Source organism: Dipodomys spectabilis, unplaced genomic scaffold (genome assembly GCF_019054845.1).
Source record: "Dipodomys spectabilis isolate Male_0828 unplaced genomic scaffold, ASM1905484v1 ptg000187l, whole genome shotgun sequence".
NCBI classification, from domain to species: Eukaryota; Metazoa; Chordata; class Mammalia; order Rodentia; family Heteromyidae; genus Dipodomys; species Dipodomys spectabilis.
The window spans coordinates 3996074-4284431 of NW_024870864.1; the positions used below are offsets into that span (position 1 = coordinate 3996074).

At 40.5% G+C, this 288358-nt stretch overlaps 4 protein-coding genes, 1 long non-coding RNA gene, 1 other non-coding gene and 1 pseudogene across 8 annotated transcripts; 3 read left to right on the top strand and 4 right to left on the bottom strand.

The window, feature by feature from the left end:
• Positions 1-4352: 4352 nt before the first annotated feature.
• LOC122121369 (cytochrome c oxidase assembly factor 5) lies at positions 4353-11899 on the bottom strand. Its single transcript, XM_042695546.1, has 3 exons — positions 11665-11899; positions 8964-9047; positions 4353-5735 (listed from the first exon to the last, which is right to left on the bottom strand). The coding sequence occupies exons 1-3, from the start codon at positions 11761-11763 to the stop codon at positions 5694-5696; spliced, it is 225 nt and encodes a 74-aa protein (XP_042551480.1). The 5' UTR covers positions 11764-11899; the 3' UTR covers positions 4353-5693.
• A 97-nt stretch (positions 11900-11996) lies between these two features.
• Unc50 (unc-50 inner nuclear membrane RNA binding protein) lies at positions 11997-20846 on the top strand. Its single transcript, XM_042695465.1, has 6 exons — positions 11997-12106; positions 13174-13457; positions 14193-14313; positions 18531-18670; positions 18748-18849; positions 20541-20846. The coding sequence occupies exons 2-6, from the start codon at positions 13178-13180 to the stop codon at positions 20675-20677; spliced, it is 780 nt and encodes a 259-aa protein (XP_042551399.1). The 5' UTR covers positions 11997-12106; positions 13174-13177; the 3' UTR covers positions 20678-20846.
• Positions 20847-21367: 521 nt separating this feature from the next.
• On the bottom strand, positions 21368-24178 carry LOC122121307. Its single transcript, XR_006149920.1, has 2 exons — positions 22002-24178; positions 21368-21959 (listed from the first exon to the last, which is right to left on the bottom strand). It is a non-coding gene; the product is annotated as an uncharacterized LOC122121307 (long non-coding RNA).
• A 2204-nt stretch (positions 24179-26382) lies between these two features.
• Positions 26383-126815, bottom strand: Mgat4a (alpha-1,3-mannosyl-glycoprotein 4-beta-N-acetylglucosaminyltransferase A). Of its 3 annotated transcripts, none has more exons than XM_042695464.1 (16): positions 126733-126815; positions 121800-122105; positions 85402-85542; positions 83491-83631; positions 74324-74457; positions 54943-54989; positions 51748-51861; positions 49714-49789; positions 40562-40676; positions 38476-38606; positions 37814-37921; positions 37516-37709; positions 31005-31083; positions 30336-30402; positions 27657-27769; positions 26383-27548 (listed from the first exon to the last, which is right to left on the bottom strand). In XM_042695464.1, the coding sequence occupies exons 2-16, from the start codon at positions 121891-121893 to the stop codon at positions 27522-27524; spliced, it is 1581 nt and encodes a 526-aa protein (XP_042551398.1). In that variant the 5' UTR covers positions 121894-122105; positions 126733-126815; the 3' UTR covers positions 26383-27521. The 3 variants fall into 3 exon arrangements, with proteins under 3 accessions (XP_042551398.1, XP_042551396.1, XP_042551397.1); XM_042695462.1 differs by having other exon boundaries at positions 85375-85542; XM_042695463.1 differs by lacking the exon at positions 126733-126815 and adding an exon at positions 126634-126646 and having other exon boundaries at positions 85375-85542.
• LOC122121304 lies at positions 63554-63970 on the top strand (annotated as a pseudogene).
• Positions 98506-98612, top strand: LOC122121399. Its single transcript, XR_006149940.1, has one exon. It is a non-coding gene; the product is annotated as a U6 spliceosomal RNA (small nuclear RNA).
• A 72379-nt stretch (positions 126816-199194) lies between the features above and the next one.
• Cracdl (CRACD like) lies at positions 199195-270607 on the bottom strand. The gene is made up of 10 exons (XM_042695364.1): positions 270463-270607; positions 255910-255989; positions 246277-246445; positions 242602-242737; positions 241884-242045; positions 236149-236352; positions 230123-231788; positions 202202-202389; positions 200845-200989; positions 199195-199976 (listed from the first exon to the last, which is right to left on the bottom strand). The coding sequence occupies exons 1-10, from the start codon at positions 270534-270536 to the stop codon at positions 199837-199839; spliced, it is 2964 nt and encodes a 987-aa protein (XP_042551298.1). The 5' UTR covers positions 270537-270607; the 3' UTR covers positions 199195-199836.
• Between the last annotated feature and the right edge of the window lie 17751 nt (positions 270608-288358).

Sequence of the window (288358 nt, forward strand, 5' to 3'; positions counted from 1 at the left end):
ATAGGATCTGTGCTTCTGACAAACCTTGGAAGTAACATGTCTCTGGCACGATTGACCTGCTGCAGGATTAGGTTCCTCAGATAGAGGTGGAGAGGCCCACACTGTAGAGGAGTGGAAAGGTCACTTCCTTGGCAAAGTAAAGCCATCACAATTTGAGAGTTCAATGTCCCCAGTCTCATCAGGACCCTCCCCATAACATCCCAGCCACAGGATCCCATCTTTTTAAAAAGCAGTGCCCTCATTTGAACTGCAGACACCATTTAAACTTGCCTTGCAATCCAGCCAGTTGATGTGTTGTTTGTATTTGGATTTTGGCAACTCAGCCCTATGTCTACGGGAGAAGTTTTCCTTCAAGGCACACTTAGAGGCCTTTAGTTTGCTTGTGCACATCTGTAGCTGAGAAATTGGTATCTCAGAGCTAGTTCTTTTCCTTTTGTTAAACTGGTGGCAGAAGCAACCAGACACCATCACTATATTTCTTAATTTTACAATAATGTTCAAAAGTAACACAAAAGTATCATTTGTAGAGTCACCAAATTCCTTGACTCTCACAGGTGATTGATTAGATTTCTGTAAGCAGCCCAAGCCATAGGTTATCAGTGTTCCCTACATTACCCGAGAGTCTTTAGCATCTTTACATCTAGTCCAGTTATAGTGGTAACTCCAGGAACCACAAACCAATTACACAGGTCTGTTTCTCTAGAACCACTCTGGGGGAGACAGGCTAAGTTAGGAATACTGAAGCATGAGACAAAAAAATAAAAAGAACCAGGAGCTAAGAAGCACTATACCAATAAACCAGTGAAGTCTCCCATTCCTCACTACAATAACAGTACTTTCAACCATACATTAATGATTTGCTTTAGGTAAATACATTGTAATTATCTCAAGAAGAGTATCTGATACAAACTCATCCTTGGACTAAGAGGAGACCTTGTTAAAAGGAGAATAGTGCTGGGAGCTGGTGGCTCATGCCTGTAATCCTAGCTACTCAGGAGACTGAGGATCACAGTTCAAAGCCAGCCCGGGCAGGAAAGTCCGTGAGACTCTTACCACCAGAAAACTGGGAGTGGCACTGTAGCTCAAGTGATAGAGTGCTCCCCCTGAGTTGAAGAGCTCAGGGACAGTGCCCAGGCTCAGGGTTCAAGCCCTATGACTGACAATAAAAAAAAAACAAAAAAAACAGTTACTTCCTACAGATGGGATCTCCTGCCTTAAATCAGAATCATAAAAGGAAGAACATGGCATATTTTCAAACATAAAGATATAATTAGAAGAGTAAGATGGTAAAATTAAATACTATAAAGAGTAGACATTTCTTTCTAAACACTCCCAATTAAACAATGTGTAAGAGAATAGTTGCTCTGACCTTGCCCCAGTTACAAGAACAGGTGCCCATGACCCTTCAGTTAGCAGAATCACCTCGGACTCACTATTTCCTTGCTTGGGTTATAAAGCTAAAATTTTACAATAGCAAAATGATTTGAGTATAACCAGATGCTTATTTGGAGGAAAGTTTAAATTCTCCTGGATTACTTGAGCCTTATAAATATATCTTAACCAAGCATTTGGCACTCTTCATGTGCCCACATCTCCAGGGATGTGTTTTGTGTTCTGCTTTGTTTTCTTTCTTCTGTATGCTGCTAAATAAAACTTCTTACTAGACTCATCTTTTAAGTTCTTTTCTATGAAGTGTTATGAACTCAAGTCAGCACCATTTTCTGAACACAGCATCATGGGTCATAAACTGAATACCACTGGTGGAGGTCCTTGCTCTTTAGGAACCTCTCTGGGTTTGAACAAATGCTGCTTCCAGTGACACTGATACCAAGGTGTGCATTAGAATATATGCATCACTGTCAAATGGGACTTACGGGATCAAGTTACATGAGTAGAGGCTAGTCAGTCTCATGCTGACTGCATGCTGGAGAGGAGGAGACCCTGGTAGTCACTGTCCATGAAACTGGACACCTGAGAACAAGTGAGACCAATGATGTAGTCCCAGTCTGAAGGTTAGAGGAGTTCCCTAGAGAGTGACTGGAGGGAGTCCATACCAAAAGACTGAAGAAGCTGATGTCTGATATCCACTGGCAGGGGCAGCAGGAATAGATTCACACTCAGAAGAATGGAGCATACACATGCTGACCTTTTCTAACACTGGATCTTATCCTATCGAGGCCTTAGACTTACTAGGGGGTGCTACAGATTTATGACTGGTCTTTCACTCTCAGTTGCTCTCACGTCAATCCTTTCTGGAAATACCCTCAGAGACACAATGCCTTAATAATCCATTAGGCAGCTGTCAGTCCAGTCAAGTTGACAATCAAGATTTTAACCTTCACAAGGAACCATCAACCACTGTTTACCTCAGTATCTCTCCAGTCTACTCCATAGTTTGTGTCCACACACAACCCTGATCTATGTCCATGTCCCTTTAGTGTGGAGCATTCCTCAGCCTCCTTATTTCTCCTTTAAAGCCCCACCCTAGCAGGTCCTTACTTGGTGACTTCTCTCCCACACAGAATGAGTTGTCCCTTTAACTTTTTATCCTTTCATTCAGTTTTAAATATGACTATGATACTGTGTGTAGCCTCTCCCTCTGGCCATTTATCTTTGTATTCACAAGAGCAAGTGTAATACTATAAAGTTGCTAGTCAAAACATTTAATGAGATAACAAATGAATGATGTTTTGTGGTATATAATTAAAATCCTTCCAATTTCAGCACTAAACCATATTGCTTTTCAGATCTCAACATAATCAGTTATTCTAGATGAATCAGGAACCAGACTCATCAGATCAAAGAAAGGAATAGGCAAATGTCTATTTTAAGTTGCCTTACATTCCACTGGGTATATGCCTGAATGGTATAGCAGGATCATCTGATAGTTTTGAGGAACCTCCATACTGATTTCCATAGTGGCTGCACTAATTTATATTTCTAACAGCAGTCACTTTTTCCTATTTTACCATTGGTTATTCTCTTAAAAATCTCAATTTTGATTTGCATTAAAAGGAAAAGACTTTGAATTAAAAACTTCAATACTGCCAAAAAAGGTAATTATGATACAATATTACTCAACCTTAAGAACTATTACTAAGTGAAACCAGCCACTTAATAAGAGACATATTCCACTCATATGAAGCATTCAGTACTAAAAATTCAGAGAAAGTACAATTGTTGCTAAGGATTGGGAGGGATGCAATGGGGATGGCTGGGAGAGTTACTTAGTGAATAGTTTTGCAAGATGAGCGACTGCTTCTGGGTTGGGTTAAAAATGTCAAGACCCTTAACACTACCAAAATATACACTTGTTGAGCACGAACAAGGTTCTCTGTTTAATTCTCCATATCAAGAAACAGTTATGGCTACTAATAAAGGTATGTGAAATTAAAAAAAAATGAATCAGACCCAAATGGAAGATGTGAAGTTATAAAATGCATAAATGAATAATTTTCTGTAATCTACGATTAAGAATGATTTCTTAGATACACAAGGAAAAACTAATACACCAAAATTAAAATTCTGCTTCAAAAATCAACAAGGAAATAAATCAAATTGGAAAAAGTACATCTGCTTATTATCTTTAAAGCACTTGTATCTACAACGTATCAAGAACTCTTACAAGTCAACTATAAAAAGATGCTACTCTAATTGAAAACTGTGCTAAACAGCTAAATAGACATCTTTGTTTAAAGGTGACATACAAATGACCAGTCATAGATGGAACAGACCTTATGGAATGCAAGTTAGATACCACTTGATAGCCAGGCAAATGTAATCTGTTGGTGAGGATATTAAGATCCAAGAATCCTCACATATTGATGAGAGCATAAAACCTTGGTGTAGCCACTGAGAATGTTCATGACACTTCAGTGAAATTTGCAATGTCCAATTTGTTCAAGACTTACAGTATTAGTCATAATAGGCCTAAAGTGAAAACAACTCAAGAGTTTTGGATGAACGGTAGCATGTCTATAACTACAGAATGCTATCTCTCAACAGGGATGAAGTACAGGGAGATGCTATATATTGATAAATCTTGAAGGTAAGTGAAACCTTAAGGTAAGAGGAACCAGTCACAAGAGGCTATAATTTAATTTGATTTTTCTAATAGATCAAAAATAGACCTAGAGATAAAAGGGAGAATGAGGAATGAGTGTTAATAGACATTAGTTCTTGGAGTGGCACATATATTTTAGAATTGATGGTGATGACGACATTGTGGATACACTAAATATAATGAATCATGTTTTAATAGTGAATTTTGTGGCGTGAATTTTCAACTAAAGCTCCCAATAAATGTTACTAAACAAAAGCAATGGGATCTTGTAAAAATGCATTTTAGACAGTTTCTTGTCAAAATTACCTTTAATGAAATCTGTAGCACTTGGAATTGGGTACTGTAAATGGTAGCACACTTGCCTATCAAGCACAAGGCTCTGAGCTCCTTCCCAGCAACACGCACACACACATACACACGCACGCACGCACGCACGCACACACGTTGTAGCCCTTAAATAGGTATACAACAGTATTGAAAAAAATCAATTTTCTCATGGTGGAAAGGTAGAAAGCAGTATACACAGCAGACTCACTGATACTCAGGAATCCTAATTTTAGATGAACTTCTAGAACAGCAAGTGAGTTACATAATATCTTGACTGTTTTATCTCCAATAAACTGTGGAAGTAAAAAGCTATGTTCCTTTAGAATTGTTCTTCAATTCCAAACATCAAGTTAGAAGTTTGGATTTTTACCTGGCTATCTGCTAAGTGATCAGAATAACATTACTATAATTCTAAGCATTCTCAACCACTTCATGTCTTTACACTTGCTGCCATGTCATGGCAAATGTTTCAATATTCTCCTAATCCCTTTCCTCAAAGGATGAGTCCCATTACTCACCTAACGTGATTTCTGATGGGAGATCCTTAGCCTGGCTAAGATCACAAGAGTGAGATGCAAGGCCCAGTGATCCAGGGAAGACCAGTAGTAGTAACTTTGATTTGTGGACTCTGGGAAGGGAAGTTCCCTTTTTGGGTCATAGTTCTTAAGGATGTGGACTTACGCTTGATACTGGACCACTGAAGAGGGTAAGACTAAAAATGAAACTAGGAAGCAGCAGAAAGAGTCAAGAAGTAGAAGTGAAGAACCCTGGTTCTGCATCCTGCTGTGCCTTTAGAGAGTTGTACAGTTTGTTACTTCAATCAGTGCACCTGAAGCCCTTCTTCCCCAAGTAATCACAATTACTTTAGAACTAAATAGAGCCAACTGAATAAAAGAAAAACTTTTATCCTGAACTTTCCCCCAAAACACTATCTACATAAGCTCTGAGATATCAATGGTGTCAATCACATCAGGAGCCTTCTAGATCTTCAAGTTAGTATGAAGAATTAGGTTTGAAAATAACCATCTTTCCATTCTTTGTACTTTAGGACAACTCTCAAAAATACATTATTTCTAGTCCATAATTGTTCAATGAAAATTATCTTCTAAAAATAATTTCAACCATGAGAATCATTTACTCAAAACATAAAAACAAGTGTTCATCCATTTTTCCCAGTGTTCCGTGGAGGGAATGACTGGTCCCACCAAATCGCTGTAGCACACATCATGTTTCCCATTTCGGCTTCTTCTATGTTAATGACCAAAGAAAATATTCTCTTATTCTTGCTTTTAGCATGGTGGTATTAATATCCTTTTCTTCCTCTGAATCTTGCTCTGGCATCCAACTGAAAATAAAGTGTACAATTACAAAAGTAAATTTGATACAATAAGGTACACCTTTGGTAATGAGTTGTTAAGTCACTACATGAGAAAAGCACACTATTTTCCACAAAATTAAAAAGGTACCTGGGCATGGTGGTACCTGAAATCTAGCCCTGGGTAAAAGGTACAAGCATTGTGAGTTTGAGACCAGTATGGCATATGGTGAGATCTTGTCTCAAAACAGCAAAAACAACAACAAAGGCAATCTGTCAGAACTACTAAGGAAAAATACAATAATAAAGTTTCATTAAAAATGTTAAGATTGGGGCTGGGAAGGTGGCTCAGTGGTAGAGCGCTTGCCTTGCATGCCAGAGGCCCTGGGTTCGATTCCTCAGCACCACATAAGCAAAAAGAAAAAAGCCGGAAGTGGCGCTGTGGCTCAAGTGGTAGAGCGCTAGCCTTGAGCTGAAGAGCTGAGGGACAGCGCCCAGGCTCAGAGTTCAGGCCCCACGACCGGACCCTTCCTCCCCCCCCTAAAAAAATGTTAAGAATCACTTAATGGTTAGTAGAACATCCCAAGGAGAATTCAAATTACACTTATCTTTTCCCAGTTTGTTCAGGTTAGTATGCAAATGCATTTTACATCTTTAAATAAAAAACCGAGAAAAGAGGAAAGAACCCTGAAAAAATTGAGTTTACACAGTCATCTTGGGATCTAAAATCTTCACTGTGAGTTTCCTCCTGCGCTGACAGTGACTGACTTCAGCCTCACAATGCACCCATTTCTGAAGGGTGGTAGGCAGAGTGGAAGGTTCTAAAAGCAGTCTAAGACAGACTTGTCTAGACAGTACTGCTGCCCACAAATGCCATAGAAATTTTTTTAGCTCTATCAAAGAGTCAATGCAACCAGTGTGGAGCAGACATTAGTGGTCTGAGTACAAGAACCATATTTTCCATTTCCTAACAAATGGGGCAATGTCATTCTTTCTGATGGAGGCATAGAATTCCATTGTGTATATATACCACATTTTCTTGATCCATTCATCTACTGAGGGGCATCTGGGTTGGTTCCATATCTTAGCTATGGTAAATAATGCTGCAATAAACATAGTTGTGCTGGTAGCTTTAGTGTGGTCTTGTTTGTAAACATTTGGGTAAATGCCCAAAAGTGGGATTGCTGGGTCATAGGGGAGCTCTATGTGAAGTCTTTTGAGGAACCTCCATACTTCTTTCCAAAGTGGTTGAACAAGTTTACATTCCCACTAACAATGGAGTAAGGTTCCCTTCTGTCCACATCCCCTCCAGCATCTGTTAAGTGAAGTAAGCCAGGCACAAAGAAACACAGGTCCCATGGTTTCCCTTATTTGCAATATCTAGTATATGTATGAGTCAAGCAGAAAAAGTCAGATAATGTGATGTTAGGAAAATGAATCCTTAGATAGGTATTTTAATGTTTTTTTTTCTTTCATGCATGTGTTTCTAACGCATTTATAACTTTATTTCTTTGTTGCTTTGTATGTCCCTCCCGCACAGTATAACCCCCGCTTTCAATATATTTGATGTCAGTATAACTTTTGGAGGAGATGGGGAAAAACAAGTCATTTAAGGATTCAGGTGGACCTGTTGCAACAATGAGAAGTACAAATTGTCATGTCAAAAAGGAGCTTTACAATGTCGGTGGGGGGGAGGGGGGGTAGGGTTGGGGGGGGGGAGGGGGGAAGCTGGGAAGGGAGGTGAAGGGTAAACAAAGGAGGAGGCTGCAATGCTTGGTAAGAAATGTATGCATTATCCTGCCCATGTAATTGTAACCCCTCTGTACAGTATGTTCACAAATAAAATAAAATTTAAAAAAAAACCCATATTTTCAGAAAACAATGGAACATAAGAGTGACCATAAATAATCCTAGCTACTCAGGAGGCTGAGATCTGAAGATTGCAGTTCAAAGCCAGCCAGGCAGAAAAAAAATCCCCATGAGACTCTTATCCACAATTAATCACCAGAAAACCAGAAGTGGCACTGTGGCTCAAGTGATAGAGCACTCATCTTGAGCTGAAGAGCTCAGGGACAGTGCCCAGGCCTAGATTCGAGCCCCACGACAGACTAACAACATATTTGAATCCTCATGTACTCTGAACAGGATTTAATCTCTAAAACAGTAGGCAAAAGTACCTACAAGATTTAAATGTTTCAATTTTACCAAGCCTGTAAGTTGCCAGCATTAAGTGTGGCAACACTCCATTCATTTGGGGGGGAGGGAGGAAACAAGGAGTGAATCAGTCTAGTAGGAAGCATGTGAAAATCTGCGCACAGGCCACCCAGTTCCCCAGGTTGCTCTTCTGATGTCAGAGGGCAAAGTGATGTTTGCCAGAAGCACTGGCACAGGTTATTCAATTGTTAAAAATTTCTTAAAAGGTAAACTGAAGAAATAAGTTTAGGCTTGCATTTATGTGAGTAACAAAACTAGTGAAGGACGGCAAGAATATTCTTTTCTATACCTTAAATAACAGGAAAATACATTAGAGAACTGCCACTTGGCAAAAAACACAGCATGGCCAAAATTAAGTATATCTTTGCTAGATGATCAGCTGACATCCTCATGTTCTTTGTTTGGCCTCCAGGCTCATAAATACCTGTAATCTTTGTCCTCTGTGAACAAAAGGAAAGGCTTTACCATATGGTTTCTAAATGTAGACTTTGGGCCAAGTTTTTTTTTTTTCTTTAGAGGGTGCTCACACTTCTGACTTCATATTTTTCTTTCTTCAAGAAAAGCCTCTTATTTTCCATTCCAAAGATCATTGTACGTCTTTCAAATCAAAGAATGTAATAGAGCTCCAGATTAGTGATATCTTCCACAATCCATCAAATTTAAAATTAAAGCCAAGATACTGACATTTCTCTCTGGTCACATAAAGCAGAAGGAAGAGTATGTGACCTCACACCTTGACATTGTAAGTTTATGTATAACTGATACATGATCTGAATTGACAGTAACCACCTGCTTCTATACCTTTCTGTTTTCTTGTACTTTTAAGAAACCCTTGAAGGTTCGCAGCTGTGGTTAGCAAGGTGAGAGATTACAAGTTAGGAGCTTTTATGAATGCCGTTTCACATTTAATTCAGTGCAATAAGAAATAATATCCACATCATTTTTTCCCCCAAACACTATCATTACTTATGACTATTAAATTGCTCACATGTAATTCCACGTAGCTAATTTTTAACATGTTTGCAAAACCCTTTAATCACTTACCATTGATCTTTTACACTCAAAAAATGAATACTGCAAAGCTCTGCAGTATCCTTCCTTCAGACACTGCCGAGGGGATTTTCCTTCCTGCGACACACAGAACAACATAAACATAAGGGACAGCTCTGCACAGAGCACAAAACAACCGTCCTGAAAAGCTTTTTTTTAAATAAAATATTAAAAGAGGAAGACAATTATGTAAGAAATCTTAATTCATTTTGACTGCTGGTACTTAAAAAAGGATAGAATAAAAAACTTTTGACCTTAGGCACTTTAAGGAAGTCTGTGAACTTTGGAAAACACTAGTCTCCATGTGAAAATTTTTATTATGCTTATATTAAAATCTAGAAACTTGTTTCTTCTTATGGGTGAAAACTGAGCCAGAAACCCTAGAATCACAACATTTTTAATGCTGCTAATGATCATTTCCTAGGTTTTAATGAAGTAGGTTAGAAAATTATTTTCAGGAAAATGTAAGTCAAATTGTCAGGCTGAAATTCAGAGTCAGGATTGTCTCATCTAGCAATTTTTTTTTTTTTTTTGTCGGTTGTGGGGCTTGAGTGCTGTTCCTGAACTCTTCAGCTCAAGGCAAGAGCTCTACCACTTCAGCCATAGTGCCAATTAACAGTTTTCTGGTGGTTAATTGGAGATAAGAGTCTCACGCACTTTTCTGCCTGGGCTGGCTTTGAACCGCAATCCTCAGAGCTCAGCCTCCTGAGTAGCTAGGATTACAGGCATGAGCCACCGATGCCAGGCAAATCATCAAGCAAATTTTGACTCACCAGTCCTACCAGCCCAACTACTCCCTACACCCTTATTTTGCTAGAAATAGCCATTCTTTCAACTTGAAAAAAGCTACAGGGCACCATGTCTTTGATATTTCTGTTACTGGGAACATTGCCACTTCCTAGTCTGTATGCTTGGGACCTAGATTTCAAGTGTCAACTTGAAATAGTGATTCTCTCACTATCCTAGTAGCAAGCTTCCTTGCACTAAGTTCCAGCTCTGTAACTGCTGATGGGGGTTGTTGCCCACATGAACAATGTGAAGTCAGACAAAAAAAAAAAAAACTAACCTATGTAGAAGACTGTATGATTTGTAAGCTGATGCCTCCCCAAACACTATCTTAGCCACTACATTTTAACGTTTACTACCAGGTGAAAAGATCCATCTAGATAGTCAAGTCAAGAGAAAAAGATTGATGCTTACCTCCTACCCCCCAGTGATAGGTTGCTAGTTGTTCCTTAATATCCTTTTTATCAAGCATGTGGCTGGGCTGCCTTACAACAGGATATTGTCATGTGACTACGTTCTAGGTAATAATAATGTGTAGGTAAAAGATGCAAAACTTCTGGGTCAGTCCTTAAAGGAAAGAGGCTTGCCCTTTCCTTCCACTATACTCCATAAGGTTAGGGAGTCTGATATGGAGGCTTGGCACTTGGACCAATGAAACAATCCTTACAACCTACCTCACAACTTGCAGTCACAAAATCAACAGTCTGAATCCCTGGAAGACTGAAGGAAACTCCTGGGCCCTATTTATATGTGAAAGTGAGAATTTTTATTTGCTTATTTGGGGGTAGAATCTCACTATGTAGCCTGAACTCACAATTAACTGGCCTCGGCCTCCTGAGTGTTGGGATTATAGGCCTGTGCCACCATGCCTCGCTTAAAAGAAATAACTACTTTATCTGGGTGTCTGTATCATATACTTGAAGTTATAATTAGGATGCTAATTATAACAACTTTGCCTTCTGAGGTCAAAACCTGGTTATGTCTAAAAACTGACTTGAGAGACACGGTGGGAATAACAGTGGAATTTGCTTTAAAGCTCTCCTGTCTCCACTGCCAGATGATTTTTGAAGACAAGTCAGCAGGTCTGGAAGCTGTTAATGGAGACACAAATAGGAGTCCTGTGGTGAGCTTCCTGTGGCCGTTCCAATCTTTTGATCTCCCAGAAGTCATAAAACCCTGTATCAAGTCCCGAGAGGTCTCTTGAATCTGCTCTTCCCTAGACTCTCGTGATCACCCAGGGTTAACCGGATATTCTATGGAGCCTTATGAAGACATTGGGAATCAAGTGTGGCCGACTGCTAAAATTAGCGACTCAAATGTAAATCGGGACCAACAGAAACACTGACACAGACAGGGTGGATGTTCATTTTGGTGCTGCTGACAGTTCTTTGAAATGAGAGCAGCTTTCTGAAAGGGCAGTTGCAGATGCAAAAATCATCGCTGACCTCCCGATGGGTCTCAAATTAGAAAGGGCTTCAGTGCTTTACTTAGGTTGTAAATCAGAATCTGGGCCAACTAAATTTCATTCTAAGATGCTGAGGAGGCTGCAGTGAGCGAAGAATTAAGGGTGGGAGTGTGCTCTACATCCCGAAATGTAGAGCCCTTCACCTCAGAGACAAATTCGAACGAGCCAAAAACACATCGTGGTACCCCATCCAGGCACCACCAACAACCCTGCTTGCCCGTGGGACAGGTGTACGAGGTACCGCATATTCATTCATGCCACGGGATGTTCACTTCCTAGCCCCAGAGAACCCCACCCTCCTCCTCTAGGGTCCAGAAACGCCTCCCGAGGCGACGCGAGCCTTTGCCAAGCCCGACGGAGCGGGTGTGGAGGTTATCTCCCCCCTGGGCGGGTGGGCCGCGCGGGGCGGCAGGCAGGGTGGGCCGGGAGCGTCCGCCGCACTACCTGGAGCACACAGTCCGACCGCAGCAGACAGGCCCCCAGGTCCTCCTTCACGCCCGCGCACGCGCCGCCCTCCGGCTTGTCTTCGTAATACCGGGGCATCACCGCGCCCCCGGCCAGCTGCAGGCCTGACCCTCGACGTCCTCGGCGACTACAGCCCCCCCCCCCGGGACACACGCGACGCCCACAGAGGAGGGAACCCGGAGGGAACCAGGAGGGGTCACCGCCAGTTTCCGGTAGGTAAGCGGAGGTCAGGGCGGAAGAGTTGCGCGTCCCCAGGAGTCGGCGCATGCGCGGCGGAAGTGGGCGCCGGTGACGTAAAGGCGGGGCGCCGGAGCGCCGGGAGCGTCGCGGGGAGGGAAGTGGGCCCCGGCCCTGGGTGGGCTCGGCTTGTGGCGGAGTTGGCGGGCTTTCCGGACCCAGGTCGACGCGACCACAGGGTCAGGTAAGGCCCGAGGAGTGCTCTGTCCGGCAGCAGCCCGTGCTGTCTCCGGGGCTGTTTTTCCGGCTGCTGGTGGCCCGGGCGTCGGGGAGACCCGGCCGGGGCGCCCGGGGTCCGGGACCGCCGGTGCAGGGACAGGTTTGGTTTCAGCGTGTCCTTGCTGCTGGACGGCGCGCGCTCACACTCACACCCACCACCGATCCGTGCACACACACACGTCCGTCATACACACGCGCGCGTGCACAGGCCAGAGCCTGCTCGTGGCTTCTTCCCGCTTTGTGTTTTCAGCCGTCACCCGCGGCGGCGATTCCGCGGCCCCGGCCCGATGGCGAGCCGCTGGGCGGGGCGCTGCTGGCCGGCGGCGGTGACCGCGGCTGCCCCAGCCCAGGACTCGTGTGGACTGGCTTCCCACTGGGTCGCTCCTCCTTTAACTGTTCTTTGTGTTAAAAACCAGGGATTGATTGGAGTTTTGTTGTTACATTTTTTAAAAAAAAAAAATTATTCTTCGGCCTCAGATTCTGAATCCCCATCCCCAGCTGCATTACATTTTGAGGAACTGCTGGATCACGTCTGGTCAGCTTGCCGGCCATCGTGGACGGACTTGGGTGAATAAGCGATTTCACCATTTCATCAATCTTGCTTTCTAGTCAGCCTTAAGTTGTGCCTCAAAGGCTTGGTCGTTAACCACACGGAATTTTGGCCAGAGTTCCATTCTTCACCGTTGTCTTCACCTACCGGTGCCCCTTTCCTCACCTTCCACGGACTGCATCTATCTGGGAGGAGTGTGTGAAGATTGAGTGAGGTCAAGCTTGGAAACATGGGCCCTGGATTAAGTGTTATTAGATAGTTCTGAAGGGCGTGGTGCTGCCCTTATGGAATGCAATCCAGCAGTCCTCCAATCCCAAGACAAGCCTCAGAACCAGCTTCATTGCTTTGGCCCCTGGCTCTTCTGAGGGGTGAAGGAGAAAGTGTAAAATAAGTTTCCAGCTAAGCAACTCAGAAGAGGCATGCTAGTTGCCAAATGTTTCTTCAGATTGCATGAAAAAAAAATATCTTTTTCTTCCTTGTAGAAAGATGCTACCAAGTACTTCAGTGAATTCCTCAGTGCAGGGGAATGGAGTCTTGAATTCCAGAGATGCAGCAAGACACACAGCTGGAGCCAAACGCTACAAATACCTCAGAAGGCTTTTTCGTTTTCGGCAGATGGATTTTGAGTTTGCTGCCTGGCAAATGCTCTACCTGTTCACTTCTCCACAGAGGGTTTACAGGAACTTTCATTACCGGAAACAGACAAAGGACCAGTGGGCCAGAGATGACCCTGCTTTCTTGGTCTTATTAAGTGTCTGGCTATGTGGTAAGTGCCTGTTTATTTGCCATGGTGTTGAACAAATTGAGTGTTTCAGATTAGGCTTGTCATTTGGATTATCTTCCATTATATTATCTTGTGAGTTAGAATTTGGGGATATTTGAATCTGTGTGGGCTTTTTTTGTTTATTTTTTTTCTGAAGAATCTCACAGAAAAGTAAGTTGCCTTCTTGGTTCTACGCATCCCAAGAGAAGTAAGCCACTATTTAAAGCCTTAGCAAGGCAGAGAACAGAATTCAGTCTGTTTCTTGTTTTGTTAGTTTACTATTCTGGGATAGAACCCAAGGCTCTATTGTTGGAAACACACAGCCTTCTGGTGTCAGAAAATGAATAGACATACAGAGATTTAGGAGATTTAATCAAGGTATTTTACTGATGTACAGAGGTATGTCCTGCCTTTTCAGAAATGTGTCCTGCCATTATTCTCTTCATAGCTAGGCAATCATACTGGGGAGGGTGGTCTGCTCATTTTTTATTCTAACCTCAGAGGTGATATTTTTTCTTCTCCTTGTTGCTAAGGGGTAGGCTCTTTTTTTTTTTTTATACACCTGGTTACCATCATGATGAGGTAATACAAGGAAGTTAAAAAGCACCCTAACCATTAGTGAAAGGTCCCTACTGTACTATGGGCTTCTGGTGGTCAGGAAATGTGTCCTGTACCCCTACAACCTATTAGAGCCCCTCCAGTGACTCTTGTTATAAACCTTGTAAATTTTTCTTTCAGTGTCCACTATAGGATTTGGCTTCGTGTTGGACATGGGATTTTTTGAGACAATAAAGCTTCTTCTATGGGTGGTATTCATAGATTGTGTAGGCGTTGGCCTTCTGATATCAACTTTAATGTGGTAAGTACTGTAACGTGGATTTTCAGATATTGTAGTGCCTCCATTTTTTTTTTTTTTTTTTTTAAAGTACAGTAGTTGATTGAAACCAAAGTCAATTAACTGAAGCCATCATGGTTGGCTGCCAAGATTATTGTAACCATCATTATGTGTGTCAGTACCTGTATCTGAAAATAATATTTAAGGGATGCTCTATATTGCCACAGTAGGAAAAATCAATGAAATGATTATGGCATGTTAACAAAAATCCCTAATTTACAGAAAATCACACATTTATTAATTCTGATAAAGTTGTCTGTATGTGAGGAAGCATTTCTAGGTGTATGTGTGTTCCATACAGTTTAGATTTTTTACATCTAGAGGGTTATTTCAGGGAACTCTACTTTGAACCTTTTACATTCAGACAAGCACACTTTAAAAAAGGACTCATCATTACTTCAAATGTGGTGCCTTAGCCAGGCGCCGGTGGCTCACACCTGTAATCCTAGCTACTCTGGAGGCTGAGATCAGAGGATTGTGGTTCAAAGCCAGTCCAGGCAGGAAAATCCATGAGACTCATCTCCAATAAACCACTAGGAAACCAGAAGTGGTGCTGTGGCTCAAGTGGTAGAGCCCTCACTTTGAGCTGAAGAGCTGAGGGACAAGGTCTGGGCCTGGAGTTCAAGCCCCATGACAACCCCTCTTCTTCCCCTCCCCCCCCCCAAAAAAAAGTGCCTTCTAGTGTTTGGCTTTTCATCTCTCTCATAGACCAAATTCCTCGGTCATTGGCCTGCTGGATAGAGAGGCAGGTGATCTCAGTAGAGAGTCACCAGTGGCTGAGGGACGGAGGTGGTCATTGTATCTCAAAAGAAACTCAGTAGAACACTGCAGTCCCAGAGACCTGTGTTTGTATAGTCATTGCTTGACTCTTAATGTCTTCCATGAAATGGAGTTATTTTGTCAACTTTTGAGATCATTGTGATATGTAGAATAATAGCTCTTAACATTTTAACCAAAACCCCAAGACTTTAATCTCTGTTATATCAACCTTTTATTCCTTTGTAACATCTGACTAAAAAAGGCACAGGTTTAGTTTGTACTAGGTAGGTAACAAATACTATACACCCGTAATCTAAAATTGTAAAATTAGTACAGCTAACTAATGTAACTCCGCACATGCATTATCAAGCTACTCATGAAAAGAAATCAGTAAATAATGACTTTCAAGGGAATAAGTTATAGCAAGCCATAAATGTAGCGATGGAGCAAAAGAGACCAAACACAAGTCATTGTAGAGTTTAGCACAGTTAGTGTCAGTTTGAGTTCAACAGAAAAGAACTTTATACCATTTTTGGAAGTTTGTGTTGTAAACCATGTGAGAAATTAGAAATGGAAATGATAACATACCAGAAGTGCCACAGGAACTAGTATGAGGTGTCTTGGTGAAATGTAGAATTGCATGTGGCTGAAGGTAGAAGAGATAGATAGTTTGATGGTTTTGAAAGAAACATTCAATTCACACTTTAGGAAAGAATCTTCCCCATGACTGTGAAAGAGAAGTTAGAGAAGTGAGCAGGCCATATACCTTTGCCAGGGGCTCCTGGCAAAAGACCTCCAGAGCAATGCGGTGGTAATAGAGATGGAGTTAAGAACTTGCTATACCATGATGTAGTAAGGAATTGGGAAGAGGCAGCAGCTGCCGGAGGCCTCCTTGGGATGGTCTGAAAGCTTTGGGCATAGGTGACTAAGAGGCAGGTGTAAATGAAGCTTTTGTGGTGGCTGTGCTGAGTTCAGGGAGCTGAGTATTTTTTTTTTTTTTCTGCTGGTCGTGGGGCTTGAACTCTGGGCCTGGGCGCTGTCCCTCAGCTCTTCAGCTCAAGGTGAGCGCTCTACCACTTGAGCTACAGCGCCACTTCCGGTTTTCTGGTGGTTTATTGGAGATAGGAGTCTCACGGTCTCTCCTGCCGGGGCTGGCTTTGAACCACGATCCTCAGATCTCAGCCTCCTGAGTAGCTAGGATTACAGGCGTGAGCCACCAGCGTCCGGCTAGGAGCTGAGTATTTTTGGTAGAGGGTTTGAAGCCTGGATGCAGCAGTCTGGCCTAGGATCCTGAGCATGAGTGGTGTTACTTACATGGCGGTGGGAGAAGTAGGCAGCTGGCATTTCTCTGAAGGAATGTCTGTGTTCCACTTAAGGGATGAGCAGAGGGACAAAAGCAGCAGCTGGATTTCCTGGTAAGTTACATGTAATTCCATAAAATTATATTCTTACTCAAAGTTTGTATTAATTGTACGTATGTGTGGAGTTCTGGGTGATAACACAGTATAAGGATCAAATCAAGGTGATTAGCATTTCCATCTCAAAAGTAATGTTTTAGTGTTGGAAATATTGAACTTATGGTTCTTAATAAAATGTATAATGAATTGTTTTGAATTATAGTCAACCTCTACTGTACTGTGGGACACTAGAACTAACTTCTGTCTATTCTGATAACTGTGACCTAATTGCCCTTCATCACCCCCACCTCCCCAATCTCTAGTGGCAATGCATTATCCCACATTATTATGGGTGAACTTTATCTTACACGTGAATGGGAAACATGTGGTGTTTGTCTTTCTGTGTGTAGCTTATTTCATTTTGTAAACTTTTATGGCACATGTTCTTGGCTAAAACAATGTTTTGGGAAGTTCCAGTGAAGCAGTATTATTTTAACATTGCTAGATAACTAAGTCCAGGACTGTTTAGGATTCTATACCATGTTTTCCCTATTTCTTTATTGTCTATCTTTATTTCCATTGTAGGAAGAGCATTTTCTTAATTGTATCCTTGAATTGAAATGCAATGACATAAAAAGGTACATTGAGTTTCAACAGATATATTTATAGTAAAAATGATCTTTTGTGGGTTGTTTTTTGTTTTTTTGGTTTTTTTTTTAAGAGACAGGGTTTTGTTATATAGCCCAGGCTGGCCTTGAACTGGATGCTGATATTATAGACGTGCAATACCAAGTGATGTTCTTTTTCTTTGGCATGTTGTTGTTTTGTATGTTGGTGTGTTATACTTTCTTTCACTCTTCATTTAATAGGTAGAAAGTGACATAAGCTTGAATAACTTCTTATGGCTAGTATGTCATTAGTCCCTCTTTGCTTTCTGTTTCTGTTTTCTTCATCTTTAATAGGGAGTTAGCATAGATCTTAGGTCTTAGGTCTTGGATCTACTTACTGTCTTTTTATTCTTTTGGTGATGTCATTCCAGTCCATAGCTTTAAATATATACACATTGATGAGTTTATATCTGCCATTTGGGTCTCTCCTTTAAACTGCAGACTTTACACTTCTTTGTATGAATAAGCATGTTTAACATAATTGAACAAAAATCGACTTGTTCCCTCTTCCATTTGTTCCAAGGCAAAACTTTGTCACCTTTGACTGCTCTTGTTCATTCCTCACATCCAGTACTTAATCCTTCAGCTCTATAATGTGTCATACTTCACCTCGCTGCCAGCTGCCTATAGTTACAGGCTGCTGCTTGCTTTCTATGCAGTGTAGCTTTCTGTTTCCACTCCGACTCGTCCCTAGGATCTATTCTCAGATTGGCCACCAAGGAGCCCCTCAAAAATTTCAGATACTTTTTTGCAGCTCCAGAAATCAAAGGCACCATACAATGTGGCTCTTTGGCTCTTTTCTGACATCACTTCTTAGAGGCACACTGGGTCTTTTTACCCAGTCCTCACTGTCCTTAGCTATTTTACCTGAACATCACTGTTTAACCATCCTATTTAATGCATCTCAGCTTTGCTGTAGTTTTGTCTATGCTACTGTCTGACATATGTTTATTTTTTATTTTTATTTGTCCGCCGTGGGGCTTGAACTCTGGGCCTGAGCACTGTCCCTCAGCTCTTCAGCTCGAGGTGAGCGCTCTACCACTTGAGCTACAGCGCCACTTCCGGTTTTCTGGTGGTTTTATTGGAGATAAGAGTCTCATGGACTTTTTGCCTGGGCTGGCTTTGAACCACGATCCTCAGATCTCAGCCTCCTGAGTAGCTAGGATTACAGGCATGAGCCACCGGCACCTGGCTCATATGTTTATTTATATTAATGTTAGTCTTCTCCCACCAGATTGAAAGGGATTTTGGTTTGTAGCTCCAGAGTTCAGTATAATGTCTGGCATATAGGAGGTAGTAAGTATTAACAGAACTAATTTTATTGTATAATGCAAGAAATTGTAATATTGCTTTTCAGGTTCATCTCCAACAAGTATTTAGTGAAACGGCAGAGCAGAGATTATGATGTAGAGTGGGGCTATGCCTTTGACGTGCATCTGAATGCTTTTTATCCACTCCTAGTGATCTTGCATTTTATCCAGTTGTTTTTCATCAACCGTAAGTAGTAGTTTCTCAAATATTATCAAAGTCTTCATTATGTACATCAGACTCACGGTGTGCATTTCTCCTGGCAGATGTTATCCTAACAGATACATTTATTGGATATTTAGTTGGAAATACTTTATGGTTGATTGCAGTTGGCTATTATATCTACGTAACCTTCCTAGGATACAGTGGTAAGTAGTTTTAAAAGATGTTTTGGTTGATTGAGAACTTAACAGAGTGGAAAAGCTTTAGGCCCTGTTCAAGAATTTTACACGAATTATCTCATGTCTTCCTCCTTTGAAAAATAAGGAAACTTAAGCAGAGAGACTAACTTGCCTGTGACACATCGTGGTATTTCCAGGGTGTTGGCAGAAGGCCAGGACAATGTTTTTCTTTTCTCCAAGGTTCAGGTTCCAAGTTATTAACAATAAACTGGGGTGAGGGAAAAGTATAGGCCCACTTTATATGCACTGAAATACTTTTGCTTCATTTCATTTTGTGATCACTGAAGATCACAAAAGATCAGGTCCAACTTTTCCTAATCTCAGAACATATTTCCATTTACTTTTGTGGGGTAGAGGGCAGCACTGGTGATTGAATAGCCTGGCCTCATGCTTGCAAGGCAGGTTCTGACACTTGAACTGATTCCTCTAGCCCCTTTTTGCTTAAGGGGTTCAAGGTAGGGTCCTCCTCTTATGCCTGGATCAGCCTGGGTTGTGATCCTCCTACCTGTACTTCCCCTGTGGTTAGGATAACAGGATATGCGCAACCATTGGTTGATATGGCCTTTTGATCTTAGTCTCATGTTGGCCTTGAACCTTGATCCCCAATCTCAACCTCTCAAGTAGCTACTACTATAGGTATGAGCTGCCTTGCCCAGTTGTATTTACTCTTTTTGGCTCAGGGCTGGTGTTATTTCCCATGAACCACAACTGTCTTCCTGTATTTATTCTTCAGTCTTGTCAGTTTGTTTTTCTTAACATGAATGAGAAAGTCTTACGTTACTCACTTAAGAAATGCATGCCTGGGATCCCAGGTACTTGGGGAGTAGTCTCACTGTACCACCTTGTTTGGGGTCATTTCTCTAGTCCAGAGGGGAGGTCTGGGATCTTATATTCACATTTCTAATGACCTCACGTATTTTTGAGAAAGCATTTTGTTGTTTAAGGAAGCACTAGGTTCTCGAAGTGAACTTTTTTTTTTTTTTTTGCCAGTCGTGGGGCTTGAACTCTGGGCCTGGGCGCTGTCCCTCAGCCATTTAGCTAAAGGCTACCACTCTACCACTTGAACCACAGCGCCACTTCCAGCTTTTTCTGCTTATGTGGTGCTGAGGAATTGAACCCAGGGCCTCATGCATGCCAGGCAAGCACTCTACCACTGAGCCACCTTCCTAGCCCTCTAAGTGAACTTTTGATGCTTCTGCCTGTAGAACAGTGTGCTGTTTAGTCTGCAGTTAAGAGCAGCCCATATATTTTCAGTCAGAATGTGGGGCAGGGTCCCACTCACTAAGCAATGAATAGGCAACATGGTTGTTTATATTTTGAAGCTTTAGTTCTTTCCTAAAGCGTAGAATATTAGTCGAGTGTGGAGCTTTGATACTTGTCATACTGAGAAATTGCAAATGGCTCTTTTTCCTCACTTCTTCAAACAGAGCTGTCAAAGATAGGCAATCACTGCCAATTAAGAGTTGTGACCTTGGTCCCTCTCTGTCCTGATTTGCTTCACATTCAGCCTTGTGCATTGAAACAGTTTGTCCTCAGTCCTAAGTGAGAAGAAAACAGCAGAAAAGTAAATTTGTCAAAAGATGCCTTCATTTTGGATACCACTTCAGAATGTTCATGTTTCCTTGTTTAAAAAGTCAATTTGGATTTTTCTTTTTTAGCACTGCCATTTTTGAAAAACACAGTAATTCTTCTCTACCCGTTTGCACCTCTCATTCTACTATATGGGCTGTCGCTGGCCCTAGGATGGAACTTTACCCATGCTCTGTGTTCTTTCTACAAGTACAGAGTGAAGTGAAGAAGTGGCAATACTACTGTCTGCAGTATTGGGGAAGTGAGTTTTTGTAAAGCTTGTAAATATCTTTGTAGATATCTTTTAGCTGTAAAGGTGACAGGTTAACACTATTGTCAACATTCCTTAAGACTAATTAAATGTACATTTCTGTAATAAATATTTTTAAAGCATACTTTTTGATGTACTATTTGCACATATATGCTGTAGATAAAATAAGGGTATGGGGAAAAATACAAATTTTTAATATGAAATATTTTTGGACATAGTAATACCACACACATACCCAATCCTGTTGACAGGCACAGAGTCTGCCTCATTTTTGTGGGGTGGGGAAGGTAATGCTGAGGTTCATCTGGGAGTGGGAGGTGGCCTAGTAGACAACCATGTATCCTCTTCCCTCTGTTCCCCAAGTCACCAGGATTATTGGCAGTCATGCCTGTAGTCTATCCCCATGTACCTTAAACACGGGCCATGCAACCCTAGTCTCACCTTCAGTAATATGAAAGTAGAACTCACACAAGAACCACCATAGTACAGGCTCTGACAACACATAATAGAGCACAAGAGACTAAAGTAATAAAGCAAACATTGCTTAAAGCCTTCCAGACTTACTTTATCAGTGCTAAACAGAAGTTTAAAAACAACCACTTTATTGTTTTACCCATTTTATTAGAAGGAATCTTGCATTCAGTGTGGCTTTATAAACTTCTTTATTCAAATACACATGAACATTTGTGGCACAGAGAAACAGTGATGGAAGGCACAGTCAACAGGACCAGGTATTCCGTTTTCATTATAGCAGCAAACTTGAAAGTAATCTTCCTGTAAAAGTTGAACAAGTACCTAAAATATTACTACGGATGTTAACTGTTTAACCCATGAAGACATCCTAAGAAAAGTATGTACAGTACATTTAAGAAGGAAAAACAAATCTGGCAAACCCTAGCAGAGAGAGTCCTCAGGCAGCTTCTCCAGAGGGTGCTTCCAGAAATATCCTCAAATGCAAAGACAGCCTTTCCAAAGGAAGTGTTCTGAATGAAATACACTTTTTTTAGTTTTTTTATCCCATGAGTTAATCATTAAGCTTAGAAGACTTCTAAATCTTCCTTAGAAAACATTACTGTCTATACTGAAAAGTATCAAATCTGCTGGCAGTGCATCTTACAGTACTGTCGGTATCAGCCATTTTTAAGGCTCAATGTACATATCTTTAAAAGTTATTGTCACCAAATTTGAGCAAACAGCATTTCACATAATGGAATGCCAATCAAGCTAAGTACCAAACCTTAGATTCCAGGACAATTTGCTAACTACTAAAACACCAAACCTTTGATTCCAGGACAATTTGCTAATTACTAAAACAATGAAACAGCTAGGAACAAGTGATACAAAATAGCCTCCCTAATATCCAAAAGTATTAAAATATTCCCCACACCAAATAATCCTTATTTTAGAACAGTTTTAGCACCACTAGTCTGTACATTTTTACTGCAGTGTTAACAGTGAGGATGATACTTTGCACAATTGCTTCCCTTCAACATTCTGTTACTGTCTGGAACAGTCTTAATCTCACACAGACTGGAGAGCCAGCTCCTGCTGCCCTGCTGTTCCCTGACAATCATCAAGTTAGTATTCCAACTGGAGAAGGGAAGGTTTCAGGTGAGATGCTGTGATGGCGTGATGGCATGGGGCATGTGTAACAAAATCTTAAGTTGGATGCTTTTTTAAATTCTTCCTTTAATAATAATACTGTTGTAGTCTTTTAGTATTGTATATTCACATGCATTAAAGAACTAAAGCATACTAGTTATCATAGCATATATTTTAAGATCAATAATTTAAAATTTTACAACTATCGAAGTTTTAGTTTTACATAAACATTGTTACATAGCCTGGCAAAAGTCCTTCTCTACAAAAGATTGGATTGGGAATCTAAAATCTTTTATAACATAGATATAAGGTTATTACATAAATTGGTGATCTTTTGACAGTATTTAGCCTCATTATCTTTCCTTTAATTCTGGTTTGTCTTTCATTAAGAGTCTGGCAATATAGCAGAAGTAAGCACAGAGATTAATGGATAAGACAAAACAAAAATGAACTTCATTAGCATGACACAGAAGCAGGGGTACTTTGGAAAACATTCTCAAATATCAACAATTTGATTGACACAAGTAGGTTTGATCTGTACTAAAGGAAACTAAATCCTCATATAACCTACCTACCTAAAGGCATAAGTTACTTTTCCTCTTAATGTCTGATTTTAAATAGCACTGTTTATCATTCTTTACTATACTTCTAATGGGCCCCCCCAAAGCAGCCTGTCTAAATCCTCATGTTGGAAAATATCCTATACATCCCACAATCTTATTCTAGCAGTTCTTCCACAGAACACTACCCAAATGTTGGACCTTTATTTCTTTTTTGTGATATAGGGATCTGATCTCAGAGCCTTGGGCTTGCTAGGCACTCTACTACTATTTGAGCCATGTCCCCCAGCTCTACACTGCAACTTTTACTACCAGTAGAGACAGATCTCTTGCAGAGAATCCTAGCTGTAACCGAGAAATAATGATTTATCAGTAAGGACCTTGTGTTTAAGCAAGGCATACACCATGAACTAGGCATAAAATCACAACATATGATGTTACAAATTTGATTTCTAAGAAATCTGGGGAAGCTCAAGTGGGAGGATTGAGTTCAAGGCCAGCCTGAGCTCCAGAGCAAATCCTCTGTTTCAAAAAACCAAATGGGAGAGGGACAATGTAGGGAATCAAATAAGACTTCTTGGAATTCAACCTTTTAACAATATATTCATTTTCTCCTACATAATAAACCACTATATCTCTAGCAGCTTAAAACACTATCCATTATCTTACAGTTCTGTGGGTCAGAATCCAGGCAGGTTTGAGGTCTCCAACAGCTGTACTCAAGGTGCTGACCTGGGTAGACTTTCTGGAGACAAACTCATCTTCTGAGTGTGGAAATCAGTTCCTGTGTTTGTAGGGCAGCAGATCCCACTTCCATGGCTGTCAGCCAGAGCTGTCAGCTCATCATCACCTGTACTCCTTCCCTGTAGTCCCTTTTTAAACTAGCAAGGGTGCTTTGTCTGACTTTTGCCAGCCTGAGAAAATTGCTTTTAATGGAATCATGAGATTCAACTAGTTATCCCTAGATAACCTTCCTTTCACTATATAGCATGGATCATAATTCACAGTTCCACTTACAACCAAAGTGGAAGGTATTATACAAGGTCACAGGGGTGTTGTGAGAATTCTGCTTACTACAAATATACACTGCTATTAACTGGAACAAGCAACATGCTGTTCACATATAACCAAACTGCTATGGGTTTCTTATAACCAAAGCTTTTTTTAAGAGGCAACATTATTGGGAGACAACTTTGTTCTTTATAGTTATGAAAGATTTAAAGGAAAGCCCTTACAATTTTGCTAATGATTTTTTTTGGGGGGGGGGAGGTCAGTCATGGGCTTGAATCCAGGGCCTAAGAGCTGTCCCTAAGTTTTTCCACTCAAGGCTAATGCTCTACCACTTTTAAACACAGCACCACTTCTGGTTTTCTGGTGGTTGGAGATTAGAGTCTCATTGACTTTTCTGCCCTGGCTGGTTTTGGACAGCCATCCTCAGATCTCAGTTTCTTGAGTAGCATAAGCCACTGGCACCCAGCCTTTCTGATGATTTTTAAAAATGGCTATGCCTAATCATTTACTGGTGCAGCCACTAAATTCTTTGCCCATCTGCCCTCATTATCAGGATTAATTTCTAAAATGTTCACATTTGTATTCTTCACAGTATTAGCCAACAAAACTTTTTGCAATGATGGTTATGTTCTGTATCTCTAGTGTCTAATGTGCTGACCCACTGGCTACATGTGGCCACTGAGTGCTTGAATGAAGTTTATGTAATAATGAATACTTTAATGAATGTTTAAAAAACATTTAAGAGTACTAAAAGTATATTTAAAAGTATAAATAATACTCTAAAAATGAAATTTTTACATTAATAATTTAGAGTTACCATGTGCCTTGTGGCTGCCAGCACTGTTCAAGGATTTACATAGTTTACCTGAAATGCACACCAGATGCCAAGCCATGTGTGTGCGCGCGTGTCCGTGTGCATGCATGTGTGTGGAATTCTTACCATTTGATACTTTTCCCATTCATTATTTTGGGAAGAATGGTTCTGTATCTTTTCAAGGCCAAGTGTTTACCTTTTTATCTTCTTCCAGCCCCACCACTCTTCCCTTCCTCCAATCTTTGCTCCTGCACTGTCGGTGCTTGCAGAAAGCAGCCATGCGTCAGCCTATCTGCTGTAGTGGAGGACACAAGTAGAGCTGTCCCCTTGAGCTCTAAGTGTGTCAAGAGAGAACACACACCATACACAATCAAAGCTGGACACCTAAATGTGTGTGTTCATGTGTGGCAAGTATGGCTGGCAAAAGAAGCTAGGCAAAAGAAAGATGGCTGGGACAGCCCATTGGCCCACCAAGATTATCGAAAGGAGGGAAGAAATTCTTTGAATGAAAGATTTGGTGGAAAAGATTCCTAGGAACAAGAGGGATGCACAGAGCTTGAGTGGAAGCCAAGTGTGGCAGCAGGAAAAAGCAAGCTTAACAAGTTTGTTCAAGCAGGGTTGTTCAAGAAGCCATAACAAATGGCATCTGGAGCACAATCCTTTCTCCACCCTAGATTTTCAGAACTTTGCCTTTCTTGAAGGCAATGTTCAGTTGGCTACTGAAGACCTATAGACCAAGCAGACTCAAAGGCAAGAATTTTTACCTTCTGTTACTAAGTCGCTTAACAGTAATTTAGTAATAATCTAAGCTGGTGCCAGCATTTTATAATAAAAAAATTATTCCTCTTTTTGAAGAAATTTGTTTGTGAACACTAGGTTAATTATAGAAGAAAATAAAGTAAATTAAAGGAAATGAAGCCTAATAAGCCCAAATAAAGATTCTAGCCGGATATAAAGCCTGACACAAAATCATTTGACATAAAAATCATTATTAACAGTTAGATTAACTTTTTAATCAAGAAAAGAAAAAATGATTACAAGATAGAAGGAAAAGAACTGAAACTTGGGGCTGGGAAGTTGGCTCAATAGTAGAGTGTTTGCCTTGCATGCATGAGGCCTTGGGTTCAATTCCTCAGCACAACATAAGCATAAAAAAGCCGTAGGTGGTGCTGTGGCTCAAGTGGTAGTGCACTAGCCTTGAGCTGAAGAGCTGAGGGGCAGCGCCCAGGCCCAGAGTTTAGCCCCTACAACTGACAAAAAGAAGAACCTCAACGCTTATCATGTTTCCTGAACCTCCCTGTCTTAACACCAGACAGAAAATGAGGCTGTTTGGTGCTTTTGTTCTACATAGTTGGTAAAGAGTGAAGCCCCTGCAGGCTGTCAACCACCAGCTGGAACTTTCCACAGCCCTAGACCATCACCTGAGCTGCCCAGAAAGCTCAGGGCTCAACATTGGCAAGACACCTGCAACCTACTGGTTTTGTCAAAGCAGACTGGCTTGGAACCAATGTGAGAATTTATAATTATTTAAAATGAAATACTTTTGTAAAGATTACTGATTGTTGAAGCATCTTCATGTAACTAGTAGTATCTGATAACATTCTTTTTTTATACATCTGAAATTTGACTATTTGAAATTGACTGTTTAGGAGTAATAAGCACTCACTTGGACATAGGATTTGTCAGTTTATAATGCAATAGAATAAATTATCTTGGCAAAACATACAACTGCTACAATACCTTTCACCAAAAACCAATATTACAATTTTGTTTTTCTTTAAAATTATATCCATTATTGATTCATACAGTAGCATTGCCTAGAAAACAGTCAGAACTAGACTTGAAGATATAAAAGGATGAACAGGAAACAATGTATCTGACTCACAGATTAAAAACAAAGATTAAAAAGGAAAAAAGAGTCTCATCTGCCACACCAGAGGAAATGTAATGAGTGAAGTGTATGGTGATTCAGGCTGAGGGCATCATACTGAAAACACTGAAATTTATCAGACTGGTTTTCTGTGGTCACATGCCATATACAATACAGTAAAATAACCCTCAGGAAGAACATTGGTCTTTAAAATCTTGGCTTTAAGGAATGATAAATGCCTTTGAAAATATTTTTTTCAGAATCACAGCAATTATAAAAGTACTTCAAGTTAAGAAATCCACCTATAATCAACCTTAAGTGGCAGTGCAGTTGAAAAATGGAATTGATCTGTAATGTTTGCATTTCCAAAGAAAAATATAGAAAGAACTTAAAAAAGCAAGGTAACTTGTTTTCAAAAAAAGTATTGATTCAAAAATTTACTGCACAAAAATATGTACTTTTAAGTATTTCTAATAAATTAACTCCATAACATTTTATGTGTATTTATATATTTATATATATATATATATATCATCCCTGATAATCTATAAAAGAGGGTCTATAATAGTAAAATAAATGAACATCAAAAGTGCCCCCTTCATAAAATGTATTTAACATTAGTTTTTCTCAAATTTAAGGAATGTAACAATATGTACAACTCTTATGTATTAGTATAATACCAAAATAGTACAAGTCATATTAACAGGCTGTCATAATTGTAAAATGTTTGTGACAAGTTAAAACTGGAGGACAGCTGAGTTTCAAATGAATACAATTATCCATGGGAGGTTTACTTTCCAAGTGGAAATGACAATTGTCGTATCTACAGTAGATTTCACAAGAGGTAGTATTCAAGTTTGTTTGTTTTTTTAAAAAAAGGTACATGCTTAACTATCTTTAAATGACAGGTTCAAGGGGGAGGAAAATTGGTTCTTTAGAAGATCAATTGGTGATTTTCTTTATATGAATCTGAAACAGAAAATAATGATAAGGCAGTTAATTTTACAAAGTCCTTACATGCAAAATTAAGGCCTAATGAGCATATAGTAGCTAGCAGTTTCACTGATTTATTCTTACCTCATTAAGAATGGCCCACACAGCAGAATTGTGAATAACTGAAAGTCGAAAGGCTGAAATGGGATTTAATCTACGGTCCACCATTCCTTCTGCAACACCATTCTCAAATTTTCCTTCAAAGCAAAAATGAGTATTTGTTAGCTATGAGATGAACACATATTAAGTATCACTGGCTGAAAGCAAGAGGGAATTCACCAAAGTATTTCTAATAGGCATCCTTAGACAGTGAATAAATGATTTCCCCTTTTTCTTTTATTCAACTTTCAATTTTTCTATATACGCTAATATATACACTATTTCTATAGTCACTAATGTACTGTATGCCTAAAAACATTGAAACAACCAGCTTATTAGGCAGAGGTATACTTTTATTTATTGTAAATTTAAAAAAAAATTATTTTTTTCTGGCTTCAACAATTTTTAACCTACAGATTTTTAACAAATTGTGTACCAAAATCTAATTTGTAACATCACTCTGTCTGACTACTTTGAAGGATAAGGGAGTAGTGACCAACTTCAGTGTTTCAGTCAGTTAACCTTGAGCAGGGATACTTTTCAAGGGCACATCATGCAATTGTCACATAAAGTACTGTCAAAAACGAGAAGCTAAGAACACTCCCTTGTAGTAACAGGGACCAAGAACTTCTACTGTACTTAATTCTTCTTGATGGAGGAATAATATTGTTTTTTAAAAAAAAATGAAGGAAATGAAGCAACCTGTTTCTTTGGGTGTGGCTTACTTTACTTAATATAATGTTTTCCAAGTCTTTCCAGGTTCTTACACATGGTACAATATCATTCTTTCTGATGGAAGCACAGAATTACATCATGTAACACAACATTTTCTTGATCTCTTCATCTACTGAGGGGCATCTCCGTTGATTCCATATCTTAGCTTTGGTAAACAATGTCGCAATGAACATTGTGCTGGTCGCTTTAATGTGGCATTGTGTTCTACTGGATAAATGCCCAGGAGTGGAACTGGTGGTTAATAGGGAAGCTCCATGTTTAGTCTTTCAAGGAACTTCCATACTGCTTTCCAAAATGGTGGAACAAGTTTACATTCCCACTAACAGTGCAGTAGGGTTCCCTTCTGGCCATATCCCCACCAGCATGTTAGTTTTCTTAATAATGACCATTCTAGCAGGGGTGAGGTGTAATTTGATGTTATACCGGTCTCTACATATACCACAATGAGACCAAAGGTGGATATTCATAGGAGTGGATCACAATGGCTCAGTAACTATGTTCATATGATCATATAAAATAATATTTTGTGAAATGAACTTCAAGGAAAGGAAATGAGATATTTTGTTGTTGCTGTTTTTGTTCTTTTCCTTTTGTCTTTGGGAGGGTAAAAAAGGCATAAAAAAGGTGGAACAAAGACAACAGTGGTTCTCACTAAACTGTATGTGGAAAATGAACTGAACATCTTGTAGGGACAGGAGGGAAAAACCATGAATGAGGAAAGAGCTGATATGGTTAAAAAAGAAATGTACCCACTACCTGACTTACGTAACTGTACCCCTTCTGTACTTTACCTCTACAATAATAATAAAATATATATTTTTTAAAAAAAAACAAGAAAAAAAGTGCTCAGAAAAGTGACAAGAAAATGGTTTCCTTCTGGGGAAAATTTCTCCAGGCCAAGGGTTGGCAAACTTTCCTTAAAGGGCAGTCTGTATAAGCCAAAAGGAAACTGAAGATATTAGATTGGTATTTCCATACACAAAGAGAAAATGCAATTTCCCAAATTTTATTGATTTAATTCAATATATATTAACACAAGTATATTTTAAATATAAATAAACAAGTGTGTATATGTACTAAGAAGATTGCAATTCCTTTTCCTTAAGATAACATTTCACTAAAAGTGCAAAGTTATTGTTTCCCTGTCATCAAACGTTCACATTAATGCTGATCTACTTTTGAAATGCCCTATCACAGCTTAGAGACAGCAAGTACTGATGTCAATCCACAAACTTGGTCTACATGAAGCATATTCATCTCCTGGAAGTTATTTATAGAATTAATTAAACCTGACTCATATTCACCTTCTGGCATATTACTTCACTATACATAAATCACTTCCACTCGACAACTGGGGAAATAGTTGCCATTAAATGGATTTTGAAAAATGGAAATTTCTTTTTCATTTTCACTGAGGTCCAAAATCTCTACTGGGAATATAGTTCTGACTTAGAAGATGTCCTGACAATAAATCTATATGCTTCCTATTACGTTTGATATCATGAGAAGTGTACAAGGGTTCAGTTTACAATTAACAACGCTGATTGCCACCAAAGTGACTGGACACCATAGTTCTGTATGGAAACACTATTTTAGATGGACTTAATGAAGAAACAAGGTTTGCAGCAAAAACTAAGTTTCACGGTGATGATAATGTGTGAGGGCACTTATTTGGGAAAATTTGAATCTTGTCCTAAGCTCAAAAACTACAGCAAGCTTACCAGTCAGTAAGAACTATGAAATAGGGCAGGTCAGAATATTCATTTCCTGTGTCTAACAAAAACTTAATAGCTGAGTCCGTGTGAGCAAATAAATAGTATAACCACCTTCATTAAAATACTTTCAGCAAATTTACTAACATCTGTAAATAATTGAAAATTGCTTTAGGAACAAGTCCAGAAAACAGGAGTACATTTTCCTAGACATTACCTATTCTGAAGTAGCCATCTTCTAATCGTTTCTCTTTGGTTTCTTTGCTTATTTCCAAACCTTCACTCTAAAATAAAAGTATTCATTTTAAAAGTAGTTATTTCTATTTAAAACAAATATAATTCACTTATCTGTCTATAACCTTTGTTAAATAATAATCTCTAAACAGAGAAAGGGAACCTCTCTCTAAGCCTAAAAGTACGCCAGTAAAAGTGTTCTGTACATTAAAATACTAATGGTTGAAAAAAGACGTAATAAATCAGTACAACATTATGTCCTATTTAAAATATATAGAGGTAAAGAACTATGTGTTAACTTGGAAAAAAATCTGTGTATTCCTTTACTGACTAGTAAATTAACTTTGTTTATCTATCAATAGGCATTAAGATGCCTATACAAATAGGAAGAAAACACTGAGGTAAAATTATGATCCATTTACTAGCGTAAACATCCACAGTATTTTCCAATAGAAAACAATATGAAGGCTCTGTGAATGAAGCAGGTGGGTATATTATAACCAAGTGGTCCACATATCAAAAGAAATTTCTGTGCCATCCCTAGAGTCCTCTCCATCATGAGACATTTACTCATCTCATAAATAGACTACCCTCAAACTAAGCCTCCCTGGTTTGGTCCTCAGCAAAAAGTCAGAGGAATAAACAGTCATACCTTTAAAGGCAAAACATCCACAGTTGTGTTTAACAGAATGTCTCCTGGATGTTCTTGGTTGCCACTATGGAATAAATAGCTGAAAATACAGACAGAAAATGTTCAAAGTGAGTCAAAACAGATTTTTACAAAGATTCAAGAAAACACACACAGATTTTTTTTATGGAAAGTAGTTTTTATTGAAGTTTTGCAAGTAGAAGATTTCTAACACTTTTTTGGTAAATCTATAACTTTGATGGTGCAAATATGAAATCTTCTAGAAGCTATACTATTTATTTGCTCACACGGACTCTTTTTTTTTTTTTTTTTGGTCAGTCGTGGGGTTTGAACTGGCCTGGGTGCTGTCGCTGAGCTCTTCAGCTCAAGGCCAGTGCTCTACTACTTGAGCCACAGCACCAATTCCTACTTTTCTTTTAATTAAGTTTTTTATTGTGAAAATACTATACAGAGGGGTTACAATCACATGAGGAAGGTAATGAGTACATTTCTTATCCAGCATTGTTGCCTCTTCCTTTGTTTTTCCCCTACCATCCCTTCCCTCCCACCTCCTCAGCTACCCACCCCTGCCCCCCCCCCCCCGCTGTCTAAATTGTAAAGTTAGTTTTTTGACATAGCGTCTTGCACATCTCATTGTTGCAATGGGTCAACCTGCATCCCTATTTAAACCATTTGTTTTTTCCCTTCCCCAAATGGAATTCTGAACTTCACAGAACCAACAATAGTAGAACTTGAAAGCACAAGTTAAGAATTCTGAATTTCAGTTCACTGAAAAAGACAGGAACTTAAAAATTGGAGGGTAAAACCCATAGGGAAATGCATTAATTCTTTCTGCCAGATGCTGAAATATTTGTAATCTAACATAACAATGTACTTAAAAGACTTTAAAAAAAAACCCAGAATGACAATAATTTTATGTTTAGAATGCTTTTTTAAAAATATTTTTTACTTATTGTAAAGATGATGAACAGAGGGGTTACAGTTACAAAAGTAAGGTAACGAGTACATTTCTTCTTAAACACTGTTACCCCCCTCTCTCATTTTCTTCTGCTTACCACTCCTCACTCCACTTCCCTCCTCCCAGTTTAAAGTTCATTTCCAATATAGTTGTCTAGTGAGTATCTCTGTTGCATTAGTTCATCCTTTGTCCTGATGTTTCTGTGATTCCCTTTCCCTTCCACGGATCAGATAATCTTATATACAAGACAAAGGGTATAGAAAACAAAAGCAGAAAGAAAAAATAAAAATTAACTGCATACAGGACATTAAAAGAACCTCTTTTTCCGTATCTTGGAGTTTCTTTTGATACGCTTCATAATGTATGGTCCTATGCACTTAGCGATTGGGCTATTGTGATCCCCTGCTAGACATATTCTAGTTATTACAAATAAGGGAAACCATGCAACCTACAATTCTTTGAGCCTGGTTTTCTTTACTTAATATAATTTTTTCCAGGTCTTTCCATTTCTGTACTAATGGGACAATGTAATTCTTTCTGATGGAGGCACAGAACTCCATTGTGCATGTATACATCTTCTTGACCCATTCATTTATATAGGGGCATCTGGGTTAGTTCTATATCTTAGCTATGGTAAATAATGATGCAATGAGCATGGTTGTGCTGGTATCTTTAGTGTGGCTTTGTTTGTGGTCATTTAAGTAAATTTCCAGAAGTGGGATTGCTTGTTCAAAAGAAATTCCTGTCTCATCCATAGAGTCCTCTCCAACACAAGACATTCACTCATCTAGTTCTGTGTTTAGTAACTTTATGTTTAGTCTTTTGAAGAACCTCTATACTGTGGAGTGTAAACTTGTTTCATACTTCCACCAACAGTGCAGTAGTGTTCCTTTTTGGCCACATACCCTCTAGCCATCTATTGTTATTAGATTTCTTGATAATGGACATTCTAACTGGGGTGAGGTGCAATCTCAATGTTCTTTTGATTTGCATTTCTTTTATGGCCAGAGATGTTGATCATTTCTTCATATGTCTATTGGTCATTTTGTGTCCTCTTTAAATAAGTCTCTCTTTAAGTTTTTAGCCCACTTGTTAATGGGGTGTTTGTTTCTTAGAGGATTTGTTTTGGGGGATTTAATTTTTTGAGCTCTAAGTATATTTTAGATATGAGGCCCTTGTCTGTTGTATGGCTAGTAAAGATCGTCTTCCAACTTAACCAAAGAAGTGAAGGACCTCTATAATGAAAACTTTAAAAACCTGAAAAAGGAAATTAAAGCAGAGCTAAGAAAGTAGAAAAACCTCCCATGCTCCTGGATTGGGAGGATTTAACATCATGAAAATGGCAATACTGTCAAAGGCGATCTACAAATTCAATACAAATTCAAATGCAATACCTATCAATATCTCAACATGATTCTTTAATGAAATAGAAGTAATCCAAAACTTCATATGGAATAATAAAAGACCCTGAATAGCAAAAGGAATCCTTAGCAGGAAGAACAGTGCTGGAAGATTATCAATACTCTATTAAAAAGCTGTAGCAATAAAGACAGCTCGGTACTGGCACAAGAACAGGCCTGAGGACAAATGGAATAGAAGTAAAGACCCAGTAATAATCCACAGATCTATGGCCACCAATCCCAAAAAAGTATGGAAGAAAGACAGCCTCTTCAACAAATGGTACTGGTAGAATTGGCCATACATGAGTAGAAATCTTAGGTTAGATCCTTATATATCACGCACACCAGAATCAATTCCAAATGGATCAAAGACTTTGAAGTGAAAGCAGTAACCCTGAAAATATTACACAAAGAATAGGAGAAACTAGAGCTCCTTGGCACATACCAAAACTTTCTTAAAGCAAGTTTGGATAAATGGGACTATATTAAACTGCAGAGCTTCTGCATGGCAAAAGACATAGCTAGCAAGATTAATACAATGCTTTAAAAACACAAATTTCTTACCAAAGTATCTTAACCATAGCACCATAATGCCTTGTATCAGAGAAAGTTTTTACTAGGACACTCACAAGTCATGTGAATTCAAAGACTAGTTTTAGGTTTGGGATATGGGTCAGTGGTAAAACACTTGCCTGGGGCCCATAAAGTGCAAAGCCCTGAGTTTAATTCCCAGCAGCCACCTCCTCCACCACAAAGATTACCTTTATGTAATACAAAGAATTCTGGCATTTGAAAATTAACCTCTCTCAAACATCTGAAAAATTCAACTTGTCATTGTTAGAAAACACATAAAGAATAATTCTATATTGTCATAATCTAAAATACATTTTGGATCTGAGTATAATGTTATTACATTCTGACAATGAACACTAACTAGTGGGAAGAGTAGGAAATAGAGAGGACAAAGTATAAATCTAACTTTAGTTATATTAACTAGTTAAAAATTTAAGTTAAGAGTAAGAAACACCTTATTTTCTAGAATTTTGATCTTTAGAAAGTTGAGTTAGCTTTCAAGCCTAAATGTCATAGTCTTTCCTATCATGACTGTTCCAAGGATTTTATAAGACTAAAAAGTACCCTTCATATTAAAAAATAGCCAAGTAATAGTTATAAATGGTAGTTAGTGGAAGATATAGTAGGGTACACATGGACATAACCTAGAGATTAGAAGACTGATTAAACAGTGTTCACCAGAAATGGTGCTGGCAAAATTGGTTAAACATCTGTAGGAAACTAAAGCTAGATCTCACCCTGCACCAGAATCAACTCCAAATGGATCAAAGTAAAAGCATTACAGGAAGGAAAAGGAGAAACTAGGGCTCCTTGGTACAGGACAATTTTTTTTTAATAAAGACCCAGAAACACAAAAAAAAAATCAAAGAAAGGTTGGACAAATGAGATTACATGAAACTGCAGAGCTTCTGCATGGCAAAGGACATAGCTAGCAAGATCAATAGAAAGCCCATGGATTGGGAGAAGATCTTCACTAGTCATACGACAGACAAGGTCCTTATATCTAAAATACACTTCGAACTCAAAAAAATTAAATCCTCAAAGAAACCACCACCCAATTAATAAGTGGGCTAAAGACTTAAAGACTTCTCTGAAGAGGAAATAAGAATGGCCAATAGACCTATGAGTAAATGCTCAACTTCTCTAGCCATAAAAGAAATGCAAATCAAAACAACATTGAGATTCCACCTCACCTCAGTTAGAATGGCTATCATCAAGAAATCTAATAACAACAGATGCTGGAGGGGATGTGGCCAAAAGGGAAACCTACTGCATTGTTGGTGGGAGTGTAAACTTGTTCAACCACTTTGGAAAGCAGTATGGAGGTTCCTCAAAAGATTCCACATAGAGCTCCCCTCTATGACCCAGCAATCCCACTTCTGGACATTCACCCAAACGGTAACAAACAAAGCCATACTAAAGCTAAAGGACCAACCCAGATTTCCCTCATTAGATAAGTGGATCAAGAAAATGTGGTGTGTGTGTGTATATATGTATACGTGTGTATATACATATATATATGTATACATATATACATAGATGTGTATATACACATCTATGTGTATATACATATATACATATATATATATATATATATACATATATACACACATACACACACACACAATGGAATTCTATGCCTCCATCAGAAAGAATGACATTGCCCCATTGGTTAGGAAATGGAAAGACTTGGAAAAAATTATATTAAGTGAAGTAAGACAGACCCAAAAAAATATAGGTTCCATGGTTTCCCTTATTTGCAATAACTAGTATACATCTAGGATAATCTTACCAGACAAGCAGAAAAGGTCAAAAGTTATGTTCCTAAGACCATGTAAGATGATAAAGGAAATGAATCCCAAGATAGGGACATAAGAGGTTTTATCTTTGTCACTGTTGTTTTTAATGTACTATGTTTTGTTTCTTTTGTATGTTCTTCCCCCATGGTATAATCCCTGTTGTCCCTGTATTTGATCCCAGTGCCCTGCATCTTGTATATACATTTTTCTAATTTGGGGAGGGGACGGGAAATAACAAAATGCTGAAACAAGGATACAGGTTGACACATTGTAACAATGAGACTTATAAGACACTATGTTGAAAACAAACTTTACAACTTGCAGGGAGGAGAGGGAGGAGTTGGGGAGGTAGGGAGGGAAGGGATGGCAGGAGAAAAACAAAGGAGGATAGGAAATATACTTATGTAACTATAACCCCTCTGTGCAATATCTTTATAATAAAAAAAATTTATTCACCAGGCAATTATTCACAATGAAAAACTCAGTGCCACCTAGAAAGTGAAGTGATTAGGTGAAGTGATAGGAGAGTGCAAAGCCCAAGTTTAAATGCCAGTATCATCAAAACAACCTGACTCATCCAGCTAATTGTATGTTTAATACATTTCCCCTGCTATCAAGAAGAAAGGATGCCTTCTCTCACTACTATCAGTCAACCTAACACTGCAGATCCGGTCTCTGCAATAAGTGAAAGAAGTAAAAGGCATATAGATAGGAGAAGAAAAATATAAAACTATTCTTGTTTGAGGCTGATAGGAATCTATCAAAAATTCCCAATATAAACAAGTTCAGCAAATAAGAAAGCACGAACAGCATGAACATGCAAAAGCCAATGGGCATTTCCATATGTTATAGGATAGTAAACCACATTCTATTAAATATTCCACTGCATTCTGTTAAGTATACCCAGAAACAAAAAATAAAAGGCTAAAAGAATCATAAACCATGATTGCTATATTAAAAAAATGGGGAAAAAAGTCCTAAACTTTGTAAACTAAACACAAATATTAAAAACAGAATAAAAGTTATAAATGCCATCAAGTAGTCATAGTGTATCAGGAATAGTCATAGTATATCAAATTTGTCACTTCAACCAAATTGCTGAGATAATCAACTTGTTCTCAGGGTCTAAGTATTTGTCTGAGATAAGAACACTGGTATGGTTTGAATATGAAATGTTCCCCCAAGGCTTATGTGTTGAACAATTGGTTCTCTGCTAATGTTATTTTGAGAGGTTCTAGAAACTTCAGAAAATGTGGACTCGTAGAAATATGTCAGTGGGGACATGTCTCTAGTACTAACCTGGTCCACAGTCCCTTACTCACTCTCTGCTTCCTGACATGTTGCCATAACATTCTTTCTCACAATGGGATAAGTAACCACAGAATGAACCCTCTTAGCCACCAGCTAAAATACATTCTTCGTCCCTTAAGTGGTTTGTGTCAGACATTTAATCATGGTGACAATAAAACTGACTAATGTAGACATGAAAACTATTAGAGATTTTTGAGAGACTATGCTTTAATACTAAAAAAGTTCATTAAATGTAAGCCCAGAAATATCAAGAGAATCTACTAAAAGTGTTCAAAGCTGACATTATATCTGAAAACATGGCTTTAATACAACTAGCTAGTTGTATTAAATATAATTTATAACCCAACATTTTAAGAACTATTATCTCTTCACATCTGTAATGCACAAAAATCCTATCACAAATTACATTATAAATATGATTGTGAAATCTAGGTCTGAAATCTAAGACCAAATATACTTCAATAGTTACCAACCTTTCTACATTAACTGGCTTGTCAAATTTAAACAGGATGTAGTCTCCGGCTGTCGGGGTGATAGCCCAGAAGAAATCCTCTCCCATGTATGTTTTCTCCAGTGTATGTCCCTGGTAAACTTTCAAGGAAGTGGACACCTCTGCAGGTGGGTTTACATGGATTTTAAGAAGTAATGGTTTCATGTAATCTTTATCCTAGGGGAGAGAATATATTTGCACTAAATAGCATTTATATTTAAGAAGAAAAGTAACAGTTCCACACTAAATAACAAATTGTACATCCATCAGAAACAACCAACCGTGAGTTTCTGAATTTTCCCAGACAGTGATGAATGCAGACCAACGTGTTGGAAAAGGGAAGGTCTGAATCGAATTCGTAGATTTGCTTTCTGTCTATCACAATGTTTCTAAACATAAAAAAATATTGGGGAGGGGGGGAAAAGACATCATTATTATATAATTAGCTGAAATCTTTTTTCTGGATCTATTTATCCTTTTATTGCTGTTTCTGTCCTTTCACATATCTCTTTTTCTTTTTTTATAAAATTTTTTTTTGGGTCCGGTCGTGGGGCCTGAACTCTGGGCCTGGGCGCTGTCCCTCAGCTCTTCAGCTCCAGGCTAGCGCTCTACCACTTGAGCCACAGCGCCACTTCCAGCTTTTTTCTGCTTATGTGGTGCTGAGGAATCAAACCCAGGGCCTCATGCATGTGAGGCAAGCACTCTACCACTGAGCCACCTTCCCAGACCTCTTTTTTTTTTTTTTTATAATTTTTTAATCGTCAAAGTGATATACAGATGTGTTAGTTATATAAGATTATAAACGCATTTCTTTTCAAACCTGTTACTCCCCTTATTTTTCTCCTACTTGCCCCTCCCGCCCCTGCAACTTCCCTAAAAGTCCCTTCTGTAAGTTAAATATAGAAAAGTAGCTCCTTTCCACCTTCAGGAAGAATTCACTTACTGCATCTTTTTCAGGGTTGCAGACTTTCACCCAGAGAATATGGTCCAATAGCCAATCAATGGGTTTCTCCTTATAGAACATAAAGATGAATTCTACAATCAGAGTGAGATCTGGTGCTTGAAACATTTTACCTGAAAAGATATTCCCAGTCAATAGCTGTAATAAAGAAACTTTAGAGTTTTCAACTATCAGTCATCATGAACAGTTATCAAAAGCAAACAAACATGCTTTAGCTAAACATTCTCTTCAACTGACATCTGGTAGACAATGAATTTCTGAAACTATTACAAAAGTTACAACTACTGACTCATAGGATTGGAATGGAAATAGCAAGCAAATTTTTGCTTTCACATCTTACTGAGGTGCTTCCCATAAAAGAACTTGAGAGGTTTAGATTTATTTTAAAAAGATATAAAAATCAATAAATGAGGAGCAAAACAACAAAAACGTCTCTTCATTTTGTTTTCATTCAACATTTCAAAAGCAGAGGTATTTCCTAAATCTCAAGTAAGTTTTATTTTATTTTGGTGCTGGGGACAGAACTCAGGCCTTCACACATGCTAAGCAAGTGTTGTTACCACTGAACTACAGCCCAAGTACTAACATTAAACTCTCTGCAAAGTACTATAGGCAGTACTATTCAAGAATACTACTGTGTTATATTTTTAGGTTTTGTTTGTTGCAGCACTAGGGATCAAACCCAGATCCCTTGCACATGACAGGCAAGCATTCTACTAAAAGCCTTAGTTGTTTTTAGACAGACTATGTGCTACCATGACCAGGTCTTACTTTTTTTTCCTCCTCCAAAACTGGGTCTCATATTTACTAGGCAAGTATCCCACCATGTGAGCCATTCCCCCCGAGTCCTTTTTGTTTTAGTGTTTTTCAGACAGGTGTCTACCTTCAAGTAGCTGGGATCAGTTGAACATCACTTTATCCAGTTTGAGTGTGGTTTTTATTGTTGTTTTGTTTTGTGCTTGTATTGGGGTCTGAACTCAAGGCCTCACATTCTTTCTTGGCTTTTTTGCTCATGGTTGGGCACTTTACTATGTGAACCATGCCCCAAGTTTCAGCATTTTGCTGGCTAATTAGAGATAAGGTCTCTCAGATTTATCTGACCAGGCAGGCTCTCAATCTTGATCCATAGTTCTCAGCTTCCTGAGTAGCCAGGATTACAGAGGTAAGCCACTGCTAGCTGACTTCTGAGTAATTTTAAACATTTGTAAATTCTTTCATTTCTTCAGCTTTAAACATTCTTTTTCATAGCTGAATTTAGGAAAATTAGCCTCCAAAAGTTCTTAAAATGAGCATCCCAACTATTTAATGAAAGAAAAAAAAAGTAACCACTCAATGAGAACTTCACACAGTGAATAAAATATCAAGAATTCATACATTAATAAAAATCCCAGGGGCTAGGAATGTGGCTCAGTGGGAGAATGCTTGCCTATCATGCATGAAGCCACAGGTTCGATTCTTTAGTGCCACATTAAAAAAAAAAACCTGAAATGGCGCTGTGACTCAAGTGGTAGAGCACTAGCCTTGAGCCAAAGAATCTCAGAGACAGTCCAGGCCCCATGACAGGCAAAAAAAAAAAAAAAAAGAAAGAAAAGAAATCCCATGTGTTTCCAGGACTGTGATTGGCATAAGCAGCTCTCTAGAGAACTTGTAATTCTCTCCAGAGAACCTTAGAAACCTCCAAATTCTGTCTTGTTCATTTTCATCATTTTATACAAAGAGCTTTACCTAAGTTAAATTTTTCTCAGAAATCCATTTCCATAGAAAAAAGCTTTAACAGGTACTGTGGCTCATGCCTGTAATCCTAACTACTCAGGAGGCTGAGATCTGAGAATCACGGTTCAAAGCCAGCCTGGACAGGAAAGTCCATAGACTATTATCTCCAAGTAACCACCAGAAAACCAGAAATGATGTTGTAGCTCAAGTGATAGAGCACTCGCCTTGAGCTGAAGAACTTAGGGGCAGTGCACAGGCCCAGAATTTAAAAAAAAAAAAGAAAGAAAGAAAGAAAAAAGTTTTAGGACAGAAAAGACAATTAGCTTAAGGTAAATGAGTCAGAAAATTTTCTTACCAATAAAGCCTAGCTGGGAAAACTCTAGAATCATCCATTCCTCAGAAGAAAGTTGAAGTGCAAAATTTTTTATAGTATTAAAATAATTCTGTTTTACAATAATATCATCTTCAAGCTAGAGAAAATAGGACATCATTAATAAATCAAATTGGAGAAAAAGATACAGAAAGAAGAACATATTATGGGAAAAATCACATTTTCATCATGAAAATAAACAAACAATGGCCTAAAATGAAAATTAAAACTCAGAAGTTATTAAAAAGAAATGTGGAAAATAAGATGCTTTCTGTAGGTCAATTAAACCACTCCTTAACTGTGGAAAATAACAATGTAATCCTGTGAATTGCTCCTTTTTTTTTTTTTTACATTTTATAATGTTCAAGAAGATTCCACACTATCTTTCCATCTTTTGAAGAAAAATAATTTTTGTAAGCATTTACATTTTTGTCCTTTTTACATAAACCCATACCTACTCATAGAGAAGATCAAAGATAGGCCAGGTCCCTTCATTTTCCTACTTGTACCTCGATAGCTGAGTTCACCAACATAAAAGTTGGTTTGTGCCAGCTAGACAGACATCTTTTGTTATTGACACAGATGCATATATAAGGCTTCCATCGCCACCTATTTAACAAAGCTGGAAATAGAACTCACAGTCTCATGCGTGCTAGGCAAGCACTCTTCCACTGAACGCTCATCAAATTTTAAAACCATGCCCAGTGGCTCCTGCCTGTAATCCCACCTACTGAGGATCATGGTTCAAAGGCAGCCCAGGTAAGAAAGCCCATAAGACTCTTTACCACAAATTAACTACCTAAAAAGCTGGAAGTAGAATTGTGGCTCAAGTGGTTAAGTGCCTTGAGCAAAAAAAAGCTTAGGGACAGCGCCCAGGCCCTGATTTCAAGCCCCAGGACTAGCACCAAATTTTATATATATATACACACACATATATAATACATTGTATAGAATATTGTTATATATGTATATATACATATATATACACACATATATACATATATATACACACATATAGATTCACATGCAACTGTAGGAAAAAATACAGTGAAGTCCTGAATATCCATCATCCAGATCTTCCAGCATACTCACAGAAGAGATCCCTGCCAGCAGCACTCAGATACAATTCATTTATTCAAATGTCATCAGTTTTACTCTAATTAGTTCTGTGTATGTTCTATGCAATTTTACCATATATGTAAATTTGTGTGACCACCACTACAACAAGGACATAGAGAAGCCCTGTCCTGAAGATCCTTTGGGCTGCCTGTTTATATCCCCTCTGCCACTTTACTTACTTCCTCAACTTCCCAACACCTAGAGATTGGCAACTATTCTCCGTCACTACCCTTTTGCCAAATTAACAATCCTATATAGTGGGGCCTAGTTGCCCAGGTCTGTAATCTCAGCACTCAGGAAGTTCTCGAGCTAGAGGCCAATCTGAGTTACATGGAGACTTCAACTGAAAACAGAAACAGCAACACCACCAAAAAACATAAGTAGAACTATTTATGGAATTATATGGTTTATAACCTATTGAGACTGTTTATGGTAGGACTAATACCCTTGGGATCCAATTTGGTGCATCAATACTTTCTTTTGTTTAATAGCCTTCCTATGGATGAGTAATAGTTTAACAAGCCACCTTCTGAAGCACACTGGGGGGATTGATCTGCAGTTAGGAGCTATTGCAAATAGAGCTGCTATGCACACTTACATGCAAGGTATTAGTGAATCTAAGTGCTTCTCAGACATCATGGCAAATCACTGAAAAATTCTAACATATCTCTCCTTAGTGATTGGTAGTTTACAGAGGGAAGCTAAATATCAAAATGCAAAACACTTTCCAGGGCCTAGACGTATGGCTTCATTGTACAGTGCCTGTCTATCACATGTGAGGACTTGAGTTCATACCCTGATACTACCAAAATAAATAAATAATGTTTCTACAGAACATAGTACCAGAGAAAGGGCTTATTCTATATATGAATTTACTTCAAAATGTTTAAGTGCAAGGAGAAAATAAAAACTAATGGGGGTGAAAGGAAACAAGGTGCAGGGGGACAGGGATCAAAGTGAGATGAGTGGGAATATAACCTGCTTTATGCAAGCTTCATCTTTGGAATGCTATTGTTTTACATAGCTAAGAGGGAAGAAAACAACCCTAACAAGGGAATATAAACTAAAATAAGTGGAACTAGTTTTAACATCAAGTTGGTGGCATGGTCACACAGGATAAAGAATTACTCAGGTAATTCTCAGGTGAAATCATTTTCACATGTGGTGCTGTGCATCTATTTGTAACAGAAATATATTGTAAAGGGGAAAAGCAAAAAAGTTTAGTAATCTTCTCAATAGAGACACTGTATTTTAGAGACACCAGAAAAAAAAACAATTGTTTTATCAGGATGTTATTTTTTTAAAAAATAAAACAAGACTTTCAGTGTAAGGGAAAACCAAATAAATATTTAAAATTTAAAAGATTCTAATAACTTTATATATAACTTAAAATATCAATAAAAGCTTTTGAAAAAATACCCTTTTTATTGCTCAAACCGATAGAGGCAAGGACAAGGAAATAGCACCTCACAAGCCTACACCACAGCCTCCAAGAACAGTGGGGCTCCTTCAGGAAGTGACTGACTGCAGATCTGGGACAGGAAATGAACAAGCTATATCTGTCAACAAAGAAGTTATCAGAGATCAGAGGACTTAAATGGGAAGGACATAAAGTAGATGTGAAGCAGCTCCCACTTGATTATGATGTATCAATGTGAACATGACTAAGAATAATTGCAATGTGCTGTGCATTACTAAATGTGCCAGATCTCACAGAGGGTATGGTAAGTGACTTGGTCCAGTGAAACTAGAAGGGGCCTGGGGTGGGGAGATAGGTACCCTGGAGCCACGCACCATGGCAGGGGTGGTGTCATCTTAGACCATAGCTGGCTAGAGCCCAGCTCTGCCATCCTCCCTTCCTCAAATTCACTAGAAGCTTCACCCACTCCTTCCAGGACTGCTGTGCTAACTACAAAGCCTGGAAGCTGGTGAGTTGTACAGTTAGTGGTTGTGACCGAGATTCAACACAAAATCCAACTTGAAGAAACACGTTGAATACAAACAAAAACCCAGCAAAAACAGTATGTATGCAAGAAGGTTGTAAAGAAATATCAGCAGCTGGAAATACATCAGTGACAGTATACCAATGAGCCTCTGTTCAGATGTCCCCAGGATGTGGGAAGCCCCTTGCTTCACACCACTGGGTTAAAATGACACGCGAAGACAAAAACACAGACTGAACTTCTAAAATATGTGAGAGAAACCTATAAAGGTAATAACATGTGAAGGATGCCAGAGATGATAATACAAAGTAACACATGAAAACTCAAATCTCAGAAAGGGATGTGTGTCCAAGAGAAGGCTATGGTCGGACCTACACAACTGTGTTCAATCTCCAGAGTCATATTCTCTCTTTCCGTGAGGAAAATCACCCATTAGTGTGTGAACAAATGGCTATGGCAAAACGAAATCTAACCAGACATGCTGTGGTAGCTGATCCTGACAAGAAGAAAATGAAGCTCAAAGTAAAATGATCTGTGAAAAACAGAGCTTGGCATCTCTTCTTAGTAGATACATTCCTCCTAAGGTGAAACAGGAGAAAGACTCATTTTTGTCTCAGGGTGCAGGGTCATGAAGCCATGTTGAAAACACTATGCCCTTGGCAGTTGCAATACTTAGCCCTCTACTGGGAACTACTTGGCCTCGATGAAGGACACCAGTGAGATTCTTCTCACTCAGGAGCTTTCTCCCACCCCACCTTTTTAAATTAAAATCACTGATGAGGAACGCATGGAAAAAATATAAAATAAATGGCCACTACTGACTACTAGAGTACCAATTTAAAAAAAAAACTAATAGATAGAACTAAGCATTTATAACTCCTTTCCATCATAAGTAACCAAACAATTAAGGGAAAAAATTCTTTATAGAGGAACTCAGTTTTGGACAGCATTAGAAATTACAGAATTAGAATATTGCTACCTGTCACTCTCTATTAAAATAATAGGCCTCAGCAAAAATAACTAATGGATACTGAAACTGGAAGAGAACGGCTCCTGGTGGTAACTAAGACAAGAGCTGGCAACGTGGAATTTGCTGTCTCTCTCTCGGCATCACACAGCTGGGGCCACTGATAGAATGCCTCATTATGTGACATTGTAAGGAGTCCATGATTCAGGAGTGCCTGAATCATGTCTTTGGAAGAGTATTCTAATTCAAGTCATTTATAATAAAGCAGCACATGAAGCTGTCCCTAGAAACTTCATTCCAAGTCATCGGCATGGTGTTAGGACAGTTGGTATTTTTCTTTCCCTTTACATATATGTCCTTGGTAACAATTCTATATTGCCTTTTGACATGCACTGTTTTGAGGGGTTGGGAGAAGTGTGAGGAAATGTGTTAGGCAATGGCTCTCCCACTCAGCTACATCCTCAGCCCATTTAAAGAACCATTTATTATATTGTAACACTCCTTCCCCATCACCCATGCAACCATAAAGTCCCATCTCTAGGGACCAAGTTCTACAAAGACTGGGGTAATCTTAGCTTCCCCATCTCTTCGCCAAGTTTTCTACAGGTAACCACTTTGTAAATATTCAAAACTAACAGGATTTAAGGACTTCTTAGGTTAAATCATTTTCTAATTTTGCAGGCAGAGCTGAACAGACTCATGGAAGGGCTCCTACAGAATGTACAACCTACTATATAATTTGGGGGCAAACAGCACTAAAGAAAATTCATTTAATTTATCTTAGGTGCAGCTGAAAATGTAGAAGCAATCTAATCACCAACACCAATTACTACAATGTCTGAATAACACTTTTAAGAAATTATTAAAAATTGTATCAATCCCTTTTATGGTATCTAAAATATGTTAAATAATATAAAAACAGGTTATCAGTCAGTATGTATAGTCTCTTGTAGCTGTAAATGGATGATCTTAGACATCACCAAGATCATGGGACAAGAAAATCCAGCCTTCCTTCTTCCAGAGACATGGTTTTAAAATTTAGAGTGTTCCGTGCAAGCTCAATCTAAATATAAATGTATATGAAAACATATACACCATCTGTCTGGTGTAACCCCTTTGAACAATTAACAGTATAACAAAATGAATACTGAAGGTGAAATACATCTGAGGTAGGTGGGAGTTAAGGAAAGAAGGTGGATAAATGGGCAAAAGAATAGTGGGTCATTAATATATGAAAATGGAGCTAGGAAACATGAAGAGATGAGGTTGACAGAGATATGGGAAGAGAATGATGGAAGGATGACAGGGATCCAGATGTATTGTCCACACAAATTAGCATGTTGAGCTGAAACTTCTTTGTACAACTTTTTTTTTAACCAATCCTGGGGCTTGAACTCAAGTCCTGGGCACTGTCTCTGAGCTCCTTTTGCTCAAGGTTAGCACTCTACCACTCAAGCTACAGTGCCACTTCTGGCTTTTTCTGTTTATGTGGTACTGAGGAATCGATCCCAGGGCTTCATGCATGCTAGGCAAGCACTACCACTAAGCCACATTCCCAGCCCTGTACAACTATTTTAAATATATTTTAAATTATTAAATAAAATTAGAGCATTCAATAGCCAGAGCCCCTTTCCTTGAAAAGGGAATTAGCATGATTGGGAAGAAACACCAACTGCTGAGTTCTCTATAGGAGAGAAGATAGTAACACATTCAATGTCTTTGGCTTCTGGGGGTACACCCCAAGGGACTTCTCTTTTTCCTAAATCCAAACAGTAACAGAAATAGGGCACCAAGCAGTGACAGGAATAGGCCCGAACTAGAGATTAAGAACAAAAGCTATTACCACCAGAAGCCTCAGTAACAACAGACACTAGCTCCAGTACTCTGGTTTAGTAGACCATCAGAGGCCTCAGTACCATCAAGGAACAGGAGAGGGAGCACCACAACAGAAATCAGAGGACAGAGTGCCAGAAAAGGCTTTAAAGGGCTCAATAATCTTTTCATAAGATGACTAAAATAATGCCTTGCAGTAAAATCAGACTGCAAAGGCTAAAATAAGCAGTGAATTTGTAAATGCAAAAATCCCAAAAATAACAACAAAAAATACTGTCATAGGATACTTGGTGAATTGAAAAGGACAGCTAAATATCATGAAAAATGGTGTCTGACAGCATCAACAGACATAAACTATGGAGGAGAGGCATATAGAAACTAGATATATGAAGAAAATAAAACCTGAGAATTTCAATAAAGGTCTTTAACAACAGACCTACCCAGGTAGAAGAAAGAATCAGCAAACTTAGAGACAAAACTTACAAAACTAATGATTTAGAGGAACAGACGGAAAAAGAATTTAAAAAATGATGGTATAAGGGAACTATGGGCACCGTAAAACAATATAAAGAAAAAACATCCCATTTGAAGAAATAATGGCTGAAACCTTATCAAATACAAATAGAAAATGGACATATAAATTCTCTACTATGTTAAATCTAAAGACACCAACACTAATAAACACCATAATCAAGTTTCCAGAGTTACAAAAAAAAGAAAAGAAAAATAGGAAACAGGACAGAGAAAAGGACCCAACACACAAGGGGCCTCCCCTTATTGGGAGGAGGAAGCAGTACAGGGAACTGAACTCAGGGATCCTGCTTGTTAGGTAAGTACTCTTCCATTTAGGCCATACCTCCCAGTCTTTTTTTTTTTTTTCTGGTTGGTCGTGTGGCTTGGACACTGGGCTTGGGTGCTCTCCCTGAATTCTTCAGCTCAAGGCTAGTGCTCTACCATTTAAACCACAGCGCCACTTCAGGTTTTCTTGTGGTTATTTGGAGATAAGAGTCTCACGGACGTTCCTGCCCAGGCTGGCTTTGAACTGCAATTCTCAGATCTCAGCCTCCTGAGAAGCTAGGATTACAGGCATGAACCACCAGGGTCTGGCTCAGTCCTTTTGCTTTTAGCTTGATTTTCAGATAAAGTCTCATCTGATATTTATGCATTTTCATAAATGAATAAATTTCTGTGTACATGGATAGTAAGACTTACTATTAAAAAATCCACATTACTGAAAGTGACCTACATAGTTAATGTAATCCCTACTCAATGGAAGTTTCACAGAAATGGAAAAAAGTCCCTAAACTTTATATGAAATCTCTAGGGACTCCATAGCCAAATCTTAGAAAAGTATAAAGTTGGAGACCTCACACTAATTGATTTTAAATATACTATGATATAAGAGTATTCTAGTGTAGAATATAAAAAGAGATATACAGGTCAACGGGGTGAAATAAAGCCCAGAAAGAAACCATTACATATATATATGGACAAATGATTTTGCACAAGTATGCCAAAAATACACAATAGGAAAGCACAGTCTTTTTCAACAGTGCTGAAAAAAATTGGATAGTCCATATAGAAGAGTAAAACTGGTAGTATTTTCACAATAAAAAAACAGAGTAAAACTGGACCCATATTTTATAGCATATACAAAAATAACTCAAAATAGGTTAAAAACATAAACTGAAGAGCTAAAATTATAAACAATAGAACTTTTGAGAGGTGGGGGTCTGGCTAAAAGTCTTTAGGTCACTGAGTTCATGCCTAACAGGGGATTGTAGGTGCCTAGCTGCTCCTTCATTCTATTTTACTCTCTAGTCATGAAGTGGGTGGTTTCTGCACACACTCTTGCCTTGATGTGAAACCTTACCACAGGTCCAAAAGATGGTGGTGTGGTAACCAGTCATAGACTGAAACCTACAAACCTGTAAGTCAAAATAACTCCTTCTCTTTTTAAGTTTATCATCTTGGGAAGCTGATATACACTTAGCCTATGTCAAATGTCATAGAGATATTCTAAACTCAATTTATCTTCCTTTCCTGTGAAGTCAGGCCGTTTCCTGCTCTCTTCCTCTCCCTGAAGTTTCGCCATTTCCTTTTTGATTAAGGGCCCCAGAGTGTCTTCTAACTACTCTCATCAAAATCATCTCCTAAGAAAGTATCTAAGGATGTCTACAGTAAAAAAATAAGAACTGGAAGCCTTACTGCCATACTCAAGGGAATTTACATTTTGAACAAGGGATAAACTCTCATTGATTAAAGAAATAAAAATTCAAGTTGTGGGATTTAGGCTTAAGTCATTAAGAAAAATGATATTTGAAAAAAGTAACAACTTCCTAAGTGTGGTTGTGTGCGTGTGTTTGTGTGTGTAAGTGCACATGTGTACCAGTACCAGGGCTTGACTACTCATGGCTGGTGCCATACCATTTGAATCATATCACTACTCTAACATTTTGCATGTTGATTGGAGACAAAGTCTCTCCAACTTTTCTGCCCTCGATGGCCTCACACTATGATTCTTTTATCTTGATTTCCTGAGTAGTGGCTAGTGGCTACAAGTGTCCAAAATAGTCTTTAAAGTGTTGTCTAACTAGCTAACCCACAGTTCTTAGATCCTTTCCTAGGAGATTTTGATGAGAGTAGTCAGAAGACACTCTAGGTCCCTGAATCAAAAAAGAAATGGCTGGGGAGCTGCTGGGAGAGGAAAAGAGAAGAAAACAGCCTAACTTCACAGGGAAGGTAGATAAACTGAGGCCAAAGAAACACATTTATTGTGCTTGCATAGAATTAGGGCCATAATGTCAAAATTAGGATGCCAGAAGTGAATGCCAATTCTATTACCTTTATATAAATGAAACTACTGTAGCCTAACACCAATTATTCTACCATGAGACCACTAAAATTATTGTAAGAAAATTCTTTAAAACTTGTGAAACAATTAAATCTGAGTTCACTGTAACAGTGGAGAGAAGAAGAAGGAAAGAGCAGAAGCGGAGGGGAGCAAAAGAGAAGCCAAGACTCAGTGAGCTGTGCACATGTTCACTACACACCTAGGTGATGGCGTCTGTACTTGCTGAGCCAAGGACCTTGAAGGCCACATTCTCAATTACCATGGAGAGCCTCTGCTCTCTAAGATAGAATTAGCAACATATATTGCTTAGAAGGATTTACCATGGTTGTGAAACTTCCTGTTTTAATGAAAATATGCCCTTAGTAGTAATACTTTTTCTTTAGAGATGTGAAAAACATTAAAAAAAAAAAAACATACTTACCTGAATGTAATATACACCCTTTTCCTGAGCATACATCATTAGAAAACAATAATCCAAGTTTTGCTTTGTTCTCCATCTGAAATAGTTTCACAAGATAAATTAAGAATCAGCTTTAGGACTGGGAATGTGGCTCAGTGGTAGAATGCTTGCCTAACATGCATGAAGCCTTGGGTTCGATTCCTCAGTACCACATATACAGAAAAGGCTGGAAGTGGTGCTGTGGCTCAAGTGGTAGAGTGCTAGCCTTGAGCAAAAGGAGCTCAGGGACAGCACCTAGAATCAGAGTTCAAGCCCTAGGACTGGCAAAAAAAAAAAAAAGGATCAGCTTCAAATTTAGTAAAATAAGATTGAATGCATTGGCCTCAAGAGTCTATTGTAATAAACATACACAAGATAGACAAAGAAAATTCATTTTCCCTAATGAAGCCTTAATGAGGGTATATTCCTAAGAACACTAATTCTCAAGATGTGTGAATAAAACAGGAGTATCATATAAAGTCAGTATGGAAAACACTATATGTAACCCTCTTCTAGAACTGTTTTAGAACATTAGAGCCATTAGAAGATCCAGTAGGAAAGATGTAACATTTTGTTTTTTGTTTTTGTAGTGCTAACAATAGAACCTAGAGCTCCATACATGCTATGCAAGTGTTCAACCTCTGAACTATTCCCTATCAGTCCAAGAAAAAAAATCACTTATTTTCCAAACTTCCTTGATCATAGGTCTTTCTTTTAGTAGCCTCTTGATATTTCATTGATCTAGTGCCTTTACATTTTAAAGACTGTTACTCTGGTGTCCAGGGCTGCGTTTTGCAAACAGGTTTCACTTAATACACACTGAGCTGAGTACAATGGTATGTATTCAACTGGGCACAGTGGCTCACACAAGTAAGCTACACAGCAAGTAACAATCATGAGTATCATGATTCAAGGCCAGACTGTATAAAAAGCTAATGAGACCAATAAAAAGTTGGGCATGTTGACTGCACCTGTCATCAAAGCTATACAGGAAGACTAATAAATAGGAGGATCATACTCTAACTCTGGGCATAGATTTGAGACCCTAACTGAAGCAAAAAAAAGGGCTGGGTGTGTGGTTTAAGTGGTATAGCATCTCCCTGGCAAGCACAAAACCCTGAGTTCAAAATCCCAGTACTAGCTGGGCACTGGTGGCTCATACCTGCAATCCAGAAGATTACAAAAAGCTCTTCAGGAGGCTTAGACCTGGAGGATTTTGGTTCAAAGTCAGCTCAGGCAGAAAAAAACATCTCATAGATATTTCTTAACTTTGTTAGCCAGCAAAATGGATGAAGGCATGACTCAAGTAGTGAAGCATCTACTTGCACAAATGCTGAGCAAAAGTACAAGGCCCAGAGTTCCAGCCCACACCTCCCCCCAAAAAAATCAGTACTGCCTAAAATAGGTGTATGCAATGAACAAAGAATGAATATGAACTGAATGCTAAAAAATATATTAAACTTATAATACCAGTTTTCTGAGAATTTCTGATGGCCTATAGAAACACATTGACTAGTGTTGAGTAACAATGGTTCTAAGTCATTTCAAGAAAACACAGTAAGAAGCCAGGCACCAGTGGCTCATGCCTCTAATCCTAGCTACTCAGAGGATCTGGATTTGAAGCCAGCCTGAGCAAAGTCCTTGAGACTCTGAACTCCAATAAACTACTCAGAAAAAAACAGAAGGGTAGTAGCTGTGGCTCAAGTGGTAGAGCAAAAAGCAGCTCAAGAACAGTGCCCAGGTCTTGAGTTTAAGACCCAGGACTGGCACAAAAAAAAAAAAAGAAAGAAAAGGAAAAGGAAACACAGTAATATCAAGGCTCACACTATGCTCTCATTCAAATTAAGAAAATTCCTCCGGAATATGTTTCACAAGCAATCCTGAACTTAAAAGTAATGAGGCCACCTAGAGTATTTCCCAAACATAATCCCAAAATACTCTAAGCTTTGATGAACAACAACTATTGTAGACATCAAACTCACATGAACAGAGTATTTTAAATGACATACGGCTCACCTTACTCTTTCTTTAGAGTCTCCAAATGTCTCCTTCAGGTTTGTCAGGTCAGGGTAATAGCTTTCAGGAGGCGATATTATTTCCACCAAACCAGAGCTGATTTCTTTAGAAAATCTATCGTGAGAAAGGTCAACTAAGTTATTTAAATTCTATGAGATTTCATTTGTCTAATGCTCAATGTACTGGATCTAACATAACACATCTGTAGGCATGTGTAGCAGGTTATGTGATCACAAAGTGTTCGGTGAAGTAGTTCATCCCTGACTGATATCATTTACTAGAAAATGCAGGTTTCTGTAACAGCTTAAGTTTTTGCCTTTGTTTTTTTTCTAACAATGCTTTTAAAAACACTGTAGAGATGCCACTATCCTTAAAGTAGCATTAAAAAACCCTGGGCAAACTGTAGGCATTATATTCCTAAAACTAATCAGAATTTAAAGCAAACATATGAAGTTCTCACAGGAAATAAAGAATTGAAGAAAGACAACAAATGAATATTTGTGTGCATCCAAATACATTGTTCATGCAAAGTTCAAGGTTTTATTTTCAGGACACTTTAGTTGTAAGGTTATAGTATTCAGGGTATTCTAAATTAGTTCCTCTCAAGTGGGGACAATTTCATCCTTCCTGAGGACACTGTGGTTGTCCTAACTGATGAGCAATAACACCCTTAACACCCTTATGGATAGGCACTCAGAGTTTGTCCAACATTCCATATGCACAGATACCCCCTACAATAAAGAATTCTCTAGCCCTTTGGGTTAGAACGGGCTTTTGCTGAGAAAACCTTTTTAAAAGTTTTGAAACCATTTCTTTTTTTATATACTTTTTATTGTAAAAATACTGTACAGAGGGGTTACAGTTACATGAGTCAGGTAATGAGTACAGTTCCTATCAAGCATTGTTACCTCCTCCTTTGTTTTTCCCCTACCATCTCTTCCCTCCCACCTTCACAACCACACTTCCCCCTCACCCCACCTCCACCCCCAAACCCCTGCCTAAATTGCAAAGTTCGTTTTTCAACACAGTGTCTTGTGCATCTCATTGTTACAATGGGTCAACCTGTATCCCTATTTAAGCATTTTGTTTTTTCCCTTCTCCTCTCCAAACTAGAGAACTGTATATACAAGATGCAGGGCACCAACATCAAATACAGTGAAATCAGGGGTTATACCATGGGGGAGGAACATACAAAGAAACAAAAAAATCACATGGCACATTATAAATACCCATTTCTTTACAAATGGTACTATATCATTCTTCCTAATGGAAGAGAAAAGTTCCATATATGTATATATGCCACATTTTCTTGATCCATTCATCCACTGAGGGGTATCTGGGCCAATTTCATACCTTTGCTATGGTGAATAGTGATGCAATGAACATGTCTGTGCTGGTGGCTTTACTGTATGCTGATTTGGAATCTTTTGGATAAATGCTCAGGAATGGAATTGCTGGATCATTGGGTAGTTCTATGTTTAATTTTTTTGAGGAACTTCCATACTGCTTTCCAGAGTGGTTGAACAAATTTACATTCCCACCAACAGTGTATTAGGGTTCCCTTTTAGCTGCATCCTCACTAGCAAGTGTTAATTGTTTTCTTGGTGACAGCCACTCTAACTGGGAGAGGTGGAATCTCAAGTCAGCCAGCCAGGCCCAGAGAGATAAAGGGTGATGTTTTCCCTTCCATGTGGAAGCTCTATTCAGTGTATAAACTTGTAAGTAAATATGTTGGGTGTTACGCAAGTGCATACAAATGTGTTGACTGACATATGATAGGTTCAAGGGAGAACTCAAATAATTTAATTCCTTAGAAAGGCAGTCAGTTCAACAAAATAAACACTAGGATGCAGGTATTGAAAGGGATGGAATGGGGTCAAGGGATGCAGTCAAGAATCCAATGTATATCCTATAAAATTAAGAAAATGGAGGGAAGGGATGGAAAGGGGAGGGATAGGTGAGAATGTTGAAAGGAGTGACATTAATCAAGATGCACTGAACTCATAACCTGCTTTATTAAATGGCAACTCCTTTGCATAACTACTTAAAAGTTAATCAAAGTTTTGAATTCAACTCACTGACTCAAACATAAGTCTTTTTGTATTCTCATTTTTCAATTCTCCACAAAATGAGTATGTATCTGCCTTTGCACAATATTTCTTGGTGCTTAATTGTACTTTTATTCTCCTGGCCTTGCCTGCATATTTAGAAAGAGGCAAATCAACAAAATAACTACATATGTTCACAAACCTGGCCAAGTGGTCTCTAGGAAGGAAAATCAGGAACTATTATCCTAGTTCCTTATTTAAGTATTTATACTATTGTGTTCTATGAAGACTACCAAAAAAACTTAGCACTTAAAGAAAATCTAACAAATTACAATTTAATCCTAAACTATGGATTTTTAAAAAATTTTTATGTGATTAAGTGATTACATAAATTTCACAAATTTCATAGTCTTGTGAGATAGTTATAAAGTCACAAACACATTCCAATCTTCATGGGGCAAACTGCTTTTATCATGGTCTATAAAGTTCGTGAATTCTTTGAGCTTTGATAATACAGTTATTTCTTCCACCTCGGGTGATAAACTATGGATCCTTTTTAAGTCTCCAGTTTTAGCATTTTGATGAAGAGTCAAATTACTTTAAATCTAGAGTTGAATCAATTCTAATCTTTATATTGTTAAAACAACTAAGGCAACATTATAAAAAGTAGTAATGCTTGAAAGATACTAAGCTTTCTATAAGTTACCTAAGTTACCTACTATGATCCCTGCCCACAGGAAATTGGTAACCAATCTTTTCCAAACAGAGCAGATTTAGACATGGTTTACAGCACGTAAGTCTACAATGATTACATTAATAGCTGTCCTGACAGCTTAAAAAATTACTTGATAGAGGGTAAAAGATTTTAAACAATCTCATATTACTCTCCACATTCACTGCTTTCAAGCATAGACTTTAAATTAACAGTGTTATATACATATGATATTTAAATCTCCTCTACAAATGCAATATGCCTATTTTATCCCCTCAGATCACTGAATTTTTTAAATGACAATTTGAAAAATCATTGACAGTCCAAAGAGCAATGAACTCCACAGAGAAATGAATAAAAACATGCTGTTATAGCAAAAAATCGAAAGATAATAGCAACAAAAATGTTTCAATTTCCATTTTAGGAAGGACTTACTCTTTCTCCAGGTTGTTTACAACACCATGCACATAATCAGTATCTGTCTGGGAAAGAAAAAAAAATTATACCTACATTCATGCTTTTATAATGTTTAGTTTAACCTACCATAATTAAGTGAACAAGAGATAAAGGATAAAACACACTGAAATTATTATATTAGACTTCTAGTCAACTTATGGGATCTGCTTTTCTATATTGTTCTATTACACTGCACTTATGTCACTGACTACCTACTAATAGAGTAAAAGCAAACTTGTAAGTTATTATTATTTCTGAATGGCAATGTTCATTACAAAAACAACGCAGAAACAATGTCAGCTTCTCCTGAAACATCGAAACTTTAAGTAGCAAGTAACCATAGTGACAGAGACAGCAATCTTAGTTGGAATCAAGAAACACAGGTTCAAGATTTGCCTCTGTTAACTACTATACTGTATAAAGTTAGTTACTTCTCTGACCTGTAGCTTTTTATATTAAAAATGTAAGAGAAAAGGTGATTTCAGGAACTATGAAATTCAATAATGAAAGTCTAAAATAAGTTGCTATATACTCTGTTATTATACTGATACTTAGATCCCAAATCAAGAGCACTATATCCACATTCAGAAATAAATGGTTATCAGACCTATATAATGTTCAAAGGATTGGTGACTAAAAAAATCCAATATTCTGCATTATAAATTTTGTGACAAGTCGCACATGCTCATCTGTCAAAGCATATTCAAGATATATAAAATGACTTCATTTCAAGGCTCAAGCATTTACTACCTGAGGGGGAAAAAGATAGATAGATAGATAGATAGATAGACAGATAGATCCTGGAATATAAAGAATTAAATCATTTAGCCTGGGTGCTGATGGCTCTTTCCCATAATCTTAGCTATTCAGGAGGCTAAATTCTAAGGATCATAATTTGAAGTCAGCCCAGGCAGGAAAGGTCATGGTACTCTTGTCTCCAATTAACTACCAAAAAGCTGGAAATGGAGCTGTGGCTCAAGCGATAGAGCTCTAGCCTTAAACAACAACAACAAAAAATTTAGAGACAGTACCCAGACCCAGAGTTCAAGCTCCATGACCAGCACACAACCATGAGCTGGGGAAATTGCTCAATGGTAAAGAACCTGCCTAGAAAATATAAGACCCAAGTTAAAAGCCCAGAACTACTCTCCCAAAAGAAAGTAACTAAGATGTATTCTGTATAAGTATTTTAGCTATATTTTTATTTGTTGGAATTTCAATTTTTTATTAAGTTTAAAGACTTAAGAGAAAGAAATCTTAGTTCTGCATATTCAAATTTTGTAAAAGGAACTTTGAAAACACAAAACACATATAGATGAAAACCTATATAAGCACAGACATTTACAAAAATGTATATAGCCACTGAGTAGGCTATACTTTTGAATATGAAGTTAACCATGTTCATGTAAATAATAATATACCTAGCAACAATCTGAAATTCACTTAGTGAGTACTAAATTTTGCCTGTCTAAAGAAAAGGGAATACAAAACAAAGACTGGCTCCCTCTCCCTAGTAAGCTGACTAAAGAAAAGAATCAAGAATAAGGTTATATGAATACAGATCTGTTATGCTATGTGCAATCCCATTTATGAACCAAAGTGATCTATATAGAATAAAACTCATAATCCTTATGTTGCTTGCTAATTGACATACCTAGCAAAAGATTCATTTAAACAACTGCAATTCACATCACATTTATATAAGAGATTGATTCTTTCTGGTTTCTGCTAACAGGACTGTTCTGGACAACACTAAAGGAAGATAAACCTATAACCAATCTAGAAGCACAGGTTCGGAAGAAAGGCAATCATTTGCTGATCCTGTAGCTTGCTCAGATTAAGCTGAGAGCAGTTGCTACTAGTTCTTTTTAAAAGGCATGTCATACTTTAAAAGACAGTACTATTAGCCAAGTACGAGAATGTATCTGTGATTTTCAAACCAGGGTATATATATTTCAGGAATATAGGAATAGTATACATGGACAGGAAATAAAATAGAAATAAAAAAAGCAAAAGAAGAAATAACATTTATTCCTGGAGAATTAAGTGTTCTCACAATTAAGTACAATATTTTTATATTAAAACTAATAGATTATACATGTATGCTGAAACATAAACATTTAAATGAAACATTTAAACAAAAACTTGAACCTTCTGAGGCGCCCGCTCACGCCTGTAATCCTAGCTACTCAGGAGGCGGAGATCTGCGGATCCGGATTCAAAGCGAGCCCGGGCAGGAAAAGTCTATGAGACTCTTACCTCCAATAAACCACTAGAAAACTGGAAGTGGTACTGTGGCTCAAGTGGTAGAGCGTTTGCCTTGAGCTAAAGAGCTGAGGGACAGCGCCCAGGCCCAGGGTTCAAGCCCCACGACTGACCAAAAAAAAAAAGTTCTGAATAAGAAAAAAGTTGCAAAGGTCACAAAATGTGACTCTTTTTATAGGAAATATCCCAAAGGAAATGGAGGGACAAAGAATGAATAAATAAAGCAAGTGCACTAACTGGATACTATGCTGAAAATGAACTATACAACTTGTGGGTGGGGATGGAAAACATGAAAGAGAGCCAATGAACAGGTTATACTATCAAAAAAGAAATGGACTTTTTTTTATTGTGAAAATAGCATACAGAGGGGTTACAATTACATGGGCAAGGTAATGAATGCATTTCTTATCAAGCATTGTTGCCTCCTCCTTTGTTTCCCCTTCCCATCCAAGAAATATACTTTTTACCTGACTTATATAATGATAACCCCTCTGTGAATCACCTTTATAATAACAATAAAAATTTAAAACTAAACAAATAAAAATAAAAATAAAGAAAAACATCTATAAGGGTAGGAAGTAGATTGATGGATGTCTAGGATTAAAGGGAATGGAAGAGTTGATGGGTAAGGCTAGGAGTATTTTAGGGTGATGAAAATGTTCTAAAATGGTACTAGGTGATAGCAGCATAACCCTGACATTAAGTGGATAAATTTGAGTTATCTGAAGTACAAGCAAGAAATAAAAAAGAGAAGAATATAAAACTGAGAATGAAATTAAACATAAAGAAACAAACATTTCAGGCAACACATACGAAAATATGAAGGACGTAGTCATGGAGGGGGTCTATATGTAAAACTTGAATATACAAAGGCAGAAGGAATGATATCAGCTAAATAGTGGAATCAGAAGTCTCAGGCTCCACTCTCCACCACAGAAAGTTCAACTTTTAACTATCTACAGATCAGATTTCTGAAAAATCCAATTATTTAGAAAATTATTACCAAGGCCCTTTGGTCCTATTAACATGATAGAGAGGATTTCCCTAGATCCACGGTTTCTTTGAGGGGGAAGACAGTCATCCAGCATTTTTTTTTCTGATTGAACTCAAGGCCTTGTACTTGCTAAGAAAATCTTAAACTAAGCCAAATCACCAACCCCTCATCCAGCATCTTTAACATAGTGGGAGATACCCCAGTAAATCCACTCTGATTTCACCTCACAGGGAATATTAGAGACAGTGGCACAACCAAACCACCAAGGTCAGGTAAGAACAAAGAAAGGATACAAATTAAAGGGACTACTACTTGGACTGTAGTAGCTACTCTGTGTTCCTACTAACTATGGTTCCTAATCAGAGATAACAGTTAACTTCCTATCCTATCCACAAAGCTAAACTGATCATCTTTGTTCAACCTAGCTTGAGTCACTGAATGAGTCTCCATGCTCAGCCTCATAGCCAACACCAAGGACAACATCCATCTCTGCACACTTCACCATAACTTATACCTTCATAGGAATGAATAGACCTGCCTGAACACAAAAAAAGTGGCTCCTCTTAGCTAAAAAGCCCCCTTAGACTCTCTAAAGGCAGAAAGATTCCTATTCCCCAACATTTCAGAGAAGACAGGGCCAAATTGTTTGACCTCAACTCAATCAAATGCTCAGCCCATGGAACCAACCTGATAGCAAAGCAGTCCTCACCCATGCATTTATCAGGAATATAGCCTCCAATCCGCCAATACTGAATAGCAACTTTGCCAAAACTTGGAGCCAAGTCTAAAGTCCTACCCAAGTGCAGATCCCAAATAATGGAATTATGATTTGCCAAGAAACTATCATAGAATCAGCCAACATTGTATCCAACTACAGAATTCAAAATAACTATGCCTGTCTAGCACCATCACCAGCCTTTTCTTCAGAACCACAGTTGGATAAGCAATAGTAAAGGAATATCTATAAAGAATATCTATAAAGGCCAGAAGAGGAGCTGTCTCCTCAAATGCACAGAAAATTACTCAACATAAGAAACCAGGAAAACAAGTCGTTTAAGGATACAGGTGGACCCGTTGCAACTGTAAGTACAAGTTGTCATGTTGAAAACGAACTTTACAACTTTGGGGTGGGGCGGGGCGGGGGGGGGGGGCCAAAAGTTCACAAAACTCCATCTCTTTAGAAGGAAGCTTGATGTGGTGACAACTGTCAATTCCAGAAACTACAGGAAGCCTTAAGTAGATCACTCACAGTCCAGGTGTACACTGAGCAAGAAGCAACATCTTTTTTTATAAATAAATATTTGTTATGAAAGTCAATAAAACTTGGAAAACCATAAAAGTTAAACATTAAAGCCTTTGATGACATCACCAGTGTTAAAACCTCTCATTGTTCTGGACTACCTAGGCATGGGGATAAAGCAACAGTGAGTCTTTTTGTCTGTTGGCTTAACATTGTGCTTCTATGTAAGTCAATAAAGAAGCAACATCTTATCTTTAAAAATCATCAGCAAAAAACAGGCTGGAGGCCTGGGGCAACTGTAGAATGCCTGCCTAGCAAATGTAAGGCCCTGGGTTCAAACCTGAGAACTGCTTTTAAAATGAGAGAAAGCACAAAGAGGTAAGAAACACATCATATATAAAAGATTGCCAATACAATTATCAACTGATTTCTCAGCAGAAAACCCAAAGGAGTATAATTTTATATTCAAAAATATGTAGGAAAAAAGTAGTCTTTCAGAAATAGAACACTACAATTTCCCCAAATAAAAGCTACGGGAGTTTATAATTTTACAATAATTGCTGAAGGGAGATCTTTAAGCTGAAACAAAAGGCCTCTCAATCTCATGGAATATACAAAAGGACAAAATTCAACGACAGAAGTGAAACAGCCATATTCTGAACACTAGGACTGCAGTTTATGATGTATACAGAAATTTTCTCTCTAGTATGAATATTAATAACTACAGATAAAATAAACTGCCAAAGTATACAAATTACAGAATAATATAAATTCTCATGTCATAAACATAAGCAGTGAGAAGAGAATAAGTGTGTAGAGTTATTTTATGCCATCAAAGTTGTTATCAGATTGAAAAAGGTTGCTACAAGTACAAGTTGTTCTATGTAAGCCTCATGGTAGTTGCAAAGCAAAAATCTTTAACAGAAACAAACAAAAGAAAAAGGTACGGAAAACACATCACTACATTAAACTACAAACATCAAACTACAAAGGAAGACAGGAAGAAAAGGGGGAAAATATTTATAATCAAAAACAATTAGAAAAATCATAGTAGTAACTCTTTATCTATCAGTAAGTGCCTTGGACATTAATGGATTAAATTCTTCAATTAAAAGACTTAGTTGAATGAAAGGTTAAATAAATTTTTAAAATAACATGGCCCAGCTACACAACTATATGCTATCTATAAGATACTCAATTCGCTTATTTTTTTTCTTTTTTTTTTTTTTTTTAGTACTGGAGCTTGAACTCAGGGCCTCATGCTCTCACTAAGCTTGTTTGAGAAGCTAGAGAGGTAGGATCTCTACCACTTGAGCTACATCTCTAGTTTGGCTTTTTGATGGTTGCTTTGGGGATGAAGTTTCACAGACTTGATTCTCCAGGTCTCAGCCTTTTGAGTAGCTAGGATTAAAAGTATGAGCCACCAGCACTCAGATCAATTCACATCTAACTATATAGAGAGATTATGAAGAAATAAAAAAGATATTCTATGCAAGGGATTCCCATATCAAAAGCCAATAATAAGAGTTGTTACACTTACATCAGACAAAATAGACTTTAATAAGCTATCAGAAGAGACAACGGTCAATATATAACGATAAAGGTCTATTCATACAACAATTGTGAATATATATGCACCCACCAGAGAATTCCTAAACCAATATTGAAGTATCTGAAGCAAAGGATGGAGTACATACAGTAAGAGTGATCACTAAAGACTTGTCATGCATGGATGGCCCAATACAGTAAACACTTTCTGTGTAGTATTTTCCTTTCTAGAACTCTGTTCTGCAATTTTTAGCGGCTCTGTTTGGTTTTTCCCTTTCTAAACTGTGATATGGAATATGTTACCAGGTAGAAGGTTAGGCAATGATTGTGCTTACTCCTCTGTTGGGTAACCACATCCTGTACTGTCTGCTGAGCATGGCTGATTCACAGAGCTTGTTCAGCTTCCTAGTTGCTTTTATCAGGAAGACAAGTCCAGTTCTTGCTAACTCCACCATGGCTGGAAATACCATTTTACATACTAAGGAATCAATGAAAATTCCCAAAGATGATTTGAATATGTGACAAAATAACAGGACTAAAATGACAGTCATGTGCCAGTATGGGCCTGGCAGCTCATAATACATTTTATTTCCCTAAACTCCAAGGAAAAGCAATTATTCTTCACATAATACTTGATTTTATACTTTAAGTTCAATATATATATATACCAACAAAGGCAAACAATTACCCAAGTATTTTAGTTCACTTTACTAGTTTCTAAAATAGTATGTTAAAAAATATTTAGAGTAAGAAAGCTCAAACATTAGACAAAAGACAACATTTACGAATACATCTGTCATACCTTTTCCTTCTCCCAATATGTTGACACTACAGCAATGTTTTCAAATATTTGAACTCATTTAGTTCAAAGTTTTTTCATAAATTAACTACTTCTAACCACCTCCATGAATAACCTAGTCCAAGCCTTACTTGGATTCTAACAGTTTCTGCCCTTACCTAAGAAGCCGTTGTACACTTTGGAAAGCAGTATGGAGGTTCCTCAAAAGACTTCACATAGAGCTCCCCTATGACCCAGCAATCCCACTTTTGGGCATTTACCCTAATGTTTACAAACAAGACCACACTAAAGCTACCAGCACAACTATGTTTATTGCAGCATTATTTACCATAGCTAAGATATGGAACCAACCCAGATGCCCCTCAGTAGATGAATGGATCAAGAAAATGTGGTATATATACACAATGGAATTCTATGCCTCCATCAGAAAGAATGACATCGCCCCATTTGTTAGGAAATGGAAAAACTTGGAAAAAATTATATTAAGTGAAGTAAGCCAGGCCCAAAGAAACGTAGGTCCCATGGTTTCCCTTATTTGTAATATCTAGTATATGTATGAGTCAAGCGGAAAAGGTCAGATAATGTGATGTCAGGAAAATGAACCCTCAGATGTGTATTTTAATGTTTTTTTTCTTTCATGCATGTGTTTCTAACACATTTATAAGATTATCTCTTTGTTGCTTTGTATGTCCCTCCTCCACAGTATAACCCCTGCTTTCACTATATTTGATGTCAGTATAACTTGTGGAGGAGATGGGGAAAAACCAGTTGTTTAAGGATACAGGTAGACCTGTTGCAACAATGAGAAGTACAAGTTGTCATGTCCAAAACAAGCGGGGGGGGGGGGGGGGGGGGGAAGGAGAAGGATTGGGATTGGGGGGGAGGGGGGAGGCTGGGAAGGGATGTGAAGGATAAACAAAGGAGGAGGCTGCAATGCTTGGTAAGAAATGTACGCATTATCCTGCCCATGTAACTGTAACTCCTCTGTACAGTATGTTCACAAATAAAATTAAATTAAATTTAAAAAAAAAAAAAAAAGAAGCCGTTGTAATCCGCCCAAGAGATATGCCACATTATTTTCACCATAACAACAATGTAATCATGAGGGAAACAGAGATATCCAAACAGACATTTGGTAAAATAATTGACTAAAACTCATAAAAAATGTCAATGTTCAGGAAGTGGGGCTGTGGCTCAAAGTGGCAGAGTACTAGCCTTGAGCAAAAGGGTTCAGGAACAGCACCCAAGCCCTAATTCAAGCCCCATGACCACCAACAAAAACAATGAAAAGTGTTCATGTTCATAAAATACTAAATTGTTGCTATGGATAAAAGGAAACTGAAAATTATGAATAACTAAACATAATGTGAGATTCTGTAATGTATGTTAGAACAGAAAGATAGCTTTAATTGGAACATAGAAAATTCAAATAAAATTTATGCTTAAAGATGATTATTACTACCTGAAATTGCAGCTATTTAAGTTATTAACATTAGAGCAAGCTGAGCAAAGGGAAACTCTCCAGTTAACTTGTGCAACTTTTCCCTAAATCGAATTTTTCCCTATATCTAAAATTATCTCAAAACAAAAATTTTAATGTCTTAAAAAATAGTTAAGAGAGGGGGTGCCTCCTCCCAGCTCCTGGCCCTGCCATTCCTAACCTATCAGCAGTGGGAAATGCCTTTCCCCACAGGGAGTGGACATCAATGCAAACCTGAAGAAAACAGTTTTTTCCTCCTAAGTCATGGCATGTCAGTTATACAGAAATAAATACCACGCTGGGAAACAGTCTTCAAGAAAGCCTAGATGAGCTCATACAATCTCAACAGATCACCCCCCAACTTGAACTTCAAGTTCTACCTCAGTTTGATAAGGCTATAAACTCAGCACTGTCTCAGAGGGTCAGGAACAGAGTCAATATCAGGGGCTCTCTAAATATATACAGATTCTGTGATAATGTGTGGACTTTTGTATTGAATGATGTTGAATTCAGAGAACTGACAACTTATTAAAGGGGATAAAGTAAAAATTGTAGCCTGTGATGGTAAAAATACCAGTTCTAATACGACAGAATAAGTAGGAAGAAAAAGGCATTTTTATGCCATCTCCTGTTATTACCGCTTTTTGAAGAGAAGCATAGGAGAGAATTTTTAAATTTATTCTAGCATTGCAAAAATGACTATACTGTGCTATGCTATCGGAGAATACCAACAGAAAGAAGCTTATAACTCTGTATTCTTGTACATTACCTTTATTATACAGCATGAAGAAATGACTTTTTTTAATGATAAATCAAAAGTGGTTATCTTCCTAAGAGAATTCTTTAATAAATTCATTTTAAAAAATAGTTAAGTATTGGGGCTGGGAAGGTGGCTCAGTGGTAGAGTGCTTACCTTGCATGCATGAGGCCCTAGGTATGATTCCTCAACAGCACATAAGCAGAAAAAGCCAGTGCTGTGGCTCTAGTGGAAGAGTGCTAGCCTTGAACTGAAAAGCTGAGGGACGTGCTAGCACCCTGGCCCAGAGTTCAGGCCCCACAACCAAAAAAAGTTAAGAATTATCTTTTTTACCTGAAATTCTGAAATGGTTTCCTATTTTAATTAGAGCAAATTCTAAGCATACTCTACCTGATATCCTAAATTACTATTTTATTGGAATGGAATAATTTATTTTTATATTTATTTATTTGTCGGTTGTAGGGCTTGAACTCTGGGCCTGGACGCTGTCCCTCAGCTCTTCAGCTGAAGGCTAGTGCTCTACCACTTGAGTCACTGTGACACTTCTGGTTTTCTGAGTGGTTTATTGGAGATAAGAGCCTCACCGACTTTCCTGTCAGGCTGGCTTTGAACCTCAATCTTCAGATCTCAGCCTCCTAAGTAGCTAGGATTACAGGCATGAGCCACCAGCACCTGGCAGGAATAAATTTTTAAATGAATGAAATTCACTTATGTATTATTTATGCTGTTTTCAGGCTAAAATGGCAGTTAAATCGCTTCAAAAGAAACTCCAAGCCTCAACTATATACCACTAGTGTTTCCTTCAAAAAAGAAAAAAGATGTGTGTTGGCTCCATTAGAACAATAGTAAAGTTCTTACAATGACCTAGTGTCCCTTGTGATTTTGCCCACCCTATTCTTTTCTGACTGTCTTCTATGGTTGATCCCCTTTTTTGTCATTTCTACTCCCAGACATTCACAGGTCTCTTCTGCTATTTCAAAATTGTGCCCAACAAAGTTGTTACCTCAATGCCTTTGCATATAAAGTTGTTCTGCTTATATTCTTCCACTAACACGTCCTTCAGGTCTTTGCTCAAATGTCCTAAATACCCTAATAAAACCTTCACACAGTAATAACTACCTTCCTCGCCCTGACTTTTCCTCCACTTATCCTCACTACATCCAATGTACTACATATTTGGTATTCTCCATTACAATGTAAGTTTTAATGGGTAGAGTTTTTGATTTATTCATTTGTATGCCTAGCACCTATCATTCTTTCAGTAAATATGGGTTAAGCGCAGGCAAGGTCTATGGAATATTTTATATGTGTACTTTCTCAATAGCCGTTTGTATGATCTATGATAAATGCATACATTTTGTGTGTGCACACATGAATGTGCACACACATGCCAAAGTGGGGCTCAAACACAGGGTTTCTCAAGTGCTTGGCTTTGCTTGGCTTTTTTTTTTTTTTTTCGCTCAAGACTGGTGCTCTACCACTTGAGGCACACCTTTATTTCTAGATTTCTGCTGGTCAACTGCAGATAAGATTCTCACAAATTTGTCTGCCAGAGCTTCAAGTAGCTAGGAGTACAGATGTGAGCCACTTGGTGGCCTAGCCTGCATAAATGTCTTAAAATCTAGCTGCTGAATAAAGACCAAACTATTACTGATACCCAATAGAGTAATAACTTAAAATCAAGAACAGAAGTAACTTGCAAAAGGATAATCAACAAGTACACAAAAGACTTAAATGATACTATTAAAGGACAAACTCCATTTTGTCCTCTCCAGCTCTATTTTGCCTTTTTATCCTTTTCCACCAAAACCTCACTTTTCTGCAGTTATCTTGGACTCCAGGAACAAGACTGACCAATAAACATCTTTATGACAAGGAACTGAAACTACAACAACAAGCCTCAGAAGACAGATTATTCCATGATGAGATCACCCCCCAAATGAGAGCAATTATCAAGGATGGTGAAACTGTAGGTACCCCAGATGACAGGGTTAATAATGTATCTAGAATCCATTGTAGAACCAGAACAGAGATAGCCATCAGATCACTGACCTGGACCAGTTATGCACATCCCAACCCCCTTCCCTTTGTTTCCCAGCCTCATGAAGACGTAGGGGTCATTGAAACCCTTTAGTCTGTTCTGCCCAACATGGCATGTTGATTAAAGCTCTTTTCTATGCCCTTCATCACTTCTCATTGGTGTAGGAGATCAAGCCTAGTTTTCCCAGAGCTGGGGGGCTCTTGTCCTAAACTCTGGTAACACTATTCACCAATCTGACCAAATAAACATTTATATAGAGTACTCTCCTTGATGAAAAAGAGAATTCATTCTTCCTAATCACACATGGATATGCCAGGGTAGAATGTACACTGGGTCATTTTAAAAAAGCATTTATGTGCTGGGCACTTGTGGCTCACTACGATAATCCTAACAACTCAGGAAGGTGAGATCTGAGGATCAAGATTTGAAGTCAGCCTGGACAGGAAAGTCCATGAGACTCTAACCTTCAATTAGCCACCAAAAAGACAGAAGAGCTGTGGCTCAAGAGGTAGAATGCTCAGAAACAATATCCAGGTCTTGAATTCAAGTTCTTAAGTAGTACTTTAGGGAAAAATCTGTAGCCTTAAATAGCCTATGTTAGAAAATAGATTGCTAACCTATAATCCAACCATTCATCTTAGAGAAAGGCTACAAACAAGCAGCAAGAATAAGATATTTAGGAGAAAGGATCCAGGATGGTGACAAAACAGTAGGGAAACACCATAGCTCTCTCCAACTAAACAGAGAATTCAGGCTTCAATAAGCATTTCTCCCAAGAGATGGACAACAGCAAAAAGGCAAACAATCAGAAAAAATACAGGAACTGAAAAAAAAGGAAAGAAAAAGCCTCAGAACTTGCACAAAGATGGAAAAGCTCAAAGACTCCTCCACAACCCCTCAATCCACTCCACCAAGCTGCAAAGGCAGCCGCCTGGGACCTCAGAACCACAAGTGTAGACAAAGACAAGAGACCAGAGGCAAGGTGCCTTGGTACCCAGACCCAGAGCTCCCACCGCCGCGCTGCTCGGCCCACAAGCATCACAATGGAGCGTGTGATGACTGGCAACCAGTAAACTCCAGCACATAGATACAGAGATCTGCCACAGCACTTCTAGAAGGACCTTAACCAGTTCTAGGACCAGTGAGCATCCCACAAGGGAGTCCCCCACCTGCCCCGCCACGGGAACCACGCTTGGGCTCCAGCAGCCTGCGAAGCGAGTTCCGTTGTAACTGCGTAAGGGCCCAGCAGCCCCACGGGTGCCCCAGACTGCGATGGAGCGGCCTCAGCCACAGGACCCAGGATGAGTAGAGCTAGGAATCGCACATAGCTCTAGCTGCTGGAGGAGTGCCCCCAGCCCGCTGGGAACTGACAAGCAAGTACACCCCAATCAGGATCCTAAGCTGCCTAGGCCTGGACCCTGACGGGTATCAAGAAAGATGTGCGTGCTCCTGCCACTGGAGGAGCACCCACCGACACCGGGAGCTGCCAAGAGTACCTACAGTGGCCCTAAGGTCAGGCGACCCACCACAAACCAGCCCGGGGCAGGCACTGCTGTGCAACACCAACAGGCACAGCTTGTGAGGCCACAGAACTCACAAATCCTGAACCTAAATGCATAAATCACAACGAAAGATTACAAATTGCCCGAACAATCAAGACAAACCAAACCCCGAAGCCAGCAGCAACCTAGGGAAGAACTCCAGTGAGAGCCAAGAAGAAATGGAGGGCAAAGATGAAATAAAGAGATGATGGCAGAATTGGCCAAAGAAATAAAAAAAAAAAGAGATACAAGAGCAATTTCAAGAGTACAACGAAGAAATACCAAAGGAATTCCAAGGCCTAAAAAAAGAGATGCAGTCAAAAATAGACACAGTACATACCTTGTTAAAAGATGAAATTAACACTTTGAAAATCGATACAGAAACCATAAATATATCAATTTTTGCAATGCAAACCACAATGAAAGCCATAGGTAACAATATGAGAGATGGAAAATAAAATATCAGGAGTTGAAGATAAAACAGAGGAGCTAGAGAAGAAGGTCATAGATATGGCAAAAGCACTCAGAAATTACCAAAGGTAAGTCCAAGAACTGGCAGACAATGCCAATCTAATCTTTGTATAATTGTAATTGATGAATGAGAGGAATACCAGAATAGAAGGATGCAACACATATTCAATAAGGTTATTACAGAAAATTTTCCCAATCTCAAGAGAAAACCACATAACAGAAGCATACAGAACACCTAGAAGACAGGACCCTAGAAGAAATACTATTAGACACATTGTAGTAAAGACACTAGACCTGAATTGCAAAGAGCTGATTTTAAATGCTGTCAAATCAAAGAAGGAACTATACTACAATGGAAAGAAAATTAGAATCACTGCAGGCCTCTCCATACAAACCCTCAATGCAGTAAGAGCCTGGAAAAGTACCATCCAAGCCCTGAAAACCAACCACTGCCAAACCAGACAGATATATCCAGAGAAACTAGCATTCACATTCGGCAGAGAAACAAAAATAAAGAAAAATTAAAGGAATTCATGAACAAGAAGCCAGCACTACAAAAAATACTAAAAGAGAAATATAACCCGAAGAAAATAATCAAACCAGGGAACCACATCAGACAGAAACCTAATGAAAAGTTCACTTTATTAATATGAAATGTCTTTGTTTTTTCTAATTGTAATTTGAAATATGTTTTATCCGATATTAGTATTACTACAACAGCCAGTTTATGAGGGCCATTTGCTTGGAAGACTTTTCCAGCCTTTCACTTGAATAGTCAATATTTGAAAGCCTCAAGGCCACAGTTAATGAAAGACAAAGACAGAGGAATGGTTGCAGATTAGGTAAACTAAGTAGACAGGATAACTAAGCAGCTAGATTAGGTTTTGTGATGGAAACAGAGGATTAGTAAAAAATGCTGGTGAGTACTAATAAAGCAAAAGCAGTTTAGTTTAAAGCATTACATCTCTTGATAATTATACTAAGGTTCTGTGGGTTTTCAGCCTTAGGAGATGCTGATAAATGACAAGTAGCTCTTTGAACTATTTTTGTAATTATTCTATCAATCTAAAATGATCTCAAGATACAAAGTCAAAGAACTGTTTCCCCAAAGTCCCTTAAGTAGACTATAGGAAACTTCAGTGGTTTGAGAGAGCACAAACATGTCACAAATTTAAAATGTATTATATTGAAATTAGTTATAGGATCCTTACAGAAATCTTTTTACTCTCTTCCTGTACATTCTTCAAAGTACACCTATGCCTCAAACTTGGAACCAGTCAGTTAGTGGACCATGGCCTTTATTTAATATTTGGGGACAATTTATCACAGAAAGTACACCTTCAGGTTGTTGATATTTTGCTGCTTGTATTTACTGAACTTGCATTTTTGTTATTATCTTTGTGTTATAGCATACATTCTTTTCACAACCATGCATCAATAGCTTCAGAGATTTGAAGGGGTATAAAATTTGAGACAGAAATGTTAATGAATTAGCTCAGAATTGCTAACACAAATGTAAACTGAGAAGAGTAATCAATTAAAAAGGAAAAATTACAAGAAGTATGTGTTATTGAAAAGCTGAGTTTAAATAATATGTTGCATTAGAATGTTATCTGAGATGAAATTCTGTGAAGAGTAGCTGCAAGAACTATGATGTTTTCTTTAATGACATTTCTACAGAATGTTTCAGGACATATTTAATAAACTAAGGATATGGATAAAAAAAATTACTGCCACAGACTTTGTGTCCAGAAACCTAGACTAAATGCTAAAGAGTTGTGTAAACCTAGAAAATAAAATTCTAAAAGATTTAATTTGCTCACCAATAAAGTACTTAAATCACAGTAGTGAAGATTAAAATAAATAATACTTAGAACAAATACTAAAGTTTCAAAAAGCATCTAACAAAAAAAGATAATGTTTTTGCTTTATTGTTATTGCCACTGTATTATTGTGACATGTTGGAAAAATTACCCATAACAATGTGCATAAATTAAAAAAGAGATAAGATTAGAGTAGTAATCCATGAAGAAGGAAATAGAGAAATGATAAGTATCAATAATAAGTTTTTCTATTTGACCTGCTAGCCAACCACTTAGAGGACCTAAAGGGTCACAGATTGGAGAAAATAGTGAAAGGAAGTGGGTAGAATAGAAGCCTAATCTGACACAACAAATTTTGTAGATCTACTGAACTCTTCAGCAATAAGCATATGCAATTAATATTTTTTTCAATCCTCCCCCAACACAAAAATTTTATAAAAGGCTATGGCACAGAAACAAATATTCTTGAACTGGGTATAATGGTTCAAGCCTGTAATCTCAGAAGTTGGAAGGCTGAATGAAGCAGGAGGACTGTGGGTTCTTTGTCAGACTGAACTACATAGAAAAACACTGTTCTGTCTCAAAAAACAAACAAATGAAAATATTTTTGTGGAATGCTAGACTTTAATTTCTGGGCACCACCTATTTGTTAATGAATTTTTAAGATTTTTTTTTTTAAATCTCCAGCATCTTCCTCATTGCAGTGCTTCAATACATCCTTGGTCAATGAGTAAAAGAATACCAGGGGTGAAATTTGTACTTTGCCCTGTTAAAAACAAGTCAAACAAGTTAATTATGGGAGCTTGAGAAAAAACAGTGAGGTCCATGTTTCTGAGGCTGTTCTCAGGTGACTCAAGGTAAACAAAAATTCCCAAAACTATCAAGGTAACTATATCCTTGATGAAAGTGCACAGAAGTGTCTAAACAGAAAAGACTAAACTGCTTAGAATTTGGATAAGCTTAGAGATCTGACAGTATTTTTCATTTCCTTCCTTCATGTACAAGTATCAGTGAGAATCAGATGCATGAACTACAAATTTCATTTTGAAATATTAGCAACTGAAATTTTGAAGCTCAAAAGAATCCAATTTGGTTCCAATAGTCAAAGGTAACATATGCAACTGCATGGATTTAGCTCTGTGACAGAAGTTAGTCTTTGTTTCATTGTAGTGCTTTTTTGTTGTTTTAAGAAAAAATGAAAAAGCAATTAGACTAGAATACCTCCCTCACCCTACAGCAAGCCAGTAGCCTAAAAGCCAATTGCTTCAATGCTGACACAAAGAAAAAAGAATGAGAACAGGAACTACAAAATTTTTTAAAAGGAGAAGCTCAGAAAAACCTAGCAACAAAACATCTCTCCCCTTGTCATACACATGAAATGAAAGAACAGAAATGAAGAAAAACTGTTGCCAAATCTTTCAACATTCATTTAAAAGAAAAACAATTACAAAAGTTGCAGTTAAGAAGCGATATCAAATTATTACAAATGATTGCAATAATGCTAAAATATGTATGAAAATTCTAAGGACATACCTGAAGCAAACCTATAAAAAAACAAAACTGAAGGACTCACTCTACTTGACTTCAATATTTAACATAAAGCAATATGGCTGACACCAGCACACGAAGTATTCTTGTAATATTTGGAATTTCTCCACTATTTTTTGTAATTTTTTGTCAGTTAAAAATTATTTCAAACTAGTTTTAGAAAGTGAAATGTGACACTCTCTAAACAACAAAAAACCCAGCAAGCAGATTCTACCAATTAGATATTGTAAAAAATATATAGATCATTTCCTTCGCCAAAGACAAAATACCAATTTTAAAAACTGCAAGCTAATAACAGTACAGATACATTACAAATTAGCTAACAATGCTCAGAAGAATATTCATACAAATTCTTTTTTAACAAAATAATGAAAATGAATGTTTAGCATTTGGGCCACGATGCATGAAAATTAAAAAAGAAAAAACATGTTAAGTGGGTGTTAAAGAATTAGGAAAACAGACCCCAAAATGGGCTTGGGAAATACATATAAAAATAGATACACTAACCAAGAAGGGGGAAAAGGAACAAACACACATATGCATAATAATCACAAATAGAAGGAAATCTATTTTGCTCAGTTTTATATAAAGAAATTTCTTAAAACTTAGATGAAAATTTTCTAGGAAAGTATTTTATCAAAATTGGAAAAAAAAACTAAGTAGCTTTATACCCTAACAAAAACTTATCATGGAAATGAAAACATTACATGAATGTGTTTAACAACAATAATAATTGTTATCGTGCATAAGCAAACCCAATGGCTAAGAAACAGTGCAAAGGAGCTTTCACTGTATACAACACACCACACACACAACACACACACGCACGCACGCGCGCGCACACACACACACACACACACACACACACACACTTTGTAAAAATCATGTGACTTTATCTTTCAAAAAATTAAAAACATAGGAAATAATGGTTCCTAATATCAGTAAAATACACAACAAAAATAAAAATGACACAGATATTTAATTCTCTACTCAACTTCTATATTCATTTACAAATTTATCTCCTTTACAATGTTTTGCCCACAGTCTGGTTATTAGCTTTGTCAAACCAATTAGGTCAAAGGATTGAAAACAGGCATAAAAGCATTTGGGCATGGTAATGCACATATATACTCAGGAGGCAAAGGTAGGTGGTTTAAGACTAGCTCAGGCAGTTAGTTGGTGACCCTTCTGAAAACAAACTAAAAGCAAAAGGACTTAGGAGCATGCTAAAGGGATAGAGCCTTGTCTAATGAGCCCATTAAGGCCTTGAATTCAATCCCCAGCCTACAGGGAAGAGAGAAGGAAGAGGCATAGAGGCCTCAGGCACCCTTACTGCAAAGCACCAAGTAAAAAGACTGAAAAAATAAAACTGTTTTCACACTGCATACTAAAAGCCTCTGAAGCTAGAAATTCTCTAAACTCAGATTTTCAGAGACTAACTATAAGTGCTTTTCCAACATGGTCAACTGGTTATATCATTCAACTTGAGTTCTACTTTAAAAATAAATGAGGACTTTGGAATGCTTCTAGGCAAACTGCAGAAACAACGTGAACAAACAGGGTGATATGAAAGACATGCTAGTTAAGGTTCTCTTTACAAATTCTCAGCCATCATCATGATTGTTACCAACATAACCTGCTTGTTATGGTTCAAATTATATTCATCCTGATCTGTGTCTTTCTAAACCACTGGAATAGCACCTACACATCTACCCCTGCCATCCCTATTGAGTGGCTTTTTTGTTTAGTGGTAGTTACAAAAATATTTGGATTTTCTTTTAACTAGATACAACCTGTCTCAGTCACAATCTTAGGGACAACAGGCAGAAACAGCCTCTGGCAGAAGAGTCAGAAAAAATGACTTACTAAAGGTGACAGAGAAGAGTTCATCAGATCTCTGGTTGGGCTAAAGAACCCAGCTAGGAAGGTACATAAATAAGGTTGCCCTGCAGCCAAGAATCATAGAATGCTCCAGAGCCACAACTTAAGAGACTTCACTCTGTACCTGCACTGAGGTCTTGGGACAGACACTACTCTGCCATCACTATCACCAGAATAACTGTCCACAATCCTCATTACCTTTAATTTTCTTATTTTCTTTTGTTAATGACATAAAGAGTATGCATTGGTCATATATTTAACCATGTTGCTGGATTCCTCATATGCTAATAATTTGCCTTTCTGTTCTCCGGGATTTTCTATGTGATCTGAAAATAATGAAGCTGCACTCAGAGTTCAGAGTGAGAATATACAAGTGGCTGAGTCCAAGTCACATGCCTGAACTGTAAAACAAGTAGGCACTTTTAATTTCCATAGAAAGAAGTACTTCATCCCACCAGGATTAGTTGAGTGATTCCCCACATATAAGAATGGGGCGGGGCAAAAAGGTTTGTTAAAATCCTGAGTACACTGAAAAAAATATTCTGTCGTAAGTGATCTTGGGTAATAAAAATATAAGTAACAATATAGCATACATAAAATCCTCATTCACATGATTTTTGAGTTCTTTAAGAATTATAATCATGGTTGCAGCTTGACAGTGCAAAAAAGGGGTAGAGAGAATAAACATGATAAAACCCCAGAGTAAGCTAAACCTTTCCAAATTTAGGCCTCAGAGCTAAAAATGTGGATTTACTCTTTAAGATCTACATAGATGATAGTATCCTGCTAACAACAAAGATTACTATTCCTGTTTGTAACTGCAGAAAAGTTAAACATTATAAGTTACACTGACATTAAACTATTAGATGGCATGCATTACCCAAATTTACTTACCACTCTTCAAATGCTTATAAAAGCATATTCAGACTATAGTTGTAACTCATATATAGTTGAAAAATAACAAATACTTACCTCTCCTATGAAAACTACTATAACACAGTCCAACTTCTCTTCAGGATAGAGATTATCAATAAGAGAATGAAGAGTTTCTATGAGGTAAGATTTAACTTCTCTCTTCACTGTGGGGATTCCCATTACTATTGAAACTGAAACAAAAAAATATATAAAATATTTTACAAGAATATAAAAAACACCCCTCTGTACAAAGTATTATACCATCTCAAATTCATAAGAATAACTGAAGCAATCAATATCAATTTCAGAAAGAAAGAAAAAGGGCATGGCTGTGTTATTCTTTTCCTTTGGCTTAACCAGGGTGCAGAAGGAGAGGAAGGTTGAAAGGAGGAGAAAAGGAAGGAGAGTGGAAAGGGGCAAAGAGGAAAAGGGCAAGGAGGAAGGAAAAATATGTGGTAAGAGATTAAATCTCACAATAAAGAGTGACAATGAAGTATATTTGACAAATTTTTATTATACAGCTTAAACCTATAAACACATGCTAAAAATTTCTTACATATCAACCTCAAGTAACTAAGGGAGTCAATATCATGTCTACAGCTTCCTTGCCAAAAATGTATAATCCTCAATCTAACCATATAGAAACACCAGGTAAATTCTAATGAGAGAGTCCACAGAATAACCAGTCCCTACTCTTTTAAAGTGCCATGGTCCTGTAAGAAAAAGAACTGTCCCAGATTGGAAGGGACTAAGAAAACAATGAACTAGGAAATCCTATGTTGGACTCTGGAACAGAAGAAAACTTAAAAGGAAAAAATCTGAAATAGAGACAAGGTTAATGAACAGTATAGCATCAAAGTTAATTTTCTGGTTTGGATCACTGTAATAACGTGAATAGGGACTACTACTGGCATTTGTACAATACTTTCAAGGTCTAAAGTTATAGTCAACTACATTGTATTGCTTGGTTTGAATGCAAACTTCCTAATAGTGAATGATATTGGTGTAATAAGTTTCATGTTTTCTTTGTACATTTAATCCTGAGACATTATCTAGGTGGACAATGGAACTTATACCCAGCTAAAAAAGTTTAAAAAAAACTGAACTAACTATGTAGACAAGGCACATACTCAAACATATACCAGCTCCCTGTGCTCCCAATGTGCAATGAAGCACATCCATCCCGAGGTGAGACAACATTCGGTCACATTTCAGACAAACCACTTTGTATGACTTTACAGTAACTTAGCTAACGCCCTTCTGCCTCCATTTTAACAAACAAAATCTCAGGTCTTTCTAAAGGACCGTATTTATTGTACTTATGTATCACTTAATCCTTTAGCATGTGTAAAATTATTAGGTTCTAATTTTTAATGTTTAAAGTTTTTTGCCTGTTTGTTGTTGTTCAAGTCATGGTACTTGAACTCAGGATCTGGGTGCTATCCCTCAGCTCATTCACTCAAGAATAGCACTCTACTACTATGCCACATCATTTCCAGTCTTCTGGTGTTTAATAGGAGCTAAGAGTCTCACAGACTTTCCTGCTCAGTCTGACTCTGAACTGTGATCCCCATATCTCAGTCTAAGTAGCTAGGATTACAGAGGTGACCCTCCAGTTCCCAGCATCGTTTTTTTGCTTGTTTATTTACTTACTGTTTTTGTGGTATCAAGGCCCCCAGGGTGGGCCTCATGAATGCTAGAGTGGCAAGCACCCTACCACTAAGCCACATTCTCAGCCCTGATTATTAGGTTCTTATCTTTTCTATGTGTAATTGACAAATTTTTTGAGTGTTGTGATCCTAATTCCATTTTTCTCATTTTATTGAGCAATGTTTCATAGCAAAGGTTTTGGGGAACACATACTGTGTTAAAGAACTGTTTTTCAAAGTTTTATATTTTTAAAAAATTATATCTCAAAAGTTTTAGTATTATAAGTATTATTTGTTTTGTACATATTAAAAATAATTTTGCCAAGTGCTAGTTATTCATGCCTATCATCCTGACTACTCAGAATGCTGAGATCTAGAGGATCATGAAGCCAGCCTACCAAAAAAGCAAGGCTAGAATATGCATGGTAGAGTGTTACCTAACCAACAGTGAAACCCTGAGTTCAAAATAATAATGATAATAATAATAATAATAACAATAATAAATTTAATCTTAATATTGAAAAATTAGAGATGCTGCAAAATAATTAGAAGTCATGCAATTCTAAAGTTAGAAGGCTAAAGGTAATAGACCATCTAACCTACTAGGACTATTCTATAAATAAGATACTAAGGTAGCAAAGGTTCCATGTTGTATTCCTCCCTTTCATTTCAAGATGAAGAGCTATCAATGACTCAGAGATAGGCTCTGTATTGTATTTGTTCAGTAAATACCTATGGAAAGCAAGGCATTATTCTAGGTGTTAAGCATATAATGGTAAAAGACAAATGGCCTCTGTTCTCCTAAATCATCTTTCTATCTCTCCTACCGATCTAGTCCAAGTTCATCCTATCTCAAGTGGATCACTAAAGTAACATTATTTTTTGTTTCTTTGGTTGGCTGGGTTTTATTTTAGGATTTGTCATTTTTTGTTTTGTTTTTGATACTAGAATTCTGGGTATTATATTATCATTTGGTTTTTCTTTCTCACAGCTAATGTTCTGTCACTTGAGTTGCATTTCCATTCTAGCATTTTGCTGGTTAACTGAAATCTCAAAGACTTTACTGCCCAGCCTGGCTATGAACCACAATCCCCCAGCTCTCAGCCTCTTGAGTAGCTAGAATTATAAGTGTGAACCACCAGTGCCAAGCCTCCAGAGCCACCAGTGCCAAGCTGGTTGATTGTTTTTTTGTTATATGGTATCAATATGTTGACAGGCTGACAGAAAACTTGTAATTCTCCTCAGCATCCTGAGTGCTGGGATTACTGGCATGTATCACTAGGCTTCACTTAAAACAGCGTCTTAAACTGGGCATTGGTGGCTCATGCCTGTAATCCTAGCTACTGAGGAGGCTGAGAGCTGAGGATCTCGGTTCAAAGCCAGTCCAGGCAAGAAAGTCCATGAGACTCTTATCTCCAATTAACTACCAGAAAACTGGAAGTGGCACTGTGGCTGAAGTGATAGGGCACTCACCTTGAGCTGAAGAGCTGAGGGACAGCGCCAAGGCCCAGAGTTCAAGCCCCATGACAGACACCCCCCCCCCAAAAAAAAAAATATATATATATATAGCTTCTCAATCTGGTCTCTCCCTTCTGCTCCTCTTAGATCCTCAAACATTCTTTCTATGGGAGAATACGTGATATCTAAATTTTAAGTTAAAAAGTCATCCTTAATAAGTCCTAGAATCCCTTTAGTAGACTCCTACTACTGTTAGGATAAAAACCAAAATCCTACAACTATCTAGAACACCCTAACATTATTTAGCCTTAACTAACATCGGTAGCCTCATCTGGTTCCATGTTTCCTCACTCAACATATTGTAACTAAAGTGACCTGCTGTCATTTTCTAGACTAGTACATGCTTCTGTCCATCATAGGGCTGTTGTAGTGCTCTTATGATTTTTTTCCCTTTGTGGCAAAAATAAAAAAATAAATAATGACTTCCTAAAGAGGACCGTGTGCCAATTCTTGGAACCTGTGAAGAATACATGACTTTTACATAGCAAAAGGAACCTTTCAGTTTTGACTAAGTTAAGCACCTTGAGATGGAAGATTATTCTGAACTACCAGTATGTTCAATGTAACCACAAGGGGCTTTATAAGAGGTAGGCAGAAGGGTAGGTGTGACAGAAGATATAATGTAACAATAAAAGCAAGAGGTTTACAGGGAAAGATTTGAAAAAGCTAGCCTCTGAAGATAACCCCTTGCCTTTCCTAGCTTCTATAGGCTGCCTACATTGTTTTGTGGGCCTTTATTCATGTTCAAAGCATAGTACAAATCCCTCCCTGACTGTGATCCTTTTGTGAGGAAAGATTAACCCAATAGGTTCCAGAAGGAATATACCCTTTAGATACTTTAATTTTAGAACTTTTGCCCCCCAAAACTATTAGACAATAAACTTCTCTTTTTTTAGGACACTGAGCTTGTGCCATAGGAAACATACCTCTTCACCAGCAAACTACATTTTTTTTTAATTGTGAAAATACTGTGCATAGGGGTTACAATTACATGGGCAAGATAATGAGTACATTTCTTATCAAGCATTGTGGCCTCCTCCTTTGTTTCCTCTTCCTATCCTTTCCCATCCTCCCCCTACCCCCCCACCCAATCCTCCTCCCCTACCCCACCAAAGTTGTAAAGTTAGTTTTCGACATAGCAACTTGTACATCTCATTGTTGCAATAGGTCCACCTGTATCCCTATTTAAACGATTTGTTTTTTCCCTTCTCCACCACAAATTATACCAACATCAAAGACAGTGAAAGCAAGGGTTATACTGTGGGGTAGGGACACACAAAGCAACAAAGAAATAATCTTATAAATGTGTTAGAAACAATCCCATGAAAGAAAAAAAAACATTTGAATACATATCTTAGGGTTCATTTCCCTAACATCAACTTATCTGACCTTTTCTGCTTGACTCAGATATATACTAGTTATTGCAAATAAGGGAAACCATGGGACCTATGTTTCTTTGGGCCTGGCTTACCTCACTTATTATTTTTTCCAAGTCCTTCCATTTCCTAACAAATGGGGCAATGTCATTTTTTTCTGATAGAGGCATGGAATTCCATTGTGTATATATACCACATTTTCTTGATCCGTTCATCTACTGAGGGGCATCTGGGTTCCATACCATAGCTATGGTAAATAATGCTGCAATAAACATAGTCGTGCTGGTAGCTTTAGTGTGGTCTTGTTTGTGATCATTTGGGTAAATGCCCAAAAGTGGGATTGCTGGGTCACAGGGGAGCCCTATGTGGAGTCTTTTGAGGAACCTCCATACTGCTTTCCGAAGTGGTTGAACAAGTTTACACTCCCACCAACAATGCAGTAAGTTTCCCTTCTGCATCTGTTATTTAAATTAGAGTTCTTGATTATAGCCATTCTAACTGGGGTAAGGTAGTATCTCAATGTTGTTTTGATTTGCATTTCTTTTATGGCTAGGGAGGTTGAGCATTTCTTCATGTGTCTATTGGCCATCCTTCTTTCCTCTTCAGAAAAGTTTCTCTTTAAGTCTTTAGCCCACTTATTTAGCAAACTACATTTTTTACTGGTCTGAAATCAAATACATATAATTCCACATCTACTTAATTAGGTCAAAGCCCTTTTTATATATCCTCAAAGCATCCTTTACATCACTAAATATTGTGATTACATAATTACTTGTGTAATTGCTTATTTTGCAGTTATAACATTCACAAGAGTAGCATTCAACTTCACAAATTAAAGTGTCTGGCACAGGGGAGTAGCTAATGGACTTTGATTTCAGCAAATACTGTTGTCCACCACCAACCAGGAATTCCATTTTGGTTGTTCACCTACAAGAGTCTTTTGTCAGGCATCATGTTTGGCACTAAATGGATCAAGACCTGGGTATTTCTTCAACCCAAGAAATTGTTTTCTAGTATTTGATTTCCTTCCCTTTCTTTGTTTTCTCCTTCTGACGTACCATTTTTATTTCCTTCCATTCTTTAGGTACTTTATGATGTTTTCTGGAAGAACTCTATGACTTAACCTTTTTGACCACTAAAGTCATTTTCAGCTGGACCTATTCTTAATCAGGGTATGTATGTGGAAATTGTGAATATAATCACTGAAATGAAAAATAACTGGTCCTTTATAATATTGTTTTTGGTTTTTATCCTATCTAATGACTCATCATATATCATTTGCTCCAGAAAGTCTATTTTAATTTTCTTTAGTGTTGTCATCCATGGTATTGATCTTTGATTCCAGGAAACTTCTACTTGTAGAAGATACACTTTTGTTTGGCTGGGTAGTTTTAGTTTCTGTAGTCCTAGAGATTGGACCACAGGTCTTACTCATGCTAGACAAACATACTACTGCAGTGCTCCATTCCAGCTACAGAAGGCACCGTTTACTAGCTGTAGTTGCCATGTCTAATCAGAGCAGCTACCTCTGAAATTATGTAGGAGGATTCAAGGTGGTGCTGGGTAAGTGGTCAGAATTTTGTTCTGGACTTCAGAATTCCAGTCTTCTCTCAGGGTCAGTAACCACTGCAATCTTAGGAAGGCTTTGCTCCTCTAAGTTCTATTCCCAAACTACTAAAAAACAGAATTTTTAGAAAGCAGTAGTTTTCCACTAATATAAAAAGCAGTCATTTATAATACAAAGTCCCTATACAGCTTATGGGGTTGCATAAAATTCCATAAGTTATGTGCAAAAATGTTTTTATGTGCATTTTTTAAACATAGGTTAATTGCCTTCCTAGGACAGTAAAGAGTTCTGCAGCTCAAAACTATTAAAAACTGAGAATTTAGGAAGGAAAAAAATTTAATGCAAATTTGCATTTTCCAGCCCTCCACTTCCCCTACCCCTACTCCTGCTGGGTTTTTTCTACCTTTCAAAAGTGTCAATTTTATAAAAATGTTAACTACTAAAAAGTTGGCTGATCGAGATTTTGTTACATTACTATTGTTGATAAGGTCATGTAAGTAAATGGAATAAAATAAAGTATCTTCAAAAGAAATGTCAAATTCACAAAATTATTAAAAGCAGGCTATTCTTAAAGAGCCTGATAAAGGTAATTAAAGTTTGTTAGGGTTTTTTGTTGTCTTATTTGGAGTTTTTCAGTTGGGTTCTTTGTTTTTGTATTCTGAAGGTTTTCTGATAGTTCATTTTTGTTTTTGCAGAGTTGCAAAAGTGATACAATGTTCCCATTTCATTTCATTTTCTGGCTTTTGGCTGTTTCAAGATAGTCTTGGTATGTAACCCAGGCTAGCTTAGACCTCATAATCCACCTGCCTTAGCTGCTAAATGCTGGGGGTTGCGGGTGTATGACACTATGTATGCCAACTGAAAGTTATTAAATGATGTGAAAACTTCTCCTTTCTCCCCTCCTTACTCTCTTGTACTATGGTTTTCACTTGGGACCTCAAGTTTGCTTGGCTTACTTGCTTACAGTTGGTACTCTACTACTTGAACTATACCTCCAGCCTGGCTTTTCACTGATTAGCTGAAATAGTCTCAGAGTCTTTTCTGTTCAGGCTGGTTCTGAACTGCAATCCTTCAGATTAGCCAAGATTACAGGCATGAGCCACTTGTGCCTTACAAAAATTTCTATTTTCGGGGCTGGGAATGTGGCTCAGTGGTAGAGCGCTTGCCTTGCATGCATGAGGCCCTGGGTTCAATTCCTCAGCACCACATAAGCAAAAGAAAAAAAAAAGCCGGAAGTGGCACTGTGGCTCAAGTGGTAGAGTGCTAGCCTTGAGCTGAAGAGCTGAAGGACAGTGCCCAGGCCCAGAGTTCAGGACCCATGACCAGACCCCCCCCCCCCAAAACAAAATTTCAATTTTCATTTTGTTATTCTTTTTTGGTTGTTATTAAGTAGTTGTACAAAAGGATGTTATTATTAAGTAGCTGTAAAATTCCATAAGTTAGGTTATGAATATAATGCTTCTTGTTCACTTCATTTTCTCCCATCTTCCCCTCCCACTCATACCCACAAGTAACATAGTTCATCTTTTACAGTGTACATTGAATACAATGACTGCATTTGCTCACCCTTCCTTCCTTCATTCCTGTGACCCCTGCTATTCTTATTAATATTGATGTTTCTTACTGAAATTCTGGTTTTTAAATGGAGAGATATAAAATCAGCTTAAAAAATAATTAACAGGGGCTGGGAAGGTGGCTCAGTGGTAGAGCGCTTGCCTTGCATGCATGAGGCCCTGGGTTCGATTCCTCAGCACCACATAAGCAGAAAAAAGAGCCAGAAGTGGCGCTGTGGCTCAAGTGGTAGAGCACTAGCCTTGAGCTGAAGAGCTGAGGGACAGGGCCCAGGCCCAGAGTTCAGGCCCACGACTGGACCCAATAAATAAAATAATTAACAATCTAAGAAAAGTAATTTAGAGTTACCCTACATATTAATCTTTGTATATCTGATACATGCAGAATGGCAGGCTTAAGTATTTCTTGAATCAATAAAAAAAATGGGAGAATAAATATGAAAATGACTGTTTAAACTACTGCCTACTTAGAAGGATAGCATGTTTTAAATGACTAATAGAAAGATGACAGAACTAAAATAAGATAGATGTAAAAGCATATACTAATAGGTTAAATAGTATGGAAAAAATGTGACCCTCCCCCCCCCAAAAATGACAGGAAAATACTTAAGATTTTTATTAAATCAAAAGCCAACTAGTCCAGAAGTATAGTTCCATAGTAAGGTGCTTGCATAGAACACATGATGCCCTGAGTTTAATCCTTGGGACTCAAGAAAAGGAGGAAAAAGTGCAAGTTAGAAAGATAGGAAAGGAAGGAAGGAAGGAAGGGAGAAAGAAAGGGAGAGAGCAACAGGAGAGAGAGAAAAATGGAGGAAAGGAAGGTGGGAGGGGCAGGAGGAAGGGAGGGAGGAATGGAGGGAGGGGAGGAGGAGAGGAAGAGGGAGGAAAGAAGAGAAAGATAGATAAACAAAATAAAATTTACAATTCAATGGCTGTGAAGTAATGAGTTATATAAGAGAATGAAATATCATTTAATTCTCTAGCATTTTAAAACCTACAAAGAAAAAGTTAATGAAGTTCAAATGTAGGATTAAAATGTAGCAAGATGTAGTCAACAAATCCTATAAGGAAAATCCAAGAAGCCCTGGTGAGACAAAGAGAGAAAAATTGCCATAAATTATGATTTTAGTATATAGGGAAGAAAATCCAAGTATTACTCCATGACAAGTTAAATGAAAGTGACTATCTACCTACATCTTTAATAAAAGTAGGGCAAACATAAAACAAACCTTGATATGATTGTATAAACTACTAATGTTGAAATAAGATACAAGGTGGAAAATCATCCACCACCCCAATTTTCAAATTGAAAAAGTACAAAGGTTTAAATATTTGGCTGTCTAAACTAGGGTTCCTTGATCTTATTCTGGTCTGTGAAAAGAAATGCACAACTCCTTTCCTCATGGAGTTTGGAATGAATCCCAAGTTACTGAGCACAGATAAAGACTTTTTTTCTCTTATCTGCCAGTGGTTAACACTAATAAGCCAAGTTACAATTCAGACAAAAGGTACAACCATATTAGGAATCACTAAATAAACATACCTCCTGTTCTTCCATTTCCAATCTGTACAGCAGGATGAAGACTTTTTTCATTTTGCAATAAATGAGGCAAATGATAATAAATACTTGGCACTTGAAGGGATTTTTTGCTTGTTAACTCTTTTAGTAGCTTTAAGGTATTATCTGAAATACAGAAACAATTAAGCCACAAGCCACAGGAACATCTTAAATTACAGAATTTGCTGACTTCATTTTTAAGATAGTGGTATTCAAACATTCTTTTTACCTCTAACTTCTTTTTATAAAGCTTATCTTTTAAATATTAAACAAATATTTATTGGTTATCTATCTTGTTCTAGGAATTGTGCCATGCATATGAAAATCAACAGTCATCAAAACACATACAGATCCTGCCTTAAAGAAACTTATAAATTCATGAAAATAACCCACAGGCTACCAGAAATGTGATATATCCTAACAGAGTTGAAAGACAGAGGAAAGGTCACCAACAAATTATTTAAAGATGCTTAGTATTTTCAGGTATATTATGCAATGGTCATTTATAGATATTCAAATAGTATTTTGAAGAATATTTAATGACATAGGAAAATTTCTCATTGTACAATTTCAAGAAAAGAAAAAAAATGCATGGAAAAATAGACTAGAAAGAAACAAAAAATTGTTAACAGAAAAACATCTGACTGGTTCACGGGTGATTTATTATCTATACTATTCCATAATCCTACCCAATACTGTGACAAAATACATACTTATCATCAGGAAGGGAAGCAAAAGATGTAAAGGGTTCAAAAGTAAGGTAATAATTTCAAGATTAGAGTAACACTTGGTTTATCAATTTGTTTAGATTAGCAGGGTAATCACAAAAGATCACACAACTTTAGAGACAACTGATTAGAAATTTGTTTCATCCTAACTACTACCTGAGATGGGCACAGAAACAGTAAAAATAATTGGTGTTCATTTTACTCTGACTTGAAGATCTCAGACAAGGAACAGGTTAGACATTCCCAAAAAGTGTACATTATGGAGCTGGGAAGGTGGCTCCGTGGTAGAGTGCTTGCTTTGCATGCATGAGCCCCTGGGTTCAATTCCTCAACACCACATAAACGGAAAAAAAAGCTGGAAGTGGTGCAGTGGCTCAAGTGGTAGAGCGCTAGCTCAGGGACACCACCCAGGCCCAGAGTTCAAGACTTACAACCGACCAAAAAAAGAAAAAAAAAGTGTACACTATGAAACCAGGTATCTTCCTTAAAATTTAGATTAAGAGTACTAACTAAGCCAGGTGCCGGTGGCTCACGCCTGTAATCCTAGCTACTCAGTTCAAAGCCAGCCAGGAAGTCCGCTAAACTCTTATCTCCAATAAACCACTAGAAAACCAGAAGTGGTGCTGTGGCTCAAGTGGTAGAGTGCTCGCCTTGAGCTGAAGAGCTGAGGGACAGTGCCCAGGCTCAGAGTTCAAGCCCCACAACTGACCCAAAAGAAAAAAAAAAAAAAAAAAAAAGAGTACTAACTGCTTTAAATACTCCAATTCTCAAAGGGACTTCTGAAATGTATATACATTATATATAGAGAGTGTATATACATATATACATACATATATATGTACATGTTACAGCAATATGCATAAACAAAAAGTTAAATTTTAGTCTCATTTTGAATGCCTTAAAAGATATGTTCTTCACCATTGTCAATAAACTTATAAAACTGAAAACTTATCTTGTTAGTATTCTCTTAACATCAAATTTAGCAATTGAGTCCCTTTACAACTCACTAACACAGAAAGTTTTGTGTGCTTCTCTTCCTACATCCTGCTCTGAGAGCTGATAAATTATACAAGTTTTAATAACATACTCCAAATAACCCCTTAACATAATCATTGCATAATGCAAAATATATCATTTGTACCTGAAAACTTATTCAATTCATCCTTACTTCCATTTGTTTCTGCTCCTACACGTCGGAATTGTTGTACAATGGTGCTTAACTCAGAGGAACGTTGGGAGATTCTGTGTTCAGCTATTCGGAGACGCTCTTTTAAAGCAAGAAATTCTCGTTGATAAGCAATTAGTTTTTCTATAAAAAGCAAAACCAAAAAAATAAGTTTTAGTGTATCTTCTTTCTTCTTGAGGAGGAGAAGAGGGTCAAGACAGTTTCTTACTATGCTGCTCAGGCTGACTTTAATCCTGCAATCTTCCTATCTCAGCCTCCTGAGTGTTGAGATTACAAAGACATGCCATCATGCCCAGCTCTTACATTGACCGACCAAAGGAGATTTGTGTATTTCTTTAAAAAGAGAAAAAGAAGAAAAAAGAAAAAAAAAAACAGGTGCCAGTGGCTCACGCCTGTAATCCTAGCTACTCAGGAGGCTGAGACCTGAGGATCGCAGTTTGAAGCCAGCCAGGGCAAGAAAGTCCATGAGACTCTTATCTCCAATTAATCACAGAAAAAATAGTTGGAAGTGGTGCTGTTGCTCACAGTGCTAGCCTTGAGTGAAAAGGAGCTCAGGGACAGTGCCCAGTCCTAGAGTCAAGCCCTAGGACCAGCGAAGAAGAAAGAAGAAGAAGAAGAGAGAGAGAGAGAGAGAGAGAGAGAGAGAGAGAAAGGAAGGAAGGAAGGAAGGAAGGAAGAAGAAGAAGAAAGGGAGGAGGAGGGAGGAAAGAGGGAGCGAGAGGGAAGGAAGGAAAGAAGGAAGGAAAGGAAGGAAGGAAGGAAGGAAGGAAGGAAGGAAGGAAGGAAGGAAGGAAAGAAAGAAAGAAAGAAAGAAAGAAAGAAAGAAAGAAAGAAAGAAAGAAAGAAAGAAAGAAAGAAAGAAAGAAGAAAGAAAAAGAAAGAAAGAAAGAAAGAAAGAAAAGAAGGAAAAGAAAGAAAGAAAGAAGGAATCTGGGCATAGTGATGCACATCTAAAATCCTAGCTACCTGGAGGGTGTTGTTAGGAGGATCTCAGTTACAGGCCAGTTCAGGAAAAGTTGATTAGAACCTCTACCAAAAAAAACAAACTAAAACTTGGGAAGTAGCTCAAGTATAATACTAGCAAGTGTGAAGTCTAAAATTCAGTCTTTAGGTCCATAAAAAGAGACTCTGAAAACCTCAATGAGCTTACATGTACAACAAGCTTAATTAAACCACTTATTTTAATAATTTGAGACAATCATTAGTCAAGAAAACCTGCTCTGGGAAATAAAAATGGACTTACAAGGATGAACATAGGCATTAAAATAAGTATAAATGGGAAACAGAGAGACAAGTACACAATAAGAAAAGGCCCAAGGACAGAACTGAGTATTCATATTCATACCAGCAGTGGATGTACAGTAGTTGAGGCAGTGGGAGTAGAAATTAAGAAAAGCCTAAACAATAGTTTGCAACTTTTCTATCAATTTTGCTAGCCTAAGGCTACTACTTTGACACTGAAACTAAAGTCTTAGAAAGGCTATTTTTATTTAATATTATAATCTCTACCTTATTCAAAGATAATTTATAAGAAACAGACTTATGAAATTAAATCTGCGTGTTTGGTAAAGTTGGCCTTAAACTGTCCACTAAGCACAGTAGCTCACACCTATCTATAGTCTTGATACTTAGGAGGCAGAAATCAAGAAAAATCTCAGTTTGAAGCCAGCTGAACATAAGCCAGGCGCTGGTAGCTCACACCTGTAATCCTAACTACTCAGGAGGCTGAGATCTGAGTATTGCAGTTCAAAGCCAGCCTGGGCAGGAAAGTCCATGAGATTCTTACCTCCAATTAATCACCAGAAAACTGGAAGTAGCACTGTAGCTCAAGTGGTAGAGTGCTAGCCTTGAGCTGAAGAGCTCAGGGACAGTGCCCAAGCCCAGAGTTCAAGCCTCATGACCAACCAAAATAAAATTTTAAAAAAAGCTGGACATGGCCATGCAGAGAACACAAATAGGAGGACAACAGTCCAGGCCAGCCTAAGGCATACAGAAAGATCCCTTCTCAATCAATAGTTAAGCACAGTGACAAAAGCTTGTCATCCCAGCAGTGTGAGATTAGGAAGACAGAGGTTCCAGGCAAGCTCAGGCAGAAAAATTCACAGGATTCAATCTCAATGGAAAGAAGCTGAGTGTGATGGTATATGCCTGTCATCCCCATGATGACAGAAAGTGTAAAATAGGTGTATCATGGTCCAAGCATGTACCTGGGCAGGAAGCAAAACTCATCTCAAAACTATCAGTGAAAAGAAGGACTGGAGGCATGGCTCTGTGATAGAACAATAGAACACCTGTCTTGCAAACTTTGCCCTGATTTTAAATCCCACTACTGACAAAAAAAAAAAGTTTTTTTTTAATTAACAGATAAAGGGAAAGCATTGCTTACAGCTGAGTGTCAATTAATAAATGCAGAAGGAATGATGAACAGAGGAAAATCACCATTTCAATCACCATAAAAATGACTTACCGCTGGGCACTGGTGGCTCACGCCTGTAATCCTAGCTACTCAGGAGGCTGAGATCTGAGGATCACAGGTCAAAGTCAGCCCAGGCAGGAAAGTCCGTGAGACTCTTACCTCCAATAAACCACTAGAAAACCGGAAGTGCCACTGTGGCTCAAGCGGTAGAGCACTTGCCTTGAGCTGAAGAGCTGAAGGACAAGGCCCAGGCCCAGGCCTAGAGTTCAAGCTCCATGACCGACAAAAATAATAATACTTGAACAAGAATAAAAAGTGAACCTCTAAGTGGAACATTAGGGGCTCATGCCTGTAATCCCAGCTACTCAGGAAGTTGAGATCTATGGATGAACCTTCAAAGCCAGCTCAGGTAGGAAAATCTGTGAGACACATTATCTCCAATTAACTATCAAAAAAACTGGAAATGCTGCTATGGCTCAAAGTGGTAGAGCACTAACTAGCCTTGAGCACAACAGCTAGGACCAGTGCCCATGCCCTGAGTTCAAGACCCAGGACTAGCACACAAAAAAAAGTTACACAGCTAGGTGCTAGTGGCTTACTTTATAATCTTAGCTACTCAGGAGTGTGAGATCTGAGGATCTTGGTTTGAAACCAACCCAGGCAGACAAATCCAAGAGACTCTTATCTCCAAATAATCAGCAAAAAGCTAGAAGTGGAGACCTGGTTCTAATGTAAAGCACCAACTGTGAGAGCAAGTTCAAACCCCAGTACTAGTATTTTACAAAAATGTTGTGGGCTGGGAATGTGGCTTAGTGGTAGAATACTTGCCTTAGCATGCATGAAGCTCTGGGTTCAATTCCTTAGTACCACATAAACAGAAAAAGCTGGAAGTGGTGCTGTGACTCAAGTGGTAGAATGCTAGCCTTGAGCAAAAGAAACTCAGGGATAGTGCCCAGGCCCTGAGTTTAAACCTGAGGACTGGCAAAACAAAACAAAAAAATGTTGTAACTAGTAGGTGAAAGTCTGAAGAACAGAGTATATCAACTCAAAGTTTCTCCCCACAAAGTACTCATTTTTATGGAGGGACAGATGTTAATTTTACAGTAGTAGAGAAACATGGCAGATGTTAACACATCAAGCACCTCCTGAAGTTACACACAGCAAAGGCTTGGCACATGGCATTTCTGCTGAAAATGCATAATCTGAATCTAATCTCAAGGAAGCAGCAAACATGAGGGATAATGTATAAAACACATAGCTTATACTTTAAACAGTGTGAAGGTCACTAAAGACAAAGGCTAAGGAAATGCCCAAGACTAAGGGGAATAAACAGCAAAATGGACAGCTCAATCTTGAAGTGGATAAATGATAACAAGAAACTATTGAAAAACAAATAAATAGAGAGTACAAGTGATTCTGAGAGACCTGAATAGATTTTGGAATGTTTGAAAAGTTCCCTTGGGGAATTTGAATCACATAGATTCCACTGTGGTCCTAGATGCTGTTCTTAATCCAAAATCCATGGCCACAAAAAGCCATTTTCTACCTCTCTCAAAACCTTTGTTTCTATTCTATCCTTCTATGTCAAGAGTTTATATTAAATCTCCTGAACTTGACAGTTGTACTGTGGTAATGTAAGAGTAATGCCCCTATTCTTAGGAAATAAACACTAAATCATATAGGAGTAAAGAGACATGTTTCTATTAATTACTCTCAAAGAGTTCTTAAAAGAAACAAATATCTATGTGACAGAAAGTTAAAAGAGTGTATAGCAGGCAAAAATATGTAACTCTTCATTTCTTCAAATTTTTTCCATGAAAATCATTTTTTAAGTGAGCAGGAAAATTGGATGGCTTTGGTCTTTGATCAGTTCTTGGGTGGCAGTTAGAAATATGAATCCAAGTGTACTCTGTCTACATGCATTTTCTTGGTAGTTTCTGAAACTAGACTTCCAGAGAAGACAGCTTCATGGAGGAAGAAAAAAAAAAAACCAATGCTTTTAGAGGAAGACTCCCACCTCTAATTCTAAAATGTTCTGATCTGAGGGGGCCTGAATACACTTTTGGAAATGGGCCTATGGACTCTTACTATCTACCTAAAGTCACAGATTTTCTTTCTGTTCAGATGCTGTTCTTAGTCTGAAGTCTATAGTTATGAAAAGCTATTTCTCATGTATACCACCTCCTTAGTTTCCACCCTTTCATATTAGAAGAATTTTCCACAACATTGGGAGACAGTCACAAAACACCTAGGAAGCCAAATGTGTTTCTTAAAAGTTTCTAGAATTTTCTCCAGCTATACCTTCCATCCTTATACACTTTCTTAAGGAAAGCCATGAATTAGCTCCTGGCAGTTTCATTCAAACGTCAGTATCATATACAAAAAGTTCCTCCAATTACTATTAAGTTTTCAAATAACTCCCTATTTTCAATATTAGTAAGAAATCCCTTATATTTGCTTTGAGTCATTTCAGTTTCTATGGGGGATCATACTAGGAAACTTAGGGACTCTCTTAACAGGAAGCACCTGGTTCCGCTTAGTTTTGTTATTATAGACAAAATGTTTTTAATTCTAAAAATTTATACATCCAGGTTACAAAACTAAAGTACAAATCATGTTTTGTGAATCTAAGGTTCAAAAACATAAAAATTCACCAGATGTGGTGGTACATGCCTGTAATCCCAGCTACTGGGGAGGCTTACTTAGGTTGATTGTGGTTGGAGATTGGACCCTAGTCAAAAACCTAAAACTCTACCAAAAATTAACTGAAAGTTTTTGTTTTTTTTTTAAAAAAAGGAGCTGTAGATGTGGCTCAAGTGGAAGAGAATCTGCCTAGCATATACAAGCGCAGTACTGTAAAGGAAAAAAAGTCCAAAATAATGAGTCAGAGACATGCCTCAAGTGGCAGTATTTGCTTTGCAAGAGCAAGGCCCTAACCTAAATTCAATCCTCAGTGCCACACACACACAAAAAATCCAAAACATGAAATTGTGGATAGTTGGCCTTCTTTGACAAATGACACTTTTAATAACAGAGGGCTTAAGTGGTAGAGTTCCTACCTACAAGCATGAAGTCTTGAGTTCAAACTTTAGTACTATCAAAAAACTAATAAATGAGGCTTTGGTTTCAATAATTTAAAAAAGCGTATCAATAATGTAGATGATTAATAATTAACATAAGCACAAAGATCATCAAATGAACACTACAGAAAAAAACCAGAAAATCTGATTTTTCAAACAATAATTTCTAATTAGTGAGATATGGGGAATACTACTGAATCCTCTGACCAAACGTTAAAATTATCCCAAATTAAAACCACTTTTAATTTTCTTTGCTAGTACTAAAGTATGAATCACAGTCTTGCACTTTGCATTGCAAGTGATCTACCACTAATTTCTTAATTTTTAAAAATGTAAAGCTTAATAAACAGTAAAAATCTAGCTCAAGGGGCTGGGAAGGTAGCTCAGCGGTAGAGTGCATGCCTTGCAAGCATGAGGCCCTGGGTTCGATTCCTCAGCACCACATAAACAGAAAAAGCCGGAATTGGCGCTGTGGCTCCAGTGGTAGAGCGCTAGCCTTGAGCTGAACAGCTGAGGGACAGCACCCAGGCCCAGAGTTCAGGCCCCATGACTGCCAAAAAAAAAAAAAAAAAATCTAGCTCAAAAGGATGTTGGTATATCATCTGTTCTTTAATATTAGACTAAACTACTTCACACACATAAACAATTTTCTTAAAAGATATGAATGGAACCAGGCACCAATGACTCAGATCTATAATCCTTGTTCTTCAAGAGGCTGAGATCTGGAGGATCTTGGTTTGAAGCAAGTCCGAGCAGAAAAGTCCATTAGACTCTATCTCCAATTAATTACCCAAAAGCTTTAACTGGAGATGTAGCTCACGTGATAGAGGGCAGCCAAGCAACCAAGCCAAGCAAGTGTAAGGCTCTGAATTCAAACCCTGGCACAAGAAGGGGGGAGGGGGAAGAAAGGCAGGAATGAGGGAGGTAGGGAGGGACTTCTTCACAGTTGTTAAAATTCCAAAATTTAACAAGTTTTACATTTTAGGAAGTTACTACCTTTAAAAGTGTTTTTGATGGGGATGAGGAGAAAACTAGGAGAGATCAAGGGAAGGGGTGATAATGTCCAAAAAGAAATGTACTCTTTACCTGACTTACATAAATGTAACCCCTCTATACATCACCTTGTAATAACAATTTTTTTTAAAAAAGAGTTTTTGCTTAAAATCTCAGGGACAGTGCCCAGGCCTTGAGTTCAAGTCTCATGACAAAGGGGGAACGGGGTTTGCTTCATTTGTTTAATTTCACATTCACCATTTTTACAACCAATTTAAAACAGAAAGAAAAGGGTCTGGATGAGATCACATTCACAACCTCTAAATAACAAAATAAATGCAAAAATAAGAACTAGATTCCAAAGGAGATTTAGAAGGACTGAAGACTAGAAAAAGCAATGACACAGTCAGCAGGAATCCAAACAAAATAAAATTAAAAAAAACAGAATTATATGAATAGACTATTTTAACAGAGAGTCAAAATTTAAAACAAGAGCAGATATCTCTGTTTCCTAAATTCTTTCCTACACAGAATCCATCTGGGCTTGTAAAAACAGGATTCTGGAGTCTACCTCCAGAGGTATTGATTCTATAGGTGTGAGGTGAGGCCAAAAATGTTCTAACGTGTTCCAGGGTGATGTTGATGTTACTTGGACCACCCGCTCAGAAAGAGTGGGTGGCTATTATTGTCCCCAAGGCTAGACCCAAGCAGCCTAGAAGTAGAGTTCTTTCCCAGCTTCTCCTCCTCCTTCCCATTGGTCCAAATGTCAAGGGACCTCATTAAAATGTTCAAGGCCAAAATTTCCAAGATTATATTTGGGACATTGAGGGGTTTCAAAGTATCCAGTGGACACCTATTTCATGTCTTCAGGAGTTACATGGAATTATCCCTGCCATTCTCTGTTTCCCACTAAAATCCATCGCATAAGCAAGGACTCTCAAAAGGCCTCTCTGAGATCAAAAGAGAAAATGGGGTTCAAAGTTAGACAGAATCATATATGTTATTCAAGTTACAATAAAGACCATAATGCAGCCTATCGTCTCCCCTCCGTGATAACTTCATTATACTTACAAAGCAGAGTTTGAACTAGTGAATGTATGATTGGAAAGCTTCTGGAACACAATCACTATTTCTCTAAGTTGTCCCTTAAGTAATATAATCATTAACAGTATAATTAAAAACAAACTTCTAGGTACAGGTTTAATAAGTTAAAAATCTATCTAGTGACCTTATAAAGCATACCTTATGACAAACAAATGATGCTACATATGCCTATGAGACACTTCCTTAGAAATATATTTTTTAATCTAAATGAAGGCAGTCATTTTCCTTGATTTCCCTTGAGGAAAGGAAAATCTTCTTTTAGTAATTTCATTAAGGAGCCACAAATTCCATTATCATAGTGAAATGAGGATGAAAAGTAAGTCGTGTAACTGAGGATAATACTCACTTGAATATACTTAAGATGTACGTTTTTTGTTGTTTTTTTTTTTGGGGGGGGGGGGTCCGGTCCTGGGGCCTGAACTCTGGGCCTGGGCGCTGTCCCTCAGCTCTTCAGCTCAAGGCTAGCGCTCTACTACTTGAGTCACAGCACCACTTCGGCTTTTTCTTTTTGCTTATGTGGTGCTGAGGAATTGAACTCAGGGCCTCAGGCATGCAAGGCAAGTGCTCTACCACTGAGCCCCTTAAGCAGTATGTCTTAACAGTTCTTTATTGTTTAAAATATTTACTTTTAAAGATGATTTTACTCAGTCTTATTTTTTGCAATGCAACAACCATAAAAAACTTGGTTAAAAAATTATCAGAAAAAAATTATCCTTGAGTACTTCAAACTTTTTTGTAAGCATTGTTCCATAAAACTGATGTTTCATTCTCATAGGAAAATATAAAACATTCTGCATTCTAAAAGACATAATGCTGTCTTTTTATGAATAATTCTTTTTTAAGTAATTTTGTATTTTTTATTACTATTTACTTATTATTTTTCTTTTTTATGTAAATATTTTTATTGTGAAAATACTGTACAGAGGGGTTACAATTACATGGGCAAGATAATGAGTACATTTCTTATCAAGCATTGTAGCCTCCTCCGTTGTTTCCCCTTCCCATTCCTTCCCATCTCCCCTTCCCCCCCACACACCAAAGTTGTAAAGTTCATTTTTGACATAACAACTTGTACATCTCATTGTTGCAATGGGTCCACCTGTATCCCTATTTAAACGATTTGTTTTTCCCCTTCCCCTCCACAAATTATACCGACATCAAATACAGTGAAAGCAGGGGTTATACTGTGGGGGAGGGACCTACAAAGCAACAAAGAAATAATCTTATAAATGTGTAAGAAACAATCACATGAAAGAAAAAAAAACATTTGAATACAAATCTTAGGGTTCATTTCCCTAACATCACCTTATCTTTATGAATAATTCTTAAGTCTGGGCATTTTGTTTCACATTAGGACCATTTTTATCTAAAAAGCAGAACACAGACAACCAATTCCACACTATGGAATAGTTCTACCAATATACATGATGTTCTTGTTTCCCCTTAGTTACATCTCCTTGTTTCTTTTATTATTTCACACTTTTCTTCTTCCCTCTCCCCATATTCCTGTTGTTTCTTAATTTCCACCTTTTCCTTTTAATACTCTGCAAAATCGTTTTCAAATCATCCACCCCATTTCTTCTCTAGACTTTCCATTTTAACTACAAAACTTCATTTCTCGCACCTTTTTTTCTTTTTTGCTCTTTCTACTTATTCTCCTTAAGTATTTGAACAAGGAGTTTCAATTCAATTTATCAAGATACAATGTATCTTGATAAATGTCACCCTTTCATCATTCTCCTCCCTTCCTCCCAAACCCATCTATCCCCTCAAGTTACCTGGCTCCGTTTTCACATATGTACATTGAAATTACGACTGTATTCACCAAACCTTCCTCTCTCCATTTGTCTCCCCCGGACCCTTAACTCTACCTTCACTCCTGACAAAGCATATTTCAGCTTCCTTTACCTCTTTTTTCTTTCATATTATTCCTGCTCTGCACCCCAACTCCCATCTACCTCACAATGTTCCAATGCCCAATCTATTCTGTTTTTTGTTGTTGTTGTTGTTATTGTTAAGTTTGATTTTGGTTTTGAGACAAGATCTCACTATATAGAAAAGGCTGGCCTGGGCCACTAATTGGACAAGCTTCCTGTGTGGTCCTTTACTTAGGATTTTTTTCTACAATTAGTTTGTATGGGAATTGAACCCAAAATTTTGAGCATACTAGGCAAGCACCCTACCTGTGTGCTACATCCGTAGCTCCAACTAAAAGATTTAAGTAGTCCCTCTGCCCCATCTACTAGATTAAAATCATAGCAGATATCATTTCCAACACCAATTAGTGCTTCTAGGCGGAAGCTCTCCCATTTTAACTATGGGAATTCAACAGATTCTTCAGTGTTATAAAAGGGACCTGGTAAACCCAAAGATGCCCAGCTAACAAACAAAAACCAAATAAGGGTCTGAATGAAACAACAGTGAGCTACTAGAGCCCTGGCCTCCCTTGTCCAAGTGCTCACATGCAAAAATCAAGTAGACCCATAAGAGTACAGATTAGTAGGAGTTTGCTTTTCCTTCCCACCTCACCCTGTTCCTTTTTAGCCCTCAGTAAGCCCCAGTCTATGCATCCAAATTTACCTATTCAGTTTCTATTTTGAAATCTATTTTGTTTCAGGTCTTTCTGTTTTTGTTGTTTTTGGTAGAACTTTGTTTTCAGCTCAGGGCACTGTGCTTGCTAGGCCCACACTCTAGTGCTTCAGCCATATCTCCATCCCTTTTGCACAGTTATTTTGAGATATACTCCTACTTTTTGCATGGGATGGCCCTGACAAAAAGGCCAATTGTCCTATTTTACACATTCCACTGGATGGACAGAAATATATCACCAAGTCCAGCTTTTTGGGTTAGAATGGCATCTCAAAATTTTGGGGGGGTGAGGGCGGAGGGGCGCTGAGCTGACCTGGAACTGCAATCCTCCTATCTCAGCCTCCTGAGTAGCTAGGATTATAGGTGTAAGCTATTACCCCAGTTTAAAATTTCATTTTTAAAGATTAAATATTTCATGACTTCTAATCTTTCCAAGGTGTTCTATAAAATAATTAGGTTTACAGCTGCCATTAGAATTTAATAAATCTAATAGTCTCTAAAGTAATACAGTGGTCCTTGCCCATCTGTGTTCACAACCTGGCATAAGCCCCACTCCCCATCCCAACCCCACCCCACTCTACCCTGCCCTAAGTACAAGCAGGAACTGTCACTTGCTTCCAATGAACTAAATATGGCAAATATAATGGGCACCATTTCTGGGATATTGTATATGAGACTTTATCTTGCCAGCATTCTCTCTAAAGACACCCCCCCCGCCTCCCCCCGCAAAAAAAACCTGTATTGGAAGAAATAAGCAAGTAGACTGGAAGGTCTACAACAAAAAGGTTAGAACTACTTCCAGCCAACAGCCAGTAAGAATCGGTGCTCTGAGTCACAGCCACAAAGAAATGAATTCAGTCAACAACTTGAATGAACTTAGTTGGATATTCTTTCTTAATCCAGTCTCAAGAGAATAATGTGGCAGCTGACATCTTCAGCCCAGCTCTCTAAGACTCTAGAGCTTTCAGAGCACCAAGGAGCTAGGTGATAAGAAACCATGAGATCAAAAGTACATGCCATTTTTAGCCACTAGACTTATGGTGATTTATAATGCATCCACAGGTAACAAATGCACATATATTATGGGATCTCAATGATCTTCTTTTCCTTATCTCTTAAAGCTTTCTGCAATCTCTTTGTCCTAAGAATTGTAACTACTCTTCAATTATTCCTGACAAAAAGAAAAAGAAAGAAAGAAAATGAAAATAGAGTAATGTCAGAAACACTTAGATGATGCACAAGTTGCCAGGTGCTGGCAGGAGGCTGAGACCTAGGAGATTACAGTACAAAGTAAGCTCAGGCAGAAAAGTCAATAAGAATCCATTTCCAATTAACCAGAAAAAATGCTAGACTGGCTCAAGTGGTAGACCACCAACCATGAGCAAGAAAGCTAAGCAAGAAGGCCCTGATTTAAGTCCTAGTACTGGCTCGTGCACATACGCACACAGAATGATGCACAGTGCCATTAATTAACCACTATTACATCATCTCCAATCTTTTAGTTTTCTCCTATTGAGCAAACGATTGCATCATCTTTGAAGAGGGCAAAAAAGTTTGAAGAAACTAACCTTGCAAATCTTTTTGTAACCTTTGCTGAAGACAATTGAGAATTTGGGGTTGCTTTCTCCTTCATTTTTTAAAATTTTCTTTTTGCACTCATTGTGGAAAGGAAAAAGAAACTGACAAAGGAAGACATTTTACATTTTTTTGGTTTCCTTTGAACTCAGACCTCTTACTTGCTAGTCAAGCACTCTAGTACATTTAGTCCTTTTTAGTCCTAGTTTTCAGATAGGGTTCTTATTTTTCTGCTCAGGGCTGGCCTTAGGTCACAAACCTCCTACCTCCACCTCCCATGGGCCTGAGATAATTGACCTGCACCACCATGCTCATTTTGTTTTGTTTTTGTTGTTGTTGTTTTTTTGAGATAGAGTCAATATATTCAGAATGAAAAATGCTAATCTCTCACTTGCTAAATGACTCCATTCATATAACATTTCCAAAATGACAAAACCATAGTGATGGCCACAGGTGTGACAAGGGAGACCTCTGTAATGTTGTAGTTGCTCTGAAATGGTGGTTAAAATGATCTACACATGAGACAAAATGCTTATAGCAACATAACACCAACACCAATTTCCTGATTCTGATCATCTACAGTATATAAACATAACTTACCACAAGAAGTAAAAGTCAGAGGAAAGCAGATGAAAGATTACATTGTTTTGCACTAATGTCTTGCTAAACCTATTTTAAAATAGTCTTTTAAAAGCCAACCAAGCCAGGCTCATGCCTGTAATCTTAGCTACCCAGGAGGCTGCAATCTGAGGATCAGGGCTCCAAGCCAGCCTCGGTAGGAGAATCTATGAGGTTCTTATCTCCAATTAACTACTCCAAAAGCCAGAAATATAGCTGTGGCTCAAGTGGTAGAGTACTAGCTTTGAGCCAAAAAGCTCAAGGACAGCACCCAGGCCCTGAGTTGAAGCCCCAGGACTGGAACAATAATACTAACAAGAGCAACAAACAAACAAAAAAGAATCAATGAATTAACAGTGGTTTTAAGGAAAAAGTGGATATATGACATTTTCTTATTTCATCATTCAATTGGAAGTCCTATATCATAAAGTTATAAGGACCCAAACACCCTGGGTTCTTATAACAAACTTGTAATAATAATAATAATTCTTTCATTTATTACATATCTGTGCAACAAGATTTCCCTGATAGGTTCATAAGTATACAAATGCTGAAGCTGGTAGACATACAAATGTGTTTAGAAAAAGATGGTATAAAAACTACTTCAATCTTCACTAGCCATACAATGGACAAGGGTCTCATATCTAAAATATACTTGGAACTCAAAAAATTAAATCCCCCAACAACAAATCCTCAAAGAAACAACTGCCCATGTTCGCTTCAGCAACACATATACTAAAATTGGAACGATACAGAGAAGATTAGCATGGCCCCTGCACAAGGATGACACGCAAATTCGTGAAACGTTCCATATTTTTAAAGGAAATAACAAAATGCTGAAATAAGGGTACAGGTTGACCCATTGTAACAATGAGACATACAAGACATTATGTTGAAAATGAACTTTACAACAAGGAGGAGTTAGGAAGGGGGGGAAGGAAGGGGAAAAACAAAGGAGAGGGTAACAACACTCGATAGGAAATGTACTCATTACCTTACTCATGTAACTGTAACCCCTCTGTACAATATTTTCACAATAAAAATATATGTGTGGGAAAAAAAACAACTGCCCAATAAATAAGTGGGCTAAAGACTTAAAGAGAAACTTCTCTGAAGAAGAAAGAAGGATGACCAATAGATACATGAAGAAATGCTCAACCTCCCTAGCCATAAAAGAAATGCAAATCAAAACAACATTGAGATACCACCTCACTCCAGTTAGAATGGCAAAAATCAAGAACTCTAATAACAACAGATGCTGGAGGGGATGTGGACAGAAGGGAACCTTACTTCATTGTTGGTGGGAGTGTAAACTTGTTCAACCACTTTGGAAAGTAGTATGGAGGTTCCTCAAAAGACTCCATATAGAACTCCCCTATGACCCAGCATTCCCACTTTTGGGCATTTACCCAAATGTTTACAAACAAGACCACACTAAAGCTACCAGCACAACTATGTTTATTGCAGCATTATTTACCATAGCTAAGATATGGAACCAACCCAGATGCCCCTCAGTAGATGAATGGATCAAGAAAATGTGGTATATATACACAATGGAATTCTATACCTCCATCAGAAAGAATGACATTGCCCCATTTGTTAGGAAATGGAAAGGCTTGGAAAAAATTATATTAAGTGAAGTAAGCCAAACCCAAAGAAACATAGGTCCCATGGTTTCCCTTATTTGCAATATCTAGTATATGTATGAGTCAAGCAGAAAAGGTCAGATAAGGTGATGTTAGGAAAATGAACCCTAAGATATGTATTTAAATGCTTTTTTTCTTTCATGCATTTGTTTCTAGCGCATTTATAAGATTATTTCTTTGTTGCTTTGTATGCCCCTCCCCCACCGTATAACCCCTGCTTTCACTGTATTTGATGTCGGTATAATTTGTGGAGGGGAAGGGGAAAAACAAGTCGTTTAAATAAGGATACAGGTGGACCTGTTGCAGCAATGAGAAGTACAAGTTGTCATGTCAAAAACCAACTTTACAACTTTGGTGGGGGGAGGAGGATTGGGTGGGGAGGAGGGGGGAGGCTGGGAAGGGATGTGAAGGGTAAACAAAGGAGGAGGCTACAATGCTTGATACGAAATGTACTCATTATCTTGCCCATGTAATTGTAACCCCTCTGTACAGTATGTTCACAATAAAAATAAAAAATAAAAACTACTTCACTGATTATTCTACTTGGTATTTTTGCAGTTCCAGCACAAAGCCCTTTCTCTCTTCAATATAATTATGAAATGTCAGTTTTCAAAAGTTGTGTGTATGTCTGTGTTGCCAGTTCTGGGGCTTGAACTCATAGTCTAGGCACTATCCTTGGGCTTCATTTGCTCAAAGCTAGTGCTCTAACACTTGAGTCACAGCTCCACTTCTGCTTCTTTTGTAATTTACTGGAGATAGAGTCTCACAGACTTTACTGCACAATCCTTATCTCAGCTTTCTGAGTAGTTAGGATCATAGGCATGAGTTACTGGCACCCAGCTCAAAAATTGTGTGTCCTGTTGTTTCTAGAGCAGAACTAGAAGTAATGGGAAGCTAGAATCTACTGAAGACTCACTGGAATTAGAATTTACAAAGATGTGTTCCATGCTCATTCATGACAGTTAATGAGCAAATTGTCCACTTCAGCCTAGATATATCTACCAAACAAGAAATAGGCAGAATAAAAACAAATCATTTAAATAGGGATACAGGTGGACCCATTGCAACAATGAGATGTACAAGTAGTTATGTTGAAAACGAACTTTACAACTTTCATGTGGGGGGAGGGGGAGAGGAGGATTGGGTGGGGTGCGGGGCGGGGGGGGGGGGGGGGAAGAGGATGGGAAGGGATGGGAAGGGGAAAGGAGGAGGCTACAATGCTTGATAAGAAATAAGAAATGTACTCATTATCTTGCCCATGTAACTGTAACTCCTCTGTACAGTATTTTCACAATAAAAAAATATTTAAAAAATTAGTAACTAATGAAGAAAAAAATTTGGCTCTCAATCTTCAAATTCTTATTCAATTTAAAGTGGTTTTTTTTGTCATGATCACTTATCTTATTCCTGTAGTATTTACAAAATTACTTACAATCAAAGTAAGTTAATTGAACCCATACAGTAAATGACACTTTGTTTTTCCTAGTGTAATTAGGGACTTTAAAAATTGAGCTTAGGGAAGCTATCAAACTCCCCCTATCCATCTCTTCCCACAGTACTCAGAGCTTACATCAGCATTTGGGAGTCCTCACCTTTGGAACTATGATGTCTAAGAATAGGAAGAATCTAGAAATACACCACTTCATGATTTCATCCTAACAGTTCCTACATGGTCCTCTACCTTATTAAGCCAGTTCTAATTCTGAGGAAAGGGGACAAAGAAGATGGCCTTTTGCTTATAGGTAACAGATTGAAACTGCTATAAATACACAAACTCTGAAATCATATGTAGACTGAGGTCTCAGAAATACCTTAGCCCTTGCTTATCTATCTTCCTGATTTTCACCTTTGTGTGTGTGTGCTAGTATTGGGGCTTGAACTTGAGTTGAGGGTTATTGTTCCTTAGCTCTTTGGCTCAGGTTTGGTGCTGTATCACTTGAGCCACACCTCCATTTCCAGCAGCTTGCTGAGTAACTGGAGATAAGAGTCTCAGGACTTTCTTGTCTAGGCTTGTTTCAACCCATAATCCTGAGATTTCAGCCTCCTGAGTAGTTAGGATTACAACCACGAGCCACTAGTGCCAAGCTCCCATTAAATTGTAAATTGAAATTTCACTCCATTTGCTTATTTTGGTTGGTGCTCATCTACTTTTCTTCTCCACATAGATGCTACCAGAAGCCCATGTTTTATTCCTCATCTGTTCTCCAGCTCCTCTTACCTTGTTAATTGAACACCTGTTTTGTGGCACTGTACCATAATTACACACCTATTTCTTTTCCACTACTGAACTATGAGTTCCTTGTGGCAGGAGTACCCAAGGCTACCCTCCACCAACTCTCTCCTTCAGGACTAAAGAGATACTTACTGGCAAAAGGAAAAGGCACACGGATACAAGTTTGAAGGATACCAGGCAAAATTTCTAGAAGTTGTACTGGAGTGGAGTTGTGCAGGACACAAACACACTCAAATCACTAAATACCAGAGAAGTTTAAACAACTCAACACCTGAGTCTATCACTGGGAGCTGGTCATGTAGCAGCCTTTGCTTAGCACATTACAAAATTCCAGGTTCTGAGACAGAAAGTAAATGTTCAGTTAAGCCACAAGACCTCTACAAATAGTTCAGGCGAAAGAAGCCATTCATATTATGTAGGGAAAGTATCCTTATCAGTATTTATCAGCCAAGTTTCCAGATGCCAAAGCCAAACCTTGCAGAAGGCCTTTCTGATGGAAATACTACATTGACTTTTTTTGGGGGCTCAACAGAAATGGTATTTTACCAGTTCTTTTTCTTTCTCTTATGGCAAGGTCTTGCAGAATATGAAGCAATTTCTAGCAACTAATCACTTTGAGGAAAATAATCTTAAATTTTAAAATTATAAGAAACTGATCAATAATATCACAAAGTGTATCACATTTTTTACGCCAATCCAGAGGCTTGAACTCAAGGCCTGAGCATTGCCCTTGAGGTTTTTTTTACTCAAGGCTAGTGCTCTACCACTTAAGCCACAGCTCTACTTCTGGTTATTTTTTTGGAGGTTATTAGAGATAAGAGTCTTATGGACTTTTCTTCTGGCTTTGAACCTCAATCTTCAGATCTCAGCCTCCTGAGTAGCTAGGATTATAGGCATGAGTCACTGGTGCCAGTTTATCACAACATTATTTATACAGTTTCATATGATAATTTTATAATACTAGGACCCATTAAAAATTCATGGGAAACATTTGTGATATAGTTAGCAAAAACTGAAGACTACAATATGCACAGCATGAGGAAAATTACATCGTAAAAGAGATATACTGGTATGTGTGTTAATAATCATTTTCATACTGCTTGGTCTCAGAATTCCTTTATACTCTTCAAAATTAGTAGACTCCAAAGATCTTTTATATGAATTTTATCCATGAACATTTATGATTTTAGAAATTAAAGCCAATAAACTTATAAAATATTTAAAATTTATTTTAAAGCCTATCACATTAGCATAAAGACCATGAAAAATAACCATTTTCTAAAACAAAAAAAAATAGTGAAGAGTGCTATTTGTTCAAAACCTTTTAATGTCTGACTTCACTGGGGTTGGGAGGAATGTGGGAAAACAATGAAATAGGTAATATTGATCAAGATGCATTGTACTCATAAACTGACATATTCAATTGTAACCCCTTTGTGCAAATAAAGATAATAAAAATATAATTAGAAAAGAAAACAGCTAACTTCTAAATCTGGTTCTTTTTTTTTTTTTTTGTCAGTTGTGGGGCTTGAACTTGGAGCCTGGGCACTGTCCTGAGCTCTTTTGCTCAAGACTTGTATTCTACCACTTTGAGTCACAGCACCATTTCCAATTTTCTGGTGGTTAATTGGGGAGTAGAGTCTCATGGATTTTCCTGCCCAAGCTGACTCTGAACCGTGATCCTCAGATCTCAGTCTCCTGAATCACTAGGTTTACAAGCATGAGCCATCAGCACCCAGCTGCTTCTATACCTTATGAGAGTGAAAAAGGCAAATCATCAATATCAATATTATTATTTTTAAAAGTCATGTTTCCTGAGCCTCTCCTGAAAAAGCCTAGAAATCTCCAGGGATCCTGGGAAAACTACTAGTCAGAAAAATGAAAGATAAAATACTAAAAATAGTAGCATTCATCTGGTAACTAGATTCAGTTCACTTGTACTTTAAGAGTTAAACAGAGCCGGGTGCAGGTGGCTGGGTTCACACCTGTAAACTTGGTTGAAATCCAAGGACACAGTTTCAAAGCCAGCCTAAAGACAGAAGCAGAAATGTGTCTAAGTGGCAGAGGGCCAGCCTTGAGGAAAAAAAATGCTTAACAAGAGCACAAGGCCCTGAGTTCAAGCCCCAGTATTGGCACCAAAAAAAACAAAAAATAAACCAACTATGGGCTGGGAAGGTGGCTCAGTGGTAGAGCGCTTGCCTTGCATGCCTGAGGCCCTGGGTTCGATTCCTCAGCACCACATAAGCAAAAAGAAAAAAAAGCCGGAAGTGTTGCTGTGGCTCAAGTGGTAGAGCGCTAGCCTTGAGCTGAAGAGCTGAGGGACAGCGCCCAGGCCCAGAGTTCAGGCCTCACGACCAGACCCCCCCCCCAAAAAAAAAAATTAAAAATAAACCAACTATATATTCATTTGTTTACATATATATTTACATTCTATTAAGTAAGACTGGTTAATTAGTCCCTTCTTTTAATGTTGTGTTCACCCACTACTAGCTTAAGAATAGAATGCAATCTTTATCTATGTATTTTATAGTACATGCTGAGTTTAATGGCTGGACAAAATCTCTTATAGCCAAAGTCTGATAGGCAGTCTTTCTAAACTAGCATCAAAAAATTAGTTAGCTAATGTTCTGTAATAACATAATGTTCCCAATTTAGTCTCCTCTAATATATCAGCCATGAATAATTTCCTCTCAAAGTTAAGAATACAACAAGCATAGATTCCAGACAACCTCTGAGCATAGCACATGCTTAAGAAGATTTCCAATCTGAAAAAATTAGATTAGTTGGCTGTGCAAATGGATGCTAGTCAACTGAGCTGAACACAAAATAATAACCATAGCAAGTCCAAGAAATCAAACCCTCAACTTTAATATATAAATAAGAAAAGCTTTTGGCCATAACAGCAGAGGCAAGGTCTATATTCTGGCCCCTATTTAGTTCCTGTTTTAATTTATGGTGTCTCAGCCCTTATACTGTTCTATTTTGGAAAGTGTTTATGGCAAAAGCTTTACTATACTATGATTTTTGTGCATATATTAAAGCCTAGGAAAGCTAGGGGCAAGGTTCTCCACTCTGGTCACCTGCAGGAACATTAAGAACTACTCAATTCTGGCCTAAAGGTAAAAGGAGGCCCACAAATTCTTCCCTCATAAAGCAATTACAGAGCTGGTCAAAATAGTAAAAAGCAGTCATTTCAGTACTCTGGAAATGAAGCAAAGGCATTCAACAGACTGAGAAGTGTTTATTTATAAAAATGACTAAACTTGAACTAGGAACAGCATAAACTCTGACTTTCTTGCCAGGAGCTGTCCTCAGCTCTCTCCAGTTCTGTCACTCTAAAAAGGTCAGCAAGGGTGGGGCAGACTTGGAACACCAGCTTCAAAGGTACTGCGGTGGGGACTCAACTAATTTGGATGTTGGCAATCCACATAACAATAAAGGGGGCAAGTGGATGTGAAGTGCCAGAGGCTCTACTAGCCTGGCGTTAACTGTTCTATTTGGGGCAAGCAATGAACTAACTGGCAGACTAGCTAAACACTTATAGGACTTTTAGGCTGTACAGAGTTTTCAAATCTTTTTACCATCAAACACGGGTGGTTCAATCCTATAGTCCTAGCTACTCAGGAGGCTGAGATCTGAGGATCTCAGTTTAAAGCCAGCCCAGGCTGGAAAATCCCTGGGACTCTCACCTCTAAACTTGGGAAATAGAGCTGTGGCTCGCTTAAGTGGTAAAGCACAATGGTAAGTGGTAAAGCACAATGTCCAGACCCTGGGTTCAAGGCCCAGTACTAGCACACACAAAAAAATCTTTTTACAAATCCCACGCTGACTGGAGGCTAGGAGCTTGCAGACAAGCCCAAGTTACCCACAACTACTGGGCCAACAGAACATGTGCACGCACATAGAAGAGAAGAAGAAACAGCCAAAAATGTATTCTGGAGCACACGCACAGACAAGACAGACAGAAGACACATAGACAGATACACACACACACACACACACACACACACACACACACACACAGGAGGGGAAAGGAAGGGTGGAAAAGGGAGAAGAGGTAAGGGGAAGGGAACAATAACAAATTCACTACTATCTTCAGGAGCACCAAGTCATAGTCCAGAGGTGAATCAATATCTAAGTTACAAATATAAAATGTCAACAAAACTTTTACAAGAGGCTGAGGAAAAAACAATGTGACCCATAGGCAGTAGTCAATAGAAATGGTTTCTGACTACCTCCAGCTGTGGGCCTAGAAGATGAAGACTTCAAAATAGTTACTGTAAACATGCTAAAAGGACTAAATAAAGCTATCTGTAAAGAACTAAAGGAAAAGTATAATGAAAATAAAATTAGGGAAAAATATTAAAACAATATAAAAATATTAAACAAAATGCAAATTCTAGACTTATTACAGCTATTAAAATTTTTAAAACTCACTAGCTAGGCTCAACAGATAATTTTAGATGGCAGATGAACAGAACAATCAATGAACCTGGAATCAGACTAGAAATAATTTGAAGAACATGAAGAAAAATAGATCAAAAGAAATTGGAACAGAAAGCTTCAGAGTGTGAGGTATCAAGTGTGCCTAGAAAGAAAGAGTAATAAAAACAGATACCTAATATAGCTATAAAAGACTTAGAGTAGCTGAGCACATTGACTCATGCCGGTAATCCTACCTATTTAGGAAGCTAAAATCAGAAAGATTGAAATTAAGAGGTCAGTCCGAGAAAAAGTTTAAAAACTCCATTTCAACTATTAATAGCTAGTGGTACACATCTGCCATCCCAGGTACATGGGAAGCATAAATAGGGAGGTTGCATTTCAGATGCATGCCCAGCAGTAAGCAAGACCTTGCCTCAAAAATAAACAACATTTAAAAAAAAAAAAAAAAGGCTGGAGGTGAGGCTCAAGTGGTAGAACACTGCCTAGCAAAGCAAGGCTCTGAGTTCAAACCTTGGTAATGGGAGAAGGAAAAAAGATCATTAACATCACACTAATGTGAGAAACTGGATGCTTCCCCACTTGAGAAAACAAACTTATCCTCTTAAGATCAAAAACAAGGAAAGGATACATGCCCTCCATCATATTCCAGTATAATACTATCATATTAGAAGTCCTATTTAATGCAATTAAGCAAAATAAAATGTGTACAGAGTAGAAAAAAATAAAAATCTCTTTGAAGATAACATGTTTGTCTATGTAGAAACTCCCAAAGAATACCAGGTCAGGATAATGACCAAAGGAAAATGACTCATATCTGAAAGGATAAAATGTGAGCTCTGAAGGACTTGGTAATCTAGCAAGTTTAAATGCAAAAAGGATCTGTGTTAGTCAACTTTCTGTTACTATAACAGGTACCACTGATAAGCACAAAAGGTTGTTTCAGTAAACAGTTTTAGAAGTTTCAGATCCTGTTGTTCTGGGCCTTTGGTGAAATAGCATATATCAAGAGCACGTAATGAATGAAAATACCCAACTTGCAAGAAGTTGGTGGCTCAAACCTGTAATCCTAGCGACTGGAAGCTGAGATCTGATGATCATGGTTCAAAGCCAACTGGGGCAATCTGTGAAACTTATCTCCATTAAACTACCAAAAATCTGAAAGTAGGCTGAGGCTCAAGTGGTACAGTGCCCAGGCTCGGAGTTCAAGCCTCAGGACCAGTAACAAAACAACACAAAACTCCACTCATCTCATGCCAAAAGAGGAGGGGCCCAGGAGCACCTTTGGAGCATGCCTATGTGAACTATGGACCTCTCACCAGGCCCCATCTCTTAAAGGTTCTACTATTGCCCAATAAAGCCAAGCTGGGGCCTTGTGGGGGTGGGGGGGGAGGGTTGAGGAATTAAGGTTCAAACCACAGCAGAACCCAACTAGATCACAAATAGCCCAGATGAGAATTATCTTGGAAAAGTAAACAGGTCTCTGGTTTTGCTCAATATTGTCTCAATCTGATCCTGCTTAGCTTAAGTAGTCTTAGAAGACATCAGTTTTTGTCATCAGCTTAAGATTTCTAAAATCACAGAGAAGTATAAAAATACTAATTACTACAATCATAACTTTCAGAATGTTCAGAAACTAAAGAATGAAACCTATGGTGTTAATAACTTTGAATTAAATATAAATATGGTAAGTCTTACAGTATTTGAACTTGTTTTGTTTACTGATTAAAATGTTTTAAAGTTCAAAACAGTGAGTTGTACTTTCAAGCAATACACAGCAAAAAAGACATGTGTGTGTGTGTGTGTATATATATATATATATGTATGTATGTATGTATGTATATACGTGCCATGTCAGCATCAATTCCCCACTCCCGAAAGGTACTTAGTATAGAGATATTTTACAAGAAACTTTAGAAAAGATAATAATGACATTCTCCATCACAAACCCCTCCAGAGCCCTTCAGATTTTCTGTTACCATTACTGTCATCACACCTACTCTTAGAGCTAACAGAAATGTCTAGTCCTTATTACCTCCTTATTATCCCTCTCATTTCCAGCTCCCCTTCTATTAAAGAAAGGACTCCTGAATATATTTCAGACTCTTGACCAAACTCTAGGCCAAACTCTGGCCTACCTGGTCAAATTCTGTGATTCAATATTCCACCACTTAGACATCTCTTGTTTCAATCCAATATCCACCTTCTCTATTATTACAGGGAATGCCTATCTTCTAATTCATATTCACCTTTTAGAAAACTTGAATATCACTTTTTTGCCAGTCCTGGGGCTTGAGAACTCAGCGCCTAGGCACTGTCCCTGAGCTTCTTTTGCTCAAGGCTAGCACTCTACCACTTGAGCCACAGCACCACTTCCAGCTTTTTTTTTCCTGTTTATGTGGTACTGAGGAATCAAACCCAGGGCTTCATGTAGGCTAGGCAAGTATTCTACCAACTAAGCCATTTTTCCAGCCCCTGAATATCACTTCTTTTAAGAAACCTTCCCAGAATCCCTTTCAGAATGAGCTGCTTTTATCTCAGTCCTATGGCAGCCCTCTGGCTGTACCTCTGAAAAAGTAACATTACTTATTCTCATCACTCCAGTTGCCCCTGCACAGTGGCCTACTTCAGGAGGCAGGTTTTACAACTCAGCCTCTTTGCCTTCTGTCACTGTGCAAGAGCAGACAGAGTTCTATCAATGTTGGGGAAAGGGTAGGTAGGAAGGCTAAATACAAACTTCATGAAAAACAATAAAACCCAAGACTTGGTTCCTTCAGAGAAGCACTATGAGAAAGACTCCTTTTTTAAAAGAAGTTGATAACCCAAAGAACTCAGAAAGGAGAAGGGAGCACTAGACTATTCTATTGGTTACAATACATGTCCAAGCTGAACATTCAGGATGTGTGTGTTTTTCACATTTATGTTATACTTGAATTAAAATATTTAAAGAAAAAAAACTGTTCTGAAGACAATAATGTCTGCATCTATTGAACAAAAGACAGATTTGTATGTCAACTTCTCTTTCTCTTAACTAGAATACCCTATCACATCATCTCAACTGTGCAAGGAAAAGAGAAAAAAACAGTATGCAAATATTTGTGTATTTGTGTGTGTGTGTGTGTGTGTGTGTGTGTGTGCTGATCCCAAAGCTAGAACTCTGAGCATTGATGTTGTCCCTGAGCTTTTTTGTCCAAGGCTAGTGCTATACCACTTTCTTTTCTTTTTTGTTTTGTTTTGTTTTGGTGTAGATAATTGGAAATAAAAGATTCCCAAAATTTTCTGACTAGTCTGGCTTCACAGTTTGATCCTCAGATCTCAGTCTCTTGAGTAGCTAGAATTACAAGTGTGAGCCACTGGAGCCCAGCAACATTTAACATTTTTAAAACTGGAAAAATCAACTTCAAAAAATGGAATAATGACTATGATTTTGTTACTTTTTAACTTCCTGTTAGGGAAGTTGGGAGATAGTAAAATTTTGGTTGATTAGTTGACTGAGACTGAGTTTCACTATGTATTATAGATTGACACTGAACTCATGATCCTCCTGCGTCAGCCTCCTCTCAGTACTAGGGTTACAGGCATGCCTAGCTTGACCCAATTTTATCTTTAGTTTTGCAAACTAAAAGTCATGTTTAATAGCTAAACAAAATATGCTTCAGCAAAAATGATATAGATTCTGCTGTTCTTAAACAAGGCATTTAAATTGAAATGTTAAACAAATCAACTCTCTCCAGAATTTCATGTTTGCAACATAAAGGGCAACTCTTCTTCCAAAAATTAAGTTCTTAATTTCCCATGAAAATTAAGGCCAAAATTAGACCTTAAAATAAAACTGTAAACTAGATTTCCATTATTCAAGCCCTAGCACAAAGCTTAAAAGAAAACACTGAAAAAAATTGAATAAATGTATATTACGTAGCTGAGAAAAATGAGGATGAACTCTATGAATAAATATGGAGTGATTTCTAGGATATATTGCCAAGTAAAAAAGGCAATGGATAAAAGGTCTTCAGTATGCTACTCTTCATATAAAAAAGAGGAAGAAATAAGGAAATGTTCAGTATCTCTCAGTTTGTGCAACAAGAAATCTAGGCAGATTAAAACAAATAATAATAATACTGAATAGCTATACAATATAGTTAGGGGGCTGGGAAGGTGGCTAAGTGGTAGAGCGCTTGCCTTGCATGCATGAGGCCTTGGGTTCGACTCCTCAGCACCACATAAGCAAAAAGAAAAAAGCCAGAAGTGGTGCTGTGGCTCAAGTGGTAGAGTGCTAGCCTTGAGCTGAAGAGCTGAGGGACAGCGCCCAGGCCCAGAGTTCAGGCCCCACGACCGGACCCCCTAAAAAAAAAAAAAAAAAAAAAAAAAAAAAAATATATATATATAGTTAGATAGGATCTATGTAGAAAGAAGGGAGGCGGTATGCCTTTTTTTTTTTTACAGTTCTTTTATGAAGATTTTGTTTCACAGAACCAAAATGTAAATTGTTTCAACTAGACAAAAAATGGGGGGAACCCAAAATGGATTACAAACAGTAATAAATTACCTAAATTGATTATAAATGAATAATACCAGAGAAAAAGTGACTAAGATTTTTTTAAAAAACAGCAAGTAATTGTGGGAAACTGCAGTAGACTGTATCACAAAACTAAAAAGAAAAAAAACTGTATAAATATTGTACCCTAGTGAAACTACTTTTCACTTGACTCCATAGTTCCAATTAATAAGAATAAATTAAAATGAATGGTAGAAAACATATTTGGCCAGTGTTCAATAATAACTGTTGCAGAAAAAAATCATCATGCATGCTAAAATCTGTGGGCAAAAAAAAAAAATCTGTGATGCGATACCTCCACAAAAATGCTCACTAACTACAAAGGCAAAAAAATAGTAACTTTGCAGTTACTATTAAAATCAGGACATAATCTTTACCTTTAACAACTGCTCCAAGTCATCATACTCAAGATCAAGATTCATGGACACCATGCACCTCACAGTACAATGCACTGGGAAGGACATAGCACCAATTATGTGAGATCCTTGCCGAAACTGTATCTCCTCCAGCAAATAATCAGATAAATGCAAATTAGTGGACAATCTACAACATAAATGTCCAAATCTTAGCTAAAGTTCCAAGGACATACAAGATTTAAAAAAAGAGTATGGGAGCCTGGAATGGGTGGCTAATAAATGTAATCCTAGCTACTCATAGAAGAATCATGATTCAAAATTAGTCCAGGGAAAAAAGTCCATCAGACTCTATCTCCAATTAACCAGCAGAAAAAAGTCAAACTGGAAGTGTGACTCAAGCAGTAGTGCCAGCCACGAATGAAAAGCCTGAGTCCCTGAGCTCAAGCAGTACCAACACACACACACACACACACACACACACACACACACACACACACACACACACACACACACACACACACACACACACACACACACACACACACACACACACACACACACACACACACACACACACACACACACACACACACACACACACACCCCTGAGGAAATTTCCCATAAGGAAAGAAACTTGACAACTGAATGCAATATGGGATCATGGGTTGAGCCTTGTACATAAGGTCATTAGTGGGAAAATTAATGAAATTCAGTAAGATTTACAGATGAGCTAATAGTACTGTATCAAAGTTAGTTATATGATTAGAAAACTGCACTCTGGTTATATTAGTTGTTAGTACTGGTGAAAGCTTGAGGGGAAAGTACAAAGGAACCTTGTATACTAACATTTTTTTTTTTTTGTCGGTCGTGGGGCCTGAACTCTGGGCCTAGGCACTGTCCCTCAGCTCTTCAGCTCAAGGCTAGTGCTCTACCACTTGAGCCACAGCGCCACTTCCAGTTTTCTGGTGGTTTATTGGAGATAGGAGTCTCATGGTCTCTCCTGTCTGGGCTGGCTTTAAACCGCGATCCTCAGCTCTCAGCCTCCTGAGTAGCTAGGATTACAAGCGTGAGCCACCAGCGCCCGGCTCTACTAACTTTTTAATGTATGGTATATTTCAAACTAAAAAAAAGTTTCAACACATGCTATTGTTCAAATTATTCAGTTCCTCCTAGTTTTTCAGCTCTCCTCTCCTACAACTGGCAAGACCAGTCTCGGACATGTTTACTAATGCATCCCAGAACCTAACAGTGCCCAGCACACAGAAGACATCAACACAGCAGACAATTTCAGTGATCCAGAAGGATGATGGTATACTCCAAATCTTATACTTGTTATTCATTTCCTTTAAAAGAAAAATGCTAAAAACTTTTATTTATTGCTTTTGTTTACAAATAAGATCACTTTCAATAAAATAGCTCCATGTTTATAACAGAAAATGTATCTTATTTTTCTATGCACTCTCATACCTGTTTGGTGCTGAGGCTTAGTTCCAGGTGAGTGCGGCTAAGACCTAGGGGTTCCCTTCTCACCCATCTCCCTTGGACGTAACAGAAGTCTACCAGTATACTGAGTACTGAGTATGCAGTGTACTGAGAATACTGAGGCATGAACAGCCCTCTCAGGGGCTCATGGGACAGTGGTTACATACTACAGAAGCAGAGTCAGGGGAAAGTAAAACTTGTATGCCCATCTAGTGCTCAACTCCCCAGAGTAATGTCAACTCAGAAATGCCTGTCACTGTCCCTACTTCCTGGCTCAAAAATATTACCTGAAGCAATTACTATTCTCTTCCCAAAGGAACTGGCTACATTTGAAACAGCATGAAGAAGATGGGAATGTGGAGAAACAGACATGTAATGAATACTCAGTCTAAGGAATAGCTAGCTTGGAGGAGAAAACTGGAAAAAGTAAAAGCTAGGAGTCCTGTCAGGTCAAATAAATATTAAACATGAAACCACAATATGATTAATCTGTAGCTGAATTACTATAAAAAATCAGCCAGTAAAATGGAAGAAAACTCTACTAAAACAATGGCTTATCAAGAAGACTGTGGACAAATCCACAGCTGTGCCACCCTCAAAAGCAACACCATATATACAACACTTTTGGAGGAGCAGACCTTGTATTAATTTTTCAAGCCAATCACTAATCAAATAAAAAGTCCTGAGGAAAAGGAGAATTACTAAAATGTATTTATGTAAAATGTCCACTATGTAGCAAAGAATTATATGCAAAGAAGCATGACCTATAAATCAGAAAAAAAAAATCGAACAACAGAAACTGCCCATGACTAAAACCAGATAATGTATTTAGGAGTGTGCTCCAAAACCAAAAGCTATTGGTTCACAGCTATAATCGCCGCTTATCAGGAGGCAGAAATCAGCCAGGCACTGGTAGCTCACACCGTAATCCTAGCTACTCAGGGTTGGCCGAGATCTGAGGCTCACAGTTCAAAGTCAGCCCAGGCAGGAAAGTCCTCAAGACTCTTCTCAATAAACTACTCAGAAAAAGCCAGAAGTAGGGGCTGGGAAGGTGGCTCAGTGGTAGAGCACTTGCCTTGAATGCCTGAGGCCCTGGGTTCGATTCCCCAGCACCATAAAAGAAAAAAGAAAAAAAGCCAGAAGTGGCGCTGTGGCTCAAGTGGTAGAGTGCTAGCCTTGAGCTGAAGAGCTGAGGGACAGCGCCCAGGCCCCATGATCGGACTCAAAAAAAAAGAAAGAAAGAAAGAAAGAAAAAGCCAGAAGTGGTGCTGTGGCTCAAGTGGTAGAAAGCCAGCCTTGAGCAGAAAGCTCAGGGACAATGCTCAGGCCCAGAGTTCAAGCCCCAGGACCAGCAAAAACAAAAAGCAGAAACCAGGAGGATTATGGTTCAAGGCCAGCCTCAGCAGAAAGTTTACAAGATCTATTCTCAACCAACAGTTAAGCATGGTGGTACATGCCTGATATCTTAGCTACATAGAAGGCTGAGATCAGGAGGATGACTGAGATCAGGAGGATGACAGTCAAGGTTAGACTGGAGAAAAAGTAGTTTGTGAGATCTTCTCTCAACAGAAAAAGCTCATCAGTGGCAAGCTCCTTTCACTTATGCAGAAAATAGGATTAAAGCCTAGTTTAGTCCCAGTAAAAAAAAAGCCAAGATTATCTCAAAACTAACCACAGGGGGGGCTGGGAAGGTGGCTCAGGGGTAGAGTGTTTGCCTTGCATGCATGAGGCCCTGGGTTCGATTCCTCAGCACCACATAAGCAGAAAAAGCCAGAAGTGGAGCTGTGGCTCAAGTGGTAGAGCACTAGCCTTGAGCTGAATAGCTGAGGGACAGCACCCAGGCCCAAAGTTCAGGCCCCATGACTGGAAAAAAAAAAAAAACCTAACCACAGGGAAGTGGTGCTGTGGCTCAAGTGGTAGAGCGCTAGCCTTGAGCTGAAGAGCTGAGGGACAGCGCCCAGGCCCAGAGTTCAAGCCCCACAACCAACAACAACAACAACAACAACAAACTAACCACAGCACAAAAGACTAAAAGTATGGCTCATGCAATTGCTCAAGCAGTATAGCACCTGCCTAGCAAGCACAAATCCTTGAGTTCAAGCCTGGGTATCACTGGAGGTGGGGGGAGGGGGAAGTTGGGTGCCCATGGCTCACTCCTATAATCCTAGTTACTCAGAATTGCAATTTGAACCTAGTCCACCCAAGAACTTGCTCCAAGATGAGCAAGTGGGCACATACATGCTTATGCATGAGTATGCATGCATGCATGTGCACGCGCGCACGCGCACACACACACACACACACACACACACACAAACACACAAAAGAAGTATAAGAAGGCATGACAACATTACATTAAATATAGAATATGGATAAAGCTTTAGAAATAAATAAAATCTAGAATTTTATACAAAGTAAAATAAAAATAAAAAATTCACTAGAGAGCCTTGTGAGGAGTAATTTTATGTGTCAACTTAACTGGGCTAAGGGATGCCCGGATAGCTAATCAGACAACACTTCTTGGTTTGTCTATGAGGTATTTCTGGAAAAGACTAGCTTTTGAATTAGTGGATTGAAGAAAAGTCACTTTTATCGTGTAGGTAAACATGCAATATATCAGTCTCTACCCTGAATAGATTTTTTAAAAAGTGGAGGAAAGTCAAATTTGTTTGAGCTAAAACAGAAAAAGATATCTCCTTCTCCTGGTTCATGTGCCACTGGACTTGAATAAAGACAGGTTTATACTTTCAATTCTCCTGGCCCTCAGGAGTTTAGACTAGCCAAATTACACCACCAGCTTTCTTATTCCTCAACTCAGAGGTAGCAGATTAGACTTTATCATCATGACCTAAGTTTTTCATGCTATAGTTTGGATCTTAACTGCCCCCACCTACCAAAGTCCACAGATTAAAGGCTTAGTCCCAAGGCTTGTATCACTGCTGATGTGAGAGAATCATTAGGAGGTGGAGCCTCCTGGAAGTAAGTTAGATCATTAGTGAAATGTCCTTAAAGGAGCTACCCCCTTTCCTATCTCTCTCTGCTTCCTAGCCACCATTAGTTTAACAAGCCACCTCCACTCTGCACTCCCCATTTTGGTTTAACAGCACTGCTAAAGGCAACAGAATCACAAAACCATGGATAGATCTCTGAAACCCTGAGCTATAATAAACCTGTCACCCTTACAAATTGGGTTTTCTCAAATATTTATCACAGTGTTGGGGACCTGATTATCACACATCACTATATACTCTAGAGCTGAAAAGAACAGTAATATTGGGGAAAATACTCACCATAAGGATTTCTAACACACATACTCACCCATCATACATAGTTTCTCAAGAAAATCCTGATAAACTAAGCATGAGTGGCTCACACCTGTAATCCTGTTTACTCAGGAGTCTAAGATCTGAAGATTGAAGTTGAAGCCCAGCTCAGGCAGAAAATTCTGTGAAACTTAGTCTCCAAAATAACCAGCAAAAAGCAAGCCTAGAGGTATAGCTTAAGAGATAGAGCACCAGCCAAACAAGCATGAAGCTCTTAATTCAAATTCCAGTGTAACAAGAAAACAAAATAAAAATAAAACAAAATCCCTGACTAATACAACAATAGAATTGAACTGGCAGAGGAAAGGAGTAGCATAAATATTATATTAGCTAAGGAGAAAAGAATGAAGAAAAATGAACAAAGCCTCAGATTTAGAGCATTATTGTATTTGTAGTGGGAACACAAAAAAAATACTTAGAAATGATGGAATACTGCCCAAATTTACTGAGAAGTAGTAACTTGTACATCTAGAGAGCTCAAAAAAATCCAAGGAGAATAAACACAGAGCTCCACCAGCATACAATGGTAAAATAATAAAAAGTTTAACAAAAGAACACCTTGAATGCAGCAAGGGAAAAATGACACATCACTTACAAGGGAATCCAGTAAGATTAATAGCTGACTTCTCAGAAGACACAGAACTTAGAAGTCAGTGCTCAAAAACAAAACAATAACATTGTCTACCAAGAATATGTCTAGGAAAGATATCCTTCACCATCATTAAAGGTAAAATAAATACATTCCAAAATAAACAGAAGCTGAGAGAATTCACTGCTAGCAGATCGGTACTACAAGAAATACCAAAGGGAGTCCTTTAGACTGAAAGAAGTGATCTAATTCATACCAAGAGCATCAGTAACCACGTAACTAACACACTATGAATGCCTACATTTTTTGCTCCTTTTCTGTTTAACTGATTTTTAAAAACAAGTGTATAAAATGGCATAAAGATATAGTGTATTTTTGTGTAACATATGAAAACATGAATAATATAACTATCAATAACAGCACAAAGAAGAGTGTAAATAAAATTAGACTAAGGAAACAATGACAGATGGTAAGATCACAATTATAACAATACATAATGACAGATGGTAAAATCATAACAATACTCCATTCAGTTTGTAACATTAATAGATGTACATACATGAAAAAAGAACACCAGGAAAAAACAGTAAAGAGAACAAAACTATATAGGGGTAACATTAATAGAATTCAACTTATAGTATAATTCTGAAGCTGATTTTGGTAAGTTCAAAAACTACAAGAAAATACTCCAAGCTTGGCAGGTTGATATACACATGTAATCCTCAGCTTCTTGGCAGGTGAAGATTGGAGGTTCATGATTCAAAGCTAGCCTGAGCAAAATTATCACAAGACCCCTATCTAAAAAAAAATAGGCATAAGTCCCTGAGTTCAATCCTTTGTACTATGACAAACAAAAGCAAAAACAAAAAAAAATTCTAAAAGTCATAAAAATCAAGCAATGAAGGAAAATTTTAAGGAATAAATAAGGCATAGTCAGGTGCTGGTGACTCAGGCCTGTAATCCTAGCTACTCAGGAGGCTGATATCTAGTATCAGAGTTTGAAGCCAGCTGGGGCAGGAAAGTCTATGAGACTCTTATCTCGAATTAACCATCAAAAAGCCAGAAATAAAGTTGCAGCTCAAGTAGTAGATTGCTAGCCTTGGGGGGGGAGGGGGGGGAGAGAAGCTCAGGGATAGAACCCAAGCACTGGGTTCAAGTCCCAGGACCTGTACCAAAAACAGAAAGAAAAGGGGGAGGGGGATGGTTGTGAAGAAAGGAACATAGGAAAGAAGAAGGAGAGAGGAAGGGAGGGAGAGAAACAGAAATAAAAGGTATAAGACATGCAAAAAAATGGCAGAAATAAATCCCACTACATCAAAAATAACAATGGGCTAGGAAGGTGGCTCAGTGGTAGTGTGCTTGTCTCACATTCATGAGGCCCTGGGTTCGGTTCCTCAGCACCATATAAGCAGAAAAAGCCGGTAGTGGCACTGCTGCTCAAGTGGTAGAGCTCTAGCCTTGAGCTAAAGAGCTCAGTGACAGTGCCCAGGCCCAGAATTCAAGCCCCATGACCAACAAAATAATAATAATAATAATACAAATAAACCAATCAAAAGCAAGAGATTGTCAGAGTGGATTTAAAAAGTATAATCTAGAGGCTGAGATATGAGGATCATAGTGAACACTGAAAAGACTCCATGAGACTCATATCTCCAATTAATCACTAAAAACCCGAACTGCCACTGTGGTCAAATGGTAGAGGACTATTCTTGAGCACAAACATGCCCAGGGAGAGCACCCAGACCCTGAGTTCAAGCCCCAAAACCAACAACAAAAAAAGTATGATCCATTTATATATGGTGTACAGGAAACATATTACAGATTCAAAAACACAATAGATTAAAGTAAAATAATGAATTAAAAATGTACAATTTTCAACCAATCTGATTCAGCCACTATGATAAATAGTCTGCCATTCCTCAAATTATTAATCATAGAGTTTCTCATGTGATCCAGCAGTTCTACTCCTTGGAAAATACCTGAATGTAATGTCCATACCAAAACATGCACACACACACATATGCATGGGCATATACACATTCCTCAATATATAAAAAATATTTATAACATTTTTATTCATTCATAAGAGCCAAAAGGTAGAAACAACCCAAATGTCCATCAATGTATGAATGGATAGCCAAATATGTTTCATCCACAAATGGGAACATTACTCACTGTAAAAAGAAACAAAAAGATTGAAAAGTGTCACAACACAGATGAACCTTGAAAAGACGAAGGCAGTTGTAACAGACCACACACAATACAATTCCATTTCTATGAAAACTCAGAATAAGCAAATTTACAGAGATAGAGAGCAGATTAGTAGCTGTCTGGTATAGCAAGGAGGAGTGGGTGAGACCTAAGGAGGTTATATCTAAAGGGTAGAGAATTTTGTTTCCTTTTATTTTTTTTCAGTGCTGGGGGAGGGGGGAAGATAGGGCCCTGCACATATTAGGTAAACATTTGACCTATCTTCCCCTTCCCCTACATCCCTAGCCCAACAGAATTATTTGAGGTGGTGAAAGTGCTCTAAAATTGACTGTGGTAATGGATTCACTATCAATGAACAGAGTAAGAAACACTTAAGTGGGTGAATTTGTTTAGCCTGTAAATTATATCTCAATAGCTAAGAACACAAACTCTGAAATCTGCCTCCCTGAATTCAAGCAACTCTACCACTTAACGCATGGCCTCAACCACTTTGCCTTGATTTCCTCATCTACAAAGGAAAAGCAATATTTCCCAGAGTTCTTTTCTTTATAAGATTCATGTCATGTAAACCTGTTAAATGACAGATACATATGTTTAGAAACATTGCCTCTATCTCATCTATCTGTTGGCATCATATGATTAAATGAATTCTCTCCTTCCTAGTCCCTGCTCAAAGGCATTATGCTTCTTATTCTTTTCATATGCATAATAGTGCTAGGCACAGGACAGATTTGTGCAAGGGACTAATGAAAGAATGACAAAATTATCAGTCCAGCAATCTCAATGATTATGTAAGTCATACCTTCATAACAAAAATCAGAGCACACAGAATTGAACATGTGAAATCTGGCCTGCCCTAGAGAATCCAGGCTGCCTGTCTAAACTGTCTAGAAAGAAATCCAAATACTATACAGTTAGAGTGGTTGCCTAAATAACAGCAATTCAACACAGGGGATTTTTTACACAACCATAACAGAAGACCTGTGTTGATCCCTGAAAGAGTTTGGACAAAACATTAAGCAGAAGAGCATGTACAGAAACAGTAGAGCTACTACCACTTGAGCTCTGGTTTGATTTCCAATGTTTTGCTAGTTATCAGAGTTAAGAGTCTTATATATTTGTTTGCCTGGGTTAGGTCCAAACTTTGATATTCCTGTCTCAGTCTTCTAGGTAGCTAGGATTATAGGTTTTAGCCACTGACACCCTGCTTATTCTATATTAGTATATGGTTGTACAAATCAGTTTGTATGTTACTAGAATTCACAAATGTGATGAGAATAATTTTCTCCTTTATCTTATATATTGTGATATGTTCATTTTAAATATTATATATTGTACATCATATTAATTACCATTGATGAAAAAAGAAATAGAGCTATTCAAAGGGTAATGATCATATAAAGAACCTTTACATTCTTCAAATTCATTTTGATGTTAAAAACAGCTTTATAAGGAAAAAAAATGTTTCTAATGCCTTTATCTAAGACACAAGATCAATAAAATGGAAAGTCCAAAAATTTCTCTCTTCAATCAGATACAGAGAGTTGAGTCAATTTCTCCATTACTATAATTTTCTGAATAGGTAAGTTTTTTGATTTTGAAAAAAAAAGTAAACTTTTGCTATGGTAAATTCTCTTACATAGTAAGCAGACTTTTTAGCAGACATTTATTTTATTTGTGCCTAGGACAAACAATAGAGTAAATGAAGTATTCAAGAGTCTTCTTAATAATTATTTTCACTTGAAACAAAAAATGAAATCTGTCGAGAGTTGTAGCTCAAGTAGTAGAGCACTCACTTAGCAAGCACAAGGTCCTGCCTGAATCAAAGCTCCTGTACTGCCCAAAACAAAACAAAAAACCCTGAGATCACTCAATATTTTGTGTACAAATATACATTTGTCTTTAGCAAATTTTTGGCTTATTTTTCCCTAAGTAGCCCAAAATTAGAGCCCAACTCAGACAAAAAAAAAGAGAAAAGAATACCATACTTGCCAAAAGCAGTTCGTATTCGTTTGTATCTGCTTATTTTATATATATAACACATAAAATATATATGGACAGAGTATATATGTAATATGTTTATATAGATATACATCAGAAATATACTGGTCATCCAACAGTCCTTTCAGTTGTGACATGAATGAGGAGAACAATAGCATCTTCAAATGCTCTGCCTCTCCACCTTTCTTGCTGTCAACATTCCTTAAATATAAGGAGACAGGTAAAAGGAATTTATTCTAAATACTTTCTCTTCAAAAAAAAAAAAAGGGAGGGGGCCTATGGTGGGTTAGGGAGAAGAAATGCATCATGAAATCCAAATGGCAGACAACCTACCTTTAGTAGGTTGTCTTAGTAGAAGAAATTAAAACTCTTTTGATATTTTTTAATATTCCAATGAGAATTTTCCTCACCCACTTCTTAAATACTTTTAAAGAGCAATTTTTCAAGGCATTCAGTTTAACTGATTAACTGTATAATGTCAAATCACTAGTGTAATCAACACGTAAACTTCATGAAGACCCTGAATGTGTCTTTTTTTAAGTGCTTTATACAATGCCCAGACCAAGAGAGATTATTAAACATTTACTGTGATTAGTTTTTTTTAGGCCAAAATAAAAGTCACTGTCATTCCACTTAGCTGTCCAGTGTACTATATACCACTGATCAGTATGTTTTTCTAAGTGCAATTATAAAAAATTAAAAAATAAATCCCATAGATATTCTATTCCCTCTGTCCAAGAATACTGTTTTTGTTTCAAGTAAACTTCCAGCAGAAAGCAAGCAACATGCAGCTTGCTATTATATTGAACATAAGCATTTCTGCATCAATGAGTAAGTCAAAAGCCAGCCAAGTTTCAGTGGCTCATGCCTGTAATCTCCTCAGGAGACTAAGAGCTGAAGATCACAATTCAAAGCCAACTCAGGCAGGGAAGTCCATGAGTCTCTCATCTCCAATTAACTATCAAAAGCCAGGTAGATGTAGAGCTGTGTCTCAAGTGATAGAGCTCTAGCCTTGAGCAAAAAAAGCTTAGGGACAGCACCCAGGCCCTGAGTTTAAGCCCAAGCTAAGCATGTGCATGCACATGCACACTTACACACACACACACACACACACACACCAAAAGCCTGTTGTACTTCATACACATTTCCAGAGCCATCTTCCTTACCCTTCCCATTTTGCCATGTAGTGTACCAGGATAAAGTAAGGAACGATGTGATAAATACTAAAGCAGTGGCTACAGTTCCATTTCGGAGCCTCATCTCATTTCACCATCACACTGGTTCATATGTTTGTGATGACAACCAAGACTCTTCTTTTTAGCCTGAAGTCAACTGAATCCAGTACTTCTGGCTTGGTAAGAGATGTTCATTTCAGATGCTTGGCAGAAGGTGTCTACCAGCAATCCCATTCACAATTGCTACTCAGGATTGTCTTCGCAGTTTTCAAATGCTGATGTCTCAGGGTTTTTTTCCTGTTCAGGAGGGAAAGAGAAAGAAAATCTTGTTTAAGAATGTAATACATAAGTCTCTATTATTCAACATTATAGACAGACTTTTGATAGGACTATAGTTTATGAAATCATCCGTAAAACTAAACAACTCCTTTTTTCTTGTCAGTAATGGAGCTTGAACTTGGACCTGGGTGCCGTCCCTGAGTTCTTCAGCTCAAGGCCAGAACTCTACCACTTCAGCCACAGCACGACTTCCAGTTTTCTGGTGGTTTATTCGAGATAAGCATCTCACAGACTTTCCTGCCCAGGCTGGTTTTGAACCCCGATCCTCAGATCTCAGCCTCCTGAATAGCTAGGATTACAGACCAAGAGTGAGCCACCGACACCCAGCTTAAACCACTCATTTAACACAATAGAATTATATAGTCCTCCTCAAGGAAAAAAGCTTCAAACTATATTCCTTCCTTGCCAGTTTGCTTTTGTCTGTGAGAGTTACCCGACTAAAGAGAAAACTGCTCTGAGTAACCATCTCCAGACTCCTCAAACTAAATAACAAACAATATTTTTTTAAAAAAATAAGAAAATTGACAAACTACAATATTTTTTAGGGTTAAAAGACCTGAATCCCAGCTACAGCTCCAATATGACTCTCAGCAGGTCTCCTATCCAGAGTTCCAACTTTCATCTATGTAATAAGAAAACTACAGGTCCTGTCTCCTCTTTCACAAATTATCAACAGTACAAAGTTACAGTTGTTAATACTATTTATTATTATCATAAAACAAATCCTGTTTTTTCCAATGATATTCTCAGCTAGGGCCCATTAGTCATTTGTATTGCTTTAACTCAGGAAATTGAGATCTTTATCTACCAAAACTGCTAAGAAAAATAGAAAGAAATGGGGTTGTTGGAAGTATGTTAAGTATAATCTGATGTGGTGATGCACATCTGGAATCTCAGCATTCTGGAGGCTGAGGCAGGAGGATCACAAGTTCAAGGCCAGCTTGAACTATAAAGCAAGCTTCAGGCCAGACTGGGTTACACAGCAAGACCCTATCTCAAAGAAAAAACAAGTACTTAACCATAGTGCCCACATATAATAAATTCTCAATAAATGTTCACTGCATTAAAAAAAAAAAAATCAAACAAGCAAATGCAGCCAGCCTTGGTTCAGTCTACCCCGCATAACTGGCCTCATTCCCCAGAGGCCTTTCAGGCAATGCAAGATGTGCTTTGATTTCGGTGGTCTCAAGGGTACCAGAAGATGGTCTTGCTAATATACTAAATGAATTCTAGTGGGGTAAGTTAATGCACCTCTAAAAATTCCTAATAAACCCAAGGGACAATTCTCTCAGTGAAAGAGCATAGTGGATTAAAGCAGCCATTTCCAGGCAATTCAAAAACTACCACCTCAGCTGCTTTCCACTGAACATTACTAGAAATCTAGCAAAGAAAAATCATGGAGGCATATTACTGATAATAAGGATGATGACAGCAATACAATTCACTAGATGTTTCCTATGTGCTGAGTCCATTGTATGGTTTCAATCTTTACAAAATCCTGTGTGACAAACATTATTAGCCTTATTTTGCACATAAGGAAACAAACCCAGGGGTTTTGTTGTATGACTCAGAAGTTCAAGCTCTTAGGTGAAGGGTAAACAAAGGAGGAGGCTGCAATGCTTGGTAAGAAATGTATGCATTATCCTGCCCATGTAATTGTAACCCCTCTGTACAGTATGTTCTCAAATAAAATAAAATAAAATTTAAAAAAAAAAAAAAAGAAAGAAAGAAAGAAAAAAAAAAAAAAACAACAACAGCAAAAAAAAAAAAAAAAAAGAAGTTCAAGCTCTTATCTACCACTTTTTTCCCCTCAAATTCAGCTACCTACATCTCAGCAATATAAACAATAGTACCAGGGGACACTCTAAGGCTCAGGTATAATTGAGGAATCTTCCAGGCATGTTAGTTTTGCCCAACAATAAAATGAAATTGTACTGGGCACCAGAGACTCACCACCTGTAATCCTAACTGCTTGGGATGCTGAGATCTTAGGATCCAGGTTCAAAGCCAGCCCAAGCAGTAAAGTCCCTGAGACTCTTATCTCCAATTAATCACCAAAAAGACAGAAGTGGAGCTGTGATTCAAGTGGTAGAGTGCTAGCCTTGAGCACAAATGCCCAGGGACAGCACCCAGGCCTAGGTTCAGCCCTAGGACCAGCACCAAAAAAAAAAAAAAAAAAAAACAGTGAACTTTTGAAATGTTGTATATTCTATAACAAACATGGATCTAACTTCACAGCGAACTTCACAGCAATTTTCAAATCTAAACACAACTATAAACAAATTTCTGAGCAAAAGTGGTTCCTAAGACTTCTCACTTCAAGTTTGTGTTGCTAAGAGCAAATATAATTCATCTTCTATAGTTAAGGATATTTTTTAAGTTTTAGTACAAATAAAGCTAGAAAAAATTAAGTATAATTCCATAGAGATGAGAAAAACATACTCAAACATAAAACAATACTATAGATGTATTAGCCATAATACATGAAAAGCATAAGGAATAGTAAGTACTGGGTCCAGGAATTAGTAAACCCTGATTATAAGAAGATAGTTAGAATCAGTTAGGCTCAGTGGCTCATGCCTATAATCCTACTCAGGATGCTGAGATCTGAGGATCATAGTACAAAGCTAGCACAGGCAGGGTAGTCTTATGGACTACCCTTATGGACTTCTCCAATTAACTACCAAAAAAGCCAGAGGTACAGTTGTGAGGTTCAAGTGATAGACTAATATAGCCTTGAGCAAAAAAGCTCAGCACCAGCACTGCAGCCCTTAGCTCAAGACCCAGGACACACACAACAAACAAAAAGGAATAGACTTCAGTAAGGAAACTTGAAATTTCACAAGAAAAAGACAAGAGCATTTTACTCTGTATGAATGCAGTCATGCATTTTTAATTAGAATTTCTAAATGGATGAAGTTTAACTGCACAGCACAAGTGAATGAAATCTCCAGATGAGGGCAAAATTTAACAAGCTACATACTTAGAGAACATAAACAGGCAGCTCACAGGCTGACTTGTTAGGCACAGGTGACCTATAATTTTTATCAGTGTCCACATTTGCAAACACTTGAATGTAGTATCACTAAAAGACCATCACTTAACAAATACAAATCTTTAAACAACAACAACAAAAAAAAGGTAATGGAAAAAAAATCACTAGTCATTTCACCAAATGAATGGAAGATGAAAGGAACTTTCTCAGAATAAAATACCAGTTTTGTTAACAGACTTAATCTTGTGTCAATCTTATATGGCAAGAGTCTTACATTACTGGCTACAAAACCTTCATTTTTAAAAGTTCCCTAAAATACTCAGTATGTTCCACGGTTCTGAGAATACTTTACTCAACATTTGGCATATTCCTCAGTCAGCAACCCATAGAATGAACAATAAAAGAGGTACCTCAGGAATAAAAGCCTCAATTCATGCTATCCACAATCATGATGTAAATCCGTACAACTTCATACACCCCAATTACGTAAAATATCATTTCTTTCCCATTTATAAAGGATTAGTTCCTTAATCTAGCTTACATAATTTCTCCATTCCAGTGCATTTTCGAATTTACACTTGTAGGTTAAAGAAACATATGTCACCATTACCTGTTAGTAAAACTGTTTTTTAAAACAGTCCGGAAAAGAGACAATCGACCACAAAGGGCCAATTACTTAATTGTAAATTTAGATTTTTTTTTTCCCTTAACATTCAAACGAATGACTGGGTCGCTGCTGATCGTTCTATCAAACCATCTATGTCCGTCAGCAATAAAGCAGCGGGAATGGATCAGGACCGTACATGGGTGCCTACTTCTATTTCGCAATCCGAAAAATGTAAGCAATGAACAGGCTCCACATAGTCTCAACGTTGCCAGAAATAAAAGCGGGAGCGTGAGGATTCCCGGTGCCCCATCACAAAAGCACGCTTCTCAGATGTCATCCCGCACACCTTAAGAGAAACCACCCAGATCCAGCCGGTCCTGCTGGCGGCTGCCTCCGGACCTGGGGGGACCGAGGCCTGGGGAGCAGCGAGGAGAGCCGAGGGAGCTCCCACCGCGGGACGGCGGGTGTCGCTCCCGCCGGCCGTGCGCCCCGTCCCCACGGCGGAAGCAACCCCCTCCCCACCTGCCCCAAAGCGCCGACTCCGGACTAGGGCCCGCCGGCCGCCGGGGCCCGCAGGCAATAGTCCCTCCCGCTCCGTGCCCCCCCACGTCCAGGCACACTTTGCTCCACTTTCCCCCAAAGTCAGCGAGTCCCGAGACCGCCAGCCACGCACGAGGCGCCAGGCAGGCCACCGGGAGAGCGCGCGGCTCCGAGGGGCCAAGGAGAGACCAGGCGGGTGACCCCGGCCGGCCTCGCGCTCCTGAGGAGCCGGCAGCCCGGGGGAGCCCGGCGCCCGGCCCGGCCCGGCCCGGCCCGGCCCAGCCGCGGCGCGGGCGGCTCCGTTACCAGCAGGTGGATCTCCCGCAATCCGGGCGCCTCAGAACCCGGCCGCCGGCGCCGCCCCTCAACCCCGTGCCCCTCCGCGCAGCTGCCCCGAGCTCCCCTCGCCGGGCCTCCGCGCGCCGCCTTCGAGAGCCCCTCACCTGCCCCTGGCGTGGGCACTTCTGCCGCTACGGCGGGCAGAGCAGTTAGAACCGCCGCTGCCTGCGTCGCTGCCTTCGCCGCCGCCTCCGCCGCTCCCGGCCGCCCCGCCCTCCCCGTGTAGCTCCGCCCCTAACGCTGAGCCCGAGCTCCGCCCCCGGCTCCGCCCGCGACCCCGCCAGCCATTGGCCGCCGGCGCCTGCACGCCGGCCACCACGCGCCCTTTCTTCGCCGCCAGTGGTCCGCCCAGCTGTCACTCAAGGGCGCCGTCAAACAGCCTATATAAGGCACCTGAGTCCTTCTACTTGGATTTGATGCTTCAACGGGGTCTGCAGCTGTATTTCGGTCTTCGGCCGCGCGTCGGGGCGCTCCAGGAGCTCCCGACGCCACATCTGGCTTTAATCCTTTCCTGCCAGTGTGGAGGCAGCTTCAGCTGCCAACAAAGGCCCGGGTTAGCCCCCGGCGCGCGCCTGCGCCTCTCCGGCCTCTTCCTCCAGCCTTGGGACCTGTCCTGCTCGCCATCCAGCCTAGGCAACACAGTCCAGATGACAACTCCGACCCTAATCCAACAAAAGCTACCGGGGCCCCGCAGTCCTGAGCACCCGTCTCACTGGCGGCCCTAGCGATCGGTATCTTTATCCCCAAATTAAGGACGAGGAGACCGGGATTCAGAAAATTAGTTTAAGCAACTGTAGAGTGGTGGGGGGCCCATTAGGATTTAAATGTACATTGTTTCACTGAGAACACCACGCTATTCTACCCCTTCCTCCTGAGCCATATTCTGACCTGTTACCATTCCATAAGGTTTGACCCAAACAGTTATCTGTAAAGGAAAGCCTGATTGTGCTTTTTCTTTAAATATATATATGTATCTGTACTGTGGCTTATGCTACTAGTAACTAGGACATCATCTTTTAGATATTTACATACATCAAGCACAGAGTTAAGATCTTTAATTTTAAATCATCTTTTGAATCCCCATTTTTCATATGAGGAAACTGGAGCTCAGAGTTTGAAGAGCTTACCTCAGGCTACACAGCTGGCAAGTGGTAGACCTGGGTTCAAAGGATGTTGAATGATTATATTTACTGCTACAATAATCCCTACAACAATCCTTCAAAGCACATATATATACACATATATATATGTATGTGTTTATATATATATATATTTATTTACACACACACATATGAGCCAGGCACTGGTGGCTCTCACACCTGTAATCCTAGCTACTAAGGAGGCTGAGAGCTGAGGATCACAGTTCAAAGCCAGCCTGGGCAGGAAAGTCTGTAAAACTGTTATTTCCAATAAAACTACTCAGAAAAAGCCAGAAGTGCCACTGTGGCTCAAGTGGTAAAGCACTAGCCTTGAGCAAAAGAATCTCAGGGACAGCACCCAGGCCCTGTGTTCAATTCCCAGGAGATGAGTGTGTGTGTGTGTGTGTGTGTGTGTGTGTGTGTGTGTGTGTGTGTAAGACAAAGATCGAGTCAGCTTTGTTCCTGCCAAACTTTCTCAAGGTAATAAATACATTAAAATATGCCTTGATCAAAGAACAGTAATTTGAAGGTTGAAAACTGGTAACACCAATCAGAATTCCCCCAGCCAGTGAATTTCCTTTTTGTTTTAATCTCCAAGATACAGTAGTTAATACTTAATTTTGTTATGCATGGGTTTCTAGGTTTTCCCATGGTGAGATTTCTTTCATTGTTAACTGTCCCAAACAAGACACATGACCTCTTCCATGACCCCCAACTATGTCCACTATCCAGCTCTTGTGGATGAAACTTTGGGCATGACTGCTATGATACCTAATGACAACTTTGCTCTCTACTTTGGGGAACAGAGAGCCAGGTTTTCTGCAGTTGCTGACATACTTCCGAGTAGCAAGCAGGCAACAGATTTCCTGACAGATACAGATACAAGCAGTGACAGTCCATTCCTTGATACACTTTTGATATATTGTTGGATATATCGTTCCTAAAATACCTAGGAGTAGAATAGCCTAGTCCTTGCTATATCTTAATGACAGAGGTACAGACTATTCTACTGCCATTTGATGAAAGAGAAGGAAAAGCCCTCAAGGCACTTCTACAAGATCAACCACAAAAAAAAGCACTATTTATTCCTATGTTATAAAGAAAGAAACAAGGCCCTGAGAAATTAAATAATTTGGCAGATACTAACCGTAATTTAGGTAACTACCAGTAGCCAAATCAGAATTCAAATCCCTGTCTGATTATGGAACCTTTATAACACTATACTATACAATGTCTGGTCGCATCTTTAGCAACTGACAAAATTTTGCTGAGCAGATGAGTATTTAAAAGATGTATTTCTCTCCAATTTCCTTTTTTTTCTCTGCAAAAGGAGGAAATGAAAGCATTTACCAACATTCTATGAGCAGAGACATATGTCCGAGGAGAAGGAAAAACTCAGCTGGTTTATTCGGGAAGAGGGCAGAAATTCCCGCAGCCCTCTGGTTCATCGATTAATATAACAGAAGACAAAAAGAAAACAGAAAACAATGGCCTTCCTTTTTAGGGCCCTTTGTTTCACTTCATTGCTACTCCAATTAGCCCCAGAAGGGCTGGTTTTCTAAGAAATCTGGAAATACAATTACCCTCACCTTAAACTACTCATATTATTGCTGAGGAAAAGTATGGATTTCTGTTATTTTGCTTAAGAAATTAGAATGCCCCAGGTAGGGGTTAAAATGCATCCATCTTAATGTTACAGAGTATACAATCTAGGCATCTGTTTAGTTAATAATCAGAAGCAGTTGATCCAAACTCCACAATTTCAATTTATCAATCTGTTTCTTTTCCTTTTTCTTTTTTGTGCTGGTCATGGGGTTTGAACTCAGGTTCTGGACAGTGTCCCTGAACTTTTTTGCTCTAAGTGCTCTAGAGTTTGAGCTACCTGGGTTTTCCTGCTAGAGCTGGCTTTGAACCTCTATTCTCAGATCACAGCCTCCTGAGTAACTAGTATTACATAGTATTACAGGTGTGAGCCACCATTGCCAGGCCTGGCTGTGTGTGTGTGTGTGTGTGTGTGTGTGTGTGTGTGTGTGTGTGTGTGTGTGTGTGTGCAATGCCTTCCCTTCCTGTTTCTTCTCTACTTCTACTGTTTTGTTTTTTTGTTTACCCTCCTCTGGACCTTTAATTCACATTGTTAGTGTACTTGTAGTCAAGTTCTGCCTGCGACTTCACCATTCTCTACTCTGTCCCCAGCAAAGTTTCAGGGTGTGGCCGTTCAGCTTTCAACAAACCTTTTCACTCACAGAAGCTTACTCTGCCTATGCTTACTGAGGCAACTGGTACCTCATTGCTGAGTGCTGCTGGTAGACTACTGGGAGACACTGCTAAGTAATTAAACTACAAGACAGTGCCAAAAGAACGAAGTACTAGGACAGCAGATAACATGGGGCCATTAATCAGATTTTTCAGGGCAAGGAAGGCTTCCTGGAAGTGACATTCAAGCTAAAAGCAGGCTCACACACAGGAAATGAATCTTTTCCTTTTATCTCTTTGAGGGTGAGTAGCTGGTGGTGGGGGCTTACATCAATCAGTTTCCAAGAAATGAACACAATCACTACTGCTTTTCTACTCTACCCCTCCATGCATTAGCAATCACACTTGCATCATTTATGAGTGTTTATAAATGTAATTTTGATGTCTTGCCTACTGGCTCAGATGGCATCTTCCTTTAGTGTCTGAGCTTCAAAAGGAATCACACTAAGTTGTTCTCCCTCTCTTTTTTAAAAAATGTCTATGAAGAGGTATAGGAAACATCTCTTTTTAATTTATACACATGGCTCTTTTACCTACATCTAGAAGCTATAGTGGACCTGGTCCAAGATACAGTCATAATATTTATTAACCCTTTGTTAGCTACAGAGTATTTAAGACACTATGTACAAACCATTTCCGTTGTATAATAGGTACAATAGGTCCAAGAAATTAATGAGCAAATACAAGTAGAACCAACCACCACATTTTACATTCAACTCCATGCAGACATTTAAGTCTATTCATATAAAGGACAGCGGAGAGCTAAATTGTTTATATTTTAAAATTTTTATTCTTCCTCCTCATAGCTTTGTTCATCAAAGGTATCTTTGAAGGGCAACATTCTAAACTGGATCCATGTCCAAAGTCTAAAATCCTAGCTACTTTGGAGGTGGAGATGTGGAAATAGAAGTTTTGAGGCCAGCTCAAGCATAAAAGTTTATGAGACTCAACCAGGTGCTGGTGACATGCCTGTAATCCTAGGTACTCAGGAGGCTGCAATAAAGGATCATGGTTTGAAGCCAGCTTGGGCAGGAAAGTTTATGAGATTCTTGTCTCCAATTAACCATAAAAAGCCAGAAGCAGAGCTGTGACTCAAGTAATAAAGCCCTAGCCTTGAGCACAAAAGTGCAGGGACTGTGCCCAGGCCCAGAGTTCAAGCCCTAGGACCAGCAAAATAGAAAAAAAAAAAGTATGAAACTCAGTCTCAATCAGTGTTTGGGCTGGGTGCCTATCATTTCAGCAACAAGGAAGCACAAATGAGAGGACTGAATGTAGACCTCTAGTCCAGCCAGGGTATAAAAACCTACCTTGAAAAATAATCAACACAGTAGTAATCCTAGCTACTCAAGAAGCTGAGATCTAAGGACCATAGTTCAAAGCTGGGCAGAAAAGTCACAAGACATACCAAAAAGCTGGAAGTGGAGCTGAGGCTCAAGTAGTAGAGTGGTGGCCTTGAGTACAAAAGCTCAGAGCATCCAGGCCACTATTCAAGCTTCAGGTACCCCCCCCCCCAAAAAAAAAAATGAAGAGAGAAAGAGAGAAAGAAAGGAAGGAAGGAAGGAAGGAAGGAAGGAAGGAAGGAAGGAAGGAAGGAAGGAAGGAAGAAGAAAGGAAGGAAGGAAGGAAGAAAAAAGAAAGGAAGGAAGGAAGAAAAGAAAGAAAGGAAGACCAACATAAGAACATGAGAAGGGTCTGGTGGAGAGATTCAAGTGGTAGAAAGTCTCCTTAGCAAGAATTAGGTCTTGAGTTCAAATTCCAGTATTGCGGGGGCGGGGAGGGGGGAGGAGGGCAGACATCTTTCCTAGTTCATATTGATATTGATATTCAAATATACCTATCAGGTTATTCATGGAAAAGCCAGACTTGTTTGACTACCTAATGACGGAATTATAAGATCTTGCCATACTTAAGTGCTGTGGCCAGTGGTATTTATAGAAGGTGCACCAAAAATTGCTAAAAATTTTCAAGCCAATACTAAATGGACGTAACTACCTTATTGGGAACAAGTTCCCTTCCATGCATTGTTAGAACAATCAACATTTCTGTGTGGCAGCAGGTCTCCGCCAACATGGCCAATGAAGTTTAGGGCAATTGGTCTTCCCTTGTGCATTCCTTAGCTATATCATTAAAGCTGACTCGCTTGTCTTTATTATCTTTGATATACGTTTAGAAGAGAATTGTGTGCCAGAGAGCTTTGGGTTTTCTTTCTGATGATCATGGTTCCAAGCCAGCCATGTCTCTGAGACTCTTATCTCCAATTAACCACCAAGAAGCCAGAATTGGAAATGTGGCTCAAGTTGTACAGCACCAGCCTTGAATGAAAAAGCTAAGAAACAGTGCCTAGGTCCTGAGATCAGGCCCTGAGTTCAGGCCCCAGTACTGGCAACAAAAAAAAGCCTAAAAAACAGTTTCTGAGACTCCATTGCAACCAATGGCTGGGCACGGGGCACAGTAGCACCTGCCTGTCATTTTCAATGACACAGGGACAAGAAAGTAGGAGGATCACAGTCCAGACTGACCCAGGTATAAAGTAAGACCCTATCCAAAAAATAGGCAATAGGCCTGTAGCTCACACCTGTAATCCTAGCTCCTCAGGAGGCTGAGATCTGAGGATCAAGGTTCAAAGCCAGCCCAGGCAGAAAAATCCCTATGAGACTCTTATCTCTAAATAACCACTCAAAAAAATAGAAGTGGAGCTGTAGCTTAAAGCATAAGCCCTTAACAAAAGAGCTCAGGGACAGCGCCCAGACCCTGAGTTCAAGCCCCACAACTGACCCAAAAAAATGCAAAAAGGAACTGGTGAAGTGGCTCAAGTGGTAGCAAGTGTGAGGCCCTGCGCATAATCCCCAGTACCAAAGCCAGAGAGTCTCAGTGTATTCATCGGTGTTTTCCACGTACAAGGGAGCCTTTTACAAATGGTTGTTGACAAACCGAAGGACTGTGTGAAAGAAGAAAGACTTGATCTGAGCCTTAAAGAACAGGAGTAGGATTCAGATAGATTGAGTGGAGAAGAAGATAAAGAAGCACATTTAACCAGGGCAGGGTCATAAAGACAAGGGGCATCTTTGTTATTGCTGGTGCCTGGCTAGGATAGACAGACCATGGGGGACATGAACAGAAGCATCACAAGAGACAGGACAGTCATGGAAGCTATGTGGGAAAATTTGCACCTAAGTATCAGTAAGGGGCGAGCGTTGGAGATTTCCCAATAGAACAAACATATTCAGTGGTGAATATTTTAACATGAACAGATTGGGTAGAAGATGCCTGATGTTATTGATGCCAACTAGAGAGTTACTATATTTTAACCTAAGTAAATAAGTCTGATGCTCATCATACTGAACTGTTCTAGTATGTATACCTTCTGTGTCTCAAAGAAAGGCACCCAGAAAGTAACTTGTCAATGACTTGCTTTATTTTGTTCTAACAAATCTTACAGTGGTCTAGAAGTAATTCCATAAGGCTTAGGATGGGCTAAATAAGAGTACAGAAAGGTAGCTCTCCTCAGGGTAAGACTGGATGTTCTAAGATTAGTGTCTCCAAGAGCCTTGAAAATGCCATGTCACTTCAGAAGTGAAACGTAGTGAAAACTAAGGCATCTCCAGAGAAAAAAAGATTTTCCTGAATTATGAACATACCACTCAAGAGACTTGTTTAATTATGTATCTATATAAGCAATATTGAAAGGTAGGAAAAGCATAAGAAACCACGAATGTTCTCTACTGGGAATATAGAGCAGGACCTACAGTCCTGTTCTCAGTAGAGTGCCTATCATGTGAAGAGCCCTGGGTTTGAGTCCTTATACTGAATAAAAAAGAATACTCCCTGAAGCTAGGCATGGTGGCACACATCTGTAATTCTAGTACTTAGCACCCAGGAAAAAAATCCAAATGTCTGCTTAACAAGTATAAGGCCTTGAGTCAAACTCCAATACTACAAAAAAAAAAAAAATATGTTTTGAAACTAACATCTTGGTCTATAGAAGTATCAATAAAATATTGTGAGGTAATCTCCACAGGATAGTAAACCTAGTTTAAGATTTTCCTTAAAGGCTTTCTTGGTAGCAATTTGTCCGTAATAAATGTGTATCAGAGATGGACACTGTATGAGTGAACTGCTTCTGGCTGTGCCTGGGGATGGAATGGAGGAATAACATTCAGATCTGGTCCTGGAGCCGAAAGGGATGTCAGCAAGGCCTTCCCTGATTATGGAGTACAGAAATTTTAAAAGCAGTGTGGAAAAACCTGAGCACAGTGGAATTACAACACAGGAGCATGTTTTCTACCGAAATTCAAGTCTTTCACCAACAGGGTTCCTGTTTCTGGTTCCTAGTAGTGGGCTACCCTCCAGCAGCCCACCCTCATTTCCGGAAAAGATTGTCTTTCTCAGTTGTTCCATCCTTAGATCACCATGAACATTTTGTTCCTGTTGCTTCCCCTTCTGTGGGCTCCATGTGAGCTGAAGCTTCTTTTGCACACCAAGCAGGCAAATTTATCAAGTGTCATTTTCCTGTTATTGACCAAATTGTCAGCACAGCCAGATCATAGGAGTTCTTTTTGTAACTATGGTAGTTCTGTCACAAAGATAACCAGCCACTTACAGAATACAGAATTTTAACATTTGGATCCCTTTCCCCCTAAGGATTATGATTGGACTAAGACCAACAGGACTTTTCCACTCTAACCTCTGAAGGCTTGAGACATACATACTCATTGTCGAAGAAGATGCAGAAACAGAGAAATGAACAGGCAGAAGCCAGGAGGGAACCCATGAAGCCAAAAGGCATAGAGGAAGTTAAAGCAGAAAGAAGGAAGTCAATGCATCGGGGAAAAACTGTAGGTAGAAGGCAAGACAAAGAAATAAGTGAACTGCGCATGATGGTGTACACCTATAATCCCAGCATTTAGGAGGCTGAGACAGGAGGATCTGCTGGGGACCAATTTGGTTCCACAGTAACACCCTGTCCTCCAGGAAGAAAAACAATGAGGCTGTTTTGTAGAGCTGCTCTTGAGACTGAGATGCTGCAAGACACCAGGGGTATCTGCTACCATAGGACAGGGACAGACAGACTTAAATTTGTCCATAAAGCTGCAGAACATTCCTCCTTGGATTCTTGGTCTTCTCAAGATCTACTCTACATTAATGGTGGCAGAGAGGGATCTGATTGTTGAGAAAAGGCGTTGTGTTCTCACACTAGATTTGATATTTTTGTTTATGTGTGTGAGGGGCTGTCACTTCTTACACTAATACATGCAAATTCAAATATAAGCAAAACATTCCAGAATCAAAGCGATATTCAAAGGAATTCCCATGCTTTTTATTTTACCCATAATGTATCCTATTATTCCATATTCCTGTTACCGATTCCTTGGAGAAAAGAAATAGGTGGGGACTGGGAAGGTGGCTCAGTGGTAGAGTGCTTGCCTTGCATGCATGAGGCCCTGGGTTCAATTCCTCACTACCACATAAGCAGAAAAAGCCAGAAGTAGTGCTGTGGCTCAAGTGGTAGAGTGCTAGCCTTGAGCTGAAGAGCTGAGGGACAGTGCCCAGGCCCAGAGTTCACGCTCCATGACCAGGGAAAAAAAAAAGAAATAGGTGATTATTTTTAATTTCATTTTTCACATTGCATGCACGTGCGCGCATGCTCACTAATCCTGGGGTCTGCGCACTGTCCCTGAGCTTTTTTGCTCAAGGCTAGTGCTCTACCACTTCCAGCTTTTTGGTGACTAATTGGAAATGAGAGTCTCATGGACTTTCCCACCGAGGCTGCTTCTAAGCCTGAATAGTTAAAATTACAGCAGGAGCCACCATCAGTACCCAACTTTTTTTTTTTTTTTTAATTTTGAGACAATTCTCATAATGTAGCCCAGACTTCCTGGATCTTGATGCCTTCCTGCCTCAACCTCCTGACTACTTGGATTATAAGAATGAACCACAATACCTACTACACTTAATTTCATTTAAAATTCAAATTTGAGGGGCTGGGAAGGTGGCTTAGTGATAGAGCACTTGCCTTGCATGCCTGAGGCCCTGGGTTCAATTCCTCAGCACCACATAAGCAGAATAAGCCAGAAGTGGCGTTGTGGCTCAAGTGGTAGAGCGCTAGCCTTGAGCTGAAGAGCTGAGGGACAGTACCCAGACCCAGAGTTCAGGCCCCATGACCGGACCCAAAAAAAATAAAATAAAATTCAAATTTGAGACAACTGAGCAAGAAGTGAAGGGTTAGAGAAACCAAGTATCCAAATCTCATCAAGGCTGCCGGAGTTCCCATCAGGCCAAGGTCCCATAAATGTGTGGCTTATCAATACAGATTCCAACCCCAGCACACAGAGAATAGAAATAATCTATTTTTAATCATCAGGATCATAATGTTTCTATTCTAGCAATTTTATCCAAATCCTAAACACCATAAAATGATCCAATCACAAAGATAAATCCTTTCCGTTCAACACTCACAGGAACCATCAATTTGTTATGCTTTTAGAAATATTTTTTTCTAATTTTCTAACCTGAATCCTATCTCACTGGCCACATTTGTGCTGCCATTCAGCAATAACATCAGGGTGATATTTAGACACATTGGGGAGCTGGGCTCTTACTCTTCTAGCAAGATGTGGATTTAGCACTATATATATAAAAACTGCTCCCAGCTAGTGGAAAAGTAAATTGAAATCATATTGGGAAAATACCCAAAAGATTCAACTTAAATGAGAACTGATTTCTTATTAGAAAAACCTGATAAGAGTAAAAAATATACATATATTCATCCCAATCATCTAATAGCCTTTATGTTTTATTGTTTCATTACTATCTTGTGTGTGTGTGTGTGTGTGTGTGTGTGTGTGTGTGTGCGTGCCAGTACTGAGGCTTGAACTCAGGGATACTGCACTGCTATCCCATAGTTTTTCACTCAAGCTTGGGCTTCTACCACTTGAGCCATGGCTCCACTTCTGGCTTTCTGCTAGTTAACTGTACTTCCCTTTCTGGACTAGTTTTGAACCACAATCCTCAGATCTTCACCTCCAGAATAGCTAGGATTATAGGTATGAGCCACAGAAGCTCAGCTCAAAAGTACCTTCTACCCAGAAACCTGAACTAGTGTCTGCTTTCAAGTAAAACTTTCAGTCTTGCAATGTAAGGCTGCAGGGCGATTTCTTCATCTTCTGTACACTTCCTTGGAAAAGCCACAACCTTAGACTCTATAGGGAAGAACAAATATTTAGGAAGCTTCTTCCTCATGAACTTAGAACTTGGCATCATCTTTTGATTATTTATCATATTCTTTTTCTGCTCAAGTATTTATTGAGCCGCTTCCTTGTGCTGGCCCAGACAGTGTGTGACACAGACAGCTGAATGCTGTCTTTGATTGTGTCTAGGTACAAGGGTAAGGCAAAAATATGACAAGAAATGAGCTCTCATAGAAAGCCAGGGACTGGGGAATCTAGGTTTGGATTTTTGGAGTAGAGGGACACTATATTCAGTAGATACTAAGAATCCATTGAGTGTCTTGGATGACCAAGTGAGAGCTGTGGTCAGGTGACAGTTATCTTCATGGTGACAGTCATTGAATGGAAGGGGCATGTGAGTGGAAATTAAGCAATCTTGACTCAGAACTGCTTGAGGGCATAGAAGCATTCTAATCTAGGAGGAAGATAACTTGAGGCTTGTTCTACAGAATCTGATTGCTAAGAGCCATGTCAGTGCTGCTGTTTGGCAGGAGTGGGAAATGAGCATTAGGATTTAAAGATTAGTCATACAAGCTATAAAAGATGAAGAGAGATGGAGGATGAGTAGAGGCTAGGAGGTTTGCCTTCTTGGTCACTAAGGACCTTCATAAGTACCATTTCAGTACAGCTAAAAATATGGCCACTTTTCAAGGACATGGGGATAGAAGGAGGCAAAGACAGTTTGAAGGTTTCCCAACATTAAGAACAGATAGTCAGGTACCGGTGGCTCAGGCTGGTAATCCTAGTTACTAAAGAAGTTGAGATCTGAGGATTGAGATTTAGCTCAGGCTAGCCCAGGCAGGAAAGGCCCATGAGACTTTTATTATTGCTTTGGTTGTTGAACTCAGGGTCTAGGTACTGTCACTGAGTTCTTTTCACTCAAAGCAAGCCCTCTACCACTTTGAGCCACAGCGCCACTTTCAGTTTTCTGGTGGTTAATTGGAGATCAGAGTCTCACTGACTTTCTTTCCCAGGCTGGTTTTGAACTGTGATCCTCAGATTTCAGCTTCCTGAGTAACTAGGATTATAGGCGTGAGTCACTGGTGTTTACCACAAGACACATCTCCAATTAGCCATCAAAAACTACAAGTGGTGCTGTGGCACAAGCCACAACAGCAGCCTTGAGAAAGAAAGCTAATGGACAAGCACCCAGGCCCTGAGTTCAAGTCCCAGGGCTGGCACACATACAAAAGAAATAATTGAAGAGTAAGAAAGAAGGAACATAACTCCTCCTCTCCCTTTGAGTTTGCCAGCTTAGTCTTCCTAACCATTTCCAATGCCTCTGCTATTTTTCTGTAATTGTAGGTAAGAAAGACATCACAGTAGAATTTCCTCACATTCCAAACGTATTCACATTCTGCTAGGCATTGCACTAAGAACATTACACATAGCTGGGCACTAGTGACTCACTCCTATACTCCTAGCTACTCAGGAGGTTGAGATCTGAGGATCATGGTTTGAAGTCGGCATTGGTAGGAAAGTCTGTAAAACTCTTATCTCCACTAAAACTATGAAAAAAGCTGGAAGCAGAGGTGTGGCTCAAGTGGTAGAATCTTGAACAAAGAAGCTCAGGGATGGGACAGTGCCCAGACCCTGAGTTCAAGCCCCTGGATCACTACACATACAAAATTGAACATATTAGTTAATTTAATCTTTACAACAGCCCTAAAAGGTTGGAGCTATCACTTTGCCTGTTTAACAGATGAGCACAGCTAAAGAACTTACATTCATTTCCACAACTAGTGAGTAGCTAAGTAGGCATTTGGCCCAAGCAATCTGCTGGATTGCATGTTTCTATTCATTGATTCATTCATTCATTCATTCATTCATTGGTTTTGAGGGTTGAACCCAGGGCCTCCCATTTACTGGGAAACACTCTATCATTTGAACTCTGCTCTCCACTCCTGTTTATGTATTATTTTTTGGCAGTACTGGAAGGTTTAGTTCAGGGTCTCACATTGGTCAGGCAGGGGCACTGAGCCACACCTCAAGTCCTGTTTTTCACTAGTTATGTTTTGAGATAAGGTCTCACTTCCTAGGTAAGTGCCTGAACCATGGTTCACACAGTTTAGGCTTCCTGCCATTGCTAGGATGACAGGCTTATACCACCATATCCAGCTTCCCTACATAGAAATGGAACCTCACAGATTTTTCTACACAGGTGGGTCTCAAACTGCAATCCTTCCATTCTCATCCTCTCAAGTATCTAGAATTACAAGCATAAGCCACTGACACCCACCTTACCTCATTTTTTAAAATACTTCTTTATTGTAAAAGTACTACAGAGGGGTTACATTTACACGAGCAAGGTAATGAGTACATTTCCTATCAAGAGCATTGTTACCTCTTCCTTTGTTTTTCCCCTCCCCTCCCTTCCCTCCCACCTCCACAATTACACTCCCCGCTTCCGCCTTTCCTCCCCTCTCTCCCCCTCCCTGCCTAAATTGTAAAGTTCGTTTTCAACATAGTGTCTTGTACATCTCATTGTTTCAATGGGTCAACCTGTTTGAGACAAAGTCTCCCTAACTTTACAGGTGCTACCCTTGAACTCAAGATCCTCCTACCTCTATCTCCCAAGGAGATATGATTACAGACATGCATTACCATGCTTGGCTCCATGCTCTTCATTAGGGTGCTGGCTACTTCCAACCATTGCAAAGGAGTCTTTAGGAGTTTGGCAAAAACTAAACACATAGAAAACTTTTAAATATTCATTTTGTTTATATACTGTATGATTTTAGAGCGTAACACAGACTAAGTTGAACATCACTGTAGCAAATGGTTATGTAAAAGAGCTATAAAACCAGCCAGCATCTTAAGCCTAGAATTGTGGACTCTTGAAGACTCTCAGGTCAAGTGCCTTTTTTTGAAAAAAGAATTCATAAGAGGAAACTATCATGTAAAGCAGTGAAGAGTGGCTTTGACCAATGTTGTATCATAGCTAAAAACCAGCAGACTAGAACTGAGTCTGAAATAATTCTACTGCACCCAAAGGGGCTGAAGAGGGTAGGAAACACAGAAGAGGGGTGCTGTGAGAGAATTAGATGACAACTAGAATGGGACTGAACCGTGGAACCCAACTCTGGGTAGGAGCACGTGTCACTGGCTTGCTCATTGGAATGTAACCCACATCAGGCCTCAAAATATAATTCATCTCCAAAATATAATACCTGAGAGGTTGTCTCGAGTTTGCATGTGCCTTCTAGCCATTTAGCACAACTCTAAATTCTTTTCTCTGTCCTAGTCCCTTACACTATCTGGTCCCAGAAAAAGTGTGGAAAATCTGGCACGTTAACTTTTTTAAATTAATTAGTTCACACATGAGGAAATGATCAAAGGAGAGTTTCAGAGAAAAAAACAAATAGCTCCATGGAATTCCCCTAGATCTAGCAAGAAAGCAAGAATAGAATCTCTTTGAATCAAAAGTAACAGAACTAGTGATTAAAACTATGCAGTGTTCATGCTGGTCTTTGAAAGACTCATTCACTTTCACTTTTCTCTTGTTGGTTCAGAGGTTTTGAGGTCAGAGCCTCCAGGTAGTTACACAGGCAGGCACTCTACTACTTAAATCAAGCCTCCAGCCCTTTTTAGCTATAGTTATTTTTAAGGGTCTTGTGTTTTTCCTGGGGCTGTCCTCAGATGGCAATCCTCCAGATCTCTGCCTCCCTTGCAGCTGGTATGACAGGCATGCCACTGTGCCTAAGCCTCTATTTCTTTTTAACATTAAACGTCCAGTGTCTGAGAGGTAAGTTTCACCTTTCAATGGCATTTCATCTGGCTGCCAGTAGGAATGCAGTAATGTGAAAACACTAAATGTGTGTCTCCTGTAAAAACAACTTTCCTCCAAAAAAAGATCTACTGTGCAAACATGCTTGTTCCTTAAATGGCCCTACACATAGGCCAAGAAACAAAAAACACATTTTGCAAGAGAACCTCCTCTCCTAAAACTCTACAAGTTTTTTTGGAGGGTGGGCTTAAATCTTGTGAGGAAGAAAGGGAGAAATGATTACTATCTATCTAGGGATCATCTTTTGTATTCAACTTGAAAGCTGTTCTACTTGCAAGATCAAGTTAAATGACTTAAGGAACTCTAGAAGCACTTGTTTTTAATATTTCAAATATAACTATTTTCTAGCATCCCTCTGACAGTATACAGTATATGAGTTTAGTTAGGGACACTAGGGCAACCCAAGGAAAAATAATATTTGTCATGATTTCCCTATTCGTGTACACTTCATTAGGCTTCTAACCTTAGTTTAAGGTTTTTCCTTAGTTCAGGAGTGAAAAGTCCTTACAGGCTTTTATGCCTGTAATCCTAGCTACTCAGGAGGCTGAGATCTGAGGATTACAGTTCAAAGCCAGCCTAGGTAGGAAGTCCATAAGACTCTTCTCTCCAATTAAACCAAAACAAAATCTGAAAATAAAGCTGTGGTTCAAGTGTTAGAGTGCAAGCCTTGAGTTCAAGCCCTAGGCCCAGCACAAGAAAGGAAGGACACGGCAGTATTCCATGGTTGACAATTCCTATTTGTGGATGCAGACAGATCAGCAAAACAAATAGGGAGAGCTGTTGGAATAAGAGCATTTCTAGCCCTAGCACAAGGTTAAATAACAGCTGAGACCAACCCCAAGTCAGCGAGGCAGTAAGGAGTTGGAGGTGGCAGTCACAGGTCAACACAGGTCCTGTCGGCCTCAAAGCCCTGACCCATTTTTACCTCCTGGGAACAGAAGCCCAGAGGAGCTGAATCCTCTGCTTTTTCTGAAGAAATTGAAATTTTGATTCTAATATTAATTTCCCCTATTTTAATGTGGCAGGATTAAAGAATATAAAATAAAAGATATAAAAGATGTGTGTGTGTGTGTGTGTGTGTGTGTGTGTGTGTTTGTGTGTGTGGTGCCAGTACTAGGGCTTAAGCTCAGTTCTCTGGGCACTGTCCCTGAGCTTTTATGCTCAAGGTTAGTGCTCTATCACTTGAGACACAGCTCCGCTTCTGCCTTCTTGGGGGGTTAATTGGAGATGGGAGTATCAGGGGCTTTTTGGGCTCACATCTCAGCCTCCTGAGTAGGTAGGATTACACGTGTGAGCCACCATGTTCAGCTTGTCTTAATTCTTTAACAGCCAGTGATAGTCTTTGTTCTCATCAAGCTTTGGACCACTTACAAAACTAAATTGTAACTAAAGTTCATTTTTAAAAATGAATAACAGGACTAGACCGGACACATTTTATAACCTTATTTGGCTTGAAGCCCCTGTGAAACTCTCTTAGTTGTCATTTTCTTAACATGAACCAGTGAATGGAGTCCTTAGACCTTGTTTGAATAGGCTTTCCATTCAGTATCTGGGTTATACATGAAAATATCACTCATAGCCAGCTGGTGGCTCACGCCTGTAATCCTAACTACTCAGGAAGCTAAAATCTAAGGATTGTGGTTTGAAGCTAGCCTGGGGAGAAAAGTCCATGAGACTCTTTATCTCAAATTAATCACAGAAAAAGCAGGAAGTGGAACTGTGGCTTAAATGGTAAAGTGCTAGTCTTGAGTAAAAAGGAGCTCAGGACAGCATTAAGCCCAGAGTTCGAGCCCCAGGAACAGCAAAAAAAAAAAAAAAAAAAATTGCTCATAGGTTACTAACGCATGTGTTTATAGTGATGCTATATGTTACAATTTGTATGATATTAATATGCTAATATATAGTATATTTTATATTAATATAGCAAAATATGTATTCTCTAGATTATGAGAATATAGGTTAATATACAATTTTATTACATATTATAGTAATTACATCATTCAGACTACATTGTTTCTATTATATTAACACACTAGTAATTAGCAACTCTTAGGAGCCTGCTTTTTACATCTGGAAATAAATATGGTATCAGTCACTGTATTAGTCATCTTTTCATTACTATAATGAGGTTTACTTTGGCTCCCAGTTCTAGATGTATAAGGTCCAAATAGCATGATGCAGGGGGTGGGGAGGACTACCCTGGGCTGAATCACATGAGTATCAGGAATGTGTGTATCTCTACGTGGTCTTATCTTTCTCCCTCTACATATAGTTACCAGGATTCATTCCTGTGAGCACACTCTTAACGACCTAATCTAAAGGTATCATCTCCTAAAGATTCCACCTCTACACATCATGGTAGGATGATGTTTCCTCTTTCTTAATACCATTAACATCAGGCATTCAAGACCTGTGTGAGTTCTGGGGCCCAAACCACACATTTAGGCATGATAGCAGCCTCCTCTCAAGGATCTTTCTTTTTTTTCTTTTTTCTTTTTGTCGGTCGTGGGGCTTGAACTCTTCAGCTCAAGGCAAGCTCTCTACCACTTGAGCCACAGCGCCACGTCCAGTTTTCTAGTGGTTTATTGGAGATAAGAGGCTCACGGACTTTCCTGCCCAGGCTGGCTTTGAAACATGATCCTCAGATCTCAGCCTCCTGAGTAGCTAGGATTACAGGCATGAGTCAACAGCGCCCGGCTAAAGATGTTTCTTGGAAATCTTGTTTACCCCTCTGGGTTACATGCTCTGGGCAAGTACTGAAACCTAAGGCCTCCTAGACTCCATACTCTATGAAAAAAAACAAAAACAAAAACATGTCTTAAGAGTAGCAGAAGGCAGGCAGGAGTGGGAGCAGTGACTGGCAGACATAGTGAGATTTTGGAGCAACCACCGCAGAAATGCCGAAGACTGGACCTGCTTTGCTATCTTCATGTCATGGCTCTTGTTTCTATATCTGTCTGAAGGAGTCTTGCAGTAATGCACGCAATTTCCAGGAGACTTTTTCCCCTTCCAATGAGACAAAGGTTAATAGGAAGGGTTTGAAGTGGCAGAGAAGGGTTGGGGCCAGAAAGTGGCTCCAATCAGTCTGGTGGATCTTTCTCTATGCTGTGCAGCCTGGGGTACGTGCCACCCTCCTGTCTCCCTGTCCTCTGCTCTAGCCCAGACCCATCCAGACTGTGATCCCATGATGTTCAGTCAAATAAAGTTATAATCAATGAGTGAAATACAATCTAACTCCAGGAAGAAATGTGTATATATGCACACATAGAAAGCCTCTTGTATGGAGAGGGCAAAAATGTGGGTGAGGGGATCGATAGGAGAGTTCCAGTTATACTTTGATGCTGGAAAAATGGGAAGACTGCTCCAAGACCTATGAATAGCCAAAACTGATATCTTCCCCTGTCTGGTTTCCTTTCCCCTCCCCTCTGCCCTTCCCCCCAAGCAGCACTGAGTTCTTCCTAGCCCTTCCTGGACCTCTGTTTGCTGATGCTGAGCCTGGCACCTGGCTGAGCTGGGCTGGGCCCCCCTGATTTTGAGCCAGCCACTCCTTTGTTTCCTCTTAAACATTATTCTTTCCTTCTGGTTTGCCCTGTCAATGGACACTGACGTTAGGGCTTCAGCTCCAGGTGTCCCTTGTCACTTGCCTTTCTCTCAGGGCATTCTTCCAATCCCACTTCTGCCTTCATCTGTGCATCTAGAACAAGAGATATTTGCTGCCTCTTTATCTGAGTGTCTCACTGTAGTGTCTGACATGGAGCGAGCATAAAGGGCCTGCTCTTCAGGCCATGTGAGATCCAGACTCCCATCATCTTTCCTATAAGCCCAAGCTCATTTTCACCGCCACATACATCTCCTCTGCTATGACTGGATGGGGTGTGTCCAAGAGAGGCTCATGTGCTGGAAATCAGGTCCCCAGTGTGGCAGTAGTAAGCAGCAGTGGCCTGTATAAGGAGTGGCAATTAGTGGAAGATGATTGTACTCTTAGAAGGGACTAACTGAATTTTCTTCCCTCTATGGTACTGACAATCAAATCCAAAGTCTTATGCATACTAGGCAGCTGTACTACCACTGCACCACATCTCCAGCCCTTGGCTTTTTGAGAAAGGGTCTCACTATATAGCCCAAGCTACATAGTTATAGATAGCTCAGGGTGGCCTCCAACATAACATCCTCCTATCTCAGTCTCCTGAGCTGGGATTATAAGTATACACCACCACACCTGGCTCCAGAACTTAGTTCTTGATTCCAGTTAGTTTCATGTGAGTTTCCACTAAAGAAGTAAGCCTGACTCCACCTCACTGGCTTCCTAACTTACTCTGTGATCCCTCCATGAAGTCCTTATCAGCAGCCACATAGATAGAGCCACACAATCTCAGATTTTCAGTCTCCAAAACTATAAGCTAAATAAGCCTATCTTTTTATACAGGACCTAACCTCAGGTATTTTGTTATAGCAACAGCAAATAATCTAATACATCCTGCCCAAGAGTATAGCAGTCTCTTGCTCATAACACTACAACTCACATCTCAGGTTAGGTCTTTGTTCTTCTGAATTTCTTCTCCTGTACTTGGAATCAGCTGCCAGCTCCCATCAGTATGCTTTTATTTAGCTGTCTTGGGGACATATATTCAGATCTTCAGTCTCCTCATTATAACAGAGCTTCATGACTTCGGCCTCTGGTAGTTACAAGAACCCCTGAAATCTAGCTTAAATTTAGGAAGGGAGTACATGTGGCATCATGAGGCACTAAAACCTAGAACTGGAACCCAACTCTGGGAGGAGCATCCAGGAATAACAAGTTCCCCTTCACTGAAGAGGCCTGGGGGATGTGGCCTGGGAAAGCTTCCACCACTTTAAAGGATGGGTCCGCCCACACCTGCCACTGATGGAATTTCCTACCTTTCCACTAGGGTCTCATGCACATTGTCTCAAAAACACCATAAACATGCTTGCTTGGGTTTCATCCTATCGTTCAGAAAACTAAGGTCTAAACTCTTAAGATGTTTTATGAATTATCACTAATTTATGAAATAAGGAAATAAAGGTCTTTTGAAGATGAAGACTTCATTCAGCAAAGCTTTTTCACATATGAGATTTACAATGCCCTGGCATTTTTAGAAAGCACACTTTGTTTTATTTATAATTTAGACTGTATGGAATACAAGTTTCTTCCACTATGTACTAACGAGGTTCATGATGTAAAGGTGCTGGGTCTTTAATATTTATATCTCCTCTAAATTCCCATGTAGAAGCCCTAACATCCAAGAAGTGTTTCTGCACATTTGACCTTTGGAATGTAATCAGGACATGATAGAGGAGATTTCTAAATTATTGCTACCTGCATCTTACCTCAAAAGACTCTGATGTAATTGATACAAAATGCAGCCCAGGAATGCAGTATTTCAAAACTTCCAGATAATTCTGGGTACTTCAAAATTTGAGACTCACTACATGTTCAAATCACTATTCAAAGCCAGATGAAGCAGGAAAGTCAGTGAGATTCATATCCAATTAACCATCAAAAAAAAAAAAAGCTGGAAGTGGAGCAGTGGCACAAGTGGTAGAGCACTAGCATTTAGCAAAAAAAGCTCAGGGACAGCACCAAGGCCCTGAGTACAAGCCTCAGGACCAGCGCGCGTGCACGTGCACACACACACACACACACACACACACACACACACACAACTGATAATACCAAATGTGGCCCAAAATAACCAGATATCCCCTACAATGTTGGTAGAGGAGTAATTAATACAACTTCTTTAGAAAACTAAGATTGTCTATTAAAGTAAAATCTTCAAAAGAAAAATGTGAGATACAATAGCTAGGATATGGAAACAACCCAGATGCCCCACCACAGATAAATGGATCCAAAAATTGTGGTATCTATACACAATGGAATATTATGCAGCCATTAGAAATGACAAAATAATGGCATTTGCTGGGAAAATGGATGGAGCTAGAAGAAATCATGTTGAGTGAGGTAAGCCAAGAGCAAAGAGACAAACAGTACATGGTCTCCCTGATAAGTGGATGTTAAATCCAAAATGTTAGGTGATACGACAAAATTAACAGGACTTAAGAAACAAAGAACTTCCACTCATCTGGTCAAACCACTACTAAATATCCCCATGCTGCTGATCACATGTATGGTGTATATGTGCTACATTGTTATATGTTATAGACCGTGATAGACAATTTGCTCCAGGACAGTTAGAATGAGCTTGTGACTTTAAATGAGCATCATTATTCCACAATACTGTGAAAATTTGGGAAATTATGCAATCACTTAATCACAATTAAAAAAAAAGAACCTCGGGGAAGGTAGGGAGGGAAGGGATAGTAGGGGGAAAACAATGGAGGGGGTAAGAATCCTCAATAGGAAGTGTACTCATTACCTCACTCATGTAGCTGTAACCCTCTGTAAAGTATCTTTACAATAAAAAATTAAAAAGAAAAATGTGAGATAATTTTGGACATCTTTTATAACCACCAAAAGTCTTTTCCCTAACCTGAAAGTTAAAATACTTTAAAAAGAAAGAAAAAGCAACCCTCAAACTTTTGACACAGTCAACATCAGAGGATTCAGTCTCACATGGTGTTTAGAGCAATGACACATAGCAGGGCCATCTTGGCTGGGAGACAGAAACATCCTCACCCAACCCCTCAGGATAGATCATGGAAGGTTTTGTGAACATATCTCAGTAGAACATGCAATTGCTTGTATATCTACCTTGTTTATATTGACAGGATATATACTTTGTTTATATTAGGATAGCTTTGGTTGCAAATGGCAGACCCCAATTCAAATAAAATGAAGCCAAAGGGTGGATCTTAGGTTAGAAGCTACTAGATAATAGGCATGACCAACATGACCTCCTAACCACCCGGATCTGAACTTTCTGAGATGTCCTTTCCCCCCAGCTCTGCATCACCCAGTGTGGCCTCACTCTTCACTTTAATTATAGACCTGCCTCTGTCTACTGTCTACTATGAATTACACCCACTGGACACATAATCATTCTTTCTCAATCATGGTTTGTAAGTCACAGGGAAGGAGGCTGATTAGCTCAGTGTGGGTCAAGATCCCACCCTTGGATGACTTCACCTGAGTGAGGTATAGCAAGGCATTGTCAAAGGCCAGCTCCAGTCAGGCATCCAGGTTTATGCTAGTTGGCCATGGCTAGGAGGCAGATTCCTCAAATGCCTCCTCCAGAGATATCAGGAAGGCAAGATGAGCATGTGGCCAAGCAAGGCCAAGAACCAGAGCACCCAATGACTAAACAACAGAAGGGAGACTACTCATCTCAGGGAATTTCAGATTGTATTCTTCAAGCCACAGCTATGTGTTTATGATTTTCTGTGTGATCAGATCTCCATGGTAGCCCTGCTTAGGCCTGAAGCTAGCAGAAAATCAGTCACAGCCGAGGATATCTATACTTGGAGATATGACCTGGTTGAACTTGGGATACCTAAAACACAGCACACTCATTAACCTATAAAACGTGCCTTACATCACTGGACTGGGACAGGGCATGTGCTCAGAATACAAATTGTTGTGTATACTGCATCCCCTGTATCAAACAATGTAGACCATGTACTCTGTTCTGAACTAGTACTTCAGGGGGGCTAGTTGAAGCCCAGTTACAAAGTATTGCATAACAAAGGATTCGTCTGATAAAGTTTGGGGAGATCAGAATATGTCCAAAGCGTGGAATACATTCTCTAAAGGTAGCCAAGTTGGGAGATTACAAACACAGCCTGTAACTGTGACAAGCTATGGGGTCAAAAATCTATGTCCTTGTGCCATGTGCAGTGGATCACATCTGTAATTCTAGCTTCTCAGAAGGCTAGGATCAGAAGGATTGCAGTTCCAGGCCAGCACAAGTAAAAGGTTTTCAAAACCCTACTCAGCTATAAATAGAGGATAGAGGAACATGAACTAAGCCAGACCAGGCAAAAACATGAGACCCTGTTGTAAAATAATCAGTATAGAAATGAACTTCCAGAAATGGAAACAAGAGATTTTTTGTTGTTGTTGTTTCTGGGGTTTTTTTGTTGTTGTTGTAGCTGGTTTTTTCTGTCTTTTCCTTTTGTCTTATTTGTTAGTATTTTGGGGGAGGAGGGAAAAAGGGGGCAGAGAAAAGGTAGGCATGGGGTGAACATAGCATTGCTACTTACTATACACTATGTGGAAAATGGACTACATAACTTGTGGGTGCGGACAGGAAGGGAAAACTGGAAGAGTATGAGGGAATGGGTGACACTGTTCAAATAGAAATGTACTCATTACCTGACTTATGTAACTGTAACCCTTCTGTACATCACCTCTACAATAAAAATAAAATATATTTTTAAAAATATCAGTACATAAAAAAGGCTTGAAGACTGGTAGAACACCTATCTAGTAAGCAGAAGCCCTGAGTTCAAACTTTGGTACCCCACCCCTCCACACACACAAAATGTGCTCCCAAAAGTATGAAACAATAAAGTACAATCTCTGAACACATCAAATCCTAAAAACTAATGATTAGACTGTTCCCTTGTTTTCATGTATGGTTCTAAGTTCCTGACTTATTCTTGGAAAATGGGAACCTAAGTGGACCCATTTACAACACCTCACTTGGTGACAACAGCGGTGTCCTACCTCTTCACTGAGTGGATGAACAGGTTGGACTTCCTGTTGCATATCAGGACTTGGGTCAGATGGAAGCAAATGTAGCTTCACTCAGTGTTTCTCAATTCATTTCCTAAGAATACATCTGTCTTCTTTCAATTCCCAGAAACTGCATTAATTGTTACTACAGTAATATTGTAGTTCCTGAGCATCAATAAAGAATCATTTATGAGGAAAAAGAGGGACTGCACTCTACGGCTGGTGGTCAAATCAATTATTAGTCATTATGGAAGACAGTTCGGAAATTCCTCGGAAAATTAAAACTAGAAATATCTTATGATCCATCAATCCCAATAATAAGTATATATCTAAGGGAAATAAAATCTGTGTCAAAGAAATTTCTATACTTCCATGTTTTTTGCACAATTATTCAAAATAGCCAAGATATGGAAGCTATCTAAGCATCCACCAATGGACAACTTGCTTTAAAATGTGATGTGATGTGTGTATACATACATATACATATGTATATTTACACATATACATGCAATGGAATACTTTCAACCTTAGAAAAAGAAAGAAATCTTGTCATTTGCAGCAGTACATGAACTTGGAAGATGCTATGTTGAGTGAAATAAGCCAAATGAAAACATTTGATAATTTTACTTATATTTAGAAGGTAAAAAGAGCTAAGCGTGGGAGGGTAGGAAATGATTAGATATTGGTCAAAGGCTACAAAATTTCATTTAGACAGGAAAAATACTTTAGAGGTATATTTTGTAGCCTGATGACTTAGTTAATAATGATGTATTATATATTTTAAAATGCTGTACATATTAATTAGCTTTAGCCAAGTGATGACGGCTTACTCCTATGGTCCTGAGCACTTGGGAGATTGGGATTAGGAGGATCGTGACTTGAAGCCAACCCAAGCATATATGTGAAATCCCTTCTCAACAAATAGCTGGGCACTGTGGAGCAAACCTGGCATCCTAGCTATGTGAGAGTTTGAGGTCAGGAAAAAATCAGGCAGAAGACTCCCTCTCAGAGAAAGAAGCTGAGCACAGTCTAGGCACATGCTAAGCAATAATTCTGAAATCCTTTCTCAAAAATAACTAGTTCATAAAAGGGCTTCAGCTTACTTAGCAAGCTTGAGATCTTGAGTTCAAATCCCAGTACTGCCAACAACAACAATAAAACCCTCAAACAAATGAAACAAGAAAACTAATTATCTTAATTAGTCATTCCACAATATATACATATATAAAACAGACTGTATGCAATAAATACGTACAGTTTTATTCATCAATTAAAAATAAGAGATAGGAAGTGGCGCTGTAGCTCAAGTGGTAGAGCCCTCGCCTTGAGCTGAAGAGCTGAGGGACAGCACTCAGGCCCAGAGTTCAAGCCCCACAACTGACAAAAAAAAAGATAATCTGTATCTCCTTCCTGTTAACAGAAATCAAAGAAACCACCTATTAAAAATCAACATGGGAGCTGGGAAGGTGGCTCAGTGGTAGAGTGCTTGCCTTGCATGCCTGAGGCCGTGTGTTCAATTCCTCAGCACCACATAAGCAAAAAGAAAAAAAAGCTGGAAGTGGCACTGTGGCTCAAGTGGTAGAGTGCTAGCCTTGAGCTGAAGAGCTGAGGGACAGCTCCTAGGCCCAGAGTTCAGGCCCCATGACCAGACCCCCACAAAAAAAAATCAACATAGCTGGACTGGGAGTATGGTTTAAGTGGTAGAAACTTTGCCACACAAACATGAGTCCCTTAGTTCAACTCTTGGTACCACTATACCACCAAGAAAAAAAAAGACCCATACATTTCCCTAGCTAAATTCTACTTCAGGATTTTCAATACTGAGCATCAACAGCCTAGTTAACTCTGGGACTCCAGGGCTTGTCAGCAAAGACAAATTATATGGTTGAATGGTAGAGACTGGCTTTCATCATAAAACAAACCTCAGAAAAGGAAGTGTTCTGACTGACAGGGTGATCAAGATGCATTGTACTCATAAACTGACATGTTGAGTTGAAACTCCTCTGTACAATTACTTAAAGTAAAAACGATTTTTACAAAAGGGGAAGGAGGGGCTGGGAAGGTGGCTCAGTGGTAGAGCACTTGCCTTGCATGCATGAGGCCTGGGTTCGATTTCTCAGCACCACATAAGCAAAAAGAAAAAAGCCGGAAGTGGCGCTGTGGCTCAAATGGTAGAGCGCTAGCCTTGAGCTGAAGAGCTGAGGGACAGAGCCCAGGCCCAGAGTTCAGGCCCCACAACCGGACCCCCCCCAAAAGGGTGGGGAAAGAACTGTTCTCAAAAATGACATCCTATGGAGAGCTGAGTATGACAATCACTCAGTAGAGAATGGGTGTGGAGATGAGTCTGTCTGAAGAAGGTATTTACATGCTTACTGCTGCCTTAAAACTGAGAAGAGACCTTCTGGACCCTATCCCCTCTCCTCTCCTGAGCCCTGCTACCCATAATACCCTGATGGTGGACACTGAAACACAGAAAGAGAGATTCATGGGCATTTTCTTAGAGATGAGAGGATGTAGTCAGAGAAGAGACAATCCTGATTCCTGTTCATGCTTCCCCTCCTTTCAGTGTCAGGAGACTTTTGAGAAGCAAGAACGCAAGAATATAATCTACAACAATCATCAAGGTGGTAAGTTGGTGCCTAATTTTCAAACTCACAGTTGATCAAAATTCCATGGAAAGAGGGGTAAGAAGTAAAAGGAATGAAAATGAATGTGAGAGAAATTGAGATGCTTCCCATAAAAAAAAAAAAAAAACCTGCCATTTACATAAGTAAACAAGCAAGATCAGAGACAGTTTCATCTGGCTGAACTGGACCATTTGGCAGGTTTATTGAGCCTAACATTTCAAAATTCAAGAGATTTCTACCTTAAAAATCTGTGAATTTGTGTGTGTGTGTGTGTGTGTGTGTGTGTTCATTCAACAACTGGGCACATCATTGTAAGGCTGCAACTTACTTGAGTCAGGCAATAGCTACCATGGCAGCTAGATTCCATTCTCTACCTCTTCATGTATACAGATTTTCCATTACTCCCTGTTGTCTTATGCCGCCTCAATATAACTGTTTGAGTCCTATAGGAATATGTAACTTCTGAACAGGACATATGCAACATGAAATTATAAGACAACTTTGTAAATTCACCAAAAAGGAAAGTATTGTTAGATGGCCACCCTATTATTACATGGCTACCATAAATTCTTTGTGGGAAGAGGCACAGTATGTGCCAATTTCATACGTTATTTTGAGCTGTTTACTCAGGAGTAATGGGTTGGCTGTTGGATAAATTTGTCTTCTGGCAGTTGAACAAGGAAACCTAATATTAGGGTAGGCAGATAGGTAGGCATGAACAGAACCAAGAAAATGTCCAGAACTACAAGATTCTATGTGCTAAGACTCGAAATGGATCACACCCATAAAACCCCATAGGATCCACACCCTAGACTAACAAGTAAGTACACTCTCTTCTGGGTGCCGGTGGTTCGAGTCTATAATCCTAGCTACTCAAAAGGCTGAGATCTAAGAATAATGATCGGAAGCCAGTCTGTAAGGACACATCTGAACGACTCTTTATGCCAGTCCTGGGGCTTGCCCTCAGCCTTGGCACTGTTCCTGAATTTTTTTTTTTTTCTCATAGCGAGTGCTCTACTACTTGAGTCACAGCTCTACGTCCAGCTGATTAACTGGGGATAAGAGTCTCCTGGACTTTCCTGCCACGGCTAAATCTGATCCATGATCCTCATATCTTAGTCTCTTCAGTAGCTAGGAGTACAGCCCCTGATGCTAAATCTAAGAAGCTCTTATCTTCAATTAATCAGCAAAAAGCCAGAAGTAGAGGCAGGGCTCAGGCAGTAGAATGCCAGCCGTGAACAAGAACTTGAAGCCCAGAGTACAATCTCCAGTACCAGCACAGAAAATAATCCTAAACCAGGTACCAATGTCACACTTGTAATTCTAGCTACTTGAGAGCCTGAGAATGGGAGGGTTAAAGCTCAACCCCAGTGGGAAAAAGGTTCTTGTGATCTCCTTCTCAACCTATAGCTGAGGACAGTGGTGTATGCTTGTCATTCTAAACTACGTAGAGGCCAAGCCATGAAGAAAAGTTCATGAGACCTCATCTCCATGGGAGGAGGGTGGACAATGGGCTCATGCCTGTGATTCCAGTGATAATGGAAGCCTAAAGCAGACAGACCATGGTTCAGGCATGTTAGGAAAGGAAGTATCCTATCCTAAAAATAACCAGCAAAATACAAAAACCAAAAACAGGACTAGAGGTGTAGTTCAGCAGTAGCATGCCACGTAGCAAGAGGGGGGCCCTGAGTTAAAACCCTGTACCACCAAAAAGAAAAAAAAAAAGATAATGGTCCTCCTTTTTTTATGGTAGCCCACTCCCTATGTCAAGGTCACGCATGTAGCTTGAGGTTGAAATGACTTATATGACCTTCAACAAGACAAGCTAAACCTAGAAGGGCAACAATGACCTTCCCTCACCTTCTCAAATGCACCGGTATGTGACCTGCCACACCTGGGTTGGCGTGCAGTGGGAGGGCCATGAAGGGAGAGCCCTGGTTTCTCAACACCTAGTATTCCTACCCTACTGGATAATAAAACCTCAAGCCCAGATTGCCTTTCCTCTCCAAATGTCCTACTGCTTAACTAATAAACCACTCCTGATTATCTTCCTACTTTTCAATGTATCTGGAGCAGCAGATACATTGAAACATTTGGAACACTCCAACCACTGGTAACACCAACTGTACTAGCCAATTAGGGCTCAAGTGGGCTGTTGCCAGGGAGAGGACTCTACAATGCAGTGTTGACTCATGCAGAGCAGAGCAGGTGGAACTCTGGCCCTGACATTAGCCTTCAAAATGAGGAGTATGTGGAGAAACAACAAGGCCACATCACAACCAGTGCGATGCTCTGTGAACTTCAATGGGGATAAATTACCTTGTGTACATCTCCTCCTCCCTAAATGTTAGTGTACCTTATTGGTGCTGTGGTGAGCTTATAAATGATTGGCCTCTCTGATGCCTTTTCTTAATAGCTACAGGAACTTGCCTCCAGTTTCTAATTTCCAACTGGTTACTCAAACTGTATATCAGGAGATTTCAAGTAATATACAAGTTAAAAAAATCATGTCCCTAGGGGAAGAGCACCAAGGAAGGGGATAACAATGCTCCATAAGAAATACACTCATGGCCTTACTCATGCAACTGTAACCCCTCTGTACAAAATCTTTACAATAAAAAATGTAAACAATTAAAAAATCATGTCCCTCCTAAACAGGTATCTGGATTGAAATAGAATAATGATTATTAACTATCTGGATCATGAAAGTGAAGGTACGAGAAGACTTGGGTGTTCTGATGAGGAAGAGGGGTGGGAAGTAACTTAGAGAACACTTACTGTCTTCGTAGGGAACTAGGCAGACCTCAGAGATGTGGGTTCAGTTCCAGACCATTAGAGGAAAAAAAAAAAAAACACAACAGAACTTGCAGTGAAATAAGTCACACAATTGTTTTCATTTTGCAGTGCACCAAAAAGATAGTTTACACTCTACTTTGGCCTATTACATGCATAGTAGTATTATATCTACAGAAAAATAGTATACACTCCTCAATATAAACACACTTCATAAGAATGAGAGTTCCACTAAGCATTTACCTAGAATGCATAAGGCCCTACATTCTCTCTCCAGCACAAAAAACCCTCAAACAAATAAAAACTTAAAGGAATGCTAGTGGCCAGGTACCAGCGGTTCCAGCCTGTAATCCTGACTACTCAGTAGGCTGCTTCAAAACCTAGGCAAGAAAAGCCATACGACTCATATCTCCAATAAACTACCTTTCAAAAACTGGAAGTAGAGGTGTGCTTCAAGTGGTAGAGGACCAGCTTTGAGAAAAAACAAAAAAGCTAAAAGGACAGTGCGCAGGCCCTGAGTTCAAGCTACACACACACACACACACTCACACACACACACACACACACACACACACACACACACACACACACACACACACACACACACTAATTCTAATGATCATCTGAGCTTTTGGAAAATGGTGACAACAGATTTGCCTGACAGAGTTTCCACAAACAATGCAATATCTTCACAATAATTTTAAATGTAGTAAAATGAAGTATGACTATAATTTTCATTGCTCAGCCTTTTTAACAGAGGAAGAAATAGAATCCTTTGACATTGCTATCCAATAGAAATAGAATTCAAAATGATTGAACTTAAAATTATCTAGGAACCATAGACTGTGGATATAGCTCATTGGTAGAGCACCAACCTCAGTACCACACACACACACACACACACACACACACACACACACACACACACACACACACACACACACACACACACACACACACACACACACACACACACACCCAAATTTCTATTAACCACTTTTCAAAAAAGGCAACAGTTGAAGAGTGAAACTAATTTAAATTATTTTGTTTAGCTCAGTAATAAAAAAGTAAATATTTAAATATATAGTTGATTTTTTGTAAGTTACTAAGGAGATAATAGCTGTGAGAGGTAGCATATACCTATAATACCAACAGAGACTGAGGCAAGAGAATTGCAAGTGTGAAGCCAGCTTGGGGAACATAGCAAGACTCTGTCTCAAAGTTAATTAATTAACAAGGTATTTTATGTGCTTTTTGTTTGTTTGTTTCTCAGTAGCCACACAGCTGTAGCTCTGAGTCAAAGGTTCCAAGTTTCATGGTCTTAGACAACCTGCTCAGCTTCTTTAGATCCCCATTTCCTCATCATAAAATGTGAATAGTAGTTATGCTTTTCCAATTCAGGTATATCTGCTCATTTCCTCTTAAGTTACAAGATAACAGATTAGCAGGACACAAGGGTCATTGTTACACACGTCAATTCAGACAACCGCACGACTTTATTTTTAACATAATCTGACTTTAGATCTCAGTTGCAGATAATATGGATCATTAAAAGCTGATTTCGAAACCACATTTATCTCAATGTTCCTTGGAAGTGGCACAGTAACATTCCAAGTCCTGGTCAGTGTTCACCAGAAACTTCCTGCAACTTGTTAGACTTTCACCGGGACGGGCAAATTTGAATGCCACCAGCTAGGAACATTATTTCTGAGGGACTGGGAGATGACAACTTCTTCAACCTTATTACACATTTGATCACAGTGACTTCTGTACCAAAATAAGATATATGTTGCACTCAACTTACTTGGACAATTCAAATTGTTCTGTTTCATGGAACAATAAGTATAATTATTCGAATTGTTATCCTTGTACCCCTGCATACCTCCACCTTGTGCAGGCCAGTAGTATGATCCTCCCCCAATAAATTCTTTTCTGCCTGAACCATATGGTGGTCTCCTTTTGGCTGAACCTTACACATACCATGAAAATGGAAAATGTATGCTTTCCGTTTATAGGAAGGATTTAAATTGTTAGCACCATAAATATTAGTTCTCATTGTTCCACATCAGTGAAAAAGTATTGGTTGAAGCAATTAAGTGAAAAAGTATTGGTTGAAGCAATTAAGAGGCAGCTTCTTCAACAAATGGTGCTGCAGAATTGGCTATACACATGTAGAAAGTTCAAGTTGGACCCTTATATATAACCCTGCATGATAATCAACTCCATCTGGATCAAAGACCTCAATGTAAAATCAGATACCTTGAAAATATTACAGGAAGGAATAGGGGACTCACGAGGGCTCCTTGGCACAGGTTGAAACTTTCTCAATAAAGACCAGAAACACAACAAATCAAAGAAAGGCTGGATAAATGGGGTTGCATTAAACTGCAAAGCTTCTGCATGGCAAAGGATATAGCTAGCATGATAAAATGAAAGCCCACAGATTAGGAAAAGATCTTCACTAGCCATACAACAGACAAGGGCCTCATGCCTAAAATATACTTAGAACTCAAAAAATTAAATGCCCCAAAAAACAAAGTCTCAGAGAAACAACCAACCACATTGATAAATGGGCTAAGGACATAAAGAGAGATTTCTCTGAAGAGGAAATAAGAATGGCCAATAGATACATGAAGAAATGTTCAACATCACTGGGTGCCGGTGGCTCATGCCTATAATCCTAGCTACTCAACAGGCTGAGATCTGAAGATCACAGTTCAAAGCCAACCTGTGCAGGAAAAGCCCATGAGACTTTATCTCCAATAAAACACTCAGAAAACCGGAAGTGGCACTGGCTCAAGTGGTAGAGCACTAGCCTTGAGATGAAGAGCTGAGGGACAGCTCCCAGGCCGAGTTCAAGCCCCACGATGGACTAAAAACAAACAAACAAAGAAACAAAAAGAAATGTTCAACATCTCTGACCATAAAAAAATACAACTCAAAAAACCATTGAGATTTCACCTCAACCCAGTTAGAATGGCCATTATCAAGAAAACAGATGCTGGTGAGGATGTGGCCAAAGGGAACGCTACTACACTGTTAATGGAAATATAAACTGGTTCAATCACTCTGGAAAGCAGTATGGAGGTTCCTCAAAAGGCTAATCATAGAGCTTCCCTATGACCCAGCACTTCCACTCCTGGGCATTTACCCAAATGACCACAAACAAGGCCATGGTAAAGCTACCAGCACAATGTTTGCGACAGTATTATTTACCATAGCCAAAACATGGAACCAACCCAGCTGCCCCTCAGTGGATGAATGGATCAAGAAAATGTGGTATGTAGATACAATAGAATTCTGTGCTTTCACAGAAAGAATGACATTGCCCCATTCATATTTGAAAAGACTTTGAAAAAATCATATTAAGTGAACTAAGCATGATCCAAAGAAACATAGGCTCCATGGTTTCCCTCATTTGTAATAATTAGTATATATCTAGGACAGTCTCAGTAGAGGATCACAAAAGCTCAATAGCTATGTACATATGACTATATAAAATGATGCTAATTGAAATGAACTACAAGATATGGAAACGGGAAGTTTTTTTTTCTCTTAGTGTTCTGTATGCTGTTATTTCTTTCTTCTTTTTTTTATTTTTCCTTTGTTTTGTCCTGTTGTCACTGTTTTTTATTTCAGTACCTTTGTATTGTATATGTTTATCTGATTTGAGGATGGGAAGGGGAATCATAGAAATGGTAAGATAAAGGACAAAGGGTGAACCAATGCAACAGTGGTACTCACAAGACACTATGTTGAAAATGAACTTTACAACTTGGCGGGGGAAGGGAGTCAGTGGGGAGGGATAGCGGGAGAAAATGTGAGGGAGTAACAATGTTCAAAACAAGTCACTTATGTAACTGTAACCCCTCTGTAATCACCTTTACAATTAAAAAAGAAAAGAAAAAAAAATCCAGTTAAGCCAGTACTGGTTGGTGATTCACACTTACATTCCTAACTACTTGGTAGGCTGAGAACAGGAAAGTCATGGTCAAGGATAACCTGGGGGACTGGTTCTCATGACCTCCTATCAACCCATAACTGGGTGCAGTTCTATGAGCCATTCATCCCAAGATACATGGGAGGTTGAGATTGGGAAGATCATGGTACCAGGCCAGCCGAGGCAGTCCATGAGATTCTGTCTCCACAGAAGGGAAGCTGGACTTGATGGCTTGTGCCTATGTTTCCAGTGACAACAGGGAGCCTAAAAGTGGATTGTAGCTCAGGCACATGGCCAGGCAGGAAGAAAAATCCTATCCTAAAAATAACCAGGGCTCAGCTTATTCTACCAGCCTAGCAAGGGCTAAGATCTTGTAGTGTTTTGGTTTTATATTTTGGTGACCTGATATATGTTAACAAATAACATTAATTGCTTTTCTGACTAGGAAAGTAATAATACATTGTAGAAATATGTAAATATATGCATATTTGTATGTTATATGTGTATTTGGCAGTAGTGAAGATTAAAAGTAGAGTCTCCTGTATGCTATCCAAGAGTTTTTTGAACCATACTCCCCCTACCCAAGTTTTTTTATTTCGATTTTGTTTTTCAGAGAGAGTTTCACTAACTTTGCCTCGGTTGACCTTGATCTAAAAATCTTCCTGATATTAGTGGCTGTTATTACAGGTGTGTACTACCAATATATTAAAAATTTCAGAACAACACATTAAAAAATAGCCAGTAATTAAAAGCACCTAGGGATAAATATATACATGTTTTTGTTTTAGCTTTAAGCATCCCTACGTAGAAATGGGCTTTTTTTCTTGCTTTTCCAGAATTGGGATATTATCAACTAGAGTATTAAATCCCCATTCTTTGCTGATATACTTTTTTTAAATTTTTATTTTTTTTATTGTGAAAATACTGTACAGAGGGGTTACAATTACATGGGCAAGATAATGAGTACATTTCTTATCAAGCATTGTAGCCTCCTCCTTTGTTTCCCCTTCCCATCCTTTCCCAGCCTCCCCCCGATATACTTTTTTTTAATGATTCTTTAGAATTTTTGGAATTTGTCTTACTTGAAAATTGCTTACCAGGCACAAGTAGCTATTCAGGAGGCCAAAATCTAATTACTTCAATTCAAAGCCAGCCCAGGCAAGAAAATCTGTGAGAATTTTTTATCCTCCATTAACCAGCAAAAGGCCAGAAGTAGAGCTGTAGCTCAAGTGACAAAGCACTAGCCTTGAGCAAAAAAGTACTAGGGTCAACACCCAGACCATGAGTTCAAGCCCCAGTACCAGCCTATGCACACACACACACACACACACACACACACACACACAAATAAGTGTTCAAAACATACTAGCTCTAACTGGTGCCATCTTGGCAGTTGGTAGATGATAGGGAACTGGGTCTAACTGGTGGCATCATGTCTTCTTGGTGGATGAAGGTGAAGTCCTATCCCCAGGTGATGAGTAAGCCTGAATTCCTAAAGGCAGGGACAGGAACTTGGACAATAGGTTACTGGACCTGCCAGATGTGTGCCATGAACTCGCAAGACTTTTGAGCTCCCTGTGACCCTTCCCCCAACCATGATCCTATTTAAGCCCTGACCAGCTCATTACCATTTTATACTTGTCCCCATCTGCTGACTCTCCTCGGGTCATCATGGTACTCCTGGTCAGCTCTCCATTAGAGCTGGTCAGGTTTGTTAGGATTGTTTTTCTTCTCTTTCTTTGCTTTATTGCATTCATGGATCAATTTTCTAACATTGTTAAGTGTATTCGAGGCTGCAAGTTTTTTGGGGACATGTGTCGGCATGCAATCACTAGCTTTCTAACAAAGACCCCCAATTTGACTTCTCAAAATGTGGCTTCTCTGTGTCTCACAATTGAATTCCAGTATAACACCATCCACAAATGAAAATTCTGCATGTAACTTTATTTTGTGTGTGAAAATACTGTGCAGAGGGGTTACAATTACACGGGCAAGGTAATGAGTACATTTCTTATCAAGCATTGTTGTCTCCTTCTTTGTTTCCCCTTTCCCATCCCTTCCCATCCCCCACCCCCTGCCAAAGTTGTTAAGTTCGTTTTTTTGACATAACGACTTGTACATCTTACTGTTGCAATGGGTCCACCTGTATCCCTATTTAAATGATTTGTTTTTTCCCTTCCCCTCCACAAATTATACCAACATCAAATACAGTGAACACAGGGGTTATACCATGGGGGAGGGACATACAAAGCAACAAAGAAATCATCTTATAAATATGTTAGAAACAATGGCAAGAAAGAAAAACATTTGAATCCTTATCTTGGGGTTCATTTCACCGAACATCAACTTATCTGACCTTTTCTACTTGTCTCAGGCATATACTAGTTATTGCAAATAAGGGAAACCATGAGACCTATGTCTCTTTGGGCCTGGCTTACTTCACTTAATATAATTTTTTCCAGCCTTTCCATTTCCTAACAAATGGGGCAATGTCATTCTTTCTGATGGAGGCATAGAATTCCATTGTGTATATATACCACATTTTCTTGATCCATTCATCTACTGAGGGGCATCTGGGTTGGTTCCATATCTTAGCTATGGTAAATAATGCCTGTGTGTAACTTTTGATGAATATCTGTTGATGTCTTTAGGATTGATTACTAAGAGTGGACAAGCAGTTCTAAGGGTTTTTAAGTGACCCTGATACATATTATAAAATCACTTTTTTGAAAAATTTTAACACTTGACTATTCTGCCATGTATAATTTTTCTGCCTTCTGGCATCAGAACTGAATATGCATCCACATTTCCAAAGGAATGGAGTGAGAATGGATGGATTGTTGATGCATTATGAAGGTTCTGCTTATTTTTCTATGGGATTCTAGATATAATTTTCCAATTTTTGTAATTAGGATGCAGGGCTGTAGGAACTTGGGAGTAGGCCAGATAGTTTGCAGAGAAGGGAAATGTACCAAGCTGGGGGATATTTGTCAGCCCCGGGGGATCAGATACAATTAAATACTAAGAATGAGGAAGTCCTCAACAAAACTTCAAGATGCTGGGTCAGCTCACAACCTTGAATGGGAAACTTGCTCTATAACATATATACCTCCACCCTTGGCAAAAGAAGTTTCTGGCTTCCTGCCAATTCCAATCAACAAGAAGCAGTGCACCATGGGAGAAGCAGTAAACCAACAGCAAGGTTGGTGTGGGGAACCGTTGTTGGTTTTTCTTGGGACTGTTGGGAAGGGATCCTGCCCAACATGACTCCTTCTGAGGCAGTTCCAAGGTCAAGTTCAGCCTGGGCCAGCAGATTGCTGTTGCTACCAATGGTGAGCTCCAGGTTATGTGCAAATCCAACATTAACATTAGGAATTTGAAGAATGGCATTGCCCCATTCATGAGGAAATTGAAAGACTTGAAAAAAATCATATTAAGTAAAGTAAGCCAGATCCAAAGAAACATAGGCTCCATGGTTTCTCTCATTTGTAATAATTAGTATATGTCTAGGATAATCCTAGCAGAGGATCCCAACAGCTCAATAGCTATGTACACATGACCATATAAAATGATGCTAATCGAAATGAACTCCAAGATATGGAAACAAGAGGGTTTTTTGTTTGTTTCATTTTTTAATGTATTGTATGAAGTTATTTTTTTCTTTCATTTTTTTCCCTTGTTCTATCCCATATTGTCACTGTTTTTGTTTGTTTGTTTGTTTTGGTATCCTGTGTCTTGTATATACACTTATCTGATTTGAGGAAGGGAAGGGGAATAATAACAAAATGGTGAGGAAAGAGACAAAGGGTGAACCAATGCAACAGCAATACTCACAAGACAATATGTTGGAAATGAACTTTATGACTTGGGGGAGAAGGGAGTTGGGATGGAGGTAAAGTAGGAGAATATGAGGGAGAGGGTAATAATGTTCAACAAGAAATGTACTCATTACTTTGCTTATGTAACTGTAACTCCTCTGTACATCACCCTTACAATAAAATTAAATAAAATTAAAAAATAAAATAGCATAAAATTAGTAATTTGGAGAAGATAATATGGAAATAGAGAAAAAATTGATTTACTGCATATTTATTGAAACTAGATATAGGCACAAATCACAAGCACCAGGTATTTAGAATAACTAAATGATTGCCATTGTTTTGGTAACTTTGGAAGAATTACCAAGGTCACTAAAAATACACAGTGAGAAGAATTTTAATACTTGATTATAAGTGGTCACAGTGGGTCATTCTCTACTTGTCTCTAGAATAAACAGAATATTCTTCACTAGAACTGTGGAAATAAATTCTCTTGGATTAGAATATCTCTCATCTGTGATGAGAGAAGAGAGTAAATATATAAACAGAAGAGACATCCCAGTATGAAGTTAAATTTACTAACAGTAAAGCAACCATATAATATGGTGAGGAAAGGAAGAAGACAGGACATAAGTACAAATATATAGAATGAGTTTGATAGCATCAGATACCTTTAAAGATGAACCAATTAGCTGGTTACAAGTGGTTCATGCCTATAATCCTAGCTATTCAGTAGGCTGAGATCCAAAAGGTCAAGGTGCCTTGCCAGTCCAGGCAGAAAAGTCTGTGAGACTCCATCTCCAATTGACCAGCAAAATGCTGGTCTGGAGGTGTGGCTCAAATGACCGAGCACTAGCCGAGTGAGAGTTCAAGACCTGGTACTGGCAATACATACAAATACATATATGAAAAGATGAGCCAATTAAGCAAATCAAATGGAGCAAACACAGTACAGCAAAACAGTTACTATCTGGAGTACCCACATTCAGATCTGTCTAGAACGCTAAACATGTTTTTAGCAGCTGAGATACCCTCAAGCACTCATCTTAGATTTTATCTATTCTGAACAGATTTGTTTTCCAAAACATGTCATTTTATTCTCTTCTTTCTTAAAGAATACAATGAGTAGAATGTACTCTTCTTGTTGACTCAGGGCAATCATTTATGACCAAAAATTGTATCTCAATTCAATAAGCACATATTGACTCTCCCTACTTTGTGCCAAGTATTGCATGTTGACTTTTGTCAGTTTTCTTTTGGAGGGTAGAATGTTGAAGCAAGGTCTTACGATAAAGCCCAAGCTGTCCAGGAAATCATGATTCTCCTGCCTCAACCTCTTGAGTGTTGAGATAAAGATGAGCACCACCACATCTTGCTTGTCTTTGGCCACTTTTTATTTATATTAAAACCAGGTCTTGGAAACATTCTGGCTAAGTCAAAGAAGCCAGTCACAAAGTACCATAAACTATGATTCCTTTAGCAATCAAAGTCACCACTATCAATAAGAGTTCCTGCCAAATGTGGTTCTATTTTTTTTTTTAATTTCCTTTTTGTCAGTCATGGGGCCTGGGTACTGTCCCTGAACTCTTTTGCTAAAGGTTAGTGCTCTAGCACATTGAGTCACAGCTCTAGTTCCAGTTTTCTAGTGGGTAATTGGAGATAAAATTCTCATGGACTTTCCTGCTTGGGCTGGAACCTTGATGCTTAGATCTCAGCCTTCTGAGCCACCAGTGCCCAGCTGGAGGTTCTTTTTTTTTTTAAATAAGTTTTTTATTGTGAAAATACTGTACAGAGAGGTTACAGTTACATGAGCAAGGTAATGAGTACATTTCTTATCAAGCATTGTTGCCTCCTCTTTTGTTTTTCCCCTTACCATCCCTTCCCTCCTACCTCCACAACTATACTCCCCTCCCCCTGCCTAAATTGTAAAGTTCGTTTTTCAACATAGTGTCTTCTACATCTCATTGTTGCAATGGGTCAACCATGGGTCAACCTGTATCCCTATTTAAACATTTTGTTTTTTTTCCCTTCCCCTCCCCAAATTATACCATCAAAAACAGGGGTTATACCTTGGGGAAAGAACATACAAAGCAAGGTTCTTTATTTTTTTATTTTTTATTGTGGAAATGCCATACAGAGGGGTTAAAATTACATGGGAGCAATGTTCTTTAATGAGCAACTTTTCTTAAAATAAAAGAGGAAAAGTAACAAACACCCGTTGAGAGCACCTATTCTGTGCCACATGTCTGGCATGCAGGATCTCACCCAGTATTTACAATAATCAGAAAGTAAGTAGCAATTGTACCATGCACTAGATAGGTGCATGAGCCCTTACACTGAGCAAAAGCCACACAGGATCCACTTAATCCTCACCAAATCCTATTGAAAGTTACCACTGTCATCCCATTTTATATATTAGCAAACTGAGGCCCAGAACAAAATAATGAACTAATGAGTTCAATGTCACACATATTAAATCATGTCTAGGATAGAAACAAGCATGATTTCAGAGTTGTCTTTTTCATGTCTATGTTGTCCACTAACACCACAGCAGAGGGTCTTAGTGGTCCCACAGTTAACAGGTAGATAGATGTATGGTGGAAGATGCTTCAACCTAAGCCTTAATCAGGTAGTTGGCTCTTGGGGAGTGACTTGAAGGAGCACTGAAGGAGTTTTATTGGGCTTTCTAACCATCTTAGCTGTTGATGGTTTGAGATTTGTCAAAATGGCTTTTACCAACAGTGAGTCATTGGTAGTCTGCTAGTAGTGGCTGGATTTCTGACTGTGGCTATCTAGCTCTCCCTCCCTTTCCCCACAGGGATTTGAGAATGGACAGGTGGCCTCAGAAAAGGGCCACCTCCTCTCCTGCCATTCTTCACTCCAGAGGCCAGAGGAGTCTTCTCAGTCTCTTTGGAGTGTTAAAAAGATCAGCCCTCACTCTGGTTAGAGCCATCTGTCTCCTTGTCTCCAAGGGTGCTCTGAATGGGGGAAATAAGAGTCCTGTCCTAGCTGCTTGTATAGTGTGGCAAGTTCAACCGAGGTGGCACTCCCTGGTGGATCAGGCAGGTTTCTTCCTTATCCTGGGAGAAGAGGATGGTGGCCAGCTGCTCCAGTATGTGCCGAGCCAGCAAGCTCAGCAATAGATTTCACACACATCATTCATGTCTTCCTCCTGCTCGGGAAACCATCTGGACTTACCCAACCTTCCTGGCCTTCTGGGACAGGCCAATTTGACAGGGCTGACAGTAGCCTAATAACAACTACATCTCATTGCTTTTACTGTCATGGAGGGGTGAGTTCCGTGGAGAGTGTTTAAGAATGCTTTTTCATGGCTGGTAGAACTAGATGAAGAAAACTATAGGGCTAAAAGCATGGCTCAAATGGTACAGTGTCTGCCTAGCAAACCCTATAATATGTCAAAGATAGTGGGTGTTGTTTTTTTTGCTGATATGCTCTCCAATCATAAAGTGTAATTAAAAAAGTCATACAATCATACTCCTACCAATGCCATCCCAGATGGGGTGTCCTTTTATATTTCTCTCACCCCCACCAGAAGTGGGGCCTGGCAGCAGTTAATATTCAACTCCTTTATCACAGGGCCTGAATTCAAAGGTTTCTCAGGAAGGACCATGTCCTGTACACAGAATGGGCTTATGGACATGCTCTGGGGTGAATTGCGTGAGATGTTTCCACAAGACTGGATGGGAAGGGACAGAATGGGGGGAATCCTCTATTTCTCCTAATCTTCTGCTTCTGTGCAGCTGGGAAAAGAAGCCACAACAATACCTTGATCAGTATCTCAGCTAGGATTTTCACTTTGTGGGGGCTGGATCACCTTGCACTCACCGGAACAGTAAGATAGACATCTCTTTCACAGGGGACAGCCACAACCCCGTTGCTAGGTGGTGTTTTAAAGAGAGGAAGGAGTGATATCCACAGGCTGATGGGACCCCCTTGCAATGAGGCAGGTTGGAAGGACTTTTAGGAGGTCACCAGGCATGGAGGGAGGATGGGACAAGCACAGATGGTATATTGTTCTGCTTGGGAAGCCCCAACAAACAACCACAGATGAGGTGGCTTCAACAACATAGAGACCTGTATTCACTAATTCTAGATGTAAAGGGCGATTCAGATGTTGGCAGGTTGGTTTCTCTGAGAACTCTCCTTGGCTTCTCCATGGTGGTCTTCTCTGGGTGTCTTTCATAGTCTTTTCTCTGTATGCATCTGTGTCCAATTTCTTCTTATAAAGATACCAGTTAGATTGGATTCATTTTAACTCTACTATCTTAACTCTACCATCGGGTCTTCTTTCCAAATATGATCATGGTACTGACCTCAGGGTTTCAACATATGAATTCGGGGAAGGTGAGGGGAACAATGGCAGCCCTAACAGATGGTGATGGGACAAACTCCAAACATAGCTTCCTTCTCAAGCTTAAGAACCCTATATCAATGCCATATGCCTCTGCCAGGAATTCTCTGGAAGATAGGTTTATTTATTTGGCAATGCAAGGATTTGAACTCAAGGCTTCAAGCTTTCTAGACAGGCATTCTACCACTGAGCCACATCCCTAGCCCAAGTAATAATCTAAGACTATGTCCCAGGCCTGGAGTGCTCCACCTTTAAGGCAGAGTGAGTATTAGTCCAGGTGTTAGGCTTCTGTCCATCCCAGGGTGCCCAAACGCCTGGGCTTGTTCTACTTTGAGCATTAGATCTAAGATGACTCAGAGGCTGTCTGTGTCCCACATTTATGAAACACACTGAGGGGAAAATCAGACTCCATGCTAATTTAACAGGTATTAATAATTGATGACAACCATTCCTCCAGGATTGTTTGCATGGTACACAGAAGCTCAAGAAATGGAGATAATACAATTTTAGCATATGATAAAACTGGGCTAAGAATTATTCTGCCTGTTTAAAACGTTCCAGTATAAAATATTCATTTTAAGTTATAAACGAATAAACAGAGATGTCCCCCAAGGGATCCCATGTGTCACATTCTAATATGGTAACAAAAATAAAAGTGCAATCAACAAATTACAAGACAACAATCATGAGCTACACAATGAATAAATTATTAGAGTTGTGGGGCAACACAAAGAATGTGTACAGAACAGGATGTGGAAGAAGCTGGTCCGGCCTCTTACTGTGCGCTGACCCCAGGGATTTGGGTGCAAGCAACCCTTCTAGTTAGCCTTCAGACACTGCACTAGGCTCACAAACCCTATGCATTCCTGATGAACTCTACCCCCTCTCTTCTCTATTAAAGTGAAGCCACTAGGAAAGGAAAACAACAACAACTGTAAAAGGTGTGAAGCAAACTATGAGTCATTGTTAGCCCTCTAAGGCTTCCTCATTTCATTTCAAATCTCTGGTGAAGACATTTCCATGTAGTCTGTCACTCTCACCTCCACTTCCCCTTTCTCTCCAGTCATTCTCAAAATATACAAGTCCCGCAGGGTGTCCAACCACAGCACTTGATACATCCTCCTCAAAGCCTTGAAAGTGCCATTTTCACAGCTCAGTGGTGCTGAGTGCATGCACAAGGCCATGGGCTCCATCTCTAGAACACCAACAAGAGGAAAAGAAAAGAAAAAGGCTACTACTACTTAGGGGGCAGAGAGAGGAGGAACAATGCCAGCCCAGATACAAGGTTAGTGTAATTCTATCTCTCAAAACACGCTAGATGTGGTGGTGCAGGTCTGTACTATCAGCTACTCAGGAGCTGGAAGCAGGAGGATCTGGATCACAGGCTTGGCTTCAAGTAAATGTCTGAAATGAGCTGATAAACTAAGAGCAAAGTGCAGAGCACTTGCCCAGAAAGTGGAAGGTCCTAAGTTCTAACAGTACTCCTCAAAAACAAGAAGAAGAAGAAGAAGAAGAAAAACTTATGCTGACAGCTCTCATTTCCTCAGGCAATAAAGATGGAACCCATGGCCTTATACATGCTAGGCACATGCTTTACCGTGGCAAACCCCTACTCCATACTTTCTATCTCAAGTGAAAGTGCTTCTCTGAGCCCCAAGCCCACACACCCTATTTTTGATCTCTTAGCTGGGCAGCTCTGTCTCTCGTTCTTCCTCTGATCTCAGTAAACAGATAATCATTTTTCAAGATAAAGCCCCAAGAGGCTTCCTTCATTCCTCCTTATCCCCCACTCCTTGTGTACAACCCATTAGTGATTTCTTTCTTTTCTTCCTTCAAAATCTATCCAGAAGCCAGGTGTGGTGGCTGACATCTATAATCCTAGCTACACAGGAGGATCACATTTCAAGACCAGCATGGGCAAAAAGTTCACCGGACCTCATCTCAATCAATAAAAAGCTGGGTGTGGTGGTATGTGCTTTATCCGGTTAGATAGAAAGAGTAAATAGGAAAATTGCAGTCAAGGATGGCCTCAACATAAATGTAAGAAGCCACTAAATAAAATGACTAAAGCAAAAGGTCTGTTGACATTACTCAAGCATCTGGTGAGCAACACAAAGCCCTGAGTTCAAAACCCCAGAACTACAACAAGAAAACATCTGCAATCCACTCCTGGCCATTTTGATCACCACACTGGTCCAGCCACCATCATCTCCAGCTGAGATTCACAACAGCCTCCCAGTGGGTCTCCCCACTGTCATTTTATCTACCCACCTTGCAGCTAGTGATTAGAAAGAAACCGTCTACAGACAACCCTTTGAGGGAATCACACTGTCACCCGAGCATGATAGCCAAGCTTCTTATTATATCCGAGGCCCTGACTGTGCAAAACCCACCAGTCCCTCCAGGCCCTTCTTGACCCATTCTCCCCTTTCTCAAGACATTCTGGCCAAGCTGGCTCTGATTGACTTTGAACACTTGGCTACTTTGAAATCCCAAATTTATAACCTCTCCATTACCAGCAATTTGTTAGAAACCCCAAGCCCTACTCTAGATCCTACTGAATCAGAATCAGCCCAACAAGATCTCCAGGTGGTGCCTATGTAAATTAGGTGGTACATATGTAGATTCAAAGGCACAGATGTTCAGACCACAGTAATGTTTCTCCTGCCTATTGGGACAGGATCCTCTGCTCACAACGTGTGTCACTGAATAGGGAGACTATGCCATCTCTGCCATGGGATTTGTCCAACTCCCGTGTCCTGTGAGCCAACAGCCCACTGACAGCAAGGCCCTCCTCATCACTGCCCTCTGGGTTTCCCCAGCATATGGCTTATGTGGCTGTTCAAAAATTACCTATCAAAAGAAGACATCATGTGATGAATTTTCTGAGCCCCAGAGAACGCAAACCCAACTGTTGGTGTTGGAAGTGCCTGGTTGACTCTTGGCTAGATTCCCCTGCATGCTGAACACTGTGTACCCAGAGAGGCAAGAGGACTTTCAGAGGTGCCAGGGACCTGTGCCATTTCTTCCTTCAGCATGGGCCTCACCTTTTCCGGCCACATTTCAAACAAGTCTCTCACACCTGACTGTTCCATGTAGCTTTTCCCAGGCCAGCCTTGGGTAAATACACAGCTGTTACGGCCCCTCTCTCACCCATTGTGCTGTAATTTATTAGTATTTTTTTTATTGCTTACTCGTTTATGGCTTGGCTGTACACAGCAAGGTACTGGTTTGCCTGCTCTTATAAGGAACTTAGGGATTTAGTGTCTGGCACAGGCCCCTCCAGCTCTCCCAGGGGAGTCTCTGTGGCTGCTTTTTTTCCTTGTGTGGTGGCAGGGGGCGGGGAAGTGGAGAGGGGAACTGGGAATGGAACCTAGGACCTTGTGATGCTAGGCAAGAGCCACCACTGAGTGACAACCCTGGCCACATACATGTCCTTTATTAAGCTGGATTCGTTGTTCAGCATTGAGGTACTCCAGGAGAGTACCGTGCAGATGAGAATGTGTGTGTGTGTGTGTGTGTGTGTGTGTGTGTGTGTGTGTGTGTGTGTGTATGAGTATGTGTGTGAGTGTGTGTGTGTGTGTGTGTGTGTGAGCGAGGGGGTGGGGCTCCTGGCCTGCCTTCTTGTACCACCCAGGCCCCATTTCTGCTGACAATGGAGGAAGCAATCACAGATCCCCTTGGGCTGTGGCTTGGTGTGTTTTGTTTGAAACAAGACTTCAGTATGTATCCTAGATTGACCTCAAGCTCAAGATCCTTAAGCTGCTGCCTTGCAGTTTTCCCCTTCCCCATATTTTTACTAGCATCAATGACAATTATAAGGTGGGGGGTCATTTTGTAACATCTATCTATGCATACAATGTACCTGATCAGACTCAGCCCCTCCATCACTCGCCCTCATCCTCTTCCCCCCTTTCCAAACCAATCAGCATTGTTCCATTTTCACTTGTGTACACAAAGTATTTTGATCATATTCACTGTCCTTCACCCTCCCACACTCTGAACAGAACATATTTCATCTTCCTACTATTCATTTTGTGCATTGTTCAAAGGGGTTTCCCTGTGGATTTCCCACATACATGCACACTACTTTCATCAGAATGACCTCTCACTTCCTCTGGCTTTCCTCAACTCCTTACCCACTGTTATTCAACAGCTTTCAGTAAATTTTGTTGTACTGCCTTCATTCTGGGGTTTGATTTTGATGAAGGCAGAAGACTCCAGAAGTTTATCCTAAGAAGCCCCATGGCCAACTATGTTTTACAGATTTGGGTGACTTCAGAGGCCATGAAATACAATCCTGGAGAATACGTGTGTGTGTGTGTGTGTGTGTGTGTGTGTGGTTGTCATTGTTTTTGTTGTTTTGTGCTGACATTGAGGCTTGGACTCAGTTGAACTCAGAGCCTCACACTCTTGCTTGGGTTTTTCATTCATAGCTGGTGCTCTGCCACTTGAGTCACTCCCCTACTTCCAACTTTGCTGGTTAATTGGAGATAAATGTCTCCTGGATTTGTCTGCCCAGACTGGCTTTGAATCAAGATCCTCAGGTCTCAGCCTCCATCTAAGTAGCCTGCCTCTGGTTTTTAAGTGGATGTCATGACCTCCTGAACAACTTTCCTGTCACCACAGTGCCATACTTAAGTCTGTGTAGTGGTGACTTCACCTCTCAGTGAGTCTGCTTCTTTGCTGACCATGATTCACCAACCTGTTTCTGAAGGGGAGGGAGGTTTGTAGCTGGAAAAAATTTCAGCTTGGACAACACAGTGTCAGTATATGGACAGACAAGGTAGTTATTGTTCTGAGTGGATCAGAAACTACTGCACTACTCAGGGTTCTCCAGAAAAGTAAAACTAACAGGAAACACACACACACACACACACAGTCTTCCACTTAGGGACAGGGTTATGTTCTCATAAAACCACTATAAGTTGAAAATAGTGAGTAAAAAATGCATTCATTATACTTAACCTAGTAAACATCACAGCTTAGCCTATGTTGGATACGCTAAGAACACTTCCATTTTGTCTGCAGGAGGGAAAAAAAAACATCGCATATGATATACTGGAAGTGAAAAACAATGCTTATATGGGTTCTCATGCAAGGCCCACAGCTTCAAGCATGCTGGGCCTGAAGGATGCTAAAAGCATTGAACTGAAATTAATTGCTTCATGGTGATGATGCTACAGCAGCAGAGCCATGATTGTTTTGGTGGGAACTGCTGAACATTGTAAAAGAGCATTATGCTTCACATGGCTACCCCAAGAAAAGCCCAGGTGGGCACTGGTGGCTAACATCTGTAATCGCAGCTACTTAGGAGGCTGAGGTCTGAGGATCATAGTTCAGAGCCAGCTCCTGCAGGGAAGTCTGAGACTCTTTTCTCCAATTAACCACAGAAAAAGCCAGTAGAGCTTTAGCTCACATAGTAGAAAGCACCAGCCTTAAGCAAAAAGACTAAGGGTACCTGTGGCTCACACCTGTAATTCTAGCTACGTAAGAGGTTGAGATCTTGAGGATCCTGGTTTGAAACCAGCTCAGGCAGGAAAGTCCTTAAGACTCTTAGTTCCAATTAGCCAGCAAGATGCTAGAAGTGGAGATGAGGCTCAAGTGGTCGAGCACTTGCCTGGAGCAGAAAAAGCTAAGCGACAGCGCCAAGGCCTTGAGTTCAAGCCCAGTACTGACACACATACACATACATGCACACAGAAAGAAAATATCAACATTCAAAATTCAAAGTGTGGTTTCTATTGAATGCTTACTGCTTTTTTGCATCATTGGAAAGTTAAAAAATCCTAAATTAGCCATCATAAGCTAGATCAATTGATACCTCATTCTTTCTCTCTTTATCCTCTTTTTCTCTCTCTCTCTCTGTATAAGGCATTGAATCACACAATTATGAGGCTGAGAAGTCTCATAACCTACCCTTTGCAAACTGGAACACAGGAAAGCCATGGTATAGTTCAGAGGCCTGAGACCCAATGGCATGGATTCCAGTGGCTTTTTAAAGCCTTTACTTACAGTCTGGAAACTGCACCAAGGGCAGGGGAAGATCCATGTCCCAACTGAAGAAGTCAGCAGAGAGAGAGTGAATCTTTCTCCACATTTTTGTTCTATTCGGGTCCCCAGTAGACTGGTCCTACGGCTATCTTCACATAGTCTCCCTATCTAAATGCTAATCTCTCCAGGAAGCACCCTCTCAGGCATATCCAGAACGAAGGTTTAAACAGCTAGGTGGGCATCCTCTGGCTCAGTCAAGTTGACACAAAAAATTCGCCATCACAAGGGGTCATGGTGGGTCATTTTTGTTTTTGTTTTTTCCCTCCAGGGAATTGAAACAAAGGTTGATGATGCAGCTCTTACACCATTACCAAGAAAACAAGTGAATACCTGCACTTCCTAGTATTGGGAAAGCAGACTCCCTGTCCATATATCCATCCTCAGAGTGATTTCAATTCTTCAGTACAACTCAGCATGTAGTGCAAGCTGGGCAGTTACCACTTGCAGATAATATTTAAGTGATGCCTTATAGAAAATAAAATAATAAAGTACCCTTTGCTTTATCCCTATTTTATGTAACAATCTTGGCAATGTTTCTGTGTGTCGAAAAGAAGACCTAAGTAGCTGCTGTGGAAAACACATCTATACACCTACTTAGGCCTTAATAATCATGACAATCATCAAAGGCCCCATAAGATCTCCATTTCACAAATGCAGTAATAAATCTGCAGTTGAGTCTTTCCAGAGAAAATGTGAACTACAAAGCAACTGGTCTCAGATAATTCATTTATTTAATTTATCCTTTGGATTTATAAGGATATCCAATTAATTTAAAAATGCTTTCATTGGCCCTTGCTGCTCTGGATGATTCTTGGTCAGGAATATTCCATTCCTGGAACCAGTGACTCACATCTTTTATCCCTGTGCATTACACTCAGCCCCTTGAATGCAGATTTCTCCATCTCAATGGTCAAGGAATTAACCCCTTCAGCACTTTAAAAGGGACCAAGGGACTGTTCCCCAGAAAGGAACCCAGCAGGCTGACAGACTCTATCATCAAATGTAGATAGAGGTATAAAGAAAGTTTTCCATGCCTTTACTGGGAACATAAGGCCAAGATCATTCCAGCCAGTGTGTTGGAGCTTAAAACTCCTACAGGAATGATTCACTCCATTCCTTACTTAGTATTGGCATCCCTCTTAGCTTTCCAGGCTGTTGAAATGATCAATGATATCAACATACAGGGAAGAAAGAGAAAACAACTCTGCCTAATGGATTAATCATGGTTTTTTAAATACCCCCAAGCTATGAAGAGCTATTTTCAATAATTTATTCTTTGGTTAAAATGCTATCTAGGAGACCGGTTTTTTTTGGTCCGGTCATGGGGCCTGAACTCTGGGCCTGGGCGCTGTCCCTCAGCTCTTCAGCTCAAGGCTAGCACTCTACCACTTGAGCCACAGCACCACTTCCGTTTTTTTTTTCTTTTTGCTTATGTGGTGCTGAGGAATCAAACCCAGGGTCTCAGGCATGCAAGGCAAGTGCTCTACCACTTAGCCACCTTCCCAGCCCCTGGGAGACCTTTACAAGCTAGCAAATCTTAATTTATTTTTCCAGTCTTGTGGATAAAAGGTGCTGTACTACTGAGTTTTAATTTTTTAAATTTTGGCAGAGTTGGGTTATTTATTTATTTATTATTTTTATTATATATATTTTTTATTGTGAAAATACCTTACAGAGGGGTTACAATTACATGGGCAAGGTAATGAGTGCATTTCTTTCTTTATTATTATTATTATTATGAGAATATCGTACAGAGGGGTTACAATTACATGGGCAAGGTAATGAGTACATTTCTTATCAAGCATTGTTGCCTCCTCTTTTGTTTCCTCTTACCATCCCTTCCCATCTCTCCCCCCCACCCCCGACCCCTCCCTCATCCCCCGCCCCCGGTGCCAAAGTTGTAAAGTTCATTTTCGACATAACGTCTTGTACATCTCATTGGTGCTATGGAGCCACCTGTATCCCTATTTAAGCAATTTGTTTTTTCCCTTCCCCTCCACAAATTATACCAACATCAAATACAGTGAAAATGGGTTATACCGTGGGGGAGGGACATACAAAGCAACAAAGAAATATCTTATAAATATGTTAGACACAAGAGCAAGAAAGAAAAAACATCTGAGTCCTTAACTTGCGATTCATTTCACTTAACATCAATTTATCTGACCATTTCTGCTTGTCTCAGACATATACTAGTTATTGCAAATAAGTGAAACCACGGAAACTATGTTTCTTTGGGCCTGGCTTACTTCACTTAATATAATTTTTTCCAAGTCAGTGTTGGGTTTTGAACACGGGCCTCATGCTTGCTAGTCAAATGCTTTGCCACCCGAGCCACATCCCCGCCTTTTTAGATTTCCTTATTTCTTGAACAGGCTCTCACTTCTTTTTATACCTTTTTTTTCTTCCTGGAGCCAGCCTGAATTGTGATCCTCCTATTTATGCTTCCCAAGTAGCTGAGAGGACAGGTACATGCAATAGTGCCCAGATTTTTACATAGTTCAAACAAGGTCTGGAAATTTTTTTGCCAGAGTTGACCTTGCACTGCAATTCTCCCAATCTCAGCCCCTCAAACAGCTAGGTTTTCAGATCTTTTTCTTTTGATCCTTTTTCTTTTTAGTAAAACACTAGTCCTTAGTTTTAGCCAGTAAGCCCCACAAATAATTGTTTTTATGAAATTAATATTATTCATAGTGTATATTTGTAGGAATTATTTGGTTTAAGTTTTTGCCAATGGTGAAATGATTTTGTTCACTTCAACCAGTTTCAGGGGTTCTCGAAGCCATCTGATGGTTTGAAAACAAAAGCAGGCTAAGACAGAAGGCTAACACTCATTACCTTGCTTGCTTCCCAGAATCCTCCTGAGACTGCTGTCAAATGGAGTCTGAAACAACATTTATCCATAGAAACATAAAGTCCAGAAGAAGGTACCAGCAAGCAGATCAGGTTTTGATGTAATTCTGGAAGGCAGAAAATATCATATCCATGATGATACTGCCTATAGCAGAGAAGCTACAGCTTAGAAAACTGCAACGAAGAAACTAGCTGGAGACAGAAACTTTGTCCTGGCTCCAGACAGAAGAGTGACTGGAATGTGACTGATTCATGAAAGTCTTTCAAGAACTGCAGTTTGGCCAGGCTTGTATTATGCTTGCTACCTGTGAACTACCAACTCAGGATGGCTGCTCTCAAATGTCACGGAGTGATTTTTTAAAATTTCATTTTATTGTAAAGACGCTGTACAGACAAGTTACAGTTACATGAGTAAGGTAATGAGTACATTTCTAGTTGAGCATTGTTACCCCTTCCTTTGTTTCTCCTACTATCCCTTCCCACCCACATTCCTCGCCCCTACTCCCCAAGTTGTAAAGTTCATTTGGGTATTATAACTGTGGGAGGGAAGAGTAGCTTTATGTCTATACAAAGTAATTGTTCCTGCTTGTGGACTTTGTCTTCTTATTCCAGAAGGCGAATTAAGAGAGAAAGGATTATATGAGGGCAGAGGAGTCAACAACTTACTCCTCAGAGTAGTCTGGGTTTTTGTTGTTTTGCACACTGGAGCTTGAACTCAGGGCCCAGGTGCTATCCTTGAACAAAATGTTAGCACTCTACTATTCAAGTCACAGCTCTACCCTAGCTACACACACACACACACACACACACACACACACACACACACACACACACACGCACACACACACACACATTTGAGGTTTATTGGAGAAAAGTGTCTCATGGTCTTTCTTGCTCAGACTAGCTTCGAACTGTGATCCTGAGATCACAGGCTCCTGAGTAGCTATGATTGCATGTGTAAGCCATTAGCACCTGGCTTGGTGTGTGTGTGTGTGTGTGTGTGTGTGTGTGTGTGTGTGTGTGTGTGTGTGTGTGTGTGTGTGTGTGTAATTGAGGGTGCGCCAGTACTGGGGCTTGAACTCAGGGCCTCTTGCTTGGCTTTATTTCTTTTTTTTTAATTTTTTATTGTAAAGATACTATACAGAGGGTTACAGTTACATGAGTAAGGTAAGGAGTACACTTCCTATTGAGCATTGTTACCACCTCCATTGTTTTCCCCCTACCATCCCTTCCCTCCCTACCTTCCCCGAGGTTCTTTTTTTTTTAAATTGTGATTAAGTGATTACATAATTTCCCAAATTTCACAGTATTGTGGAATAATGATGCTCATTTAAAGTCACAAGTTCATTCTAACTTTCCTGGAGCAAATTGTCTATCACAGTCTATAACATATAACGGTGTACACATATACACCATACATGTGATCAGCAGCATGGGGATATTTAGTAGTGGTTCGACCAGATGAGTGGGAGTTCTTTGTTTCTTAAGTCCTGTTAATTTTGTCGTATCACCTAACATTTTGGATTTAACATCCACTTATCAGGGAGACCATGTACCATTTGTATCTTTGCTCTTGGCTTACCTCACTCAACATGATTCCTTCTAGCTCCATCCATTTCCCTGCAAATGGCTTGGCTTTATTTCTCAAGGCTGGTGCTCTACTACTGGAGCTACAGCATCATTCACAGCTTTGTGCTGGTTCACTGGAGGTAGAGTATCACACACCTTTCTGCCTAAACTGCCTTCAAACCACAATCCTCAGATCACAGCCTCCTGAGTAGGTAGGATCACAGGTATGAGATACCAGCACCCAGTTAGTCTGGTTTTCATCCAGCTTTCCAGAGCCAAGGCAGCCTTGAGAAAAGCCAATGGCTTCAAGAAGAAGAACCAAGACAACCCAAGGTTGATTCTCAGGGCAAGGAGACAGAATTTAGGAAGTGGAAAAGCCCGAGTGCTGAGAGGACATTGTTTCAATGGAACAATAGATTAACCTAAAAAAGGAACAGAGAACACATGTTTGGAAGATTATTGGTAGGATAAGACTGAAAGCTAAAATGCCGCATGACCTTGAGAATTTGCTAGAGCATAAGAGAACATTATCTACATGGTTTTAATGCTTAGAATATCTCTGTGGAGAGAGATTTCTTTCTCCAATCATACTGTTTAGTTCTGCAATGACTAATATTTAGTTCTGCAATGACTAATATTTACATAATTAAATTATGGTGAGTGCTGTTTCTTGGTTTGCAATTTTTAGAGTCAACTTCTGGCAGAATGCCAGAGACTTAATTAATTTGCAAAGCAGAATGCAAACATTGTAACATGGGTATTGTAAAATTACCAGTGGGCTGACAGCAGTCAGGTGAGCTTGGGGAAGTAGAAGAGTGACAAGGAATAACAAGATCTTCCCCTCCCCCTCCCCCCATTAGTCAAGAAAGAAACAGCCAACTCAGAAGGGTAAATGCACAGAGACTATATAAGTAGATATGATTATAAAAGACAAATCATGGGCAGCTATAAAGGTAAGTCAGACAATTTTTCCCACATTAACTAAGACTCAAAAGATACCATGTCAAGTCTAGCAATCAAGAAATAGAATTTTAAGCCTATTACCTACAATTGTAGAGACAGCCACTCAAGTAATCAGGAAAATAGTTCAGTGTGGGCTACCTCCTAGAATGGAAGTCTTTCATTTTTTTCACTTACTATTATTTCATATGCCAGGAATTAGCCAACTCTGTCCACAGGTTTTTGTAAATAAAGTTTTATGGAAATAGAGTTATACTCATGTATATTGCCTATGGCTGATTTTATGTTAACAATGTAAAGTTGGGTAAGTCTTTTTTGGAGTGGGGGGATAGTGCTAAGATTTGAACTCAGGGCCTTGTACTTCTGAGACATTGTATCACTTGAATCACGCTCAGACTTTTATGTGCTTTTAGTTATTTTTCAGATAGGATCTTGTGTTTATACCCAGGGTTGAACCTCAAACCGTGATCCTCCTGGGTAGAGCCTCACAAGTGGCTGGGATTACAAGCTTTGTCAGTGTTCCAGCTTTTGATTGAGATAGGACCTCACTGAGTTTTTGCCAAGCTGGCCTCAAATAGCGATTTTCCCTATCTCTGCCACCTGTGTAGCTGGGATTGCAGGAATGGGATTACAGGAATGTCACCAGAGTTACGGACTACTCACTATGGAGGTCATGAGGGGATATTGAAATAGAGAAGTTAGCTTGCCTTCTCAACCTTGTTTTCCAGAAAGTCTTTAGAAAGTCAGTTTTTATTTTAATCTTTATGACAAGTTTGCAAAAAATTTTTAAGTCAAAAGAAATAAAAACAAGAGACATCCAAGAAAACAGAGATTGTAAATAAGATGCTATTGCTTAATAATCAAACCATAAATGTTGGTTTACAGTAAATTATGGTAGGGAGGACCAGAATGGCATCTACAGTATTAACAACCTATTAGTGGACACCTGCTTGCTCTGAGAAAGGAACTCAGTGCATATAATTTGAAGTGATAATTGGGATATAAAGGTGAAAGTTAGTCTTGGGGGCATATGTCAAGGTGCCTTTATGCTAACTGAAACCATTTTCTTTTTTAAAAATTGTTATTGTAAAGATTATGTACAGAATGATTGCAATTATGTAAGTCAGATAAGGAATATATTTCTTTTTAAACAATGTACCCCTTACATTACTTTCTCACAGTGTTTCCCTCCAGGCCCTACTCACAAGTTCAAGAGTTCATTTTCACTGCTTCATTTGTTCACCCTTTGTCCCACTATTTCTGCTCCCCCCTTACCCTCCCAAAGACAAATAAATGAACAAATGAACAAAAGGAAAACAAAAGCAGCAAAAAAACCTTCATTTCCATTTCCTACAGTTCATTTAAATATCATTTTATATGATCAGATGTACATAGCTATTGCGCCTTTGTGATCATCTAAGAATATTCTCCTTTGGTCTCACTCTGTGTGAATGCCTAAAGACCGGTGTCATTTATCATGTCCCATTATCAAGTTTTTATACTATCTAGTGTGTTTACTTGTAGATTTATAGGGACATTCTAGTTACTACAAATGAGGGAAACCATGCAACCTATGTTTCTTTGGGTCTGGCATACTTCATTTAATATAATTTTTTTCCAGGTCTTTACATATCCTTATGAATGGTACAATATCATTCTTTCTGATGGATGAGTAGAATTCCATTGTCTATACAAACCACATTTTCTTGATCTATTTATCCACCGAGGGGCATCTGGGTTGATTACATAACTTGGTTATGGTAAAAAAAAATATCCTGCAATGAACAGGTATGCTGGTAGCTTTAGTGTGGCCTTCCTTGTGTTCTATTGGATAAACTCCCAGGAGTGGAATTGCTGGGTCAGAGGGAAGCCCCATGTTTAGTCTTTTGGGGAATCTTCATGTTGCTTTCCAGAGCTGTTGAACAAATTTACATTCCCACCAACAGTATAATAGAGTACCCTTTTGGACACATCCTTGCCTTTTCAGTACCTGAGTTTTCATATGTGCAACAGGAAACACTAGGAATCTGACACAGTATATTTACTCATTTATTTTTGCTTATGACAATGCCAACACAAACTTCCTTTTTTTTTTTTTTACCAAGATATAGAGAGCTGTGATCACAGCTTTATAACTAGAAGCTAATAAGACAAACCACAAGCTGATGCCTAAATTTGGACTCATTTAGAACAGAAGTTGTAAGGTAAAATAGGACCTGAGTATTTATTCATCTAGGACAATGGTTACTGGACAATATAAATCAACAAGCAAGAGTTGATTAGAATGGGGGGGGGGGGGGTTGGTGCTATCCCTGAGCTTCTTTTGCTTAAGGCTAATACTCTACTACTTGAGTCACAGCTCCACTTCTGGCTTTTTTTTGGTGGAAGTTTATTGGAGATAAGAGGCTTTTTTTTTTTTTTAAGTGGAGATGAAAGTTTCGTTGGATTTTCTTGCCCAAGCTGGCCTCAAACTATGATCCTCAGATCTCAGCTTCCTAAATAGTTAGGATTATAGGGATGAGCTACCAGTCTCCAGCAGGTTAGAAATTTTTAACAAATTGTAAGAGCTGAATCTGGGCTAATGAGATGGTGCCAATTCCTCTCTTTGGATTTTCCCATAGGAATTATCCCAGGAACTCACAGTTCCTGGAAAAGCATCCTGAGGAAATTGGCTGGGAGAGAGAACAACAGCCACTTTCTAGATTGGTTTGACACATATTTTCTGTCTTCCTTCACTGTGGAACAAAGCCTAAAGGAAGAGTGACAAAAACCATAGGTTGACGTCACTAAAAGTCTAGGACAAGGAAAGGCAGGTTCATCCGTAAGCCACATTTACCTGTTCTGTTCAGTATTTTCAGTTTGCCACAAGGAAAAATGACGTGGTATCCAAAACGTTAAGGGAAACTCAAGTTTAAAAAGCTGAAACTAGCATTTGAATAAGACTAGCATATGACACACAGGTTGGAACTATAGACATTAATCATGGTTAATATGCTAAAGGATCTAAAGGAAAAGGTTAGCAACATACAAGACCAGATATGGAAACCATTAGAAAGAACAGAGATTCATAAATGCTTTTAAGGGGCTCAAGAGTATAACTGTCAGAGCTGAGTAGCCAATCAATAAGCTTGAAGATAGGAATAGAAGCAAAATGGAAGGGGAAGTGAAGTGAAAAGAATAAGTGGAAAAAATAAACAGTACAGATCACTTAAGAATTGATAACAAAAATACTATACATTCTACCATATGCACAATTGTAATTCCAGAAAGATGGGAAAGACAATATGGAGTGAAAAACATATTTGAAAAAAAGTAATGGCTGAGAACTTTCTAAAATTAGTGACAGACACAAACTGACAGATGGAAGAATATCAGTGAACATCAAAAGTCAACACCAGAGCCAAAGGAACAAGCACACCTTGATGTACAAACTGCCATAAACCAAAGACAAAAGGAAGATATGAAGACAGTCATATAAATATTTTAAAATGTAAAAATGTATTCCATTAAACCTACTCCACCATAACTGTTAAAGAAAAAATCTTTAGGTAGAAGGAGTATGATAAAGCAGAGCATAAGAAATGAGATGAATGAAGGCAAAGTAAATTTTTATTTATTACTATTTATTCTAAAAGATAACAAACTGTTACAAACAAAAGTAGAAACCATAGGATATATGCTTATAGTATACCACCAAAATGAAATATACAATAGCCCAAAAGATGAGAGGGAAGAATTGAGAACTTATCCTTATAAAACCCTTGTAGTCAGTGTGAAATGGTCTAACCTTATTTGGAGACATACTCATATTATTTTTAAATGTATATTGTTAACCCTGGAAAATTTACTAAAACATTTAAAAAGAGTAATAAATAATGTATCAATAGAGGCGTTAACTTGTATAATAATACTCAAGCCGAGGACAGTGCTGCATCCTGTAGCCCCAGCTAACTGGGAAGATGAGGTAGGAAAAACACAAACCAATGAGTTCAAGGCCATGGATAACACAGCAAGATCCTATCTACTTATTAAAATCCATAGATGGTTGAAAAAGAGACAAAAAGAAAAAATGAAACAAAACAAGGAATAGAAAGTAGTAACAATTTAAAATGGAATGGTCTGAACACATGAATTAAATGACCAAGAATGAATTAAAGAACAGGCCTCAACCATGTTGTGTATGATAAATCAAGACATACATAGATTAAAAGAGGTTGGAGCAGGGCACTGGTGGCACTCCTGAAATTTTAGCTACTCAGGAGCCTGAAATCAGAGGATCACAGTTCACAGACAGATTGAGTAGAAAAGTGTATGATGCTCTTATCTCCAATTACCAGCAAAAGCAGGAAGTGGAGCTGTGGCTTAAGTGATATGATATAGCACTACTGTGGGGTGAAAAAGCTGAGTTCAAGCCCAACATTAAGAAGATGGTTCTGGGTAATGTGGCACATGTGTAGAGCACTTTCCTAGAGGTGCAAGGTTCTGTATCTGATTGCCAGCACTGAACTGAATCAAAGACAAAATATAAATAAACCAAAAGACTCCAAAAAAATGTGAGCAAAGATATACAAGTTGAGGTTCTCTTATCTGAAATGCTGGGACCAGAAGAGTTTAGGGTTTGGGATGTTTTCAGATATTTGGAACATGTGTATATACATAAAGAGGAATCTTGGGGGATAAGAATTAAGTCTAAACTTGAAATCCAATCATATTTGTACATTCCTTATGCATATAGTGTAAAGATAATTTTATAAAATATTGTAACTTGTGTATACCAACCAACTAGAGGTCAAGGTGAATGTTTCCTGGATGGTTTTGTACTCAGGTTCAAGAAGTTTGAGTTTGGGGGCTGGGAAGGTGGCTCAGTGGTAGAGCACTTGCCTTGCATGCCTGAGGCCCTGGGTTCAATTCCTCAGCATCACATAAACAAAAAGAAAAAAGCCGGAAGTGGTGCTGTGGCTCAAGTGGTAGAGCACTAGCTGAAGAGCTGAGGGACAGCGCCCAGGCCCAGAGTTCAGGCCCCATGACTAGACCTCCCCCCAAAAACAAAAAGAAGTTTGAGTTTTGAGGCACTTGGGGCAACAACCCCTACCCTAAGTGTAGATCACACTAGATTTGTGTGTTAGTTTGCCCAGGTTGCTAGACCAAAGTAACCAGGCTGAATGTCTTAAACAATAGAAATTGATTTTCTCTTAATTGTGAAAGCTGGTAGTTGGTAGTGTTTTTGTGTGTATTCTTGGGATAGAAATAGACATGTTGGATTAGGACCTATTGCAGTGATTTCATTGCAGTAATTCGTTTCACATGAATTACTTCTTTAATGGCTTTATCATCAAATAATCACCTTTTGGGGGCACTGGAAGTTATGTCAATATATGATTTGGGGAAGGGCACAATTCAGTTTGACAGCCTGGAAAGCCAGTGAGCATGGGAAGCTATGAGAAAGAGAAGAGTGTGTGTGCACCTGCCACGGCCAGAGCAGAGGTATCCAGTGGATGCAGCCCAGAAAGACAGGGCTGCAGTCAGGGTCATGTCTGGCTCCAGCTACTTCCAGGAAAGTGGCTTCCTGCTTTGAATTTCATGCCCAGCGCAACATCCATTGTACCCTCCTCATGTGTTCAGAGAATGTCAGCATTGAGGGTAGGCAGTGCCTCCATGGCAGGGCACATTTAGGCCCTCGCTCTTGGGGGGTTATCCTACACTCAGCATCCTTATGAATGTCCAACGTCTGCTGCCTGCTCTGGCCTCATGGGAGCTCATCTGGTAGAGATCTTCATCATGACACGGTAAGTGGCATGTCAGAGTAAGCCTTAATAGACACAGTTGGATCATCTCTCTCTTCCTCCTCCTTGGGAAAAAAAGAGAGTCTAAATTTAAAGGTTTCTGCTTCCAAAAGACTGGGTTTATTTCATCTAAAGGACTCCCTAGTGATTTTGTTCTAGTTTTATTTGTCTCAGTAGCAATTTGGCATTTTCCTAAGTTTGATTCTCATCCCCATGGGGAATCTTGCAGGGGCCACTTGTTCCTCATCATATAAACAGGGTTAAAAGTGGAACTTGTGGGGTTTTGCAAATGTAATAGGGCCTGTGAAACTAGGCATTTAGCAGGAAGGACGACTCAGTCTACAAGGCCTCTGGCCTCCCTGCCAACACTGCCAGCTGCTCTCAGAAGTTAATAAGCAAGCTCCTGCAGAACACCCCAACAACAGCTTTACTACTGTTGTTTTTAATAATCTGGACATCAAAAACACATCCCTCCTTTACTTCTATGTTAATGAAGATAATTCCCTAATGGAGAAGGCAGGAATGAAGCTAGACAATGCAGATAAAGGAAATGTCAACCTTGCCCAAACATCTGTCCATTGCTCCAAATACAAGCATCTGTGGCTATGAAGGGGATAATCACTCAAGTTGTAGAATACTTGCTTACCAGGCATGAGGCCCTCAGTTCAACACCCAGTACCACAAAATAAAATAATAAAATGAAATTTAAGAATGATGGAAATGACAAAATGCAAATGTTTACTTTTAATTGTTTCTCCAAGTTCAGGCCCAGAGCTGATGAGAACAAGAAATCAACTCTTCTAGTCCAAACTCTTGGAGGTAACCCTAGCCCTAAAAGCAGACTGCACTAGACTTGTGTAATAGTGGCTTTAGTGAGCCAACACTAGTGATTATCTTCATCTACCAAGGAATAAATAAATATTTCCCTCTACGGGAAGAAAACTGAACCAACTTGGAAGTTTCTTTATTGAGGGGGAGGAGGCCTAGGAATTATCTCCATATTTCTTTTCCCATTAAGTATTCTACAGAAAAGAAGCCATAGACTGGTTGGTTCTACACTATCATAAAAAGTTTTCAAGCCTGTTACCAGTGGTTCATGCCTGTAATCCTAGCTACTTGGGAGAGTAAGATCTAGAGGACTGAAGATTGAAGTCAGCCCAGGCAGAATAGTCATTGAGACACCAACTCCAAAATAACCATAAAAAAACTGGGTTGAAGGAATAGCTCAAATAGTAGAGTCATCTTATGAGCAAGTAAGCCAAGCAAGCATGGAGTCCTTGAGTTCAGGTTCAAGAAGAAAGAAAGAGAGAAGAGAGAGAAAGAGAGAAAGAAAGAAAGAAAGAAAGAAAGAAAGAAAGAAAGAGAAAGAAAGAGAGAAAGAGAGAGAGAAGAGAGAGAAAGAGAGAAAGAGAGAAAGAGAGAAAGAAAGAAAGAAAGAGAGAAAGAGAGAAAGAAAGAAAGAAAAGAAAGAAAGAAAGAAAGAAAGAAAGAAAAGAGAGAAAGAGAGAAAGAAAGAAAGAAAGAAAGAAAGAAAAGAAAGAAAGAAAGAAAGAGAGAGAGAGAAAGGAAGGAAGGAAGGAAGGAAGGAAGGAAGAGAAAGAAAGGAAGGAAGGAAGGAAGGAAAGAAGGAAGGAAGGAAGGAAGAAGGAAGGAAAGAAGGTAGGAAAGAAAGAAGAGAGAAAGCAAGAAAGAAAGGGAGAAAGAGAAGAAAGAGAGAATGAAGAAAGAAAGAAGAAAGAAAGAGAGAAAGAAGAAAGAAAGAGAAAGAAGAAATAAGGAAAGAAAGAAAGAAAGAGAAAGAAGAAAGAAGAGAGAGAAAGAAGAAAGAGGGAAAGAAAGAGAAAGAAAGAAAGAAGGAAGGGAAAGGAAGGAAGAAAGGAAGGAAGGGAGAAAGAGGGAAAGAGAGAGAGAAAGGGAAGAAAGGGAGGGTGAGGGGAGAGGGGGAGAGAGGGTTAGGGGGAGAGAGGGAGAAAAGGGAAGGGAAGGAAGGGAAGGAAGAAAAGAAAGAAAGGGAAGGAAGGAAGGAGGGGAGCTTTCAAAGTACATTCTATATAAAAGCCTATTTGGATTATTTCCTGATAATTACAAGTATTAAGAGAAACATGTAAAATACTCCAAAATATTCCATAAGATACTGCCAGTTTCTTCCAGACCTGGGAGCTGTGTTAGCCCTTTACTGCTGTAATCAAACACCTGACATCAACAAAAGGGAGAGAGGGTTTATCTTGGCTTATGTTTTTGGAGATGTCAATTCATCATGGAGTAATAGTGGGGCAGAACAGTTTTCATCATGGCACACAGGAAGCTGAGACAGGGCCAAACAGGAAGGAGTCAGGGCAAGATGTAACCCCTAAGGATATGATCCATGTGACCTACTTCCTTCAGGCAGACTCCGCAGTATCTCCTACCTTTGATTACCTGACAATAATGCCATCTATTGTGAATGCAGCAAGGAATGAATCTTTCATAAGGGCCCTCAGGATCTAATTCTTTCTGGAAAAGCCTTCACAGACACAGCCAGGGGAGTGACCTACCTAGATGTTTCTTTTTTAAAAAATTTATTTTATTGTAAAGATGCTGTAAAGAAGGCTTACAGTTAGTTACATGAGTAAGGTGATGAGTACATTTCTCATGGAACATTGTTACCCCCTCCTATGTTTGTCTCCTACTATCCCTTCCCTCCCCCACCTTCCTGACTCCTCCCCCTCCCAGAAGTTGTAAAGGTCATTTCCATCATAGTGTCTTGTATCATTGTTGTAATGGGTCATCCTGTGTCCTTGTTTCAGCATTAGATAAGTGTATGTACAAGATGCAGCGTACCAAAATCAAATACAGTGACAACAGGGGATGTACCATAGGGGGAAGAACATAAAAAAGAAACAAAAAAAAATCACGTATTATGTAATCCCATCAAACTGATAACATCCCCCACTGTCCAGCCTCCTAGAGCAGTGACCATCCTTTCTCAACTTGCTCACCTTGGATATAAGGTTGAGCCATGTATTCTTTTGTCCTTCTCAGATTCTTTTATTTAGTTTCCAATGGAAACACACAGAATAAGTTCCCTCATTTATTCAGTAAAGATCTTACTACATAGTCTTGGCTTGTTTCTTTGCCACCTCTTGTCTATATCTACTGAGTAGGGATTACAGGTGTGCACCACCAAGCCTGGCCAAGAAACTTTCTTCCTTCTTCAAGCATCAGATGAAGAAATCTCTCTTGCTTCTCCTTGGTTTCTCTGTGTCAAACATCTACCTTCCTTTTCTGATGTCTTTCCTGTTGGAAATCTCATGTGCCATCCTGGTTGGTTGTCCTCTCCTGAACGCAATAAGATAGTAGGTATTTGTATCTTGGGTGTTCATTACTCTGCCCACATCTCACTAGCCAGAACTCATAAGGTGCCACATATAGATAGGTGTGTGTGCTGGGTGGGAGGGAGCTCTGGTCTTTGGGCACTCACTTCTACAAACAACTGCAACAACTATGCTTTGTGACTGCTGGAGTTTGGTGGACCCCTCTCCTAGCTCTGCCAAGACTGCAGCTTGGGAGAAGTTAAAACATTCTTTTAGAGAATTTTGGGTTGTTTGGGTTTTTTATTTTTTATTTTTTGTTTTTCTGATACTAGAGTTTGAACTTGGGGCCTTGGTTTGTTTTTGTTTTTGTTTTTCACTTCAGGTTGGCCCTCTACCACTTGAGCCACAGATTCACTTCTGGCTTTTTGATGGTAATTAGAGAGAAGAATCTCAAGGACTTTCCAGTTTGATCTGGCTTTGATGCACAATCCTCCAAATTCAGTCTCCAGAGTAGCTAGGATTATAGGCATGAGTCACCAGGTGCTTATTTATTTTTGAGAATGGGTGTCACTAAGTAGCTCAAACTGGCCATGAACTCAGGATCCTCCTGCCTCTAACTCAAGATGGCTGAGATTATAGTATGAACCTTTTGCCCCTGACCTTAAAGTTATATTCTTAACCTCAACTGAAATATTATCTTTAAAACAAGTAGGTACTTTTCAAGACGACAGCTGTGGCTATGACAAAATATTCGAGTCAATCAACTTAGGAGAAAAAAGCTAATGTTTTCAGAGGTTTCTGTCCATGGTCACTTGGCTGTGTTGATCTGGGTCTGTGGTAGCACAATACATTGTGGCAGAAGATAATGAAGGTGCAACACACATCATGACAGTCAAGAAGCAAAGAAACTTTCCCCACTACATAGATCAACTCGGCAAAAACTCAACAGAGAAACCGCAGCTCTAAACAACTGCATAGATCAACTAGATTTAACAGACATCTACCGAATATTTCACCCAGCAGCATCAGAATACACGTTTTTCTCAGCAGCACATGGAACATTTTCTAAAATAGACCACATTTTAGGCCACAAAGCAAAAACTTGTCCAAATTCAGAAACATTGAAGTTATACCTTGCATTCTCTCAGACCACAAGGGAATAAAATTAGAACTCAACACCAAAAGCCACCAAAGAAAGTCCGGTAACACATGGAGGCTGAACAACACACTGAATCAAGAGTGGGTCATGGAAGAAATTAGAAAGGAAAATTCAAGTGTTCATGCTATTCAACAAAAATGAGCACACAAATTACCAGCTCCTCTGGGACACAGCAAAGGCAGTATGCAGGGGCAAGTTTATAGCTCTGAAGTTCCTACATCAACAAATTGGAGAGATCTGAAACCAACAATTGAATGAGACATCTGAACCTCCTTGAAAAAGAGCAGCAAGATAAACCCCAATCCAGTAGACGGAAAGAAATAATTAAAATTAAATCAGAATTAAATGAATTAGAACCAAAAAAAAAACAACTATAGAAAGAATCAACAAAACAAAGAGTTGGTTCTTCAAAAAAGTTAACAAAATTGACAGACCCTTAGAAAATCTTATCAGAAAAAGAAGAGAACACACCCAAATAAATAAACTCAGAGATGAGAATGGAAACATCACCACAGAAACAACCAAGGTTCAGAACATTATAAGGGATACTTCTCAAAACTTGGCAGAAATGGACCTTTTCCTAGCAAATATTGACATACCAAAACTAAACCAAGATGAGTTAAACCATCTTAGCAGGTCCATATCAAGCACTGAAATAGAAACAGCAATAAGAGACCTCCCAGCTAAGAAAAGTCCAGGACCAGACGGTTTTACAGCAGAATTCTACAAGGCCTTTAAAGCAGAGCTCACACCAATACTCCTCCAACTCTTCAATGAAATTGAAAGAGAAAGTTCACTACCGAACTCATTCTGTGAAGCCATCATAACCCTCATCCCAAAACCAGGCAGGGACTCATCAAAGAAAGAGAATTATAGACCCATTTCTTTGATGAACATTGATGCAAAACTTCTCAACAAAATTTTGGCCAATCGACTTCAACAATTCATCCAAAAATCATACACCACGATCAAACAGGATTCATTTCAGGGATGCAAAGCTGGTTCAATATACGCAAATCAATTAATATAATTCATCACATCAACAGGAGCAAGGATAAGAACCACATGGTTATCTCAATAGATGCAGAAAAAGCATTTGACAAGATGCAACACCCCTTTATGATGAAGGTTTTGGAAAAATTAGGAATCCATGGAACATTCCTCAATACAATAAAGGCTGTATATGACAAACCTACAGCCAGCATTATACTTAATGGTGAAAAACTAAAGCCGTTCCCTTTTAACTCAGGAACAAGGATGTCCACTCTCTCCACTTCTCTTCAATCTAGTATTAAAATGCCTAGCTATAGCAATAAGACAAGATGCAAACATAAAGGGGATCCAAATAGGGAAAGAAGAAGTAAAACTCTCCCTCTTTGCAGATGACATGACCTTGTATTTAAAGAATCTCATAGACTCCACTCCCAAATTACTCAAGCTGATTCAAAGCTTTGGCAAAGTAGCAGGGTATAAAATTAACCCCCCCAAATCAATGGCTTTTCTGTATGCCAACAATGAGAAAAGTGTGGCTGAAATTAGGAAAGCAACTCCATTTGTAATAGCCCCACAAAAAATAAAATACCTAGGAATTAACTTAACCAAAGAAGTGAAGGACCTCTATGATGAAATCTTTAAAAACTTGAAAAAGGAAATCAAAACAGAACTTAGAAAGTGTCAAAAACTCCCATACTCCTGGATTGGAAAGATCAACATTGTGAAAATGACAATACTTCCCAAGGCTATCTACAAATTCAATGCGATACCTATCAATATTCCAACCTCATTCTTCAAGGAAATAGAAGAGGCAATCCAAAAATTCATAAGGAACAATAAAAGACCCCGAATAGCAAAAACGATCTTCAACAGAAAGAACACTGCTGGAGGAATATCAATACCAAATTTAAAGCCATACTATAAAGCCATAGTAATCAAAACAGCTTGGTACTGGCACAAGAACAGACCTCAAGACCAATGGAATAGAATTGAAAACCCAGAAATGAACCCGCAGACCTATAGCCATCTAATCTTCGATAAGGGAGCTAAAAAAATAGAATGGAAGAAAGACAGCCTCTTCAGTAAATGGTGCTGGCAAAATTGGTTAATCACTTGTAGAAAACTAAAGCTAGATCCTTATATATCACCCTGCACCAGAATCAACTCCAAATGGATCAAAGACCTCGGAGTCAAAGCAGACACTCTGAAAACATTACAGGATGGAATAGGAGAAATCCTAGGTCTCCTTGGCACAGGCTGAAATTTTCTTAATAGAAACCCAGAAACACAACAAATCAAAGAAAGGTTGGACAAATGGGATTGCATGAAGTTGCAGAGCTTCTGCAGGGCAAATGACATAGCTAGCAAGATCAATAGAAAGCCCACGGATTGGGAGAAGATCTTCACTAGCCATACAACGGACAAGGGTCTCATATCTAAAATATACTTGGAACTCAAAAAATTAAATCCCCCAACAACAAATCCTCAAAGAAACAACTGCCCAATAAATAAGTGGGCTAAAGACTTGAAGAGAAACTTCTCTGAAGAAGAAAGAAGGATGGCCAATAGACACATGAAGAAATGCTCAACCTCCCTAGCCATAAAAGAAATGCAAATCAAAACAACATTGAGATACCACCTCACCACAGTTAGAATGGCTAGAATCAATAACTCTAATAACAACAGATGCTGGAGGGGATGTGGACAGAAGGGAACCTTACTGCATTGTTGGTGGGAGTGTAAACTTGTTCAACCAGTTTGGAAAGCAGTGTGGAGGTTCCTCAAAAGACTCTACATAGAGCTCCCCTGTGACCCAGCAATCCCAAGTTTTGGCATTTACCCAAATGTTCACAAATGTTTACACAAATGTTCACAAACCAACCCAGATGCCCCTCAGTAGATGAATGGATCAAGAAAATGTGGTGTATATACACAATGGAATTCTATACCTCCATCAGAAAGAATGACATTGCCCCATTTGTTAGGAAATGGAAAGGCTTGGAAAAAATTATATTAAGTGAAGTAAGCCAGGCCCAAAGAAACATAGGTCCCATGGTTTCCCTTATTTGCAGTATCTAGTATATGTCTGAGTCAAGCAGAAAAGTTCAGATAAGGTGATGTTGGGGAAATGAACCCTAAGATATGTATTCAAATGTTTTTTTTTTCTTTCATGCGATTGTTTCTAACACATTTATAAGATTATTTCTTTGTTGCTTTGTCTGTCCCTCCCCCACAGTACAACCCCTGCTTTCACTGTATTTGATGTCAGTATAATTTGTGGAGGGGAAGGGGAAAACAAGTCATTTAAATAGGGATAGAGGTGGACCCATTGCAACAATGAGATGTACAAGTCGTTATGTTGAAAATGAATTTTACAACTTTGGTTGGGGGGGGGTGGGGAGGATTGAGTGGGGGGGGGGCGGAGGGAGGATGGGAAGGGATGGGAAGGGGAAACAAAGGAGGAGGCTACAATGCTTGATAAGAAATGTACTCATGGGGGGAGGGGGGGAAGGAGAAGGATTGGGATTGGGGGGGAGGGGGGAGGCTGGGAAGGGATGTGAAGGGTAAACCAAAGGAGGAGGCTGCAATACTTGGTAAGAAATGTACGCATTATCCTGCCCATGTAATTGTAACCCCTCTGTACAGTATGTTCACAAATAAAATAAAATTAAATTAAAAAAAAAAGAAAGAAAGAAAAAAAAGAAATGTACTCATTATCTTGCCCATGTAATTGTAACCCCTCTGTACAATATTTTCCCAATTAAAAAAAAATCCAAAAAAAAAAAAAGCAGCAAAGAAAGAAGTATTAATGACCACAAGTATGGTATCAACATTATAGGCACTTCCCTGTGACTGGCTGACTTCCCTGGGAGTGAATCGTTCTCAAGTATGTCATGTCATACAGCAATGTTTTGGGTTACTTAGCATCACATGCCACCCATTGTTACCTCGGTTACCTTCTATACAGTAGCTCTCTTTTCAATTTCTAGATTTCAGTGACCTTACTTCCTTCCCTCATGCTCCACTTCATAAAGAATCTACCACCATACATATAGCACCACAGTCGGGGACCAAGTCTGTAACACATGGACTTTTCTGAGATATTCAATACCCAAATTGTAACAGACACAGAAAAATGAAAAAAAAATATGAAAGAAATCATTGTATTAGTTACCTATATGCTGCCATCAATGCAGTGGCTTTTGTTTGGGGGGGGTGTCAGTTGTGGGGCCTGAACTCTGGGCCTGGACACTGTCCCACAGCTCTTTAGCTCAAGGCTAGCGCTCTATCACTTGAGCCACAGCGCCACTTCTGGCTTTTTCTGCTTATGTGGTGCTAAGGAATTGAACCCAGGGCCTCATGCATGCAAGGCAAGCACTCTACCACTGAGCCACCTTCCCAGCCCAGTGTGGTGGCTTTAAAACAATAAGCAATTATTACATAAATTTCAGTGGTCTGGGTTATAGAACCACCTAGCTGAGCAGTGTGGTGTGTGAGCTCTATCAGCTGGGCTGCTGTCATCTGACAGATCAACGGGGCTAGGGGTGCCAATGCCAAGGCAAAATATTCAATCGGTGCAAATGGTTGACAAAAGTCCTTGTCTAATACACATGAGAGAACCACATGGGCCTCTCCACAGAGCGAATATTCTCAAGACATGGGGGCTGACTTCCCTGGGAGTGAATCGTTCTCAAGTATGTGATGTCACACAGCAATGTTTTGGGTTACTTAGCATCACATGTCACCCACTGTTACCTCTGCTACATTCTATACAGTAGCTCTCTTTTCAATTTCTAGATTTCAGTGAAATGAAGTCATGACAGGCCCAGCAATGGGCCTATTTTTTAATGGAAAAATTTCAGAGATTTAACTTGTACTCCCACCAAGCTGAACAGAATGAGAAATCTGCTCCCTCCTGCTCCCTCCCGCCTGTGAATCATCCATTTGTCTAGCGGATCCATGCTGTACACCTGACACACCCATTAGTCAGTTATGTAACTGATTTGATTTGATTAGCTGCTATGATGGTACAGTGTTTATGTCAAGTTGCCCTTATTTTACTTAACAAATGTCCCAAGAGTGATGATGCTGGCAATTTAGAGATGCAAAGAGAACCTTTAAAATGGTTCCTTTAAGTGAAAAGGTAGATACATAAGAAACAGCATACCTGAGGATTGATACTGTATGTAGTATCAGTAACAATTGAAAACAGTAATTAGAAATGGGTTAGGGCTGGGTGAGATGCTCAGACCTGTAATTCCAGCTACATGGGAGGCAGATTGGGAAGATTGCAGTTTGAAGCCAGATTGGGCAAAAAGTTAGAGAGACCCCTTTCTCAACACAGAAGCCTGGTATATAGTGACACATGCCTATGATCTCACCTATATAAGAGGCTTGTAGGTAGGAAAAATCAGTCTGAGGGGTGGGTGAAAGAGATGAGTGTTTATTCTGACTCATCCTCCAAGAAAGGGGAATTAAACTCCACTTTTAGAAGAGAGGACGGTTAAAGAATTTGTAGGTATATTTTAGGCCTACTGCCTAAATATTTAAATTTCAAACTGCCACTATTAATTTACCTTGTGCACATGAGGAGCTCTGGCTAACCTCTGGCTAACCAGATAGCAGCCTGGCCAAGCCAGAGACAGGAGCCACAGGAGGAGGACAGAGCAGGGTAGAAAAAAAAAATCTTCAGGGTGTTGGCATTTAGCCCTGTAAAATGGATGTTCTGAGAAGTGTGACAATGCAGGATGTGTGCAGTCATAAGAACTAAGAACCACAGATCCTGTTTGAAGCATTCATCAAAGGCTTGGCTTGAATAAGATGGGGAAGGTTTCTTCAAGGCATCTATTTAGAAGAGGTTCTCTGTTAAGTTGCCTGAATTGGCATGTGACTGCAGGGTAAAGCAAGACTGATGTGCTTGAGACAACCAAGAGAAATTTGTCTTGCTGCCAGAGGCTGGAGCTACAGCCCTAGGAAGCTGGAGAGGGTCACATCACCTGCCAAGATGTGTCCTTCCTGGGACTCCAACCCCCATATTTAATTGCTTTGACCAAGACAAAGAATGTCAGGTGTGCAGGGAAATGCACAGTCTGCAAAAGGGGACCACATTCTGAGGGGAAAAAGGAACCAATCACCATGAGTTCCAAGGGTTGAGGGGGCCGTGAGTGTGGAAGGCCTAGAATCATGAGGGACGCTTTGCATTTCCCCATGCATCCAATCTGCTAGCACCTAAGAAGATTTTACATAGCTCTTCTGAGATAAAAAGGAAACTATGGGATACAAACTATATATGCTGCCAACGTTCTCAACATCCAAATAACACCCTCTATATGAAAACTCGAATAGCAGTATATGACCAAGTCACCATCACTGTGTGCTTAGCAGATCAAATCATGGGGCTCAAGCCAGGTGGCTCACTCCTGCATTCTTAGCCACTCTGGAGGCTGAAATCTGAGGACTGTGGTTTGAAGACAGCTTGGACAGACAAATCCAGAGACTTTTATCTCCAATTCACCACCAAAAGTCTAGAAGTAGAGATATGGCTCATGTGGTCACACACACACACACACACACACACCAACCAGGTAGATCCCAACCTGGACAGCTGTTCTCTTTGACACTTCTTTTTTGCCCTCTCTTGTCTGCTTCTTCTCTGCTTTGTAGATCCTTTGTATAGATGCTCTTTTTGTGGATCTATAGGAGAGGCCAATCCTAGATCAGTCTTGGCAGTTTTCTCTCCTCTTTCAAGCTCTGAATTCTTTTTTATTTTTTTTTTTGGGGGGGGGCGTCCAGTCGTGGGGCCTGAACTCTGGGCCTGGGCGCTGTCCCTCAGCTCTTCAGCTCAAGGCTAGCACTCTACCACTTGAGCCACAGCGCCACTTCCGGCTTTTTTGTTTTTGCTTATGTGGTGCTGAGGAATCGAACCCAGGGCCTCATGCATGCAAGGCAAGCGCTCTACCACTGAGCCACCTTCCCAGCCCTCAAGCTCTGAATTCTTCTAGCACCTAAATAGTAGTGACTCCCAATTTTATAACTTCATCTCCACCTGGTATTTCCAGCTAGATGTCTATGGGAAATGCCACATAGAACATAACTTCTCTCTGTAGATTTCACTTTCAGCCCCCTCATCTGTAAATAATATCCCACTCACCCAGGTGTTCCAACCAAACAAATGCCTATCTACCTACCTACCTACCTATCTGTTGTGCTGGTACAGGGACTCAGACTCAGGACTTCATACTCTTGCTCAGGTGTGGCTTACTTAGCCACACCTCCAGCCCAATTTTTTGATGGTTATTTTGGTGATGGAGTCTCTGGGACTTTTCTTCCCTGGCTGGCTTCAAGTCCTGGTTCCTCACGTTTCAGCCTCCTGAGTAGCTAGGATTACAAGTGTGAGCCACTGGAACCCAGCTTCTACGTATCATCTTTACCTCCATCTCTTCCTTCTCACTGAAGAGGATAGATCAGGGGAAATGAAGCATGGGACATAGTAGCCAGGAATTCAGAGACAAATATTGTATTAATGAAGAGCTTCATTTAAATCACAGAAGAACTACTTCTGTCTTAAGCCTTGCATTCTTTCATAAGCTGTAACCTTTAGTAAAAACAATTAAAGTTTCTCTTTCTCTCTGACCTTGCCTGCATGTCCAGCTGATTACTGACACTTTAGTATAGCAAAACAACTCCTTCAGACAAAAATAGTGTTTGCTGAGAGAAATATTTACCTCAGGAATGAATACCTGTCTTAAAAAGCTGTGATAGAATTAATCTTTTCCCTGCCACCAACTCAAGTTAGTAAGAAAATCCCAACTAATCAGTGACTCAAGTTTATCAGGCCAACCTTGATCTCCAAGTCCAGCTGATACAACAGAGTAAGGATGAGGCAATGCACCAGGACCTAAGACAAAGGGAAGCACTTACGCTAAGGTAAATGAGAGCAAAACCTCTAGTAGGTTCACTTTTTCACCACAAATGCCTGTGGTATGAGAGCATTCATTACACCCAGGTTTGGATTGTGTACTATTTTTCTTTCATTTTGTTTGACTAATACACTTTCTTTTCCCTCTTCTTAGGAGCCTCCTATCTGGAGTATCAGAGGCCACCATACCTGGTAACAATTACACTTAAAACACTAAATACCTTTGAAGCTTGACGATCACACTGCTTTTAAAATGTGGCGGAACCTTTTCACTTCATTCTGCTTCCACCATTACTCTAGGCAGGTCACCATGCTAACCTTTATAATGGCTTTACCTCCTCAGCAAGACCTTTCAACTTAGGCTCAAGTAGCTTTTCTGCCAGAACCAAGTGCCATTTTACATCATCACTGTAATTTATTACTACTTTTAATTTTTTCATATTTTATGTCTATTATGTTCCCTCCCTCCAAAATAGGTGTGCCCCAAGGATAAACCATCATCCATTTTCTTCTTGGGGTACCCAAGGCTCTGACAGAGTGCCTACACAGGTTTGAAGCACTGCACTGTTCAGACTAGTGCTCATAACTCAAGATCACAAGACAGAAATCCCCTCACATACTGTCTAGGCCTTCTCAGGAACTGAAGGATGAGGATAAAGGTAGTTACTAGGAGGCAATGCAAGATGCAAGCTTGTCTTCAGGATAGAGCAGCACTCAAGGTCAAGTTCAATGTTCTCTTGCCTTGTTGTCTTTGAGGACACTGATTCACACATGCACTCAATGCATTTTAGAAATAGGAATGTCAAGCTTGGTGTAATCTTAGGGAGGCAGATTGTGTTTCCAGCACTGTCTGAGTAAAATAGTTTGTAAGACCATATCTCAACTAATTAAAACCTGGTATGTCTGTTATTCCAGCTACATGGGAAAGTGTTAAGGAAGAGAATCTATGTCCAAGACAACCTGGGCATAAATGGGATACCCTATTTTTTCAAAAGCAACAAGGGCTGGAGGTGTGGAAAAGTGGTAGAACACTGGCCTAGCAAGCTCCAGGCCCTGGGTTCATTCTCCAGGGCCACTGAAAAATAAAGAAGTGAATAAATAAGAGACAAGGATGGAATGTCACCCTGGGGTAGGACTTAAAAACATAGGTTCTGGAATTACTGTCTTACCATGGGGTCTTAGACAATGATCTTAATGTTAACATGCCTTGGTTCCTTCAGAGTGGACATAAGTACTTACCCTAAGGACCGTAGAGAGGATAATAATATATAAAGTACCCTGAATGAGTCTGGCTCAGTAATTACTGTTCATCTTTCTTCTTAGAAAAACCATGCAGGGAGTAGCAGCTGCAGAAATGTTTACCAGTCAGTGAATTCTCTTAGTGTCCTAAATATCTGCATTGTGCTAGCTCACCTGGTACCAGAGGAAAAGAAAACCACATCCTGAAACGCAGAGACCCAACATGACTGAAAAAAACTAAATACAATCTTCTTGATCTGACAGTGAAATCTACAGCCTCTAAAATAATCTCCTAACAGAGGAAATAATGATTTAGGATAATTGTAGCTGAAATGACTTTTTCTAGTTAAAACTATTCATGTTTAAGCTTTAGAGCAAGGCTAGATGGCATTTTTGTATAGAACATATTCACCATGGAATTTGGTATTGATGGTCTCTAAGAGAATGTAATTAATAATTCAATTTGGCTAGGGGAGAAACTGTCCCAGGACTTTCTCAATAAAGGTAGACTCAATAAAGTCATGTAGTACTAACAGCTAGAAAATAATTTTCATGAAAGTAGGAGCTATAATTAAAATAGTAGCCCTTAAGATGCATCAAAGCAAATCAAATTATAGTATGATATTGTACTGATATTGATCAGAAATGTACAATTCCTGCAGAGGACTGGCTTGTCCAAGAGAACAGTTTGGAACTGTTGATTAACAATGAAGAGATATTGTACAGAGATCAAGTACAATTCTAGGACAACCAAGTATCTTCTCCTGACTAGCCTCAGCACTTCCTGCATTTTGGGGGTTCATAGTAACTAGTACACCCTAACCCGGCCATCAGAGAAATGTGCAGATCATACAAATCATTGCTTCAGAGTGGTAACTTTCAAGGAAGTGTTATATATCCCCTGAATTATGCCATAAAGATGAAAAGATAAAAAAATACATTTTCTCAATTTTATTAGAGGAGGGAGAACCTCAAAACAAAACTCAAGAAACCTCAGATTCTCAAACTAATCCAAGTGAGATTTCCAACGAATATGAGGGAAGTCCACACAGCCCCCTGGAAACTCTAGAGGATGTTACCTGTGAATAGAAATAACATTTACACACACAACGAAGGCATGTTTGAAACCTTTTATTAAACAGGCAATGCATTGTGCAATGGGTTAAGGACACAGATGCCTAGTGGAAAAAGTTTAAAAATTATTTTTGGAAACAGTCTGTGAATTGATAAACCCTGCTGTGTTCCTTCCTCTCCTCCGAGCAGCTATCTACAGGAAATCCGATTGCTTTATGGCTGCTCTTAGGAACAGCATCTCTGTTTTACCATACATGTCATGCCTAGTAGTAAACACATAAAGATGACGGGGTCCACGGGCAAGACAGTGGCCAGAGACCCAGGCTCATTGCAAGTCGCAGCGCAGATACTGGCTTTTTCTGGTCTCCCAAGGGCGTCCAATTTATGCATTCCTGCTTCCGTTCCATGTCTGCCCTGTCCAAGGACTCTTTGCCAAGGGACTTCTAAAAGGCTCACATTCATACCTACCCATTCCTGACTTTTTCAATGCTGTTCTTGTCTGAGGCCCCTCCAGCCCAGGGTTATGGCTATGTGATTGTTCTCATTATTTTGCTTGGTTCTTTCCTCTTCCCAAGTTCTTAGTACCTTGGTGATAAAAATTAATCTGAAGTTTCACAGTCTGTCTGCCATGATTTATTGGCAGTTTTAAACTAAGTGGTCTGTCAACACAGTGGACCTTCTTCACAAGCACACCTGCCAATCTATTTTATGATTTGAGGCATGTCACTCCAAGCTTGAGATTTCTTTCTGGCAAGTTCCATCCAGGATGGCTGGTCTGCACTGGCATAACTGGCTCTCTTTAGCTGATGCAACTCCTTCTCCGTCATCGCTGCAGCCTGAGCTGCTAGAAGGGAGACAGAGCAAACAGAAAGATGAGGCAGGAGTATGGGTTTTCATTTAATCCCTTCCCATTTCTTTAAACGTGTCAAGTCTTGACTGTGTTCCCTAACAAAAGACATCAATATGCAAATGTGTAAGGAAGATTTTTGGCATAGAATATGCAATTGATGTGATTTTAGAAGGCTTAAGAGCAGTTTTAAACAGTTTTGGCAATATAGGTAAGCAAGAGACATTCGGAACTGAACCGGCAGGAATGTGGGTGCAGGTGGTAGGTTGCACAACGCATGAATACACTTAACTCTTACTCCACGGTCCATCTAAAAATGGTTAGGAAGGTAAATTTCTTGTTTTGTATCTTTTACCACAGTGAAAAGTATAAGATGAAAGGAGTCTTGGGGATAGAGTGGAGCTTAGTGATAGAGCCTATACTTAGCAAGACCTTGGTTTGATCCCCAGCCCTACTAAAAAGCTACTGCTATGAATGCCAGTGTAGGAGCTAGATACAAGAAGATACATATTTACGATTCCATTTATAGAAAATGTTCCAAAAAGGCAAATCTTATGGAGACAGAGAGTCGATTAGTGTTTACCTAGAGCTTGGTGTGGGAACATGCAAGTAGGCATAAGGTTTCTCTTCAGTGTGAGGAAAATGCTTCACACTTAAGAGTCCCACAAGGGTGGATCAACTCTGCAGATTCATATTCACTGTAAAGACATACTGAATGGTGCTTTATGGTTATGTAAATTATAGCTCAATATAAGCTGTGTGAAAAACTCAATGTGGCAAGTAATTCAGCAAAACAAATCCGAACCACAGGGAGAATCCAGGTCAATGATTTCAGTGTATTTAATACATGCTGATGTCATACCCAAGTTCTGATGTGACAGTGAGATTCCTCTTTGCAGCCCCTCCTTGAGACTGAGCTTTGCCCCCTGCCTTTGGGTCACGGCGGGCTTAGCTGGGGTCATCAGGAAAGATTTGCTGCGGACAAAATCAGCCTGCTTCACGGGCTCCTATGATACAAGAAAGACACACACTGTCCAGCCACATACGCAGAGAGGAGCAAACACATCCAAATCGAATGAGCCACAAAGTGTCTGTCCAAAATAAGTCATGCTGCTGCCATGATCTGAGGGGCGCTCTAGTGTGTCAACTCACTGAGGCATAGCATAGTACCGGAGTTCAGACCAGGCTAATCCTGGCCAGCACATGCATTGTGGCTTCTGTGTCCCTACATGCCCGTCTCCAGGTGTTGTATGTGAGGGATTCCATGGGGAAGTAAAAGTGGATTTAGTTTAAAAATAACTTGTGAGTTGTTTTTTGAGCCAGCACTGGGGCTTGATCTCTGGGTCTGGTGCTGTCCCTGAGCTTTTATACTCAAGGTTGGTGCTCTAATTTGAGCCAGAGCTCCATTTCTGTTTTTGGGGTGTGTAGTTTATTGGAAATAAGAGTCTCATGGACCTTTCTACCGGGGCTGGCTTTGAACCCTGATCCTCAGCCTCCTGAGTATAGCTAGGATTACAGATGTGAGCCACTGGGATACAAGGCAGTTTTGTGACTTTTATGACATGTGCTATAAGTTGGTTGACATTTCCTTTCTAAAGTCCCTCTGAGGTCTGGATGTAGGTGCTACTGCAGGTTCAGGCTACCTTTCAGAGATTTATCATGGTAGCTTCTGGAGCACACAAAACCTCTGAATCTCGGTCTGTACCTAAGCATGGTTGTTTGGGTTGGTGAAAGCTGTTTTCAGACCAGAGTGCCAAATGGAACCCCAGGTTCAGGCCTTGCAGCCCCTGGTAAGGAATAAAGAGACTCAGTGGGCAGCTGGTGTATCAGCATGAGCGGGATCGCTCATTGCTACACAATGAGATGGAGCTGCTGACAGTGTCACTGGGTGTCTAAGCAAGAAGTTATTTTAGCCTCCTTCCATTTTTCCAGATGCCGAGCTGCGTTGCCTAGGAGGCAGGGAACAGTGAGCTGCCTCCACTGCCTGAGTGATGCGCGTGCTCCTCTGCATGCCTAACAGCCCAGCATATGCCAAATGGGCAGACTGCTCCAGCATGGAGGCTGCCCCCTGGCACATTACAGACCCCCAACCACACACCAGCAATCAGCACAGGTGACAGACACTATGGTGCCCATGAGGACCTGCAGTGATCATGAAGGTCCTCACTTCACCCCAATCCTGGCCACCTGCTCCTTCCAGAATCCATGGAAAAAAGCACCTGGGCTTTCTCTGGTGGCTTGGCTTGCTTTCCTGTCTCTGGCTTTGTGATCTGCACCCCAGGCTTGTCTTCTTGGTGGGGGGTCTGGTCTGGAGCACCCCGCCGCTTCTGCCGGGCCATGGTGATCCAGGGTGGGTTGGGCTGTCCATCCACTGTAGAACCTGTTATTGCAGGAGGCAGACCCTTTTCTGTGGGCAGAAACACAAGGTTATGCAATACAGTCCTGCTCTGTCCTCTTCAATTTCACCTCTGACCTTGTGTTGCTCTGGCTCCAAGTGGCAGGGGCAGGGGAGGAGAGCTGTCTGGGAGCTCTCTGGTCAAACTATTATGTATGTTTTCAATGGGACTTTATTTCTAAAGATGCATCAAAGAGATTATGCTCCTCTGGCCTGAGCCACAAAATATTAAATACAACTACTCCTCTAAGGTCAATGAACATTTTAAAGTCAACTTCCTCTTGGAAATCTTCCTGGAAGGAGATAAAAATGCAAACATAGATAAGATTTCTTTAATACAATTCTTGTTTGAGATCAGTACACACTGCCTGGTTCTCAGAAGCTATAGACACACTATTGTCTTTATCTTAACAACTGCAAGCATAACCTTTCCTTTGCGGAAAAATGGCTCAATTTACAAGGTCATTTCATGTTTTGCTCCTTGTCTGGAATATTTCTTGGCATGGAAGGGGCGCCAGATGGCTGTGTGTTTAACATAAGCTGTATTTCACATCTTCCACTCTCAATGAGAGTTTCAGCATTCTCATAGCCTCACTTGGAGTTCATTCCCCCCCTTCCCCACACCCAGTACCAGGATTTGAACCCAAGGCCTTGTACATGCTCAACTTGTTTTCTGGGCTGGTACTCTTATCACTTTGCCACATTTCTAGCCTGAAATTTTTGCTGGTTATTTTGAAGATGGGCCCTCACAAGCTCTTCTGCTGGGACTGGTCTCAAACTATGTATGATCCTTCACAGCTCAGTCTCATGAGTAGCCAGGATCACAGGCAAGAGCCACTGGTGGCTAGTCCTTTATTATTTCTCCTCTTATCATCCCCTCCTTGTGTGTGCAGACAAGGCTGGCTACCTTACTATGTTTGCATACTGAAGATAGGAATTTCAAGGTCACAAGATGTGGTTCTGGAAAGTTCTTTATACCATATATTTGGGTCGTTCTATTTAAGCTAAAAGAAATATTTGTAGTGCTGGGCCTTGAACTCAGAGTCTTGCACTTTCTTACTTGGTGCCCTACAACTTGAGCCACATCTCCAGTCCTATATTTTGCTGGTTATTTTGAGATAAGATCTCATAAACTTTTCTGCTTGGGCTGGCCATAGACAGTGATTCACCCCCCCTCAACCTCCCAAGTAGCTAGGTTTGTAGGCAGGAGCCAATGGCATCAGCTTCTAAAAGAAATAGTTCAATAGTAGAGAAGGTTATATGGATGGCATAGCCAGCATGGGTTAAGACTGCAGTGGGAGGAGGCCCTAAGGAGAAGCTGAGGATCCAAGGCTGGACCAGGGAAGGGCCCCAGTGGACCAGGTAGCAGGCTGACATCTCATGGGGACTGATGCAGCTCATCTTCCCCCTCCCTAGTTTCTCATGGGAATTACAGTCTTTCCACACAACATTGGAAAGGCTATGTTAGGAAAGAGGTAAAGATGTTCCCCCTTGTATCAAGAGACTATTCCAGCATTCGATTCCAGGCACCAGTTGTGCTGTCTGTCTTTGGTAGCAATGCTTTCAGTTAAACTGTGTGTGGAACATCTAGGTATGCATACAGACCTATAGGTGTAATTAAGCTCTGTAGCTATATCACACAGAGGCAGTGTTACTTAGTACAGGGTCAGACATATGACCAAGATCTCATGCCAGTCGTTTTATCTCCCTTTGGCTCATGCTTTGCCCTACAAAGTGTTGGACATTCTCTGTTCTGTGCTTTCTTCTTTTCAACCTTCTTCCCTGTTAGCAATGTGAATGGGTTAGAGGGACTCACCCAGATTCTCTTCTAACCCTTTAGCAAAGACTGTCCAGGACCAACCAGTATCCTGCGCAGAAGAAGCTGGAGCAAGGTATGAGGGTGAAGACAACCAAGAGGGAAGGAGAAAACCCACAGCAACCTAGTTTGGTTCACAGAGGCCTGAAATTCCACCTGTGGTCTATCAACATGTGAGCTTAGAAAGGAGTGATAGGCTGGGCATTTCCTACCATGTGACATCTCAGAGAAGTTGCACCCTTGTCCTGGATAAGCATGGCACAGTGTTCTGTGGCACTGGCAGGGGAGGCCCCTCTGATCTGCACCTACTCGGCATCCACTGTACACTTGGCACCCACACTGGGAACTGGGCTGTGGAGTCTGAGCTAAACTTAATCTGGGTAGAACAAGAGAAGGGATGGAAACACAGGAAATGTGTAGGATAAAGCAGCCTTCAAGATTTTCAGGATCAATTGCTTCTGAAATTAAATGTGCTTAAGATGTTATTAATCTTAGGATAATGTAAATGTGGGTTCATTTCAAATGAAATGAACACATTCCTTTGTTTTTCTCAATATGCAGACAACCTTAAACTCTTGGGGCTATGGCTAAAGGCCTCTGACATCTCAATTTCTCCTTTCTAAATGTCAAGGAATTTAGGCTGTCAGTATGCCTGGCATTTGCAACCAACAGCCTGTGAGCACATCACAGATGGGGACTATGTCAGTATTTGTGTGCAGGTCTGGAAGAGATTCTTATAGAAGGCAATCTGCCCAGCTGTAGAACAAAGGTGGGTAGACTCTTGCTGAAGGCAATCACTCTAGGTACTGGAGTGCTCAGAAAGCTCATGGCAAACAGTTTAACTTCACAGGAAAAGAAAATTAAAAAGAAAATTTTGAGGTTAAGAGAAGATTCTCTAAGTTATTGTTTGTCCTTCAAATTTCTTCCTTCTCCTTACACACTCTAGAGCCTTAAGGATTTATTTTGATAAGGTATAATGTATAAGCAACAACTTTAGAGAGAGCCTGTCCTCTGGGCTGAGTTCAGTAGGCGGTGGTAATGAGGAATATCTCCTCCCTGGGGCTGTGCAGCAGAGCAGTTAATAACTTGCCCTGGGGCTACTAGGGCCAGGTTTAAGGTCTTTGGCTAGCAGCTGACTTGTGGACAAATTTTTAGACCTTCTGGAAGACTCAATTTTAATGTAAAATGAGGAAAACAGCACACCTCCAAGGTGTGGTGGTACATTCCTCTAATCCCAGCATTCAGGACACTGAGGTAGGTTCTTGAATTCAAGGCTAGCCTAATGCTAAATAGTAAGAATGTGTCAAAACAACAACAACAAAAAAAAAAAAAAAACAAGAGCTGGGACTATAGCTCAGTGGTAGAGTCTGGCTCAAGGTTCTGGGTTCAATTCTGAGAACAACAATGCAAATATTCAATGAGATAACGTGCCACCTGCACAGGGCCTGCCCTGTGTGTGCTTTAGAACATGAGTTGCTGGCACGACCACTGCTGTCTATTTTCTTGTCGCTCATGTTATTTTAACTGCTTGAGGAAGTATGCAGATTTTGGCCAAGTCTCCCTCCAGGCCTCATAGACCAGTGTGCCTTTGAACAGGAAATGAATCCTAATTCCCTTCTCTTGGTAAGAAACTATATAGGGAGTGCTGAGTAATGATGCGGTCTCTTGCTAGGGCAGACAGCAAACTCTAGTTCCTGAAGTTAGTAATCATAGCAGTTCTTTAAGACCGTGCTTGTGTGCCGTATGTGTGTTTATCAGCCTGGAAGCCTCTAAAGGCAGATCCCTCATCTTTGTCACCTCTAGAGCCACTGTGTTTAACATGGCAGGTGGTGGGGGTACAGGGTATGAGGACCATCAGGGTGTGAAGAAGGCTTCTCTGCCCTACTACCCTGCAGGGCCATGGAGAAGCCTGGTACATGACACACCATTGCACCATGGAGTCATGTCACCCAGCTCAGCTCTCTGTCCCCATGAATAGCACTGTGTGTTATGGAAACCCTGGTAGGGTTGGGTGTAGTAACATATTGCCAAGGATGGTAGCCCTAGTTTCATCCATTGTCCCCGAACCATGCCCATTTATTACTCTTTCATACACATACCCGACAAGAGACAGAATACCCTACAGAGGAGAACCACAGTTTCCAGATAGATTATTTGGCATTATAACTGGTCTATCTGTATTCAGGACGACTTATAACTATTCAAAAAAATCTCCAATATGGCACAATTTCTAGAAAGACCACTTCATCAGACAGAGACATTTCATCACTTCATTTTAATTCACTGATTAGTAGTGGTTATTTTTCTCCTTTCCTGTCTTTGTGGTACCTATTATGATCAGCCTCTGTTTCATTGTTTACCCAGCTGTGGGGCCTGGGTGAATAATACCCCATCTGACACCTGGGGTGTGAGTCTGGAAGCTGGGAACTGTCAAGAGCACAGTCTTCTGAGGGAGAGGCCATGAAGTCTAGGTTATAAACACCAATGGCTGCCTGCTCTGTTGGACAAAAACATAATATATAGGAGTATCTTTTGCATCTTGATCACAGGGTGTGTGCTGTCTTCTTTGAAGTAGCATTTCTTTTCAGAAAAAAATTAATCCTTTATCCTACCCATTAGAACTTGCTTATCCTCATGGCATGGCTTCATTTTTGTGCATGTGTGCTCATGTTTGTGTTCCTTAGCCTGGCACTGTGGTGCAGGGTATGTTCAGGCCACTGCAGGACAAAATGATGCCAAAAGGACATACCTTTAAAGAAATAGTCCTGGAGAAATTCAACATTTTCTAAATCTGAAGTGGAGAGATCTGGGTCTGGGCAGTACCTCTTGGCCACATGGTGGATGGTAGGATCTGGCATCTTGTCTTCTTGGTGGGGGAGGGTGAAGCCCCCACCTCCCAGGTGAGAGGCTTTCCTGAATCCCTGGAGGCAGGGGCAGGGACCTGGATGATAGGTTACTAAATTTGTTGGTCTAGTGCCTAAGACTGACTGGTTTCCTGTGATTCTGCCCCCTGTCCAGACCCTATTTAGGCCCAGACCAGCTCAGGCACCATTATGCCATGCCACGAGACTCCATGTTTGTGTCCTGTCTCCTGTTTCCTGGCTTTTCTCTGGTCACTGTGGCATCCCGCTTCAGCCCTCCATTGGAGCTGAGTTGGTTTGTTGGTATTGTTTTTGTTCTTTCCTCTCCAGCCTGCAGAGCTCAGTTTCCTAAGTGTTAAATGTATTTGCTGGCTGCTTGTCTTTGAGGCAGGAGGCAACCATGCAGTCATCAACCTTTTAATAAAGACTCCAAATTTGGCCTCTCAAAATGTGGCTTCTCTATTTTCTCCTGACTGGATTTGTATCTGATTTACAGTACAAAAAAAACCAAATCTGACTTAATCAAAATTTTTATTATTAGTGTGTGTGTGTACGCACATGTGTATACATGCATGCAAGTGTGTGTGTGTGTGTGTGTGTGCTGGTGCTGGGCCTTGATATCAGGGCCTGGGCACTGTCCTTTAGCTTTTTTTGCACAAGGCTGGTACTCTAACACTTGAGCCACAGCTCCACTTCTGGGTTTTTGCTGGTTAATTGGAAATAAGTCTTATAGACTTTCCTGCCTAGGCTGGCTTTAAATCTCAATTGGCAAATCTCAGCTCCCAAGTCACTAGAATTACAGCTGTGAGCCACCAACATCACCCCCTCCCCACTAAATTATTCTTTATCATACTTTTTTATTTGTTTGCTTTCAGTACTGGGGATTAAACTCAGAGCCTCACACATGCCAGACAATTGATTTTTAAATTTAACCACCAAACTAAAACTCCAGCCACCATACATTTTCTTTTCAAGGGAGAGAATTTTGATAGGAGTGCAGCCAAGAAAATAATCTTTCTTTTTCCACTGTCACAGCAAGAGTTTTTCAGTCCACCTGGTTCCAGGAACAGGTCATCCAGTGGAATCAATCTATACCGGGTCTTCCCTCTCTACCAAAGTCTCTCAATTTCCTGAGTATTAAAATGCCAACTATCTTAGCCAGTGCCAGGAGTTAAACCTGAAAGAAAAAAGCAAAAAAGGCCCCCTTTGCTATGTTTCTTCTTAATCTTAATAGTAATTAGAATATAATAACAATAATATAAGATCCTGGGGGCTGGGAAGGTGGCTCAGCAGTAGAGCGCTTGCCTTGCATGCTTGAGGCCTTGGGTTCGATTCCTCAGCACCACATAAGCAAAAAGAAAAAAAAGCCGGAAGTGTTGCTGTGGCTCAAGTGGTAGAGCGCTAGCCTTGAGCTGAAGAGCTGAGGGACAGTGCCCAGGCCCAGAGTTCAGGCCCCACGACCGGACCCAAAAAAAAAAAAAAAAAGACCCTGGAAAAGGAAAAAGACATTGCCAGGGTTCTCCCTTTGTTTCCTAATTCCTGTCTAAGCTTCCCTCTGGGAGAGAAGGCCACAGGTGACACTGTCCAGGGTTGCTCCACAGAACAAACTGCAACTACTCCAGTCAAACCCATCAGGGAAGAGAAGATGAGAGACAGATAATGGAGCTTGTTCACCATGAGGCTCAGCAGGCGCTGACTTTAAATGTTCTTGGGAACATCCTTGTTCTCACCTGGAGTCCAAGTATCTCCACCTGCAAGTCCTGAGACATCGCGCCTGGAGACACAGGGGCTGCATGGGGAAAATGTATATGAAGGGAAGGAGGAGGGTCTTTCACAATCAGTGATTCTCAGCTTGCCTAAGGCTGGTATCAGAGGCATCAGAGTAGTATTTTTTTTTGAGGGGGTGGGATGCTGGTACTGGAACTTGAACTCAGAGCCTCATGTTCTCCCTTAGTTTTTTCCACTCAAGGCTAGCACTCTACCACTTGAGCAACAGCTCCACTTCTGGTTTTCTTTGCTGGTTAATTGGAGTTAAGTCTCAGAGACATGGCTGTCTAGGCTGGCTTTTGAGGAACAGGTAGTTGACTCCAGTGGGCAGTTAGGGGTAGAAGGCAACTGGAATAAAGGCTCACATGGTGAGAAACAAAGGATGTGAATCATCTTTCTTGTTCCTGCTAGTTATAAGTCCAGGCACATGTCCTTAGATCAGATGCAAAAGCAGGAGGCAAGCTCTCCCAGGATGAGCAACCAGACAAAAACTCACATCCAATCAGAAAGGCCTTGGACGCTGAGTAATCACTGCTTAACAAATCAAATGAAAGATACATACTCTTAGATGGAGGAGACTAAGGACCAAATACCTCACTGAAACAGCCTTGGACTTTCTTTCTCATGGGATGACAAGGAGGCTCCTCCCCACTTAGGAAGCCTGATCATTCTTTCTTTTTGGTCTTTCTTTCATGGTTTTATTTTCACCTTCAAATATATTTACTCTGGTTAACTTATACACTTTCCTGTCTTTTTATTTGTTGAAGGGCAGAGAAAAGGACCTGAACATCCCCTAGACAGTATCACTCTGAATTGAATTCTCCACATCTCAGCCTCCTGAGTAGCGAGGATAACAGATGTGAGCCACTAGTGCCCGCAAAGAAGCAGTAACTTTTAAGCATCTCGCTTCTTTCATAAAATTCCTTCTTGCTTATGAAAGTACAATGTTGGTACAAACCAACTTGTACCAACATTTTATCCTGGATAAAACAGGATAAAATAGTTTCCTATAAAGTCAACAACCCAAGAGAACTATGTAAAAACTTAAGCAACTTCTGTCCAATCTTTCCCTGCTATGCTGGCCTCTAAAAAAATGCATGTTCAAAGTTCACCCCCAGGTTTTTTATACATTCTCTCTGGAAAAAGGGCCTGCTCAGTAAAACTAAGATGGCAGTAACATCACCAATTCTCACAAGTAGTTAAGGCCAGGGCAGTTTCTTCTATAAACACAGCCCAGTCGTGTCTCTGTCAGTTCTGGGTCCTCAGGTGCTGCCCTTTTAATCTGGTGAGGATAGGGTGTGTACCTAGGGGATCTCCAGAATAGACATGTGATTTGTATCCTAGAGACACATGAGGCCTCAGGCATGCTGCAGGGTTTTTATTAGGCTTCCTGCATGAAGAACTTCATCTTTTTTTTATAAAGGCCTTTATGGATCTATTGTCTGTCCTGCTTCACACAAACAGTTATGGGTCGATAGACATGCACAGAGTCTACATTGGCTCTCAGGTCAGGGCAGGAGTTAGGCTGAGTGATTTTTACCACACAATTCCTGCTTTTAGTGCTTGCCTGAGGCTTTATATCAACATTTAGAGCATTCTGCAAGTGAGAAAGAGCTCTTTACAGAGGAAGCTCCCACTCTTAAAGACACGAGATGAAACTGTGTCCTAATCACCTCCAAATTAAACCTACCTAATGCCATTCATTTTCATTTTCCATTCAACAAATAGTCATTCCTTATAATTGGCTGATTCTCTACATGCATTCTCACTAATAGGTGTTTGCAGCCCAACTCATAATACTTTCCAGTTCATCTGTACACAGGGACTGGGCTACAGAAAATCTGAATGTTAATTTTCCTAGCCACAGTTAAGCAAGAAGACATTGCTATTTTGTATCAGCTCTCATGATGAATACAAATGTTCTTTTTGTTTGTTTTTGTGTGCCAGTCTGGGGTTTGAACTCAGGACCTAGGCACTGACCCTGGGCTTGCGCTCTCTTTCTCCCCCTACTCCTCCCTCCCTTTCTCTTCTCCTCTCTCTCTCTCTCCCCTCCCCCCTCTTGCTCTCGCTCTCTGGTAGAACTCTACTACTTGAGCCACAGCTCCACTTCCAGTTCTTTGGTATTTAATTGGAGATAAGAGTCTCACAGACTTTCCTGCCCAAGCTGGCTTTGAACAGTGATTCTCAGATCTCAGCCTCCTGAGTAGCTACGATTACAGACATGAACCACTGGCACATGGCTACTACTGTCCTTTTTGTGCCATATTTGGGATTAATTCTTGGTGATTTGACCATTTTAAGTGTCCCCAAGTGTCATGCTGAAGTGCTGTTTAATGTTTCTAATGTTCCTTCCTAAGGAGGCTGTGATGTGCCTAACAGAGAAAATATATATGTTACATAAGCTTTTCACACATGAGTTGTAATGCTGCTGCCTGCAAGTTCAGCGGATAAACAATACATATTAAGAAAGATGCCTTTGAACAGAAGTACAAGTAGAGCAGGTTATATACTGACAGGTTGATACTGGGACCAGAGGCTTACAGGAACTTTGCTTTGTTCCTTAACCTTGAAATTCACTAGGCTGCCCATATATCATCTTTGTCCTTCTCTACATTTGTATTCTCAAAAAAAGTTAAATGAAAACAAGTAGGGCACCAGTGGTTCACACCTATAATACTAGCAACTCAAGAGGCTGAGATCTGAGAATTGAGGTTCAAAGCCAAACCAGGCAGAAAAATCTGTAAAACTCTAATCTCCAATTAATCAGACAGCCAGAAGTAAAGGCATGGCTCAAGTGGTAGAGCACCAACTGTGAATGAAAAAGGCAGACTAGGAGCATAAAGCATTTAGTTCAAGCCCCTGTACTGGCGCACTTGCGCATATAAATACAGACACACAATTTTAAATCAGAAGACTCACTAGGTTCTTCATAGTGATAAGAAGAGAAGCACAGCTGCCTGTCCATACAGAGAAATATGGCAAGTTCCACCACAAAGCTGTTTCCACACTGCAGTGAGCTAAGGTGAGGAACAAGCTAAGGGCTACACTCCTCTTGGTTGGCAGTTTCTTCCTAGTTTTCCATTTTCCCCCATTCACCTCACCCCCTCAGATTCAATTATATCCACATGCCTTTTTGGATTTCATGCAATCTCCCTCCTCCTGCTTCTGTACCCAAATAGGCAAAATCAAGGTTTCTGTTGATGTTGTTTTGTGCTGGTCCCAAGGCTTGAACTCAGGGCCTGGGTGCTGTCCCTGATTTTTTTTGCTCAAGGTTAGCACTCTACCACTTGAGCCATAACTTCATTTCTGGTTTTTATAGTGCTTAATTGGAAATAAAAGTCTCACAGACTTTCCTGCCTTGGCTGGTTTTGAATCACATTCCTCAGATCTCAACCTCCTGATTACAAGTACAAACCAGCAATACCCAGTTGTTGTTTTTTTTAAAACTCTGTGCAGGGGTTGAAGCCTTCCACATACAACAAAATCACTGTACCACTGAACTTCTTCAGCTGGATTTGGCTTTTCTACAAACAGATCTACTTTACAGTCTTCTGGCAAAATGGTGCTCTCAAGGAAAACAACTAGGGAATCTGCAGCCACTTCCAGCCATGCAAATGAATCACCATGGCCAAATCTGCTCTTGTTTCTCAGTTCAGAAATCATAGCTAGGGGCTTTTTGGCTGATTCTTCTGCCTTTCCAGCCTCAGGCTAATTTTTAGCTCATTTCTTCCCTGACCTGCACATTGCTCACAATCTTCAAAAACACAGTCCCAGTAGGTGTTTACATCCTAGGAGGTAAGAGTCAGTGAGGGCCAGGGTGGTCTTTTCTATATGATGGTCTGTTTCTATGAAATAGCTGACACCTATTCGTACATGCAATGAACACACAATTAAACCTCAGTAGCTATTAGCATGACATCATGGATGAGTCCAGCCTGGGGAAGAAGGCTAACAGAGTCAGGCTTCTCAGGAGGAAGGCCTGTTCATCATGTAGGGGTGGTCAGTCCCGTCCAAGGGCTGGGATTTGCTTTAGGTGTCCAGAGGAAAAAAATTCTGTGAGCTTTTCCCCAAATGGTAGCCTTAGAGTTTGCATTGTTTCTTGCTCTCTTTTCAACTGTGGTTTAGGGCTGAGTAGTTCATAGGTAAAATGTGTTGGGAAGGCATGTATATAGAAAAATCAACACACAAATCATATTTATTTGGATTTGTGAAAGAGGGAATAAATGTGCTGGGACATATATTGGGGGCCATCCCAAGGACAGATACTTTGCCAGGCTCTTGTGCCAACCTCCGGTGCAACTACCTAACCCTTAGTGTGAAAAAATAGGCAGACTCTAGTGGCCCAGTCCAACCCCTTCACCTTAGTGGAACAATTGAGCAGCCAGGCCTGAGTTGTCAGTGGAGGAGTTCAGTCAAGAGCACATCTCTTCAACTGCTATTGCCTGCAGAACTCAAGCTACACTCTCAGAAGAAGGTAATGACTCAAGTCCACCTCTGACCAGACAGCTGGTCTCCATAACCTCAGAGACATAGCTGGGATCTTAAAAGACAGGGATGGAAAGGTACTGTCATTTGAAAATAGCTTTGATATACAGCAGAAGAATGGACAAAAACAGAGAGGGGAAACTATTGCATTGAATGATTTTCCCTACAAGTTAATATGTATACAAACACTTCATCTTGGCTTCCTCCCCATTTAACTTACTGATTGAGTGGCAAATAATAGTTATACAACCTTAGCTCTACTGACATCTTGGGTTGAATGTTTACATTGTGGAGACTGTTCTGTGTACTGTAGAAAATTCACCATCTTTCTACCTACAAGAATCTGACAGTGTTTCCCTCCTCCTGTGCTCACCCATTGTGACAATGAGAGCTGTCTCTAGATATTGCCACATGTCTACTGGGGAACAAATTGCCTCAGTTGGGATCCATCTCATCATGGTTTAAGAGTGCAGAGCATGGACCACCCAGTCCATCTCTGGTTCCAAATTCACTATATAACTTTTGGCAAGTTCTTCAACCTAAACTTCCCATTCAACCTATGGGATTACTGTTGGAAATTAGCGTGTAAAGCATTTAATGTAATACTTGCCACTTAGTATACTTTAGTTGTGGCTGTCATCTGCTCATTTACATTCACCAATGTCCAGTGCAACCAGGGGGTTCCACTGCTACAAATTTTCACTCATTTCCCATTGATTCTGTGCCCTACCCTCAGATGTATATGAGTATACATTGTACTGAGGTAAGCAATACAGTTATCTGAAAACAAAAAGACAAATTAAGGTCTTTTGTTTCCGTATCTTTGGAGTTCATTTATGTGTGTGTGTGTGTGTGTGTGTGTGTGTGTGTGAGAGAGAGAGAGAGAGAGGCACTTGGTTATTACAACTGGGTGATTTTCTCCTAAGACTATCCTCTTTTGTTCTCACTTATATGGGTGTCTAGAATCCTGTATAATATGGGTGTCATATCCCATTGCATTTTAAATCTAACTTCCACATATCAGGGAGAAGATGCGTGTCTCTCTGATGTTGGCTTACCTCATACATGATTTGTTCTACTTCTATTTCCCTGCAAATGACATTATTTTATCCTAATGGCTATGTAAAATTCCATTGTATATAGGTACCACATTTTTTTGGATCCATTCATCTATTGTAGGGCATCAAGGTTGTTTCCATAACTTGGCTATTGTGAGTTCTATTGGCTAATATTTTATTGAGGAGCTTTGCATCTGTGTTCATCAGAGACATTGGTCTGTAGTTCTTTTTTTGTTGGATCCTTACCTGGTTTGGGGATGTGTGATATTGGTTTCATAGAATGAGTTTGGGATTGCTCCCTCTGCTTCTATTTCATGGAAAAGCTTGAGGAGTATTGGTATTAGTTCTTCTTTAAAGATGTTAAAGGACTTCACAGTGAATCCATCTGGGCCTGGACTTTTCCTTGTTGGAAGACTTCTGGTTACTTCCTCTATCTCGTATGTTATTGGCTTATTTAGTATGTTATTGTTTTATTTAGTTGGTTTATATCTTCTTGGTTCAGTTTAGGAAGTTTGTGTGTTTCTAGAAATTCATTTTTTTCTGCTAGGTTTTCTTTCTTTATTGAGTATAGATTTTCAAAGTAATTCTTTAGAATCATTTGGATTTCTTGGATGTTTGTTGTAATACTTCCTGTGGCATCTCTGATCTTACTGATTTGAATCCTCTCTCCTTTTTTTGTTAATCTTGCAAGTGATCTATAAATATTATTTTTTCAAAGAAACAGCATTTGTGTCATTGATTTTACATATAGTTTTTCATTTCTACCTCCTTGATTTCTGCCCGAATCTTTGCTCTCTCTCTACATCTAGTAGCTTTTTTTCCTGCCTTTCCAGCAGTTTTAATTACACCATAAGGTTATTTACTTGAGCTGTTTTGGTTTTATGTGTTTGCTTAGGGCTATGAACTTTTCCCTCAGCACTGCTTTTGCTGTATCCCAGAGGTTCCATTGTGATGTGTTTTCATTTTCATTGAGTTGTAAGAACTTTCTAATCTCTTCCTTAATTTCTTCTGTGACCCAGGTGTTATTCAGTAGTGTGCTGTTCAGCCTCCATGTATTTGAGTAATTTCTACAGTATGTTTTGCTGTTAAGAACTACTTTGAAGCCAGGGGCCAGTGGCTCATGCCAGTAATCCTAGCTATTCAGAAGCTGAGATCTGAGGATCACGATTCAAAGCCAGCCCAGGCAGGAAAGTCCATGAGACCTTTATCCTCAATTAACCACCAGAAAACTGGAAGTGGCACTGTGGCTCAAGTAGCTGAGTGCTAGCCTCGAGTTGAAGAGCTCAGGGACAGCGCCTAGGCCCAGAGTTCAAGCCCCACAACCAACAAAAGAAAAGAAAAAGAACTAGTTTGATTCCACTGTGGTCAGATAAGATGCAAGGGATTATGTCAATCCTCTTGTATTTGCTTAGGTTATTTGTGTGAACTATGATATGATCTATTTTGGGGAATGTTCCATGGGCTACTAAGAAGAATGAGCATTTGTGGTTGGGTGGAAAACTCTGTAGATGTCTGTTATGTCTCTACTTGGGTTATGGTGTCATTTCATTGATTTTGTTTAGGTGACTTGTCCTTTGGTGAGTGTGGGGTCTTAAAATCTCCCACTATTATTATGTTTGGGTCTATCTTGTTCTGAAAGTCAGAGTATTTGTTTAATATATCTAGATAATCAATTGCTTGGTGCACAGATATTGACCACTGTGATTTCCTCTTCATGGATCATTCCCTTTATTAGTATCTTTGTGTACTGATTTTAATGAAAAGTTTATTTTATCAGATATCAATATGCCTACTTCTGCCTTCTTGCAGGGTGCATTTCCACGGAAGATCTTTTTCCATCCCTTCACTCAGTTTGTTTTTATCTTTGGCTGTGAGATTGGTCTCTTGAAGACAACAAATGGATCTTGTATTTTGATCCAATCTCCTGTTCTTTTTCTTTTGGTTGGGAAATTGAGTTTGTTAATATTTAGGGTTATTATAGAGAGATGTTTCCTGTCATTTTCTTGTTTTCCTTTATTTTGCTTCTTTTTACTCTTCTTGTGCTTACTAAGTGGGTCTTACTAAGTGACTTTTGTCTGATGTGTTTACTTGATTGTTTTCTTCAGATTGTATTCCTTCCTTTAGTATTCTTTTTATTGCTGGTTTAGTATTCATGAATTACTTTGTCATGAAAGGTTTTAGTTTCACCATCAAATGTAAATGATAGCTTCATTGGGTATACTAGTTTGGGTTGGCAGTTGTTGATCTTCAGAGCTTGGATAATATGATTCCAGGCTCTCCTTGTGTTGAGGGTTTGGGTGGAGATGTCTGCAACGATTCTGATCTTTCCATTGTAATATAGTTCCTTCATTGATTCTGCAGCATTTAAAATCAATTCCTTGCTATTCAAGTCTAATAATGTGTCTAGAAGTATTTCTTCTACACCTGTCTACTAGGTGTTCTAAGATGCTTCTATGCAGGTGAGATTTTTCTCTTTAGATGGGAGAAGTTTTCTGTAATCATCTTACTGACTAGGTTTTCCATGCCGTCCCCCTTGTCAATCCCAATGATATGTAGATTTGATTTCTTGGCTGAGTCTGCCAATTCTTGGATTTCCCTTTAGTTTTTTTCCATACATTTGACTTTCTGTTCCAGCTCCTTTGTTTTATCCTTGATTCCTGATATTCTATTTTCCATCTCATTTATTCGGTCACCTATGTCTTCTACTGTGGTTTGCATTGTGGAAACTGAACTATTTATGCTTACAATATCAGTTCTCAAAATGTTAATTTTGTCTTTTAATGAGGTGTATATTATGTCTATTTTTGTCTGTACCTCTTTTTTGAAGTTGTGGAACTTCTTTGCCATTTTCTTTGTGCTCTTGAAATTGCTTTTGCAACTCCCCTTTTATTTCGTTGGCCAATTCTGTCATCATTTCTGTAATGGTTCTTTTGTCCTCTATTTCTTCTTCACTCTCACTGGAGTTCTTTCCTGGATTGCTGTTGGCTTCTGGATTTGGATTGTTGTCTTGATTGTCCATGAATCTTATAATCTTTCATTGTGATTTACCCACTTGGGTTCAGGGATTATCAGGGCTATGGCCTGAGCTTGGCCACCAAAAGGTGGCAGCCTTTGTTTGGCCTGAGCTAGTTCACACTGGGTAGGCTAACCCACACTGGGACCCCAGGCCAGCTAGTGCCTGTGCATGCCCTTATCCCCAAGCTAGATGAAAGGAGCTCAGTATAGTCTGCAGTGAGGGCTGGGAAGGTTAGATTCAGACCTCCAGGATAGGTGTTGGCTTCGGAAGGGTTGAGGTCCCCATGGATACCTTGGCCCACAAGTGTCCGATATGTGGCCCACCTCTTGTGTGCATGTGAGTTTTGCACCTCTCAACAGTAACCAGTGTGCACACATTTCATGGCTCCCAGCAGGGAGGTACTCTGTTGGCTGCAGGTGCCCACACAATTCCAGCTCCCAACAGAGGCCAGTGCACGCACGTGTTTCGGGCTCCCAACAGCGGTGTGCTCTGTCAGTACCTGTGATTCACAGCTCCTGACAGGGGCCGACCGCAAGCGATTCAGGGGCCTGCGCTTCCCAACATGGGCCCTTGCAAAGACAATTCACGGCTCCAGCTGGGGCTGGTGTGCATCCTCTCTTGGCGGCTCCCAGTGAAGGAAAGGTCCACCAGTGGCCAGTGCACACAGGTTTGGAGGTTGGGAGCTCTCTGCCAGCCACTGCGTGCTCGAACCTGTCCATTATAGAAGGCTAGGAGAGGTTCTCACTTTGGGATGAAGGGGCTGGTCTCCGGAGACTTTTGTTCTCAGACTTGTCTGGTCACTCTCCTGATAGCCAGGGCTGTGGGGAGTAAGGAAGAGCTCTGGCCTCTTCAAGTGTGGTGTTCCTTCTTGGGTGGGAGGGAGAGGGGCTGGGGTCAAGCTCTGTGGGTCACCAACAGCACTGGTGGTCTCCGCTGGGGGGTGGGGGGCAGTGTCCCTGGCACGGCCCTCACTGTTCCTGGAATTGGCTGTGAGCTCACCAGCAGTGCTGTGTCAGATCTCTGTCTCTGTGCATTGCAGCTCACCAAGTCTGGTGTCACATTCTGCTGTGCTGGTTGTGGACAGAGCAGTGAGGCCGTGGGAGCTGTCAGGGTCTGGGTCTCAGTGCCTCACCTCTGGTCTCTGTTTCTGTGTGTCTAGGTCTGGCGCTGTGGGAGTTTTCTATGTCTGGATTCTGTAGTCTGCTGGTTGTCCTTGAGTCCCAGGCAGTGGTGGGCTGCTTTTGAGGTTTAGCCGAGCTGCCCATGCAGGATTGGGGAGGGATCTTCAAGATTTTCCATCCTTGAGTGTGCAAATTACCAGTTTTCAGTTCCTGTGATTCTCTGCTTGTTTGTTTGGAGGAACTGTATGTTAGGACCACAACTCTCTGTTTGGTGAGAGAGAGCTAGGGTGATTCCCTATTGTTTAGGCACCATCTTCCTGTTTAATTTCTATACATTTAAATTCACATGTAAACATTAAATGTAGCCAGGGGCTCAATATTGGACAGTGTACCCCTGATCCTTGCTACTCAGACTAACAGTCATCAATCACCTCTACTGACTCAGAAGCACCATCTTGATCACATTCCTAGGCATTTTTAAATTTAAGAAGTACTTCCTAAATGTGCTAGCTTTCTCATGTGCAAAATACCTGACATAAACAGCTTAAAGGGAAAGGAATATTGTTGGCTCAGTTTCAGAGGTGTCAGTCTACTGTGGTGGTAGAAGCATGTGACAGAGGAAGCTGCTCACCTCATGCAGACAAGAGGAAAATGAGGAAAGGACTGGTGACCCCGCAGAACTTTTCAAAGGCACACCTCCAATGACCCACTTCCTCCAGCTAGCTTTCACTTCCCAAAGTTTTGACCATGTCCCAAATAGCTCCTACCAGCTGGGGTCTGAGAGTTGAAAACCTGAGTCTGTGGGGGGACATTTCCTATTTATATTCTAACATCAAGAACCAATGTTGCCACACATGAAAACTTCCTGGGAGCCTTTAACATGTTCATCATTGGCTGGTACTCAATTGAACCAGTCAGTCAGGACCTGTGGAGGTAGGCTTCCATATATCCCTGGTTTGTAGGCAAAAGCTTGCTAAAGGAGGGTCTATTGCCTCTCCTTGCTGGTTGATGCAAAGTGTCTAGAATACTGACCTCTGTCTGCAGGCAGAGGAACCCTCCTCTGAACCTCTGGTCTGCAGGACTTCCACCCCCTGGGCTGTCCACATTGGGCACCACAGTCCCTGCCTTTGGCCTTACTTCCTGCCATGTTCTCTGGTCCCTCTATCAGAGGGGTCTGGAACAATTGTCAATTGGTCTTCTTCAAACCAACTTCCCTCCTGAGCCCTGGGACTAAGTGCACTGGGGGTTCCACTCTCATCCCCCTAAGAGTTAATGACTGCCTTAGACAAGTACTGAAGCAGCCCCTGTGAAATGGTACTGGGGTGGCTGACAGCCCATATTCCCTTCAGAGGTAGGCTGCATTACAGCGTCCAGATAGAGCAAAGCACAGCTCCACCCTCATTTCCCAGAGCACCTCTGTCCCAGATGGAATGAAGATTCCTAATTCTTTTCCTTCCCTATCTTCAGGTCCCAGCAGTCACTTTACTATAGCCAGTTTTAATTAAGTAATTAGAAGGCAAAGCCTCTGAGTCAAATTAAGTCCCTTGCTTCCCAAAAGCAGGGTGTCTAGGCTGAGGTGAGGGCCAGATAAAAATACGAGTTGATGGAGAGATTAGGCAGGACCGTCCTTTGCTTGGCACCTGCCACTGTGTCAGTGAGTTTGTTCATGTCTGAGCTTAATGAATGTCCAGGACGAACTCTAAGCAATTTCCTACCAGTGCAGGGCTGACTGGAATTCTGCTCCCCAGTGTTCCCTTGTCTCTTGGTAGCCTATCAGGCAGGACTCTGTGAATGCAGGCAAATCACACAAAAGCCTGGTCTTCCCTATGGCACAGATGGCTTGGGTCCAGCATCAGTCTACCATATCCCCCAGAGGCAGGGCACACTTCTCCAGCTTCCCAAGAGGTCTGTCAGGTCTCCCCCTTGGAGGCTTAGAACAACAGAGGTTTTCCCTTATACCACCCAGAAGTGGAAGGGAGCTCTTTAAATTTTCCTGATGGGAGACAATGACAAATTTTATACTTTTACCTAAGGGTGTTCCTATATTCCAGAACCACTTGGTCATGATGGGCAATTTAATAACTTTTTGTTAAAGACTTTGGCATCTGGATTAAGAAGGGATATCCACCTACAGTTTCTGTACTGTCTTTAAGTCTGACATCAAAGTGATGTTGGGTCTCATAAAATGAGTTGGGAGGTGTTCCCTCTTATTTTTGCATTGAATTGCATTAATTGTTATTTCTACTTTAAATAGTTGGTAGAAATCACAAGTAAAATTATGTGAGCTTGGAGTATTTTCAGAAAGGCTTTAAAGTAATGATCTGACTTAACAGATACAGGACTATTCAGATTATTTCTTCTTTTAAGTTTGATAGTTTGTGTCTTTCAAAGAATTGGCCTTTTTCTTCTCATTTGTCAAATTTATATGCATAAAAAATTCAGGGTATTCCCTTATTACTATTTTTTAAAACTGGTGCTTGGGGTTTGAACTTGAGATCTTATATTACATCTCAGTTTTCTTGTTCATGGCTAATGCTCTACTACTTCAGTCATACCTCTAGACCAGCACTTAGCAGGTTAATTGGAGATGGAGTCTCACAGATTTTTTTCTGGCCAGGCTGGCTTTTACTCATGCTTTTTCAGTTTTTAGCCTTTGAGAGTCTAAGATTCCAGGCATGAGCAACTGAACCCAACTCCTGATGGTCATTTTTGACATCTGGAATAATGGTACTCTCTGATTTGAGTAATTTGTGTCTTTTTTAGGGGGGAAGTCTGTCTAGCCGTGTCACTCTGCCAGCCCTTTTCTGTTGGTTATTTTATGCCTGGGCCAGCCTAGACTGCAAACCTCCTACTCAAACAAGCATGCATGCACCAGCCATTGGTTGAAATAGAGTCTGAATGTGTGTGTGTGTGTGTGTGTGTGTGTGTGTGTGTGTGTGTTTGGCCTAGAATGGCCACAAAAATTGCTCCCTTTATCTCCACTTCCCACGTAGCTAGAATGACAGGCTTGATCTATTGCACCTGGCTTGGGATTTATCCATTTTAGTAAGCTGTTGGAAGAGCCCTCCCCCTCCCCATTTCATCTTCATTGATATCTTGCTCTTGTCTTTGTAAATATCTTCCTTCTTGCTTTGAATTTAGCTTACTATTCTTTTTCTAGTTCCTTAAAATGGAAACTTTGATGATCTTTCAAATATTTTGTCTTTATAATATATAATCTGCTTTCCACAAATTTTGGTATGTTGTATTTTCATTTTAATTCAGTATTCACTCTTTCTTGAGACTTTTTCTTTGGTCCATGGATTATTTAGTGGTTCAATGTTTAATTTCAAATATGTAATGATTTTTCAGATTATCTTCCCAGATATACTATTGAATTCTTGTTGAATTTGATATGGGAAAAGAACAAACTTGGAATAATTTCAAGTTGAACAAGGGTTTCTGAGTGACCAAGAATATGGTCTATCTTCATGCATGTTCCATGTGCGCTTACAGGGAATGTGAGTTGAGATGTCCAATAAATATGTCAAGGTGGCCAAGAGCATTTATTGCTCAACACTTCTACAAATTTCTGAGTTTTGTGCCTTTTACTTTCCTTAACTATTGACAGAGGAAAAACACTAATGTTTCTATGTGTTATCATGGGATTGTTTGTTTCTCCTTTCAGTTCCAACAACTTCTGTTTCATGAATTTTAAAGCTTTGTTGTTAAGAAAATGCACAGTTGGGAATGTTACATATTCTTGGAAAATTGGCCCTTAGCAATTGACTATTATTACTAATATTACTAAAATATTACTAAATATTACTAATATTGCTAAAATTATCATAAGGGAACATATTTGCTTATCCTTAAAACTATCCCATTTCTGGAGTCTTTGTGTGATACTAACACAGCCACTCTTCCAGTCACTTTTCCAGCTTCAAATTCTTTGAAGCTTCTAATTCTCTTCTTTCTTGAAACGATGAAATATCTTTATCTATTATTTCCAATATTCTAACATATCTAGAACTTTCGAGATTCCTTGAGAATATTTTAGGCTTTCCTGCTTCTTCATATATTGTACAGCTTTTATTTCTATCTTCCTTTTTTGTTTTGTTTTTCTTTTGAGCTATGGTCTCATTACATAGTCCAAGCTGGCTTCAAACTTTCGATTCTCTTGTTTCTGCCTCTCTAATGCTGGGATTACATGTGTATATCATCATACTTAGCTAATCCTAGTTACTTTGAACATTATGCTGGCAATCTTAAGGCTTCTCAACGGTTTTGCTATGTTCTCTCTAGACAGTTTCACAGTGCCTCCCACCTCCTGGATCACAGTGCTGGAATTACAGGTGTGTACCTGTTTCCCTCCCCACTCCACCAGCTGCAATTTACTTTCAGAGTCTTCTTCTATTCACTTTATGCATTTTGCCTGGGGTTTTTGAGTTATCAGGGAGTAAGATAGGGTGGTATGTGTTCACTTCCTCTTGGGAAGAACCGCAATCCTTTCTTATGATTATACACATGTTTTTGGAGTTCATTTCAATAAATTATATAATCAGAGGCACGGAGGTATTGCTCCCTTGTGTTTCTCCCCTAAGAGTATCCATCTCTGATCTCACTGTGTGACTGCCTAGAGTCCTGTATAATTCATCATGTCCCAGTGTATTTTAGATCTAGCTTCTGCATATGAGAGAAAACATGTACCGTTTTGTCTCTCTGAGTTTGGCTTACCTCATTTAACATGATTTGTTTTTAGATCAATCCATTTTCCTGCTGAATGACATATTGTTCTTTCTCATGGTTGTGTAAAATTCTATTGTGTATAAGTACCACGTGTGTTTTTTATCCACTCATCTGTTATAGGGCACCTGCGCTGTTTCTAAAACTTGGCTATTGTGAATAGTGCAGCAATGAACATGGATGTGTCTTTATGGTATCCTGGCTTGTGATGTTCTGGGTAGATGCCCAGGAATAGTATGGTTGGGATGTAGGGAAGATCTATGTTTAGTTTTTTGAGGAGCCTCCAAACTGTTTTCTTTTTTTCAGTGCCAGGGATTGAACCCAAAGCCTTGCATATACGAGGCAAGTGCTCTGCCACTGAGCTACACCCCAACCCCACCATGAATTTGTGTGTGTGTGTGTGTGTGTGTGTGTGTGTGTGTGTGTGTTGTGCTGGGTATTGGTGCTTGAAATCAGGGCCTGGGCACTATCCCTTAGCTTTTTTGCTCAAGGCTAGTGCTCTAATGCTTGAGCACAGCTCCACTTTGACTTTTTGATGGTCATTTGGAGATAAGAGTTTCAGTTTTCTGTCTGGGCTGGCTTCAAACCCTGATCCTCAGATCTCAGCCTCTTGAGTAGCTAGGATTATAAAGATAAGCCACTGGCACCTGGCCTCACTGTGAATATTTTTTTGAGCAGTAGGTACTTTTGAGGGGTTTCTAGTTTTATTGTGTTTCTTTGTGCAGGTCCTGGGGCTTGAACTCAGGGCCTGGGTGCTGTCCCTGAGCTGCTTTTAGCTCAAGGTTAGTGTTCTACCACTTGGGTAACAGATCCACTTTGAGCTTTTTTGGTGGTAAAATGGAAATAAGAGTCTCACCGGCTTTCCTGCTCAGGCTGGCTTTGAACTGCGATCCTCAGATCTTAACCTCCTAAATAGTTAGGATTACAGGCATAAGCCACTGGTGCCCAGTTGGTTTTCAATATTTTCAGTGACTGACTTTATTTCTTGGCTTTTTTCAAGGAAGTACAAGAAACTGAACCCAGACAATGAGCAGGCAACAATGCTTGATAAGAAATGTACTCGTTATCTTGCCCATGTAATTGTAACTCCTCTGTACGGTATTTTCACAATTAAAAAAAAAAAGAAATTGAACTCAGGGTCTCCAGCTTGTTAGGCAGGCATTCCATACTTGAGCCTTTGTAGTAACCCCATGATTGAGGTGTTTTACTTGGAGTACCTAGAGAGATGGATCACCAAGAACAAAGAACATGTATGAATGGAAATGGAATCTGAATGGTGAAGTAGCAAGTGAGGGGACCCATCAGATGGTTAGAAAATGGAGAAAGGAAGAAAATGGAAGAAGGACCTTGAGAAAATAGGCAAGGAATCATGGTCTGTCTGTGTAAGGGGAACTGTGGAGTGGTTGTTGTGCTAGAAGGTGTAAAGATAAGAAGACACACAGGGATTGAAGAGTACAGAAAGATGGGGAAATTGAGGTTGGAGGATTGATGACTTTTTTTGGAAAGGGATTGAGAAGGGAAGGATAGGCCAAAAAGAAAATGTTAGCAAACTGAAGTGTTTTTCTTTAAAAATTCAAGATAGGTGGTTATTTCTCTCAAATAATTGAGCAAGGCTAAGTAACCTCTGTCTGTACTTGGGAGGAACACTTAGGTGTTCAAACCCAGCTTGGGCTAGAGTAAAACCTTGTCATACAAACCAAACCAAACTGAAGTCAGGAGCTCATAGAAAGCATCTGTACTCCTGTGTTCTAGTTTCACTACTCACACTAGCCAAGATGTCGAAACAATCTAAGTGTCCTACAGATGACAGATAAAGAAATGTGTTCTAAGCTGGATATCAATGGCTTACACCTATTATCCTAGCTTCTCAGGAGGCTGGCATCTGAGGATAATGGTTATAAGTTAGTCCAGGCAGGAAAGTCTGTGACATCCTGATATCCAATTAACCATCAATAAGCTGGAAGTGGAACTGTGGCTCAAGTGGTAGTACACTAGCCTTGAGCACAAAAGCTCAGAGTGCAGAATCCAGGTCCTAGGTTCAAGCCCCAGAAATGGCACAGAAAGAAAAGGAAAGTGTTCTTTATGTACAATGGGCTACTATTCAGCCTCATAAAGGAAGAAAATTCTGCCCTAAGTAGCCACGTGAATAACTTGAAGGACACTGTGTTAAAAGAGAACCAAATCAGTCACAGAAAGACAAAAGTCAAATGGTCATGACCCCACTTGTGGAATCTCAATGAAATTCGTGGAATCAAAGCATCAAATGGTGGTTGCCTAGGGTGGAGGAAATTGAGGTTGCTACTAATCGTGTATAAAACTTCAGTTATATAGATGAAAAGTTCTAGAGAGGGTTGTACAACATTGTTTTCTATTGTCAACAACAATAGCGTACATTTAAACATTTGTTAAGAGAAATTTCATATTAAATGTTCTTACCACAATAAAGTTATATTTAATAAAGAATTTAAGAGATACATGGCTGGATTGTTAGAATACATGTGCACACACTCAAACATACAAATCTATAATCTACCCAAAGAAGCTTGAATGTATCTAAAATAAGTCTTATCAGAGAAGAGTGACAGTCTGTGAGTCCATTTCCTTCACAAACGCTCTGATATCCAGAGACAAAAAAGGCATATCCTATTGAGTGTTGGTGGCTCACACCTGTAAATCCTAGCTACTTAGGAGGCTGAGATCTGAGAATCACAGTTCGAAGCTAGATCAGGCAAAAAAAGTTCATGAGACTATCACCAATCAATTACCAAAAAAGCCAGAAGTGGAGCTTTAGCTCAAGTGGTGGATTGCTATCCTTGTACTAAAAAAGTTCAGTGATAGCACTCGGGCTCAGAGTTCAAGACCAGCACACACACACACAAAAAGGCATCTTTAATCTCCACACTGGCCCCCTTATAGGGGAAAAAATGACCTCCTGAAAATCAAGCCCTGTGCTCTATCATTTGGGACTACTAGCACAGTACACAGGAGTACACTAAATATTTGCTGAAAGAAAGAATGCATGTTGCTGGTGGTTCATGCCTGTAAACCTAGTTATTCAGGAGACTGAGACCTGAGAATTGGGGTTCAAAGCCAGCCTGGGTAGACAAATCCACGAGACTCTTATCTCCAATTAAGCAAAAAAAAAATGGATCTGGAGGTATGGTTCAAGTGGTAGCGATCCAGCCTTGAGTGAAAAACTGAGGGAAACACACCTCAAGACCAGGATGACCAAGCGTTATGACATTTCCTGTCTAAGTTTTATAGCTGCGATTGTGCAGGACCTAGAGATGTGAGGGCAATCCCACACATTTGACAAACCTGTTCCCTTCCTACTTGCTCTGTTGAGAGCTCTGCCAGGCTAGTAGACTGGGGCTCTGAGATGAAGGAAGGACACAAGCCCCTGACTGGTTCCATGTGCCAGCACCATGGCTGTTCCATGTCTACCACTCAGAGGACAGTAGGGTCTTGAGGGAATTCTGCAGTTTTAATAGAAATGTATAACTTCATCTAAAAAAGAAAAAGAAAGGCTAACGGAGAGCAAGGCCAGTCCTGGAGTTTAATCTCCATTACCAGTGTGTGCACATGTGTGCACATATGCACCCAGGCATGCGTGCACACGTACACACACACACACACACACACACACACACACACTAAACCAATGCATGAATGAATGAGGACAATCTTTGAAAAAGAGGGTCAGGGGTTGGGGCATGTCACCATGGAGAAATGCTGGCTGGACTGGAGCTGATGCTGGCTATTGGATGAATTCCCTAGGTGAGAGTAGCACTTTGTTGCATCAGCTTCCAAAACAGCAATATGTGGCCATAATTATGTGCAAAAATCAATCTCACACTCAGAAAAAAATACCATCAAGGAAGGCCAATAGGTGATACCTGGGGAACACTTGTAATAATTTTTCTCATTTTTGGTATTGTGAGCACTCTACCACTGCACTCTACCCCCAAGCCCACCCTTTAAAATATTTTTTGAGAGAGGATCTTGCTAAAGTTGCAGAGGCCACCTTCAAATTCACCATCTTCCTATGTCTGTCTCCTGAGTAGCTGGGATTCCATGAGTGCCAAGGTGCCTAGGTCCTAGCTTAAAGTATACTTTTATAAGATCTTTCTACACAAAACACTTCTTTTTCTAATATGGTCGCTTGAACTCAGGGCCTTGTGTTCTCTCTTTTTTTTTTTTCTCATGGCTGACTACTACTTGAGCCATACCTCCAAGTTTCAGCTTTTTGCTATTTAATTGGTGATTTAAGTCTTGAGGATTTGGCTGCCTGTGTCCACTTTGAACCAAGATTCTCAGATCTCATCCTCTTAAGTAGCTAGGACTACGGACATGAGCCATTGTTGCCTTGCTAAGATAATAAGTTATCAAACTTTCCCTATGCACAGAAAGTTGCTTCCTGACCTGTAATTTGTGATCTAGGATGGAATGGTCCAATAGGAGCACATGAATGTCCTGCAAACTGCCCAAATCTTCTAACCTTGGGTCATTTTCCTCTAGTGACAGATAAGTAAACCATCAGCCAGATATACAAGCAGGCCCCTTCTGTGTTAAGGAGTTCAGACACAATGGGGCTTATAGTTAACAAGCCAAGGAGGGCCAGGAAGCCCAGACTCTTTGACAAACTGGGCTCCTGTGTTTATTGCAGCCATTGTGTCCTTCCCAGTCCCTTCAAGGCAGAATCATTCATCCATATGATACACTTCAATAACCTAACTTTCATGGTCCATGCTCAGGAGTGAGGATGATGGCAGCCCATATAGGAGCTCTGTGCAAAGTACCTGCCACCAGAAGATAATAAATAGCAACAATTAGGCCTTTCTGGAGAACAGATGAACACTGTTATTAAAACTTTTATTATCTATATGGTTTATGTGAATCAAATTGCCTCCAGCTGCTATGATTTGGGAGCAATGAGAGTAGAAGTATACTAATGAACTGAACTACAAACACATCCATTTCTAGGGAAGGTGGGGTGGGGGCTGCTGCATAGATGAGGGGATGGAGCCCAATAACACGATTCTGAGATACTGGTCTACAGGGGACAACCCAAGACCAGACCAAGGGGTTTAGATAAGACAGTACCCACAGCCTGTCCTGGCACTGGCCTTTCAAATAACACCCTGAAAAGGGTGTTAAGGAGGTTCCTAACAGAATGTAATTCCTCTCCTCCTCCCTTTGCATTAAAATGAAACTCATTAACTGTGGCCATAAAAGTAATCTAGATTCTTTCACTTTACAATTCATCTTTGTTACTTTGTTACTTCTGTGGCTTAGAATGTTAATACATGGGCAAGATAATATTTTTCTACTACTTCTACTACTCAAGCAACACCTTTAATAAATATGGTATTACATTTTATAAGTCCAAGAAAAAGACAACACAGTTCACTACAGGCCTGGGCCATGGAGGCCATAGTAATTCAGGGGCCAAGCATTGCTCTGCAGAGCTGATTTTCCAGCTCTCACTATGACCCTGAGTCTCCTGCTGTTAAGTTCTGTTCATTCAGTAAGCCCTTGAGAGACATTTTTAGTTCCGGGCCATGAAGGTAGATGGTGCTGAAGTCAGGGTTTAATCTGCACTGAGCAACTCTCCTTGCTATTAAAATGGCTTTCTGAACCACTCTATAGTTGCTCCAATAAAGTGGTGGAAATTTGCAGAAGATCATCAGCTCTGACTTGAACCTCCCTTTGAGCACTCTCCCTGATTATGCTAATACAGTAGCAGTAGAAGCAGCAGCTGAGCCCAGGGGCTCAGTGGCAGCAAGGCCAGAACTGCAGGCTCTGTGGAAATGCCTGAATTCTTGGGCTGCACCTTAGGATCTCAAAGGGTATTATATACTGTACCTAACTTCTTAGGTGACAGACAGAAAAGATTAAAGTATCTCTGGACCTGTGTTTACATTGCTTTGAGCTAAAATTTCCTCCTGTGTGTACAGCTTCCTTTTTTTTCATGAGGGCCATCAACTTTAGGGTACTCTCTGCACCCCTGAATATCTGCTTTAGGAGCCACTTAAAAAAGGCTTAAACTAAAATTTGCCATGGAAAACTTTCTCATCATACACATAACACACATGTGCACACAATTATTTTAGTATTGCTTATCTAGCTTGCAGACTTCCATTAGTAAAGACGGCAATGTTATTTTTATTTTGTAAATATTCGTTTTGTCTGAAATGTAAGTGAAGAATGTCAGAAAGAAAAGCCATCTATTTTATCATTGCTCACTCTATATGATAGCTGAGCCTTGTAAAGTTCTTATATGTTACTCCAATCCTAACAAGAGCTCTTACTTTGGGACAGGAAGCAGAGTGATTCTTGACCTTCTGAAGGGCTTATATTTGTACATAGATGTGTGACTCCAATCACACACAGGATGCTTTCATGTGAAGCCAGATCACATGGGTCTTATTATGAAAGAGAAGAAATTCTTCCTTCAGAGAAAAGGTCAGAAGTACTATTACAGCCAAAAAAGTAGCTTAGGCCCTAAGAAACACTGCATCAAAATAAACGTACAAGTCCTGGAATTGGGAGCTTTGCTGAATTTTGAGATTAAGTGAGAGAAGCACTTGAACAATCCACCAAGGATCCCATCATCTCTTAAGGAAGGATACTATACATCAGTTTTTACGTTTTCCTTGTTATGTCTACACACCTGACAAAATCCTGCTATCAACCTCTCCTTGTCTGCTCTATTCCTTGTTTTGCACGGTGTGTGTTGGGGGATGGAGGGAGTGGAGCCCAGGGCCTTGAATATGCCAGGCATCATCAAGGTTTAGACCTATAGTTTACTTTGTGGCCATCCAGCAAGCAACTATAGTTAATAGGGATTTCCCTCTGTCCTGCCCATTCCCAAACATCCTGCACGAGGCTCTTACCAGCTCCCCTGTGAGGCGACTTCTGCTCTGCCATCCTGCTCTCCCTCCTGGGGTCGCGCTGTGGGATGACTTTCTCTGGCTCTCCTGGGCTGGTGTCCAGGCCTGCAGGCGGGTAGGGAAGGGTGAGGCTCTGCAGAAGCGGCTTCCTGGGCAGGGGTGGCTTAGAGCTGGGCTGCTCGGGAGACCGGGCCTTCCCCTTTCCTTGGCTGTTCGGGGACCTGGCACCTCGAAGCGCAGGGGCGGACCCCGTGTGACACTGCTCTTCTTTGGGGAGCAGAGTCAGCCCTCCTCTTTCCATCCTGACCTCAGCACTGTATCTCTTGATTCCTTTTGCTTCCTGGGAAGAAGAGCCTTCTCGGTACTTGAGGGAGAGGGAGGTGGACCGCAGCTTGACCGGGAAGGGGCTCCTGTCGTCCCTCGCAGATGGCTCCCCGGAGCCAGTGGTGGCCCCTGCATCCTGGAGGCTACTGCCTGGTCCAGCCTGGGGGGCCCTAGGGTCCCCGGGGTCCTGAGAGTCGCACTCGGCGGGTTTCAGAGGCTCCGAGTTTCCGGGCTGGGGCTCCGGAACCAGCAGCGGCAAGTCGTCCAGGGCTGCCTCGCTGCGCCAGGCCGCGCTCCGCAGCGGGGGTACACGGCCCCCCGCGGGCCCGGATCCGGGGCGCTCCGGCGGGCGGGCGCTGCCGGGCCGCAAGCGCGCGCGGCACGAGGACACCGAGAACTTCTTGGCGCCCCTCGGCTCGCTCTTCCGTCCCTGCGGCGCTGCCCTCTCGGGACCCAAGTGGGGAGTCTCGGCCTGCTTGGCCTTGGGGGGCTCCGCAGGCACGGCCTCTGCGTCCTGGGCTCGGGCACTGGGTTCCTCCGGGAGCGACTCCGCGGGGGACGGGGGGCGTCCGCCGGGGCCCTGGTCCACAGCAGTGGCGGCCTTGTGCTTCAGGCAGCTCTTGGGCGCTGTCGGGCTGGGACCTGGGACGGGGGCCGGGGCTGGGTCCGGGCCGGGAGCTGGAGCCGGGGCCGGGGTCGGGACAGGGGCCGGGGCCTGGACAGGGCCCGGGGAGGGTTCGTCCCCTGCGCCCTCAGGACCAGGCACCTCCAGCGTCAGCGCCTCCTCCTCCTCCTGGACACTGTGGGCTGCCCCATCGGTATCGGGGGGCGTCTCCAAGGTGACAGTGACAGTCTCAGGAGACGCACAGGTGGATGACGGACCTTCCACCTCTCCAGAAGCAGAAACCGCCTCCTCAGCCAGGTCCTCGGCGGGGGGACGCGAGCTTGGGGTGGACGGCTCCTCCTCCTGGATTTCTATGTGGGGACTAGGGTGAGGGATACCTTCTGACTCCCATGGGGCTTCCAAGCTAGGGCCGGGGCCTGCCACGGGCTCAGTGACCTCTGGGGTGGCCGGGCGGCTGGAGGGCTCATCCCCAGGGCAGGTCGCCTCCTCCATGCTGGCACTCAGCGCTGGGCAGTGCTGCAGGCGGGCGCGTCTGGCACGGGGTCCCCCGGGTGGGAACAGGTTCACTGGTACCCCTGGCTCAGGCTCTCTGTCCAGCATTGACTCTTGATGCCCAAAGCTGATGTTCTCTTCCATGCTGACTTGGTAAAATAGCTTCTCATTATATTCTTCCTCTTCTGGGGTACATATCAGATCGCTCAGTGATTCAGACTGGGCCCTCTACGAGATACAAAAAACCAAAGACGCCATCACTGCAGCAAATATTAGACAGCTTATGACTTCCCTGTCAAGGCTGGTTATGGTTTAGAGAAAGCAGTGTATCTCTAAAGCTGGCACTGGAGTAGACAACCACACGCAGGTGTCTTAATCTCCCCCTTAATCTTCCTCTTGGATCCCTGGCTCATAAATTCCACATAACAATGGAAGTTAGGACCTTAAAATAAATACCTCCTGTAGCCTTCATTTCACTTTTGTACTTGGAGAACCAAGTGCTCCAGAGGCATCAAACCTTGCCAAAGGCTGAGTTAGATGGTAGCTAACAAGTGGCCCAGGTGAAGAGATAGTGCTCATTCTATGACCCTGTACTGCCTCCAGGCCAGTCTCCATGTCAACACTCTCCAGGGACAGATCCACATAACAAAGCCAGACTGACTTTCCTAAAACACAATTCATACAATATCGACTATGTCAACAGCTAACTGTGTCTCTTGAAGTAACATCCCCAAAGTTCAGTTAAAACTAAAATCTTATATTCTCTGGTCTTAACGATATTTCTCCCACTCTCTACTCAAGTCAAACCAAGGCTCTAGTCTCGGAGGATTATCCCTTCCCATGCACCCCTGGGGTATGCAACCTTTCTTCTGAAAGGTCTCTGGAACTCAATAATTAGTCCAGTTTTCTCCTTACTGCCACGAAGTCCATTCCTCCTCCTCTCAATAAAGAATGGAGATGAAGGTAGTCACAACTCACTCAAAAAAAACAGTATGCGGAAACAGCTCAAAGGTGGAGGGTACCAAGGCTGAGCCTTGAAAAGGTTCATAAAGTCAGTTCTTAGGGGTACTTGGGCTGTTGTATAAACAATGATCTGCCCTTTCCTTTTCTAAAGTAGGAAATGTGACACTTGGGGCCATGTTTTCAACAGGTTTTTGTTGTCATTTTTTATTTTTATTTTTTTAGTGCTGGAGATGAAACTCCAGCTTCATTCCTGCTAGGCAAACACTCTACCACTAAGCTATAACCTCTGGCCATGGTGTTTTAGCCTTTTCCAAGTGGCATCTGCTTGCTAAGAATACAGGAAGACTGGAAAGTTTGCGACTCTACCTAAGTTAAACATACAACACTATTCCTTTTATTTAAACAGGTAATGAAAGAAATATGCAAAAGGATTTTCCAAGTTGCAGGTTCTTGGCTTTGCCATATCAGTAGCCTTTTGCTACTGTAGAAAGTTAGTTATTGATGTTAAAATCTCTTTAAGATGTGGTCATAACTTAAAACCATTAATTGTGGGACCCAGGCTAAGTCAGCAGAAAGCTGAGAAGCAGGTCTGGTTTGGGCAACACACAGTTGAGCCATTGGCAGCTACAGGGAGTAACTGGAGGGACAGGTCAGGAAACAGGCTGGCAGGAGTGTGTACTCCAGAAGGTAGACTTGAATGCTAGCAAAGGCTTTAAGGGGGCCCAGACTCTCTAGTGCAAAAGGCAAGAGCTCAAGGTGTGCTGTACTCACTCTATCTCAGCAGCCTCCCCCCTCGTCTGAGCCCCTACGTGGATCAGCATTCTGAAGCATGCTAAGAATATGGAACATGGAAAGGGGGGGCACATTGCTTAGCCTGCACCAAGATAGAGATGATATTGTAGCTGACAGCTCATCTGCCTTGTGTCCTGCCAGAAAGACATGAGGATCAATCCTCTTGGATCAGTGTCCACTCATCTCTGGGCAGAGAACACTGCCAATCAATGAGGGCAAGGGGTGGGGGTGTGATGGAAAGAGAAAGTATCCATCTCCATTTCAGACTTGTGGCTTATATTTGCTGACTCCTCTAGCTCTGGGGCCTAGAGCTAGTTAACTAATCACACTGATGCTATTAAAATGGAGTTGACAATATCCTATGTTCCTGGCACTGCCTGCCTTGGACTGAGGACCAACTGGTGTAGTAGGTGCGAGTGTACACGTTTATGCGTGTTCTACTTCTATTGCCTCTGGATCCATACACTGGGCATCTTGATAAAATGCCAAGGTAACAGCTAGTGATGTATTTCCCTATCCCTGCTGTGGTAAGGACAGTTGTGCTCAGCCAGGCATTCAGATATGTATTTCAAATCTGTAACTAATATCAGTCTTAACAGTCAAGCTTTTACTGTGCAAGATGGGATTTTTAAGATAAGAAGGACAAATTTTCCTCTTCTTCTCTAGAGCTCCAATGCAATAGAGTGCAGCCCCTCCCCACAACACAGCTGTAGAACATGTGGGCGGGCAGGGACAGCAGCAGGAAGACATTTCAATAGACACTCTAAAGATGCCAACACTAGGGAATGGGGTAGAGGGAGAGTATGAAGAAGGCAGCACCAATGCTATGGGGGAACCAAGCATAAAACCTCACCAGACCTCACTCTCTCTCCTGTGAAGTGCAAAGGGACAGCAAGCCTCCACACCAGTGCCTAGGGTGGGGAGGCAGTGTGGAGGGGTGGGCAGGCAGTGTGCAGCAGTGAAGAAGCATCTGGAAGCATCTTCAACTCTGAGAGGGGCCAGGGCATGATTAGCCTCAGGGCCAAAGGACACCAATGGACAGAAGCCCTCAAGGAGACTAATGGGAAAATATAGACATCACTGAGAAGTTACAATAACCATGCCTGCTCCTACCCAAGCAGGGAAGGGGAGGTGAGAGGGACAGAAAGGAAATAACAGTCTAAATCAAAGAATGACTGACAATGTGTAAATGCTTCCCCAGAATAGATTCTTGTTATTCTACAAAATGGGATTCAAGGACCAAGTCAAGTTCAAAGGAAAGGAAAGAGAGTTATAGCCCTGCCCAGGAAGGCAGAGAGAGGGAATTCTAGCATATGAGCTGGGCTTTCCTCAGTCACTAGGCTGTGTCTACTTACATATGTCCCTGCCAGAGCAAAAGACACTCAGTAGGAGCAGATGTGAACCCAGAAGGGGCTGGTCATGACCCTGGCGCTGTGGCCCCACTCTGCATGAGTCCAGGTAGATGTGTATGGCTGGACCTCCTCAAGTTTCCATAGCACAAAACTTCATCAGTGTACCAGAAACACAGGTATGTATGTGCACAAGTGCCCTCATCCACAGCTGGCACACCAATCTGTAAGTAGCCCACCTGTGCCCTCTTTTGTCTTTTTTTTTTTTTGTCGGTCGTGGGACCTGAACTCTGGGCCTGGGCGCTGTCCCTCAGCTCTCAGCTCAAGGCTAGCACTCTACCACTTGAGCCACAGCACCACTTCCGGCTTTTTCTGCTTATGTGGTGCTGAGGAATCGAACCCAGGGCCTCATGCATGCAAGGCAAGCGCTCTACCACTGAGCCACCTTCCCAGCCCCCTCTTTTGTCTTTAGTTCCCTGAAAACCAACCCTGTTGGCACAAGTTTACAAAGTGTCACATGACCAAGAGAAAACTCATTCCCCATGGAGTCCTTTAAGTCCTGAGTGGGCCTACCCCATGTCTGCAGCACAGGTACCAAGCTTTTCCTGGCACTCCATCTACACCACAATTGTGTCTCAAGGGCAGCAAAGAGAAGTTGATGGTTTATGAGTCTCTCTCTCTTTCTGTGGGCCGGCTGGCTCTCCCTCTGCTCTTTACCATGGGATGTCAAATCCACTGACACCATGAGCCCAATGTAATCTGTAAGTCAGATGATCACCTTCCACAGGTGATAACTCTCAGGTAATACCCTAGATCCCCATGCTACTAAGTTGCCCAAGGCAGGTGTAAATTCTACTCTTTCAGCTGTCTTCTATAATTCACTCATTCATGCATGCATTTATTCTTTCACTCATTTGGTCACTCAACAAATATTTACTGAATGCCAGCTTGTGTTGGCCTTGTGATGGGGGCTGGGAAGCACAGCTGGGGACGGGGCACAAGGTGAGCACATACATTTACAAAGGTCACTTCTATGTGTGGTAAATTATTAAAATGTAAGACCATGGTGAGCCACTGTAGGAACAGGAACTCTGAGCTGAGTACATGTGGCTAAGAAGAAGCCATTGAGGAGCAGAGTTTATCAGGCAGGAGCCATAATATGCCTAGACCTGGGGATGGAGAGCTCAGGCAGATGACAGGAGGCCAATAAACTGAAGGAGAAATAAAGTGTCTTGATACAGTACAGACTAGATTCTTGGTAAAATGTGTGTAGAATGAAAGCATTCATGAATGGATGTATGAATGGCATGTTTATGCAATGTTGAAGAAGGTGAGCAACTCGGCTCGTGCAGCACAGGTTCATCGACTCTGGGGGTGCTCAGAGGGAGCATGGACCTAACCACGGGAAGGGCAGAATAAGGCGAGGGGGATGCCAGTCTGCCTGTCCCTACACAGCCCCTATGCAGAGAAGGAAGCCAAATTACCGAAGACAGTCGCCTCATTTTACGGTTGCGAGGCTTGACCAGGAGCTTGTGCTTAGCAGCAGAGTTGTCCAGGCAGGAGGAGAATTCTGGAGGGCAGCTGAAATCAGCCACGGGTGCCAGGCTGTTGTCTGAAGTCCGGGAGGAGACGGTGGCATCATTCGTGTGGTCTGGAGACTGTGGCCGGGATGAGGGCACTAAAGAGATCTTCATGGGACAAGGAGCAAAATACCAAACGTTAACTTCATGACCAGAAATAGGAGTAGCCAACACTTGGACTTTCCTTTTATTTTGCTTCCATGCTGTCTCTAGGCTTTACCAGGGAGGGATATTTCAATTTGGCTCTTGACAGGAAACTTTCTAAAAACGGCTGGGATTCCAAGTGTTGGGTTAAACCCCCGGGGAAATGCAGAGAGCTAGTGCCCTTGCTCCTTCAGCTCCCTGTTTCCATCATTATTTTCTTCAAAGAAACAGCTCAGCACAGTGTCTCCAAGGACAGAGGCACTGCTCCTGCCTCTGGAAGCAGAGACAGTGGTCCAGGGGTGGAATTTTAGGAGTCAGTGACGCAGAGAGGCTCAAGTGTTCCGCCCAGCATCCCATCACTGAAGTTCTGTTCCTTCTCCACATCCTCATGGAGAGGTCTGTCTGTAAGTAACCATCTGGTGATGGTGGTCTATTACCAGATCTGTTACTACTCTACACTTCAGCAGGGAGGAGTGGAAAGTCGGCAAAGTACAAAGCATTGACAGAGAAGAAGTAGCCATATGGAAGAAGGAGGGTCACCCCTTAAGACCCAAGAGGAAGTTGGTGTCTCCGCAGACAGTCTCAGTATGCTGTCATGCAAAGATGGGCAGCAGCACACAGAGCAGCCAGTACCATGAGCACCCTGAGCACATTCAGTCCCAAGAAGGGCCAAGCTCAGAGGGAGAAGCTGTGAGGCGCTAGGTTTGGAGTGCAACCCTATGATCTTTAAACCAAACTTTCTAATTCAGCATGGTGGTCAAAGAGATGGTCACATTTATCTTTTAACCTCCTAAGTACATGATTTTATTCACCACACAATGATTTAGTAGGGTTTCATGGAAACAGTCTCTTCGAGAAAGAAGTAATGAACTAGAGGCCAATGTCATCCCCAGAAGCAAGCTCTCAGAGCTATGAGTGCTTGGTTCCTTTTCCACAGCTCTGACCCCATGCAGGTGCACAGTGGTCCTCACTAAACTGGATGACACTCTCATACTGACTAGCTCTGACTCAGACTAACCTTGCAAAGGAATAACTTTAAAGAACTTATTTTCCTCTTTTCACACGTCTTCCTTTCTTTCTTTCTCTTTATTTTTTCCTCCTTCCTTCCTTCCTTCCTCTTTCTTTCCTTCCTTCCTTCCTTCCTTTTCTTTCTTTCTTCCTTCTTTCTTTCTTTTCCATTAACAGCAGAATGAAATTTATTCCTATAAGCTGGAAGGGAGTAATTACTGAAATAAGGGAGAATGGTTAGAAGCAGACCATCTATTTTAACTTTTTCTTAGCTACTCCTATACTTCTGGGAATAAAAAAAATTATTTTTAAAACAAATGAGTTAACTCTTAGATATAACTGTGCCTGTGCCTGTATCTTTGGCTTCTTCTGTAGTAGCTGGTGATTCAGAAAGATGTCTTAGAGTAGACAAGTGATATCTTTCCAGATAATCCTCCTTGATGCTCTCAAACAGGGTGTTCCTATTGTACATCACACAGAATCATTACTGCTGCCCTTGTCTAGAGGAACCGCATATAGAGACTTATTAAAAAAAAAAGTCTCACTGACCAAGTCTCAAGAGAACAAGAAAGATGAGCTTCAGAGGCAGTCATTTCATGAAAGAGAGTGAGTACATCTGTACCAGCATAAGTCTTCCGTTTTCATCTACAACTGCTGCCCCTCCCCCATGGGAGGAGCTAATAGTCTTGGGATCCTGGCAAGAAGGTTAACTTCCCTGACCTCTGCTTATGAGCACACCCTACTTCATGGTACAGCCTATCTATCCACTAGGGAGCTCAACTGCTCTGACATTATAACTCTTACCTTCTATCTCCTCTGTTGTTTTGAAGGTTCCTGGGTCCTGGAAAGATCAGCTCCTTCATGAGTAAGGAGAATTGTGAGTTCTATAGCTGATAAGTGATGTAACTATATGGGGTAGGACTGGTAAGGTCTCTGAGGAGGAACATGGGTCCAGGGTTGGCAGTAGCCAGAGAGTATTCACATCCCAATCACCTGATTTTTCTTGAAGTCTGTGCTCCTAGATGATTCTAGAAGAGGATTTTTTTTTTGTCAGTTGTGGGGCTTGAATTCAGGGCCTGGGCACTGTCCCTGAGCCTCTTTATGCTCAAGGCTAGTGCTTTACCACTTGAGCCACAGCACCACTTCCAGTTTTTGAGTGGTTAATTAGAGATATGAGTCTCACAGGGACTTTTCTGCCTGGGCTAGCTTCAAACTGCAGATCTTATCCTCCTGAGTAGAGCCTGGCTGAAAGAGGCTTTTTTTTTTTAAAAGTCTAATCTATGGCCTCTGATTGAGGAGAATATGGCTCAAAGGCCCCGAAGAGATTCCTTACGATCCTTTCTTAGGGATGAAAGTTGCTTTCTGATGTTTTGTCCACAAAATGAAGAGCTCAAACACTGCGAATTAGGCAGAGGGTGGCATACCTGAAAACATCTGCCAGTCAAGGAGAAGAAGCAGGGCCAAACCTGGCCCTGGCCACACCAGTGGGCAAAGAGAAGCCACTGGCTTTGCTGTACAGGGGAGCCATACACCTATGTGGACTCACTTAATCCTTCCTGAAACCTTCTGAAGAAACACAGAAAAGGTAATGAACCTGCCCTGCTCTGTGATGAACAGAAGAGGTGATTAACTTGCCCAACACCCTAACAACAGGAAACCTAGAATATGACCAATTACACAGACAATCTTTTTTGTTTGGTAGTACTGGGGATAGAACTCAGAACACTTGCACCTGCTAGGCAAGTGTTCTATCCCTGAGCTACATATAATCTTAACCACAATTACCAAGCACAGTCTCATTGTATGTTAATTCATGTGGCAATGACTTTCAAAAAAATTCATGACAAAGTTATTCTGTCAGGAAATACTGCCTGGGACTTTTTCACAATTATTTGCTACTAAAGACATTTTCTTTTCCACGGTAATCTTTCTCTGTTAAGCATGTGGTCCTGGGAAGGTATCTCACAGGATTAAAGGAAACAATACCTTGTTGTTTAAGCACATTTTAAAATGGGCATTTTTCTCTTTTCAGCAAGCTAACTGCACAATAAACTTTCTGGACATAAAATATAATAACTGTCCCCTCAAAATCATGATGGCAAAGAGTACTTATATTTTTACTTCTTAATAGCCCAAACTGGAAGGGAAAGAGAATAAAATGGTGAGACAAAGGACAAAACCAATGCAACAGCGATATTCATGTTGGAAATAAACTTTACAACTCACAGGGGAGGCGAAGTGGGAGAAAACAAGGGAAGAGGTAACAATGTTCAACAAGAAATGTACTCATTACCTTACTTATGTAACTGTAGCCCCTGATATCACCCTCACAATTAATTAAATTAAAAGAACAATAGCCCAAGCTTTGTTTCCTATGAAGCTAGTACATTGTGCCTATACCCAGTAATTGATAAAAACTTCAGAATTTTTTTGGGTTTGGTGTTAGTAGGATTTGAACTCTAGGGTTTCTTACATTGGTGCTCTACTTTTTGTGCTATGCCTCTAGTCTAGCTTTCTGCTGGTTATTTTAGAATAACCAGGCACTGTTGTGCCTAGGATGATCATGAACCATAATCCTCTAGATCTCAGCCTTCTGAGTAACTAATATTATAGGTATATGCTAATGACGCCTGGCGTCAGAGTGCTATCCCTTAGTTTTCTTCTACTCAAGACTGGTATTCTACTACTTGAGCCACAGCTCCATTTCCAGCTTTTTGGTGGTTAACTGGAAATAAGAGTCATAGATTTTCCTGCCTGGACTGTAGAATTGAGCCAAGATTAAGTCAATGCCTGGCTCTTTCCTTCCTTCCTTCCTTTTCCTCTCCCCCTCTGTCTCTGTCTGTCTCTCTGTCTCTGTCTCTGTCTCTCTCTCTCTGTCTCTGTCTCTCTCTGTCTCTGTCTCTCTCTCTCTCTCTCAGTAAATTAACAAGTGAAAGATGAAGTCAGCCCTGATCCAAGACAAGTGACCCCTACTTGGTAGACTGGAATTTGGGAATCATGGTGACTGAGCAAGTTTGGAGCTGGGATTGCTTTCTAAGAATGGAGTTAGAAATCATCTGTTCATCTTTCCTGCCTGTCCTTGTTAAAGGCAGAGAACCAAGATTCTGTGAGTCAGAGACCAGTGGACAGGAGGAGAGTCAGTCGCCAATGAATGAGGAGGCTGCTCCCAACCAACAGGTGCCTTCTCACCATGTGGCCCAACACACACACACACACACACACACACACACACACACACACACACACACACACACACACACACACACACACACACACACACACACACACACACACACACTGGTTCTTGAGAGGGGGCCAGTGAAAGTGCACACAGAGTGTTTTAAGGCACCAAGGGCTACAGGGTCATTTAGGAGAATCCAGAAGCAGGGCAGACCAACTTCTTCAGTATCTAGTTCTTCTGGAGGCTGGAGAACAGTAGTGGGGAGCCCCACTGTCCTGAGACTCTGCTCTTGGGGTGAGTAGGGCCATGCTCACCCTGAAGAGACTTCTCTAACCAACTTTGTAGGAACTGATCCCAGAGCTGACTGAAACTCAGTCCTGTCTTTTTATCAGTAACATGCCTGGTGCTTCCTGCTACAACAAAACACAAGATGTGTGGGGTTTGAAATGGTTACTGAATGTAATTCAGAGAAATACAGAAGCTACAAGCCCCCATTTCACTATGAGCAGCCTCTTGTCCAGGTTAGAGATGAAAGTACCTTTAAGGGCAAGAGCTGTTATAAGACATAGAGTCTGGCCTTCATTTATTTTCCATGGGTCAATATAACTCGATTACACCAAGTGCATCCACCCTATAGAAAGGCTTATCTACATGACCATTTATTTTATCACTCCTGTACAAAAACATTGTATGTGTTAAAGGTTCTTTCCACAATAAAATAAGAGGGCTGATAGGTATGAATGTGAGCTGGCACTTGAAAGAGTTTAGTTCTCACTTCCTCAGGTGCCTCCTCTTAGATACCAGGGGGAGGGTGGTATCTAGAATTAGGTCCTTCTCCCTGCTGAGGTCATAACCCTTCCCACTGTCAAACCTGCCTGCACCCTGTTCACCAGCATTAGGTTCAAATCACTTCTCAAATCATCAGTTTCTCATGGTGGTGACGTATGTTTACTTCTTCCACTGGTCAATGTCATGAGAACAGGTATCTCCCTTCATTTAAATGGGATTCTGGGTCCAGCTGTCTGCTTAGACAGGAAAATTGAGGTAGAAAGGCTGATTGTATCAGACCTACCACTGAGGAAAGAAGTTACTCAAACCACATCTCCTCATCAGATCTGAATTACTGCTCTAAAAATGAAAAGAAGCACAATCCAAGAGCATATGGTGGACTCTCTGACCTGAGCCCGCACTCTGTGTAGACACTGCCCTCCCTCCTGGAGAACTTGGCAGGTGAGGGGAGGAAGCACAAAGAGCCCCAGCTGCCGCAGGTGCAGATGGAAACATGCAGGGTACAGGCTGTACTTGCCTTGATGGTGGTGCTGGGGCCCACGTCATGCAGAAGGGACATCTCTGGGGGGCTCCGGGGCAGCCCGTCATCCTCAGAACTCATGCCGGTGTCCTCTGCCCGCTTGGCAGGAATCCCTCCTGGAGGTGGTGGTCCCATTCGCACATTACATTGTATTTTTAACTGGATTGAAATAAAGAACATCTGCTCTTACTATTTTCATCCAAGATTCCTAACAAACCTTCCTGTTCTGATTCATTCATCAAGAAATACCTACAATGCCCTTGTGTGGTACGGAGCAAGAACTGAAAGGGCTTCTGTTCACCACTTGCTCCCCCTCCCTGTTTCCTCTCATCTAAGTCTTGAACTCAGGGCCTGGGCACTGTCCCTTAGCTTTTTTCACCCAAGGCTGATACTCTACCACTTGAGCTACAGCTCTACCTGTAGCTTTTTGCTGGTTAATAGGAGAGAAGAGTCTCATGGACTTTCCTGCCCAGGCTGGCTTTGAACTTTGGTCCTCAGACCTTAGTCTCCTGAGTAGTCAGTATTACAGACATGAGCCATGAAAATTACTTAGATGCACCCATCCTCATCTAAGTTATAACTTAGATGCTAATTTGTGTATCTTAGGAGAGCTGTGAAGTGTCTGTAAATCTATTTTCAATACATCAGGGACCAAACACAAATGATTTAGAAACATACGGATTGATATTTGACATATATACCAAGTGGTGCTTACCTGCAGAGCTTTAATCCGGTCACACACATTTTCTTGGGAAAACACTCTCACAGGTCGAGCAGGATCCTGCCCCGCCTCAGGAATGAAAATACTGTCATGTGAGAGGGCCCGGCTGCCCAGCGTGCCTCTGGACTCCCTAGGGTAAAAGAACCACTGTGATCCTGGTTCCAGCTCTGAATCTCACTGAGCCCTGAGGGACTCGGAGTGTGAAAGGGGGTGGGGGTTAGCACCGCAGCATACAAGGAGCCCTCTGTTGTGTTTAGTTTATAGTTGCCTCCTACTTCAGTTTATCCCCCTTGCTGTTAAACATCACAAGTTACTGTCAGGAGCCTCATACAAATGGGTATTTCCCTAAGACATCTAACAGTTGTAGGAAATCTTTTTATGGTGGAAAAAACCCAAGATTGATCAAGGTGTGAGGTCCAAGCCTGCAGAAAGGAGGGACTGGCTTTGGCTGGGTTCTGTGGAAACTTGTTTTGGATGTCCTGAGAAGATGAGGTCAGCCCCTTGTGGAAGTGGAGGCTGTTTGTACCAGGGCAAGCCTGACAGAGCATCCTCCTAAGATGGCCAAAACTATTTACCCGTGGCTCCTTTAGAATGAGATCTGCACATCTGCCAAGCCACACCTTATTCTATGATCTGTTTTGATCTGTGCATATTACTTGTGCTTCTAGTCTTGAGCATCATCACCATCCTAGGCTTCTAGCTCAAGGATCTGATTTGGATCTGAACCCACAGGACATTCATGAAACATGCTCAGAGGATGTGGGAATTAGCTGTCAGATTTTCCTAGCAACTTGAACAATAGGTGGAAGGAGATGACCAAGAGACTGCTGGTGAAGGAAGGAAAGCCGCCAATGCACACATGGGACATCTTGTGCACACCAGCTCCACCCTGCCGTCTCTGGGCATCCTGTCTTCGATGGGGCATTGGGAACTGATGTGTGGCCCTGCCTTCCTACAGAACAAATCATGCTCTATATATCCTCTTAATTAAACTTGTTAGTTCACTACTGGAAGCCTGCAAGTGGGAACCCAGGATTCCAAGAAGGGTGTGTCCTCACAGCTCTGGGAAGCAAGCAGCCCAGTGAAAACACCTGGCCCTCATTGCCAACAGCAGCTCTTAACCCAGGGGTCAAATACACATCTGGATTTCCCTTTAACATGGAAAGCTTGTGGCCACCCTCTGGGAATCACAATCAAACCCCTCTACCCCAGTAGTAAATCAAAGCATCACATGATGAAGGACACTATAGCCTACACATGGGACAAGAGCTCTCTAAGCTGGGGTAGTCTCATGGGATAAAGCTAAGCAAAACTATCACAGATAGCACAGAGCAAGGTCGGATATATCACTCATGTCTGGGAAAAAAAGAAACCCTGATGGTGCCCATTGGGAGGCACTGGAGTGCCAGCACACTAGTAAGAGAGCTGAGTCAGCTGAGCGAATAATCATTGGCCTGTATTTCCTGTGCAGACTATATTTTATAGTGTCATTAAGTTGATGAAAGATAGTTCTTCATATAAGAAATCTAGCTTGAATGTAGTGGTTCGTGCCTATAATCCCAGCTACTTAAGAGGCAGAGATTTGGCAGATCCTGGTTTGAGGCAGGCCCTGGGTAAAAAGCACCAGACTCTATTTAAAAAGTGACTAAAGCAAAAAGCACTGCAAAGAGCAACTGCTCAAGTGGTAGAGCAACTGCCTGGCAAGTGCAAGGCTCTGAATTTTTCCAAAAGCAAAATCAGGCAAATAAAACCCCATGAAAACAAAGGAGCAATCCAGTTAGCAAATGTAAAACTAATGCTGGAATTATGAAAAGTACCACTTCGCTGAGAATCAATGGATCAGTAGCAGATGTTAAAAGCACTGATGAAGGTTGGTGGAGAGATCACACTGGTATCCTTGTAATCCAGGGCTTGCTAAATATGAAGTATGTGATACATCAGGGACATTGACTTGAGCTACACATCTAGATCAATGAGTTCACAAGGAATCCAGAGAATATAGGCACACATTCAATTGTACCATCAATTGTACCAAGAGAGAAGTATCCATGGTGCAGGACATTCTGCAAGACAAAGGATCCTGCTCCTTCTACAGACCAATGACAGGAAACAGGAAGGAGGGCTTGGAGAATTGGTATAGATAAAGACAAGGAGGTAATAAACACCCATCAACTGAAACCCAACAGCTCCAGAAGGGTTCTGCCAGCACTAAGGTATCTTAGCACATGGAATCTCTTGCCCGTGCCAGTGCCTGTGGCCATGGTGGGAAACTGTTGCAGTGGCTGAAAGACATAGAATCTCACAGAGCTAGAGAACTGTCTCTTCCTTAGTGCCACTCTTGAAAAACACCATTCACTTCCTGAGCTTCATCAGATCAGGTATCTCAAACTTCCTTTCTCAGTAGCTAATGTCAACCTTGATAAATAATCATCTTGAGGATAGCTTCTCTGCTAAATGCTGTGAACAGAAAGATTTAAAGGGTCTGTTCCCCCCTTTTTTGCCCTGGGCTACTGTGGGAGGGAGGCCATTTCTCCCCCTTCAGCCCTCTAGATGACTATGTTCCTGTCTGTGGCTGCAGAGGTCACTCTCAGACTTGTTGCCCCTGGGAGAACAGTGTGATCCTCAGGATGTGGGATGGCGTGGGTGGGTGTTAAAAGAGTTCCTCTTAAACTAGCTAGTGAAAACAATGAATGATTAGTAATGTCATCACCATTAAATCTGTCTCCCCAAAGGCTCAGAGTGCAGCACTTAAAAACATGTGCAAAGCATTTCCACCATGCTTCATAAGGCATAGCCACTACTCAGGCGTGATCCCAGCTAGTACTGCAAAGTCAATCAAAACTCAATCTTTTCTCTTCAGTCATTTGGTGCCACCAAGTGGTCAACATATTTTCTACACCTCCCAAAGCTGATGTGCGTGGGGAGGGAGGCTGCTGAGGAGACAGGCACAGGACATCCTTGCTGGATACTAAAACCTAGGACCTCATGTCAGCTGACTCGTGAGGAATATCATGCTTCTCTAGTGAGGGGGTCAATGTGTAGAAGAAAGTGAAAAAGCTGCCACTGCAACAAATGTGTTTCTCTTCCCAACAGAAAGAACTGCTAGAACATCAAGTTATGCATAACCACAGTCTGGTGAAATAAGTTACAAAAATCAAGCGATTTAACTATCTTCATCCCTAATTGGGTCTGCCCTCACAACGGTATTCTTGGGTGATTTTCCTAAGACTGAACAATGGAAAATCTTCCCTTCTTCATCCCACCTCACCGCCATCCAGATACTAGACTACTCAGCATTCAAGTTCAGAGATATATGTGTCCGGTATTATGAAATGTGAAATTAAGTGTCAGTCCACATCCCAATCCTGCAACTTTCAGTAGAATGCTGGGCAGGCTCCTAAGTCTGGCTCTATAGCTGGTATTGGTGCATGGTTCCTCTGTCTAGCCATCGTGGACTTTTAATCTATGCAGCAACTACTTAATTAGGTTTCCTCCAACATTATGTTTGCAATGGTAAAATACAGTACGTGTGGTAAGCTCTATGGATATTACCTGGGAGGAGGGAAGGCTCAGGGACCCTGCAAATTTTTAAGACTTTGGGTCCTCCTGTGCCCAGAAACCATCTCCTGGCTGGGGCATACAGGATAATGGGCATGAAAAGCAACTTACTCAAGTTCATCCTCAGAGTCATAGCCCACAGGCCCCGACTCGATGGCCATGACCTCACTCTTGGCCTGGTTTTGTTTCCAAGTGCTACTTCCTGTGGATGATGGGGATTCTTTTCTCTTCTTCTTCCCAAACAGCTTCTTGAAGGTTTTGAATTTGGATTTTTTCTTTCCTATACAGATTAAAAGAAAAGAAGATGAGAAAGACTGTGTGTCTATGTGCAGGTGGGAAACTGGCACAATTGTATCCCCACCATCCAGTGGTTTCTCAATCATTTGCTTCAGAAATGGTCTCTGATTTCTGTTTCTTTAGGATCTTTAAGCACATGGGCCATGAACTCTTTGGAGCATGAGCACAGAATCAAAGCCCAAGCAACTGATCTCTGAAATATATACAGGCCACAACAAAAGTCTGGATGAGGTAAAGGTTATGTAATAATGCAAGTTATTTTCTTTTAAAAACATTATTTGGGGACAGTGTGGTAGTGCATGCCTGTCATTCCAGTTACTTGGAAGGCAGAAATAGGAAGACTGTGGTTTCAGACCAGCCTGGGAAAAAGTTGCCGAGATTCCATCTCAAAGAACAAGCTGAGCATGCTGTTACATTCCTGTTATACCAGCTCCACTGGAGGCAGAGGTAGAAGACTGCGGTCCAAAGCTAGCCCCGGACAAAAGTACTAGACTCTATCTGAAAAATAACTAAAGCAACAAGGTTTGGGGTGTGACTCAGGTGGTAGAATGCTTGCATACAAGTATGAGTCACTAAGTTCAAACCCCAATATAACCAAAAATATTACTTCAATTGTACAGATTTATAGCATATTTTGAGATAATTGATACATGTATATTGTTTGCAATTATTAAAATATGGGTGTTAACATTTCCATATCCTAAAACTTTTTGGAGGAAGTACTATTGTGGTTTGCACTCAATGTATTTGCTAGTTAGGCACTTAATCCAAACCACAGACCTTTTATGCTTCATGTTGTCTTCCAGGTGGAGCCTCATGTTTTCACCTGGGATTGGCCTCAGATCATGACTGATAGCTTCTGTGTAGCTACAATGACTGGCACGTCCCACCACACCTGGCTTATTGAGACCGAGTCTAACTAATGTTTTGCCAGGTTGGCCTCAACCCCTGCTCCTCCTGATCTCTGCTCCCTAAGTAGCTGGGATTTACAAACAGTGGCCACTGTGCCAAGCCTTCCTTAAACATTTAATCTTTTTATTAACATGTGATAACAGTATGCATATATGGGATATAACTTGGAGATAATGTGATAGTTTAATACATGTGTGTGATACATATTTGTAATCTTCCTGCTTCTGCTTTTCCAGGAGCTAGGATTACAAGAGTGCATCAGTGTGTCCAGAATCAACATTCTCTTTATCCACTACACTAAGGACAATCACTGAAGATGGCCTACTGAAGCACCAGATGGTGGTTATCCCCATAGTGGAAGGGGCAGGTTGCGGTCAGGAGTGCCTGATTCATCTATGCTTCCTCAATGTTGCAGTTCGAGGGACTTTTGAACATTTTGTGATACATCTCTGATGTCACCTTCATCCTTGCCCATAGATTCTATCATATCTGTGACTTCACAATAGGAGCTCTTTCCTTTCCCTCTGAGTATTTTTGAAAAGTCACAGCGAAAAGATGCAACATCAGAGATCACCACAATGCTGCCCAGTACATCATGGGAATTTGCTAAAACAATTTAGTTCAAATAGCAAGTAAACTTCTGTGTGTTTGTATATGTGTGTGTGTTTGTGTGTGCCCACATGTACATGTACCAGTCCCGGGACTTGGACTCAGGGCCTGGGTGCTGTCCCTGAGCTTTTGTGTTCAAGACTAGCATTCACCCACTTGAGCCACAGCCCCATTTCTGACTTTTAGTGCTTAATTTGAAATAAGAATCTCACAGAATTTCCTGCCCTGGCTGGCTTCCAATCATGATCCTCAGATCTGAGCCTCCAAAGTAGCCAGGATTACAGGTGTGAGCCATGGGTGCCTGGCTATAAGTAAATATTTTATAAATTAAATTACTTTAAAATATGACAGGATATTTCTATTTCATTTTTGTTAACATTATAAGATCTTGAATTCATGAGGAGAATTACTTAGGATTATTCTAGCAGGAATAGAGAGAACCTTTCTCTGGTAGTAGGTAAATTCTACAGCATAGTTTGCTTAATGTCTAGTGGGAATAATCACAAAATGTTCATGTTGTTAAAGGATAGCTTTCTATGAGAGTTATTTTGAGTTCCCTGCACTTGGTTGGAAAACCACCTGGCCTTTGCTTAGACAGAAAAGGTGGGACAAAAGATGAACTAATATATCAATGGTACTCACTAGATACTATGTGGAAAATGAACTATACAACCTGTGGTTGGGGATGGGAGGGAAAAATTTAGAGAGAGCAAGAGAAGAGGTGACATTGTCCAAAAATAAATGCACTCATTACCTGGCTTATGTAACCCCTCTTTATATCTATCACCTCTACAATAACAATAAAATAAAAAATGGGGGAAAATATTGGTAGGTGTCCTTGAAGCTGTGAAAAATACAGTTCCTCTCCTGACAGTCAGAGATGCTGCTGACCAAATGATGGTGTGGGTAAGACTGGAGCAGCCAAGGCCCTGAGTATAACTCTGTGCTTCCTGGGCCACTTATGTTAGCTGTCCATTTGTGGTCTATTTCTTCTAGTGCTAGGCTTTGTAATTTAATATCTCTAATGGTTACAGGGATGGTCTGGATTTCTACTTCTTGAACCTATTTTATTCATTTATACATTTCTGTGAATTTATCTTTTTTTCCAAATTTATTGGCAACAAGTCATCACTAATATATTCTTTTAAAAAATTTTGGTTACATTTCTGTTTAAAAATGTATTGCCAAGGTGATGTTTAAAGGGGTTACAGTTACATATGTAAGGTAGTGAGTACATTTCTTGTTGAACTTGTTATCCCCTCCCTCATTTTTCTCCCACTTTTCCTCCTCCCCATGCCTCCCAAGTTGTACGGTTCATTTCCAACATATTGTCTTGTGAGTATCACTGTTGCATGGGTTCACCCTTTGTACTTTGTCTCACCATTTTGTTGTTCCCTTTTCCTTCCCTAATTCAGATAAACACATATACAATACCCAGTGTACCAGAATCAAATACAGTGACAACAGGAGATAAACCATAGGAAAAAGAAAAAAACACAAAAGAAGAAGAAATCACATTGTTAAAAACAACAAAGGAAAACCTCTTGTGTCCATGTCTTAGAGTTCATTTTGCTTAGCATCATCCTATATGGTCATGTGTATGTAGCTATTGAGCTATTCTGTTCATCTCTTGGGATTATCCTAGACATATACTAATTATTACAAATGAGGGAAACCATGGGATCTGTTTCTTTGAGTATGACTTAATACAATTTTTTCCAAGTTTTTCCATTTCCTTACAAAGGGGGCGGTGTCATTCTTTCTGATGGAAGCATAGACTTCCACTATATATATATAATTTTCTTGATCCATTCATCTACCGAGGGGCATCTGGGTTGGTTCCATATCTTAGCTATGGTGAATAATGCTGCGATAAACATAGTCGTGCTGGTAGCTTTAGTATGGACTTGTTTGTGGTCATTTGAAATGCCCAGAAGTTGGATTGCTGGGTCATAGGGGAGCTTTATGTGTAGTTTTTGAGAAACCTCCATCATGTTTTCCAGAGTGGTTGAACAATGTACACTCCCACAAACAGTGTAGTAGCTTTCCCTTTTGACCACATCCCCTCTAGCATCTGTTACTATTAGAAAAACAGCATTAAAATAGCTATTAGATAGTTATTTTAACTGGGATGAGCTGGATCTCAATGTTGTTTTGATTTGCATTCCTATTGTGGCCAGAGATGTTGAGCATTTCTTCATGTGTCCATTGGATATTCTTATTTCCTCTTCAGAGAAGTCTCTCTTTAAGTCTTTATACACTTTTTAATGGGGCAGTTGTTTCTTTGAGGATTTGTTTTTTGGGGATTTAGTTTTTTGAGTTCTAAATATATTTTCGATATGAGGCCCTTGTCTGTTGTATGGCTAATGAAGATCTTCTCCCGATCTGTGGGCTTTCTATTGATATATCTAGCTATGTCCTTTGCCATGCAGAAGCTCTGCAGTTTAATGCAATCCCATTTGTCCAACCTTTCTTTGATTTGTTGAGTCTTTATTAAGAAATTTTTGGTCTATGCCAAGGAGCCCTATTGTTTCTCCTATTCCTTCCAGTAATGTTTTCAGGGTATCTGCTTTTACCTTGAGGTCTTTGATCCATTTGGAATTGATTCTGGTCCAGGATGATATATTAGGGTCTAGTTTTAGTTTTCTACAGGGGTTTAACCAATTTTGCCAGCACCAGTTGCTGAAGAGTCGGTCTTACTTCCATCCTAATTTTTGGCTCCCTTATCAAAGATTAGATGGTCATGGTCTGCAGGTTCATTTCTGGGTCTTCAGTTGTATTCCATTGGTCCTCAGGTCTGTTTTTGTGCCAGTACAAGGCTGTTTTGATTACGATTCCCTTGTAATAGAGTTTGAAGTTTGGTATTGATATTCCTCCAGCACTGTTCTTTCTGCTAAGGATTGTTTTTGCTATTTGGGGTCTTTTATTATTGCATATAAATTTTTGGATTGGAATGATATTGGGATATTGATGGGTACTACATTGAATTTATAGACAGCCTTTGGAAGTATTGCCATTTTCACGATGTTGATCCTCCCAATCCAGGAGCATGGGAGGTTTTTCCATTTCCTTAGTTCTACTTTCATTTCCTTTTTCAGGTTTTTAACGTTTTCATCATAGAGGTCCTTCACGTCTTTGGTTAATTCCTAGGTATTTTATTTGGGGGGGGGGGGATATTACAAAGGAGTTGCTTTCCTGATTTCAGCCTTGCTCTTAACTCTCATTTTTGAGGGTTAAGATCCTCCAGCACTAATATTTTCTTATGGTTCTAGAATCCACAGTATCTGTACTGGTGGCTCCCTTCTCCTTCCTCATGTTAACTATTTGCTCCTTTTTTTTTCAGTGATTAGCAGAACCAAAGCTGTGTCCTAGGTGACGCATTCTAGGTCAGCAGTTAATTTTTTTTCTAAGAATATACTAAAGCTATTATTTCATTGTTTTCTGGGTTCTGTTGTATTAAGAAGCCAGTTACTAATTTTTTCCTGTACTAGTTTTAAGATTTTTATTTTGGGCTTTCTGCAGACACACATTACATGTGTTATCTTTTACTTCTCCTCCTTGTTCATTAAATCTGAGGACCAGGCCATCTATATCATCATTATCATCGTTGTCGTCGTCATCATCATCATCATTATCATCATCATCATCATCATTTTACCAATTCCAGAACATTCTCAGCCACTCTTTCCTCTCAAGACTCTGCTAAATGTACACTACAGCCTTGTATATGTCTATGCCTTTTGTCCTTTTGTCTTTCCCTTCATTATTTCCTCATACTATCCTATATTCTGATTAATTTATTGGGATCTCAAGCTAATGTAAACCCACATTGAAATTTTAGTGGTTATATTTACTTTTAGAAATGCCTTTGTTCTTAAAATATTCTAATTTTTAAAATTCAGTAAAAAAAAAAGTCACTCTTTCTGAAGAAGTGTGTATAGAATAGCATAATTATCCCCACAATGCAGATGTAGAACTATAAGGGTCATGTGTGAGCATTCATACATGTATGAGAGAAAAGCAGAGATATGAGGCTTGGTTCAACGCTAGCCGAGGCAAAAACTCAGTGAGACCCTATATCCCAGAATAATCCAGGTGTGATAGAGTATATCTGTAATCCTAGCTACAAGGGATAGGAGGAGGGGAGGGACAGGAGAATTATAATTCCAGGCTGGATCCTGGCAAAAAGTGTATCTATTTGAAAAATAACTAAACAAAAAAGGCTGGGGAGTTTTTTTCAAGTAGTAAAGTGCATAGGAAGTGTGAAATCATGAGGTCAAACCCTAATAACCACCAAAAGAAAAGAGAACCATACAAGCTGAGCACTGGTGGCCCATGCCTATAATCCTAGCTACTCAGGAGGCTGAGATAGAGGAACACGGTTTGAAGCCAGCTTGGGCAGAAAAGTCCCCATGAGATTTTTATCTCCAATTAACCACTCAAAAATCAAAAGCGGCCCAGGCGCCGGTGGCGCATACCTGTAATCCTAGATACTCAGGAGGCTGAGATCTGAGGATCGTGGTTCAAAGCCAGCCCAGGCAGGAAAGTCAGTGAGACTCTTATTTCCCATAAACCACTAGAAAACTGGAAGTGGCACTGTGATTCAAGTGGTAGAGTGCTAACCTTGAGCAAAAAAAAGCACAGGGACAGTGCCTAGGCCATGAATTCAAGCCCCACTACTGACCAAAAAAATAAATAAATAAATAAATAAAGCATTGTAAGTTTCTAAATCTTGTTCTTTTTTCAAAATTGTCCTATGTTAGTTCCTTCTTTTTTCACATGAGTTTTAGAAACAGCTTCTAATGCCTGCAAATAGTTCAGATGGGATTTTGATTGTTTCACATTTACCTACTTCCTGCCGTTCTCCCTAGGTTATTTCAGCATTACCATCATTTTATCTACATAGACTTAACCTCTTCCTAAATAAAAATCTTTAAACCTTTATGAAAATCAAGTCAAACCAGTTGTTAGGGGTCAAGAATCCCAGGTTGTTTATCTGAGCTTCACAGCTGATTTCTGCTCTTCCCCCAACCCTCCAAGCACTGGGGATTGAACCCAGAGCCTTGCACATGCTATTCAAGTCCCCTACCACTTGAGCCATGTCCTAAAACATAGCTGCATGTTAAACAGTGCACTGTACCTAGACGTACACAGTCACAACTCAATTTTAGGAGAATTAACATCTTGCAACAGTGAGTCTTCCAATCCAAAAGTACAATATCTCTCTCCATATATTCAGTCCTTGTTAATTTCTTTCATCAATTATTTGTGGGTTAACTAATCTTTTTGAGAGTCTCTATGTAGTTTAGGGTGGTCTAGAACTCACTACACTTATGTATTTAGATATATACTGAAGGATCTCAATTTTTTGTGCTATTGTAAACAATCCTTTTAAGTATTTTCAATTTTCAATTGTTCTTTGCTAGCTAGTACGTACAAATATATGAGTTTGGGTACTTTCTTATACATTTTGGTTAGCTGCAAAAAGCAACTAACAATCTTAAAAGTGTTATTTCTTCCTTCCATCTTTTTTTAACCCTTTCTTTTTCTTAACTTATTGCACAGGATGTTTTCTATGCCACTTTTTAAGGTTCCCTGACACTTCTAGATGGTTTCAAACATTTTTTTATTACCTTGCAAAGTAGTACAATAGTACTCTATTGCATGTATTTGTTAATCCTGATATTTGGTAACTTTATGTGAATTCTCTTATTTCTGCATTTATTACTTTGCCAAGGTTGTTGGCAAAACTAAGAAATATGCTTTGTGGTACAAACCACCACGAACTGGGTAATTTAAACAATAGAAATAAATTGTCTCCTAATTCTTGAGGAAGGAAGGCTGAAATCAAGTGCAGACACACGTGGATCCTTCAGGGGTGAGATGGAGAGAAATCTGTTTCTCATCTGAGCTCTGACCTCTTGTGGAGAGGCACACAATAGTGATGCATCACCCCACTCTTTGCCTACATTTTCAGGGATGTTCTCCCCATGTGTCTATCTTCAAATCCCCCCATTGTTATTTTGTTTAAAGTTTATATGCTGTATTTTTATTGCATGAAATAATGGGGTTCATTATGACAGTTCCACACATGCATCCAATGTGTTTTGATCTTATTCACTACTCATCTCCCTCTCTTATACCCCTTTTCTTGGTCTCTTGCCCCAACTCCCATAAGTCCTCTGCTTATATCCTCATGGATATAGAATCCTCGTAAATGTCTCATTTTTTATAAGGACTCAACCATTGTATTTTAAGACCACCCTATTCCACATAACTCATTTTAACTAATACCAGATAAGGATACATTTGGAAGTGCTAGGGACTTCAGCATATAAATTCTGGGAACACAGTTCAGTGCACAGCATGTTGATTTTCATTTATGGAGCCTTATTGCCTTACACACCTGGTTATCATTAATGACATGCTTGTCATGGAATTGAAAATACTATGTTCTATAATAATTTGAAGTTTAGACAGAGGTTTCCCTTTGAGAAGATTGTTTGCTTCTGCAACGTACCTGAGGTGTGTACAGTCTAGGAACACAATTGAATCAAGTTTAGGGCTTGAAGTTCTCCTAATTAATTACCAAGTGACACAAACTGAAGTTACCAATCCAAATGAGGGCTGATCTATCCCTAGTTCACATCTATTCCAATTTTGTATCTCTGTGGGCTCCCAGATTATTGTAAAAGGTCTTCTACAAGAGAGGCACCTTGTATATACCCCAACTTTGTTTCCTGACCCTCTCACCTATGACCCCACAAAGACATGAAAATGAAATTCAAAATTTGAATATGATCTGAGGGCAAAGTGCTCCCTTATTCTTTTGGGTTACAATATTTCTTTCTATTCTGGCCCCAGAATGTTATTATCTAAAATTGTTTATTTTAAGTGGAGAGGGTTGGTCTGAATACTTAAAGCTCACTCTTATTTGAAATGGAGAAAATTTAGTTTCTTTCCTTCTTCTAAAATTGATTCTTCTTGATGACTGTGTAAGTATCCAGAACTAGTATTTACCAAGGTTATTTCAGAGAACAAAATACTTGTTCAAAGAGTATTTTCTGACTTAAAGTAAGCAATAATTCTCTGTGTCCCATACTATGAGAAATTTGAAACTACTTTCCTACCCTTACATTTGGGGAAAGTGGTTCTTATACAGAATAATAAGAAAAATTCATCTGTAACATATGAAAGGGAGTCTGAAGCTAATGGCTAGTAGCTAGAATTTAATATTGATGGAAGCATTTCTTAACTGAACTACATCACAGAAAATCATTATTGGCATCTTGACTTTAAAGAAGATGGAGGCCTCTGTTAGCAAAGCAAGAGCCATACAAATATCTAATCTAGGAAAAGGGACTTTATGTGGAGCTTGAAGACTTTTAATCTCAATTTCACAAGTCTATCAAGCCTTAAATAGCACTGTGTGGATAACAGTGGACGAGTCACATAGGAGAGTAATCCTGGACCTTGCTCTGAGATAATGATTCATGGGTCTGGAATTTCGCTCAGAAGATAACAAAGACCTCCTGAAGGAGAAAAGTCACAAGAGAGAGAAGTTCAAAGGCTGTTTTTTTATGTATTTTTTTCTATATAATCAGGTCATCCTGCAAAGGCCTCTAGTGATGCCTTGGGACATTCTTGGACAAATGAATCCATTCAGCACTGTTTCCTTTGCTTTCAAGTCAGAGACATATTCACCTCCAGTAAGAGGAAAATGCTGTCCAAAGTCTCCATGTTTGACAGAGAAGAGAGGGAGTCCCTCCCACAAGTAATATGAATGTGCCTGGGGTCACAGTGCAGGACAAGGCTTACCTGAACATGCTAGGGACTGGATATACTCCCACTAAGTGCATAGTCCATCAGCCCCTCATTCACCCCAACCCCAGGGCTCTTCCCAGAGCAGAGGAAGCAGGGCCTCACCTGTGCCATCTTCCCCAAGGCTTTCGGCTGCATCCCGAAGCTTAATGTCCGTCACCCTTGTGGAAATCATGTCCAGCTCGCTGAAAGCAGGCGGAAATTCATGTTAAAGGAACATGGTGAGCAGAAGTTACCAGTCAATAAGGTGACATATTAGGATGGTTGATGTCCTCATTTCCTTACATAATTTTATTAAAATTCTTCATACATGTTATTTTAAGAGCTATCCAATTATTTCAATGCATTGTAATTGTTTACATTGAGCTTCTCTTTTGAACTTATGAGAAATTCCAAGCAGATATAAAAGTTCAGAAAACATGATGAACCTACAGAAAGCTGTTCCTGCTTCATCTTTACCTCTATCCCACAGCCTTTCCACTAGTTTCTCTAATCAAATCATCCCAGACACTGTTAAAAAAATCTGACTTCTCATGGAAATCAGATAAATGCTTACTTAAAAGAGTGCACTCTTCTTATGAAAACCAACACATTGTTTATCTAGAAAGCTTTTCTTACTCAGAGTGACCAAATTCTCACACTTGAAAAAAGGGCTCAGATATTAGCTAATTCACATTTACAACTCATACATAATGAAAAATGAAGGGAGAAATACAAGGAAAATACAAAGGGAAGGAAAGGAACAGAATAAGAGCTGTGTCAGAGCTGGTGCTAATCTTTAATAGTGTCCTTTAATATTAATGTCAGAATGTCTGTCCTCCCTCTTAGCCATTCTTTAAAAGCCAAAAAAAAAAAAGCTTTGTCAACTTTGCTCCTCAATTTTCTTATGAGTTAGCTTTATAAACACATCTGGTCTTCCATCAGCAATGCCAAAATCTTTGTTGGAACTTTACCAAATCTGATTCATGATCATGTCCCCTATCATTCTATTTAAAACAAACAAAAAAAAAAATGGCAGTGGGGCAGAAATAGAACTTGTTCAAATCCCCACCCACCATCACAGCCTTGAAAGAACAGTTTAGTTGTCCCTACCTGTGCTCACTGTCAAAAGCAACAGATGAGGTAGTCTATCAGCAGGACTGTAATAGTTACAGCTGTGTTCTAACCAAAAGGTCCAAGTGCTGCCAAGTCACCACTTTACATCTCCAAGATGTAGCAACCTCCTGATGCCTGGGTATCCTGTTGCTCAATGATGATCAAAGGAGGCAATGGAGAGAAAGAGTGCCAGGAGAATGTGAGGGATGGTTAACCTGGGCTACCAACTGCCAAGGCTAGCACTGAATTCAAAAGTACAAGTACAAAAGCTTTCCTTTTCTTGAATTTGGGGTTAACCACAACTGTAAGTGATTTATTGAGGGCACAGATTATTGTCTGAATGTTCTCAAGTATTCCCCAAGAATTTTGAGCTCTCTCATTTTGGAGATAAGAATAAACATTGTTAGGTTTATTAACTTGCCCAAGGTGGTGAAGCAGACACCAACTGGAACACCCACGTGACTGTCCACTCAGGCTGGTGCTTCTGAACTGCTATGATTTGGTGGCAGAAGACACCAGCATAGTTCTGGCCTCTTACAGGTAGGTGCTGACCTGGAAAGCAGCAGAGTCCAAAGGGGCTCAAGGAAAGTTGGGAAATCAAAGGATGGAATCTCCCATTGAAATGCCTCTACCTTCCAAGAAGAAGGGACCGACCATCCATTGGGGATGACAGGGAGTCTCAGTCTGAAGGGAGGAATTAGATATTGCCATCATGTGTCAACAAACTGGGAAAGGATAACTAGAGGAACTGTGATATTACCTCCAAGTATCCAGTCACCTGTAGCGAATTCAAAGACCAATATTAGGAAGTGCTGGGAGTGTACAGGGGTATGTGGGAGAGAGTTGGGTATAAGGCCCAGTGGGGAAGCCCCAAGAGAGAACCCAGTTTCTATCCTATGGGCCTGAAGTAGTCCAGAGGCTCACTCTTACTTCTCCTGAGGTTGAATGAAGTGGCTGTGACAAGGCCACTGACAGCAGAGGACTCAGGAGTAGGTGGAAGGTCAAGAGTCAGACCGGTCACACCTTTGTGGGTCCTTCTCCTAAGAGCTGATAGAAAGATCTCTGCCAGACGCCAGCAGAGCCAGCAGACTCTTGAGGCAAAAGATGCCCACTGATGGGGATATAAAGGTTAACAAATGGGCTTGGCTCACATGGGAGGTCTGAGTTCTGCTCATGCTTCATATCCCAAATGTCTTCATGCTAACAAATGTGTGATAAGGTGAAGAGGAAGAGAGCTAAGTCTTCTTGTCAAGATGGCCTAGGGTTAAAACTTCACCCTAATACCTATCAGCACTGGGACTTAGTCTTCCCATATACAATGGAGGCCATTAACATTTTAATCCAATTTGGGGCCAGAGCACAGCACACAGCAAGCACTTGCTCATTCTGCACAGGTGTTCCCATCCATGAACAAATACAGCACCAGCAGCAGGTAGGTGTTGAAATCACAGGCTCCTGTGCAAACAGTTCTCTTTAGGGTCACTGTTATCAATCACAGAATGGCTGAACAGAACTCCCTCATCCCCAAAACCTGATGGAGTCAAACTGCTGCCAGGTAATTGATAAAATAACCAGAATCTCAAAGGAATGTCTTCCCTCTAAGACTGTAGTGTGCACAGATGGCAAGGGGTCCTCTTTGCACAACATTCCAGGGGAAATGTGTGACAACAGAATGTTATCACCACTAGGAGAAGTAACTTGCCCTTCTGAATATACATTCCCCACCCCTGGTTAAAATAAAATAATCCATGGAAAAATCCAGAAGGAAAACCATGCTGGCAACCATGTTCTCTAAGCACATCTTTGGCTTCTCACATGAAAACAAGTAGCTTTGTAGGAACCCAAGGCCTAAGGACCAGCCAGCATCTACCCTCCACCTTCTTGTCTTTCTGATAGCTATAAGTCTCAATCCAGGAAAACTTGTTCTGTAGACTAAATCTGGACCTGAAGGACCTCTTCAGGAGTCCTAATAAACTCACAAGGATGTCATATGCTCTCCAGTCCCCTATGTGGTGCACAGTGCTCATTGGTGTGTCTCTGGGTATCTACAGAATCCTGTTTCTAAAGAAGTCTCATTGTGGGGGCTGTCCCATTCCCTGCCACCTGAGCTGTGACCTCTGGCTCCTCCCAGCTCATGGCAAAGCTCCATCATTACCTGCAGCTTCTATTGAAAACTGGAACAAAAGTGTGCTCACAGAAAGAGTGTGAATAGATTTTAACACACTTAAAAAATTTTTCAGTCCCCTATATTTACCTACACAATGCAAAGAAAAAAATGCCTGTATGCTAGGTACATATAATCAATGATACAATTATGGATGAAAGTTTTGGCATTTGCCCTACGGAGTGACTAATGCTGAACTACCCTGCAGGTTGTGCCCGGATCCCTGTGGGTTCTTTCTTTCACTGACTCTCCAAGACTCAAGTCAAGAACTTGTTGGGGAGGTGTCTTCTGAAACCTGTTCTTCCCAAGACTGTAGGCTCGCTCCATGGGGTGAGTTTCTATGCTTTTATATCCATTGCAGCTTTTCATTGCTTTCTTAACAGTGCCCTGGACTTCCTGGGGCAGAGAAACAACTGAAATGGGGTTTCTGGGTAGGAACATCCTTTGAGATTTTTGAATACCAAGTTGCCTAACTTCAGAGTTGTACTAAGGTCCAAAAAGAGGCCCCATTTCCATCCCTTCTCCAGAGATAATCTCATCCATGTGGGGCTACCCTTAGGGAAGGTTACATTTAAAAATTCAATTTGAGGAGCTAGGAATGTGATTTAGTGGTAGAGTGCATGCATGAAGCCCTGAGTTCGATTCCTCAGTACCACATAAACAGAAAAAGCCAGAAGTGGCACTGTGGCTCAAGTGGTAGAATCTTGGACAAAAGAAGCTCAGGAACAGTGCCCAGGCCCTGGGTTCAAGTCCCAAGACTGGCAAAGAAATGAATTTGATGTTATTCACCCCACTTTCCACATTCCTCCCTCCTATTTTCTTCCCATGGCAGAATCTGCATGGATTCCCCATCATCTTTTCCAAGATTTCTACACTTGCCTATTTTCTAGTCAGCATCAGCAATGGGGTTGTCCTGTCAGAGGTAACTGTATTTTAAGTAGAAAACTCTAATGAAAGAAAATAGCTGCTAATATGAACCCTAAACTCTGAAAAAAAAAAACCTGAAACTACAGGTGTGTTAGGCTTCCAGTAACGGTGGAGTAGCCTATATCATTATTATCTTGTGCAGATGGTAATGACAAATTAGAAACAAAATACTAACAGTAATAAGTTGAAAGCAATGGTGAGAACTTGAAGAAGACAGAGATTAGAACAGCATTCACCTTAATCAAAGAGAACTACACAGGGAGAGACCTAAGGAACCTACAGATTTGCGTGTTGTATAGCAGCCTCGGCACACCTGTGATCAAAGAATAAAGTTTAAGGGTGCCACACAGCAGATGGAAAATGAGGAGGGCTATCACAAGAACAAAAAGAACACTAGAGAGAGGAACACCCAACTGAAGGCAACTGTTTTTCTAGTTCATATGCACATAATGGGGAAATGACAAATAGTATACAGGAGCTAACAGTTGTGAAAGTAAGACAAATGAGCTAAAAATTGTTCTAATACCCCCTTCAGGAGAGATAGAGTTGGTTAATGGTTTGAGTCCAGTCAAGTTAATAGCCTGCTAGAACAAAATCAGCAGTTCTAGGAGAGAATATAACAAGATTCCTGAGTTTGTACAGTGTATCATTCACAGTGTTTACCATATAATCAAAATTTACTAATCATTTACAGAAACAGGACAATGAAACAAAGGCAATAGAAAAAAATATTCAAAAGAAAATGCACCCGAGTGATCAAATGCTTCATTAGCAGAGAAAGACTTCAAAGAAGCTACTAATTACATATTGAGGACTTAAAAACCAATGGAAAGTATCATTTCTGAAATGAAATATTCACAAAAAGGGCTTCATGGAAAATTGGAAACATAAAAAGAACATAATCTGAAGAGCAGGAACAAAATGACTGGGAAACAGCAAATCAGAACACAGTCTCACTGACGAGTGACATGAGGTCAATGGACCACACATACATGTAACCAAGTCCCGGAAGTAGGAGAGGAAGGTATGGAGGCAGGAATACCTGCAGGATGTACAATGTAAGTCTGAACCAACATGAGACCCCATGTAGGATACTAAAATCAAAGACAAAGAAAAAAAACTTGACAATAGCCAAAGGAAAATGATACATATACTGAAAAGCAACAATATGAATGACAACAATTAACCCAACAAAGTAATGGTATGCCATTTTTATAAAGCAACCCATATGCAGCCAACTATCACTCAACAAAGACAAAAATCTAGGTATTTTTAGAAAAGGGAAAAGTATTAAGAACTTGCTTCCAGCACACATATACTACAGGAAATGTAAAAAAGAAGTTCTAAAGAAAAATAAGCCCAGATGAGGTGAGTGCTACAGGAGTAATGAAGTACACTGAAGACAGTAAGTATGTGGGCAAACATAGCATCTTTTCCTTATTTCAATTTATTTCAGAGCATAAATTTCAATGGTGTGACCTCATAGCACATGTAGACGTGGTATGTGACTACACTGTAAAAATCGAGGTTTTAAACAGAGATTATCACAAGGTTCTTGCATTTTATATGCCATTGCACATGTTAATTCTTATGTAGACAGTGATTTTTTTTTTTGGTGGTACTGAGGTTTGAACTCAGAACCTCACATTTAATAGGCTAGTGTTCTTCCACTTGAGTCATTTCTCTAGTCCTCTTTTTTGCCAGTTATAGTTGAGACAGGGTCTCTTTTTTTTTTTTTTTTTGCCTGCAATCTATCTACTTGAGTTTCCTGTCCTTGCTAGGATCACAAGTCCATGCCACTATGTCCAGCTTTCCTCCTTGGAGATGTAGTCTCATGGAATGCTCTGCCTGGGCTGGGTTCAAACAACAATTCTCCTGATCTGAGCCTCAAGTAACTAGGATTACAAACCTCAGCTACTGGTGTTCAGCTAGACAGTGACATTAAGAATCAATATTGTGATCCTCTAGATTAAAACACTAAAACATCTAATGCAGAGGTTCAGCAAAAAAAGAAGGTCAAAAGAGGCCAGGAATGGTGGTGTACTCAGGAAGCTGAGTCAGTGAGATGGAGAGTTGAAGGGCCAGCCTGGCTGTATAGCACCACACGGTCTCATAAATAAATAGCCAAAATATACCTAAGAATGGAACGCTAAACATTTCATTAACACAAAAAGGTTGGTTAGAAAGAAAATTAACTAGACAAGACAAAAAAGTGGTAAAACAATAGAAATATAAAGGAATGTGTGTGTGTGTGTGTGTGTGTGTGTGTGTGTGTGTGTGTGTGTGTGTGTGTGTGTGTGTGTGTATGGCTTCTAAAAAAACTTAGGAATCTGTTTTCTTTACCTTTGGATAAACAAAAATGTCTCAGACATGCTTAAAATCCCACAAAAGAAAAACACTACAGGGCTGGGAAGGTGGCTCAGTGGTAGAGCGCTTGCCTTGCATGCCTGAGGCCCTGGGTTTGATTCCTCAGCACCACATAGCAGGAAAAAAAGACAGAAATGGCGCTGTGGCTCAAGTGGTAGAGCGCTAGCCTTGAGCTGAAGAGCTGAAGGACAGTGCCCAGGCCCAGAGTTCAGGCCCCATGACCAGACCCCCCCCCAAAAAAAAAAGAAAGAAAAAGAAAAACACTACATATTTTGCACTTCATCAAAATGAAGTATTTTTGCTCATTGAAAGGTAACATTGAAAAAGTGAATAGGTAAGACAGGCAGGGGGAAAATATTTGTAAAAAATTAATTCTGACCGCTTTTTGTTGTCTATAATGCGCATGGCTAACTTAAAAATGATTATTTTAAAAACAAACAAAAAGAACCTTGTTTACAAACAAGGAGAAAATGAATCTGAAGAAAACCAGTAATTTCTACTGTGGTCATATTGATTCGTGCTTGTAATCTCAACACTCAAGAAGCTGAAGCAGAAGGACTACAAATTTGTAGTCCTTATAATCCAATAAATGAAAAACAAATAATCTATCTCCTCCAAAAGTGGGCAAATAATGGGAACAGAAAATATCACAATGGCACCTGAAAAAGAATCCGATTATAAGGAAACTTCAGTCATATGAATATGAGAGAGATTTTGTAAGATTGTTCTGTACTATTGAAAACACGTACTTGTTCTAGAGCAGAGGCAACAGATAGTCCTGAACTGATGGATGAGAAACTGCCATAACACAAGCTGAACAAGGACTGTGGATTATATAATAATCATGTATAATTTAAATTTCCCCAATTTTGATCAGTGTGATTATGGTATTTACAAGTGTTTGGGGTTGGAGGTATGGCTCAGTTGGTAAGGCACCAGCCAAAGTGACAGGTACTGAAATCTAATCCCAGTCTTAGACACAGGTGGCCTCACATCTATAATTCTAGCTACTCGGGAGCCTTAAATCTGAAGGTTACTGTTTGGAGCCAGGGTAGGCAGACAAATCAAAGAAGACTATTATCTCCAATTAACCTGAAAAAAAAAAACAACCCAGACATGGGGCATGGCTCAAGTGGTAGAGTGCTAGCCTTCAGCACAAAAATCAAGAGAGAGGACAAGGCCATGAGTTCAAGCCCCAGATCTGGCAAAATACCTGCTTTTAGGAAATATACATATAATTTATCTAGTTCACTATCAAATTGTATATAAGTGAAATGGTATGAATATATAGATAAACATACAAAGAAACAATAACATAGCAAATGAGGTAAAATGTGAAAAACTGGTGAATCTGACCAAAAATTACACAGAGAATTACTAATACCATGTGATTTTGCTTTGAGTTTTGTATTATAGCAATGACCTTTTATTTTTAAAAAGTATTGTTAGAAAGGAGGCAAGGCAGGCGTTTCAGGAAGGTAAAACCATAAAAACTGATAAAAGGAGAGATGATTCCACTATAAATTAGAGGTATCACTTTTAAATATGGCTAGAATAAGCAGAAAATTAACAATGATATAAAACTGTTATTGTTGATCTGTCTTTCTCTATTCTATCAGTTTTGACCAAAGAGCTAATACAATCTTGAAAAACAATAATAAAGGTGAATACTCATACTTTCTACTTCCAAAACTGCAAAGCTACAGAAGTAAGGTTTCATCATAATACATAGACCAAGATAATAGAACTTAAGAGCCTAGAAATAAATGCAAGAAAGTATAGAAATTCATTTTAATAGGCATGCCAACAACAGAAGTCTTTTCAACAAATTGTTCTAAGTCAAGTAGACATCAACATGTGAAACAGAGTTTGTACTCCCAACCTCACACCATATGTATTCATTACCACAAAAATGCATCACAGAATTAAATGTAAGTGCTGAAACTATAAATCTCTTAGAAGAAAAATCTGTGATCTTAAGTTAGGCAACCAGACAGATAATCAACACACTCTAAGTAAAGATAGGTATGTTTTGACTTTGTCAAAAATTATAAGCTTTAGTTTCAAATAAACTATCAAAACATGTAAAGACAACTCAGACTGGGAGAAAATATTTTCCAATAATATATCTGATAAAGGACTAATATCTAGAATGCTAATATAAAAAATTCTATTTAAACCTATTTTAAGAAACCCATTTAAAACAAAGAATTTGTAGGAACTTGTACAAACAAGGCAAATGAATGCTAATAATCACATGGAAAGATGCTCAATACTATTAGTTACTGGAGAACTGCAAGTCAAAGGCCATATAACTTTACACTCACTAGGATGGCTATGACCAAAGAAACAGACAATAATAAACACTAGTAGTTGAGTGCTGGTGCCTCACACCTATAATCCTAGCACTCAGAAGGCTGTGATATGAGGATAGTGGTTTGAAGCCAGTCCAGGTAGGAAAGCCTGTGAGACTTTTATCTCCAATTAACTACCAAAAAGGCTAGAAGTAGAGCTGTGGCTCCCAGACCCTGAGTTCAAGCTCCAGGAACTCTCCCCCTCTACTAGAAAGAATGTGAAGGGATGTGAATGTGAATGTTCACCTGCTCTTGCCACTTTGGAAAAGTTTGAGTTACTCAAAATGGAAAACATAAAATTACCACAAGGAGGGGCTAGAGATCTGACTCAGGTGGTACAATACCTGTCTAGCAAGTGTGAAGCCCCGAATTCAACCCCCCAGTACTGCTCCTCCACCCAAAGAAAATTACTGTGCCACACGGTCTACTATTCCATTCCTAAGCAACTACTAAATGGAAATAAAAACATAGGTCCATGGGGGCATTCTGGAAGAGAAGAGTCACCAGGACTGTTTCTCCACATGGAAAATGTCTCACATTCATTTCTTTGGAACTCTGGATTCCACTGAAGGCTTGCAACTTCCAGAAAGGACTGGAAGGTAAATTGTTGTTAATTTGTCACTCTCAGCTCTTAGCACAGTAGCATCTAACCATGTGCCAAGTCCTCGGCCCCAGGAACTGCCTGTACTGAGTTTATAAGACCCAGAAAGGGCAAAAAGGGCCTTGGCCCCGAAACATTAGGGATCTATGCTTTGACTGCTGCTTCTGATCATGGTGTGTGAACACAATTCAGGGACCATTGTTATTTTAACTTCCTTTATTGCCATTAGACTCCCCAGAGCTCAAGGAGGATTACTGAGCCAGCACCCTTCTCCTATCCCTTCCCTTTAAAAAAAAATTATTATTTAAAGGTAATGTACAGACTTACATATGTCAGGTCATGAGTACATTCCTTTTAGAATGCTCTCTCTTAGTTTTTCCCTCAAAGGAAAGTATTATTGCAATAATGATTTGTAACTCCATTAAAAACATTCTACCTGATTTAAGAAACTTAGGGCTAGGTGCCATGGGAGACAGAGATTAGACAATGGTGGTTCGAGGCTGGCCCAAGCAAAAATCACAAGACCCTATCTGAAAAAATAACTACAGCAAAAAGGGCAAGCAGAGGGCCTTGAGTTTAGACCCCAGTGCTGCCAGAAGAGAGGGAAAGAGGAAAAGGGGGGTACTTCCTATAGGAATTATTACTCTAAACTACTGTTACTGTAACTTTGGTTACAGGCTCATGCCTGTAATCCTAGTTACTTAAGAAGCTGAGCGCTGAAGATGATCATGATTCGAATTTAGCCCAGGCAGGAAAATCCATGTGACTCTTATCTCCAATTAAGTACCGCCCCCCCCCCCCCCCCGCAAAAGCTAGAGTTGGAGGTGTGGTTCAAGTGGTAGAGTACTAGCCTTGAGCAAAACAAGCACAGGGACAGCACCCAAGCTCCGAGGTCATTCCCTAGGACTAGACATAATAAAATTGATTTCTATTTTTTTGAAACAATGTGAAAGGGTATGACCGTAGCACCAACAACTAAAAAAAAAGCAGGGGCCAGTGCTTGAGGTTCACACCTATAATTCTAACTACTCAGGAAGCTTAGATATGAGGATCTTAGGTACAAGAAAGTCCATGAGACTTTTATCCCTAATTAACCACCAAAACCCCCAAAGTACAGCTGCGCATCATGTGGTAGAGCATCAACCTTGAGCAAAAAAGCATAGAGACAATACCCAGGCCCTAAATTCAAGCCCCAGGACCAGCATAAAATAAAATAAAGGAAGCAAGGAAGAAATGCAAAGGAGCAGGTTATGTACACGACTAAAGATAAACTGGTTTAAATTTGAGTATTACAACTTTAGAATGTCAAAGGTAATCCCCATGGTAATAAAGTAGCTATAGAATATGCACAAAAAGAAAGGAGGGAGAAATTGAAACATTTCACTACCAAAAAATCAACTTAACAGAGAGAAAGAGGGAGCGAGGGAGGGATGAACAAACTGATTAATGTGTGAAATGAGGCGTTAAAAAGTATTCACAGGTATATAGCTCTGAAGGCCCATTGATTGGATACTTCGCATAAAGGAGCTTCATCAAAAGTTGTTAGGGAGAAAAGTGTTACCCGAAAATTTTCAAAAAGAAGAAAAGGCATTTTCAGAAAAGAAGATCTGATATTATTTGTCTCCAGCAAACTTACACTAAAATGAGAATGAAGGGGATGGAAGCATGGAAATGGAAGCAAGAATGGGAAGCAATTAAGCGTGAGTACATCCACACAGCAACAAGAGGAGGTGGGCTGGATTCTAATCCAGGCATACGTGGTAGAAATGAATACTTTAACTCTCCTCCCTCTGCCCACAGAACTCAGTTTCTTTCCCATCCAGGGTATTTGCAGATGAGGCTCCTGCCCTTTTACCCCACTATGGTCTTACCAACTCCTACTCATTCTTCTGATTTTGGCTTCATCTCCCTTTCCTCAGGAGGACTTCTCTGTCCCTTCCAGATAAGTGAAAGTCACTACACGATTCCCTGAACCTTTCCTTCACAAGACTCACCTGGGCCTGGGTAATGGTATGTATACTTGTATAAGTTTTCCACCAAGTCACCCTATGCAAATGTACGCCTGCTTACATTCCCTATACATTTAACCAATTCCTCCTTTTTCTTGGGGGAAAAAGACAAAAATAAGTTATGACTTAACTATTGTTCTCTAGTGAGTCACGCTGGGATCTGCCTATTCCTTTTTTTAGAAAAAATAAGTTTCACATTATTGAGGCAAATGGAATGTGTAATGCTCACAAAGTTCCTGTGAGAAATCTCTGTTCAAAAACAGTGCCAGCTGCTGCTTAATGATATTATTATCCCTAGGAGCAGAGGGACTTGGTTGCTGTGGCCGCCACACACAGGCAGTGGTGTGGAGACTGAGCCCTCCCTGCGGGTGCCAGCTGCCTGCCTGCTCCCAAGCTGACACACAGCTGTCTGCACACCTTCCTCTGCCATCTGTCAGCAAGGGCAAGGAGGAGACAGGGCCATGTCTAGAGCATGGACACGAGAGAAAAGGAAGCCAAGGAATCTCCTAAGCAAGGGGCTGAACGCAGAGAACTTGCAAACACTGTGACAAGAGTAAGAGAACCCACTGGCTGGTCAGCCTGAGGATTTCATAGTATCATAACACTTCTTGTTCATCTTTTAAAAAAACAACAATGAAATAAAGCTTGGTCTAGAGAACTGCATTAAGTGTGTGGTAACTCTATGAAGATGGGAATCAGGTAGCCACCTGGCACTGGCACACGGTAGGTGCTTCAGAAATACTATGGAGTGAATGGAGGAGTGAACCGCAGACACTTCTCTCGCTTGTTATTAAAAGTGAGATGGCATCCAGTAGTCATCCACAGCTTCCAGAAAACATTTGATGTCTCAAGGACAGACTTCTTTAAAATCTGACTTTGCTAGACTATGTCACATTTTCTGTAGGCTGAATTGTTCTTATCTACCCTGTAGCTATGCGGATGCAGAGGAGGCCTGTAGAGAAGGCTTGTTCCCTACTCCAGGCTTCCTAATAGCCAGGGCAGGACAGGGACAGAGAGCATCTAGAGATGGAGGAGAGATGGATGAAGACATTTTCGGAGCTGTTTCTTTGCAAAGTAACACCACAGCTTCGTTCCCACAAGCTCAGCCATCCATGGGATAAACAGAATTGTTTAGACAGGGTGTATAAATAGGATCTTATATAAGATAAACCACCTTTAGAAAATTACTTGCATAATAGTTGATTTAGTATATTCAGTGTCCTTATGAAGTTAGCCATGGAGGTGTATCACTGCTTACTACAGTGTTCACTCAGGTAGACAGGAGGTCTGGATTCACACAGGCAGCCTACATCTTCACAAACACACTCAGGAGAAAGTCCCATCTCAGATGGCACTGTGTGACAGCTTTCACAAGACCAACTTGTTAATTTCTCATCCAGAACTGTATGTTTTCATATGAGATTTTAAACATATTCATTTGGACATTTTCAAGTTATTAGAATAAAAAAAATCTATTAGAGACTTTTATAAAACTGTTATTTCAAGAATAGCTAAGCATCAGAGCTTCAAATTCATGACCTTATTTTAGAAATCCTATTTGCATAATGACTGGGGAACTGTTATGTGAATTCCTTTTACTGCTGGGGAGTATCTCACAAAGATGCCAATTACAGTAAGTTGGAAACTTTCAGTCTCAAAGTGCAAGCTGTACCTGATGCCAACTGCTAAACACACAACAAATAAGACTGAGTAGAGGGCACAAAGCACATTTTTAGAAGGGCTGGATGCACACATTTATTAAGGTAATAAATACATTGCCTGCCTTCTACACATACTGTATATACACAACTCAAGATTTGATTTATCCAGAGAGATACTCGTGTGGCTGATACTTCTGTAGCATGGCAGATGCAGACCTGAGGTTTTTCTGGTACAAATACTAGAATGCCCAAAGCCTAATATAAGAAGCCACTACTCTATTCTGGCCATTCCAAGGAGATAGGGTCTCCTGATCATTTTTTTTTGGGGGGGGAGAGTCTAATCGTGGGGCCTGAACTCTGGGCCTGGGCACTGTCCCTCAGCTCTTCAGCTTAAGGCTAGCACTCTACCACTTGAGCCACAGCACCACTTCTGGCTTTTTTCTTTTTGCTTATGTGGTGCTGAGGAATCGAGCCCAGAGCCTCATGCATACAAGGCAAGCGCTTTACCACTGAGCCACCTTCCCAGCCCCATTTTACTGGTAATTTTTAATGAAACAGGAGCAATAATGACTTCCATGCACTGGGATATTCCTGGCATGAGGCCCTGTGTTCACAAGGAATCCTTGAATTACAGGGTAAGGAAAGAATAAAGTGAGAAGAAAATACACCAACTCAAATACCTCTGCCCACTTCATGCAGGTGACACTTTCCAAAGATGCAATTTTCCAAGATTGTCCATCCAACCTCAGGGATGGGATGTAATGGTGACTTGGACTGACACAAGCTATAACCCTGGAAATTTTCTGTGTGGGTTATCACACACTATGTATTTACTTATGCTGAGCAAATGAATTTAAATCAAGACTAAGCTCGACTTCCCTCTGTACCCCTGAGCACAGAATTTAAAATGTACTGAGTCAAACAGCTTCCAGGAATAAGGTCACCTACAGCAGTTTGAGGTGGGTGTGTGCTGGGCCGCTGGGTGCTGCTGTGTGGGAGCTCCAGCAGGGAGTCGGCCATGGCTGGGTCTGTCAGCTGGATACAAAAACCTTTGGTGCTGAGATTAGGTGATAATTCTGATGTCCTCTTACCTTGGTCTTTACCCTCCCTGTGCCATGTGGATCCAAGGTGCAAACCCAGGTTAGTAAAAGCAAAATGTTCTGTGTGCTCAACCCTCCTCTCATCTCCCAGTCTTCCTCATGCCCTCTGAATACATGTACTAGTGTTAAAGGAAACAAAGGAAGTCATTATTTTGTTCCAAATTTCACACAATTGGAGAAGACGAGATAAGTCTGTAAATAGAAAGGTTACAAACATTCAAGAATATAAGGCACTAGGTGCTGAAGGTCTAGCCTTAGCCCCAAGGGATGGCGATCTCCCCCAACCTTGTGCCCTGCAGTGATAGCATAGCCTTTCTTTCCTCCAGTCTCAAAAAACCTTCCACCACCAATTTTTTGCCCAGGGAAGGGGAGGGGCCCACCTGGGGTCAGGCCTGACGCACTGGTAAAAGGCAGCCATCTTCCTGAACGTGCAGTGGGCCTCTGGCTCTCTCATCTTCCTGGAAACTAGCAGCGGGGAGAAGAGTGGACCTCTGGGCCCTGAGCAAGTGGCCTAAGGCTCTTGGGATACCACTGGGTGCCGATCACAAGCCCTCAGTCCATCAGAGCCAGGCGGAAGTGGGGCTTCTGCTCCTGAGCTCTGTGAGCTCCTTGGGCAGGTGTGCAGGCACAGGGCAGTAAAAGCTATGTCAGAAACACACACACTTCCTCCTTCTACTCCAAGCCCTGAGGGCGAGGAGTGGGGGTGGCCTGCCTCTTCAGGGAGTTGCTCTGGAGACACGTCACCTATCTCCCTGTGGCTAGAGACTCACCACGGAATAGCTGGGGACATAACACAACAAACTCGGGCAGTGTTTTACTGTGCTCACCATGGAAGCAGGCAAAGGGTGAGGGCAGCATGATGCCGTACTCCCCACCTGGGGAAGGGCCACAAAAGAAACAAGACCCTAATACTGAGAAAAGCTAAAACAGATTCAGTCAAACACATCCAAGCCCATGACAACACCAAAGCCATGCAGACCCTCTTGCCTCCTTCAAGGACGTTCACTCTCTACAGAGCCAGGGGCTCGGACTCATCCATGCCTCTGCATGCTTGTTGTCTAGCTTTCATTTTCTGTTGTTTCTTTTTTTTTCCTTCAGTGCTCGCTGTGCCACTTCAGATCCTAGATGTGTTTTATGCTTTTCTGGGATTTTACAAATGCTGCTTTTGGCCAGGCACCTGCTTACCCCACACCCTGTGGCCCTTACTAATGGATAACACACCTGGCAGGTGCACAGGTCACACCTACCCAAGAAAAATCACCAAGGAAGCCTTCCTGGCTGGACTCTCCAGCCTCTCCACGTGACACAGCCAAGGACCTTGGTGACAGCCTCTCTCATTACTTGCAGTTGCCACTTCAAAATAATAGACTCTTGCAATGAGCACTGCTATGCCACCTAACGCAACTCAGTCTCAGGTCTGCGGGCTGGCTACAGTCAGCAGTTTCCAGGCAACCTCTGGAGTGTTGACAGAAGGCTCCAAGCAATGGAGGGGTGTGACGCTGTGTTATTAAAACCCAGGAGCAGCAGGCAGAACAGGGACTTCTGAGGGAGGTTCTATAAAAGTCCTAGCGTGCTGTTTTCCAAAAGCCAACTGTATACAGAGCCCTAGTCAAAGGGGTTATAAAGAAGAAAGCAAAACAAATAAGTATAGTTAGGAGTAACAAAAGAGAGCAGTCACATAGTGACTGATGGCATTTGTGTAGGGTTGGAGTCTGCAGGGCCACTGCCCTCATCCTGGCAGGAAGACATGCTGCCACTTATTCAGCCTTCTGCCAAGCACCAGGGACAGTAGGCTGGTGGGGAGGCAGTCCAGGGGCTCCTCCAGCATCATGGATTACTGAAACCACAGGGATGGAGCCTGAAGGCCCATGTTTCTAAGGAGCAGTCCCAGCTAGCAGCACAGTCTACCTGGTGAACTGAGGCGGAGCCTGCTCTGGCTGCCAACTAACTACCTTCGCTCGGGAGCCTCAACAGTGCCTTGTCGCTGTGGTGGCTCAGCACTGGGATGGTGCTTTTCATGGAGCACATGAGGCTGACATACACACCACCACAAGGGGATGCCATGCCACATATTGTGGCTGCATGACTGCATGTCCAGGAAACAAGGTTCCCTGAAGAGCAGGTGAGACAGGTGCAGGTCTTGCAGCAGTCCCAGGTACACATGGCCACAGCCACCTCTCAGCACACTCTCCACTAGCACGGCTTGCATGTTTTATATATCTACTCAATTTTAACTCAAGTATTCAGGAAGTCCCTTTCGTTTTTGTTTGTGCTGGCACTGGGGCTTGAATTCAGGGCCTACACATGGTATCTTAGCTTTTTTGCTCGAAGCTTGTATTCTACCACTTGAGCCACAGTTCCACTACTGGCTTTTTAATGTTTAATTGGAGATAAAAGGACTCTTCTGCCTGAGCTGGCTCTGAACCACGAGCTTCAGATCTCAGGTTCCAGAGTAGCAAGGATTACAGGTGTCCTGCGTCCTTTGCTGCAGTGTCCACACCATATATTCCTCCAGGACACCAGAGAACCTAACAGAAAGGCCAGTAACTTCTATGTGTACTTACTAAAGTGAAATTTGTAATCTGTAACAGGTAGTTTTTTACAAGAATGTCTAAGGATTTGTGGTAAGACCTCTGTCTCCGTCCACTTTCTGTTGCTATCAGTAGAGAATGCAGACGAGGTAGTTTATAAAGAAGAAAGGTTGAAGGCTTTTATGTTCCTGTTGTGAGGTAGGTGACTTTCTTCAAAGACAGAGGTAGCAGGGGCCATCACATGGTGAGAGGGACACATGTAAGAGACAAGTGTAAGTTGACTTTTGAGTTTTGGTGGGGCACTCAAACCATAACCCCTAGGAGCTCACTTTACTTAGAAAGACTGGAATGAAGGAATCAGGTTCCAGGTGTTTTCATCATGCCTAAGGCTCATAACCACCAAGGAGCTACACGTGCATCTCCATTCTGCAGGTAAAAGAGGAGATCAGAAAGGTTAAGCCATTGGCACAGGATCACTGAACTGCCGAGTATGAAACCTGATACTCACATCAAGGCCTATTCGAGCCCTTTCCTGTATGGCAAGGGGTTGAGGCAGGGGTCGACTTCTGTGTCTTCTGAGCTGGCAATCTCCAGAACTTAGCAAACACTATCCAGCTTTACCTTGGTGCACATGCCAATCACTCCAATTCTGGGCAATCTGTCCTGTCCTGAGGAGATAAATGATTCCTCTAACAGTGCCTAGGGAGCATTCTAAAGGCTCAACAGTGGCAACCAGGCACAGGGCTCAGGACAGACCTGTAGTCACTGAAAACAGCATTATAGAAAAATGTTCGCTGACATGGGAGCATGTGCACAGCCCAGGACCAAGTGGGGGAAATGAGGATACCACAGTGTTCCTCAGAGTAAGCACAGAGTGCCATCACCCAAAAAGGTTGCCCAACACAGATTATGCTTCAGTCACTCTGGGCTGGAGCCTGAAATTCCTGCATTTTTAAGCTCCCAGCTGCTGCTACTGCTGCTACTGCTGCTGTTCCTGCTACCACCCACAGACCTTCCTTTGATGAGCATCATGTACAAAATTGGTGTGTGTGGTAAGGGCTCAGTTTTAGTTTTTTAAAAAAATCTACATATAGTAAAGACACTTGCACATCCATGGTCATTGCTACACTATTCATAATACCTAAGTTATGGAAACAGCCCAGATGCCCTTCAATAGATGAATGGACCAATAAAATGTGGAACTTATTATATATAATGGAATTTTACACGGCCATTTGAAACAATAAAATTATGTCATTTGCAGGAGAATGGATGGACCTAGAACAAATAATGTTAAGTGAGGTAAGCCAAGCTCAGAGACAAATGCCACATGTTTTCTATCATATATGGAAGCTAGATCTAAAATATAACTCGACACAATAACCTATAAAGGACACTAGGCATTCACATACACACAGTCAAGACTAAAGAAGGTTACCCTTAGGGGAGGAACCCAAAGCTGTAACTCATCTGAACACTTAAAATTAAAATTCTTATTAAAAGGAATTTCAGGATATGGAAACATGAGTTTTTGGTAGTAGTGGTGGTGTTCATTTGTTTGCTCTGCCTATTCTGGGGCTTGAACTCTGGGTCTGGGTGCAGAATCACAGAACCACAGAACCACTTCCAGCTTTTTCTGAGTTGTTTATTGAAGAATCTCATGAACTTTCCTGGCTGGGCTGGCTTTGAACCATGATCCTCAGATCTCAGATTCCTGAGTAGACATACTTACAGGTGTGAGCCACTGGCACCCAGCTTGAGTTTTCTTTTTAGAGTGGGCAAAAGTGGGGCTTAGAAAGGGAAGAAGGGTAAACAAATACAATCATGGTATTCAGTATACACTATGTGGGAAATGAACTATGCAACTTGTAGGCAGGGACAGGAGGGGAAACTGGGAGACAGAAAAAGGATGAGATTATACAAAAAAGAAATATACTCATTTCCTAACTTATGAAATGGTAACCCCTTTGTATAATATCTTAGTAATAACTAAAATTATTTTAAAAATATCTCCAGCTGGCATGGGAGTTCACATCTATAGTCCCAATTATTTGGGTGGTAGAGATAAGATCTTGTTTGAGGCCAACCCAGGTTAAAGTGAGTCCTTATCTCAACCATGGTAGTACACATCTGTTAACCCAACTATGCAGCATGCAGAAGGAGGATTCTAATTCCAGGCCAGCCCAGGCAAAAGCACAATATCCTGTTTGGAAAGTAAACTAAAGCAAGAAGGGTCAGAGGTATTGCTCCAGTAGTAGAGTGCTTCTGTGAAGTATTGAGTTCAATCCCCAGTGTCTTAGAAAATTAAATTAAATCGATCGTCTTGGCCTGGGAATGTAGTTTAGTGGTAGAGTGCTTGGCTAGTACTCTAGGTTCCACCCACAAGAACTACAAAAAAAAATCTTTCAATACATACAATTGAATCATTTAAATACAAAGTTGTTTCTGGATCATGGAATCACATACATTTTAAACATTCTCACTGTGCATTTCTATGATTTGTCATTTTTCCCTAATTAGAAGCTTTTGGAAATGAGTTACCTTCCATCTCTAGGCTCAGTTCCTCATTTGGAACCCGCAGGAGGTAGTGAGGACTCAAGATCCTGTGTGAATTTCACCTGGTACCCAGCACACAGAAGGACTCATTGTCAGTTCCCTGGTGTTGGAAATGAGACATTCTTCCAAAGTTTTGTGTGTGTGTGCCAGTCTTTGGGTGGGCATGAGTGCAGGATCTGGGCACTGTCTGCTTCTATGCCCAAAACTAGCACTCTACCACTTGAGCCACAACTCCACTTCTGGATTTTTTTTTTGGGGGGGGGGGGGGTAGTTAACTGGAAATAAGTGTCTCAGGTTTTCCTGACCAGGCTGTCTTCAAACCGCAACTCTCAGATATCAACCTTTTGAGTACCTAGGATTACAGGTGTGAGCTACTGGTGCCTGTCTCTTCCAAAGTATTCCTGAACTGACTTCCTCATTTGTCGCAGCATCTGTGACAAGCATAGAGGAGGACTACCAGTGAAGAGATTCAGGGCACCAAACTACAGGGGAGGCAGCCACTGGCCTACAGGACAATGCCTCTTACCTGGGGCCCCTTCCAGAATTTTGTTCCTGGGGCATGGCTTCCTGACACACCCTACAAAGGAGCTCCAGTGGTTGTGCTCCAACTGCAAGGCAAAAATAGGTCCTGAGCTGAACTGCCCTGGATAGAAACTGGAGTCTGTCCCTACAGGGCATAGGGCTGGGGAATTCTACACCATGTGCTACTCAGCCCACTGACACTTTCAGGCAACCCCCTCTCATGGATTTTAAGAATGTCACGTTGGCTTTACATCATGCAAAATTTGGACCATTCATACTGTTTAAATAACTCCCAGACAGGAAACAGGTTTGCTGATTGGAAGCTCTTCCCAGCTGCAAAATCAATTAAGTCCAAAACTTACTACTTAAAGCCCAACTGGGATCTTAAATTCCTTAGCCTGAGTGTTTACAAAGGTCAGAGATGAGTGAGCTACTTGGCTGTGTGTTGTTCAGGATCAGCTTTTACAAGCCTCCCTTCACATTCCATCTGCTTCCCAAAAGAAAGAACAGCCAGAACACAGCACCACATATATCCCAGCTATGAACAACTCTTCCAGCTGCATAGAGCTCAGAGAGACTGGCAGAGAAGTTGAGGACAGCGCTGGCTGGAGTCAGACTGAGTGGACATACTTCAAAGCAGAAGTCCTCCCCCTCAGTCCCCTCCATCTGGGGACAGTCACTCTCAACAGGATTGGCACATCTCACTCCTAGGATACAAACAGAAGTCATTTGAGAACTTGTTCTTCACCATGGGAGGATTGGAGAGGCTTCTTCTAAGGCCTTCCAGAAATCCACACTCCAGAAATGAGAGGCTGCTAGGGCCCCTGGAACATCCCTGAGTAAGGCCTAACACCGCTGAGGGTACCTTCTGTTCTGGCCTGGGGTAAGGCTTCCCTTGTCTAGCTGTCACCCCATCATCTGAAGGCAAGGATGACAAAGATGCTGAATGGCTCATCCTCTCTACTGCAGCACTACTTCTTACTGGGGCCTGGGGCTCAGGCCCTCACTGCACTCAGGTACCTAATTCACAGACCATCCAGAAGAAGGCAAGGTACCCTCCACACAATGGCACCATCACAGTCCCCAGCCCCAGGTCTGGATACCCAACTTGTTCCCACTTCATTCCCACCTGAGATTAGGTACTGGAGGCAATCATGGCTAGCACACAAAGCATCACACAGGTGTGCAGGGATGCCATGCAAACATCCTTTCCCAAGATGCTTTGTCCAGCATAGTCCTGTCAGGGGTGAACAGGGCCCTCAGGTACTTGTACAAGTCACAGGGAAATGTGGTCCAGCCCCTCACTCAGCAGATGAAGACAGACTGCAGAGAAAGACATGGCTATTCATCATGATCCTAGTTAGTGGCAAAGGCACAAGAAGATACCTGGACTCCTAACTCCCAAAGATTGGCCCCACCATGAAGCCCAGAGGATTAAGCACCCCAGCTTTATCCTCTCAGGCACTGGGCAGTCACTCTGTGGTGGAGGGCGAGGTGGGGGGGGAGGGGGGAGGGGGGAAGAGGAGGAGGTTATCCTTGACAGAGGGAAGAAGGATTCAGAGCTGACAACACCAGAGAGAAGGAAGGAGCAAGCCTGGAACAACAGGCTGTTATCCAACATTCCAGCTGCTAGTAGCTTGGTGCAGAACTGCACTCTGCACCCTGTGGCCTAGTGAGTAAGACATGTAGACATAAACAATTCGTCCAGGAGGACCAAGAATCACTGGAAAATAACATGTTGCAAGACGCTAAGGAAACAGACTTTTTAGCACTGCGAACAGAAATGAAGAGATGCCACATAGATGCTCCACTAAGTCATGGAGCTTAGTAAGGGCTAGTACTGTATCTATTTAAAAAAATACATGAAAGCTGTGTGCAGTGGTTTCTACTACTCAGGAGACTGAGATCAGGAGGACTATGGTTCAAAGCACCCCAGGCAAAAAGTTCAAGAGACTTTCTCAACCAATAGCTGGACTTTGGTGGCAAGCGCCTACCTGTCATCCCAAACACACAGGATGCTGAGATTGGGAGGATCACAGTTCCACAACAGTCTGGGCAGCAACAGAAAAAGATGGGTGTAGTGGCACACACCTGTCATCCCAGTTAAGGTGGGGAAGATAAAATAGGCACAAGCCCAAGTAAAGAGAAAGATTCTGTCTGAAACCAACCAGTATATAAAAGTGCTGCAGGCATGAATCAGCAATAGAGCACTGACTTCTCAAGCATGAGGCCTCAAATCAAACCCAAGTATTGCAAAGAAAATGACAAGAATCAGTCAGTTGAAATTGTGCATTTTTCCCTGGTGAGCTTGCACTTTGGGAACAGGGTTAGACGGAGGCCACTCATGTCAATACTTTATTCTCCTGGACATGAAGAACACTACTGTGATATGTAACCTGCCTACCTGTTAACTCCTATGTTTCCCATTAGCCAACCTGATTCCAGGTTAAGACGTAAACATGCAGACTGGCCTCTCACATTTGGGGAGCCAGGATACTCTAGCGGCTCCCCTGACCTGGGTGGACATTCAGGTTTAGAGTTGGAGGTGGAGATTTCAAGGAAGTCTGGTATTACTGGACATATTGTTTATTTACATTTATTTGTCTTTGTCATTTTTAACTGAGAGCAAGAGATAGGTAGCATTTAAATGCACTTATAGGTCTAAAATCTTGCTAGTTGAGCAGTTAAAAATGTAATTAGTTACCATTTAACTTAATTAGAAATAGTGTAAACAATCTATATGAATGCACTACACAACTTAAATATGCTGTTCATTTTTCCTATCACAAGCTGTAGATGTTTAAGGAAGGTTCCTTATGGAATAGAGCTTTTTCCCTGAGCCAGAGATTAGTAAGGGCCAGGCTATGTAGGATTTAGCTTTGTGTTCAATAACACGAAGAAGACATGTTAGACTTCAATAAATCATTACAGACTTGAAGGAATGTACTTTTAGTTAATGTTTAAAGTTATCACTAACCTCAGCTTTTGCTTTTAGAAAAAATTTCCCCCTATACTAGGATTTGAACTCAGGGGCTGGTGCTTGCTCAGCCTGCACTCTACCATTTAAGCCATATCTCCAGCCTGGCTTTTTGCTTGTTATTTTGAAGGTGGAATCCTGAGGGTTGCTTTTTTATTTCCTGCCAGGGCTGGCATCAAATAATGACTCTCCAGATCTCAGCCTTCTGAATGGTGAGGGTTACCAGCATGAACCACCTGTGTATGGCCTGGAAATATTTCATTTTTCCCACAAAAAGAAAAAAATGATAACAACTGGAACAATTGTTGCCATTCTTCTAGTATTTGTCCTTGGCAGACATCAATAATCAATCACAGCATCATTTCCAGGATAGTTCACAGCACAGTGCTCCAAGTAGCTACTGAATGCCAGTTGCTTAGATTGGCACATGGCTAAAACTGTCATTGATGTTAGCAGAACTAACAATGAATAGATAAAACTGGATTCTAGCCTTGGCTCTGCCACTAATAAATTACTAATAAGGAGAACAACTTGTGACTAATCAATTCACTCTTTGGTTTCAACTATGATGTGAATAGCTGGGACCCTACTGCATTACTTCTGAAACAACAAAGTCTAAAATCAACATGAACTTCTTTTTATGTAAAGATGTTTCATTTAGCCAGCAAATAAAACATATCAAGCTGAGACCAATACATATATTCAAAATCTAGTTCTCAGGTATTGGTGATCCAGACAAATGAATGGCCATTCCACTGTATGCCCATATACAACCATACCTGATGCTCAGCCCTTTGCCTCATCCATATACATCAGAAGCTTCTACCACTGTAACCTGAGAAGGCTTCCCACTCCTTGGGCAACCTCTTCTGTGTCCCTAGCCAATCACCAGTATAACATCTCTGTCCTAGACAAAGAACTCCATAAGGGCAGAGCCCAGTCCTTCTCATCTTTGTATCCCTCTTACTGATGCACAATAGGGGCTTAGTAACATTTTTTTTTTGTCAGTATAACTTGAACTCAGATCTGGGTACTGTCCCTGAGCTCTTTTGCTCAAAGCTAGTGCTCCACCATTTTGAGCCACTTTGAGCCACAGCACCGCTTTCAGTTGTCTGGTGGCTTATTGGAGATAAGAATCTCACAGGCTTTTCTGCCTGGGCTGGCTTTGAACCATGATCCTCAGATCTCAGCCAAGAGTAACTAGGATTACAGGTGTGAGTCACCAGTACCTGGCATTGTGGACTTTTTGATGAAAGAACACTGACCTCTATGAAATTATCTTAGCCCTCCTGGGAGCTGGGCAGAATCATAGGCCCTCAGACTCTTTTTGGACAAATCAGCACCTGAACTTTCACAAGACCCCTAAGCAACTCCTTCCACATTCATGGGAAAGAATCATGGCTTTAGATCAGCAGGGCTCCCAGCGGTGTCTTCCAAATGCAGCCAGGGTAGAGAAGCACCATTCATTCCTGAGGAATGTCAAGACCTTAGATGTATCCCAGGTATAAGCACAGGGATGTGGCACTGCCATGAGCTTGCTGCCTTGCTGTGTAGAAGATGGAAGCCAATAATGGTCAACAAATGTTTCCTGTGGCATGAGCTGGAAGCTGAGCATAATGCACATTGGGGGGGACAGAGGACCCTCACTCCAATCCACTTTTGAGATGCTTCTTACCATACAGGGTTAGGTTAGCTCAGGAAGCTGCACCCTCAGGCATGAGCTACCATCTGGATGGGATTACTGAATTTTCCAGGGATGAGACATGATGCCCTTGCAACCCCAACTGAGGGTCTAGGAACAGCAGGATGATAGATCTCAAGCACAAAGTGAAGCAGGTTGTTCTGCATCCAGTGTGGGCCAACCTCCAGAACAATAGTGCTGAGGGCTATGACATCTTAGGAAGGAGAACCCATTTATGTGCTTAGACTGCATCCCACCAGAAACAGAGGTCAAGGCAGAAGCTCCCCTCCCAGCTACTATTGGACAGGGAGACCACCCTTCCCACAAGGCTGGAAATAGTCACCCAAGGAACCTGCCAAGGCCACATTTCATGTATCCCAAGACAAGAGATACAGACGTGGCCTAGCCATAAACCTGTCAATGCTGTTTCACCTCCTGGCAAGGGTGATTGTTTCAGCAATGGGAATGAGAATGGTTCTACGACAAGGTTACTGAGTTAAGAGCTTTATAGAATTGTTGGAAATGTGTATTTTTTTCTCCCATGCCTGGCCATATATGAGTCTGTAGAGCGAAGCAGGATCAAGAAATGAAGATAGAAAAGTCAATGTACTTGGGAACTCTGTTTAGAGTCCCAGATCTAGCTATTCCTGAAGTAGGGCTACCTATGACTTTCCAATCCCCTCCTCCGCAACAGCTAAACAAGTATTTGTAAACCTTACCTGAAAAAAAAATAATCCCCAACTAAATCGCCGAGCAAATGGGCTGAGTAATGTCATATCATTTGATCCTTCTGAAGTTCCCCAGATATACTTTCTCAGGTTCAGTTTGGAGATCCACAGGACAGAGGTTTGGTACTCTTTCAGGTCAGCTGCACCCTGTCCAGATGGCGGCAGACTATAAGGCAGGTGTTATTTGATTGTGGTTTACATGCAGAGGCACGATCCTTTTGCATCACATTTGCTCAGTAACCAGCAGAATGAGCCAGCTCCCACCCTACTCTGGTCCATTCCCTGAACATGTCCCATGTGTTCTGATGGCATCACTTCTACGAGGTGGAGAAGAGTCTCACCAGGGCAGACTCTACTATATATAGACTCCTATATCTACTTTGGCAACAAGAACATTAAGCAGAGAGAATTGGAAGTGCTGCTCAGGAGAATGAGCCTTCACTGTCTTTCATGGATACTAAGCCCCAGAAGGAACAGAATAGTAGAATGAATGCTGCACACCATGGGTGGCCTGGAGGGGGATGAAGCATCAAGCACAAAAGAACCACAGCAGGGGAAGACCCAGTGCCAACCTGGAGTGGTGGTGTAGCAGGAAGATGGGTGTCTTGTTGGACTACATGGATGGTGTGGGAAACCAGGGCTGTTTCTCCCATCTCGATACACAGGTTCCCACATTTAACCTCCCAAGGCTGAGATGTCTTTCTCAGGTACCTGCAGAGCTCTGCCAGAGGTTCTGTACCAGTAGCAGCTCAAGATGCTGTCCCTAGTTCTGTACATTTGGGAAAATAGTTTTTTAACAAAGCTAATGCAACTAGTGAGAGCAATCACAAATAATCAAACTTCACCATCCAAGTGGAGCAGTCCACCTGGGCCTGGGAAGAAAGAGCAGAAAGAAATCCACTGCAGTATGGTATCATCATCAGCCTGCCTGTGTCTGGTAAGTTTATCACCAAGGGGAGAGGGGATGGGAAGGACTGAGGGACAGGCAACTGTGCAGGACCACATGAGATGAAGTCATGTTTAAGGGAGGGATGGAGCTAATGGAAGGATTACTGCTCACTGATATTTTTGGCAGCTCTCAAACTGCAGCACATGGGGACCCACCCACACCACCTCCACACAGGCCTGCTCTGGCTGGCTGTCCTAACTCACTGGGATTCAGAAATAGTGCCACCCACAGGAGATGATTAGTGGCTGAGGAGCAGCCTGTGCTGGGGCACAGGAGAAAGCAGATTCACAGTGCCCATAGACCAGCAGAGGGCAGGAGAAGGGAGGGGTGGGGGGTTGAATCTGGTGCTAGGAAGGCCTTGGGAGCAAACAACCAGCCTCTATTTCTGCTTGCTAACCCAAGAAGGAGCCCAGATGAGTAACAAAGTCTTTGTACTAAACAGTTCAGAGGCCTATATTATTCCAAGAGCCAAAAATGAGGGCTCAACACAAACACAGATACTGCAATGGTTGGATAGGGACCTACCACAGCCTCATGCATAGGCCTTGGGAAAGGAACACAGGCCTAGAAGCAAATAGAAGAAAGGTTAAGATGGCAGAGGTGAACCTGAATCTTTATCTCTCCCACAGTGATAGCCAGCCTGTCTGGCTGCCATGCCTGCCAGGAGTCTAATTCTAATAAAGACAGGAACACAAGTGTTTTAATATTTTACTCCCATAAACAAAATGATTGTGTTCTCCCAAATTCTTATGTTGAAATTCTAATGTCCAAGGAATTGTGGCCTTGGGTAAGTCATTGGATTATGAGGCTAGCACCCTCATTAAAAGATGCCCTTTTAAAGATGTCCCATAGACCTCCCACTTTCCACCATGTGAAGACACAGCAAAGAAGGTACCTGTGATGAACCAGGAAATGGACCTTCTCCAGGCACCTGAGCTGCCAGAACCCTGATCTTGAACTTCCAACCTCCAGAACTGTAAACAATGAAGTTCTTTTTCTTTTTTCTTTTTTTGTGTAAGTACTGGGGTTTGATCTTAGGGCCTCATGGTTAGTAGGCAGGAACTCTACAGCTGAGCCACACCACCAAGTCCTATTTTTTTGCTGGTTATTTATTTATTTATTTTGGTGAGTCATGAGGCTTGAACTCTGAGCTTGAGCGCTGTCCCTGCGCTCTTCAGCTCAAGGTAAGAGCTCTACCGCTTGAGCCACAGTGCCACTTCTGGTTTTGAGTGGTTTATTGGAGATAAGAGTCTCATGGACTTTTCTGCCCGGGCTGGCTTTGAACTGCGATCCTCAGATCTCAGCCTCCTGAGTAGCTAGGATTACAGGCGTGAGCCACCGGCGCCCACCTTTTGCTGGTTATTTTTAAGATAGGGTCTTCCTTCCTTCCTGGGCCATGTTTTAGGCTTCACAGTGGCATTGCTGGTATGACATGTGCTTATCTCTATTGAAATGGACTCACAGATTTTTCTGCCTGAGCTGGTTTAGGACCACAGTGCTCCACTCAGCCTTCCATTATTGTAAAATGGCAGATGTGGGCCACTGCATCCAGCTATGGGATGAGACGAGATCACACAAACTTCTGTTCAGGTTGGCCTGGACTGTGTTTCTAAGCCTCCCAAGTAGCTAAGATAATAAGTGTGAGCCACCAGCATTCAGCTTTCTATTTCGAAGTCAACCAGTCCTTGGCTTCTATAACAGCTTTCGAAGCTGACCACAATAGATTGCCATATACTGGCACCAGAAAAATGAGAGAATGAATTTAGGCCTCCTAGAGAATGGCCTCAGATCTTGAAACCCATTCCTCAAACAAGAATGTCTCTAGGAGAAATATGAGCTAGAGGTGTGACTCAAATGGTAGAGGGCCAACAGAGCAAGCCAACAGAGCAAGCAAGCCAAATAAATGTTTAAACTCTAGTACTGGCACACGTATATATATTCTCTCTCTCTTTCTCTCTCTCTCTCTCATACACACACACACACACAAAACATGACAATGATTAAAATCTTCAGCGGCTGAGATCACTTCTTCAAGACAATATACAAAGTGTAGCTATAAAGGGAAACATATGGCTTCGATAACGTAGCCCTTGAACTCTATGAACTTGAACTTCATTTCAAAGAGCTGCTAAACCAAAGGGAAGATATTGGTAGAAAGAGCAACTGTATTCTTCCACATTTTTATTTTTATTTTATTTGTTTTTTGTTTTTTGTTTTTTTGGGGGTCCGGTCGTGGGGCCTGAACTCTGGGCCTGGGTGCTGTCCCTCAGCTCTTCAGCTCAAGGCTAGCGCTCTACCACTTGAGCCACAGTGCCACCTCCAGCTTTTTTCTTTTTTTGCTTATATGGTGCTGAGGAATCGAACCCAGGGCCTCTGGCATACAAGGCAAGCGCTCTGTCACTGAGCCACCTTCCTAGCCCCTCTTCCACATTTTTAAATGGTTATAAAATACAGAGAAACTGTATTTTAAAATTTTCTCAGCAGCAGGAATAAATAGCAGCCAAAAGCCATTATAACATTATGGAAGAATGTTTACAATCCAGAATGAAATAATTATCACAAAAATATAACTGACAGAGTACGGTAAAAATTAGAAAAACAAACTTAATGATAACTTGGCCTTTAGAAACTCGGAAGCAGTAAAACCAGAAGTTCTCACCCAGCATCCAACCAAAACTTTTCCAAGCAGAACTGAGGTTGACAGGTTCTGTACCTTGCCCCAGGGCATAAAGTAAGTAAGTGGCAAAACTGAGCTCTCTAATCTAATCAAATCTGATACTGAACACTCAATGGGATTTGAAACACTTTTAATAATAAAACACTAAAATCAAGTGATAGCTGCAAAAATGACAGAATAAGGACCTCCAAAAATGCTCTATTTAAACCCTTAAATCCTTAAGTGTAATGAGAAAACTAGCCAAAAGCAATGAGAATTAACTTTGTCAGGATTCTGGAAATTAATTCAAGAATTCAAACTATATTTAAGTGAAATATCCAAATTCCATTTTAAATGGTGGGTTTTTAACTTGCTGTATTTCAAATTCCAATTCCCTGCTCTCCAGCTCCATGACAGCCTTGAAAACCAGTACTGTCACAACCTCTGTGTAAATCAGTAGCTTAGAAGCAACTGGAGGGAGAACTGGGTTGAAACTTCTTCAAAGCCCCATTCCTAGAGAACTGTCATTAACTGACCTATATAGTGGTTCCCTGGAAAAACATATGCAAGGGGGAAAGCTCATCCTGACCTGAGTTAGAGCTCAGAAAATATGAGAAGTCATTTCCCTCCCACAAAGGTACTTGTGAAGACAATTACAGGCAAATATTTAACTTCATGGGTGCCTGAGCAGTCAATAACAGTTGTATCAAACAACAGGCTAACTAAAAAAGCTTAAAAGGCCAGAATATCCGTGGGAATCAAGAAGACCATGTGTAGGCTGTACACATACTAAGCAAAGTCCTGAGAAGGTCCTATATTACTTCTGGCTGATAGCCTGTCTGTACAAACAGGTTTGTCAACTATCCAGCTGTGTTCAAAGAAGTGTCCTAATGTACAGAGTCTCTCACAGCTTCCAAATGTTTAAAAAAATTATGTACAATAGTTCATCCCTAAGCTAACCAAATAAAAATTTCAGTGATCACACATGACAAGATAGAAGAATTTCATAGAAAAGTCAATAAACAACCAATAAAACATTAATAACAGATTCTGGAAAGAGATGAAAAATATGATATATAATGTTACCACATTATATATTTTTTAATTTCAACAAAAAGATATAAAAAGAGACAAAGTATGTCCCATAGATAGGAAGTCCAGATGTTGGACATACTAGACACAGAATTTAAATCAATTATTTTAAATATATTCAAATAATCAAGCAAACACATATAAGAGAAAATCCAAGACAAAGCTCACTAAACAGAATACAAATAAAGAGACGAAAGGTATATAAGAGGACCAAATGAGAAGGAGTTCAATAGCATAACTGAACTGGCAGAAAAAAGATTCAGTAAAGAAGAGTTTCTTCATGGCAAAGGACACAGCTAGTAAGATCAACAGAAAGCACACAGATCTTTACTAGCTATGCATCAGACAGGGGTCTCATATATAAAATATACTTAGAGTTCAAAAAAATTAAATCTCCCCTAAACAAATCCTCAAAGAAACAACAACCTAATTAATAAGTGAGTTAAAGACTTAAAGAGAGACTTCTCTGAAGGAGAAATAAGAATGGCCAATAGACACATGAAGAGATGTTTGACATCTCTAGCTGTAAAAGAAATGCAAATCAAAACAAAACTGAGATTCTACCTCACCCCAGTTAGAATGGCCATTATCAAGAAAACTATCAGTGCTGGCGGGAATGTGGCCAAAAGGGAATGGTGGGGATGTAAACTGGTCCAGCCACTCTGGAAAGCAGTATGGTGGTTCCTCAAAAGACAAAACATAGAGATCCCTGTGACCCAGCAATCCCACTCCTAGACATTTATCCAAATGACTACAAACCAGGCCACACTAAAGTCACCAGCACAACCATGGTCATTGCAGCATTGTTTACCATAGCTACCTCAGTGGACAAATGGATCAAGAAAGTGTAGTATATATACACAATGGAATTTTATGCTTCCATCAGTAAGAACAATATTGCCCCAATTCATAAAGAAATGGAAAGACTTGGGAAAAAATATACTAAGCAAAGTAAGCCAGATCCAAAGAAACATAGGCTGCATGGTTCCCTCATTTGTAATAACTAAAATGTACCTATAAATTTACAAGAAAACTCAATGGATAGTAAAAGACAAATAATTACACTTGGATACAATTAGTTAAACAGCATGCTAAACATTCACACAGTGAGAACAAAGGAGGTTATTCTTAAGAGAAGATTCCAAGGGTTTAATAGCTATCTGCATATGATCATATGATGCTTATCAAACTGAACTTCAAGAAATGGGAACAAGAGATTTTTTTAACGTACTGTTTGTTTTTTTTTCCTTTTTTGTTTATTCCTTTTATTGCTGTTTTTGATTTCTGTACCCTTTGTCTTGTATATAAGTTATCTGAATTGGGGAGGGGAAGGGAAAGCACAGAAATTGGTGGGATATAGGGTGAAACAATTCAGCAGTGACATTCACTAGATACTATGCTGGAAACTAACTATGCAACTTTGGGGGAAGCAGTCAGGAGGGGGAAAACTGGGAAAGAATGAGGGAGAAGGTGACTCTGTTAAAAAAGTACTACCTGGCTTATGTAAGTGTAACCCTTCTATATATCACCTTTACAAGTTTTTTAAAAAATTTAAAATGATTCAGTGAGGGCTGGGAAGGTGGCTCAGTGGTATAGTGCTTGCCTCACATGCATGAGGCCCTGTGTTCAATTGCTCAGCACCACATCAGTAGAAAAAAGCCAGAAGTGGTGCTGTAGCTCAAGTGGTAGAGTGCTAGCCATGAGCCGAAGAGCTGAGGGACAGCGCCCAGGCCCAGAGTTCAGGCCCCACAACTGACCAAAAAAAAAAAAAGTTGCTAAATGAAAATACCTACTCAAAAAAATGACGGTAGCAATAGCTGGGTGCCGGTGGCTCACGCCTGTAATCCTAGCTACTCAGGAGGCTGAGATCTGAGGATCGAGGATCAAAGCCAGCTGGGGCAGGAAAGTCCATGAGACTCTTTTTTTTTTTTTTTGGGGTCTGGTCATGGGGCCTGAACTCTGGGCCTGGGCACTGTCCCTCAGCTCTTCAGCTCAAGGCTAGCGCTCTACCACTTGAGCCATAGCGCCACTTCCGGCTTTTTTCTTTTTGCTTATGTGGTGCTGAGGAATCGAACCCAGGGACTCTGGCATGCAAGGCATGCGCTCTACCACTGAGCCACCTTCCCAGCCCCCCATGAGACTCTTATCTCCAATAAACCACTAGAAAACCAGAAGTGGCATTATGGCTCAAGTGGTAGAGCTCTTGCCTTGAGCTGAAGAGCTACAGGACAGCACTCAAGCCCACAGTTCAAGCCCCACGACTGACAAAGAAAAAAAAAAAAAAAAGAATGTAGCAATAGAGTAAGAGAAAATAAAAACAAGCCTGAGACACACTGAAATCAGTGAGCAAAATGGAAGAGATGAATTCTATATTAATATTTACATTAAATGAAATAGATTAAACACTCTAAAAGATACAGACTGACAGAATTGATAAAAACAAAATGATGTAACTGTATGTTGTCTACAAAAGACACACTTTAAATTAAAAAACACTATTGAGTTGAAAGCAAAAGAATGCATAAAACATATACCATGAAACAGTAACCGAGATAGCTGGAGTTGCTATATTACTGTCACATGA

Excerpts from the sequence above, each read along its gene's own strand:
- Mgat4a (XM_042695462.1), bottom strand. The coding sequence starts at position 121,893 with ATGAGGCTCCGAAATGGAACTGTAGCCACTGCTTTAGTATTTATCACA. Across the intron at positions 54,990-74,323 it reads TAGTAGTTTTCATAGGAGAG|ACAGATACTGATTATGTGCA; the intron begins GTAAGTATTTGT and ends TTTCTTTCCCAG. Across the intron at positions 31,084-37,515 it reads AAGCCAGTTAATGTAGAAAG|CTATTTATTCCATAGTGGCA; the intron begins GTTGGTAACTAT and ends CTGTATTTTCAG.
- Unc50 (XM_042695465.1), top strand. The coding sequence starts at position 13,178 with ATGCTACCAAGTACTTCAGTGAATTCCTCAGTGCAGGGGAATGGAGTC. Across the intron at positions 13,458-14,192 it reads ATTAAGTGTCTGGCTATGTG|TGTCCACTATAGGATTTGGC; the intron begins GTAAGTGCCTGT and ends TTTTTCTTTCAG. Across the intron at positions 18,850-20,540 it reads AACCTTCCTAGGATACAGTG|CACTGCCATTTTTGAAAAAC; the intron begins GTAAGTAGTTTT and ends TTTCTTTTTTAG.
- Cracdl (XM_042695364.1), bottom strand. The coding sequence starts at position 270,536 with ATGAGAGAGCCAGAGGCCCACTGCACGTTCAGGAAGATGGCTGCCTTT. Across the intron at positions 236,353-241,883 it reads GCCCCAGCACCACCATCAAG|ATCTCTTTAGTGCCCTCATC; the intron begins GCAAGTACAGCC and ends TGTCCCATGAAG. Across the intron at positions 231,789-236,148 it reads AAATGAGGCGACTGTCTTCG|AGGGCCCAGTCTGAATCACT; the intron begins GTAATTTGGCTT and ends TGTATCTCGTAG.
- LOC122121369 (XM_042695546.1), bottom strand. The coding sequence starts at position 11,763 with ATGCCCCGGTATTACGAAGACAAGCCGGAGGGCGGCGCGTGCGCGGGC. Across the intron at positions 9,048-11,664 it reads GGTCGGACTGTGTGCTCCAG|GAAGGAAAATCCCCTCGGCA; the intron begins GTAGTGCGGCGG and ends TGTGTGTCGCAG. Across the intron at positions 5,736-8,963 it reads TTGAGTGTAAAAGATCAATG|TTGGATGCCAGAGCAAGATT; the intron begins GTAAGTGATTAA and ends CTTTATTTTCAG.